The sequence below is a fragment of the Adiantum capillus-veneris genome, chromosome 25 (assembly GCF_014529385.1).
Source record: "Adiantum capillus-veneris isolate H3 chromosome 25, ASM1452938v2, whole genome shotgun sequence".
NCBI classification, from domain to species: domain Eukaryota; kingdom Viridiplantae; phylum Streptophyta; class Polypodiopsida; order Polypodiales; family Pteridaceae; genus Adiantum; species Adiantum capillus-veneris.
Window position 1 is genome coordinate 83,732,247 of NC_140955.1, and position 288,358 is coordinate 84,020,604.

Sequence of the window (288,358 nt, forward strand, 5' to 3'; positions counted from 1 at the left end):
AATTGGAGGGTAGGGGCGAGGGGATAAGAGGGTAGGTGCGAGGGAATTAGAGGGTAGTGGCGAGGGGGGATTGGTGAGGGGCGAGGGGGAGATTTGTTGGGCAGGGGCGAGGGAATTAGAGGGTAGGGGTGAGAGGGATTGGTGAGGGGCGCGGGGGAGATTTGTCGGGTAGGGGCGAGGGGATAAGAGGTAGAGAGTAGATAGTAGGTCCAAGAGGTAGATAGGGGAGCAAGGGGCTGTTAGGGGGCAAAGGGGCATAGATCACGAGAGAGATAAAGGGAGAGAAACAGAGAGATAAAAAGTTGTAATGTGCTGCCAGCTGCCTGCTTCCTTTAACTAGGATATGGTCGATCAGAAAGGTTAGATCAACCATGCCCAGCTTCGAGCAAACTTGCATGTAAGTGTGTGAGAGAGAGGGGAAGAGCAATGAAAGGAGTATGGAAGCAATGTCACGAAAGAGATCGCACAAGAAAGGCAAGGAACTAGATGTGTTGGATCATAGTAGGACTCCAAAAACCCAATTCTATCAATGAGAGGAGAGAAAAAAGGAGAATTTTCAAGATAACACCGATTACAACTGAGATGATAACTGATATGAGGAAGACTTGAGAAGAGGGAAAATGGAAAGCCGGAGAGAGGAGAGAGCTGAGGACGGGACAATCATAAGGTTGTTGGTGGGAGGGATAACATAACCAGATTTCTAAAGAGTCGGTTTGCAAGTGAGTGATAGCACTTGATTCTAGATCCATTCAAGGGAACACCCTCCAGAGTGATTAACTGGAACCAGCTTCTTAGCTTTTTAAAGATATTTTGCTTGATAGAGTAGCGCCAATGTCCCTTGCGTTATTTTCGGCTTTCTGAGATGGCGATCATGCCACGCTTTGCGACGAAGTTTCTCGGCTTGCAGAGCCTGTGAAGCTAACATCCTGCTTTCTTCTAACTTCGAGAGACGAGAGAGGTTTGAAGAAGCAATCCCTGCTGTGACCTGAACCCTTCCCACTCTTGTTGAACCTGAGTTGAACTCATATGGTGCAATTGCTTCTAGACCAAAAGCTAGTTGGAATGGGGTGTGGTTAGTGGTTGCCTTGAAGGAGGTGCCATAAGCCCAAACTGTGCCGAGGATAGCCTGAGCCCAAGAAGTTGAATGCAGGTGAAAAGCTTTCTTGAGAAGCGCGATTAGCACTTTGCTAGTGCTCTTGGCTTGCCCATTTGCTCGAGGATAGTAAGAGCAAGATTTGCGATGAAAAATCTTGTAGTTCGTGAGGAGTGTGGAGATCAGATCGTTGACGAAATGACTACCTCGATCACTAATGATTTCCAAAGGGCACCCAAACGTGCAAAAAATATTTTCATACAAAAATTTTGTGACAGTGGCAGCTGTACAGTCAATGGTAGCCACCACTTCAGCCCACTTTGTTGCATAATCCGTCGCTACCAGGAGATACTTACGATTTCCAAGTTGAGCAGGTGGAGTAATTGGACCAACAAAGTCCAAGCCCCATCTCTCAAAGGACAACCACGCCATAGATACCTGTAGAGAGCGATTGGATTGCTTGCTAGGCTTGGGTGCACATCGCTGACAGACATCACAAATCTTGGCATGAGCAATAGCATCCCTGAATAGATATGGCCACCATAAGCCTGTTTGTAAGATTTTTTGCGTCGTGATGTGACTAGGGTAATGGCCACCTATAGGATCACTCTGTGCATCTTCCAGAATGTGGTCTACTTCATGAGGGGAGACGCACCTGCACAGCACACCATCTGGCCCAGATTTGTAGAGCTGTCCGCCAATCAAAGAGAAGGGTCTAGACGTCAGCAAGAGTCTTATTTTTTGCAAGGGAGAAGCATTCTCAGGATATAGGCCAGTAGAGAGCAGATGTAACACATCTCCATACCATTCTGGGGTCATGTCCACCTTAAAGAGATGACTATCTGGAAAGTCATCATCAACCCCAGTATCGGGCTCACCTGTATGTATGTGAGAGAAATGGTCGGCCATGATGTGCCGCTTGCCTGGACTAAGAACTACTTCGAAATCGAATTTCTGGAATATCAGTAGCCACCTCCAGACTCTTCCTGCAAATTGGGGTTTATTCAAAAGATAGCGTAGCGCATGATGATCCGTGATGATAGTGAAGTGAACCCCTAACAAGTAATGACGAAACTTTTGTAAAGAATACACCATAGTCAAACCTTCCCTTTCTGTGGTGCTATAGTTGCGCTCTGCTTTGGCAAGCAAGCGACTTGCATAGTAAACAGGGCGATCCAGGTTGTACTCCTTGCTAGGCTCAGTCAACACAACACCCACAGCCAGTTGACTTGCATCAGTATGCACATGAAAAGGGAGAGACCAATCTGGAGCCACTCGAATAGGTGCTTTAGTGAGGCATTTTTTGAGGTATGCAAATGCTTTAGCCTCAGGTTTTGACCATTGGAAGGGTACAGTAGCACTAGTGAGTCGGATCAATGGTTGAGCCACCTGTGCATACATTCGTATAAACCTGCGATGATAGCATGTGTGGCCTACAAAGCTCTGAACACCTTTTGGGTTGATGGGAGGTGGTAACTTCAAGATGGCCATGATCTTCTCTGGGTCAGATGCTAAACTGCAGACACCACATAGCCTAGAAGTGTGTCCTCAGTGACCAAAAAATGACATTTGTTAGGATTGAGATTCACGCATGCCTCTCTCCACCTGAGGAAGACAGCAGAGAGCTGAGCAAGGTGCTCCTCTAGATTTTCTACTGGGGTTGAACATTGAGCACCTGAGAAGGTAAAAAAATCGTCCATGAAGATGCGAAGATGATCTGTAAGTAAAGGACAAAATATGAGATGTACTACTCGATTGAAGGAAGGTGGAGCGTTTTTCAATCCAAACGACATTCTAGTGTAGACAAAAATACCCCAGGGAGTCACGAAGGCCGTTTTAATCTGATCACCTGGATGGATGCCCAAATGATTGTATCCACTGAACCCATCCATGAAACTGTACAATACATGCCTTGCTACATCTTCTAGCACACGCTTAGTGAAAGGTGTGGGAAAACCATCTGGGATAGTTACCTTGTTCAGAGCGCGGTAATCTACACACACATGAATTTTATTGAAATGCTTCTTAGGCTCTATCACCATGGGTGATAATCACTCAAAGTGCTCCACAGGTACAATGATCCCTGCCTCTTGCATTTTTTCAAGCTCTGACTTGACAACCTCTGCATACTTTGGGTTGAGCTTGTAAGCTCGGCCTTTGACAGACTTAGCCCCTTCAACCAAAGGGATAGTGTGGGCACCCAATTCTCATGGGATCCCTTCCAAATCCTTGTAGGACCAAGCAAAAACACCTTTGAAAGAGTATATAAAAGAAACGTGCTGAGGGTTGTCAGAGTCGCCCAGGTTGACTTCTTTGATCGGGTCAGGAGGTGTAACTAGGGAGGGTGCTTTGGAAGATGAAAAGTGAGTTGCCTCTTGGAGCTTTGAGACATCATGGGCTGGTGTTTGATCAATTGGAAACTTCGCATACTCCTCTTGTAACCATCCTAGTGGAAGCTCCTCAAAGGGTAAGTCTTCAGATACAGACATACCAGAGTGCTTTTGAGTGGGCGGGGCGTCAGACTCGGGAGATGTTGAAGAGGTGGAACATTGGCAAGCTCATGCATAGGATATTTCTTCCCCCTTCGGTGATGTGTTATAGGTTCATCAAGGCCGACGGCTTCCATCAGAGAAACACATGAATTATGGTCATGAGAGACTAGAACACTTACTTCTTTGACTGGCACACTTTCTGTTGTAGGGCTTGGGACACTGGTGTTGGCTTGAGGAGTTGGGAGAGAGAGTGTTACAGACATAGGTGAGGCTTGAATAGAGACCACATAGCACGACATCAATGTGGTAGCTTCCAACCACTGCAACAGGTCTTCGTCAGACCCGTCAGGTGGGATGGGCTGCTCAGGGTCGGGGTTGGACTGTACTAACAATGAGCTGTGATGAACCACAAGATCCATACCTCCTTCGAATCGAATTGGTTGCATGGGGGAGCCAAGAGTATGTATCCACATGGCGTCGTTTCCCCAAATCATGAAGTGCCTTAGTATGCCGCAACCATGGTCTACCAATAAGCAAAGGAAATCCTCCCCTCCACCTGGGGAAGACTGACCATCACAAGATTCAAGCTAAATGTGAAGTCTTGTACCTTCAGAGGCACATTATCTACTATGCCCACTGGATAGACTGTCCTCTGGTCCGCGAATGTAGCAGTGAATGCAGCAGGGCGAGTGGGTTGCAGACCTAAAGCCAACATAGTAAACTCTAGCATCAGATTGATCCCAGATCCACCATCCACTATGACACCTGAGAATTGATGCCCAAGAATCGACACAGTGAGACGAGGACTTTTGTAGTCGGTGAGGGGAGCAGCTGGATAAGAAATCATGTAGGACTCTAAGGGTTGCACAGGTAGGTGCCCGCCACTACGCCCTGCACCAGGATACAGAGACTGGATGATGGAAAGGGTGTCACTTCAAAAATTTGCATCAAGTCGAAGCATGTCGTACAGTGACACTTGCTGAAAGGTTTTTTTCAAGATAGTCTCTGTTGTAGGCTTCTCTCTTTTTGATCAGTGCTTGCTCTGGTATCTTAAGCTTCTGCAAGTCCTCTATTGCTTGCATGAAAGCACCATCAATATCTGATAGAAGAGAGGTAGGTTGGCTCTTGGCACTACCTGCTGGTTTGTCAGCTACTAAGGGAGTTTGACTCATTTGTGTGACTGGAGATGAAAAAGTTGGACTACCAGGGAGGCTGAGACCAAGAGCAGTTCTCTGTGCCCATGTGAGCACAGCAGCCGGCTCTTCCACCTGCTTCAACCCATCTCAAGAGGCAACTACAAGAGTGGAAGGCGGGGCCTGTGGAATGGTGCTTATTGTGATGAGGTTAACCTTTGGGAATGTAAACTCCTGCTGGTTCTGGCTTGTGCTTACTATAGTGGTCCTTAGCTTTGGGGAAATGTAGGCAAGGAGAGGACCCTTCTGGCAACGAACATTTGCTCTGATAATGTCCATACTCCCTGCACTTGTAGCACAAAATTGTCCTATTGGAGGGGCGAGGTGGTCTTGGCCCTTACTGCATGGGGACGGATACTGACGTGTAGAAGCTTTGAGGAACTGAACGAGCATTAGCATGATAAAAGCTGGGGGATGCAAAGTTGTTGTGCATACCTTGCATAGGAGGTGTTGTCAGCAGAGGTGGCATCGGGTTTTGATAGCCATAGGGTGAAACCATGTTGAATGCAGGTGGTAGCCCTTGTTGGAGAGAAGGACCTAAACTTTGTTGTATTTGCCGCAATCCCTTGATATAGTAGCAATCCTTGTCTTCATGCCCAGACTTTTCGCAGAAAAAGTGGCAAAAAGCCCGAAGGGGACAGTCCTATGGAGGGTGTCCTAGAGAGCGACACGAGCTGCACCATACCATAGCCTTAGTCTACTGCTGAGATCGAAGCTCTTCTAGCTCTCTCTTGATTTGATCCAAAGCCTCAAGATGTGGGGGTTTCTCCGGTCTAAGAGAGATCGATTTCTCCTCTTGAACAGCACGTTGTCGTTTTAGGGCATCAAGTTCCCTACGTAAAAAAGTTAACGGATCAGAAGGACTTTCCGAAAACACTAAGGGGGTCTCTACCTGAGGGGAGTTGGTGAACAGCTTCCTAGCTCCCTCTATCCTGGTAGCAGCCGCGACAAACTCCTCCATAGTCGCGTTAGGTCGGAGACCCTCTCGGAGTTTTTGCTAGGAAGTTTTGGGAAGAGCCTTCTTGTTAGCAGCGGCTAACAGTTGCACCAAGCATGCACCAAGCAGGGGATATGCTATGGATGTACACAATATTTTCTATTCACATTGTATAAGGTCTTGGGCTTATTTGGGAGTTCCAAAGTTGTATATGCTAGCCAGAAAGCTCAACTTAATCCCATAGTAGGAGGGATTGTGGTGCATGCCTTTATAAGGAACCCTTTTATGCAAAGAGATCATTCTGGAGTGGTCCTTTTGAGAACTCTCTCCCTAGAGTAGGTCTTGACGGCCTAGCCTTTGAGCTTAATGCCATGCTTAGAAGGCTAGTGCCAATCACATGTAATTAGTGTAATCCTCTCTTAATTAATCTAGTTTTCATTATGTTGTCAATCATGTTTCTCTACTTTCCGTCATTGTTTTGAAGTGTTGATCTTTTCTAATCTAACTCTTACTTATGCTAAGCTACTCCGATTAGTGGATTCCTTATCTAACTCTCTCGATTAAGTGGAGTGGGCGTACTCGTGATTGAGGGATTAGAGTTGTCCTCTAGTGATGTGCTTGTGTGTGTAGGTTTAAGAAGCCTTGAGCTTAATTTGATTATGTGTGACTTGATTTGGACACCATGATTGGCATGGTTGGGGTGGCCGACTTGAATGCGATCTTGTGTGCTTAATCGTCAATGCATGTAATTAGAGTTGTGCTTAAGAGACTCCAAGATTAGTGTGTTTCACTTCGTTGCTTGATGTGTGTAGATGATGATGCTTGATGTGCGATTAGCATTAGTTGATTTGGGATGATTTCTATTTGCATTGGAGGATGCACGCTCTTGAATCCTCTCAATCTTTGCATCCGATGACGCTCTCGTACATTCTTTGTGTGATGCCTCCAAGCCCTAGCCGGGTCATGCTCTCTCTCTCTCTCTCTCTCTCCGGATTGATAGATTTTGTGGGAGATTGCCTATGCTATGGCGAGCCTCCAACACTTCTCCACCCACTTCTTAACCATAAATTCCCCTGGCTGCTGAGGAAGCTTGGGTTTTAGTCATGAGTTCTGCAAAAGTCTCCTCTAGCTGGAGCACCATGTTGGCAAACTCATCCAAAACCTTTTCCTGGTAGTCACCTGGCCTGAATGCCGCACAAAACTGTTGTCGTAAAGTTGTCTAAGTCACAAAATGGTTCTCTGCAAATTGATTGTACCACTTGTTTGTTAAGCCATCCAATGTTGATGGAAACAACACCAAATAAGCATCTTCTCTATTAAGACCACGACCTCTACAGAGAGATACAAACCTCCTTGCATGGTCGTCTGCATCTTCTGAGGAGAGTCCCTTGAAAGTAGGAAACTTGATGTTTACCTTGGCCAAAACACTGGTCAACGCCTCCATGGCCTCTTGCTCAACAGCCCGTTGCTCAATAGCCTGCTGTCACAAAATAGGAGAGAGCTTTACTCGGGAAGGTGACCTGGAAGATGTTGAGTTGGATGGAAGAATGGGTGATGATGTATGTGGAGGTATGGGTGATGAGGTTGGTGGACTTCTACTAGGTACCAAGGGTCATCTCTGTTGTAGTACTTCAGAGGACTTAGTAGTGCGCTTTGACACTCTAATGACCGCCTTGTATGTGTCATGAAGTGACCACAAACCAACCAAGCTTTGGGCAAGAATACCTTTAACCGGCGGAACACAGGTCTAGACTCTACTAGACCAGGGCAAGTGACTAGACCACTAGGCTGGACCAGGGACGAGAAGTGACTAGACCAGGATGAGGAAGGACTAGACCAGGGGCGAGGAAGGCCTAGACCAGGATGAGAGAGGACTAGACCAGCAGGTTGCACAGTGTAAGGCAAAGTAGGCGAAGCTAGGTCAAAACCAGCTAGCTCCTCGATTTGTACCTCAACAAAGAGTGAGACTTCAGTTGAGATCCCACCTTGATCGCCAAAAATGAGAGCACCTGTAGCGTGGATAGTGTGTCGTGCTCTCTACAATGGGTGCTCCTCAGTGCAATATGAGTGACAATCTCACTCAAAACAGACTGAAAACAAAGTAATAATAGATAACAAATGATCACACAGAGACACAACAGCAGACCAGAACATAGGACTCGATTATCTCAAAGAACCGATACAGACTCTGACGTGTCAGCACACTCAGCTCCAACCCAGAACTCACAGGTACAATGGGGGTATCGAGGCTCAGATGTGCAAGGATGGTGCACATGCTGTGTGTATAAACTTGCTACTCAAACGACGACGCTGGACCATATACGAAGAAGAAGATAATCCCGACTCAACAACTACTACTCACATGTACAATCATAAAGAGCCACCAACGGCTCATAAATGTCAACCATCTAAGTCTATCTCAAACTGGTGGTGACCTGGCCACGATGTCGACTAGACCACCGTCCATATCCCTGCCACGTGTCACTGCCCTGCCCAGAGATTCCATCCAGTGTGAACCAGACCAAACCAACTGTACTAATTGTGTGTCCTGTGAAAGTAAAACCGTAGCCTGCTACATTGTCCCAAGGTTGGAGCTCTCCAAAGGAATGTACAAGAGGAGCCTCGATATCTTGCTGACTGCGGAAGTAACTACCGACATTGCATGCAAACTTGTCATTTGGATCTCAACAGATCTTCTGTTAGACATCAAGAGTGCAAAACCGTTTGTCAAGTGGTATTGACAAGCTCATAAAAGGGCATGGATGATGGGAGTGATCAAATCTGTATAGCCACACTACCGTCGAAGAAAGAACATGGAGATAGGAGTAGTCCACATCCCAAAAAGCATATTATTATTAAGGTGGTACAAAATCCAAAATCTGCAACCTAAACTCCGCATATGCTTGTGCAAGACAAGGCTGGAACTGAAAATCAGCCTACATAAAGCCTCCACAGGGATAACTCTGACAATAACTCCAAGGTAAAAGTGAAATTGCAAAGACACAACAATTAAGCTAATCCATTTTCTCAAAGAATACATAGTCATACGAACCCGCTCCATATGTGTTGAAGAAGATCCCACTGCTCTCCAAACATTTCTCTCTCAGAAGAAGAATTCCGGGAAAAATGGTATCCCGTCCTAGATCCAAAACCAACAAGCTTGCTCCCCTTGCTAGAATAGACAAAAAAAAATCTCCACCTTTAAAAACCAAAGCAATCAGCAATGCCCCACATTAGCAATGCCCCACATCCTGAATCCTCCACGGGGTTCCCCTTGGTGAAGAGAGGTCGGGGTAAAGAAGGGTAGAAGAGAGGGAAATCGTAGAGAAGGTCCATAGCCTCTACATAATCCAAACCATGCCTAAATTGGAAAAAGTGCACGATCACACAGCAAGATTTCTCTCTCAATTAAGTCCAATATGGCACCAGACCAGCCTCCTACACGGAGCATCAAAGGTGGTCAAGACACCAAGGCTCTATTACCAAGTCAAAATAGGCACGAGAAGGTGTAATGAAGACACACACATCTGGTGGACACCTTGACTCCAATCATCCTCGACTTTTCACGACTCCAAAAAGATCCTCTGACACTAGAGAACGCATGCAATGACACATACATAACTAAGCTAGAAAGAGATAGGACCTCCGAAAATGAGAGAGAGAGAGAGAGAGAGAGAGAGAGAGAGAGAGAGAGAGAAGAAGAAGAAGAAGAGAGTTTTAACATCGTAGGAAACTATCCCAAGAGACCTTATAGATCTAGCCAACAAGGAGTTGAACTCAAGACTTGTTATGAGAGAGAGAGAGAGAGAGAGAGAGAGAGAGAGAGAGAGAGAGAGAGAGAGAGAGAGAGATCGTAATAGAGCCTTGGTGTCTTGAAAGTGTTAAATTGTCAACTCCCAAAGTCAAAATAGGCAGGGGAAGGTGCAATGAAGACACACAGATCTGGTGGACACCTCGACTCCAATCATCCTCGACTACGCACGACTCCAAAAAGATCATCTGACACTAGAGAACGCGTGCAATGCCACATACATAACTAAGCTAGAAAGAGACAGGACCTCCAAAAATGAGAGAGAGAGAGAGAGAGAGAGAGAGAGAGAGAGAGAGAGAAGAAGAAGAAGAAGAAGAAGAGAGTTTTAACGTCGTAGGAAACTATCCCAAGAGACCTTATAGATCTAGCCGATGAGGAGTTGAACTCAAGACCTGTTATGAGAGAGAGAGAGAGAGAGAGAGAGAGAGAGAGAGAGAGAGAGAGAGAGAGAGAGAGAGAGAGTAGACACGGCATGTCGGGTCCCAACCACCCTGAAGGGCCCCCTTGCTCTATTTCTAGAGCAAATAATTGCTTTATTACTTGCACAAAATGTTGATACAATGATGCTAAATTATGAGATGCCGAGATGCTAATGGGTACTTGATGCTACTGATGCTGGGTACTGAAGGTGCTATTGAGGTGCTAAGGGGTAGTTGATGCTATTGATGCTGGGTACTGAAGGTGCTACTAAGGTGCTATTAGAGATGCTTGGTGTTGCGTGGAAGACGATGATGATGACGATGATGATGAGGAGGAGGAGGAGGCTGTGGGCTGATCTGCTATCACAGGGGACGGTGATGGGCTGAAAACTGAAATTGCTGGTGATGCTAATGGGATGAAGGTTAAAATATGTTGCAATGTGGGTATTGCTTGCAATGACGTACGGGCTGAAAACTGACCAAAAACGCTGATGGGCTGCTGACGTTTTGGTGGCTGAAAATGCTGATGACTGATGGGAGAAATGTTGGCTTTTTTTGATGCAAAAATGCTAGTCCTGCTGGTGCTTATTGAGAGACACTTAGTTCTTCTCTTCAGCTCTCTACTAGTGCCCAAGGGGCTTCATTTTTAGGTCTTTTAGCCATTTTCCCTACCTACTTTTAATATATGTCATTTCTCTCTCTCTCTCTCTCTCTCTCTCTCTCTCTCTCTCTCTCTCTCTCTCTCTCTCTCTCTCTCTCTCTCTGTGCGTCTCTCTCTTTCATTCAGTTCAGTTGAGTTCTTTTCAAGTGAAGTAAAGTAACCTTGTGTTTGTACGGAGTACTAGATCTGAGCTAAATCCTTAAACCCTTCCGCTGCATCTGACACCCAAAGAGGATCACATCATTGGTAAATTCGATTTTCTTAGAAATGAAAGACCACAAAGGTCATCACCATCCGGTCCCCCAAGACCTAGCTACTCAAGAGATCTCCCTAAGATCAAACCATATGTATGCCACTCCTCGGCGTATATCAAAATCAAACCTGTGGTTACAATCCGATACAATATGCCAATATCCATACAGACTTGGAAGAGAACATATACTCCTACTATTGTAACTTCCTTAAAATCTATGTCAAAGCTATGTCCTTTCCACATGTGCTTCAGAGAATATACCCACATAATTGTGTAATCAATATCCAATACACAACATAATACTAACACTCAAGGTGAGAGTAAAGAAATCACCTAGGGACCTGCATTATGCCTTCAAAAATTGAAATGGGCTATCCCAAGGTTGGAGCTCTTCAAAGGGATGTATAGGAGAAGCCTGCATATGTTGCTTACTGCAGAAGTAGGCTAGATGTCCCCACTAACTATTGACACTACATGCAAACTTGTCATCTGGATCTTGAAAAATCTTTTGTCGGACAGCACGAATACCACCCATAAGAGATTGCAAAACTGTCTGTCAAGTGGTACTGACAAGCTCACAAAAGGGCATGGATGATGGGAGTGATCAAATCTGTAGGGCCTCACTATTGTCGAAGAGAGAACATGGAGATAGTAGTAGTCCAAACCCCAAAAAAGATGTTAAGGTGGTACAAAGTCCAAAATCAGCACCCTAGTACAAAGGTTTAACTGAGTCATCAACCTACTACCCCTCTTTGAACATGGAGTGAAAATCCGCATACGCCTGTGCAAGACAAGGCTGGAACTCTAGATCAGCCTATACCATAGGGATAACTTTGCCAATAACTCTAAGGTAAAAGTGTAATTGCAGTAGACACAAAAAATAAGCTAATCCATTTTCTTGAAGAATACATAGTCATAGGAACCCGCTCCATAAGTGTTGAATAAGATCCACTATTAGCTGCTACGAGTTCTCTCCCCCATTCCAAGCATGTGGTGCATCACTTAGGTGGCCATGGTGCTGCCTACACGTGGCTCTTGCCCGATGGTACACGGCCCTTGACCAACCATGTTTCATGGCTAATATTTGGAAGGGATAAGCACCTCCTCCCGTGGGCCCTCTGGTGTGTTGTTTTTTTTTAAAAAGTGTTGAAGAAGATCCCATTTTTGTCTAAACACTTCTCTCTCAGAATAAGTCCGGGAAAAATGTATCCCCTCTTAGATCCAAAACCCACAAGCTTGATCCCCTTGCTGGAAGAGACAACAACAAATCTCCATCTTTAAATACTAAAGCAATTAGCAATGCTCGACATCCTGAATCCTCCATGGGGTTCCCCTCGGTGAAGAGAGGTCGGGGTAAACAAGGGTAGAAGAGAGGGAAATCGTGTCCATAGCCTCTACATAACCCAAACCATGCCTCAATTGGAAAAAATGCAAGATCACACAGCAAGATTTCTCTCTCTCAATTATTATGTCCAATACAACAGCGGATCAGCCTACACCAAGCATCGAAGGTGTCAAGACACTAGGGCTCTATTACCATGTAAGAGTAGGCAGTGGAAGTTGCAATGAACACACTCAAATCCAATGGACACCTTGACTCCAATCATGCTTGACTCCGCTCGAGTCCGAAATGATCCTCTGACACTAGAGAACACCGGCAATTCCACATACATATACAAGGCAACTTTGGAGAAGAGAGATCACTAAGCTAGAAAGAGACAGGACCTCTGAAAACAAGAATGAGAGAGAGAGAGAGAGAGAGAGAGAGAGAGAGAGAGAGAGAGAGAGAGAGAGAGAGAGAGAGAGAGAGAGAGAGAGAGAGAGAGAGAGAGAGATCTAGGAAAGGCTCCCCATCCGAAAGACAAAAACATAGAATTGCCTGCTCCGATGTACTAGTAAGAGCAACTGTCACACCAGAAATCCAAAGGACCAAGCAACGACTGAAGTGGCTCAAGAAAACATCCACCATGATACTAATTGCACTGTGGAAAAAAGCACACCATCCAAAAGTCGCAAGAAGAAGGCAAGTAATTAATAAAAATGCCTAGTAGGTAAAATGGTTCCATGCGGTGAAAAATGCTTATGTTTGGTGCTAGGTACTAATGCTAATGCTGATAAGTTGTGCCATCCAAGGGTATGCAACTACTCTTAAGTGCTTGTACATGCATGTCTAGCGTACAAGCTCACAAGGTTGCTAGAGCACTTCCTAGGCTGTCCTAAACCCTAGAAATAGGAGTTACAACTTGTCCACATGCACATACGGTTAGATGTGCACGTGTTATCCCCCCCTTTTCAGGGTGAGGTACTGGTACCGAGATGTATGGCTTCCGTATAGTCCACCAACAACTCTTGGGAGTCTGCGAGCAAAGAGCTCTTCGCTGGCCCACTTTGCTGCGTGGGTCCTGCGATACTTGAACTTCAAGAAGGTTTACAATGCTTCCTTTTTTGGGCCGCGCCGAAAGCAATGCAAAATAATTTTCTTCAGCTCCATGTCTTCAACTTCGTCTACAATCTCGGGTTCATCTTCTTCAAGAATCTTCTTTGGGGGATTTCCTTTAAACCACTTCAAACACAATATCATAGACACACTTGTTACTTATCGAGTGACTGGAAAAAGACTATGCTTCCTAAATGAATGCAGATGGAATGCAGAAGAAAAATGTGACAAAGTTCATACCTTTCAACAAGTACATGCCAAAAATGGGATCGAAACTTGACTTTTCGACCTAAAAGTATCCATTGTGGCAAACCACAAGGATAATACTTATGCTTCATGGACAATCATGCGAGTGCTTTTGTGGTGATTGTGTCCTACCAAGGAATAAGCATGCAAAACTGATAGACATGATGTACAATCGTGAAACATTGTGTGTCCTTGAATGCAAAATTTCTATCTTTCTAGAGTGATCTTCATGCATCTGTGCTCATCCGTGAGTGAAGCATGTGCATCATGCAATATGTCGTTCCTATGAGAAGGTAACACATAAGGATGGTGACAAAAATACAAGAGACCGTCACAAATGAGAGACTCAAACAATGCATACTGACTAATCATGTGAACAAGAGATACTTTCTGAATTGGTTTTGTGGACCTCAACTCGAGAGCCAAGACCGGTCCTGCGTAATATTGGGTTAGCTTTACTAGGAACACACTGAATCAAACCACCAAATTTCTCACCAGACTGGAACCATTTAACTTGAAGGTCACTTCAAGGTGTACTCGGTACAGTCTGGAGCAACTTGAGGGCGTGATGATCCTTACGAACAATTAAATCTCTATCATGCACAAAATGCATGTCATGCTTAGGAGAAGAAACGATTGAGAGAGGTTTCTTTTCATGCAATGACTGACTCGTTTCTGAACTGTGGAATTGTGTACTGAGAGAGACTACGCGACTACGTGTTTTATCTGGTGGACACCTCGACTCCAATCATGCTTCACTCTGAAAAGATCCTTTGACACTAGAGAACACCTGCAATGTCACATACATATACAAGGTCACTTTGAAGAAGAGAGTTCACTGAGCTAGAAAGAGACAGGACCTCTGAAAACACGAGAGAGAGAGAGAGAGTCCCCATGCTGATACAAAGCCGCAAACACAAGTGGCCAAGGGTGGTCTAGCATAGATTTGTTATGCCCTAAATGGATAGACCCCTAGTACATGCACAACTGCTACTCCTACTGCCATCTTCTCTTGCACATGAGACCACTGACTTGTTACCATATACATGTGGTAGTGATATGTGTGAACATACTAGGACCGCCGGGGCATTTTTTCCCTCTTTAGGAGGTTTTTTCCCCCGAGCATTGTATATACGCCCATCACTCTAGGGCTATCTATCTTTCCATTGCACACTAAGATATACACTCTCTAGTGTGTGCCTTGAGCTTCCTTCATCTTCTCCAAGCTGTGTGTGTTTCTCTGCAACCCTAATTCCAACAATTGGTATCAGAGCAGGTTGCGTCCTCCCGGGCTTAGTCGCCAGCTGCTCCAGTACACGCCTGCTCACTTTCTCCGATTTCAGTGAGCTTTGGCGAGCGTTCACAGGTCGACAAATACTTTGGGCTTGGTCTCGTAGAGCTTGGTCTGCTCAGATTTTCGATTTAAGCTCACTTTGGCCTCCGTTTCCACTACAGGTAGGTTTGCACAGGCAATTTCGTCATTTTGTGCATAATTTTTGTCAGTGCCGTTTTCTGTATAACAAGTGCCTTATAGTCTTCTACGGTTTGTGCTATATAGCACGTGTTGTTCCCGCTCCATTTCTCCTATTTTCGGGAAATTTTCACATCAGGTGCAGCATTTACCATGGCTGACAACAACAACACAGATGTGTTCAAGATGTTTGCTGCTGAGGACAGGTTGGATGGGGACAACTACCCTATGTGGGCTTATATGATGCAACATGTTCTTGTGTCAAAGGGCGTCTGGAACATTGTGCAGGGCATTGATGTACGTCCTGGTTCTGAGGATGTAGGTGATGTTGAGGATGTTGCAGGTCTTGCTGCAAGGATTGCTGCTGTTAGAGTTGTTTTGCCTACGGCAGAACAAGCTCGTTGGGATGTTAAGGATGCGCAGGCTCATGCATTGATTGCGTTGTCTGTGAAGCGCACCATTGTTTCTCACATCTGTTCAGCAAAATCTGCAAAACAGGCTTGGGATATTTTGGTTGGTCTTTATGCAAGTCGCAATGAGGCTAAAATTGCATTGCTACGTAAAGAGCTGGAGTCAAAGATTATGCATGAGGAAGATGATATGGACACTTTCCTTGCTAGTGTCAAGGATATCAATGAGCAACTTATTTCTGTAGGTGAAGTCATTTTAGACAGTTCCCTTGTGCAGACTGTTCTTGATGCCTTACCAGATTCTTACCAGACTTTTGCTAGTACTTGGAGACTTATGACCCAAGGAAATCCTGAAGTTGTCAAGTTCAATGCATTATGCACATTGCTATTGCAAGAGTCACTTTCATGAAAAAACAGGACTAGGCAGCGTGCAGTCGAGCAGGCTTTTATTGCTTCTCAAAGAAAGGGTGGTAACAGCAATGCAACCACTTCTTATGGTTCCGCTGCGAGCGGCAAAAATACTGTTCCTAATGCTTCTGCTTGTAGCACTTCATCTGGCAATTCTGGTGATAAGGGCAAAAAGAAGATGCGTTACCATTATTGTAAAGCTAATGGTCACTTGATCGCGCAGTGTCCTAAGTTGAAGGCAAAAGAGGCTAAGAAGAAAGAGGGTGGTTCCACTGCAAATGCTGGTTCCACAACAAATGCAGCCATTGTTGAGTCTTCTGTAAAAGGAGACTGTAATGCTGATGTTGATGCAGAATGGGCTTTTAGTGCAGAGTGCACTTACAATCCTGTTGTCATTGATGATTACTCCAGACATGCATGGGTATTTTCGCTTAAAGCGAAGTCCGAAGTTTTTATGTGCTTCAAGCAATTTCTAGCTATGGCTGAAAATGTCTCAAAATGTACTATGGGCACCCTCCGTTCCGATCGAGGGGGGGAGTATATGTCTCATGAATTTAATGCATTTCTGGCTAGTCGTGGGATAAAACACCAATGTACAGTGCCTTATACACCTCATCAAAATGGCACGATGTATGGTCAAAAGTCAAGCTTTGCCGCATTCCTTTTGGCTTGAGGCATTCATGTGTGCCACTTATGTATTAAACAGGTGTCCTACGAAAGCTTTGTAGTCTATTACTCCATATGAAGCATGGCATGATAGAAAGCCTTCTATTGAGCACATGCGTGTTTTTGGCTATTTGGCATATGCTTTTGTGCCACAAGTGCAGCGCAAAAAATTGGATGATAAGGCTGTCAAATGTATTTCTGTTGGTTATAGTGCTGAAAGCAAAGGTTACAGGTTGTATCATCCACAAACAAAACGTATTCTGGTTTCTCGGGATGTAGTGTTTGTGGAAGATTCTGTTTAGCCCTTGTTGTCATGTACTAGAGACAGTAATGTAAGCTCACAGGACATTTATGACACTTTGTTGCCTCTTCCCAGTGGTGGAAATACGAATGTAAGTTCCAATGAGGAAAATGTACAGCCTATGGGGGTTTTTGAAAAATTTCTAGATCAGCCTATTACTGATGCAGATGTACATGATGTACTTGATGAGGAAAGGTCTGAAAATGAGCAAACTAGAGGTATGCCAAAATGGTTGGTGCACACTTTGCGTGACACTAAATTGGATGCACCTTTGTCTAGTCGTACTCGTTCAGGCTCTCGCCATGCATCTTATGCATCAGATTGTTATTCTTTGGCTGTGTCTAGCTTTCATGATGTTGAGGAGCCTCTATCTTTTGATGAAGCACAGAATTCAGAAAATTGGATGGCTGCCATGCAATCAGAATATGATGCAATTATAGAGAATGACACATGGACTTTATGTCATTTGCCTCCTGGCAAAAAGGCCATTGGTACGAAGTGGGTTTACAAGTTGAAACGCAAGCCGGATGGTGAGATCGATCGCCATAAGGCTTGACTTGTTGCAAAGGGTTATGCACAGCAAAAAAGCATAGATTATGAAGAGAATTTTTCTCCCACTTGTTGTATGACTACTGTGCGTTTTCTATGTGCATTGGCAGCTCATTTTGATTGGGATGTACATCAATCAAACATTGTTACTGCTTTCTTGAATGGTGACATATTTGAGGAAGTTTATGTAACGCAGCCTCGCAGTTTTGTCATAAATGGACAAGAGGACAAGGTGTGCAAATGTAACAAGGCTTTGTATGGGTTGAAGCAATCTCCTCGTGCTTGGTATGAGAAAGCTGACACTCATTTGGTCAAACAAGGCTTTCGTAATAGTCCAACAGAAAGCAAATTGTATGTAAAGCGTGAGGGTGATGTACTTCTCTTTGTGGTTCTTTATGTTGATGATTTGTTGATCACTGGACCAAATGAGAGACATATTGCTGAATTCAAGGCTGATTTGAATGCTACTTTCAAGATGAAAGATTTGGGGCTGTTGCATCATTACTTGGGTATACAGTTTAAGCAGTGTGATGGTGGTATTGCCTTGTGTCAGAAAAGTTACATAGAGACATTGCTATGTAAGTTTGGACTTGAGGATTGCAAACCTATTGCCACTCCCATGGAAATAGGTTTGAAGTTGAGTCTACATGATGCTGGCAATCCCTCTGATGTCACTCTTTACCAAACTGTTGCTGGTTGCCTCCTTTACGTATGCAACACGAGGCCGGATATTCAGTTTGCAGTCTCACAGGTCAGCAGATTTATGCATAGCCCAGGGTCTAAGCATTGGCAGGCTGTCAAGAGGATTTTCCGCTACCTTAGTGGCACTTTAGATCTTGGCTTGTTTTATCCCAAGGGGGGATCATTGCCGCCAGACTTACATGCTTTTTCGGACTCATATTGGGCTTGTTGTTTTGACACGCGAGTGTCCACAAGTGGTTTTTGTTTCATGCTTGGAGTTCATGTATATCATGGTTGAGCAAGAAGCAACCTACTGTGGCCACTTCGAGTTGTGAGGCTGAGTACAGGGCAGTCTTCACAGCTACGGTTGAGTGTGTATGGCTCAGATGCCTTATGGCTGATTTGGGTGTTGGATAGGACACTCCCAACACTATCTACATTGATAGTCAGAGCGCATTGGCAGTTGCGAGGAACCCAGTTTTTCATGCTCGTGCAAAGCACATTGAGGTGCATTACCACTATGTCAGGGAGAGGCTCTCAGTAGGAGAGATCAGCTTGGCTTATGTGCCAACACAGGACAACCTTGCAGATCTTTTCACAAAGGCATTGTCTCATGAGAAGCTTGAAGCTTTCCGCAAAGCTTTGGGCTTACTCTCCTTTGTGGGCTGATCATGTCCTCAGGGCATGGCACTTCCCTTTACTCATGTGCCAGCTCTCTTTCACCGCATCACTCCAGGGGGGATTTGTTACCATATACATGTGGTAGTTATGTGTGTGAACACACTAGGACCGCCGGGGCATTTTTCCCTCTTTAGGAGGTTTTTTCCCCCGAGCATTGTATATACGCCCATCACTCTAGGGCTATCTATCTTTCCATTGCACACTAAGTTATACACTCTCTATTGTGTGCCTTGAGCTTCCTTCGTCTTCTCCAAGCTATGTGTGTTTCTCTACAACCCTAATTCCAACATGACTTGGCCTTAGATTGACAACAACCCCCAAGCATCCTGAGAGAACAAGATGCATTTCCTACTGGTAGCTAGCTAGACCGATCTAGAAAAAGAAGAAGAAGAAGAGAATTTTAGCGTCATAGGAAACTATCCCAAAAGACCTTAAAGATCTATCTGACGAGGAGAGTTGAACTCAAGTCCTGTTATTCAAGAGGAAAATGGCATAACCAATCTACCACACCAAGGCCATCATGTGATCTTGCCTTGAATGTGTCTTGAAGTCTTCGCCCCTCGTCTACATAGCTAGCTAGTGCCCCTACCCACTATATAGTGCCATAGGCTGGATGCCCGACCCAAGCATCAGCCCCCATGACCTAATAAATAGAAGAAAAAGTGGAAAAATGCGGAGCATTTGGAAGAAGATGGTACACGGCCCTTGCCCAACCATGTTTCATGGCTAACATGTGGAAGGGATAAGCACCTCCCCCTGTGGGCCCTCTGGTGTGTTGTTTTTTAAAAGAAAGTGTTGAAGAAGATCCCACTGTTGTCCAAACACTTCTCTCTCAATATAAATCCGGGAAAAATGTATCCCCTCCTAGATCCAAAACCCACAAGCTTGCTCCCATTGCTGGAAGAGACAACAACAAATCTCCATCTTTAAATACCAAAGCAATTAGCAATGCTTGACATCCTGAATCCTCCATGGGGTTCCCCTCGGTGAAGAGAGGTCATGGTAAACAACGATAGAAGAGACGGAAATCGTAGAGAAGTTCCATAGCCTCTACATAACCCAAACCATGCCTCAATTGGAAAAAATGCAAGATCACACAACAAGATTTCTCTCTCTCAATTATGTTCAATACAACAGCAGATCAGCCTACACCGAGAGCATCGAAGGTGTCAAGACACCAAGGCTCTATTACCATGTAAGAGTAGGCAGTGGAAGTTGCAATGAATAAATTCAGATTCGGTGGACACCTCGACTCCAATCATGCTCGACTCCGCTCGAGTCCGAAATGATCCTCTGACACAAGAGAACACCTGCAGTGCCACATACATATACAAGGCAACTTTGGAGAAGAGAGATCACGAAGCTAGAAAGAGATCGGACCTCTGAAAATGAGAATGTGTGTGTGTGTGTGTGTGTGTGTGTGTGTGTGTGTGTGTGTGTGTGTGTGTGTGTGTGTGTGTGTGTGTGTGTGTGTGTGTGTGTGTGTGTGTGTGTGTGTGTGTGTGTGTGTGTGTGTGTGTGTGTGTGTGAGAGAGAGAGAGAGAGAGAGAGAGAGATCTGGGAAAGGCTCCCCATCCGGAAGACAAACACATAGAATTGCGTCCTCCGATGTACTAGTAAGAGCAATTGTCACACCAGAAATCCAAAGGACCAAGCAAAACAAGAGAAAAGATTTTCCTTTATTTTCTTTTGCAAATTTTACATGATGATTGATTTCCATACAATTCATTGTAATAATTAATTAGGTACATTAAATCCATCAACTCAAATTAGCTTCAAATCACATAGATATATTCTTAACAGTGTTTAAATGTTCCAAAAACATATAGCTCAAACGTGAGCATTCCCATTACATTTGCATCTCTAGTTTAGGCATTACGAAGTATTTTTTCTCTTTAGTTTAAAAATAGAAAATCATGTTTTAAGCTTCAAACTTAATTATAGCTGCCTTGAAACATTGTAGGATGGTAGAAAATGAATTCCAGTCATTAAACTTTCTTGGGGCTCTTACCAAATGCAATTTTGTTGACATTACCATGTTCGTATATCATAGTCATCCTTGACTATAAATCATCTTAAGAAAAATGGGGATATGGTGCTTGTGTGTCCTCATTTGAGAAACAACACCATTTTGCAATAGGTGGCTACTCTACTCAATGTGTGAGAGACATGGTTTACTACAAGGGTGTTTCCATACATATAGCCTACACACCTTTCTGTAGTAGATGGCTAGTCTACACGGTGCTTGAGGGACAGGCTGTCACAAGCGTGTCTTCTTCCATGAAAATCTTAAAAAAAAATAGAACTTTAATGAATACATAAGAGAAATACAAAAAAAAATTGCTTTATTAAAACTATTTTTACATCGATGTCTTGTTTTAAGTTAGCAGAAGTCATCAATTTTTTTTTCTTTTGACCCAATGTATATATGTACATGGTTCCTTACCTTAGGGTTGTAGCTTATACGCATACTTGAGGAACCTTGGTAGTTGGAAATGTCATCAAGCTACTCAAACTCGTGCTATGTTTAATACACGTCTCCATAAGAGGAAGTCATATGCTTACTTGAAAGGCATAACTTTCAACCAAATAGATGGAAACTTCAGGTTATAAGACAATCATTTAGCCTTTTCATAAATTAAAAACCTTTCTCATGACCATTTGAGTAATTTTACATGAGGTTGGTGATGTATGCATTTCTCATTGTCGTGGTCCTTGCTTGTGTTTACTCGTTTACAAACCTTATTGGACATGGCACAACAATCATTTGTTGAATGCAACTCAAAATAACTTTGATGCCCTAGCGAAAGATTTTATCCTTGAAATCATATAATAAGGTGCACTTTTATCTTTATAATATTATCTAAAAGGTCACACACACACACACACACTCATTTGCCAAAAGTCATGATCTTGAACTCAAGTGAGTTACAATGCTTTTGTTGAGAACGGGCTCTTTTATTGCAACATTTATATGCTACCATTTAGCTTTAGAAAACATCTTGAAGACTACATACATATTCATTTACCAAAAGTAGTAGCAAAGTCATCATGTTAAACTTTGAAGAGTTCCCAATGTGTAATCTTGCCACTTACTCTTTTGCTTGGCTAAATTGGGTCAAATATCACACCCATACTTATTTGCATCAAAGTTTTTTCACTTTGTAATACTTCAAATATTGAGAAACATACTCAAGGATATCTCGTATTGCAAGTTAAAACCTTGTCAGAGTAGCATTAAATGTCCACAATGGCCTTTAGCAAGAAATACGGGCTTTAAGCACAATCTTATCTTTCATCATTCATGCAACACAAAATATCATGTGTCAACTATAGTAGAAGCATTTGCAATATCAACCATGCTAGGTAGCGATTGAGATATGCTGCTGAAATATTTTGAATCATTGTGTAGTATGAGAAAGCATAACTTACATATCTTTGCTTGCCCAAAATGTAAGCAACATAAAAAATCAAATACATAATAAAAAATGAGTGTATCTTATTCAGTGGAAGCAGATACCTTCCCAACAATTCTACCTTCTTTAAAAGGAAAGTAAGGCTTGAATCGTCTCCTACTATGCTTGATTTCATGTATAGAGAACTTCAACTCTTTGTGAAAATTTTGTTGATGGCATGCTCAAGTTGGTTTTTATAGTTTTCTTCTTGTATGGTTGTTACCATATACATGTGGTAGTGATGTGTGTGAACACACTAGGACCGCCGGGGCATTTTTTCCCTCTTTAGGAGGTTTTTTCGCCCGAGCATTGTATAAACGCCCATCACTCTAGGGCTATCTATCTTTCCATTGCATACTAAGTAACACACTCTCTATTGTGTGCCTTGAGCTTCCTTCATCTTCTCCAAGTTGTGTGCGTTTCTCTGCAACCCTAATTCCAACAATTGGTATCAGAGCAGGTTGCGTCCTCCCGGGCTTAGTTGCTAGCTGCTCCATCACACACCTGCTTACTTTCTTTGATTTCAGTGAGCTTTGGCGAGCATTTGCAGGTCGACAAATATTTCAAGAGAAATCGTAGAGCTTGGTCTGCTCAGATTTCTGATTCGGGATCATTTCGGCCTCCGTTTCCACTATAGGCACGTCTGCACAGGCAATTTCGTCATTTTGTGCAAAATTTCTGTCAGTTCGGTTTTCTGTATAACAGGTGCCTCATATTCTTCTACGGTTTGTGCTATATAGCACGTGTTGTTCCCGCTCCATTTTTCCTATTTTTGGGTAGTTTTCACATCAGGTGCAGCATTTACCATGGCTGACAACAACACAGATGTGTTCAAGATGTTTGCTGCTGAGGACAGGTTGGATGGGAACAACTACCCTATGTGGGCTCATATGATGCAACATGTTCTTGTGTCAAAGGACGTCTGGAACATTGTGCAAGGAATTGATGATGTCCTGGTTCTGAGGATGTAGGCGATGTTGAAGATGTTCCAGGTCTTGCTGCAAGGATTGCTGCTATTAGAGTTGTTTTGCCTATGGCAGAACAAGCTCGTTGGGATGTAAAGGATGCGCGAGATCATGCATTGATTGCGTTGTCTGTGATATTTTGGCTTGGGATATTTTGGTTGGTCTTTATGCAAGCCGCAATGAGGCTAAAATTGCTTTGCTGTGTAAAGAGACGGAGTCGAAGATTATGTATGAGGAAAATGATATGGACACTTTCCTTGCTAGTGTCAAGGATATCAATGAGCAACTTATTTGTGCAGGTGAAGTTATTTCAGACAGTTCCCTTGTGCAGACTGTTCTTGATGCCTTACCAGATTCTTACCACACTTTTGCTAGTACTTGGAGACTTATGACCCAAGGAAATCCTATAGTTGTCAAGTTTGATGCATTATGCACATTGCTGTTGCAAGAGTCACTTTCCAGGAAAAACAGGACTAGACAACGTGCAGTTGAACAGGCTTTTATTGCTTCTCAAAGAAAGGGTGGTAACAGCAATGCAGCCACTTCCTATGGTTCTGCTGCAAGTGGCAAAACTTCTATTCCTAATGCTTTTGTTGGCAGCACTTCGTTTGGCAATTCTGGTGATAAGGGCAAAAAGAAGATTCGTTGCTATTATTGTAAAGCTAATGATCACTTGATCAAGTCATGTCCTTAGTTGAAGGCCAAAGAGGCTAAGAAGAAAGAGGGTGGTTCCACTGCAAATGCTGGTTCCACTACAAATGCAGCCATTGTTGAGTCTTCTGTGAAAGGAGACTGTGTTGCTGATGTTGATGCAAAATGGGCTTTTAGCGCAGAGTGCACTTACAATCCTGCTGTCCATGATGCATGCTTGTCAGTTGCTGCAGATTCACATGTGCGGTATTTCGACAGTGGTGCTACAAAGCACATTACCTCACATCGTGAATTGTTTACCTCTCTCCAGTCTGTCCCTCATGGGAATTCAGTCACTTGTGCCAACAATGTCTCTTATCCGTTTCAGGGAGTTGGAAAGATTGTGCTTACTGCTGCAAATGGCAGTTCCTTCACACTAGTTGATGCACTTTATGTACTCGGGATCAAGAAGAATCTCTTATGTGTATCCGCACTTGCTCGACTTGGACTTGTAGTCAAATTTGTGGATGATAGATGTACAGTTCATGATCTCAGTTTTGGTGATGAAATTGTTGTATCTGGCCTTTTGAGTCGTGGGCTGTATAAACTCACTTTTTATGACAAGTGTGGAAATTTTTTTGCAAATGTTGTTGCAGATTCAAGGGTTATTTCAAATGCAAAACTTTGGCATGCACGTTTTGGTCATCTGAATTTTGCCAGTCTGCTGCGTTTGCAAAAATCTGATATGGTTGCTTCTTTGCCGCCTCTTGAAGCACCTATCAAACATGTTTGTGAAGGCTATATTTTGGGTAAGATACAGCATTCTAAGTTTCCAAAGGATGGTTCAGTTCGAGCCACATGCAGGTTGCAGCTTGTGCATAGTGATGTTTGTGGGCCCATGCAAACTCCATCCTTGGGCAATTACCTTTACTTCGTGACTTTCATTGATGATTACTCCAGGCATGCATGGGTATTTCCTCTTAAAGCGAAGTCCGAAGTTTTTATGTGCTTCAAACAATTTCTGGCTCTGATTGAAAATGTCTTGAAATGTACTATGGGCACCCTCCGTTCCGATCGAGGGGGGGAGTATATGTCTCATGAATTTAATGCATTTCTGGCTAGTCGTGGGATAAAACAGCAATGTACACTGCCTTATACACCTCAGCAAAATGGTGTTGCTGAGAGGAAAAATAGGTCACTTACGGAAATGGCACAATGTATGGTCAAAAGTCAAGCTTCGCCACATTCTTTTTGGCTTGAGGCCATCATGTGTACCACTTATGTACTAAATAGGTGTCCTACGAAAGCTTTGCAGTCTATTACTCCATATGAAGCATGGCATGATAGAAAGCCTTCTATTGAGCACATGCGTGTTTTTGGCTATTTGGCATATGCTTTGGTGCCACAAACACATCGCAGATAATTGGATGATAAGGCTGTCAATTGTATTTTTGTTGGTTATAGTGCTGAAAGCAAAGGTTACAGGTTATATCATCTGCAGACAAATCGTATTCTGGTTTCACGGGATGTGGTGTTTGTGGAAGAGTCTGTTCAGCCCTTGTTGTCATGTACTAGAGACAGTAATGTAAGCTCACATGACATTTATGACACTTTGTTGCCTCTTTTCAGTGGTGGAAATACGAATGTAATTTCCAATGAGGTAAATGTACAGCCTATTGGGGGTTTCTAAAATGTTACAGATCAGCCTATTACTGATGCAGATGTACATGATGTACTTGATGAGGAAAGGGCTAAAAATGAGCAGACTAGAGGTATGCCAAAATGAGTGGTGCACACTTTGTGTGACAGTAAATTGGATGCACCTTTGTCTAGTCCTACTTGTTTAGGCTCTCGCCATGCATCTTATGAATTAGATTGTTATGCTTTGGCTGTGTCTAGCTTACACGATGTTGAGGAGCCTCTGTCTTTTGATGAAGCACAGAATTCTGAAAATTGGATGGCTGCCATGCAATCAGAATATGATGCACTCATAGAAAATGACACATGGACTTTATGTGATTTGCCTCCTGGCAAAAAGGCCATTGGTACAAAGTGGGTTTACAAGTTGAAACGCAAGCCGGATGGTGAGATCGATCACCATAAGGCTCGACTTGTTGCAAAGGGTTGTGCACAGCAAAACGGCATTGATTATGAAGAGACCTTTTCTCCCACTTGGTGTATGACTACTGCACGTTTTCTATGTGCATTGGCAGCTCATTTTAATTGGGATGTACATCAATCAGACATTGGTACTGCTTTCTTGAATGGTGACATATTTGAGGAAGTTTATGTAACGCAGCCTCGCGGTTTTTTCATAAAAGGACAAGAGGACAAAGTGTGCAGATGTAAGAAGGCTTTGTATGGGTTGAAGTAATCTCCTCGTGCTTGGTATGAGAAAGCTGACACTCATTTGGTTAAACGAGGCTTTCGTAACAATCCAACAGAAAACACATTGTATGTAAAGCGTGAGGGTGATGTACTTCTCATTGTGTAGTATGAGATAGCATAACTTACATAGCTTTGCTTTCCCAAAATGTAAGCAACATAAAAAATCAAATACATAATAAAAAATGAGTGTATCTTATTTAGTGGAAGCAGATACCTTCCGAACAATTATACCTTCTTTAAAAGGAAAGTAAGGCTTGAATCATCTCCTACTATGCTTGATTTTTAATCTTCATGTATAGAGAACTTTCAACTCTTTGTGAGAATTTTGTTGATGGCATGCTCAAGTTGGTTCTTATAGTTTTCTTCTTGTATGGTTGCCGAAAAACAAAGCCGTGCTTGGACTCTTGAATGTTTGAAATCTCCAAGTCGCTTTTAGTCGTTGTCCAAATGGATCTTATACCTTGTAAAAGGTGTATGTACTTCGATTCTTGATAAATTTTTTGATTTTACGAAAAAATCAACTGAATTGCTTTACTTTGGACACCTCGACAACACTGTATGCTCTTGATGGTTTTTTCCTTGGGTCTCGTGTTGAACCTTGAAGGGGATGTCCAAGAGAGTAGGGGGGGGGGGGGGGGGGGGGGGGGGGGGGGGGTGGGGGGGCATGAGCACCCTCCCTTGATAAAATTAAGTGCCCAAGTCCTTTGGCCTTAGGGCGTTAATGTGAAAATAAAGCTCTGTGTGTGTGTGTGTGTGTGTGTGTGTGTGTGTGTGTGTGTGTGTGTGTGTGTGTGTGTGTGTGTGTGTGTGTGTGTGTGTGTGTGTGTGTGTGTGTGAGAGAGAGAGAGAGAGAGAGAGAGAGAGAGAGAGAGAGAGAGAACTGGCGCTCTGTGTATAGCTTCTCGGTGCTCACACTTATGGTGCATTTTGTTCCCTTGCACGACGTGAACCCACCAAGCTCCTTTGCGCCCGTTTTTGTGCCAGTCAACCCGAGCCTCCTCCCTCTCAAGCGGCTCTTTACACGGCCTGTCCCGCTTCAAGCTCCCCGCCTCGCACGAGTCCTTCTCCACGCCTTCATTTTCTTCACATCTACCACATGCAACATGCACATGCAAAGGCTCCCTTTCTAAAAATAGGTCCACGACCTCCCAAGCTCTGATATTAGTATGAAGACCCAGGGGCTGCCGTGAGAATACCTCTGCCCAACCACCCTTTAGATAGGCCCTTGGCCCTGTGTATTCGGTATTCCCCTATTCACACTTAGGTAGCTGGCCCTTGGCCTGGGTCCGTGACCCCCCTAGGATTGCCCTTGGCCTTACATTGATGACTAAAGACATTCACGTAACCTGTTTTCAATCGTTAATTGCGTGTTTTATTTATCTAGTAGTTTTCATGTGCTCTAAGGATGACATGCATGACTAGTTTTGCAATCATGGAACAACCGTTTTCTGGAAATAAAAAGGCAGCTCCATTCCATTATGAGTATCAAACACCTCAAGAAAAACTATAGAGCTGCTACAAGTATTCCAGAAAGAGCTAAGCTTATGCATGACTCTACATTGTGTTTCCAGTAGGTATGAATCTTGCCATGGGTATCAAGTGGCCACGATCAACCCTCCTCTAATAGTACACGACAGTCTTACTACAAACTCCATAAAGAATCCTATGCATGTCTCACACTGAGCATTATGAAGCGCATACTCCGCACAATCCCACACATAGCTCTCAACAAAAGCTTTCATGCGTGGCCAATACAAGTACCTACTTACCGTGGCCAAAGTTTCGTATATGTAAAGGTGTCTTGCACTACATGTACTAGCATATTCAAAGTAAATTGCACAATGGGTAGCCAAATCTATAAGGCACACACACTTTTCCTTGCTTGAAATGAAGAACATCAATGATCTCCTTGATGATGAATAAGGGAATTGACTTCTCATGCTCTGAATAAGAGATCCAATAAGAATCTTTACTCTTTGGTCATAGATGAACTCAAGTGGAACAATCGTGTAGTTACTAGTATCATCCAAGTTAGGAAGTTCCTTGAGAGGAATAGTGTGTTCATCTTTCCCCAAAAATTCCTTTGATTGATTATTGTAGAACATTTGATGAATGGTAAGGTGTGAAGTAGGTCCAGCTTATAGGATCTGCCTTTATCTTCTCTACGTTTTCGAATGGTCCACATACCCATAAAATAATGCTAAGTACTTCTTGGTGGGAAGAGTTTTAGATTCCTTGGCTATTCTAAGATATACCCACATGCTTGCTTGTCGTGTACCTTGGGGGCTAGGATTTTAAGCCATTGATGTGTGAAATTTTGTAAATTTTTTCTTTCCCTTCTCTTATACTAAGTCTTGGGCTATGGAGTATATCCATGTGCTTGTATCTTCTCTACCATGCTGTGAAAGGGTGTAAGAGTTTGTCTCTTCTTTTTATGTGTACTATTCTGTGTGCATGTCAACATCTCTCTCTCTCTCTCTCTCTCTCTCTCTCTCTCTCATGCTCATGGGTCTATGCAAAATATTTAATGGTTTTATCTTGGGGTATTCAGTTGGCATGGCAAGGACTATAACCCGAGATGGTTCAAAGCAGGTGATCTTTTTGGTGACGGGGCTGATTTATCCCATTGGCGCTACTGGCAACAGGTGTTGGCATAAGAGGGGACATGGGTGCGAGAGGAAGGCGAACTTACCTGGGTGGGGTCAATAAATTAATGATGAAGATAGTACTATGCATTAAACAAATCAATCAATCAATACATAACTATAAACAAAACAAGAAAAATACTTTTGTTATGAAGCAAAAGAAGCAGAATAATTCTTGATGAGAAGATATTTGTGAAAGTGATTGAAACACCTCTTTCTTTGCCAAGTCTAGCGTCTCTCTCTCTCTCTCTCTCTCTCTCTCTCTCTCTCTCTCTCTCTCTCTCTCTCTCTCTCTCTTCCTAGAAAAGCAGCTTCAGTACGAGTTCTCCTACACATATTTCTTTCTTGGTCAACTACCACCATTGGATTGGCATGCAGAATATTATGGGTAAAAGTGACATATACTTCCAAGAATTTAGAAGCTTTGAGGCTTGTGAGCTTGAATATGCTATCAACCTAGCAGCGAAGGCTGCACTCCTAACCTTGCTAGTTGATTGAGAAAAAGACCTCTTGATGTTGAGGACGAGTTGAAGCCCGCTTGATGATGGCCTTCATAAGTGCAAGGTGTTGAAAAAGGAAAAACCAAAGATTGTGGATCCGCCACTATTTTCCAGCTTGTTTTTTGAGGCAAAGAATTAAACTTTGCCTCGGGGTACGAATCTCTCTCTCTCTCTCTCTCTCTCTCTCTCTCTCTCTCTCATATTCGTTAAGTGAAAGCCACACAAAGGAGCATCTCTTGTCTTTGCTTGCATGTTGACTCAATTATTATTATTACATCCATGGGTAATCATGAGATCACTTTTATGCAATTAGGGAATAGCTAGACTTGTACAATGATATTTAATTTCTATCCTAAGTTAGTGGTTAACTATTTGTGTGTCATATTTGAAGATTGTTGTAAGATATGATGCATTTGTTGCTTGAATGTTTGCATTATAACTCTATTCAATTCAATATTTGTCTTAGTGGATGTGCAATAGTTCATTTGCAAATACATTATTCTACGCAATAGACTAAGCCTAGAGGGATACAAGTGTGAGCGACCTCTTAGAGTGTGTCGTTATGGATTGGCACACAATGGTTTTGTATAAGAGAAGCCTAACTTTTGGCACAATGTACTGATAAATAAACCATGAAATACTCAACAGGCACAAGTGTGTCGTGCACCTTGGGGGCTAGGATTTTAAGCCATTAATGTGTGTTAATTTTTTCCTTTCCCTTTTCTTATACTAAGTCTTGGTCTATGGAGTATCTCTATGTGTCTGTGTCTTCTCTATCATGATGTAAGAGGGTGTAAGAGTTTGTCTCTTCTTTTTATGCGTAATATTTTGTGTGCATGTCAACATCCATCCATCTCTCTCTCTCTCTCTCTCTCTCTCTCTCTCTCTCTCACACACACACACACACACACACACACACAAACACACACACACACACACACACATGCTCATGGGTTTAGGTCTTTTAGCCATTTTCCCTACTTACTTTTAATAAATGTCATGTCAGAGTCACTTATTGATAAATGACTTAAGTGACTGTTGATATGCCTATATGCTTAAGTAACTTAACTGTGCAAGTGAGGGTATGCAACTATGACCGGCTTGGACATGCACGTCCTACTAGAGGCTCACAAGGGTGCCAGATTAGGTCCTAAGCTAAGAATTGAACTGAATGAAAGAGAGAGATGCAGAGAGAGAGCGAGAGAGAGAGAGAGAGACGGCATGTCGGGTCCCAACCACCTCAAGGGCCCCTTGCTCTGTTGCCAAAGCAAGTACTTGCTTTATTACTTGCTAATACAATGATGCTAAATGATGAGATGCTAATGGTACTTGATGCTATTGATGCTGGGTATTGAAGGTACTACTGAGGTGCTAAGGGTGTTGTTATAGATGCTTGGTTGCCGACGAGGAGGAGGAGGAGGTGGCTGTGGGCAGATCTGCTATCATCGGGGACGGCGATGGGCTGAAAACTGAAATTGCTGGTGCTGCTAATGGGCTGAAGGTTGAAATCTGTTGGAGGTACTGCTGGCAATGAAGAAAGGACTGAAAAGTGACCAAAAACGTTGATGGGCCACTGATGTTTTGGTGGCTGAAAACGTTGGTGACTAATGGAAGAAACGCTGGCTATTGTTGGTGCAAAAACGCTGGTCCTGCTGGTGCTTCTTGAGAGGCACTTAGTTCTGCTCCTTTGCTCTCTATTGGTGCCCAAGGGATTCATTTATAGGTCTTTTAGCCATTTTTCCTACCTAACTTTTAATAAATGTCATGCCAAAGCCACTTATTAATAAATGATTTAAGTGACTTTTCATATGCCTATATGCTTAAGTGACTGAACTGTGCAAGTGAGGGTATGCAACTGTGACCGGACTGGACATGCACATCCTGCTAGAGGCTCAAAAGTGCAGTATGGGGTAGCTTCATCTCAATCCTACATTGGAATCCATTGTAACTGGAAGCTCCAGAATCGAAGCCTAAGTCTCATAAAACTCGAGACCCAATGTCACGTGCACACTTCACTTGCACCACGTGGACAAGCTTCTGCTACAGTTTAGCGTCAGTCTTAGTTTAGCGTCAGTCTTAGTTGAGGATCTAGCATGGCTCACCAGAATTGAAGCCTAAGTCTCATAAAACTCGAGACCCAATGTCAAGTGCGCACTTCACTTGCGCCACGTGGACAAGCTTCTGCTACAGTCTAGTGTCAGTCTTAGCTTAGGATCTAGCATGGCACCCTTGTGAGCCTCTAGTAGGATGTGCATGTCGAGGCCGGTCATAGTTGCATACCCTCACTTTTGAGCCTCTAGCAGGATGTGCATGTCCAGTCCGCCGGTCACAGTTGCATACCCTCACTTGCACAGTTAAGTTACTTAAGCATATAGGCATATGAAAAGTCACTTAAATCATTTATTAATAAGTGGCTTTGGCATGACATTTATTAAAAGTTAGGTAGGAAAAATGGCTAAAAGACCTATAAATGAATCCCTTGGGCACCAATAAAGAGCAGAGGAGCAGAACTAAGTGCCTCTCAAGAAGCACCAGCAGGACCAGCGTTTTTGCACCAACAATAGCCAGCGTTTCTTCCATTAGTCACCAACGTTTTCAGCCACCAAAACATCAGTGGCCCATCAACGTTTTTGGTCACTTTTCAGCCCTTTCTTCATTGCCAGCAGTACCTCCAACAGATTTCAACCTTCAGCTCTGGTGAGCCATGCTAGATCCTCAACTAAGACTGACGCTAAACTGTAGCAGAAGCTTGTCCACGTGGCGCAAGTGAAGTGTGCACGTGACATTGGGTCTCGAGTTTTATGAGACTTAGGCTTCGATTCTGGAGCTTCCAGTTACAATGGATTCCAATGTAGGATTGAGATGAAGCTACCCCATAGCGCACTTTTGAGGATATCTCTTTTTCAAAGGGGGCTTCTAGGTTATTATCTTCATTTGATTTCTGGTGTTCCATTCAATTCCACGCTCACAGTCTTCTCGTCCTTGGTTTCCTTGCCCGCTTCTTGCGACTTTTGGATGGTGTGCTTTTTCCTACAATGCAATTAGGATGCCATATTGCAATTAGTATCATGGCAGATGTTTTCTTGAGCCACTTTGGTGGTTGCTTGGTCCTTTGGATTTCTTGTGTTACAGTTGCTCTTACTATTACATTAGAGCAGGCAATCCTATGCTTTTGTCTTCCGGATGTGATCGTTGGAGGTTGATACATTCATTGTGTCCTCTTTATTTATCTCTAGACTGGCATGGAGTTGTTGGGGTTAAGGCCTATGTGCCTTGACCGGTCGCCCAAGTCATGGGTGCCGCCCACTGTTACCCTATACTTATAGTGAGTATATTGTATAGGGGAGCTGCCACTCTTTGAGTCTCCCCACCCATATCTGTGTGTCGTGTGTCTCCTTCTCTCTCTCACTCTCCGTCTGTGGTGCTCATCGATCCCCTTCAATTGGTATCAGAGCTTTGGCATCGCGACAGATGGAGTGCTACAGAGAAGTAAGCTTTCGGCTATGGTGAGCTCGCTTTCGGTGGAAGCTTGAGATCGGTGAGCAAACACCAGATCTGTGCTCATGGAAGCTTGAGGGGAATTTCCAAGCTTAAGGGAAGAGTGTATTGCAAGTGTGTATGGTTATTTGCAGCCATACTTGCAGGAAGAATGCAGATTTTCATTTCCGCAGGTCAATTTTCGGGTCCCAAAAACAGTGTTTTCTGCATAACTTTTGCATACGGAATGCGATTTATGCAAGGTTAAGGTGTAACCTGGGGTTTTGGCACGCTCCGGACGCAATGGTGATGTCCATTTAAGCTGATTTTGACCTCTAAAATTTCTGCAGCAGCAGCAAGTTTTTGCTGCGTTTTTGGGCTGAAAACAGTGTTTTTGGCATATTTTGCACACTCGGACTCGGATACATGTGATCCAAGAGTCTACCTTGGGGTTTTGGCACGCTCCGGACGCGCTCGTCATATCAGAATTTTAAAATTCTGAACATTGAATTTTTTGCAACAGCAGTTGTTTATTGTGTGTCGATAATTTCACACATGGCTTGCTCTCAGATGTGAGAGTGATATTTGCTGCAAGTTTCCTCATAGGTGGGAGGATACGATGTATGCTTTATGTGGTTTGATGCTCAGGGAGACTAATGTGATTGCATTTTGAGCTCGGCAATGTATGTCTCCTGCATGTTTTTTGGCAGTCATCACAGGTAGAGCAGATATTTGTGTACTAGATTTGCAGGTGTTTGCAATGATGTATGCAAAGTGTGGAGATTGGTGCATGCATTTGGAGTGCCGTTTGATGCGCTTTGGTTGCTCATGGTTTTGAGTGTGCAGTCAGTTTGGTTACTGGTTTTGTGGCCGTTTTACTGACGAAACTCTGGCGAAATTTTCCCACGAGTTTTATGCGGATCATTTATGCGATCTAGGTAGAGATTGCGGGTTGTGCTCAGCATTTGCGTGCGGTGTTCTCTGCAGGTGGGAGATTTGTGCGTGTGTATGCATCGATACCGCACAGTGTGGGCTTGGTGATTAGCTCACGGGTTTGACAGGCGTACAGTTATCTTGGCACACTCACAGGAGTGAGTATTGTGATGTATGCTTGTGTGGCTACGAGCTAGGTAGCCGGATTCGAGCACTAATGGCTTGAGGTTTTTCAGCAAGTTTCAGCTACAGGTTTACAAGTTTACAGGCAAGTTTGAGGGCTTATTTGAACGCTGAATTTTCAGCCATTGTTTCCTCTTTGCAGGTGTCCATGTATGACTTAGTTGTAGGCTGATCTGGGACACGTTTGTGACTTGTTTATGCAGTTGTTTAAGAGCTGAATTTTGGGGCTGTTTTGGGACTGATTTGCAGCCATATTTGCAGACTTTTGTTGATGCGATTCGAGCCAGTTTAGGGCTGATTTGGTTGACATTTGCTACTCATTGTTGGTTGCTCTTTTGCGAGCATTATGGCTGATTTTTCATTTGACTTCCAGCGTTATGGTCTGACACAGTTTGATGGTGCAGATTTTGTTGCTTGGAAGGAGCATATGCTTGTTGCATTGGCGGATTTGGGGCAGGATAAACCCTTGCGTGGTTTATCGGCGAAGCCCAATTCTATGCGTGATGATGATTAGCAGGATCTTGATAAGTTAGCCATGTCTACGATTTGTTTGCATCTGGTTGAGTCTGTTTACTGGCAGGTCTCGAGGGAGACTACAACTCATGCTTTATGGCAGAGTTTACATGCTATGTACGCGACATCCATGTCTACAGGGGAGTCTAGTCCCACTTCTATGTCCATGGGAGAGATTGGTCCCAAACGCAAGTCTTGACGGCATAGAGACTTGACATGTTGGCATTGTGGACATAGAGGACATATTGGGCGTCGATGTTTCAGGCATTTGAGACAACGGAGGCGACAGATGCGTGATGCAGATTTAGGCATGACAGATGCTAGTGAGATCAGTACGGTGGTTACTGAGTATGCTTGTGACGGCGATGTCACATTTACATCTAGCTTGTCTTTAGACGATCTTATGTCTACGGATTTGCATATCGGATTGCACATTGTCTTCACATTGGTTACTAGATTCAGATGCTACTTTCCATGTCACGTCGTATCGTGAGTGGTTTAGCACGTTTTCTAGTGGGAGACTTGGTTGTGTGCACATGGCTGATTGTGCTGTGTATGACATTGAGGGTACACGAGACGTAAGTTTGTCCTTGCCCAGTGGTATGAGATTTACCCTGCGTCATGTGCGTTATGTGCAAGATCTGAGACGGGATTTGATCTCATTCAGACAGTTACGGGATAGTGGATGTTAGATTTCGCTACGAGAGCGAGATTTTGTGATGCATTTGGGTTCGCTAGTGATTGCGAGAGGTGCCAGGAGTGGTACAGGTTACCCATTGCGAGAGGTGCCAGGAGTGGTACAGGTTACCCATTGCATGTGGATCACGGGAGAGACGGTGTTGTCTCTGTGATCATGCAGCCAGGTAGAGAGCGAGAGAGCAGGCGAGTCTCTTTTGCTTGTGGGTTGCAGGATGCTTTGCATGGAGTGCAGAGCAGTGACCTTGTTGTGCAGGTTGCGTCTACGGATGCACAGGTAGAGCGGGATAGCTCTAGTGAGTCACAGCAGGATGAGTCATCAGAGGTGATGACAGAGATGACTCGCATGGATGCTGAGATGTCGACTATTGTGGAGTCATTTCTTGATATGCTTATGCCAGAGCTTGATGCAGATTCATGACATATGGATACTCTTGGTACACATGTGATATGTGGTGGGCACGAGGAGTCACTCCAGAGCTCGGAGTCAGAGTGCCATGGTCTCTATGATAGGGGACAAGATTACCATGAGTTGAGTTCTGAGTTGGAGGTGACAGAGGTTGCCAGGGTTGCATCAACGTTCGGTGTCCTCATGTACGAGATGCTGATCTCGAGGCCCGACATAGCAGCTGCAGTGGGAGCATTTGCAGCAGGGTTGATTAGTTGTTCGATGACTGATCTCGGCATAGAGCATAGGGGAGGTTTGCAGGTATTGGACCGATACTTGCAGGATTGCATGAGCTCTTGTAGACTATTTGCAGAGCTTGGAGCTAGCTCTGTGTGGCTTCCGCAGTGGGATATTTGTCTATCAGTAGAGCCGGATGCACTAGCTCATCGAGAGTCAGTGGGCATAGGTTGAGAGAATCTCTCACCTTCTATTAGTTGTACACTAGTAGATCTTGCTTAAAGGCACATTGGCCTTTAAGTGGGAGGTTGTTGGGGTTAAGGCCTATGTGCCTTGACCGGTCGCCCAGGTCATGGGCGCCCGCCCACTGTTACCCTATACTTATAGTGAATATACTGTATAGGGGGAGCTGCCACTCTTTGAGTCTCCCCACCCATATCTGTGTGTCGTGTGTCTCCTTCTCTCTCTCTCACTCTCCGTCTGTGGTGCTCCCCGATCCCCTTCAGGAGTTTCGTACAAGTGGATACTAGTCGTATGGTATATCTCTCTCACACACACACACACACACACACACACACACACACACACACAGGTCTCGAATATTACAATCTAGATGTTGCCATCGATGATGATAATGATGTGCCTTCAAGCTTCTTAGTAGATGAAGAAAAGGAATAGGAGAAGCAAGAGGCCAAACAAGAGGCCCACATGCTTGCTTGGAACCCTCCACACTGCCTATGCTTGTAAGCGAAAATAGCTTGCACGATCCTATGCAGCCTTTAGGCTTTCCTTCGCTATCGCGATTCCATCGCAATCGCAAGCATTATCTGCACAGCTTGTAGACATCAGCTACGGATTACAACTTAAGCCCTTTTAGTCTAGTAGCAATAAGTGGTTTTAGCAGCCCAACAGGGTGCCCATAGTGGGCAGCCTAAGTCACAACAGCAGCCAGCTATGTAGAGGAGGGGCGAAGACTTCATGACACATTAAGGGCAGCATCACATGATGGCCTTGGTGTATTCGTCTTTCTCTCTTCTCGATCATTCTAGCTTGCTGTCAATAGGAGGTGCATCTTGTTCTCTCAGGAAGCTTGGGGCTTGTTGCCGATCTTGAGGTCGAATCAGTGGTCTCATGTGCAAGAGCACATGGCGGTAGTAGCAGCAGTTATGTGTACCGGGGTTCTATCCATTTAGGGCATAATAGATCTATGCTGGACCACCCTTGGCCACTTGTGTATGCAGCTTTAAATACAACATGGGGAGCCTTTCCCAGATCTCTCTCTCTCTCTCTCTCTCTCTCTCTCTCTCTCTCTCTCTCTCTCTCTCTCTCTCTCTCTCTCTCTCTCTCATTTTCAGAGGTCCAATCTCTTTCTAGCTTAGTTATGTATGTGGCATTGCACGCGTTCTCTAGTGTCAAAGGATCTTTTCGAAGTCGAGGATGATTGGAGTCGAGGTGTCCACCGGATCTGTGTGTCTTCATTGCACCTTCCCCTGCCTATTTTGACTTGGTAATAGAGCCTTGGTGTCTTGACCACCTTCGATGCTCGGTGTAGGAGGCTGGTCCGGTGCCATATTGGACTTAATTGAGAGAGAAATCCTGCTGTGTGATCTTGCACTTTTTCCAATTTAGGCATGGTTTGGGTTATGTACAGGCTATGGACCTTCTCTACGATTTCCCTCTCTTCTACCTACCCTTCTTTACCCCGACCTCTCTTCAGGATTCAAGATGTGGGGCATTGCTAATTGCTTTGGTTTTTAAAGATGGAGATTTGTTGTTGTCTCTTCTAGCAAGGGGAGCAAGCTTGTGGGTTTTGGATCTAGGAGGGGATACCATTTTTCCCGGAATTCTTCTTCTGAGAGAGAAATGTTTGGACAGCAATGGGATCTTCTTGAACACATATGGAGCGGGTTCCTATGACTATGTATTCTTCGAGAAAATGGATTAGCTTAATTGCTGCGTCTTTGCAATTTCACTTTTACCTTGGAGTTATTGGCAGAGTTATCCCTATGGAGGCTTTATGTAGGCTGATCTGGAGTTCTAGCCTTGTCTTGCACAAGCATATGCGGAGTTTCACTCCATCTTCAAAGAGGGGTAGTAGGTTGCAGATTTTGGATTTTGTACCACCTTAATACCTTTTTGGGGTGTGGACGACTCCTATCTCCATGTTCTCTCTGCGACAGTAGTGTGGCTATACAGATTTGATCACTCCCATCATCCATGCCCGTTTGTGAGCTTGTCAGTTCCAGTTGACAGACAGTTTTGCAATCTTGATGTACAACAGAAGATCTCTCGAGATCCAGATGACAAGTTTGCATGCAATGTCGGTAGTTACTTCCGCAATCAGCAACATATTGAGGCTCCTCTTGTATATTCCTTTGGAGAGCTCCAACCTTGGGACAACCATTTCAATTCTCAAAGGCCTAGTGCAGGTCCCCTAGGCGATTCCTTTACTCTCACCTTGAGTATTACTATAATGTTGTGTATTGGATATTGATTACACAGTTGTGTGGGTATATTCTCTGAATCATAAGTGGAAGGACATACTTTTGACAAAGATTTTAAGGAAGCAAGTTACAACAGTAGGAGTATATGTGCTCTTCTGAGTCTATATGGAGTTTGGAATATTGTATCGGATTGTCCCCACAGGTTTGATCTTGACAGATGACCCTCTTTGGGTCTCAAGTTTTATGAGACTTAGGGTTTGCGATTCAGTCACAGAGAAATCAATTTAACTCTAGGTTGTCTCAGATTTCTTTATGGTGGGTTTTATTCTATTTTTCCATGATTGAACAAGAAGGGGGCTTCCTATCTTTAGAGGGGGCTCCCAACTTCAGTTCTAGAGCTTCCAATGACAATGGATGCTCTATTCTGACGTAAAATTGAGACGAAGCTACCTCATAGCACAATTTTGAGGATCTCTCTTTTTCAAACGGGCTTCCATGTTATTATCTTCATTTGACTTCTGGTGTTCTCACAGTCTTCTCGTCCTTGGTTTCCTTGCCCGCTTCTTGCGACTTTTGGATGGTGTGCTTTTGCCCAGAGTGCAATTAGTATCATGGCGGATGTTTTCGTGAGCCACTTCAGTGGTTTCTTAGTCCTTTACATTTTTGGTGTGATAGGATCTTTTACTAGTACATTAGAGTAAACAATCCTATGTTTTTGTCTTTCGGATGTGATCTTTGGAGGTTGTTCCCTTCACTTTGTCCTCTATCTGTAAGCTGCAGCAGAAGTGAATGTTGATATTGCTCAAGGTGAGTGCTCCGAACTGTGCTCAAGGGTTCCTTTTACTTACGGGAGGGAGAGCCTTCCGTTCCTTTAGAGAGAGAGTGCAATGATCACAAACAAAGTGAATGCTACTGTGAATGAAAGTTCTGAGACTGAGAGAAAGAGAGAGAGAAGAATACGACACCAGGCGGTTCTCAAACCCTCCTCCAAGGGCCCCCCTCTCTATGGCGAGAGAGGTCTATGCTGTAGATTGCACAAATCTGGTACAATGGTCTAGATGAAATGGACTTGCCGACTATGTCGACGACGACGAGGACAAGGACAAGGACGGGTTGAAAACTGAAAACGCTAGGGCTGAAAAGCTGAAATCTACAAGCACTAACTGTCTACTGAACACTGGCACTGTGTCGGCGAGGATGGCGATGACAACGACTCGACGACGATGCACTGAAAACGCAGATGCTGAAATCTGAAAACAGCGGACTGAAGCTGTAAACTCTGGCTGATCTGATGATACGGCAAGGATCTGCTGCGGGTAGGTGAGATCTGCGAGGCTATGGCTAAGTCTGCAATGGCTAAGCGCTGGAAACTGAAAACGCCAACTGTCTTGGCTGAATTGGCGTCGAAAATTGCAAATTGCTAGGCTTGATCTACTACAGAAAAACGCCAAGCTCATCTGTTGTTGATGGAAACGCTAGGAAGTTTCTGATGCTGTGGAGAAAAACACTCGGCTGATCTGCAACTGAAAACGCTAGAGGATCTGGTAGAATCCAAAAACGTTGGTTGTCTAACTGGCTGAAAACACAAGGTCTTCTGCCGTCTTGCTGAGGAGAGAACACTGCAAGCCTGAGCTTCTTCTGTCTCTTCTGCTTCTACTGAGTGACCATTGGGTTTCTTTTATGTTTCCTTAGCGATTTGCCCTACTTACTTTTCCAACAAAAGTCACTTATTAATAAATGAGTGAAAAATGTGTATTTTGGGAAAAAGGGTTCTATGCTCTGTAAAATGCTCATGATGTGTATTGAATGCCATGCTGATGATTATATTGTGTGCAATCAGAGGATATGCAACTAATCTAGGTGCCTGGACATGCACGGCTTGCTCACAGGCTCACAAAGGTGCCAGAACACTTCCTAGGCTGACCTGAACCCTAGACTTGAGATAGCTTGTCCACATGCACATAGGGTTAGATGTGCATGTGACATCCCCTCCTTTTCAAAGTGAGGTACTGGTACCGAGCTGTATGGCGTCGAGGGAGTGCACCAACAACTCCTGGAATTTTGCGAAGAACTCTTCGCCGGCCCACTCTGATGCGTGGGTCGTGCAATACTTGAACTTCATGAAGGACTGCAATGCTTGCTTTTTTGGGCCACGCCGAAAGCGACAAAAATTATCTGTTGCGACTTCAATGCTCCATCTTTGGCTATGGTTGTGGGTCCACCTTCTACAAGAATCTCCGAGGAGGAAAATTCCTGAAACCATGTCCAACACAAAACCATAAACATACCCATTCCGTGTAGAGTAACTGGAAAAATACTATTCTTCCTAAATGACTGTGCATGCAATGCAGATGAACAAAGTGACGGAGTGCCAAACCGTTCACCAAACACATGCAAAAAGTGGGATCGAAACTTGACATTTCGACCTAAACCTATCAACTGTGGCAAATCACAACGGAAATGCAGATGCTTGATGGACAATCTTATTCGTGCTCTTTCTGAGACTGTGTCATGCCAAGGAAGAAACATGTAAAAGAGATTGACAAAACGGACAATTGAGAAACAATGTGAATTCCTTAATGCAAACTTTTATTCATTTCGAGAGTGATCCGCATACATCCGTGCTCATTCGTGAGTGAATCATGTGCATTGTACAATACGGCATGCCTGTGAAAAGGGAACACATAAAGACGGTGACGAAAATACAAGAAATCGTCACGAATCAAAAATTCCAACAATGCGTGCTGACTAATCATGCGAACACACAACTTCCTGAGTGGGTTCGTTGGACCTCGGCTTGAGAGCCAAGATCGGTCCTGCGTGACTGATTGTATCTGCAATGAGGTTAGCTTCACTAGAAACATCATATTCAAAACAACATCCTTGCGAACAACCACATCTCTATCATGCAAAACATGTGTGTCGTGCTTCGGAGAAGGAAAGACTGAGAGAGTCTCCTTCTCATGTTTCTTTTCAAGCTTCGCTTGCACATTAGAAATGAGAGGTAAAGAATGAATACTCTCCTCACCATGAATGATAATGGGAGAGTCACTTTTGGCATTTAGGATGAGCGTATTGTCTGCCCAATCAATGAGAGGGTTATGCTCACAAAACCATCTAATGCCCAAAATCATATCACATCCTGAGAGAGGAGACACGACAAATTTTCTACGGAAGAAATCTTGTTGAACAGTTAATAACACATCAAGGCACTCTCGTGTAATGAGAGAGTCCATACCGGGAGCGAAGCCCGACACCTCAAGAGGAATTGTCTGGATAACCTCCAAGCGGGCTCTTTCTACAAGAAAGGCACCAATCACATCATGCATACTGCTTGAATCAAACAAGATCACCATGCGTTGACCATTCACATGACCATAACACTTCATAAGAGACTCATCAGCTAGATGATCATTAGAAACTTGGGACACACTAGTATTCTTATATATGGCATTAATAGAGGATGTGGGTTCTGTGGGTTCTTGAGGTTCGTTGGATACGTTCTTAGGACATGTCTTCTTTATATGACCCTTGACGTGACATTGATAACATCGACCTTCCTTAGCATAAATGACTTGTTCTTTTGGCATTATGTACCCTCCTACAATTCCTTGTGCAGCTTTTTCATCTGGGGTTAGCTTAGGTTTAGCAGGTGATTTAGCTTTACCCTTAGATTCATTTTGAGAATTCTTTTCCGACGGATTAGAGGAAGATGGGCTAGAAGAGTTACCATTCTTACCGTTCTGTGGGTTCTGAGGAGTCTGAGAGGTACTATGAGAAGACTTGTTCTCCTTAGGCTTTCCTTTGTTGTGCTTCATCTCCTGTGCGAGAGCAATCGCTACCGCCTTGATGAGATCCACGTGGTTGAGTACTTCGACATCAAACTTGATATACTCGTCCAACCCAAAAAGGAATGCCTCTTTGCGCTCATCATCCGATTTGCGTAATTGGGTGCCGAGCTGCAAAACACTGTTAGAGAAAGATACGACTGGCATACCATTTTTCTTGAGATTGCGCCAATCTTCTTTCAACCGTGCTAAGTACTGATGTGGCATAAACCGCGCCTTGAGCTTGTCTTGGAAGTCGGCCCAATCGAAAGAAAGGGGCATGCCTTCTTCAGCTTCCTCTAGGTGCGCGGCCAACTGTGCCTCTTGCCATGCGTGATACCAATTGATGGCATCACCGGCAGGATATATGGCTACGTCAAAACTTTGCTATTCCCTGTTTTCTTAGTTGTTGCAAAGTAATCATTAAATTGATGTAACCAAGAATAAATAACATTAGCATCCATCTTACTCTCATACTTACTGAACGTCAACTTCTCAGTGCTGGATTGTTGGAGTCCGTATCTCTACTTGTGCTACCTGATGAACTGCCCACATCTTTGACCAGCTCGGATTTCGAGGTGAGTACCTATAGGACCAACTCTTGCATGCGTTGGTCTCTCTGCGCCTTAGGCTCTAATTCCAAGGCCGCTCCCCTTTCTCCGGCCGCTATGCGTTGAGCTTTGCGTGCTTGCTCACGCTCAAGCTCCATAGTTGCCTTTCTTTCTTCACAATCGCGATCCAAGGCGGTGCGTTGCGCCTCTTGTTGTAACATCATGTCCATCATCCACTTGACCAAAGCCTCCATAGGATTTGGTGCAACCCGAGGCGTAGACGGGGAAGGGGGAGGATCGGAAAAAAATCCTCCTGGTAAGGAAAATTCTTTGTCACCAACTACTCTCATCACCTTCAGGCAAAGTATCCATTCCGCTTTGGGTGACGACCATACACTGAGATCTTGGGTACTTAAGTTCTTGAGAACCTTGGGCTCTTGAGGTTCTTGAGTTCTCTAGCTTGCAATCGATGTTTGAGAAGGCTTTTCTCTTACCCGAGCTCGACTCTTCCCTGCGAGCGCACCCCTTGGCGGCCTTGCGCTCACACCAAAGTTGCTTTTTCCCCACCTCAAGTCGATTAGCCGGCCGCTAAGTGCACAGTCCGTTCTCAATGAGTGAAAAGAGGAACAAGGGGAGGCTGGACAAGCCCTTCTTTCCTGGGTTACCTGTCACTCTTCAAAAACACGATTAGGAATCGACACACTCAAGTGGACTTGGGTTATGTGCGACCGCAACAAGCAAAAAATTTCTTGTGGTTCTTTCCTTGAGTGATACAGAACACTGCCAAAACTCTGATACCAATGTAAGGTGCAACGGAAGTGAATGTTGATATTGCTCAAGATGAGTGCTCTGAGCTGCGCTCAAGGGTTCCTTTTACTTACGGAAGGGAGAGCCTTCCGTTCCTTTAGAGAGAGAGTGCAATGATCACAAACAAAGTGAATACTATTGTGAATGAAAGTGCTGAGACTGTGAGAAAGAGAGAGAGAAGAATACGACACCAGGCGCTTCTCAAACCCTTCTCCAAGGGCCCCCCTCTGTATGGCGAGAGAGGTCTATGCTATAGATTGCACAAATCTCGTATAGTGGTCTAGATGCAATGAACTTGCCGACGAACGACGAGGACAGACTGAAAACTGAAAACGCTAGGGTTGAAAAGCTGAAATCCGCAAACACTGACTGTCTGCTCAACATTGGCACTGTGTCAGCGAGGATGGCGATAACGGCGACTCCACGATGATGCGCTGAAAACGCAGATGCTGAAATCTGAAAAAAGTGGGCAAACCGTAAATGCTGGCTGATTTGACGGTACGGCGAGGATCTCCTGTGGGTAGGTGAGATCTGCGAGGCTATGGCTAGATCTGCAATGGCTAAGGGCTGGAAATTGAAAACGCTAACTGTCTTGGCTGAACTTGCGCCGAACACTGCAAATTACTAGGCTGGATCTGCTATTGAAAAACGCCAGGCTCATCTGCTGTTGATGGAAATGCTAGAAAGGTTCTGCTGCTATGGAGAAAAACGCTGGGCTGATCTGCAACTGAAAACGCAAGGTCTTCTGCCGTCTTGCTGAGGCAAGAACACTGCAAGCCTTAGCTTCTTTTGTCTCTTTTGCTTCTGCTGAGTGACCACTGGGTTTCTTTTATATTTCGTTAGCAATTTGCCCTACTTATTTTTCCAACAAAAGTCGCTTATTAATAAATAAGTAAAAAATGTGTATTTTGGGAAAAAGGGTTCTATGCTTTGTAAAATGCTCATGATGGGGACTGAATGCCATGCTGATGATTATGTTGTGTGCAATCAGAGGATATGCAACTAATCTAAGTGCCTGGACATGCACGGCCTGCTCACAGGCTCACAAAGGTGACAGAACACTTCCTAGGCTGACCTGAACCCTAGATCTGAGATAGCTTGTCCACATGCACATAGGGTTAGATGTGCACGTGACACTTTCTTTATCCCTAGACTGGCATGGAGTTTCGTTTAGGTGGATGCTAGTCCTTCTTGGACTAGGAGCCAATTACAATCAACAAAATTTGTCACTCTCAGTTCTGATGGCGTCCTTCAGATATAATTGAAAGTTCATTTGTGGTATATTGTGGTAGTTGCAGCTCTTTGGTTCTTCATCATCGGAGAGCTCATAGGTCATTAGTCTTGGGTATCCACAGTTTTGTTGGACTTCCCATAGCAGTTTGGAGATTTATGTGATCGGAGATCTAGATTTCCGACTCTTTCTTGGAGGGTGGAGTTTTTGGGAGTTGGGAAATAATTCGGATATCTGGAGTATATGGCTTTACCCTCAATTTTGATGCCATCTCTTGGAGCCATCAGCAAGAATAGTTTCTGCCAATGCTGGTGTCACGACTCATGAGTGAGTTGAGTTGAGGAGATTCTTGTTACAACTAGGTTTTTAGGGTTTTTGCTATGCCCATGGCCATGAAGCCTCCTACAAGCCTGGTGGATTCTTCTCCTGCCTGCTAGGTGCTTCTAGATGCCTCCTAGGCCCTTCTCTACATTTCTTACTCTTTCTCCTATTTTTTAGGCCATAGGGGCTGATGTGTGGGTCCGAAGCCAGCCTATGGCACTATATAGGGAGCAAGGGGTACTTCTCAGGTGCATGGTACAGCCCAGTAGGGCGCCCCCTTGTGGGCGGCCCTAGGCCACAATAGTAGCCATCTACGGTATATCTGCATTTTTGCAAGCCCCACTCTGGCGTTTTTGTAGCCTTTATCTACGTTTTTCAGTGGCAGTTCTAGACAGCCCAGAGGCTTTTCCCCTTGGCGTTTTTCCTCTCAAGACAGTAGTATCGTAGCGATCTCAGATGGTGGGCACTCACCCAACGGTGGTGCTGTCCATGGAGAGCACTTCATGACACATTGAGGGCAGCATCACATGACTGCCTTGGAGTATTTATCTTTCTCTGTTCTCGATTAGTCTAGCTTCCAGATGGAGGTCCATCTTGTTCTCTCGGGGGTGTTGCCAATCTTGAAGGCGAGCGAATGGTCTCGTGTGCAACAACAATAGCAATTGTTTGTACTAGGGGTCTATCCATCGAGGGCATGTCAAATCTATGTCAGACCACCCTTGGTCACTTTTATATGCAGCTTTGTATCTGCATGAAGAGCCTTTCCTCTCTCTCTCTCTCCTGAGGTGATGCAGCTTTGTATCTGCATGAAGAGCCTTTCCTCTCTCTCCCCCAGTGATTACTTCACCTGAGGTGTGGGGCCAATATGCGACATCATTATATACGGTTCCTGGACAGGAACCCCTTCCAGACCCTACCAAGCCTTGCCCAGCTACAAGCACTTTCTTTACACCTGAGATGGTACAAAGGGCCATCGACAGGATGAAGACCGGGAAGGCATATGATCATGACGGTCTAGTAGCGGAGCACTTTATACATGCCAGGGATATGCTGATGGAGGTTCTCGCAATGTTGTTCAATCGTGCCATGTGTGAGGGATTACCTGAGACTTGGAGGCTGTCTAATATTGTGCCTATCTTCAAGGCTGGTGACCCTACAGAGCCTGGGAACTACCGCACTATTATGGTTGGACACACATTGGCACGGTTGTATGCATCTATCCTGGAGCAACACTTGAGTAATTGGGCAGAGGGCGAGGGTGTACGAGCGAAGGGTCAAGCTGGCTTTAGGAGGGGTTTCTCCACTCTTGATAATATTCTGACACTCAGGGCCATCATTGAGGAGGGCAGAGCACATGGGAGACGGATCTATTGTAGCTTTGTGGATTTTTGTAAAGCATTTGACATGGTACCAAGAGCTCGATTGATGCGCAGATTACAGGAGATGGGGGTGCCCATAGAGGTGATTTGGGGGATTATGGCTTTGTACAGATCAGTGATGGGACATGTACGCACTCCGGAAGGGGTATCTGATTTAATTCACTCTACTATTGGAGTGAAACAGGGCTGCCCATTGTCTCCTACTCTATTTGGTATGTATGTTGATGAGGTGTCTGATTACATCGACAGAGAGGGTGACAAAGGTGCACAGCTGACAGGGACGTGGATGCCATTGTTGCTTTATGCTGATGATATTGTGCTGATATCTGATTCACCAGAAGGTATGCAACGACAGTTGGATGCACTACGCAGTTTTGCACAGGATAGTGGATTGTGTGTAAACTTAGGTAAAACCAAGGTGATGGTGTTTAACACCACACCGCAATGGGTCAGGAGATCAGTACCTACTTTCAAGTATGGTCAAGAGACTGTGGAGTATACAGATGCATACACTTACCTGGGGGTAGTCTTTACTGGGCCGAGATTTTCCTTGCAAAGAGCGGCAGAGACTAGACTAACCAGAGCTGGTGCAGCTCTGGGAGGAATGGAGAGGATGTGTTCACAAGTCAGTTCCAGGAACCCAGGACAAATTTATGGCTCTTTGATACTCTGGTTGCCTCTACTATGTTATATGGGGTGCAGGTTTGGGGACCTTCTGTAGGCCAGGAGGGTTGGAGGCGTATGGAGAAGCCCCTGGTATCTATGATCTCTCGGCTGATTAGAGCCAAGGCTTCCGTACCGCATGATATCATTCGAGCGGAATTAGCTGCTCCTCCTATGGTGATTGAGGCACTTACTAGATCAGTCTCCTTTGTTCACAGTCTGTGGGATACTACCAGAGACAGATATGCCAGGGTGGCTCTAGAGCATAGTTACCCGGAACGCGGAACGCGGAACGCGGAACGGGAACGCGGAACGGGAACGGCAACGGGATCCCCGCGGAACGGGGGAACGGCTAGGGGTCCGGAACGGGAACGTCGCGGAACGGGAGGTATAAAAAACACCCAAATAGTGCAATTTTTAGCTCCTTGTGTTTCCATACAAGGAGTATTAGAGTGCTTTCACTCTAATACTCACAAAAAACTCGTTTTGAAGACCATTCAACCTTGCTATGACTAGATGATGAGAGAGAGAGAGAGAGAGAGAGAGAGAGAGTGAGATGGAGAGGGAGAGATTTGAGAGAGTGGGAGGGAGAAGAAGAGAGCTTGAAGGCTTGAAGCCTTGAGCCTTGAGAGAGTGAGTCTTGAGAGGGAGAGATCTTGAGAGTGAGAGGGAGAGAGCTTGTGCCTTGAGGATTAGCTTGTGAAGAGAAAGGGGGAGGGGGGTGCATTTTATGAGTCCTTGAGGCCTTGCACACTTTCAAAAGAAGCCCAAACATTTACTTCAATTTTTTCAATTTTTGCCAAATTTGTTTGTAGCCGTTGGCCGTTCCAGGGGCATTCCGGAATGGTCCGGGGGCGTTTCGGAACGTTCCGGAATGGCCGTTCCGGTTTTCATTGGCCACCCGGAACGTCAGACATTCCGGGACGTTCCGGAACGTTCGGGAAGGGAACTGCCCCCCGGAACGCCGGAACGGGGGCTAGGGGGCGTTCCCAGGTAACTATGCTCTAGAGTCCTCCAGACAATTAGCTCTTAATGGGGATACATCATGCTGGTATGCACAGATGGCATCATGGTTTCAGACACATGGTTTCACCATGGACAAGTTGCCTCCTTTTCAATACTCTCTACAAGCACCCTTGAGGTCTTTGACGCGGGTAGAGATTAATAGACTCATTCGTCAGGATCTGATTCAGCTGGACACGAGGAGGACATGGATAGAGCCGATACAGGAGTTGGGCACAAAGACGACTTTCTATAGAGAGCATTTTCTCCACCTCACAGAGGATGGGTTTGTGATTCGACCTAGCTATATGGATAGGCATCTTTCTCATGGTGTCCGATGTGCCATTGGCCAGATACGCACGTCCCCACATCAGCTCGAGATTGAGACTGGCAGATTCAGAGGGACGCCAGCAGATAGCAGGATATGCCGCTTATGCCATCTAGAGCCAGAGACAGAGGTACACTACATATGTCATTGCACAGTGTACTATGAGACACGAGGCCGTTTTCATTGTCTATTCAGAGAAGGTTTCGGGCCACTATCTAGGGTCATGAGTTATGAGGATCAGAGATGTCTTGGGCTATATCTACTTGAGCTACACAAGCATAGAGAAACTTTACTGAGGAGAGCTGAAGAGAGACAACCCCAGAGACACATCACAGATTTCTTTACACTAGATACTGTACACCCAGAAGAAAAGACAGAGGAGCAACCAACAGTGGAGAGGTCTACCCGCACTACTGGCATTCTAATAGACCGTGCATTGGAGCTAGGGAGATCTAGACGACCCCGATGGAGAAGAGGAGCTACACAGTTTCGAAGGAGGCTACAGCAAAGGATTCGAGCCATACTTTTTCGTCGTCCAGAGTGCAGATGAAGATGGATCTCTATGCAGATAGATTTCTACTTCCCTCCCAAATTGTCTACACATTGTATAGCTCAGTTCACACGATTCACGCCTTTCGCCTTTCACACCTATCCGCTTAGTTTAGGATTCCGCAGTATTTATATCTTGTTATCCCTAGTTTAATTTATTTTGTTAATCTGACTTGATATCAGATACACCGCATTGTAACTTCCTGGTCTCATAGGTCACTTTGGCCTTTTAAAGACGTTAATATAACATTTCATTTCATTTCATTCTCTCTCTCTCTCTCTCTCTCTCTCTCTCTCATTCTCTGATGTCGTGTCTCTTTCTACCTCAGGGATCTCTCTTCTCCACAGTTTCCCTGTATATGTATGTGGCATTGCAGGTGTTCTCTAGTGTCAAAGAATTTTTTTAGAGTTGAACCATATTGGAGTCGAGGAAAATAAAGTCTGCATTGCAAAAACCGCCAAGAATTCTAGGTCCATGACCACACACCAAAAAGATGAGTAGAGTTGTTGCCAATCAATAACTGTTACCGCTTGGACCCATGAGGATCAAACACATTCTCATAGCCAAACTTATCCATAACACATATCTCTAAATAAACAATCATATACCTCGAGGCATAGATGAGGTTCTCTGCTTCAAGCCAAAAAATTTCAACTCATGATGTCTCCTCTAAGATACGAAGTAAGAGGAAAGTTGAAGCCATAAAAAGCTGCTAGTCTTTGTTATGTTTTGTATTCATCCGGAACCAATCTTGGACTGGCCTTGAGATGCAACAATTAAGGGGTATATATGGATTGACACTGAAATTGCCAGTTGTTAGGTGCAGCGGAATGATTGTTTGCGCTTTGCTCAAGATGAGTGCTCCGAACTGTGCTCAAGGTTCCTTTTAGTTCTTATGGAAGGGAGAACCTTCCGTTCTTAATGGAAAGTGCTATGATCACAAACAAAGTGAATGGACACTGTGCATGCAAGTGTATGAGACTGAGAGATAGAGAGAGAAGAGAGATACGACACCAGAGACGTAAAAACCTCCTCCAAAGGCCCCACTCTCGCGTCTACTTATGATTGCACAAAGTGATACAATGCGGATGCAATGGACTGATGCAACTTCGAACTATGCCGACGATGACGACGGTGATGACAAAGTCGACCTAAGGGCTGAAATCTGCAATCTTTCTACTGCTGTCCAAAAACGCTATGGGCTGAAATCTGCTAATCTTCTATCTGCTGAATTCTGACTCTATGTCGATGGCGATGATGCAACGACGACGCGCTGAAAACGCAGATGCTGAAATCTGCGTTTTCCGGGCTGAAACTGTAAACCTTGCGGAAACTGGCCGTGGAGCGAGGAACTGCTGCGGGAAGGTGAGATCTGCGAGGTTTGGGACTTGATCGAAGTCTAACTGCTGAAAACTGAAAACGCTGGTCCTAGGGCTGATTCTGTCGCGATAGATCTGCAAAACGCTGAGGTTGCTGGCAGACGCAAAAACGCTAGGGCTGAAAATCTGTGTTTCTGTCGCCGGGATTCTGCAGATGCAAAAACGCTAGGCTGATCTGCTGTGGTCTTGTCGCCATGGCTCTGCAAATGCAAAACGCTGGCTGATCTGTGGTGTCTTGTCCAAAAACGCTAGCCAAGTTGCTGTGGAGCAAAAACGCTAGAAGTCCTTGGGGTCCTGCTGAGAAGGTGCCTCTTGAGCATATACTCCTGCTGCCTCTTCTGCCATTTAGTGCTAACTTGGGTTTGCTTATATATTTTCTTAGCAAAATTGCCCTACCTACTTTTGTTGGGAAGTCACTTAAAAATAATAAGTGAAAAATACCAAAAATAGGGAAAATAGGCTAAATGCACTGGAAAAATCCCCTAATTGATTCTAATGGATTCTGATGGGATTACTGATGATCATGCTGTGTGTAACCAGAGGATATGCATCTACACTAAGTGACTGAGCATACACGTTCTATGAATAGACTCACAAAAGTGCCAGATCACTTCTAAATCTAGACTGACTGGACTGACTGAACCCTGATCATGTTGTAGCTTGTCCATGGACACATAGGGTTAGATGTGTCACGTGGCATCCCCTCCTTTTCAAAGTGAGGTACTGGTACCGAACTGTATGGCATCGAGGGAGATCGCCAATAGCATTCGGAATCCTGGAAGGGACTCTTCGCCGGCCCACTCTAATGTGTGGGTCGTGCGGTACTTGAACTTCATAAAGGTCTACAATGCTTGCTTCTTTGGGCCGCGCCAAAAGCGACACAAAGTCGTCTGTGGTTCCTTCGATGCTTCAATTTCGTCAAGAGTCATGCTTCTTTCTTCTTCAAGAATCTCCATGGCTGAAAATTCCTGAAACCATCTCCAACACACAAACATGAACATACCCATTCCATGTAAAGTGAGTGGAAACAATCTTGTCTTCCTTAAAGACTGTGCATGCAATGTAGATGAACCAATAGACGGAGTGACAACCCGTTCATCAAACACATGCAAACAATGCGATCGAATCTTTCTCTTATGATCTAGAGCAATCAATTGTGGCAATTCACAAGTGAAATGCCTATGCTTGGTGCTCATGCTTTCATGTGCTCTTTCTACAAATGTATCATGCCAAGAAAGAGACATGGAATGTGAATTCCTTGAATGCATATTTTTCAGCTTTTCATGAAAAATCCGCATACATTCGTGCTCATCCATGAGAGAAACGTGCTCAAGGAGGTTAGGTTCGCTAGAAAAAGGATCCACTAACACATCATCCTTGCGAACAATCATGTCATCTTCATGCAACTCATCATGCTTGTGAGAAATCACATCTTGATCATGCAAATCATCATGCTTGTCATTGTCATCCAAATCATTATGCAAATCATTGGCATCCAAATCATCATGCTTATCATTGTCATTTAAATCATCATGCAAATCATTGTCAATCAAATCATCATCATGCTTCACACAATCATGCACCCTGTGTGTCATGCTTTGGAGAAGAAGAGACCGAGAGAGTCTCCTTTCCCCAAATCTCTTGCATCTGTGCCTGAACTTGAGAATAGAATCGCCAGAACTCTTTGTTTTGTCGGTCGCTTTGTTCTTGTAGTGCTTTGGCTTCCAAGTCGTACTTACGCTCTATGGCTGCCATTCCTTCTTTGTAGTCACGATCTACGGCTGCCCTTCGTTCTTCGTAGGCCTTTCTTTCTGCTTCTCTTTCTTCGCGTTCTAACTGTCTTTCCTTAAACAACTGCTTCAACTCCTCCATAGGAGTTAGTGCAATCCTTGACGTAGATGGGGAAGGGGGAGGGTCGGAAAAACCTCCTGGTGGGGAAAATTCTTCTTCGCCTCTCTCATGCTCATCACCTCCAAGCGAAGTATCCATTCCGCTTCGAGTGATGACCATCCACTGAAGTCGTGGTTCTTGTGGGTTCTTAAGTTCACGAGGAACTTGGGTTCTTGGGGGTCTTGGGTTCTTAAGTTCACGAGGAACTTGGGTTCTTGAGGTTCTTGAGGTTTTCTTTTGCTTGCAAATCGCGTTTGAGAAGGATCTTCTCTTCACCCGAGTTCTACTCCTTTCTGCGGCACACCCCTTGGCGGCCTTGCGCTCACACCAAGGTTGCTTTTTCCCACCTCACGCTGATTGGCCGGCCGCTAAGTGCACGGTCATCTCTCAATGAGTGAAAAGAGACACAAGGGGAGGCTGGACAAGCCCTTCTTTCCTGGGATTCCTGTCACTCTTCAAAAACACGATTAGGAATCGACACGTCCAAGCGAACTTGGGTTCGTGCGACCGTAACAAGAAAAAAAGTTATTCTTGTGGTTCTTTCCTTGAGTGATACAGAACACTGCCAAAGCTCTGATACCAATGTTAGGTGCAGCGGAATGATTGTTTGCGCTTTGCTCAAGATGAGTGCTCCGAATTGTGCTCAAGGTTCCTTTTAGTTCTTATGGAAGGGAGAACCTTCCGTTCTTAATGGAAAGTGCTATGATCACAAACAAAGTGAATGGACACTGTGCATACAAGTATATGAGACTGAGAGATAGAGAGAGAAGAGAGATACGACACCAGAGATGTAAAACCCTCCTCCGAAGGCCCCACTCTCGTGTCTACTTATGATTGCACAAAGTGGTACAATGCGGATGCAATGGACTGATGCAACTTCGGACTATGCCGATGATGACGACGGTGATGACGAAGTCGACCTAAGGGCTGAAATCTGCAATCTTTCTACTGCTGTCCAAAAACGCTATGGGCTGAAATCTGCTAATCTTCTATCTGCTGAATTCTGACTCTATGTCGATGACGATGTTGATGGCGATGATGCGACGACGACGCGCTGAAAACGCAGATGCTGAAATCTGCGTTTTCCAGGCTGAAACTGTAAACCTTGCAGAAACTGACCGTGGGGCGAGGAACTGCTGTGGGAAGGTGAGATCTGCGAGGTTTGGGACTTGATCTGCAAAGTCTAACTGCTGAAAACTGAAAACGCTGATCCTAGGGCTGATTCTGTCGCGATAGATCTGCAAAACGCTGAGGTTGCTGGCAGACGCAAAAACGCTAGGGCTGAAAATCTGTGTTTCTGTCGCCGGGATTCTGCAGATGCAAAAATGCTAGGCTGATCTGCTGTGGCCTTGTCGCCATGGCTCTGCAAATGCAAAACGCTGGCTGATCTGTGGTGTCTTGTCCAAAATCACTAGCCAAGTTGCTGTGGAGCAAAAACGCTAGAAGTCCTTCGGGTCCTGCTGAGAAGGTGCCTCTTGAGCATGTACTCCTGTTGCCTCTTCTGCCATTTAGTGCTAACTTGGGTTTGCTATATATTTTCTTAGCAAAATTGCCCTACCTACTTTTGTTGGGAAGTCACTTAAAATAATAAGTGAAAAATACCAAAAATAGGGAAAATAGGCTAAATGCACTGGAAAAATCCCCTAGCTGATTCTAATGGATTCTGATGAGATTACTGATGATCATGTTGTGTGCAACCAGAGGATATGCATCTACACTAAGTGACTGAGCATGCACGTTCTACGAATAGACTCACAAAAGTGCCAAATCACTTCTAAATCTAGACTGACTGGACTAACTGAACCCTGATCATGCTGTAGCTTGTCCACGGACACACAGGGTTGGATGTGTCACGTGACACCAGTGGGAAGTCTTCACATGATGCTAGGGATACACACGTTGGCAGTCACTCAAAAGACATTTATTCGGTATGTATTCAACACTATGTGTCTCTTGGAAAGGAGCCTTGAATAATTGCAAGTAAGCATCTAGGTTCTTCGTGCTCATCTCCACCTTGTACGAGTTCGTAAATCTCAGCATCTCGTTGACCGGCAAAGAGAGTGCCCGAACGGTCGCATGAAAGGTGTCCATGAGCTAGGCATGGGATGTAACCTAGATCTTCCTACTGTTATGAGTGCGTATAGAGCTAAAGGAGAGCAAGAGGAGGCACTCACAATGTACAAGAACTTGGACTTGATGATAAGCTTAATATTGATTACAAGACTTAATATTTTATTAAGAGAGCTAGATACAAGACTTTGATTACATGACTTGAGTACAAGACAAGGCTTGATTGCAAGGACAAGAATTGAACATAAGACAAGAACTAGAAGAGGGATTTCCTCATAGGAGCCTCACAACTGGTGTTGGCAAGACTGAGGGGCTTGTGGCCCAAGACCCCTATTTATACTAATGCTTGAGGAGGTTAGGACTTTCTAGGTTCTTCTTGAGGAGGTTAGAATCTTCTAGAACCCTCTTGATCCTTCTAGTTCTTCTAGAACCTTCTGGATCCTTCAACTTTCTAGAGCTTTCCAGAAACTTCTAGATTCTTCCGGAATCTTCTCCATGCTTCTAGAAACTTCTAGAATCTCCTTGATCCTTCTAGATTCTTCTAGAGCCTTCCAGCGATGATGTAGGCGATGATGCAGGCAGCGACTGACTCTCAAGCATCCATGACATTACCCCCTCCTCTAGCGACGAGTTCCACAAGGAGCAGTGGTGTTCCTTGAGTTGGGCTTCCATGGATGTTGTTGATGGAACTCTTGGACTTTGAGAGATGCATGATGTAGATTGTGTGCTAGTTTCCAGGTTCGTTCACTAACATCATAGCCTTGCCAATGCACCAAGTACTGTAACCTGCCACGCGAAACTCGAGAATCTAAGACTTTCTCGACCTCATATTCGTGATGTCCTTGAATCTCAACCGGAGGAGGTGGTTGTAGGGCTCTTCCTGGGATCTTAGATGTGTGACAAGGTTCTAGGACTGAGACATGAAAGACCGGATGGATTTTCATGGATGAGGGCAATCGGAGTCGATAGGTGACTGGATTGACTTGACGAATAATTTTAAACAGACCAAGCCTTTGATAATCAAGCTTTTGACAGGGACGAGATGAACGCAGATCTGGTCGGAGGAGCCACACTTTATCCCCTTCTTTGTATTTTGGATACTGCATGTGATGGAGATCTGCACTTTCCTTATACTTGGATTGAGCTTCTTTGATATGAATTGTAAGTTCTTTGTGAATTGCAGATAATTGTTGTGTAAGATGAATAGCAGTTGGATTCTTGACTTGATAGTGTCTGTGGATATCCTGTTTGGGATGTTGACCATAATTAGCAAAGAATGGAGTGTGACAGGTGGAGGCATGAAAACTGTTATTATAGGAGAATTCTGCTAGCGGTAGGAGCTCGACCCAATTATCTTGGTGATAATTGATAGTACAGCGGAGATACTGTTCCAAAACTTGATTTACTCTCTCTGTTTGTCCATCACTTTGTGGGTGATTGGCTGAGGAGAGGTTGATTTGTACTCCGAGTAGCTTGAATAAGCCTTTCCAAAAGCTAGAGATGAATTGTGGGCCTCGATCAGAAACTATGTCATCCGGTAATCCGTGATAACAATAGATATGCTGTAGAAAGAGTTTGGCCATACCTTCACTGGTGATGGTTTTAGTGGTTGGAATGAAGTGTGCCATTTTTGTAAACCGATCCACGACTACTAAAATGGAGTCAAATCCTTGTGACAAGGGTAGCTCTACAATGAAATCCATGGAGATGGATGACCATAATTTGGTTGGAATGGGCAAGGGATGGAGTAACCCATGAGGACGATGACGAGGGGCCTTTGATCTATTGCAAGTGTCACAAGTGCCTACATACTCCTTGACAAGCTTCCACATTTGAGGCCCCCAAAAGTCACAAGAGAGAAGCTCAGTTGTCTTATTAACCCCAAAATGCCTTGCTGATGGAAGATCATGCCGTTGCTGAAGTACCTCCAAGCGTGTACGTCCTGGCGGAATATAGAGAAGACCCTTATAGTAAATTAGTCCATCAATTTCTTGAAAGTCCTCATTAACCTCTTGTCCTTGTAGTTGTTATTCTGAGCCAGTGGGTCTTTGGCAATTTGCGTCTTCACCTTAGAAAGAAAAGTAGAATCTTTAGGAGCTTGGCTCATGGTGGCGTTTAGCTTAAGCTGCTCAGGTTTCAAAATCATTGACTCTTGTTAATCAAATGCTGCGTCGCCTTCTCTAGGTGCAAGGTAGGATCTTCTTGATAAGGCATCTGGCTTAGCTTGTTGACGGCCAGGTCTATAAGAGATAAGAAAATCAAACCTTGATAGGATACCACTCCACCTGGTTTGGCGATGATTCAAGACGCGGGATGTCATGAAGTATTCCAAATTCTTGTGATCTGTATAGACAGTGATCTTATGAGGAGCTCCTTTAAGTAGGTGACGCCAAGTGTCGAAGGAGTCGATGATTGCTAAGAGCTCTTTGTCATGGATTTCATAATTGATTTCTGCAACTGAGAACTTGCGGGAATGAGGGGCCACTGGATGTACTCCACCATCCTCTCCTACTTGGGATAGAATAGCGCCAAGGGCAAAATCTAAAGCGTTTGTTTCTAGAATAAAAGGCTTTGTAGGATCTGCGTGAATTAGAATGGGTGCGGTCGTGAAAGCTTGCTTGAGAGTCTGAAATGCTTTCGCGGCCTCTGAGTCCCAGACAAACTTATTATGGCCTGTCAACCTTGTGAGTGCTACAACCACCTTGGAGTATCCCTGATAAAGATACGATAAAAATTTGCAAATCCGAGGAAACATTGGACATCTCTTACCAAGGTGGGTGTCTCCCAATCAAGGATGGTTTGAACCTTCTTTGGATCCATGGAGATTCCCTTTTCAAAAATTACATAACCAAGAAATTCCACCTTAGATTGATGAAAAGAGCACTTCTCCAACTTTGCATATAACCCTGATGCACGAAGCTTTTCAAGCACTAATCATACATGGTGCTCATGCCCTTCTTGATCCTTGGAAAATATCAAGATATCATCCAAATATATTACCACAAATAATCCAAATACTCTCGAAAGATATCGTTCATTAAATGTTGAAAAACAGCTGGGGCATTTGTGAGACCAAATGGCATGACGGTATATTCAAAGTGGCCATACCTTGTCCGAAAGGCTGTCTTCCATTCATCACCTTCTTTGATTCTGACTAGGTTGTAAGCACCACGAAGATCTATTTTTGTAAATATTCATGCCTTGCCAAGGCGCTCAAGAAGCTCTGGGATCAAGGGAAGGGGATAGCGATTCTTGACGGTGATCTTGTTTAGGCCCCTATAATCCACGCACATCCGGAGAGTTCCGTCCTTCTTCTTTACAAAGAGTATTGGAGCTCCTGTTGGGGACTGTGAATGCCATATGAACCCCTTAGCAAGATTCTCATCAATATTTTTCCATAATTCTACCAATTCATCTTGAGATAGCTTGTATATTGGGCCAAAAGGGGGTTGGGTTCCCTCCTGAAGCTCTATAGCACAATCATAGGGTCGATGCTCCGGTAAGAGGTCTGCATTCTTCTTCTCAAAAACATCATTGTAATCTTGATATTGACGTGGCAATGCCTCCATGATTTTTGTTGTCGACGTGTCGGTTGGTGTTGCAAATATCAGGAAAGTTGGATACTTTTTGGCTGCATGCATGAAGACCTTGGCTCCAAGATATATAGGCCTATTATGCCTTCCCTTCTTCTTTTGGACTTTTCGTGGTTCAATTCTCCGAACCCTCCAATCGATGTCAGGATTATGTAATTCAAGCCACGGTAGCCCAATAACAATTGGACTGCTTGGGCTTTGTATAATATTGAACGCTATTCTTGAAGACGACCATCAATGACTTCTACAGTTGCTTGATTAGACTTCTCCACAAGTGGTATGCCTTGTTCTTTTGCAAATTCTTTGTCCATGAAGCACGCCGTTGCGCCTGAATCTAGTAGTGCTTCACAATCCATGTGCCTACTCGGCATATGGATCTTGACTGGTAGCATAAAACTTGAAGTGGAATCAGCGGGAAGAAAGAGACCTTTTTTGCTTGTCTTTTGTCCAACCGGTCGATCTCTATTGGGGTTGGACATCCATGCTTTCTGAACACGTTGAGGCCATTGCACCATGAACCTTCATCCTTCTCTTCCTTGGACACTGTTGAGCCATGTGCCCCTTCTCTCCACAATACATACATAAGCCATTAATGCGTCGCCTTTGCTTCTCCTGGGCGCTGAGAGGTTGAAACTGTGCTGAATCAATTTGCATGGGCTCAATGCTTGATTCATGGCTCTGTTGAGGTGTGTAGCCATTATGTGTCACTTCTGTTTGGGGTTGCAATGGTGCCCCAAGACGCCTCTCTTGTCTCCTCTCAAATAGTCGATTATCACATTCTAATGCTTGAGAGATGAACTCGCTTAGTGTATGAACCTTTGGCATAGTCAATAAAAGATCTTTTAGGTCATCCTTTAATCCCCACCGAAATTGACTAATGAAATATTCCTCATGCCAAGTCAGATCACAAGTGAGCTGTTGAAATTCGGATGCATAGACGGATGCAGGTCTCTATCCTTGGCGGAGATTTCTAAGTTTGGTTTCAGCAACCCTTGCTCTATCAGTATCCCCAAAGGTTGCAGAGAACTCCCGCACAAAAGCTTCAAAGTCATGAAGAAGAGGAGATTCTTTTTCAAGTAAGGGAGAAAACCAAGAGAGAGCCGTACCCGAGAGGAGGGTCCCAATAAGGCCTACTTGAGAGGCATCATCTGGATAACGCTCTCGTTGCATTCGAATGAAGAGGCGCACTTGTTGGAGAAAACCTCTAAACTTTGATCTAGTCCCATCAAATTTTTTAGGCATGCTGACCTTCAGCTCCTTATGTTGTTGAGAATAGCTAGATTTTGCAGCTTGTGCTTGTCTCTTGAAGCTCTTGAATTTGACGTTGAAGATTTTGCAACGCCGCTCCAAGGATTAGGGGTTGCCCTGCTTGAAGTTGAGCGTTACTCTCACGAAGTTCTTGTAACTGAGCTTGGATGCTTTGCAATGCGTTAATGACACCTTCCATCGTCCGCTCCATGATTGCTTGAGAAGATTAAGAGATGGTAGTCTTGCCAAACTGTTATGAGCGCATATAGAGCTAGAGGAGAGCAAGAGGAGGCGTTCACAATGTACAAGAACTTGGACTTGATGATAAGCTTAATATTGATTACAAGACTTAATATTTTATTAAGAGAGCTAGATACAAGACTTTGATTACATGACTTGAGTACAGAACAAGGCTTGATTGCAAGGACAAGACTTGAACATAAGACAAGAACTAGAAGAGGGATTTCCTCATAGGAGCCTCACAACTGGTGTTGGCAAGACTGAGGGGCTTGTGGCGCAAGACCCCTATTTATACTAGTGCTTGAGGAGGTTACTTGAGGAGATTAGGACTTTCTAGGTTCTTCTTGAGGAGGTTAGAATCTTCTAGAACCTTCTTGATCCTTCTAGTTCTTCTAGAACCTTCTGGATCCTTCTTCAACTTTCTAGAGCTTTCCAGAAACTTCTAGATTCTTCCGGAATCTTCTCCGAGCTTCTAGAAACTTTTTGATCCTTCTAGTTCTTCTAGAACCTTCTAGATCCTTCTTCAAATTTCTAGAGCTTTCCAGAAACTTCTAGAATCTCCTAGATCCTTCTAGATTCTTCTAGAGCTTTCTAGCGATGATGTAAGCGATGACATAGGCGATGATGCAGGCAGCGGCTGACTCTCAAGCATCCATGACACCTGCAAGCAAAGATATCCTAGCATCATATGCATGCATACGATAGGCAAACGTAAACCATGTGTATCAAAACTTCAATAGGTGTGTCTAATTTCGTGTGACTATGCTTGAAGCATAGCTATGAGAGCACAAACCTATCCCAGGGGCAAGGATGAAGAACCACTAATATAGCCTTTGTGTTGTCGGGGAATATGTGTTCAAAACGTGAGTCGGGCAAGTGCCGGGCCTCTGGTTGTGGGAGGTGTGAGAGACTAGATGCAAGACACAAAGCAAAAGACTCTGAAAACACCTTGAATGCTTAAAAATTGACAAGCAGAATGTTCCAAGCTACTAATGATTAGCCGAAGTGAAATTCGATTACAAATGTTTGCCGTTAACGGCACTGATGGTGTTAGGAGAGTTTAACACTCTCAAATTAGACCATGACTGTAAATTTCTCACTTATGCCTGCCATTAGAGCCATTTGAAGATGATCAGGACGTACATATCTGGTGAAATTTCCTGCTTGATGCCCTTGTAATTCCCAATTATGGTAGAGCGATGTTTTCCTCTCTCCTGGTTACCCTCGCCTTATCTTTCCCTTGCCGGGATCTGCTTATCTGCTCTTGCCAAGCACCCTTCTCGTTATTGAACTAAGTCGAGGTCGAGGACGAGAGAGACTTCGATCTTGCTTCTTCTCCCGATTGCCTTGCTTACCTTCTTTCACTTGATTACGGCCGAGAGAGGGATAGGAAACTCCTTGCTTTGATTGGAGATCGAGAAAGAGAGAGAGCTCGCCTTGCTTGATTGGATTGGAGATCGAGAGAGAGAGAGAGAGATAGAGCTCGCCTTGCTTACCCTCACCTCCTCGCCTTGCTTTGCTTGCTTCGTTCAAGCTCGAGAGGGAGAGAGGAAAGCTTGCTTGCCTCGAGGACGAGAGCGAGAAAGATCGAGCTCTTCCCCCCGCCTTGCCCTTCGTTGATGGCCTCCTCGTTAACTCTTCTTTTCCAACGCCCGCATGCAAAATGCCCCGTCCTAATAATAGCGTGTGCCCCCTTAGCAGTGGCGCCTGACGTCACTGACGTGGCGCAAGAATTGACGCTATGACATGGCAAGCTCGAACGATGACCTGCATGGAAATGAGTGGAACCAGGGCCGAATAAGTTCACTTCCACCTGCTAAGCAACTTTCGTTTCATCGACATGCGCATCCGATGCTCATGGCTCCCCACGCGAGCTGTTTTCTTCTGCCTGCGCTCGTTCTGGTTGCTGCACGCCATGGCCTCCATGTCTTTCTCTTTTCTTTTCCCATTTGCCTTTATTAAAACCCTATTGGGCGGCCATTGAAGAGGCCTTTGGGCGGCCGGCTTAACCTTTTTGAATATGGGCGGCCTTAGGCCCTTGGGCGGCCATGCCATAAGGCTTTGGGCTTTGGGCACCACACTTGGCATACATAGCGACCAAAGCATTGCCAAACACAACTTATTTCTCCAGCAGTCCTTGGCTAACAATATCTTCATGAATTTCAATGTCGTAAAAGTCTTGAATAGTGCCACATGCCTGCAAGAAGCAAGTATAAGTGATTGCATTTGACGTAAGGTCTTTCCATCACATTCAATCAAAGAGTGCCAGACTAGCCAGGCATTGCCAATTACGACTGCTACCGGCCAACATTGGACGGGCTTTGGCGTACATACCGATTAAAGCACTGCTATCTCAAACACTTATTCTGCTCTATTCAAAACCCTTGTTGCTACTCAAAACTCCCAGACGGAACACCGACCGAGCGGAGACGGAACACCGACTGAGCGGACTGGACTGGTACGGAACCGGCCCCCGATGAATCTTTATCATGCAATATCTTGGCGACCGGGACTCCGATCACTGATCTGAAAGGACCGACGCGCTCTACAATGTGAGCACTTCACGCCTGTGCATTCATTTTATTTCTGTCCCCTCAGATGCAGTTGCCCAATCCGGTACGGATCTGCAATCGACTCAAACTTCGAACTGCCATAACTTCTTCACCGTAGCTCCAATCGACGAGCCATAAAAACAGGCCGGTAGAGCACTTTAAGCACTGCAGTTCTAGATCATAATCTTCCAGCTGTGCTCACTTCAAGCATAATCATTTTTGGCATCACTAAGGCATCTGTTGGCCCTTTTAAGCCGTATCTAGCATACATTAATCATTAAACTTGGCCTGTTAACAAGCCCTGGTCACTGACCATTAATCAAGTAAACTTTAAATAAGCTCGATATGTATTTTTCTGGCATCTTTCTTAGCATGGGAGCGGAGCTGCACGACAGTGTATGTATGGAGTCTAGCAAATCAATGCCTTGAGAGGCTTGATATCTGTGATGGGCTATGTCCTTCGAACTGATCTCCTTGCCGCATGAAATATCTCTTGTTGGCGCTCCTCCATCTTGTTGATGTGACCCATCATGGATATTGTCACAAAATTGATAATTCGACAATTTGACAGAAGACAAAGACTGACATGTGGCAGCTCACCGCCCAGAAAACGCAGCGACTTTACACATTATGTGGCAGCCATATAGTACTAACATGGCATGCTTTTGGTAGTTAAATCTTTGGGCACCAGCCTTTTGTATCGATTGCTTTTGGCCGTATTGCCTATAAACATATGCCCAAGGAGTCACTCTCAACAGATTAGTGCATGGTTACACAGTTGCAGAGTGACTCCGTTGCAATTGTACTCTGTGACTTATCAATATTAAATGAAGTACCTAAAGGGGCGACTACCTTGGGTCATGGCTACTATTTGATTCAAGTTAAAATGTTAAAAAGTTTTTAGTTCTATTCGTGTATTTTTGTGAGATTACAGCCTTGTTGGTGCCAAGCCAGTTATAGTGGTGTCAAAGCTTTAGTCTATTCTTCTTATATGGAGGATCCGGTCTGACTTTTTGTTATACAAGTTATGGATTCTAATAGAGAAGTCAATCAAGAACAAGAATGCATTCCGCCTACTGTTTTGTGGGATGAATATGCTGAATATGCAAATTTTTTGAAGGAGCAACCAATCCAAGAATTTTATGAGAGGTGGTAGAAAGTCGTGAACCCTACTTCTGAATTCGGTAACAAAGTGAAAGCAAAGTCGAAATTTGATATGAAATCTTCTCTTTCAACATCAAATGAAATCATGAAGTACAGGAAACACTCTCGCAAGGGATGAGCTCCGAGTCTTTCCCCGATTATCTTGGTCGACAGTCAGAGAAGGGGTAAAACAAGAAACACAGCCAATCTGTTCACTTTGAGGACCGCCAATGTTTCCAATACCCAAGATCGATGATATACTTGATAGATTACAGGGTTCTCCTTATTTTAGTAGGATCGATCCTAGCTATCATCATATTGGGATTGCTCCTAGAGATGTATACAAGACCCCGTCTTTGGTGATGCCTTTCAGTCTCACAAATTCTCTTGCATGTTCAACAAGATGATGGAGCGGATCTTTAGAGAGTACAGACAGTTTGTGAGCACACTTTTCGACAACATTATTGTTTTCTCCGAATGCGAAGTAGAGCATCGAGAACATGTGTTACAAGTATTCAAAGCTTTAGGAGAGCACATGCTGGTTATCAATGGGAGATAGACTTTCGAGGACATATTGTTTCATCCAAGGGTGTTAGCATGGCTCCGGCTAAAGTGGCAGCTATTCCAGATTGGCCTACTTTGAGAAATATACATGTGTCAAAGTCGACGATGTGGAAGCGTAGAGACCAAGGGGAGAAAGCGAGAGAGAGAGAGAGAGAGAGAGAGAGAGAGAGAGAGAGAGAGAGAGAGAGTCTCCTGAATCAACCAATCTTGGCCAAACTAGATAACGGGATCACGTTGGGCATGCCAAAACTCTAACAACATAATGTAAGGAGCTTTTTGGAGTTATGCTCTTACTACAGGCGGATATGTAGTGATGACATGGCAACCCGGCAAAAGACAAAGGGACAGATGGGAGCCCACGCAAAAAATGTGGCAGACTTTACATGATGTGGCAGCCGCACGGTGCTGACGTGACATGCTTTTTGGCAATTAAAACTTTGGCCCCAACTTTCTATATCAGTTTCCTTTCTTGGCCACAATGCTATAAAAGTATGGCTAGGGAGTCACTCTCGGCGCATCAATGCACGGTTGCATTGTGACTCCCTAGCAGCTATACTGTGCGAAAAGAAGAAAAGTGCGCCCAACTTTGGGGCGAGTGCAATTGGAAGTTGAATTCCACCACTTTTGTCGTGACTACTAATTGATTTCAAGTTCAAGTGTTTACGTTTCCAATTTTGTTGATATGTTGTCCTCAATCGGGTCCATGCTTGTAAGAGGGAAAGACAGCCATCGTGGGTGCCCGCCATATGGCACATTTGTTACCGACCAATTGCCGATCCATTGAAAAAGATGGGAAGTGTGGGGATCTTGATTGGTTTGTCGGCCTCATGATGGATTTTGCCACAAAAATGACGATCTGCACACTGGGGGACTCTTGATTTGGGTCCATGCTTCGTGGAGTGATCGGAGCTCTTCTACCTCCTTCCGAGGCTGAGATAGTGTGTCCTTCTAAGGAGACCTTTGATTACGTAGCGACTGTAAGGAAGGTGGACCTTTCTTCCTAAAGAGCTCTTTGCAACTTAAGTGCTTCCAACTCCTTGTGCATAGTCATCAAGGGGTCATGATCATTTTCCAAAAAAGGATAGATGGGGGAAGAACACGAGAGGCATCATCCCTTGCCCCTTTTAGCTTGGTGCTAGAAGCAACAAATTCGACTGATGTAAAGTCGTGCTTCGCTGACTTCCTCAGCTTTTATTGCGAGAGCTTTCTGCATCCATTTCCATATCATGGAAGTCACCATGCTCCCCAAATGTCTCGCCATGTTGGAGTATCATATTCCCGAGTTCATCAAGGGCCTTCTCTTGATAGTCTCCTCATTGGAAGGCCCTTGATGAGCTTTTGTGGCCCATCGGAGGTGCAAAGCGCTAGACGAGGACTAGAAGTACCTGGCCGAGCACTAGACTGGAACCGGTAAGTAGTGGACCAAGTAGTGTAGCAAAACAACACCACCACTTGTAAGATTGACAGTTGAAGGACACTAGTAAGGACTCTAGACAGTTCTAGACAGTTCTAGACAGCCCAGAGGCTTTCCCCTTGGCGTTTTTCCTCTCAAGACAGTAGTATCGTAGCGATCTCAGATGGTGGGCACTCACCCCAGGGGCAAGGATGAAGAACCACTAATATAGCCTTTGTGTATGTGTGGAGTCTAGCAAGTCAATGCCTTGAGAGGCTTGATATCTGTGATGGGCTATGTCCATCGAACTGATCTCCTTGCCGCATGAAATATCTCTTGTTGGCGCTCCTCCATGTTGTTGATGTGACCCATCATGGATATTGTCACAAAATTGATAATTCGGCAATTTGACAGAAGACAAAGACTGACAAGTGGCAGCTTGCCGCCCGGAAAACGCAGCGAGTTTACACATGATGTGGCGGCCATATGGTACTACATCGCATGCTTTTGGTAGTTAAATCTTTGCGCACCAGCTTTTTGTATCGATTGCTTTTGGCCGTATTGCCTATAAAAATATGCCCAAGGAGTCACTCTCAACAGATTAGTGCATGGTTGCACAGTTGCAGAGTGACTCCGTCGCAATTGTACTCTGTGACTTATCAATATTAAATGAAGTAACTAAAGGGGCGATTACCTTGGGTCATGGCTACTATTTGATTCAAGTTAAAATGTTAAAAAGTTTTTAGTCCTATTCGTGTGTTTCTGTGAGATTACAGCCTTGTTGGTACCAAGCCGGTTATAGTGGTGTCAAAGCTTTAGTCTATTCTTCTTATATGGAGGATCCGGTCTTACTTTTTGTTGTACAAGTTATGGATTCTAATAGAGAAGTCAATCAAGAACAAGAATGCATTCCGCCTACTGTTTTGTGGGATGAATATGCTGAATATGCAAATTTTTTGAAGGAGCAACCAATCCAAGAATTTTATGAGAGGTGGTAGAAAGTCGTGAACCCTACTTCTGAATTCGGTAACAAAGTGAAAGCAAAGTCGAAATTTGATATGAAATCTTCTCTTTCAACATCAAATGAAATCATGAAGTACAAGAAACACTCTCCCAAGGGATGAGCTCCGAGTCTTTCCCCGATTATCTTGGTCGACAGTCAGAGAAGGGGTAAAACAAGAAACACAGCCAATCTGTTCACTTTGAGGACCGCCAATGTTTCCAATACCCAAGATCGATGATATACTTGATAGATTGCAGGGTTCTCCTTATTTTAGTAGGATCGATCCTAGCTATCATCATATTGGGATTGCTCCTAGAGATGTATACAAGACCCCGTCTTTGGTGATGCCTTTCAGTCTCACAAATTCTCTTGCATGTTCAACAAGATGATGGAGCGGATCTTTAGAGAGTACAGACAGTTTGTGAGCACACTTTTCGACAACATTATTGTTTTCTCCGAATGCGAAGTAGAGCATCGAGAACATGTGTTACAAGTATTCAAAGCTTTAGGAGAGCACATGCTGGTTATCAATGGGAGCTAGACTTTCGAGGACATATTGTTTCATCCAAGGGTGTTAGCATGGCTCCGGCTAAAGTGGCAGCTATTCCAGATTGGCCTACTTTGAGAAATATACATGTGTCAAAGTCGACGATGTGGAAGCGTAGAGACCAAGGGGAGAAAGCGAGAGAGAGAGAGAGAGAGAGAGAGAGAGAGAGAGAGAGAGAGAGAGAGTCTCCTGAATCAACCAATCTTGGCCAAACTAGATAACGGGATCACGTTGGGCATGCCAAAACTCTAACAACATAATGTAAGGAGCTTTTTGGAGTTATGCTCTTACTACAGGCGGATATGTAGTGATGACATGGCAACCCGGCAAAAGACAAAGTGACAGATGGGAGCCCACGCAAAAAATGTGGCAGACTTTACATGATGTGGCAGCCGCACGGTGCTGACGTGACATGCTTTTCGGCAATTAAAACTTTGGCCCCAACTTTCTATATCAGTTTCCTTTCTTGGCCACAATGCTATAAAAGTATGGCTAGGGAGTCACTCTCGGCGCATCAATGCACGGTTGCATTGTGACTCCCTAGCAGCTATACTGTGCGAAAAGAAGAAAAGTGCGCCCAACTTTGGGGCGAGTGCAATTGGAAGTTGAATTCCACCACTTTTGTCGTGACTACTAATTGATTTCAAGTTCAAGTGTTTACGTTTCCAGTTTTGTTGACATGTTGTCCTCAATCGGGTCCATGCTTGTAAGAGGGAAAGACAGCCATCGTGGGTGCCCGCCATATGGCACATTTGTTACCGACCAATTGCCGATCCATTGAAAAAGATGGGAAGTGTGGGGATCTTGATTGGTTTGTCGGCCTCATGATGGATTTTGCCACAAAAATGACGATCTGCACACTGGGGGACTCTTGATTTGGGTCCATGCTTCGTGGAGTGATCGGAGCTCTTCTACCTCCTTCCGAGGCTGAGATAGTGTGTCCTTCTAAGGAGACCTTTGATTACGTAGCGACTGTAAGGAAGGTGGACCTTTCTTCCTAAAGAGCTCTTTGCAACTTAAGTGCTTCCAACTCCTTGTGCATAGTCATCAAGGGGTCATGATCATTTTCCAAAAAAGGATAGATGGGGGAAGAACACGAGAGGCATCATCCCTTGCCCCTTTTAGCTTGGTGCTAGAAGCAACAAATTCGACTGATGTAAAGTCGTGCTTCGCTGACTTCCTCAGCTTTTATTGCGAGAGCTTTCTGCATCCATTTCCATATCATGGAAGTCACCATGCTCCCCAAATGTCTCGCCATGTTGGAGTATCATATTCCCGAGTTCATCAAGGGCCTTCTCTTGATAGTCTCCTCATTGGAAGGCCCTTGATGAGCTTTTGTGGCCCATCGGAGGTGCAAAGCGCTAGACGAGGACTAGAAGTACCTGGCCGAGCACTAGACTGGAACCGGTAAGTAGTGGACCAAGTACGAGAATTGGACATGGACTAGTAGTACCTAGCAGTAGACCATAGAGTAGCTGTGTATGGAAACCTTGAGACCAACTTTGAGCAGATGAGGGCGTGCAAAAAACGAGAGCACCTGTAGCAAAACAACACCACCACTAGTTGTGTTGAAGGACACTAGTAAGGACTCAATGCTATTGCTCAGCTGAACTCCTCTACTCACAATGTACCGACTGGCTCGCTCGAAAGAAACTGCGAGGTCAGCAATGAGCAGGTCCGCCCACCCGGTCGGAACTCCTCTACTCACAATGTACTGACTCCATCTTGTTGGCGCTCCTCCATCTTGTTGATGTGACCCCATCATGGATATTGTCACAAAATTGATAGTTCGGCAATTTGACAGAAGACAGAGACTGACATGTGGCAGCTCGCCGCCCGGAAAATTCGGCGACTTTACACATGATGTGGAAGCCATATGGTACTAACATGGCATGCTTTTGGTAGTTAAATCTTTGGGCACCAGCTTTTTGTATCGATTGCTTTTGGCAGTAGTGCCTATAAAAATATGCCCAAGGACTCACTCTCAACAAATTAGTGCATGGTTGCACAGTTGCAGAGTGACTCCGCTGCAATTGTACTCTGTGACTTATCAATATTAAAAGAAGTAACTAAAGAGGTGACTACCTTGGGTCATGACTACTATTTGATTCAAGTTAAAATGTTGAAAAGTTTTAGTTCTATTCATGTGTTTCTGTAAGATTACAGCCTTGTTGGTGCCAAGCCGGTTACAGTGGTGTCAAAGCTTTAGTCTATTCTTCTTATATGGAGAATCCGGTCTGACTTTTTGTTGTACAAGTTATGGATTCTAATAGAGAAGTCAATCAAGAACAGGAATGCATTCCACCTACTGTTTTATGGGATGAAACGAACGGCAATGGAGATTTGAACAAGGTCTGACTCGTTGACGAGGAGTTGGTTGACCAACTTGAATCTTTGATGGAGGATCCACAGCTTGTAGATATTTGACAAAAACTGCAAGTTAGTACTTGTGCTAAGTGCCTCATGAAGTATTCCAAGAATCCTGAATATGCAAAATTTCTGAAGGAGCAACCAATCCAAGAATTTTATGAGAGGTGGTAGAAAGTCGTGAACCCTACTTCTGAATTCTGCAATGAAAGTGAAAGCAAAGTCGAAATCTGATAAGAAATCTTCTCTTTCAACGTAAGAAGAAATTATTCAGCCATGGAGCGAAAGATCAATGAAATCATGAAGTACAGGAAACACTCTTGCAAGGGACGAACTCCAAGTCTTTCCCCGATTCTCTTGGGGTAAAACAAGAAACACAGCCAATGTGTTCACTTTGAGGACCGCCAATGTTTCCAATACCCAAGATCGATGATATACTTGATAGATTGCAGGGTTCTCCTTATTTTAGTAGGATCGATCCTGGCCAGCATCATATTGGGATTGCTTCTAGAGATGTGTACAAGACCCCGTCTTTGGTGATGCCTTTCAGTCTCACAAATTCTCTTGCATTTTCAACAAGATGATGGAACGGATCTTTAGAGAGTACAGACAGTTTGTGAGCACTCTTTTCGACAACATTATTGTTTTCTCCGAATGCGAAGTAGAGCATCGAGAACATGTGTTACAAGTATTCAAAGCTTTAGGAGAACACATGCTGGTTATCAATGGGAGATAGACTTTCGAGGACATATTGTTTCATCCAAGGGTGTTAGCATGGCTCCAGCTAAAGTGGCAGCTATTCCAGATTGGCCTACTTTGAGAAATATACATGTGTCAAAGTTGACGATGTGGAAGCGTAGAGACCAAGGGGAGAAAGCACGAGAGAGAGAGAGAGAGAGAGAGAGTCTCCTGAATCAACCAATCTTGGCCAAACTAGATAACGGGATCACGTTGGGCATGCCAAAACTCTAACAACATAATGTAAGGAGCTTTTTGGAGTTATGCTCTTACTACAGGCGGATATGTAGTGATGACATGGCAACCCGGCAAAAGACAAAGTGACAAATGGGAGCCCACGCAAAAAATGTGGCAGACTTTACATGATGTGGCAGCCGCACGGTGCTGACGTGACATGCTTTTCGGCAATTAAAACTTTGGCCCCAACTTTCTATATCAGTTTCCTTTCTTGGCCACAATGCTATAAAAGTATGGCTAGGGAGTCACTCTCGGCGCATCAATGCACGGTTGCATTGTGACTCCCTAGCAGCTATACTGTGCGAAAAGAAGAAAAGTGCGCCCAACTTTGGGGCGAGTGCAATTGGAAGTTGAATTCCACCACTTTTGTCGTGACTACTAATTGATTTCAAGTTCAAGTGTTTACGTTTCCAGTTTTGTTGATATGTTGTCCTCAATCGGGTCCATGCTTGTAAGAGGGAAAGACAGCCATCGTGGGTGCCCGCCATATGGCACATTTGTTACCGACCAATTGCCGATCCATTGAAAAAGATGGGAAGTGTGGGGATCTTGATTGGTTTGTCGGCCTCATGATGGATTTTGCCACAAAAATGACGATCTGCACACTAGGGGACTCTTGATTTGGGTCCATGCTTCGTGGAGTGATCGGAGCTCTTCTACCTCCTTCCGAGGCTGAGATAGTGTGTCCTTCTAAGGAGACCTTTGATTACGTAGCGACTGTAAGGAAGGTGGACCTTTCTTCCTAAAGAGCTCTTTGCAACTTAAGTGCTTCCAACTCCTTGTGCATAGTCATCAAGGGGTCATGATCATTTTCCAAAAAAGGATAGATGGGGGAAGAACACGAGAGGCATCATCCCTTGCCCCTTTTAGCTTGGTGCTAGAAGCAACAAATTCGACTGATGTAAAGTCGTGCTTCGCTGACTTCCTCAGCTTTTATTGCGAGAGCTTTCTGCATCCATTTCCATATCATGGAAGTCACCATGCTCCCCAAATGTCTCGCCATGTTGGAGTATCATATTCCCGAGTTCATCAAGGGCCTTCTCTTGATAGTCTCCTCATTGGAAGGCCCTTGATGAGCTTTTGTGGCCCATCGGAGGTGCAAAGCGCTAGACGAGGACTAGAAGTACCTGGCCGAGCACTAGACTGGAACCGGTAAGTAGTGGACCAAGTAGTGTAGCAAAACAACACCACCACTTGTAAGATTGACAGTTGAAGGACACTAGTAAGGACTCAATGCTATTGCTCAGCTGAACTCCTCTACTCACAATGTACCGACTGGCTCGCTCGAAAGAAACTGCGAGGTCAGCAATGAGCAGGTCCGCCCACCCGGTCGGAACTCCTCTATTCACAATGTACTGACTGGCTGGCGCTAGGCCACGCCGCTATCCTGCTCTGCTCGCTCGAAAGAAACTCCGAGGTCAGCAATGAGCAGGTCACAATCTAGACTCAGGGCGCTGGGTAAGCCGGACTATCCCTCAGGACATTTGCATTGAGAGTCTGCACCTGTAGAATAGAATTGTTGGCCCATCGGAGCTGTAGCTCGTGGAGCGCAGTGTCATTCTTAATCGCGAGATTGAGAGGGGCCCCCTCGCAGAGGAGGAAGCCCTTGCCAAAAATTCCAAGTATGGTGCTTCAACTGGGCCGAGCGCACGGTATTCTTTAGTAAAAGGCGAAAGAATAGTTCGCTCTGTGCTCAACCCGCACCTCGCAGGGAGGGGGAGAGTCGCCTCACGACAACTGCCCCATGACCCTTGCGCCCCCGCATGTGGCTCTTTTCTCTTCCCAACTTCCAAGCGTGTCATGCATATTGAGCCGTCGCCCCCTCCTGGGTTCCTTCTATTCAAAACTCAGTAGCAATAAGAACAATCAGTTTGCGTCCCTTTTCTATGTAACACATCCATCGAATGTCAAAATGCGCTTTTGGGCAAGAGCATCTGGATAGCCTAGCACAAGCCATGATCGGTTTTATTTTCGACCTATTTGTGTCCTGACCGTTCCTACTTAGGGCCATCCCCTTTCTTCTTGTTCTTAGGGCAATTCCATGCAGGGTAATGTCCTTTGGCCTTGGTAAGTAGGTATCCTATTGGCCACACGTGAAAGCTTCTATTGAGAGCTGCTATGTGTGAGATGTGCATAGTGCACGCTCATAATGCTAAATGTGAGACATTTAATCTATTCAAAATTCTAGGTGGAAAGTGGAGCAGCCTTGCAATGGAGTACTATTAGAGGTCGTGGTGGTGCCATACCGTCTGATAGCGGCCACTTGAAACCCATGGCAAGATTCATTCCAACTAGGACCACACTGAAGTAAGGTTAACATTTTGTGGAGTACTTGCATTAGCTCAACGAGTTTCCTGAGGCATTTGATAATAATCACGGAACGTAGGTCTCTTTTTAATTTGGGCAAACGCTTTTTCCATGATTGGCAATCTAGTCATGCATGTCGTCCTCGCAAACACCATGGAACAAGAAGTGGGACAATTGTTACTTGCCATCATCAACACCAAAAAATACATCAGAACATATTTTATTAATGTGGAAAGGCAACTGTCATCATCCACCCACACATGTTATAGATGGCACGAGCTCAGACCCTGAGGCTAAGGGTAATTCTATGCCTCACAACGAGTTGGTAAATAGTGGCAACTCCTCAAGCTATGATTTTGCCTTTCGTAGCACTTAGCACTTATGAAGGCCATCTTCAGCTCGTTGTCAACATCAAGAGCTCTTTTTCTCAATCAACTAGCAAGGTTAGGAGTGCAACCTTCTGGCTAGGTTGATAGCATAGTGTGGCTTGTAAAACTCAAAGCTTCTAAATTTTTGGGAGTAGATGTCGTTTTGTGTACCCATAACATTTTGCATGCCAATCCAGCGATGGGAGCTCACAAAGAAAGAAGTAAGTGTAGGAGCACTTGTTCTAGAGATGCTTGTTGAGGAAGAGAGAGAGTGTACATTATATATGAGAGAGAGAGAGAGAGAAGCGACTTGGCAGAGAAGAATGTGTTTTGACGACTTTCACAAATATCTTCTCATCAAGATTTGTAGTGCTTGTGTTAGTATAGAAAAAAATTGTTTTTCTTGCTTTGTTTATATGTATAAGGCTTAGTACTATCTTCAACAGTAATGAAAATTGTACAATCTTTATGACTTTTGTATGAAATCTTTATCCACCCACACATGTTATAGATGGCATGAGCTCATATTGTTCCGCTAGTCTCTATGATTCAATAAAAGTTCAATTTGACAGTTCAAAACATTTCCAAATCATTCTTATTTCGAAGAGCAAGACCATAAGGCCCCTGCTTCCTATGCTTCCCAGCTTAAGTAGCCCTGAGGCCATCAACCTTCCTCTCATTGAAATGATGTTAGTCGTTTATAAACCACCGTCATATTCCATAAGAGTACTCCTAGAGAATGTTCGATGAGATCAAATAACCATTATTATTCCAAAAATTGCACCTAATTGTAGCGCATATCTCCTATTCCATTTTGCCTCATACAATTTGCTAGGTCGATGCTTGATGATGGACCCACCATGGAACTTATCCCCTTCCTTACCTTGTCGTGAAAGGAGCATTACAAACATAATGCTTCTGTATAACATAAATTACATTTTGAAAGAAAAAACTATACTATATGAAAAAAATATGTTACTAGTTGTCTTGCACCAAGGGACCCGTCTCCTATACCACGGTTTATAGTTGTTACTTATCGATTTTCTGGGATGTACCATTGGCTCGAAGAATAGTCCTTGACACTATTTCGTTTTCCACACACATCTTGACTTTCTTAGCCATAAGAGAGATAATGTTTAGCAAGAAGTTGCTTAGTACATAAAGAGTACTATAGCATAAATTCCTCTTAAAAGTAAAAGAGATTAAGTTTACATAATAAATAAAAAGAGTACTTGTCAAGATTAATTAAATAATTATTTTTTGAAAAAAAAATAAATTTTTCTTCCAAAAATTAGCTCTCTCGCACTCTCTCCCTAATTAATGCATTTCTCTCTCCATTTGATTTCAATATTCTTCTCTTCCTCTCCCTACTCCATATCTCTCTAGCTATCCACTCCCACCTCTCTCTCTCTCTCTCTCTCTCTCTCTCTCTCTCTCCCCCCCCCCCCCCCCCCCACCGTTCTCACTCTCTACCCTCCTTCGAACCCCTCTCTCATTATCCCTCGCTAGTGTACTCTCTTTACCAGCCTCCACTCCCATCCCCCCCCCTCCCCTCTCTCTCTCTCTCTCTCTCTCTCTCTCTCTCTCTCTCTCTCTCTCTCATTGCCCTCTATTCCCTCTTTCCTATCCTCCCTCCCATTCCTCTCTTCTCATCTCTCCCCTCCCACCCACCTTCTATCACTCTTTCTCTCACTCATCCATTATATCCCTCTACCCCTCTTGTCTATCTCTCACCTGCCTTTTTTTCTTTCTCTTTCAAACCATCTCCTTCATCCACCCTTCCCTCTCTATCTCTTTCTCTCACACCTACCTTCTCTCATTCTCTCTCTCTCTCTCTCTCTCTCTCTCTCTCTCTCTCTCTCTCTCTCTCTCTCTCTCTCTCTCTCTCACCCGATTTTTCTCTCCGTCTATCTCAACCTCACGTATTCTCACTCCCTTGTTCTCACTTTCATTGCCAAAGAAAAAAAAAACCAATTCTTACACGAAACCGATTCAAAGGAGTTAACAGTAGGAAGAAATTTCAGTCAACATGACTCAAGAAAGCGGTTTTTTCCTTGCAACGACATTTGTGATTCTTGTGTTTGTGGTGACGATTACACACTGAGAGATACCCCTCCCCGGGGGTCTATGCACAAAATATACAATTTACACTTTTATACAATTTTCAAAATACATCAAAGTTGCGAAAGCATTTGCATAGGGGAGGAGTTCTCAGCGCCCGACCAAGCATGGAGTTTAGGCCATGAACTGGTCTGCATCCAGACATGCCTAGCGACTAGTGATGCCCCTGAATGGGTGTTATGAATGAAAGTGTACTCAAGAAAAATATAACATTGTGGAGGGTGAATATATGTGTACGCATCACGTTGCGGGAAGAGAGAGAGAGAGAATATAGTGGAGGGTGAAATAGAGTGCACAGAGACATGAGAAAATGACAACAGAGAATCTTTAAATGCCCCGTCTAAATGAAACAGGCAAGCATGTATTGATGCAATGACAAAATCTGGGTATACCATAACATCAAAAAGTTTATGACAAAATAACTAGCAGAGCACTAGACCTGTATAGGGATCGACCGGTCCACCCATCCACTTCCGCTCTACTATGGACAGAGAGAATTACACTTCGCCGGGAGCGAGCCAGAACACCTCCAACCTACCTCAGCCATACATAAGCAGAGGCCGCTTCGCCTCCCTCCATGAACCCGAGCTCTGAAAGGATCCCAAGTACCAGTAGGTAGTAGGGTATCAACACCAACCATACCAGTTTAAGCGTCGCGCCTCTTCGATGCCCAGCACCGGGTGTTTAGGCAAAGCCAAAGCAAAATCCTCGACGCGTTAGCCGTGTAGGTCATTCAACACCCGACGCACTAACCATGTAGATGAGCCTAACAAAAAGAAAAAAACCTAGTCAACACCCCCGATCCAGCAAAGCCCTAGGTCAACGACCCTTTTGTCTAAGGCTAAGCGATGTAGGTGATCCTAGTCTTGTAGCGATGCTGCCATGAGAAACATAACACGTGAGTCCAATCACAATGGCAATTTCCATATGCACAAACAATCTTTTCCAAGCAATTATATTGTACAGAGTGTCTACCCTTACACGTCTACCATCAACTATCTAGATCACTTCATGATCCATTCCCAAAACCATAAACCATCATCCAATCATATCACACGGGTTAGCACTCCACCCAACTTGGTGTGCACGTCTGTCGCACGTGTCAATGCAAGGAACTTGCCGATACACTGTGTGCGAGGCACAAATGGCTCCAAGCACACAACAAGCCTAAACTAGTAAGCTCAAAGATGGCGTTGGTGTGTCACTCACCGCTCTACGCTTCCTGTCGTGGAGGATTCCTCGCCGCGAAGAAGAGGGAGATGCCGCTACGCCGCGCTCAACCGCCTTGCCGCTGTTGTGCTGCCGCAATGCTCGATCGCACTCTCTCTCTCTCTCTCTCTCTCTCTCTCTCTCTCTCTCTCTCTCTCTCTCTCTCTCTCTCTCTCTCTCTCACGCATACACACACACACACACAAGGAGATGAAGAAGAAGAAGATGGAGATGGAGCAAGAGCACTCTTCAATTGCGCAAATGAGAGAATGAGTGAATTTTAGGTTTAGCTGACTTTTATATGAGCTCGCCCCATTCACACTTGGGTGCCCATGCTTAGCCAACTAATCCCTTGAATATTCCAATTAGAGTGCGCCTCTCATCGACGATCACTCTTACCCTTTTCCTATTGGACCGACAAGCCCGGTACTTGACTCTACCAAGTAAATAATACAACGTCCGTCGTAGGTGATAGGGTGTCCGTGAGCCGTGAGGGTTAACATGCCCCCCTTGCTGATGTAGATTCCGTCCTCGGAAGCTATTGAGTTGAAGCGCGTTCATCGATGTGGAAGAGCTTTTGAGATGAATGTCCTTAGCCTCCTTCAGTCACTACAAAATCAAACAACATTGGCACAGTAATTGCATTCTCATAAGCAATTAAAAAGCATATGCAGTTGTAGGCAGACAATTTGATTGGTAATAGAATTTTAAACCATTTGTTAGCAATAAACATTAAATTGCAATATAATCAAACACATAAACAGCTGTAAAGGTAAAAAAATAAACAAGTCTGCGGTCGCTAATTTAATGATCGAAAGGCACTAAAGATCGACTATTAATACCATGGGTAAGCTTCTCAATTGTCTCTCGTCAATTAAGTTGTTTAATCGCAAGAGCCAAGTATTTCATGTTCGAGGGCTGACTAGAGGCTATACCTAGAAGACCTTGTAGTTAAGCTACGATAAAAGGAATTTCTCACAAAATCATCGCCTGACTGATTACTTTTTCTTTGACCCCCCAAGTCTTTTCACAGTGATTCAATTTTGATGTTTGTGCTTATTTTGTATGCCTTGGGTTTTTTGCTTTTCAAGGAAAATCGCCCACAGTGGGAACCTCTAGGGCTCTAGTACCATAGGCAATACATGTGAGTGAAGTACCAAATCAAGCTGAGATTTCTCTTCCAGCTTAAGATTTTACATTGTGGCACTTTGATTTTTATTTTTTTTTGTTTGTTCGTTTTCGGCATTTTAATTTGGTAACTTTGGGGGGGTCATATAACACTGTTACACCTCCCGAGGCTCATCACACTAGTAAACTCTCTTTATAATACTTAAGCTAAAGGTCAATAGGGACTAAGCCCACTAGAAAGCCCTAGTACATTTCACACAATGCTGCCTAAATCGGATTAAGAACCTAAGTAACCATTGATTATTAGGAAGGCATTCCCCATGGTATTAAGAGAAGATCTGTAACACCTAACTTGGTCAAACTAGCTTAGTCGGACTGCTTGATTTTTAAATCTAGACAAGTGATTATGACAAAAAATTACATTGAATTTAATGTTTGGTACCAAGCAAATGTGCTGAATATTATGCTATCAATCACAATCAAAGCAGACAAACATGGATGCAAAAAAGATAAGGGACAATGCTAATGGACAAGAAACACCTGTTTGTGTTGATGGTCACGCTTGATTTGTAGTGTGAACAAGAGAAAGATCCCATGAAGGTCCAAATTCTAACAACAGCAACACGTTCCTGTACACACTAAGAAACACAAAGCATACCTCTAGGAGGCACATCAGTGGGAAAAGGTACCAACACTTATTGAACACAATTAAAAAACATAAGGAACCCTAACCTAATTATTTGCACTCCCCTTAGAGAGTCAAGGGAATAGGATATTGTAGAGATTGGGGAGAAATCCTAAGGCTAAACCCCTATCCTCGTCGTCGAGATAAACAAAGTCATCATCCATGAGACCATATGTGTCATCTGTGTAGTCATGTAAATCTTCTTCTTCATCATAGGTACCCATGTTTACTAAGAAGGTCACTAGACGCCTATAGTCATCTTGGTCAAAAGGGTAGGCTTGTGCAATGGGAGAAACGCTCTCTACTAAGTATGGATCAGTCGTGGTCAAGAGACATATCAGCCATTCTAACTCCTCGAAATTCCTCTCACATGCTAGCGTACCTACCAAATCCCATTCACATGCAAGCACCAGAAAGACCATGTGAAACATTTGTGAAAAGTAACGAGGGTACCTCTCACCCAAGGCAGGAGTGGATGACTCTAGTGTACTAGCCATATCTGTACACGTGAATAGATGATGGTTAGAGTGCAAATATTACAAGGGTCGTGTTCTTGTGCATAATGCGTTTTTATGATTTTGTGTTATGGCTCTTGCTCTTTTACTTTTTTATCTTGTTTTTGTGAGTATAAGGATTTATATATACATTCCCTAAGATTGGAGATTAAGAGGTCAGGGAGGAAGGTGAGAGGGAAGCAAGTGAATGATGGATGTCAGCAAACACTCCCCCCTTCCTTGGGTAGATCATACCTTTTGGAATGATGTCGTCACCTTTTGAAACCAATTGTTCCAAGTTGTTATGGGTGAAGGCTTTAACCAATAGTTTTCGACCGCCCTATGCGTTTCATCTAGTTGCAAGGGTGGTAAGGTACTCTCCCATGATTTTATTTGCAACATTGTTGTAGGTGGTGAACTTACAACGGGAGGTGCAAACTCTTTCTTGCTTGTATGGATATGTGCAATGTTAGGTGGAGGTTGTGTCGAAGCTTCTATTTCCGTATAGGAACTAATTGAAGAGCAAGAAGCTTCATTTGATTTCCATGTTCCTAAGCTAGGTGGAACAAATCATTCTTTCTTTGGTACCCAAACCCCAGGGGGTTCACTATATTTAAGACCACTATATCACGTACGTTCAGGCTCTTTTTCTAAAATCCCTATTGTGTGAATTTTCTAGGAAATATAATGAACCCTTTTCTTTTAAATTTTGTAAATTTTTTTAGAATTGTAAAAAACATATCCTTATGTAAATTTATTTCTGTAAGTTTTAAGGGATTTAAATACCCTTCTATTGAACTCACGTGATAGGTTACATACTATGTAAGGTGAACCCCCCGGGACCCAAACTAGCTCTGGAGCAGGTGTGTAACATTCCGTGATTTTTTCCTTTCCGCAATCTTCAATTCGTTTTGGAGCCACAGGATTGAGCTCACATGGGCCCGGTGACAAGTAAGAGCACAATTTACGTTTTGGCACCCAGATTTGATCATTTCCTTCATAGTAGCCTTGGGCTTCCAATAGTTTTTTAGGAATCCAACGCAACATTTCTTGGGGCGAATGGGACGTTTCTTACAAGGCTTCTGTCTTTTAGCACTAGCTATGGTCGCTAAAGAAGCTTTAGGGACCCATTTGTATGTTTTCTTTGTTATATTGGGATGGGTTTTGTGTGTCCCAAGCTTTATTTCAACTACATCAGTTGAAGCTCTAGGGAGTTGGGCGATATATGGTTCAACCTCTTGGACATGCAATGTTTTGGGTTTTATTTCCTTAAGAGGAAATATCTCAGGGACTATGGCTTGAGTGGCAAGACTAAGAGTTGGTTTCTGTGTTGTGACACCCCCTGTCCCCCAATCAATAGTGCATTTGGTGGCTATCATCCACGTGCGTCCTAAATTTATATTACCCTCCATAGTTCCAACAGGCATGACCAAAAAGTCTTGAGCTACAACCCCATTGTCATAACTGACAGAAGTGTGCCAGATTCCAAAAACCGAAGTTTTTTTCTTGTTGACACCCTTGACTTGGATAATACTCTCAGATAGAGGTGGCTTCCCTAACTGACACCACACCCCATATGATAGCAGATTATATTTAGCACCCATGTCCAATAAGGCGTTATATAGCACTTTTCCATAGGTGTTGTTTAGCTCAATAGGGTATCGTAGAGGTGTGTCAGAGTCCAACCAATCCTCATCGATTTCAACGTGTAATGCATGTGTGACTCCAAGGTTAGCCTCTCGTTTTCGTCTTATGCATTGTTGTCGCTCCTTAGCCTCAGCTTGAGCTTGTATCTTCTTCAATTCTGTTTGTGCCTTGGCTGCCTTTTTCATATGGATGGCATGTAGCTCCTCTTGGCTTAACGGATCATAGTATCTTTTAAATTTGCTCCCATTGAGGAATCCAATGGTTTCAACTCCATCAAGAGTCTCCACATGAATGGTTCCTTGTGGGGTGATCTCACATACTCTATATGGTCCTTTTCCCGCATATTTCAACTTTTTCTTTTGGTTACACACTCCATACATAAGGACTTTATCACCAACATTGATATCTTTGTTCTTTAGATGACGGTCAAACCATTTCTTCCTCCTATCTTTCTCCACAAGTGCATTTTACACAGCTAATTGCCTCTCTTCATCTAGCCTTTCAAGGATATATAATCGCTCAACTAAGGGGTTACCATCCCAACGTTCTTGAGAAGCTACTTGAAGACTAGAAACAACAAACTCCCATGGAATAACTGCTTCTTGGCCATACATCATCTTAAACGGTGTGCAATTAATGGCAACTTTGTATGCAGTACGATAAGCCCATAGAGCTGCTGTAAGCTTTAAATCTCAATCTGTGCGATGAGCTTCCACTGTTTTGGTCAAGATAGAGATTAAGGTCTTGTTGGTCTCAGCTTGGCCATTTGCTTGTGGATAATAAGGTGTGGACTTATGGTGAGCTATCATAAAGTTGGTAGTGAGTTCTTTTATTACTCCATTTATAAAATGAGTACCATTGTCACTCACAATCTCAAAGGGACAACCAAATCTTGTAATAATGTTCTCAAAGAGAAACTTGGCAGTTGACCTCGCATCGGCCTTACGTGTTGCCCTGGCTTTCGTCCACTTTGTCACGTAGTCACTGGCAACGATAATATATCGAGATTGAGTGCTACGAGCTGCCGGACTAATTGGGCCTACAAAGTCCAAACCCCATTTTTCAAATGGTTGAGTCACTTTAACAGGATGTAAGGGCATCCTATCCTTTCATTGTGTGATCTTGTAACGTTGGCATTCATCCCATCCTTTTGCAAAAAGTGATGCATCCTTAAATAAGGTTGGCTACCAATAGCCTGATTGCAACACCTTTCTAGCTGTTAGTTCCCCTGAGAAATGTCCTCCGGCTATACCCATGTGGGCTTCTTGCAGTATGTATAAATACTCATCCTCACGGGCACAACGTCTAAGAATATCATCCTTCCCTAACCTGTAGAGAGTTCCTGCAATGAGAGAGTAAGGTTCACATTCTTTTAACAGTTTTCGAGCTATGTCTTTACGAAGCTCTTTGGGTGGAAAACCATTAACTAGAAAGTTCACAATCTTCTCACTCCATTCAGGTATGGTTTCGACTAGGAATATAGAAGTATCGGTCAACTCATCATCGACTCCACTAGGGGCTTCACCATTGGGTATGTGAGACAAATGATCAGCCATGACATGTCTTTTACCAGGTCTCACCACAACGGTAAAATCAAACTCAAGGAGAATTAACAACCATCGTGTAATTATTCCCATGGAACAAGGTTTATTTACTAGATACAACAAGGCTTGATGATCAACATAGAACACAAACTTGTTGGTAGTAGCAAAATTTCTTCACTGCATAAATCATTCCTAAACCTTCTCGCTCTGGAGTGGTGTAGTTTCTCTCGGCATCATTCAATTGATGACTTGCAAAGCTAATGGGTAGTCCAGTTTATGTTCTCCTGGTTGAGCTAGAACACACCCAATAGCAAAGTTTGATGCATCAATATGAACATGAAAAATTACATTCCAATCGGGCACTCGTAGAATAGGAGCGCTAGTCAAGGTCTTTTTCAATGACTCATAAGCATGGTCACACTCCGCAGTCCATTGAAATTCAATAAGAAGCTTGTACAAAGGACGAGCTATCTCGGCAAAGTTTAAAATAAACCATCGGTAATAACCAACATGGCCCATGAACTTTTGAACTCCTTTATAGTTTGTAGGTGGTGGCAATTTAGCAATGGCTTTAATTTTGCTCTCATCTGTGGAAATCCCATTTTTGGACACTATATGCTCTCAAATGACTCCATGTTTAACCCAAAATTGGCATTTGAAAGGGTTTAAGGAGATGCGATACAATCTACACTTCTCAAACACTTTTCGTAAGCATGAAAGATGTTCTTTCCAAGAGGAATAAACACAAAGGTCATCTAAGAAAGCTTCACAAAACTTCCTCAAATATTCTCTAAAAGCAGTGTTTATTAATCTTTGAAAGGTAGACGGGGCATTGGTTAAGCCAAAAGCCATAACACGAAATGCGAACACTCCAAATTCGGTTATAAAGGCTGTTTTAGCTTGGTCCTCCAGCGCAATTGTGATTTGATTGTAGCCAGAGTACCCATCTAAAAAGCTATAAGCTTCCTTCCTTGCAACTCTTTCAAGCACATGTTCTGAATATGGCAAGGGGTAATGGTCCCTCCTAGTGGCGGCATTGACCTTCTTGAGATCCACGCACACTCTGAGTTTCCCATTCTTTTTTGGCACAATCACTATTGGAGACACCCATTCTTAGTGCTCAAAAGGGTATATGAATCCGCATTCCACAAGCTTTTCAATATCTTCTTGAACTATTTTTGCATATTTAGGATTCATTGGGTAGGGTCGTTGCTGAACTGGTTTAGCCATGCTATTCATGGGGATTGTGTGTTGCACCACAGAAGGTGGAACACCTTTCATATCATGATATGTCTAGGCAAATATATCCCTGAATTCCTTGAGAAGTTCTTTAAGTACACACTCCTCAGTCTCGGTCAGATCCTGGGCAATGAAAACAGGTTTAGACTCTTCTCCTGGGTCTGCTAACTCTATTTCCTTAACTATCGCTGGACCGTCATAGACTCCATTGCTCCCATCGATAGGTTTTCTTTGAGCCTTTGTATACACAACCTTACGTTCCTCTGTGGTATAGGATTTGAAATGTTCAGGTGCAGGGTGTAAGTCTGTGGAGTCCTGTTGTTCTATGGACTGTGATTTCACTTCCGATTCCTTTTGTTGTTGAGCTAACTCTCGATTTTGTCGTCTCCTTACAGTACGGCTCAACTTTGGCTTCTCTGTAGCCACTAGTTGTGCGATGTCATTGGGTTGTGGACTACACCACATAACGCTTTGAAGGTATTCACCCCAATTATCTACCAACTTCCGATGAGCATCACATGCCCCTATATAATTAAGTCATTCTGCAGTAGATTTCTTTTCATTTATTCTAGCACGCACATTTGCTGGATATCATCGCCTCTTATATCTCTTACTCTTCTTGTTTAATTCTCGATTACGGCCAATCTCTAGTGAAGAGTCACTAGATGAATCCCTACTTGTGTCTTCTGCTACCTTGGATAGATTGTCATCTACGTTACCACTGGGCCCTGAATGGTTTTTCCCCACATTTAGCACTAAGATTTAACTCCGATTCTTCGTCCTCAGAGTCAATTTCAACTGATGATTCTGACCCCAAATTGTGTGGGCTATAGTCTTGTGAGGCGCTACTGGTTCCAATGCCAGTCAAACTTTCATCTTGTAGATCATCAGAAGCTATATGCATTGCTTCTAGCATATTTAAGGGTACAAGTGGCGGTATTTCATCCCCCTCAGGTGTTACCCATGTCATCCCCCTATTTCCCCAAGTGTCTATGGTTGCTGCTAGGTGGACCCAATCCACATTGTCCAACTCAGTCATCCCACGTAGTACATGCATATAAGGAGAATATTCCCCAACATCAGTGTCCGCTTTACACGTGTAACAATACTGCAATGGGGCGAAGTGAACTGTGGTGTTAGATCTATGATCAATTATAAACTTGTTTCCTAGAGGATGTGCTCGACCCGTCACAAGATCCACTCGAATGACAGAATCTTTGAACTGCAAGTAGACATGGTTTTTAGACCAGTCATGCACCATTTTTGCTTCCCTCATGAAAGGACATCCTCAGATCATCTCAGATGCCGTAGTGTGTTTGGAAAAATCCATAACAATGAAGGTAATCCTTATTTTATGTCCAAAGACCTTGATCTTGAGATCTTCTAGCATCCCAATAGGTTTAACGATAGACCCATTGGCCATCTTCACTACAATGGTTGTGGTCGCAAGGTGAGGTCTTCCCATAGTTTCCCAGCAATTTTTAGTCACAATGCTAACCCCAGCGCCACCATCAAGGATTCCCTTCACAGTTAATCCCTTAGTAGTGATTGGTATGGTCGCATTGGATTCATCACCCTCAAAGTATTGTCCCAACTTGCTAACATGTATTTCTATAACAAGGTTCTCATCTAGGTTGGGTTGTGGATCTAAGTGTTTCTCCTCTATTGGCATCTCCCCAGCTCCATCCATCTGTGCAAATTGTGGTAGCCCAAACTTTAGTTCTCCATTGAGGAAGGCTCAAAGAGCTGAGACTAGCTTAGGGTCTTTATATAGTTTGGACATGATGGTGGTCCTAACTTCTGAAGACATGAAATCCATCAATTTGGCAATGTTTAACGACACCTTTTGGACTTTAGTCCCTTGACGTGGGGAAGATGGGATCTCTATTTCTTCGATAGGATCAAGTAGTCCCTTTGTAAACATTCTTTCCATCAAGAAGTGAGTACGCCCACTTTCCCATGACTTTAAGTCACTTTCTTCTTGGATGACACTAGGTATGGCTAAGGGTCTATGGAATTGGTGAGGTTGTTGTTGCGTAGGGAACACGGTGTCTATAATCTGGATCTGCCTAGGTGCTGGTTCTAGATCCCTTTGGGTATCTTCTACCAAACTCCTTAATTGCTTGACTCGCTCAATCTCCTCTGTACGGTTTGGATAAGTTTCTATGTTCTTCTTGGATCCCTGCCATTGTGGCTCATGAAGATCTTCCTTGTTGGTTTCTATCTTAGTGGTTCTTTTGGTCTCCATGGTTTCTCCTGAATTAAAATTCTCTTCAGCGTCATTCATATATACGGAATCGTCATGAGTCCCTATGTTGGTCTTTGAACTGGGGTCTGACTTCGCTGCTTTTTGCAATCTCTTCCTTCGTGTTTTCTTCTTTTTCTGAGATTGGGTAATTGATGCCGTGTCTCTTTCTTCAAGAATATAATTTTGTTTTTGGAGCATCGATCATGTGAGTACATTTACTGGTACCACATGTGTACTTTGTGATGGCCCCTTCTCGTAACCTCAATCAAGTTTAATGGGGTGATCTTCGACGCATTTGGATTATTCGGACATTGGGCAATCAAATGATCTATGCCACATCGATTACACATGAGTATCGGCATTGTAGACGTGCTCGCTTGATTGGTTTGCATTAGTGTGGCCTTCTTTTGTAGCCTAATAGGATACTTGGCCACACGATGTGGACCTTCACACTCATAGCATTGAAGAGGTGGTCTCTTAGCAATGCAATTCATATTTTGGCCTCTTGCAGTAAGAGTAGCTACTTGATAAACAGGTTTGACTTGTCCCCAATAGTCCTCCATGTAGTATTGTGGACTTTCTTCAAGAGCATCCATCCCATAGGAAATATTAGGATCTATGTCTTCCTCACAGGCTTCCAAACAAGCAATAGATGACTCACAACCCACTTGATTCACTGAAGTGATTCTCGGATGTGGTGGTTGCAGTCCTAGCACTGGAGGTGGTAAGGGTGTTGTTTGAACAACATTTTGGGCCCTAGGGACCATGTGTTGTGATGTTTGTTCAAGAGGTGGGGCCGGCATCAATGCAGGCACTCGAGGTGTGTCTGTCCATGCTAAGGTTGGTCTATTGGCAATCGCGCGCTTAAATACTATGCAATCCTTAGCTTGATGACCATACCTTCCACATGCATTGCAATTCCCATTGAATTTTACTCTAAAAGTAGGGTGTTCACTGGTACTATGCGGTCCTTAGCATACCGAGCACCATTGTTGGTCCCTTCTTGGATACATATGATTGTTTTGCAGAGCATGATTGTCTCTAAGACTATCTTGAATAGACTTGGTGAGATCTGTTAAAGTCATCTCAGATATCTTTGGCTCCTTAGCAATAGGCTTTAGGGTCATTGGTTGATGCCCTGATGCTTGCAAGCTAATAGATTTAGGCTCAACAGACACTCTTTCTCCTTGAATCATTAAATTACAACGAGAATTCAAATGCTTCAAGCGACTATTAAAGTCTCTCATCGACTCTCCTTCTTCTCGTCGGGCTTTCTGGAGCTGAGAGGCTACACCCCAAAGCACTCCCTCTCGTATGTATTCTTTCAAGAACAGTATCCTAAGAGTAGGGTAAATCGTTTTTTTTTTCGCCCTTAGGGTTCTATACAAATCCCCAACCTTTCCACTTAAGGTTAGGCTTAAAGCATTACTCTTATGCAGGTCATTGTGTTCTCCTAGAGAATCGCATATTTGTTCAAACACATTGATATGCTTTCTCACATCCCCGTCTCCACTAAATTTTTATGTGAGCTTGCCTATTTGTACTTCCTTACTTCTAGGCTCTCTATCAGGCGTGTTACGCATATTCTCAGCAATAGATCGACCAATAGCTTGAGAAAATGTTGCGAAGTCACCTAAGTGAGCAGGCACTGTGGCTGAAGGCGCTCTAGAGACTACATGTGGAGTAGGTATTGGCATTGGTCTTGGCGCATAGGAAGCCCTTGGGTTCCACGTTGGATACGATGTTGTGCCATGCGGTGGCCCAAAGTTCATATGTGTGGCCCTAGGCATAGCAGACGTTGGATTTGACATGCTAATGCTAGCCGGTATAGTCCCATGGAAATAAGAACTTGGGTGTTGTGGTTGTGGAGCATAGGTAGTTGAAACAATGGGAGAGGTAGGGACTACATGAGTGCGATGACCCATAGGTGCATACGATTGGTACACACTTGTAGGTACTGTTGCAGGCATTGAGCTACCATGGAGCGGTGCTTTACTAACAAATGAGGTCCATGGAGTGTTTCTCAGCATGCCCATCATTGGGGTAGGCATGGTAGCCATGGTGTCATCAAGGGAAAGATGAGCTAGACTTGGAAAGGTAAAGCTATCACTTGTGGGCTCAGATTGCACCGAGACCCCTGGCGAAACAACATATGGGGGATCCATCGGAATTACCGAGGGATTCTCCATTTGCGATAAGGTCGGTTGTTTAGCCTTTTCTGTATCTAAGAATCTCATGAGACCCGTTGAAGGAATGTTGATCCCCTTGTTCTGTCTCTCTAACTCAATGACCCTATGGATGACCTCACAAACTCTTTGTTGTTGATCCTCCACACTAGTACTGCCCATTGTGGATTGTAGGACATCTAACCAACCCACGTGATAGGTGTGACCTGTGTATAGGTCGGTCAGAGTTTTCGTTTGTAGGTGGGAGTAGACAATTTCCTCTCATTTGAAGAACGCTCCATCTTGGATTGGGTGCTAGGGGTGTCCTTTGAGCTAGATGCATGTTGCTTTCTAGGGGTGGGCCAAGTTAGCGGTTGCTAGTCAGGAGCACTCGATTGCTCTCTTAGCAAGGATATTGACATAGGGGCTTTCGCTTTTAACTCTCTTCGTTGCTCCGCCTTGCTTAAGCTCTCGACTTCCTTTTCCCTTGCTGCAAAGGATATATCGCTCAACCTCTTGCACTTCGGCAAGGCTTCTAACCATCGGTAATATGACCTCGAGGGAAATAACTCTGAAGAGTCAGGAGGTGCAGTGAATGAAGTATTCACGTGCACATTCTCTAAGGGCATAGGCTCTACGTTGGTCATGAATGGAGAATTCACTTCCCCACCCCCCTCATTTACATCATTAGCTCCATGTTCGGAGCGAGTGGCTCTACTAAAGGTTTCCTTCAAGCGGCTACGCACACTCGGCCCGGACCGTGGGCCCATGGCATGCATGTCTTGGCTTGAGCTATCGGGATTAGGCATTGGAGAACCCTCCATGACGTCGTAGTCAGAGGAAGAGTCACTAGCCGCTATGTTCGGGTCTTGGTTTGTACTACCTTGGGTCCCCGTCGAGAGTCCGGAACCTAAAGTAGGTGGATATTGAGAACTCGCGTAAGTCAAAATTCTCTCTAGTTGCTCCGCCTCTTGCACATGACTTGAGCGCAGATGCATGTGCCTTTGACACTCTACAAGCGTCGGCGAATAACCTCGAAGGTTAACCGCTTACTTTTTTAAGCGTCCGTTTTCACTCGTGTTTTTTACGTTTTTAATGTTTTTTAATATTTTTTAATGATCTTTTTTTTAATTATTAGAGTGTGTGATAGCTCAAAACGAGCGTATCACTCAGAGGGTCGCGGTGTGCTTTACAGCACAACGTTCGGTCACCTGAGCTCCGTTGGTCCTCAAAAAAGTCGATTTTTAGCTACGTGTGAAGCTAAAATTCGTAATTTTAAAGGGCAATAGATGCCTAAGCTTGAGCGTGAGCTTGGGCTTGGGTCTGGGCTTGGGTCTGGGAGATATTCTCGATCTCGGTCCTACCTTTAAAATTTTTATTTTTATTAATTTTTATTTTTTATTTTTTTAAAAGGATAAGGTCTCCACGGCCTGCGCGAGAGCACACACACTCTACCTACCTACTTCCAACTAATACACCTACTGTTACACACTAACACACTCTATTAGCTCTCACAGATCTACTTCCTACTTACTGTACATTACATTACACAGAACTAACAACCTTAATACTAACACCTTACACAGAGAAAAAACACAGTACCTTTGAAAACTCCATTAACAAAAAAAAAACACAGTAGTAACACAAAATACTTCTTCTCAACACACACACACCCTCCTTCCTTACCTTTCCTACAGTTGAAATTGCACCACAAAAGAAGCACAGAGTGCCATTCAAGCTTAGTGTATGGCATTCCCCGGCAACGGCGCCAAAAATTTGCGCGTCTGTCGCACGTGTCAATGCAAGGAACTTGCTGATACACTGTGTGCGAGCCACAAATGGCTCCAAACACACAACAAGCCTAAACTAGTAAGCTCAAAGATGGCGTTGGTGTGTCACTCACAGCTCTACGCTTCCTGTTGTGGAGGATTCCTCGCCGCGAAGAAGAGGGAGACGCCGCTACGCCGCGCTCAACCACCTCGCCGCTGTCGTGCCGCCATAATGCTCGATCGCACTCTCTCTCTCTCTCTCTCTCTCTCTCTCTCTCTCTCACTCATACACACACACACACACACACAAGGAGATAAAGAAGAAGAAGATGGAGATGGTGCAAGAGCACTCTTCAATTGCACAAATGAGAGAATGAGTGAATTTTAGGTTTAGTTGACTTTTATATGAGCTCGCCCCATTCACACTTAGGCGCCCATGCTTAGCCAACTAATCGCTTGAATGTTCCAGTTAGAGTTCACCTCTCATCGACGATCACTTTTATCCTTTTCCTATTGGACTGACAAGCCCGGTACCTGACTCTACCAAGTAAATAATACAACGTCCATCGTAGGTGATAGGGTGTCCCTGAGCCGTGAGGGTTAACACTTGGGTTAGACACAATCAATCCTACATAACCACTTTAGAACATACCATGGCTGCAAAAATTTAGGCAGCATAACCTATATCTAGAAAAAAAAACCATGAGCCCCACCGGCTTCCACCATAAAATCACAACCATAATCCAGGAGAGAATCTCAGCCCTTAACCATAAATCATAACCATATTGAACCAACTCCCACACTTGGAGTTTGACATATTCCCTGCAATTAATCGAAGTCCACACACATGTGACTCTTAAGACTTGATACTTTCATGCATAAAAAGAGTCCAACCTGCAACTAAACCTTATATAAAAATCCAATTTTGACAACATCCAACCATGCAAAGTTGATGCATCACATCTGCACTTCACCTCCCTAGCACATAGAGCTAGTTTTGACCTAGGAAGGTGGAAAGCAATCATAACCATGCATATGAGGCATCCACATCAATCGATGAATTCCCATACATCATATGATAACATTCCATCACCATAAACATGATGCAAAACAGCTCCGACCTTTAGGTCAGACCTTTAGGTCAACCATAAACCATAACTTCACACATATGCAAAAAACAAATTTTTGGCATTTTTGAGAATATGCAAAACATGCAAATGAAAGTATTTTACCTCAAACCAATGCATTAAGCTCAGCTCCATAATATAGACTATCACTCTATGACACCGCTTCACCCATATGGTACTCACACAACAAACGGAAACCCCAAAAGAGAGCCACTTTAATCATATCTGTCTATGCGGTTCGGGATGTTTAATCATATTCTCTCACATAAGTTTATGGTCATCTAATAGTTGAAATCAACTCACCAAAATAAACCATAAAACATATAAAAACAGCTCGGCTAACCTACAATGTCATATGGTACAACCCCCATGTTAGCACCCCTACACGTGTAGGTAAAACCGGTTATAGAACGATTAATAATTTGCATTCTCGAGATGATAACGGAGACCTAAATTCATTTATCATCAAGTTTCATCAAGATTTTCAATTGGTTAAGTGGGTTCGCCCATCCGGTGAATCTATATAGTGGGTCTCCAAAGAGCCTGGAGTCAAAAAAATTGGTTTACAGTGGGCATCAAACTGCTTTTTGACCATATCTCTTAGCTCGTGCGTGTTTTTCATATGACACCAAAGAGAGAATGTTCTAAATGATGTGTTTTCTCTCTGGTATAAAGTGTTCGGGCTGATTCATAGCGGTTTGTGATTTATGACCAAAACAATGTTCCTACTGCCTCTATGACGTGAAATGAAAAGCGTTTTTTATGCACGCACGTGACCATAAACGCATCATGTGCATAAATCAACGTGTTAAACATGATGAAATAATCATGGGACAACTTCATACATACTCGGTTTATCCATACATGCACTCGTGTGATGCGAAAAAACAATCACCGAGAGGGTGACTACTCAGAAAAACGACATAGAGAGAGAGAGAGAGAGAGAGAGAGAGAGAGAGAGAGAGAGAGAGAGAGATGCTATGGAGTTTAGAGCTTCTCACTGTGCTTTAGAATCAATTAGGGACTATCAAAAGGCTTCTTGCTTTGCCGCAAGAGAGCGATGATGAGAGCTACGTAGAGGTATTCACCACGAAAGCTTTTGGAGAGCGCGTACACCGTGAAATGAGAGAGAAGATAGTAAGCAAGTAGAGAGAGAGTATCCTTCTTCTTCTTCTTCTTCTTCTGGAGAGAGAAGAGCTTATGGACATGGTGATGAAGAGCTTGCACCAATCCGTATAATAGATAAGTATAGCCTTGCGATAGTAGACGCAATAAACGTCACTGAAAACTGAGCCCTCTATGCCAATTTATAGGTTCTGCAACTGCCCAACGTGCGTCCCAAAGTGAAGGTAGTGCTACCTCTTCTGCCTAGAATAGTTGCACAACTTTTGGGACTTTTCTAAAAACAAGCCTTTGCTTTTGGTGGTCAACTCTCCCACTTACCATTCAATTTTTACAGCAAACTTGGTCAATTTAACAGTATCTGGTCAACTAATGGAAACCGTAGCTAAACTCAAAAAGTAGATTTTTACAAAATTGAACCATTACTTCCCTGGAACACGTAGATTAAGGATCCAACGTTGCTTTTTGTAAAAAAGCACCTAAAAGCATGAAAAAGCTAAAAATAGGGGATTTTTTCAAAATTGAACTAAGCGTTCGTCTAACCTACTGGAACATGGAAACTGCCTTTCTTTTTACTTTAGAACCTTCCAATACTGTCAATGAAGCATCTTAAGTCAAAATTTGATAAAATAGATATTGAAAGCTATTTTTCTTATTTTTAGAAGAGACCCAAAAATTGGTGATCTTACATCCTCCCACACTTGAAAAATTCGAGGTGTCCTCACCTCAACATGAAATCTGGATAATTTAGTCTCATTATATCATCACGTTCCCAAGTGGCATCTTCCTGAAGATACCTTGACCATTTAATGAGGTGTTCAATAATGGTCCAATTACGCAGAAGCTTGGTTTTGCTCTGAAGTATTACTTCGGGATATACTTCAAAAGTTTCGTCAGTAGATATAGATAATAGAGAATCATCAAGAATATTATATTACGGATCAGATACATACTATTTGAGCAAGGTGACATGAAAAACATCATGTACCTTTATGTGTGGTGGTAACAAGAGCCTGTAAGCTTGATCATTAATCCGCTCTGTGATTACAAAAGGTCCCCACAATATCTAGCACTTAGCTTCTTACACTTACCCATTGATAAAGAACTACGTTTTGGCCTCTTCAAAAAGTCTGGCAGATCTTCTTGGGTCAACATAACTCTTCTGTCTATCTTGAGCAGTCTTAATATCCTGTCGTATAAGGTCCGTTTGTAGTTGCATTTCATCCAACATTTCTTTGGATGCTTGAACTCATATGAGAGGGTCTGTCCATTTGGGTGGAGTAAGACACTCTTGTCCGTACAATGTTTGAAAAGAAGACCTATTTAGGAATTTAGGGAATTATTCAAGTCCCATTTCTTATAACGCTATTTAAAAACTTAGTATTTTTGTGTAGTTTGAGCTATCATCTATTCACTGTTACACTCTATGTTTCATATACCCTTCAACACATATCTATAGGGATATGTGCATTTATATACATACTCATATGCATCAACTACAATGACATCAAAAGAATGAGGGAAGCATGGCACTAAACTCAATTTGCATTATACAACATTATTCATGTAGAAAAAGTTCTTTGAATCAATAGCTCAGATTTGAGACATTAACGTTAAAGAATTGGCTATATCAATACTCATGAAAAGAATCTACAATAATCAAAAACAAAGTTTAGAATTGAAGGACCTCAAAATAGTGTGGTGTTTAGAAACACCAAGATAGAAAATAAAATCCAATTCACATATTTACATGGATCCAAGTATTTTACAACTCATCCGAGGAAATGATACTATGCCAAGAGGCTCAATGACTATAAATACATCATTAAACTTTGCGTTTTCTCATGTATTGCTCCAATACGTACAAGGTTTCTCTATCACAAGCTGCTTCATTTACCAACATATTGCAAGTATACTCTCGTTTGTCCCTTTCATAGATCCAACCAAGTAACCATGCAGTGATTATTCTCTCCAAAAAAACTTTCAAGCTCTTCTATTGATTGATTCCACATTTTTGGAAAAATCAAGTATGTTTCGAGCATATTCCACATTACACTGTAAAGGGCCTCATTAAAAATTAAGGTATTATTCCATCCAAATCATGAAAAAATTTCTCCATGCTACATCCAAGTTCTTATGGTATACAAATCGATATCCAATTAGAAGATCTGTCTTTTGGCATGCTGGCTATCCTGCTATGACATTAAATTTTTGATGGTGTTGTGGAAAGCATAACTCAAGAATATGACGAGTCCTTTGCAATCTATTAGTGCTCCAAATCCACACCTCAAACCATTGCATGAAAAAATCTAGGAAAGTGAATGCATATTTGTGAATAAAATGCCACACATTTGTACTCTCTTCAACGAGATGCATATGTTTTCCCCAATCCGGGCATACATCACCATGTTGCATTTCAATGGTCTTAAGTAAAACACCATTGAGTTCAAGGATCAATACTCTTCTTTGTTTCCGTATAGTATCTGAGGGTGATGGAATCAGTTTCCTTCTAGGCCTATGAGTCCTCAATGACATGTGCCACCTCAATAGTAAATGCTTTGTACATTTGAAATCAAATTTATATGCTTCAGAATCTCCTGTTCCAAAAAAAAGGCATGATGGTCAATGGAAGAGATATTATTTTCAATTCACATAGTGTGCACCAACATTATTTATTTTATCCATGATATATATAGACTTAAACCTTGAGAAGATAACAAAAGAAAATATTTTTCTTCAATACACAGAATAAATCTTGTACAAAGAGCTCCAACCACAAAGATAAAAGAGAGACTTGTTTTCCAAGGTTGAATAACATCTAGTTGATGAAATATAAAAGTGTACATATTTGGTTCATGTTCAAATAATTGGACCCAACACATTGTTTTGGCCGGAATACTAGAGCCCATCACATTGTTTTGGTCAAAATCTTCTTAACACATTTCCACCACTCTAGATGTATGTGAACATTCCAGGTGATCGAGTCAACGTGCACGCCAAGCCCTTACTGGTTGTTTTCTTCCACCTGCAATAACAAATCTACTAGATTAGATAAAATTTGATTTTATTTTTTATATTTTTTAGTAAATCTAAAGTGAGTCCTACCCATAAGCTTAAGTAGGCCTTTTGTAGCTTTGATATGTATGCTTTTGCTGCAACTCCGCTAATGAAATGACCACGACCATACCCCAAGCTAGTAGCATAAGCAATAGCATGTTGATCACTCAAATTTTTTGTTTTGTGAGACAATTTTAACAAGTTCAGCTGGTTTGAAGATAATAGTGGCACACCAAACTTGGATGCCAACATAGCTCGATCCTTGCTTAAGGAGTTCACTACTTTCTTGCCCCTACTTTCTTGAACATAATTTAAGGTTATTGCATAATGGTAGCTGTGAAGATGCACAAGATGAGCTTTCCACTTCATCTGAATTGTTGTCAAGTTCTTCCCTTAGAACTTGGACATTGAACATGTCCCATTTTTCCATAATGTCTTGAAACTTTGTAAATAGGTCATGAACCTCTGTGATTGGAGATTGTCCTAGCCGATTGAGTGAAATAACAGATCGAATATCATCTGTATTATTTAGATTTAAAAGGTATGGTAGAAGCTCATTGCAAAGAAGATAGTTAGGCCTCCCTTGAAAACTTTCCGGATATAAGCAGTTATCTTTTGGGTTAATACATCCCTCGAAAGGGCTATCATCAATGAGCAATGTATTCTTTGTACTGCATAAATTACCAAACCCTCAACAAAGTCTTAAACATAGCCTCAACATTAGGCTTATCCGGTCTATACACTTTTCGAAGATTATGGATGTAGCAATCTTCTTGTCCCCATACCATAAAGAAGTGATATTTTTTATGTGCATGCTTTTCAAGAGTGTTCACATAAGTGCAAACACTCTTTTGTAGCATGGTGGACCAAAGACCAACATGAAAGTACTGACATATCTCATCCAAAAATTCAAAACAACTTGGGCGAACAACAATTGTGGTGTGACCAAGGTCAATTTTGACACAATCTGTACATGGATGCCTCTTGTCTTCTTTGCTGAGTAAAACTCCATTAAGATCAAGAATGAGTGCATGTTTCTTCATGCTGATTGCATGAGAAATATTGTCTGCATACGATACAAAATAATGATAACAATTTAAGGTTTTGCACTTATAAATCTCAAAACAAGGGACCATATATTTGCAGCACACAATTGTAAATTGCACACGTTTATTTATGTCTCATACTCCCATACTCATCTATAATGATGTCTCCTAAAAGTGATTGCTTTTCTCTATTGATGTGGGAAGATTGAAAGACTAGTTTATCTCCATCTCTCTCAAAAGAATATAAGCTTCCAAGTGGCCTACGTTTTCGTGCATCAGGACGTAGCTCCTCAACGTTGATGTCTACTTGTGGCACACTGGATCCTTGATTTTGAATGTCCATTCCACCTGCAAAGACAACATAATAGAATTTTGTATTATCTCCAAAAAGGGCCATATCTATACTAATCACATTGGACAAATAAGTACCTTTGTTTTTCTCACCAACTTCAATCCTTTGCTCCCTTTCTTGAATGCTTTGGACTTTGTTTGTATTTAGTGTCGCTTTTCCTGTCCCTTTGTCCATTTTTTCTTGTATGTCCTTGGTTGCAAGAGTCTCTTGGAGCTCTTCATTGGCTTCACCCTTTTTCTCATTACCCTCTGCATCCTCATCTCTTTGAGGCATGTTGTTAGTGTTGTGTGAAGGTTTTGGAGAATTTTGCACAACAAAGTCACTTTGATGCTCTACCACCACCATCTCCTCTTCACTATTCCTAATGTCACTTTCATGAATTTGGGTCTCTCCAATTGTAGGTAGCATGTTCTCGCTCTCTTTAGTCATGTCATTTGAAGTTTTTTGAGAGGTTTGTTCTACAATATCACTTTTGTGCTCTACAAGATCACCTTTATGAAACTGGGTCTCTCCAACAATGGTGGGTAGCACTTGTGCTGCTTGAGATATGTTATCTTCGTCTTCTATTTTGTTGTCTTCATCTGAAAGATGAAAAAAGCCAAATTTTTACCTATTTAGAAAATAGTCTAGTGGATTTTCAATAACCATAGAATCCATTTCATTTCCATCATCTAACCCAGACGTTTTATGCTAGAAAGGCTCCATTTAGCACATTAACAAAAAAATGCTCACCTAGAATGATACCTAAATCACATTTGAAAGTGAGGCTTAATCTTAAGCTCCAGCCTAAGGCTTAGGCCTCACAGTTTAGGCTTTTGTTCAAGCATAAAACTTAAGTGTCAAAATTTATGCTTATGCTTGAAGTTTAAAATGTAAGCCCTAAGCCCCTTTTAGTCTTCATCATTCACTATGTGAAAACCTTTTATACTATGTGCACTCAAGTCTTAACATATGTAATTGCTACAATAGGATATGAAATTATGAGCTTCACTTGGAAGTACTGAGGTAGGATTCTATGACAAGGACTGTTGTCGTTGAAACTTATACACATGATCACGTGATGCTCAGCTAACATGCTACCTATTTCACATTTGGAGGTGAGGCTCAAACTTAAGCTCATGCCTAAGGCTTAAGTCTTAACCTTAAGCTTATGTTTCAAATGTAAGGCTTAAGTCTCAAGCCATGTCTAGTCTCAATGCATTCACTATGTATAAAATTATTATATTGTGCACATCTAGGGCCTATTCAAAAAACCTCTTAACTATGAATTTTTCAAGGTATGATCCTTTTTACTTCATGATCCGTAAGTATTGTATTTGGTATATTACTACAATGCTCTTGAGATTGGACTAACATGGTAGTGCTCATGAGCTCGGCCTCACATGGTAGTGCTACACTAACATGTGGAGGCAAGGTTCAAACTTAAGTTTGAGCTTACAAACTAAATTTCAATGCCTTGTTAGGTACGAAGACATTATGAGTTTCACGTAACATATGCAAGTGCTACGCTAGGATATGGAATTTCAAGTCTCACTTAGAACAACTCAGCCAGGACTTTTGTGATTGAAGTTCATACACAAGTGCTTCACTATCTCTCCTTGTTAGGCTTGAACTTAAGTTTGAGCCTCATTAGTGTTTGGTAATGCTTCACTATTGTCTCACCAAAACCAAAATTTCTTACTCTTAATACACATCTGTATGTTAGCTATGATTTGTGAATTGGCACTTTAAATAAAGACATGTGTTTTGTGATGGCTCAAACTCAAGTTTGATCCCCCCCATCATTTTTTAAAACAACAACAATTAAATCTAATTAAAATGACATACTTTTAGATAAAGACACAAGATAGTATTAAGAAAATAGTGTTTGAAGGACCTAAATCATCACAATTGATCAATTCAATACACTATCCTGCCTTTTTACACTTTAGGAGTTTGTTGGTACATGATAATGGCATGCATCATTAAACCTAGTATCAAAAATACTCTAAGAAGCATTCGCACCTTTTTCATCAGCTACTACAATGTCTTGAGGGGCTCTACATCCTCTTGTGCATCCTCATTGCCTCCATCATCATCCTCATTATCTTCATCATTTTCTTTTGCACACTCAACATCCACAACTGGACTCATTTCTCCAACATTGTCTCCCCCCCCTTGATGATCAAAACTCGTAGCTTCTTGAACTTCACTATCATCCGTGTTGTCTACGTTATCATTTTCTTCATTTCCATCAACATCCTCTCCACTGCTTTGTTGCTCATCGATGTCAAGATTGTTAAGGTCTTCTTTTTCTTTATCATCCAACTCCACTGTTTGTCTCGCAAGTGATGCTTGACTTGCACCACACCACTCCTGCAAGGACGGATCGCTCTCCAAAAGACTAGAGCATTGAGTTTCTAACTCTATTGCTTCAAAATCATCTTTACATAGAGAAATTTCCCTTCTCTTCTTCGACAAGCTTTGCTCCAGCACAACTCCACCACAAAAAAATTCCAAAACATAGCTTTGCTCAGGACAAAACCTTGTGATAAGTCCATCAATGAAGTTTCTATCAATAAATTCATGATCCTTACCACAAGAGCCTGAGAAAAAGACTCTTTTTGTATGAGCCTTGCCAATAGCCTCAAATCTATCAACCTTGCTAACAAAAAGAGCAACCATTGCAGAGTTCACAGTTCCATCTATCCATGAGTCATCACTTGTTGCTTGGATATTTCCATATTCAATGTGGACCTTAGTTGACTGGCTAGAAACCCCTTCAACAAGCATTCCGATATTGATGAAATCAATGAAACACACTAGCACATATTCATATTGTGCATTCAATGTGTTTAGATTGAGTGCCAAATTTGCAAAAAAATCTATAGAGAGCTTTTCTTTAGTACCATGAACATCCAAGATGACCAATTGAAATGGTACGCGCTCTGTATTGCAAAAGTCTTTGATCTTCCCCATATCAAAGCCCACCCCCTTGATTCTCCATGGAATAGACTCATCGTGAGATATTATGCCCATATTAGCTCTATAAAGATGATTGAGGAGAGTTACTACAATTTTTGGAAGTGAGGGTGGAGTCTTCTTTGCTCTGTTGAGGGAGTCCTTGACATAGTACTGGCTATAGCTCCTCATTTGATTGTACTCATGCTCTCCTAGCTTGTACTTCTCACAAACTTGTTCCCAAGATAAATTTTCCCTTGTCAAATCAAAGAAGAATGATATTATTGCTTCTTTCAACACTCGATCTGTTTTTAGCTTCCAAGCCATCTCATCCATGTCCATTCTATGAGGGGTATGCTTGGTCTTCTTTAGCAAGATGGTTTTGTCCAGGATTGCATTTTGTAGTTCAAGAACTTCTTTATTCTCGAGGCCTAAAATGCACCTGAACAATGTAGGTGCCAGTGTTGCTGTGCCAGGTGCTTGTCGAATCTGACCACCCTTCATAGTTAGAAAATTAGGATTTTCGTTGGAACCTTCATCAATTGTTTCTCCCTTTGTATTTGGTAGCAAGCCTCGAGCATATTGTCTCATGATCTTGACCCAATTCTTCCATATCTTCTCATCACATAGAAGCAAATGCAAGTCGGTCTTGACAAATCCCTTTTGAAGTGTGTGCTCTATTGTCTCAACAAAGGTTTGCAAAATTGAAAATTCCAACATCAATATTGACAAGGCTCTAACTTGTGGGATTGAGATGCATACTTAATAAGTTCAAACCTAGCTAGATTGAATTGTTTCTTTATATGCTCACATACATCTATGCAAAGTCCAAAATACATGGGTATATGTAAGTGGGGCTCAAACTTAAGTTCGAGCCTCGCTTGTTTGTGCTATAGCCTCATATGCAAGTGACACTAAATCTTAAGTTAAAACCTCACTTTAAGTTCTAAAATGAGCACATGGAGGTCTTGCTTGAGCCTATGATAGACTCTAGTTTACAAATAGATATTGATTAAAAAGACTCACATCCATGTTTTCAAAGAATCAAACAAGTACCTTCCAAGCCTCAAAGTCCTTATTGGTTTGGTTGACACCACATGGTGGCTTAGAAGGAAAACCATTTGCATGCCATTGTGCTCGTGCTTGCATAAGTTGGTCAAGAAATGGCTCCTTTTGCATTGACATTGCAACAGATAGATTCGCATCTTTGGAGATTTCATGAGAGATCTTTGGTGGGCAATTGAGAATAATCTTTGATCGTCTATATTTGAATTGTTGACGCCATTGAGGGGTAACCTTTGCAACGTTTGCACCCTGCAAACGTTTTGCAGCACTAATGGAGTGTTTCTAGAGATGATCTAGTAATCAACATTGTGAACATCCTCTTTGGCAAGTTTGTCAAGAGGATTTTTTTTGGAAGGATCACAAGGCATCAAAATTGCTAGTATCTCCTCTTGCTTTGGTTCTTGAATGAAGTCTAAAGTCAAAATCCTGACCCAATCTAGATTTAATCTTCTGTACACATAGTTTGATGGAGTAGGAAAACACCTTGTCACGTCAATGGTAAAGACTTCATTAATCCCAAAAGGATAGAATCCCTTCTTGATTTCTAAAGAGGTCAGTGCCTTGTTATCTTCGGATGGAGTTTCCATGTCCATCAACTCCTCTTCAAAAACCTCTTTTTCTTCTACACTCTTTTTCATCTTCCTCTTTGCTAGTTTTTGTCGATCTTCCTCAAGAGTAGAATCATCCTTTGCCTTTCTTTTCTTCTGAGTCCTTGTGCATCTTGCTCTTGTGAACCTTCTTGCTCCTCTAAATTAATGGTGGCAGTGATCTTCTCTACATGTGTTGAAGCACTTGCACGGGCACCTCTTGATGTTGCAAGTGCACTCCTAACTATGGCTTTCCCTGTCTTCTCCACAACGTTCTTAGATAGTGCCCCTATTTGTTTCTTTGCAGGTACAATCTTCTTTGGTAAGCTCAAGACTCGCTTTGCATGTTTCATTGCCTTCACTAGGTCTTCCACACAGTCCACACCTGAGTCTTCTTGATTAGTGAAGCTGGAGATCTTCAATCCTAATTTTACAATAGAATTTTCTTTTCCTAGTTTGCTACCATTCATGTCTTCTACATGAAAAGTGCCCAATGATAAGCAAAACTTGTTTGCCTTTGTGGTCTCTCCAATAGGTAGCACATTACATGCAAAGCATGGCATTGCTGTTGCATCCACATCATCTTTGACACCCACAACAATCCCCATGTCTCCATATTTCATATCACCTTGTGACAAATATAGATGGATGTCACCTTTGTAGTTTGCATCTGTATCGTAGGTATCCACAAACCACTTTAGCCCTTCTTCTTTTGTTAATTCAAAGGTCTTGTCAACCTTTATTCTTGGAGCAGTAGTTTTGGCGTGAGTGGACATTCCAGGAACATCGAGTGTGAAGACTTGTGCACCCTGTTCTGGTATACTTGGTACATTGGAAGCCTCCATTCCTGAAACAACCAAAAAGAACAATATTAGAACCTAAAAAAGGAGCATATGTTTAAGTTAAATAGTACATTTTAAAAAAAACTAGCATGTGTAGGCGAGACTCGAACTTAAGTTTGAGCCAAAAGATGTTGTTTTGTACCCTTGCTAGCCACAAGGATGTCATGAGAGTAGTCTTGCAAGTTAGTGCTACATTGAATTTGAGCCTAAAAGTGAAGCTCTATGATTTTTCTAGCCAGAAGGATGTCATGAGGCTAGGCATGCCCCCTACTGCTACATTAGCATATGGAGAGGAAGCTCAAACTTAAGTTTGAGCCTAAAAGTGAATTTTTCTAGCCAGAAGGATGTCATGAGGCTAGGCATGCACCCTAGTGCTACATTAGCATATGGAGAGGAAGCTCAAACTTAAGTTTGAGACTTAAAGTGAATTTTATTCCCTGATGCACTTGAGGCTCAAACTTAAGATCGAGCCTACAGGTGCTATTCTATGCCCTTGATAGCCACAAATATGTCATCAAGCTAGCCTTCCATGCTAGTGCTACACTCGAATATGCAAGTGGGGATCAAACTTAAGTTTGAGCCTCTTGTCATTGGTAACCAAAAGGATGCCATGAGGCTAGACTTAAGTTCAATCCTAAGACTTGTTTTTCTTTTCTTGCATGAATCCTAAAAGGACTTAGTGAATCTAGATTTTCATGATAGTGTTATACTAACATATCTAGGTGAGGCTCGAACTTAAGCTCGAGCCTCTTGCCTCTAGTAGCCACAAGGATGTCCCTCGGCTAGCCTTACACCCTAGTGGTACAATAGCATATGCAAATAAGGCTAGCCACAAGGATGTCATGAGGCAAGCCTTGCATCCTAGTGCTAAAGAATGTGCACTTGAGGCTCAAACTTAAGATCGAGCCTAAAGGTGTTCTTCTATGCCCTTGGTAGCAACAAGCCCTACATGCTGGTGCTACTCTAGTATATGCAAGTGAGGATCGAACTTAAGTTTGAGCCTACTGGCATTGGTAGCCACACATGTGTCATGAGGCTAACCTTACACCCTAGCGCTAAAGTAACATATACAGTTGAGGCTCAAACTTAAGTTCAAGGCAGACTTGCTATATTAGCATATGTAGGCAAGGTTCGAACTTAAGCTCGAGCCTCTTTCCCTAACTAGCCACAAGGATGTCATTAAGCCAGACTTGCTACAATAGCATATGTAGGCAAGGTTCGAACTTAAATTTGAGCCGCTTTCCCTAAGTAGACACAAGGATGTCATTAAGTTAGACTTGCTATACTAGCATAAGTAGGCAAGGTTCAAACTTAAGTTTGAGCCTCTTTCCCTAAGTAGCCACAAGGATGTCATTAAGGTAGCCTACAATAGCATAAGTAGGCAAGGTTCGAACTTAAATTTGAGCCGCTTTCCCTAAGTATCCACAAGGATGTCATTAAGTTAGACTTGCTATACTAGCATATGTAGGCGAGGTTTGAACTTAAGTTCGAGCCTCTTTCCCAAAGTAGCCACAAGGATGGCATGAGGCTAGCCTTACATACCGGTGCTACAGTATCATATGCAATTGAGGCTTAAAATTAAGTTTGAACTTAAAGGTGTTGTTCTGTTCCCTTGGTATCCACAAGGATGTCATGAAGCTAGACTTTCATGCTAGTGCTATACTAGCATATGTAGGCAAGGCTCAAACTTAAGTTCGAGCCTCTTACCCTTAGTAGACACAAGGATGTCATGAGGAAAGCCTTGCATCCTAGTGCTACACTAGCATATGAAAATGAGGCTTGAACTTAAGGTGCTATTCTATATCCATGGTAGCCACAAGGATGGTGTTTGCAGGTTGCCGCGACGGACGTCCATAGCATAGCTCTCAAGCATCAACATAAAATTATCGATACAGGGGAAGCGACTCGGATGAGGCATGGAAACTCACTAGGGTGTCAATCGTAATGAAGTGAACTCGAAGAGATGCAACTACTAACTCTACAAGCAAATCGATCGCACTAAAGCCAAGTAATCTGCCTATGTCCTTCTACACAGCTCTACAGTCATCACGCCCGTTCACCATGCAAATCATATCGGAATCGCACGAAACTTGAAGGGAAGCTACAGGGGACTATCAGGAACATATCCTATCACTGTCACAGCATTCTGGGAAGGTACAATGATCGCGATCGTTCGTCCCACAGTACGCAAAAATAGTAAACGAATGATCCTAAAGGGTCGTTTTTGGGTCCTTAAAGCCTCTCCTAGGGTCAAAACAACATAAAATACGCATATAAACACTCAAAATAGCGATTTAAGGCCTAAACGGACGCGTTTGAAACCTTCACCGAATCTTGAATGCTTACACTTGAATGAAAGAGCAGAGTAAGAGGAACACAATGCAAGAAACAAAACTGAATTTGGATTACCGTAGCCACAGAAGCGATGATTACAAGTTGGAGCAAAGAGGTAGCTCTCTGTGCGTAGCGCAATAGTCCCTTATCTTCAAAAAATAATCTCCCTTTCCCACTAGCCTTAGTGTATTATATACCTAGGGCTTTCTAAAGTGGCCGGCGGCCAACTTCTCATGGACCTTACATACATCATTGGAAAAATTACATCTTTGACTCAGACATGACATAGACGATTGACATTAGGCTTTTACAGGGTTTGATGTATTAAACATTGGAAAAATAATGTGACCACATCAAAACTTTGGCCGGATGACCCAACGGGCGCCTTGGCTAGGTGGGCACTTGTATGTTGTTATCACCTCCAAACAGATGGCATGAGGCTTGCATTCTAGTGCTACACTAGCCTATGCAAGTGAGGATCAAAGTTAAGTTCGAGCCTCTTGGAATTAGTATCTCTAAAGGATGAGTCTAGACTTACTCCCTAGTGCTACAATAACTTATACAGTTGAGGCTCGAACTTAAGCTCGAGCCTCAAAGTGTTTTTCTTTTCCTTTGGTATCCACATGGATGTCATGAAGCTATACATGCATTGTAGTGCTATACTGACATTTGTAGGCAAGGTCTATACTTAAGTGCAACCTTTTCCCATTGTTTGCCACAAGGATGCTATTCTATGAACTTAGTAGCGATAAGGATTTCATGAGGCTAACCTTTCACCCTAGCGCTACAATATGAAATACTCAAACTTTAGCTTGAGCCTAAAGATATTTTGCCATGTCCTTGATAGCCACAAGCATGTCATAAGGTTGTGCCCTTGCATAGTAGGGCTACACTGCAAGCAAGTCTCTTTCCAGTGGTAGCTACAAGGATGTTAGGAGGCAAGCCTTGCATCCTAGTTCTAAAGAATATGCACTTGAGGCTCGAACTTAAGATTGAGCCTAAAGGTGTTCTTCTATGCCCTTGGTAGCAACAAGCCCTACATGTTGGTGCTACTCTAGTATATGCAAGTGAGGATCGAACTGAAGTTTGAGCCTATTGGCATTGGTAGCCACACAGATGTCATGAGGCTAACCTTACACCCTAATGCTAAATAACATATATAGTTGAGGCTCAAACTTAAGTTCAAGGCAGACTTGCTATATTAGCATATGTAGGCAAGGTTCGAACTTAAGCTCGAGCCTCTTTCCCTAAGTAGCCACAAGGATGCCATTAAGCCAGACTTGCTATTATGCTCTTGCCCTGGTTAAGTCTCAAGCACTTGCATGAGGCAACACTATCATGCTAAGATATCCACAATAAGCTCATGAGGCCACACTAGAGTGGAATATGCTAGTGCTTTGAGAGCATTAGAAGGTGAGGTTTAAGCTACATCAGTTCATTGTTCTAGTTTCTCAACAATGAAACAAGGCACCCAAAACGAGCTAAATATCAAAAGCAAAGAATCTATGTCAAGTGGAAATGTCACACTCAGTACCCAACCAAGTAAGTGTTGTTATCTATCTTTTTCTTTAAGTAGATTAATTACTTAATTACAACTTTAAAAAAAGTTAATTAAAGTACTTATTGATTAAGTACTCTAATTAGAGAATAGCCACTTACTTTCAATTTATAGAGCGTGATTTTAGACGTAGTTGTAGTTTGATTAACTTAATGATAGAGTTTAAAAGGTGTATCAAGGAGGCGGCAGCAAACAATAATGAGTATATGTAGTCATTAGAAGTAGATTAAATAGAGATTAGAAAATAATAGAATGAGATTGAAGACTGAATTTTGAGATGCATTCAGAATTGAAAAAGGACAATAGATTAGAGGAGAGGAAAAGATTAATATCTGAGAGGAGAGTAGAAGTTTAGGACCTGTGAATGTAATCTCAAAAGACAAGTTACAATGGTTAGTAGAATGAAATTTTAATTGATGCAGGTTTAGGAGAGATTAAGAGGAAGGGAGGGAGTGATTAAGAGAAGGCAAGGGAGATTACACAGAGAGATTAGAAGAGATCAGGGAGTGATAAAGAGGAGGCAAGGAAGATTACACAGAGAGATTAGAAGAGATTAGGGAGTGATTAAGAGGAGCTGAGGGTAATTACACAGAAAGATTAGAAGAAGATATCATACACACACACACACACGAGAGAGAGAGAGAGAGAGAGAGAGAGAGAGAGAGAGAGAGAGAGAGAGAGAGAGAGAGAGAGAGAGAGAGAGACAAAGTGGTGCATATGGATAAGCCTTTCGAATTTGAAATTCAAATTTCAAATCTGGACTCCACTACTATATCAGATCTTCACCTGCAATTAAAAAAGAGAAAGACATGCACACACACACACACACATAGAGAGAGAGAGAGAGAGAGAGAGAGAGAGAGAGAGAGAGAGAGAGAGAGAGAGAGAGAGAGAGTTAATGTAGAGCGTTTTGGGACTGCAAATAGATTCATAGAGGAGTGGGAGATGGGAAAGTAAAGAACCGTACCTATCATGTTGTCGTCGGTTTTTTCAGAGTCTGCACAAAACTCCAAACCCTATTTTAATGTAGAAGAGAGAGAGAGGGAGAGAGAATTAATATAGAGGTGTGAAAAAGAGCCTTGTGGGTCCGCGAGCAGATGCGTAGAGGGCAAGGAGATGCGAGAGTAAAGAATCTCACCTGTCGGCGCCGTCGTCGAATTCGCCACCGTCTGTAGAAAAATCCAAACCTATTATAATATAGAAGGTTTCAAAAGCATTAAAAAGTCTTTAATAGCTTTTCCCACCAACCCTACCAAGGTTAGATTAGCAAACTCACATGTGTGGACCAAAACTAATGGTTTTCATGATGGTTAAAAAAAGTGAAAAAAAAACTTTTCACGAAAATCAGCATAACTTTCACATACGGAGTCCGATTGAAAAACTTTTTTTATGAGCCTGTAGCTTGAGAGCGGCTCTACGCTTTTCTGAGCAGGTTTCAAAAAAATGACGTTTAAGGGGTCAAAAAAATTGACGAAGTTAGGGGTGTCTAGAATTAGTTTTTTGAGAGTTTTGGGAAAATAATACTCACAAGTTGGACATAGTTTTGACTTCCCTTGGCTAAAACCTCTTAGGATCAATGAGTGAGGGACCCGCCTCCACCAACCCTCTAGCTTAACCGATTTTGCGGCACCTTTTTGCATGTAAAATTGTCCTGCTACAACATGTAAAACACCATGACTATAATCACCAAGACTCGATTTACACATAAACAATTGAAAAAAACACCTCATTGTATTTTGAATGTCCATCAAGGCTCAATTGTCATAGCATAATCTCCAAGGCCACCTATACTCGAACTAATGTCCTATCCTAAAAGAAAACTATATGACTAACTAGGCTCGAACTTAAGTTTGAGCCACTCATGCAACTACTTTGAAGCCTCACCTTCTTGTAAGCTCCGACTCTTTTGATAGGTCATTCAAGGAAACTTAGGTTTGATGTAAAGCTCATCATTACCTTGGCTCCACCTTACAACTCTTTAACTGTATAATGTAGCTCAAACTTCAATTTGAGTCTCCTTCCAAATTCAAGGCTACTTCAACATAGCTTGGGTTTTTTCTCACACCTCTTGTTGCTCGTAGATTTCTAACACTTGAATGTGCTCTATGCTCAAACTTGAGTTTGAGCCTTCTACCAAATTCCATGGGTGCCTCCCTGTAACTTGGGCTCCATCTTGCAACCCGTGTGACAAGTATAGATTTCTAACACTTGGATGTACATTTAGGCTCAAACTTGAGATCGAGCCACCTACAAAATTCCATGCTTGCCTCTATGAAACTTTGGCGTTGTGAAACTCTTTTTATCTAGGTATTTATAGCACTTAGATGTACATCTAGGATCAAACTTGAGCTTGAGCCTCCTACCGTCCTCCGTGGGTTGACTCAATATAGCTTGAGATCCATCTTGCAACTATTTTAAGCTATAGATTTCTAGCACTTAGACCTACATTTAAGATCCATCTATGCTCTGACATTGTAACTTAGGCACCATCTTGGACCTATTTTCAGCTTTAGATTTCTAGCACTTAGATGTACATTTAGGCTCAAACTTGAGCTCGAGCCTCCTACCATCCCCAATGGGTTGATTCAATATAACTCGAGATCCATCTTGTAACTCATGTGAGCTATATATTTCTAGCACTTGGAAGGCTTCATCCTCCTATCAAATTCCATGGGTGCCTCTGCAATGTAACATAGTCCCTATCTTGCAACTCTTGTCAGCTTTAGATTTCTAGCACTTGGATGTACATACAGGCTCAAACTTAAGCTCGAGCCTCTTACCATCCTCCATGGATTGACTCAGTGCAGATTTTCTTAATTGAATGGGATGCAAGCTTTTGCCAAAATTGTGAGTGTATCTTGGGAATGCATTAAATTTTGAGTTATATGTTCAAACATACAATTTCACTGATATCTCTTGATTTTCTAAAAAATTGCAGGGTCTAAAACAAGGTGATTCAGTGTTTCTTGTTGATGGTTCCATAAGGAAAGCTCGTGGGGTTATTCATTCCACTGATGCATCTCAACGTTGTGGTTTTGAATTGATTGGCACAACATGTGTGGCGATACATGTACTCGAAAGTTTTGATGACACCTTCTTGATTCCATTTGTCACAATGGATGCAAAGAACCATGTCTCAAGTAGTTGGAAGCATCATCAAATGGCCATTGCATAATATTGTTATGGACATAGGAAAATCTCACACAATAGATGAGGATTTTCTTGTTGGTCAAGAAGATGGCATGATAGATAGAGCGAGTTGGAAAGAGAAAAGAGTCATCCTTTGGGCTGAGAATAGATCTACAAAACTTGGTAATGGAGTGGCATTGCTGGTCCACCCATATGAGGCTATAAACTGTACTGAACTAGGTGAGAGTAGCTTGGGTGTCATTGTGGAAGGGTCGATGCATCCACATCAAAGTGATATTTCAAGTTTGAATTTGGTAAGCTGGCCTATTAGGCAGCTCACATTTGAGAATGGTGAGCCCTTGATCAAAGACATTGGATCTTCTTCTGCCATTGAGGGTATTCAAGATTTCCTCATGGCAGAAACAGGAGATTCCCTTGACAGCTTATATGCTTCCAGTGATGAGTATGAGGATGATGGCATAGATAACAACAGTGAAACTAGTTTTGAAGAAGGTATCACCAGTACAAAACTAGGTCTTCTTCTTCTACTCAAAATGATAGAGAGCAGGATGCCATTGCCGGTGACTATGATATAAGAGATGGGACAGGTAAGAAAAGGAGTTATGTACATAGAGTTAGGCCTAGAAAAAAAAAAGGTAATGCTCATGCTTTCAACAAACAATGTGATGCTGCAAGCATTCACAAAGTTGCAGCAATTGATTGTTGTGAGATGCGATGCTGCTAGATTGGAAATAGATCCAAAATCATGCAAGCGAGGGCAGACTTTTGGGGACAAAGCTACACTAGCCGATGCACATTTGTATTGGATTGTATGAGCATGGCTCATAGAAAAGATCAAGAAGAGGAATGCTTTGAGTTTACTTTTGATGGAAAAAAGGTATGTAGTAAAGCATGGTATGTAATGCATGGAATAGGAAAGTCAACATTTTACAGGCTGCGTAAAAAATTCTTGGATGGAGCATGCAATGGCAATCATGGAAACACTGGAATAATAAGGAAGAGCTTGACACATGTTGAGATGGCAAAAGCACTCATGCAGGGCTTCATAGATAATAATGCAGATCAAATGCCACATAAGTCAAGGACAACCATGCACGGCACTCGGAAAACTCAACGTGTTCTACCAACGATGTACAAACAAGTGGACAGTTTGCGGGAAGTAAACGACACACTTGTCACAATGGAATACAAAACGTTGTCACAGCCAACATTCTCAGGTTGTGGAACGCAGTCTTCAAGATAGTCACTTTATCAAAATCAAGCACATTCTCTAAATGTGACATTTGCACGTCAATAAAGGTCAAGCTGGAGTCTACCAAAAATTAGGTGGAGCGTGCTAGATACATGGCACAGAGGAGAGCACACATGTTGCAACAAATGAGCTGTAGAAATCTGTACTATGCTTGGAGGATCTCTTCAGAAATGAATCCAACCAAGTTCTTGTGCATTATACATGACAAGATGGACCAGAGTAAGACTGTATACCACAAATTAAACCAGTTCCAAAATCTCTCAATGGAGTTGAGAGGCTTCCAGTATCCTTGACAGGAATGCTCACTCATGGACATGGACAAACAACTTATGGTCACTTTGCATTGGGATTATGGCCGAGTGATCCCAACTTCACAATTGCATCTCTCTCAAAATGTCTAAGAAACTTAGAAAGAAGAGATAAACATATGTTTGGTGACTTGAGCTTAGAACAAGTGTAGAACCATGAACAAATCTTTTTGATTATGTTTTGTCTACCACTTCTCTCTATCACCATATGAAAGTGCTTAAGGAGAAAAATCAGTACTGCAAGGAACAGGCTGCTCATAATGAAGAGGTAGAGACTGATCTAATCACAAATGTGAATGTGGACATTGAGAATTTTGCTTCTAGACAGGGAAATGATTGTCCAAGGATGCAATCAATCTTTGCTACTAATGCACATGTACACGAGGATGGCAATGTATTTGGGTTCAAGAGGTTGCCAAGAACATTGTTGTTGCAACTTGACAATTGTGGTTCGGAAAATAAGAATTGATATGTGTTTGCATACCTATCATTGTTGGTTGCACGAGGAGTATTTGACACTGTGCAGCTTGGATTTTTTATGGTTTGTCACACTCATGAAGACATTGATGCATTGTTCAGTCGCTTTTTTGAGAAGCTTAGGAAACAAGCCATTTTTTCATTTCCACATTTGATGAAGATCGTCATTGAGTGTGTTAGCATGCATCCAACACCTTTTCTCCTACAAAAGGTGGCAGACTTTAAAGGATTTGTAAAGGGGTTCTTACATGATGGAGCAGATAGCTCAGTGGGTCATTCAAAGCCATTGCAATTTAGGTTCTATATGAGTGATGGAATACCTTTGATGCAGTACAAAGTACACCCTAAAAATGTGGATTGGTTAATCGAAAATGGTATAGAGTTATGGAAGAGAAATGACCAAGGAGGAGCCAAGCTTCTTGAAGATATTACCACCCTTTGAGTATGTTAAAGATAGTGAGAAAGTTATGGAAGGATTAAAGAAGTATGTTAGTTGGTGGAAAGATCACTTGCAAGAGAAAGGAGATGAAAGTGAGTATGCTAGGTGGATCAACCTAGTTCTTATGTACTGGGAGAATCTCATGCAAGCTATGCAAAACCCTGGACAAAGTGAAAACACTTTATTTGATGACTTCTAGCCAAGGAGTATACGTGAACAAGATCATCCGCTTGAAGTTCCATTGGAAGATGGTCTAGATGAAGTACTTGACATAATCGAGGGCCACTATTGTGGTCCAATGCACAACAAACCTGCTGAGGAGTTCAACCCAACTCTTGATGTGGCAAAGGGAGACTTTGTACTTGTGCAACCTTGTGATGAAAATTAACCAATTTGGTTAGGAGTGGCAACAACAGATATTGATCAGAACAATGACTTGGCAACCTATCTTCAAGTGAAGATACAATACTGGGCACCAATTTCAAAGTAGAAGAATGCAAGTGATGTGGAGGTTTACAAGGATTGTTGGAACAAGTATTGGAGAGAGAACATCAATGATCCTCAACACTGGGAAGACACTAGCTGCATCATTTGGGCATGGAAGCCCAAGGGTGGACGAATTCTTGAAAAAATCAAGATTCCAAAGGCAATAATCCTCAAGGCCAAAGAGTCAATTGAAACTTGATGAACATGAGGCACCATCAAATGTCAATGCAAATGAAGAGGAATGATCGCTTAGCATTGGTCTTTTACCTTTGTAATCTTCTAGCAATGGTTCCAATTAGTCCACCCATAGCTAGGGTCATTATCAACATCGATAACGGCATCCCACCTTTGTAAACTTCAAGAAATCTTATTCAATATGAATGGTGTTTTTTTTCACTTTAGTCACCCAAGTTTCTTGCAACTTACATTTTATTTGTTTTATAAAATGAAGCATGTGTGGGAAGAAAATTTTGTTTTGGGTGCATGAGCATGTGTGTGTGCGTGCACGCGTGTGTGTGTGTGTATTTGTAAACTAACATGTGCAAAAACACTCTAGTGTATAGTATGGTTGCTAAAAATGGACCATATTGGATCTTGCAGACTCATAAGCATCCACTAAACATTGTATCTCAGTTTTCATATGTGCAACAACCTAGTACAATACAACCTTACCTCAAGTCCATGAGACACAAAGAATCGTCCCAAATGTGTGAATTTTTCCCTATTTTCCTAAATATGTGTTAAAGGAGACATCCCAATTGAACGTTGGAATAAGGAATTATACGCAAATTCAACCACATACAAATATCTAGTCCATTTACTCTACTGCTGCATACAATAAGCTCGTAACATGTCTTCAATGATTTGATTTGTCCTTTCTGTCTGCCCATCAGTTTGAGGATTGATAAGCAGTACTAAAGGCTAACCGGGTTCCTGTAGCTGTGAATAAGGCTTTCCAAAAATTTGAGGTGAACTTCACATCACGATAAAAAATTATCTGTCGAGGTAAACCGTGATATATGAAAACACCTTTCATGAAGACTTGAGCTATATCCTTAGCCGTAAATGTTGTCTTGACTAGAAACAAATGGGTCATTCTTGTAAGCATATCAACAACCACAAAAATAGAGTCATATCCCAGAGATGTAGGAAGTCCTGTAATAAAATCCATGGATATGCATTCCCATTTCATTTGTGGAGCATCTATAGGTTGAAGCTTACCGGGGTAATGAGTTCGTTCAGCTTTAACACGTTGACATGTAAACATCTTGTAACATAGTTCAATACATCACGCTTTAGTCCCGGCCAAAAGAAACTCTTTCTTACAGTAGAGTAAGTCTTGATGTATCATGGATGTCCTGCTATAGGTATATCATGAGCTTCCTGTAATATCTAAAGTTTGATTCCATCTTGATTTGGAATACAAAGATGGTTACTGAAGTAAAGGTTAACATGAAAGCCTTTGATTTACCTTTCTTGCTTCTCTGTGCGATTATTTAAGTTCATCATGTATTGGATTTTTAGGTAATATGGGTCATTAGTCATACCTTCTCGAATAAGGTTGATTAAAGAAGTAGTAGAGGTTGTGACAGCCGCTATAGCACTCTTCCTGCTCAAAGCATCGGCCACACGCTTTTCCTTCCCAGGTTTATATTTAATTCCAAAATCATATTCGCATAACAACTCCATCCATCTTCGTTGTCGCATATTAAGGTCAGGTTGGGTGTAGATCCACTTCAGGCTTTTATGGTCGGTATGTAGTTCAAATCTCCTTCCAAGAAGATAATGTCACCATACTTTAAGAGCATGCACAACGGCCAATAATTCCAAGTCATGTGTAGGATAATTTAACTCATGTATACGTAACTTACGAGAGTCATAAGCTATTGGTTTTCCTTCTTGAGACAGAACGCCACCAATTGCTTGTCCACTTGCATCATTGAGCACAGTGAATGTCTTAAGAATTCTGGAAGTTGTAGTATTGGAGCATTCACCAAAGCTTCTTTGAGTTCTCAAAATTAGCTTGAGCATGTTCATTCCAAGTAAACACTTTAACCTTCTTAAGCGTATTGGTCAATGGAGATGCAATCTTAGCATAACCTTCAATAAATGTAAGATACCATCCTGTCAAACTAAGAAAGCCACGTACTTCTCGTACTAATTTTGGTGTAGGCCAAGCTATAATAGCTTTGATCTTACTGAGATCAATAGAAACACCATCCTTGGATACAATAAATCCCAAATATTCCACCTTGTCAGTGAAGAAGGTGCATTTGCTATGTTTGGCATAAAGTTGATTTTGATGGAGAATTTCAAGTACTTGTTGCACATGTTGTTCATATTCTTCTCTATTTCTTGAGTAGATCAGGATATCATCAACGAAGACAAGAAAAAAATCATCAAGATTCTCTCAAAATACATTAATCATAAGACGATTAAAAGTTATAGGAGCATTGGTAAGTCCAAAAGGCATAACTATAAATTCATAATGTCCAAAACGAGTATTAAATCCTGTCTTTGGTATGTCCTCCTCCTTGGTTTGGATTTGGTAATACCTTGACTTAAGATCAATCTTTGTGAAGATAGAAGCTCCATGTAATCGGTCAAGCAATTCATACTTATTCTTAACTGTTACTTGGTTCAATCCACGATAATCAATACAAAGACGTAGAGTACCATCCTTCTTCCGATTAAAGAGAACAGAAGTACTCCATGGAGAAACATTGGGTCGAATGAAGCCTTGTTCAAGAAGTTTAGTTAATTGCTGCTTGAGTTTCGTAGATCTAGGTACTGACATTTTGTAAGGTCTACAGGCAACTGGTTGAGCTCCTGGAGTAAGCTCTATTGCATGATCAACATCACGCTTGGGTGCTAATTGTGAAAGTTCTTCAAGAAATACATCATCAAATTCTGTTATCCATTCGGATTCAGATGAATCTATCTTCTTCTCCTTAGGGTTGAGCTTTACTGCATAAATCCTCTCATTCTTCCTATGACTCTTTATAAGTTTGGTAAAGTTCACTAGTCTGAGCTTAAGCTTCCAGTAACTGTAACCCTAGAGTTTTGGTCATTTTTGAAAGTCAATGAAGCGTCTTTACAATGTATGTGAGCATCATTGGTGTGTGCGCATGTCGCACGTGTCAATGCAAGGAACTTGCCGATACACCGCGTGCGAGCCACAAATGGCTCCAAGCACACAACAAACCTAAACTAGTAAGCTCAAAGATGACGATGGTGTGTCACTCACCGCTCTACGCTTGCTTCGTGGAGGATTCCTCGCCGCGAAGAAGAGGGAGATGCTGCTACGCCGCGCTCAACCGCCTCGCCGCCATCGTGCCGCCGCAATGTTCGATCACACACACACACACACACTCTCTCTCTCTCTCTCACGCATACACACACACACACACACACAAGAAGATGAAGAAGAAGAAGATGGAGATGGAGCAAGAGCACTCTTCAATTGCACAAATGAGAGAATGGGTGAATTTTAGGTTTAGTTGACTTTTATATGAGCTTGCCCCATTCACACTTGGGCGCCCATGCTTAGCCAACTAATCCCTTGAATGTTCCAGTTATAGTACGCCTCTCATCGGCGATCACTCTTACCCTTTTCCTATTGGACCGACAAGCCCGGTACCTGACTCTACCAAGTAAATAATACAACGTCCATCGTAGGTGATAGGAATGTGCGTGAGGGTTAACATGCCCCCCTTCCTGATGTAGATTCCATCCCTGGAAGATATTGAGTTGAAGCTCGTTCATCGAGGTGGAAGAGCTTTTGAGATGAATGTCCTTAGCCTCCTTCAGTCACTGCAAAATCAAACAACATTGGCACAATAATTGCATTCTCATAAGCAATTAAAAAGCATATGCAGTTGTAGGCAGACAATTTGATTGGTAACAGAATTTTAAACCATTTGTCAGCAATAAACATTAAATTGCAATATAATCAAACGCATAAACAGATGTAAAGATAAAAAATTAAACAAGTTTGGGGTCGCTAATTTAACGATCGAAAGGCACTAAAGATCGACTATTAATACCATGGGTAAGTTTCTTAATTTTCTCTGGTCAATTAAGTTGCTTTATCGTGAGAGCCAAGTATTTCATGTTCGAGGGTTGGCTAGAGGCTATACCTAGAAGACCTTGTAGTTAAGCTACGATAAAAGGAATTTCTCATGAAATCATCACCTGACTGATTACCTTTTCTTTGACCCCCCAAAGTCTTTTCACAGTGATTCAATTTTGATGTGTGTGCTTATTTTGTATGCCTTGGGTTTTTTGCTTTTCAAGGAAAAGAGCCCACACTGGGAACCTCTAGGGCTCTAATACCATAGGCGATACATGTGAGTGAAGTACCCAATCAAGCTGAGATTTCTCTTCCAGCTTAAGATTTTACATTGTGGCACTTTGATTTTTTTTTTTCATTTTCAATATTTTAATTTTGTAACTTTGGGGGGTCATATAACGCTGTTACCCTCCCCAAGCTCATCACACTAGGAAACTCCCTTTATAATACTTAAGCTAAAGGTCAATAGGGACTAAGCCCACTAGAAAGCCCTATTACATTTCACACAATGCTGCCTAAATATGATTAAGAACCTAAGTAACCATTGATTATTAGGAAGGCATTCCCCATGGTATTAAGAGAAGATCTCTAACGCCTAGCTTGGTCAAACTAGCTTAGTCGGACTGCTTAATTTTTAAACCTAGACAAGTGATTATGACAAAAAATTACATTGAATTAAATGTTTGATACTAAGCAAATGCGATGAATATTATGCTACCAATCACAATCAAAGCAGACAAACATGGATGCAAAAAAGATAAGGGGCAATGCTAATGGACAAGAAACACCTGTTTGCGTTGGTAATTGCACTTGATTTGAAGAGTGAGTCGAGATAAAGATTCCATGAAGGACCATATCCTAACAACAACAACACGCTCCTATACACACGAGGAAACACAAAGAATACCTCTAGGAGGCACATCAATGGAAAAAAAGGAACTTTGCTAATCATTCAACTCTAAAACAAAAACACTCCTATCGTACCAATTCTGCCTACCCTCCATCACTCAATTGATGAGTATCAAAGGTGTTTTATGGCATAGGTTTCTGTTTCAGGGCATCGGATGCGAATGTGTAGGTCTGAGTCAATGTTTTGACTTTTATTGTGCATACTCGTTTGCTAATTGCTCTTGCTCTTTATTATTTTTGTTTTTTATGAGTATAAGGCTTTATATATACATTCCCTAAGATTGGTGATTGAGAGGTCAGGGAAACAAGGTTGAGAGGGGAGTGAGTGAATGATGACCGTCAGCAAACACTCCCCCCTTCCTTGGGTAGATCATATCGTTTGAAATGTGCTCGTCACCCTTTGAAAACAATTGTTTCAGTCGGTAATAGGTGATGATTTTTGTCAGTAGTTTTCTATTACCTTAGGTGCCTCATTGAGTTGCAAGGGTGGTAAGGTACTCTCCCAGGATCAAACTTGAAGTGGTTCATCAGGTGATTCTTGAACACTAGGAGGTGTGGATTGCTTTGTAGCTTTATGGAGGTCCACTATTGTAGGTGGAGGATGTGGAGAAGCTTTTACCTCTATGGATGCATTACATGAGGAGCTAGAAGCTTCATGCGACTCCCCTCTTCCTAAGCTAGGTGGAACAAATCGTTCTTTCTACGGTACCCAAACTAGCTCTGGAGCGGGTGTGTAACATTCTGTGATTTTTTTCTTTCCGCGATCGTCAATTTGTTTTGGAGCTACAGGACTGGGCTCACATGGGCCCGGTGACAAGTAAGAGCACAATTTACGTTTTGGCACCCATATTTGATAATTTCCTTTATAGTAGCCTTGGGCTTCCAATAGTTTTTTAGGAATCCAACGCAACGTTTCTTTATATTTCTTGGGGCGAGTGGGACGTTTCTTACAAGGCTTCTGTTTTTATCACTAGCTATGGTCACTAAAGAAGATTTAGGGACCCACTTGTATGTTTTCTTCGTCATATGAGGATGAGTCTTGTCAGAAGCTATATGCATTGCTTCTAGCATATTTAAGGGTAAAAGTGGTGGTATTTCATCCCCCTCAAGTGTTACCCAGGTCTTCCCCCTATTTCCCCAAGTGTCTATGGTTGCTACTAGGTGGATCCAATCCACATTGTCTGAATCAGTCATTCCAGGTAGTACATCCATATAAGGAGAATCTTCCCCAACATCAATGTCCACTTTACACGTGTAACAATACTGCAATGGGGCCGAGTGAACTGTGGTGTCAGATCTATGATCAATTATAAACCTGTTTCCTAGAGGATGTGCTCGACCAGTCACAAGATCCACTTGAATGAAATAATCTTGCAAGTGCAAGTAGACATGGTTTTTAGACCAGTCATGCACCATTTTTGCTTCCCTCATGAAAGGACATCCTAAGATCATCTCCGATTCCATAGTGTGTTTGGAGAAATCCATAACAATGAAGGTAATCCTTATTTTATGTCCAAAGACCTTGATCTTGAGATCGTCTAGCATCCCAATAGGTTTAACCATAAACCCATTGGCCATCTTCACTACTATGGTTGTGGTCGCAAGGTGAGGTCTTCCCTTAGTTTCCCAACAATTTTTAGTCACAATGCTAACCCCAGTGCCACCATCAAGGATTCCCTTCACAGTTAATCCCTTAGTAGTGATTGGTATGGTCGCATTGGATTCATCACCCTCAAAGTATTGTCCCAACTTATTAATAGGTATTTCTATAACAAGGTTCTCATCTAGGTTGGGTTGTGGATCTAAGTGTTCCTCCTCTATTGGCATCTCCCCAGCTCCATCTGTGCAAATTGTGGTAGCCCAAACTTTAGTTCTCCATTGAGGAAGGCTCGAAGAGCTGAGACTACCTCAGGGTCTTTATATAGTTTGGACATGATGGTGGTTCTAACTTCTAAAGACATGAAATCCATCAATTTCGCAATGTTTAACGGCACCTTTTGGACTTCAGTACCTTGACGGGGGGAAGATGGGATCTCCATGTCTTCGATAGGATCAAGTAGTCCCTCTGTAAACATTTTTTCCATCAAGAAGTGAGTACGTCCACTTTCCCATGACTTTAAGTCACTTTCTTCTTGGATGACACTAGGTATGGCGAAGGGTCTATGGACTTGGTGAGGTTGATGTTGTGTAGGGAACACAGTGTCTGTAATCTGGATCTTCATAGGTGCTGGTTCTAGATCCCTTTGGGTATCTTCTACCAAACTCCTTAATTGCTTGACTCGCTCAATCTCCTCTGTACGGTTTGGATAAGTTCCTATGTTCTTCTTGGATCCCTGCCATTGTGGCTCATGAAGATCTTCCTTGTTGGTTTCTATCTTAGTGGTTCTTTTGGTCTCCATGGTTTCTCCTGAATTAAAATTCTCTTCAGCGTCATTCATATATACGGAATCGTCATGAGTCCCTATGTTGGTCTTTGAACTGGGGTCTGACTTCGCTGCTTTTTGCAATCTCTTCCTTCGTGTTTTCTTCTTTTTCTGAGATTGGGCAATTGATGCCGTGTCTCTTTCCTCAAGAATATAATTTTGTTTTTGGAGCATCGATCGTGTGAGTACGTTTACTGGTACCACAGGTGTGCTTTGTGATGGCTCCTCGGTAACTTCAATCAAGTTTAATGGCGTGATCTTCGGTGCATTTGGATTATTTGGACATTGGGCAATCAAATGATCTATGCCACATTGATTACAAATGAGTATCGGCATTGTAGACGTGCTCGCTTGATTGGTTTGCATTAGTGTGGCATTCTTTTGTAGCCTAATAGGACACTCGGCTACACGATGTGGACCTCCACACTCATAGCATTGAAGAGGTGGTCTCTTAGCAATGTAATTGATATTTTGGCCTCTTGTCGCAAGAGCAGCTACTTGATATACAGGTTTGACTTGCCCCCAATAGTCCTCCATGTAGTATTGTGGACTTTCTTCAAGCACATCCATCCCATAGGTGATATTAGAATTTATATCTTCCTCACAGCCTTCCAAACAAGCAATAGATGACTCACAACCCACTTGATTCATAGAAGTGATTCTCGAATGTGGTGGTTGCGGTCTTAACACTGGAGGTGGTAAGGGTGTTGTTTGAACAACATTTTGGGCCCTAGGGACCATGTGTTGTGCTGTTTGTTCCAGAGCTGGGGCCGGCATCAATGCAGACACTCGAGGTGTGTCTGTCCATGCTAAGGTTGGTCTATTGGCCATCGCGCACTTAAATACTATGCAATCCTTAGCTTTATGACCATACCTCCCACAGGCATTACAATTCCCATTGAATTTTACTCTAAAAGTAGGGCATTCACTGGTACTATGCGGTCCATAGCATATTGAGCACCATTGTTGCTCCCTTTTTGGATACATATGACTCTTTTGTGAAGCACGATTGTCTCTAAGACTCTCTTGAATAGCCTTGGTGAGATCTGCTAAAGTCATCTTAGATATCTTTGGCTCCTTAGCAATAGGCTTTAGGGTCATTGGCTGATGCCCCGATGCTTGCGAGCTAATAGATTTAGGCTCAACAGACACTCTTTCTCCTTGAATCATTAAATTATCCTCCAATTGGGTCGCATTGGTGGTGACTGCTTCCCAAGTGGTGATACCTCTAATGACTAAGCCATTGTAGATATCCTCATGTCGTAATCCCCTAATGAATCTATCAAGCAATTGGTTATTGTTGAAGCGCTCATTTGGATTACATCGAGAATTCAAATGCTTCAAGCGACTAATAAAGTCTCTCACCGACTCTCCTTCCTCTTGTTGGGCTTTCTAGAGCTGAGAGGCTACACCCCAAAGTACTCCCTCTCGTATGAATTCTTTTAAGAACAGTCTCCTAAGAGTAGGGTAAATCGTTTTTTCTTCCACCCTTAGGGTTCTATACCAATCCCCTGCCTTCCCACTTAAGGTTAGGCTTAAAGCATTACTCTTATGCATGTCATTGTGTTCTCCACAGAATCGCATATTTGTTCAAACACTTCGATGTGCTTTCTCACATCCTTGTCTCCACTAAATTTTTGTGTGAGCTTGGCTATTTGTACTACCTTACTTCTAGGCTCTCTATCATGCGTGTTACGCATATTCTTAGCAATAGATCGACCAATAGCTTGAGCAAATGTTGCCAAGTCACCAAAGTGAGCAGGCACCGTGGATGAAGGCGCTCAAGAGACTACATGTGGAGTAGGTATTGGCATTGGGCTTGGCGCATAGGAAGCCCTTGGGTTCCATGTTGGATACGGTGTTGTGCCATGTGGTGGCCCAAAGTTCATATGTGTGGCCCTAGGCATAGCAGACATCGGATCTGACATGCTAATGCTAGCCGGTATAGTCCCATGCAAATAAGAACTTGGGTGTTGTGGTTGTGGAGCATAGGTAGTTGAAACAATGGGAGGGGTAGGGACTACATGAGTGCGATGACCCATAGGTGCATACGATTGGTACACACTTGTAGGTATTGTTGCAGGCATTGAGCTACCATGTAGCGGTGCTTTACTAACAAATGAGGTCCATGGCGTGTTTCTCGGCATGCCCATCATTGGGGTAGGCATGGTAGCCGTGGTGTCATCAAGGGAAAGATGACCTATACTTGGAAAGGTGAAGCTATCACTTGTGGGCTCAGATTGCACTGAGACCCCTGGCGAAACAACATATGGAGGATCCATCGGACTTACCGAGTGAGTCTCCATTTGCGATAAGGTCGTTTGTTTAGCCTTTCCTGTATCCAAGAATCTCATGAGACCCGTTGAAGGCATGTTGATCCCCTTGTTCTGTCTCTCTAACTCAATGACCCTATGGATGACCTCACAAACTCTTTGTTGTTGATCCTCCACACTAGTAATGCCCATTGTGGATTGTAGGACATCTAACCAACCCACGTGATAGGTGTGACCTGTGTATAGTTCGGTCAGAGTTTCCGTTTGTAGTTCGTACTCCCAATTCTCATTTAAGAACACTCCATCAAGGATTGAGGTGCTAGGGTTGTCCTTTGAGCTAGATGCAATGTTGCTTTCTAGGGGTTGGCCCTTAGCGGTTGCTAAGTCAGGAGAACTCGATTGCTCTCTTAGCAAGGATATTGACATAGGGGCTTTCGCTTTTAACTCTCTTTGTTGCTCCACCTTACGAGGCTTCTACCATCGGGTAATATGACCTCAGAGGGAAATAACTCTGAAGAGTCAGGAGGTGCAATGAATGAAGTATTCACGTGCACATTCTCTAAGGGTATAGGGTCTACGTTGGTCATGAATGGAGAATTTACTTCCCCACCCCCCTCATTTACATCATTAGCTCCACGTTCGGAGTGAGTGGATCTACTAAAGGTTTCCTTCAGGCGGCTAAGCACGCTCGGCCCGGACCGTGGGCCCATGGCATGCATGTCTTGGCTTGAGCTATCGGAGTTAGGCATTGGTAAACCCTCCATGACGTCGTAGTCAGAGGAAGAGTCACTAGCCGCTATGTTTGGGTCTTGGTTTGTACTACCTTGGGTCCCCATCTAGGGCCCAGAACCTAAAGTAGGTGGATTTTTCAGAACTCGCGTAAGTCGAAGTTCTCTCTAGTTGCTCCATCTCTAGCACACGACCAGAGCGCAAATGATTGTGCCGTTGGCACCCTACAAGAGTCGGCAAATAACCTCGAAGGTTAACCGCTTACTTTTTTAAGCGTCCGTTTTCACTCGTGTTTTTTTACGTTTTTAATGTTTGATTTATTGATTAAAGTGTGTGATAGCTCGAAACGAGCGTATCACGTAGAGGGTCGCTGTGTGCTTTACAGCACAATTTACGGGCATCTGAGTTCTGTTGGTCCTCAAAAAATTGATTTTTAGCTACGTGTGAAGCTAAAATTCATAATTTTAAAAGGCGACTGAGGCCTAGGCCTGAGCGTGAGCTTGGGCTTGGGTCTGGGAGATATTCCCGATCTCGGTCCTACCTTTATTTTTTTAAAATTTTAAAATTTTAAAATTTAAAATTTAAAATTTTAAATTTTTTAAAAGGGATAAGGTCGCTGCGGCCTGCACGAGAGCACACACACACTTTATCTACCTACTTCTAACTAATACACCTACTATTACACACTAACACACTCTATTAGCTCTCACAGATCTACTTCCTACTTACTCTACATTACATTACACAGAAAACTAACAACCTAAATTCACAGAGAATAAACATAGTACCTTTGAAAACTCCATTAACAAAAAAAATACACAGTATAACACAAAATCTTTCTTCTCAACACGCACACCCTCCTTCCTTACCTTTCCTACAATTGAAATTGCACCACAATAGAAGCACAGAGTGCCATTCGAGCTTAGTGTATGGCATTCCCTGGAAACGGCGCCAAAAGTGTGTGCGTATGTCGCACGTGTCAATGCAAGGAACTTGCCGATACACCGTGTGCGAGCCACAAATGGCTCCAAGCACACAACAAGCCTAAACTAGTAGCTCAAAGATGACAATGGTGTGTCACTCACCGCTCTACACTTGCTTCGTGGAGGATTCCTCGCCGCGAAGAAGAGGGAGATGCTGCTACGCCGCGCTCAACCGCCTCGCTGCCGTCGTACCGCCGCAATGCTCGATCGCACACACACTCTCTCTCTCTCTCTCATGCATACACACACACACACACACAAGGAGATGAAGAAGAAGAAGATGGAGATGGAGCAAGAGCACTCTTCAATTGCACAAATGAGAGAATGGGTGAATTTTAGGTTTAGTTGACTTTTATATGAGCTTGCCCCATTCACACTTGGGCGCCCATGCTTAGCCAACTAATCCCTTGAATGTTTCAGTTAGAGTGCGCCTCTCATCGACGATTACTCTTACCCTTTTCCTATTGGACCGACAAGCCCGATACCTGACCCTACCAAGTAAATAATACAACGTCCGTCATAGGTGATAGCAATGTGCGTGAGGGTTAACAATTGGCTTTAAGCCAATCCATTCTTAGAATTCCATTGTAGATTCCTATGGGTAAGACTCTAAAGTTTGCAGACGTATTATGACCATCCAGAACAAAATTCAAGTTGCCCATTGAAGGAGAAGATCTAACCCTCCTACCCGTAGCTAATCTACTGTAAGGTTTGTATCGGGGTGTTCAGGCAAAATGAGGTTTCTGATGCACTTAGGAGATATGAAAGAATGTGTACTCCCTGAATAAATCAATAAGGTAAAATGGTTACCTTGATACTGCACTGGGGTTTGAATTACTAAAAATTGTTCATTCACTCCCTGACGTTCAATTGCAGCATGAGCATACACGTTTGCTTGATTTCCTTAGCCTCTAGTCCCTTGAGCTCTGTTAACTTGAGGTCTTCCTTTTGAACGAGGTTGACGGTTAACATTCTCGTTATTGTTATTATTGACAGGAGGTCCATTCAGAACAAAGTTGGATTGTGTGGTCTGAAATTCCCTTGGTTTTGAGATTGTCTTTGGTTTTGGTTAAAGTTTTGTTGATTGAAGTTCCTTTGAATTGCGATGGTCTCGGTCTAAAATTTTTGAAATTTCGATTCGGGGTTGAAGTTTCTATGTTCATAATTGTCCACCAATCCTATGAAGCTTGAATTGCTAAATGGACAATCTTTGGATTGATGACCAGGATCAAGACAAGAGTAGCACAAATGATCCTGTTTGGCTTTCATATGTAATAAGTTCTTTCTTCTTTGCTGTGGATTTCCATATCTTTGTTCCTCCTCGGGACGAGGTCTTTTGATTTCACGAACAGGAACATGTTCTGGTTTCCTCTTTCCGGTAGTAGATAACTCTATTTTGAGAGATTTGCCTGCATCAAGGACATCTGCAAAATTGGTAAGACGAAGACTCTGAGTCTAGTCTTCATAAGATTATGTAACCCTGACACGAATCGAGCTACCTTGACCTCTTGAGTCATCCTTGTTGGAGCATACTTGACAAGGGTTAAGAAATGCTGATAGTATGATTCCAGATCTCTGGTCCCTTGAGTACAGTCAAGAAACTCATTCATACGGTCTGAATGATAGACTTTGTTTTGATAGTTTTTCTTGAGCTGGGTCTTAAGATAATCCCAAGTTGCAGCATTGGATCAACATTGTTTTCTATGCAATGGTCTCTCCATCAACGCTTGGTTGTTTTCTCTAGTTTCAACTTAGTGATGATAGCTTTGTTTACTGCAGACGAATGAACCAAATCAAAGTAGTCATCCATACACTCAATCCAATCTTCAAGAACTTTGCCTATATCTTTGCCTTCCCCACTAAAATTTTCAGGTTGAGACTTGCGAAGCATAGCATTGATGTCTCTATCGATGATGGTTTGTTGAGGAACAATAGGTGCATCGCGTTAGCAGCAGCCGCATTTCCTCTAGGAGGCATGCTAACTGCACCATATCAACCAAAATCACACTTAATAAAATATTATATTCCGCTTTAAGTCCTTAAATCAAATAGAATAGACATTTAAAGATAAGATGAGAAGAAGACAGGAGAAGGAATAATAAATTAATCCTATTTCTATATCACAAAACTTTGGGTTTTTGAAAAGTCTACAAAGTGTCTTGAAAGTTTCTAATAGATCCTAAGTGCTGATATAATGCACTCGGTAATATCCATTATGACATTCTTCCACTAATGGAGCATAGTTGTCCCATTCCTTGGGTATGTATGATGGTTGATTCCGGTAATCCTTTATGATCTTTGGCTGAAACATCTCTTTGTTGGCGTGTGAGTCATACCATTCTTGAGTAAGAGATTTGTTTGTTACAGGTACCCCCATTTCAATGTGAACAATCGCCTTCCGATACCCGAAGTTGTCATCGAAGAAAGCAGATTCTTTTGGAAACACATGTAGTGTGTCCCATCCAACTGAGCTATGTATATTTTCACAATCTGCAAGGCACTGAGGTCTGTTGTAGGCATTGTATAAAATTTTTAAATTGCAAGGATTGTAGATTAGTGACTTTCCAAATAAGTCAAATAATAGCTTCCAAGGTAGTGGGCTAAAGGAATGTCGGTCGTTGTTTTCACATTGTCGTCCCCATACATTAAACATAACAATGTCAAAGCATGCCGTAGCCATTACTAAAGGAAGTACGTTTTTGGCCATCCACGTTTCCTTTGTCGATCTAATGACAAGTTCATAAGCATTTATGTACAATATTTGATTAGTGACTACAATCTCCGTTCCCAACTTGGATTGTATCCACTCGATACTCCCAATAGGCAAGGGTTTATGCTCAGGTGGTCTAAACTCGGGGTTCCTTGCAGTATAATGATACCAAGCTCAGAAGGTATTTGGTACAATAAAATCGGTAGACATCAACCTTTTCTTCTCTTCCCCGTTATGCATGGTAGCGACAAGCCTTTACACTTCCACTCTAGTTTGGAAATGCTCCTCCACCATAAGGCGGGAGAGTATATCTGCCCATATCTCTCGAGGCAAGATGTCAGTCATCTGTACACACATCCCATCACTCAAGTTAGTTAGAATGATAAAACCTAGATTCAAACTCAAATATTATATCCTCAAATCAATATGTGTTATATCAAAATCAAATTTTTATAACCGCAGAAGACCAAAAAGATACATAGTGTTTCTATGGAGATACATAAATACGAAAGGGTCCAATGAACCAATTCTTGGTTCATACAACTAAGGTATACCCCTATATTTGTTCACATCTCGGGTGTCAAAGTTTAGCACTTCAACTTGTGCACTAAAAGTCACGTCCTTCTTTTCGTACCATTGTTTCCCCCGTGATATGTCCTTGGGTGATAATCCGTTAAAGCAGTTTACATGAGCATGTTGTTCATTTATATCATTTTTGTAGAAATATCTACTCGAGTTCATTGCCATTGGTTGTGCTTGGGCAAAGTCATCAATGCAACTTGGTTTCTCGGTAGTCATCAAAGGTAACGGTGACATTTTGAGGGTTATATTTGAGAATAGGTCCATAGACTCTATTAAACCAATCTTGGGGTACATAATAGAATTGGTTGCCGCCATTTGACTTCTTTCATACTCTGAAACCTTCTCACAAAATCCGTATCTTTGGTTTCGCATAAGGGCCTTCTTACTAAATAAGTATGAGTTCACGACTCGGTATGTCCAAAAGAGAGCATAAGTTAAGGTAAAGAACATATCCTTGCACTTTAACATCGCCTTCTTGGATCTTTTTTCTCACCCAAATTTGTGGGTTGTTCATAAACCTATGAGGCACTTGTGTTCGATGTTCAAGCTGAGCTTCAACATATAGATCCCATGCTACGTAAGTGTTGGGTACAAGGTAATCTCTAGTCCCCTTTATAACTCGAACCACTTCAATTCCCCAATGGAGACTAAATCCAACCGCATAATTGAAAAAGATTCTTTGTGCAAGGTCGCTCACGAGTTCATCTAGACAATTAAGAAGATCCATCTAAAACAAGACAAGGAGAGAGAGAAAACTTAGTACACATGTGAACCAAAACTGAGTCTATGCTTCTTTCATTCATCAAAATTTTATTTTTTATGATTACATTACAATATTATGGGTGTCATGAATCTAGTTCTCTAAATATTCTTTTAACTCTCATAACAAGGTATTCTGTCAGACCTCCCACATGAAAACGTGGTCTGTAGTTATCTTCTAACTTCTCTTTTCCTATGACAGTTGCAAGAGATTCAAACTTCTTAGCAACTTCAGCAATCCTTAACATTTGGGAGCGCATTGCCAAGTAGCAAAACATGTCTTCTAGGCCTAACCATATTCTGAGTTGAAGTAGCATGAGGTTGGCAAACCAATCTCTTGGACTGTCGTCAATATAGATGAAGAATTGACGGAAGGGTTCTTGGTGACGGGTAAGGTAACTACGGTCAACATTCTTCCAACAAGTTGTGCTTCCTGGCATGCTGAAGACTTTGGTCCCGATTTCTAAGTAAAAGAGTTATCGTTCATCTTTGGACAATCGTGTCGCCATATTGTTGAACACAGGTACCTAGCAACTAGTGCTACCCCTGAATGGGTGTTATGAATGAAAGCATACTCAAGAAATATATAACATTGTGGAGAGTGAATATATGTGTACACACCGCATTGCGGGAAGAGACAGCGAGAGAATATAGTGGAGGGTGAAATAGAGTGCACAGAGACATGAGAAAATGACAATAGAGAATCTTTAAATGCCCCATCTAAATGAAACAGGCAACCATGTATTAATACAATGACAAAATATGGATATACCATAACATCAAAAAGTTTATGACAAAAGAAATAGCAGAGCACTGAACCTTGTGTAGGGATCGATCGGTCCACCCATCCACTTCCATTCTACTACGAACAAAGAGAACTTCACTTTGCCGGGAGCCAGAACACCTCCAACCTACCTGAGCCATACATAGGCTGAGGCCGCTTTGCCTCCCTCCATGAACCTAAGCTCGAAAAGGATCCCAAGTACGAGTAAATGGTAGGGTATCAACACCAACCATACCAGTTTAGGCGCCATGCCTTTTCGATTCCCATAGTCGGATATTTAGGCAAAGAGCCAAGGCAAAATCCCCGACGCGTTAGTCGTGTGGGTCATTCAATGCCCGACGCACTAACCGTATACATGAGCCTAACAAAAAGAAAAAGAGCTAGGCAACACCCCCAACACCCCCGATCCAGCAAAGCCCTAGGTCAACGACCCTTTTGTGTAAGGCTAAGCGATGTAGGTGATCCTAGTCTTGTAGCGACGCTACCATGAGAAACATAATATGTGAGACCAATCACAATGGCACTTTCCATATGCACAAACAATCTTTTCCAAGCAATTAGACTGTATAGGGTCTCTACCCTTACACGTCTACCATCAACCATCTAGATCACTTCATGATCCATTTCCAAAACCATAAACCATAATCCAATCATATTACACGGGTGAGCATTCCACCCAACTTGGGTGAGGCACAACCAATCCTGCATAACCAATTTAGAACATAACATGGTTGCAAAAATTTATGCAGCATAACCAATATCTAGAAAAAAAAACATGAGCTCCACCAACTTCCACCATAAAATCACAACCATAATCCATGAGGGAATCTTAGCCCTTAACCATAAATCATAACCATACTGAACCAACTCCCACACTTGGAGTTTGACATATCCCTTGCAATCAATCAGAGTCCACACATATGTGACTCTTAAGACGTGATTCTTTCATGCATAAAAAGAGTCCGACCAGTAACTAATCGTGATATAAAAATCCAATTTTGACAACATACAACCATGCAAAGTTGATGCATCACATTTGCACTTCACCTCCCTAGCACATAGAGCTAGTTTTGACCTAGGAAGGTGGAAAGCAATCATAGTCATGCATATGAGGCATCAACCAAAGCAAGAAGAGAACTTTCTTGTAGGGTATACTCACCCACACATACTCACACACACTCTCATTGTGTACTATGTAAAGTGTAAGAGATCCATCACCTTCTCCAAGCTCCTTGAGAAGTTGAGAGCCTACACCAACACTCTTATCTATGGAGTGCAAATTCAACCAAGAGCCATGCTTCAAAGCTTATGCTTGCCCTTCTCCATCTTCATTACTATGCTATTATGTATGATAGCAAGAAGATTTATGATAAGTGAGGAACTAATTCTTTCTCCTATGAAATGTTTCTTCTTCCTCTTCCCTACCCTCATTCCCTGCTAGCTCTCTCCACCTTCGAAGGTGTTTGAGGTCTTGGGACTGAGGCTTGGGATAGTTAAAGATTTCTTCAAATTTTATGTTATGCTTGTGATGCATGAAGCTTTCCATCTTCATTGCATCACGTAGGTCCCAAGGAACACAAAGATTGTATTGTAACAAGTCTCTCTTAATGGGAGAAATCATAATACAAATGGATATTGGAGGGGGGACCGGATCCACATAAATCCGGTCCTCAACTGTTGTCATGTTCTCTGAATTCTCTCTCTTGCAAAAGTATTGTTCATGCCAAGTTAACTAATTGCTATGTTTATGTTGTTATCTTCAACTATGTCCACCCGCTATGCTCACAAAGTAAGTTCTTAATAGTATTCTCATTAAATTCTGCTACTCTCAAGTTAATAGGCCAGTTCCATTACATTGGTATCAGAGCATTTGGTTTCTCTTTTCTTGCTTAAGAAGAGAGGTCCTTAAGTAGCCTATAAATGGTAGATGTTGTCAATTATATTAGGGCAAGTGGAACTGGGATCTATTATCGATTTTGTTGAGCCCACTATGTGGAATATGGTGCACACCTCAGGAGCTTTGGACTTAATAATGGAGTCTTTTTAGACTTGCCTACGGCTTTACCATTATTGAGCCATAAGAAGTTTGAAAGTAGCTAGCCCTCGGCAACTCTGCTATGTTAGACCTACTCCACTACTCTCTATAATTAACCACTTCGAGCCGTGGGTGTAGATACTTAAGAGCCAATTTTCAAAGGCTAAGAGGAGTGGAAACTAAAGTTTTGAATTGCCAAAGCATACACTAAGTGCATACATAAATTTTGTTAACATGATTGACAATAATCAAGAGAGTAGAATGAACATTGATAGATTTGATTTTGCACATGAAGGTGCTAATGATCATGCCCCCATGTTCATGAATTATCTCGTTACTAGCTTGCATCAAGCTATGGGCAACTCTGCTTTGGAAGCCGAAGTCACTCAACAACTTCGTGCTTATGGAATTTCCCTTCCTCTCCAAGAGGAGAGAGAGCTTAGGAGGCCTCTTGAAGAGACCCCCCAAAAAAGACTCTCTCCCATTCGAGAGGGTGAATCTAAAGAGCAAGAAAGCAATGAAACTTTAAGTTCCTCTGAAGATGTGGCTCCACAAAGATGGCGGTCTAAACGATCACCCACTCCTCCCAAGAGAAAACTTGATCAACACACAGTTCCTCTCCTCGTCATTCCGAAAGAGAAGAGAGGAAACAAAGGAAGAAAAGGGCCAGGAAGAGGTCACCCTCTTCTCCTTCTTCTTCACCTTCCTCCTCTTCCGATGAAAGCTATGGCTATTGTCCTAGAGAATACAGGAGGGGAGGACATCGCAAATCATATCTTGCATGGCAAAGGTCACAAAAGCTAAAGAAGTTCAAGGAGGGAGGAAAGAGTATCTCTTTTCTCACCTATGATGGCACCTTTGGTGCTACTGACAAAGTGTCGGCCTTCATCAAGCAATTTGATGCATCCTTTGGAGATGAGGGCTTCCCAGAGTCCTCCAAGCTACACCATGTAGCTATGCACTTTTAAAAATCAGCTCGACAATGGTGGGCTAGCCTTCATGGCAACGTCGAAGCCCCAAAGACATGGTAAACTCTAGGATTTTCCATCGTGAAGCAATTCCTTGCAAGCGATGTAAAGGACAAAGAGCTTACCAAATGGCGCAGCTTGAAGTTTCTCTCTCAGGAGTCTATCCACAAGTATGTAGACAAGTTTTGGGATTTACATCTCAAGGCTATTGTCTTTCAAAAGATAGCTTTGCCAAGCAAAGCCAGCAATTCTGTACGGGATTACCTGAAGAGATGGCCAAATACATTAACTCTCAACGGCTTGGTTCTATTAGTGAAGTAATCCATCACACCATGGTTGCTTCACGCATCAATTTCCATCAAGGGGCTAGATGGAATGTCAAGCCCATGGAAAACAAAGACAAAAATGATGCAAAGGGGAAAACCAATGCTCAAAATTCTTCCCAAGGCACTTCCAACAACAACAAAAAGAATCGGTCCAAGGAGAAAGGAGTTTACAAAGGCAAAAAAAAACTCTCTCCTGAAGAGCTTGAAGCTTTTTGCAAGAACCATAAGTGTTTCAAGTGTGGGGAGCAAGGACATGGCTATCGTTCTTCTCCCAAAAGAAAATGCTCGTAGTGAGACTCCTAGGGCTTCCACCATCGAAGCTCCAAAAGAAAATGCTCATTACAAAGGATGTAACATTTAATGGCCTAAAAACTTGTGTGTAGCGGAAATTAGCATGAACATAGTGGGAATTTCATTAGAATAGATTCCTAATGAGAATTACAAGAGTGCTTGCAACAAAAAGCATAACACCTAGTTAGATAGCATCAACAATACTTTCAAAAGAGAGAGAAATTAAGCTATTGACAACAGTTGAGGACCGGATTTGCATGGAGCCGGTCCCCCCTCCAAAAGGCTTTGTGTTATGGTTTCTCCCATCAAGAGAGACATTGTACAATACAATTCTTTGTGTTCCTTCAAGACTAGTTAGTGCAATGAAGATGAAAGCTTCATGCACTAAGCAAAACACTTAGAAAACACAACATTAATTATCCCCGTTCTCAGAACCAAGACCTCACACACCTTCGAAGATGGTGAGAGCTAGCAGGGTATGAGAGTAGATCGAGAGGAAGAAGGAGTATCTTACGAGGAAGATGTACATCTCCTCATATAATCACTCATATTAGCATAGATTAGCTTAGTAATTAGCTTGGCAGAGGAGATGAGCATGCATTGAAGCTTGGCTCTTGGTTGGATTTGCATCCACATGCCAAGAGTGTATCGATGTAGGCTTCTATCTCACAAGCTTGGAGTAGGTGATGAGCTCTCCATTAAAGCTTGGGAAGAGATAGTCTTCTCCTTCTTCACACATGAGATTGTGTGAGTGTGTGTGTGATAATGCCTTGCAAAAATCAGCCCCCTCTCTCTCTTGGGCGAGCCCTCATGCTATTTGCTCTTCCTCTACCCTCATTGGGCCTCCCCAAGTCAAGCCAATGATTATAAGCAGCATAAGTGATAGCCTTCGGACATGTGTCCCCCTTTCCCCTTTTGTGAGAGCTTTAGGTAATTTAATAATTCAACTAAACTCTCATTGGACCCCTTTGCCTCCTGGCCAATAGGAATCAGGCAAGCCATTGGGCTGCTGAATGCCCATTGGACCCCTTGGGAGACTGTCCAATAGTCATCTAGGAGACTTAATTCTCATTGGTTCTTTTATTAAGTGTTTTTAAATTAATTAAACTAGATTTACTCTAGCCTAATTCTCATTGGTCCACCTCCAAGGCCATCCAATAGGAATTGGGCACACCTTGTGGGCATCTGGCCTAGGGAGCTTACATGTGTCCCTCATTCCCCTTGTGTAAAGGGAGCTTGTGTGTGTGTGTGTGTGTGGCTTTCTCTCTCATCCCCTACATGCTAGGCTCGCCCCCTCCTATGTAGGGATGTACAAAGACTTTTTTTGGTCACACACAAAGCATCCAATACCCTTAAGGTTGACCTTTGGACACAACCTTTGAATTTTGGAACCTTAGCATTTTGGAAGTCTTAATGGGCTGAACCTTAGGGTCTTTTTAGCCCATTGTTGGCACATGGCTCTTTTGCAGATGCCCCCCCCCTTTGGATCCCTATTTTCTCTCCTTTGGATCCCTACTATGGCCGGTCTGCTAGCTTAACCAATATTCTAGCTTTTTCTCCCCTGGCATATCCCCACATTAAATGATCAGTTTAATATGAGAAAATCATTTAGGAGAATTAGATATTGATTATTATGACATTACCTCTCTCTTGAAATCATAGTCGTCCTCGACTATGGTGTAGAGAAGATAAAGCATATTCATGAGTCCTTTTCTTAGCGGGTAGAGGATCCCTATGTTACCCTACGACATCATTCCACAATGGATGACTAGTCCATTTGGCGCTTGAGAGCCTGAGGCTGCCGCAAGCATGTCTGCACATTAGTCCTATCAGTCTTCCATAGTAGAGTGACAAGCTCTACTTGGTGTTTGGGAGACGTCGTCTCCGCAAACTTGATCTAAGCATGCATACTACTTCATTTTTGTGCACAATAAAGAAAAAAAGAGTCTTATAAGACAAAAGAAACTTCGTTCATTTTTAACATTTTGTACATTTGCTTACTCTTGGGAAGCATTGTAAGCATTGACAAGGTTTAGGTTATCCTTTAATTGTATGCCTTGCATCCATCTAGCATCTTCAAAAGGATAATTCTTAAACTTAATAAGATATCATCGGATAGTCTTACCACCTCTTAGTACCTTGTCTTCATGTCGGAGAATGGACTCGGGCTGCAGCACCTCTTCTTGGTCCTTAATCTCCGGTGGGTCTTCAATAGTTGGTTCTTGAGGTGGCTCTCCTTTGTAAGGCTTTAATAGGATCACATGGAAAGCATTGTGTATGAGCCAATGATTGGGAAACTTGAGTTGATAGGCCATCTCATTGATTGGCCTAAGAATCTGGAAGGGACCATAGTACCTTTTTGCTAGTTTAGCATAGTACTTTTGGTGGCCCGTAGGAATCTTGCCCGTCGTGTGCCTTAATCGAGCCTTGGGAAACTTTAATAAGACCCAATCATTTTTTTTAAAGGCTTGGGCTCTTCTGTGCTTGTCAGCAGCAGCCTTTTGCCTTTGCTGTGAGATAGAGATAGCATCCCTAATCTTTTGAAAAGATTCTTGTAGGTCTCGGCTATACTCATCTGCAGCGAAGATCTTCCCATGTACCTTAAGTAGCAAGGGACTTTTTGATCTCCCCTCAATTACCTCGAAAGGTGCTTTTCCCGTGGAAGTATGTACAGTGTTATTGTAAGCATACTCCACTAGGGGTAAGTACTTCTCCCATTGGGATCTTTGATCTACTTCCATTACATAGGCTTTTAGTATATCGAGAATGGTTAGGTTAGCTATTTCACTTTGGCCATCCGTTTGTGGATGATAGGCCGAAGAGAAGTTTAGCCTTGTCCCTAAATTCTCAAAGAGACCCTTCCAGAAATTACTGGTCATTCTAGGATCTCTATTCGACACTATCGACATTGGCAAGCCATGGTACTTGAAAATTTGGGAAATGAACAGGGTTGCCATTTGATGGGCTTTGATAGTCTTTTTGACAGGTATAAAATGAGCTTGTTTACTGAACCTGTCTATATCGTCCATATTCCCGTATTCCCATGGATAGACTTAGGCAATGCAAAGATAAAATCCATGGATATGCTCTCCCATGGTGAATTAGGGATTGGCAAGGGTTGAAGCAATCCAAGTTGCTTCCCTCTATCAAATTTTGTCTTTTGGCATACCACACATTGTTAGAAGCGGCTAACGGCTACACCTATTATGCACCAAGTTGTGGATATGTTATGGATGTACACAATATTTACTTTTCATTGTATAGGGCTTGGGATCATTTAGGAGTTTCAAAGTTGTATGAGTCTAGGCTAAAGAGCTCACTTTATCCCATAGTTGAAGGGTTTGAGGCCCAAAATTATAAAAGAGCCCTATGCTTAATGAGAGGTCATTCTTGAGTGGTCCTTTTGAGAACTCTCTCCCTAGAGGAGGTCTTGATGGCCTAGCCTTTGAGCTTAATGCCCATGCTTAGAAGGCTAGTGCTAATCACATGTAATTAGTGTAATCCTCTCTTAATTAATCTAGTCTTCATTATGTTGTCAATCATGCTTATCTACTTTCCTTCATTATTTTGAAGTGTTGATCTTCTCTAATCTAACTCTTACTTATGCTAAGCTACTCCGATTAGTGGAGTCCTTATCTAACTCTCTCGATTAAATGGAGTGGGTGTACTCGTGATTGAGGGATTAGAGTTGTCCTCTAATGGTGTGCTTGTGTGTGTGTAGGTTTAAGAAGCCTTGAGCTTAATTTTATTATGTGTGACTTGATTTGGACACCATGATGGGCATGGTTGGGGTGGCCGACTGAATGCGATCTTGTGTGCTTAATCGTCAATGCATGTAATTAGAGTTGTGCTCGAGAGATTCCAAGATTAGTGTGTTTCACTTCGTTGCATGATGTGTGTAGATGATTGCTTGAAATTGATGCTTGATGTGCGATTAGCATTAGTTGATTTGGGATGATTTTTATTTGCATTGGAGGATGCACGCTCTTGAATCCTCTCAATCTTTGCATCCGATGACGCTTTCGCACATTCTTTGTGTGATGCCTCCAAGCCCCGGGTCATGCTCTCTCTCTCCGGATTGATAGATTTGTGGGAGATTGCCTATGCTATGGCGAGCCTCCAACACACATTTAGAAACATACTCTTGTATGTTCACTTTCATGGTAGGCCAATAGAAATATGTTTCAATTCCCTTAAAGGTACATTGAATCCCTCTATGCCCCGCATGAGGTGGAGCATGAGATTCATACATTACTTTCTCACGTAGTGAGTTAGTAACGCATAGTCTATTGCCATAGAGAAGATAACCATCTTGTAAAGTAAATGGTTCTTCTTTCTTCCCTAATGCAAGGTCTGAAATCACATCTCTAAAATCGGGATCAATAGCATACTCATCTATCATTGAAGATAGATCATTGTGAGTTGCTATGGAAACCGCATTCATTCTCGGTCGTCTTGAGAGTGCATCAGCTACTTGATTATGCTTGCCAGCAATGTGAGCAATATGAAAATGAAATTGCGAAAGGAAATTTTCCCACCTCAATTTTTTGTCGGAGAGCTTGGTCTGCGTCATGAAGTACTTAAGACTTTGGTGATCCGTTCGCAGAATGAAAGGAGTCCCCAATAAATAGTGCTTCCATGAGTCTAAGGCATGTAGAACTGCAAGGATGTGTATAGATGTGGATGTGTATAGAGTCATTTCATCCCAAAAACCCCTAAATTCTCTTTTGATTTTGCTAATTTTTCACTAACCTTCACTAATTTTGCATCCCATTCATGCTAGTTTCGTGCTAATTGTACTAATTCCATGCTAATTTCATGCTAATTGTGCTAACCTAACCACTAATTTTGATTTGGAATGTATGCTAAATCCCCTTAATTGAGGAGGATCATCACTCTTAATTACTCTAATCTATGCCTAATCATGTATTGAGTGTTGATTTTGGTCAATTTTTTGATCAATTTTGGACCAAATTGGAGTGGCACACATGTGTGTGCATGATGGAATCGTCGCGTGGAGCAAGGATTAGCTTGGATGCAATCAATTGTAAGTGGATTGACCTACTCCATTCAATTTTTGATTGATTAAGTTGATCCCATTGAGTTGCTAAATCATTGCTAAAATTAGGTGTGTGTGCCTAATTGATGGAATTTATGCCTAATTTGATGAAATTGGAATGAAATTGGATGCCTAGATGCTTGAGGAATGGTAGTTTTGCATAAATTGTGTGTGCAAATCACTAAATTGATGCATATGTGAGGCTATTCCGGTCATGGAGTAGGCATAATTGCCAAAATTAGGGCAAGATTTGAATGTGTGTGCCCATTTTAAATAACTTTGATGAGAAGATTTATGGTCAAATTGAACACCTAAACGCTGTAGATTGATGATTTTGCAAGAAATGTGTGTGCAAGCATTAGGAATTGGCCTAATTTCGTTGCTAATTGAGCAAAAAAAAAAAAAGGATTTGTGGACCTAATTTTTGTGTGTGTGCAATGCTAAATTGAGTTAAAATTGGATCAATTTTTGATTAAAATTGAGTTAATTTAGCATGTATATACTCATGTATGTGTGATCAAGTGTGCAATTGATGAAATGCAATGAGTGTTTAATGAAATTGTTGCACAAATCAATGGCCTAAATTTAAGGGTGTGTGCCTAATCAATGGCCAATTATGCCTAAATTGTGAATGATTAATTGGTATTTTACCAATTATGATGATTAATTTGGCCTAAAAGACTGGTGTGTATTTGATTTATTAACTTTGAATGATTCAATTGATACCCAATTGAAAATGATTGATCTACATTTCCATTGTGATGTGAATGCCAATTCGATTGGATATGGCCACAAAAAAAAAAACAAAAAAAAAAACATTGCATAGTGCATTTGTAAGTGCCATAATCATGAGCATGTAGCCTTGCAAACCAAAATGACAAGCCTCATTGGGCTTGAATGATTTGGATATTTGAAATGAGCAACTCACAAATTGCAATGATTGAAATTCAATTACACAAATAGTGTGTGCAAAGTTCAATAGTGTGTGAGACACATTAATTTCAAATGGTTAACGCACTTTGATCAATAGTGGACCAAAATTTTATGTGTGCTTTACTAAGTGACTTAAAGAGGAATCTAAAAATCACAAATGATACCACAACGTCATGCATGATTTATGTAATTGATTGAGTTTGGAATCAATTTTGGTATCATTTTTTGGATTGAGATTTAATCTTGGGTATTTGCAAGGAATTTTCAACCAAATGTTGAGGTCGATTTGATGCAAGACTTAGGACTTGGAAAATTTTTGACTAAAGATTGAGTTTAAGATGAGGGAACCTTTGAATTACTTTTTAGCTCACAAATATTTTTCATGAATTGCTGAGCTACAAACACTATCTCAAACTCTTGCATTCCATTGTGAAAACCTGCTCTTGAGGTAGTTTTCAAAAAAAAAAATTAAAAATTAGTGCTTGCTGGCGGCACACACACACACACACACACACACACACACACACTCACACACTCTTCAGTAAGTTGGGCCTCGCATCAGTTGGTTGGCAGCTTGTGCCAGCCCATCTCTGGTGCGCAAGTAGACAAAACGAGCCCACTCACACACCCGATTTTGGCTCGCCATTTCATATTTTGGCTTGGCTCGTCGCGACTCATGTTGCCCACTTGTAGAGCCCAAATAAGCGAAAGCTGCTACCAATCACACTCGTCAACTTCGCTTACTTGCCTCATTGGCTCGCTTACCTGTCTTATTGGTTTGCTTACCTACCTCAGGCTTGGCGCATTAACACACACACACTTCCTCCTGGTCCCCCCCCCCCCCCCCCCCCCCCCCCCTTCTCTCGCTGCTAACATTTGCTGAATTCGAGTCTTCAACTGCACGTCTAGCCCGCCTTATATGTACCACGAACGCCTTCAATATCTCTGGCCCGCCCTCATCTGCCTTCAAGAGCTTGAGGTACTGCCCCCCCCCCCCACACACACACACACACACACACACACAACCAGCTGGGCTGCTACTGCCAAACACACGCCCACACACCTGCTAACCCGGAGTCGACCCCACCCATTGGTTGCATGCCTTGCACAAGCAAAAGCCGCCAGTCGGCTGTCTCGAATGCGCTGGGGTCTGGGCGATGGAACCTCCAAACAACACACACACACGCACGCTTTCTCAGCATAATCACCCTCGGTAACACCTGCTGGCTGCGCCTCTACCATCATCACAAACCTACACAGAGACCATCCTCCCAGGGCTCCCACAATCCACAACGTCTCCCGAGCTCATTATGAGCCTCTGCACCTGGCTTAAACCTGCTGGCCTTAATTACTGAAATCAGCTCAAACGCAGTCGAGCCATTGGAGCTGTGGGTGCTGCCAAGGGGAGCAGCGAGATCTGCAACGAGATATATAAGCAGGCCTTGTGCTTGACAAAAGCAAAGTCTGTGCTTCGAGTGCAAGCGAGTAGCCGACAGACGACGATGGAAGCGGAAGTAATTGGCTCGAGAACGCCGCCATTGAAAAGAAAATAAAATTAATAATGTGTAGGGGATGCTTCTCACGGATCACCTTCCTCCCCTTTGAAAAAACTCATATCCTTACATTACCATTGGAGACACGTCTGACCTTCAGTAAAAGAGAAAATGGAAACCGCTATTGAGCAAAGAATGAACCATCCGATTACTTCCTTGCATGGATAAGTATTGTGCATGATTTTATGGGAATTTTTTCTTTGCGCACTAACAATTAATCTACTTGAAGCGGTGATTAAAAAGGATGAGTTTTTGTTGATTAAAAGAAGGGAAGATACAGCGCTTGGGTATGCCAGGCTCGAACATCCTTGCATCTAGCACTTGTAAAATTTGAGTGCCCCAGAAATTATATGTGTTATTCTCACTTGGTCACTCATGGAGGAATGACAATCTCTTTTCTGTAATGTGTCCTAGTAACACATGAGGTCTCGAGATAATCATTTGTATGCATCTACATGAAACTCGGTCTCTCTTTTCTAGCTTCATATGCAAAAACTTGATGCATGAGAGCACGTTGTTGCATAAGTTGTGTCATGGATTGTGGTCCACTTCATGGATTGCACTAGATTGTCGATGCTTATGACTCTTTTAGTGCATATTTTGAATGCCAAATGCTTTTTTGCACTAAATGATGGAGCTCTTGGGCAACAGTTACTCGATGATACAAAATCTGGCAGATTGCCTATGCAAAGATGAAAATTATGTCCTCATATGCTTTTTGTCTCTCTTTTCTATGTATGTCGTATTTGTATGTAAGAGCAACGTGTGGGCATTGAGTAAAGCCATGATTTTGTGATTGCCTTACTTACACTAAAAATTTAGCTCGTGTGTGGATTAGTGCTTGGCTTGATTGAAATTATCATTGCACTAAAATGGAAAGCTCTATTTGAAATGCATGTGAGCTTCATGTGCGAGTAACACTGTGGATGATGAGTGGTGCTTAAACTAAACATTGCTTGTGCATTTTTAATGCTTGAATTGAATGAGAAATTATACAAAAGCATTAAAATTGCGCTTGTTTTGATGGACAAGAGTGTGCTTGTATTGGATGTACAAAAGCTAAAGAGCACTAATGATTTGAGTTTTTTGTGAAGGAGTGTGGCAGGTGTGTGATTCCAAATGATCCAAGAAGGGGTCATCATTGCAATGTATTGCAAAATGTGGCTAATTAGAGCCATTCCAAATGATCCAAGAAGGGGTCATCATTGCAATGTATTGCAAAATGTGGCTAATTAGAGCCATTCCAAATGTTGGGATTAAAGTTGTAATGCTAGCTCATAGACTTGTCACAAAAGTTAATTTTTTCATTTGAGCTAGTGTTTAGCCAACATTTGAGCTTTCAAGTACAAATTTGGCTAGTAAGAGCCATTCATTTCATTAAGTTGCAGTCATCTCTAGCTCATAGATTGCACTCAAAAATGTAAAATTTCATGTGAGCTAGTTGTTAGCCAACTTTTTGAAAAGCTTTAAATTGTAAAATTAGACTTTTCAAGAGTCACTTCATTTCATCAAAGTTGCATTATGTTTTAGCTCTTGGCTTGTTTTAAATTCCATACTTCAAGAGAGTTAGAAACTAGTCAACTTTGAATCGTGAATGAGAGATGATAAAAATTGCACTATTTGCTTATGTAGAAGCATTTTATCTCTCTCATTGTTGTTGTGTATGCATAAATTTGCTACATTAGAGCATCATGTGCATAACCAAAGGCATTTTTTCCCTTGGGTTTTTTCCCTTTGGCAAATTCGGGTATGCAAGACCCTAGCTTAAGGTTTTCATTAATGTTTTTTGTGTGCATTTGGCTTTTCAATAATTGGATTTTGTAGCTTGTGTTTACACATAGCTTCAAAAGGCTTCTTTTTGCAAATAAAAAGGATCAAGAGGCTTCTCTATACAAAGGATGCTTGCTCACGGATGCTCAAAGAGCATGAATAGGTGTAATCCTTCCATGATTTTGCTCTTTGTTCATCTCTTCATTCTCTTTCTTGGCTTAAGTGAATCTGCTTCTAAGCTATGGGTTTTTTATGGTTGAAAGCTAGGCATCATAAAGTTTCAACACCCTACTTTGTGAAAATTAAACTCATCAAAAAATTAGGTTTTATGTATGTAAATCATAGGTAATTAACCTTGACCTTAGGTTAATGTAGGTTCATTTCTTGATAGTCCTAGATTCTTAGTGATAGTCGTAGTATTCCACTCATTTTTGTCATGACCTAGGGCTATGATTAGGCTTTAATCTTTTTAGTCCAATTGCCATAAACATCTCATAAAGGAAGCAATAAAAATGTGCTAAAAAATGAACCATGAAGCAAAGAAGTGCCCCAAAAAAAAAAAAAAGAAAGTAGCAAAAATGCTACTAAGGCACATGAAAATAAAAATTCTAGGTTATGTCATGTCTGTGTGAGGCCTAGCGCCTTATTGGCACTTGGTAGGAGAGGGGAATCACCTTGGATCGCTTGGTCAAGGCCCTAAACCGATGCCCTGGGTTGATAGGGGTTAGCTGTCGCCTTGGTAAGATAGTAGGCTTTTGGAACACCTTCTTGAGGGTTCAAGGAGCTGAGAGTCGCACCTAAACTTGCCTTGGGGTGGTAGCCTTGTGATTGTGCTTTAAATTTTCAATGAATTGCTAAAACAAAACTTCCATGAGCTTCAAAAAGCTTTGACAATGTACTAATAGATTAGGAGCTTTTTTATAGCCCATAGACATGATAGACTTGAATGATTTATTAAGATTGTTCACATAGTTTTTAGGCTAGTAGGTTTATGAACTTGCATTAGCCTAGGGTCATAATTAATTGCTTGTGTTTCATGCATAAAACTGAAATTTCAAGTGGTTTAATCTTCACAATAGTTTGAGTATTTTTTTGCTTTATGTTGTCTAGTTTTTGACTATGATTGACCCATCTTTTAGAAGCAAAAAATCACTTTGCATGATTGTTCATTTGTGCTTTATGTTATATTCATTCTTGGTAGCCTTTGTTCTCATTACTTGTTCTTATGTTTTGCAGCTCAACATTTCTTCCTTGGACTTGCTTTCTACCATGTCACTGTGTCTTGCTTCACCGGCACACGAGGACGTGTGCCAAATTAGGAAGGGGGGAATGTTAGAAGCGGCTAACGGCTACACCTATTATGCACCAAGTTGTGGATATGTTATGGATGTACACAATATTTACTTTTCATTGTATAGGGCTTGGGCTCATTTAGGAGTTTCAAAGTTTTATGAGTCTAGGCTAGAGAGCTCACTTTATCCCATAGTTGAAGGGTTTGAGGCCCAAAACTATAAAAGAGCCCTATGCTTAATGAGAGGTCATTCTTGAGTGGTCCTTTTGAGAACTCTCTCCCTAGAGGAGGTCTTGATGGCCTAGCCTTTGAGCATAATGCCCATGCTTAGAAGGCTAGTGCTAATCACATGTAATTAGTGTAATCCTCTCTTAATTAATCTATTCTTCATTATGTTGTCAATCATGCTTATCTACTTTCCTTCATTATTTTGAAGTGTTGATCTTCATGCTTGAGAGATTCCAAGATTAGTGTGTTTCACTTCGTTGCATGATGTGTGTAGATGATTGCTTGAAATTGATGCTTGATGTGCGATTAGCATTAGTTGATTTGGGATGATTTTTATTTGCATTGGAGGATGCACGCTCTTGAATCCTCTCAATATTTGAATCCGATGACGCTCTCGCACATTCTTTGTGTGATGCCTCCAAGCCCTAGCTGGGTCATGCTCTCTCTCTCCGGATTGATAGATTTGTGGGAGATTGCCTATGCTATGGCGAGCCTCCAACACATATTTAGAAACATACTCTTGTATGTTCACTTTCATGGTAGGCCAATAGAAATATGTTTCAATTCCCTTTAAGGTACATTGAATCCCTCTATGCCCCGCATAAGGTGGAGCATGAGATTCATACATTACTTTCTCACGTAGTGAGTTAGTAACGCATAGTCTATTTCCATAGAGAAGATAACCATCTTGTAAAGTAAATGGTTCTTCTTTCTTCCCTAATGCAAGGGCTGAAATCACATCTCTAAAATCGGGATCAATAGCATACTCATCTATCATTGAAGATAGATCATTGTGAGTTGCTATGGAAACCGCATTCACTCTCGGTCGTCTTGAGAGTGCATCAGCTACTTGATTATGCTTGCCAGCAATGTGAGCAATATGAAAATGAAATTGCGAAAGGAAATTTTCCCACCTCATTTTTTTGTCGGAGAGCTTGGTCTGCGTCATGAAGTACTTAAGACTTTGGTGATCCGTTCGCAGAATGAAAGGAGTCCCCAATAAATAGTGCTTCCATGAGTCTAATGCATGTAGAACTACAAGGAGTTCCTTTTCATATATGCCTAGATCTTGCTCAACCGGGTCAAGCCTTCGACTCTTATAGCCTATGGCGTGCCCTTCTTGGAGAAAAACAGCTCCAAGGCAATCACGACAAGCATCACATTGGACCTCAAATGGTTTTGAGAGATCCGGTAGTGTAAGCACAGGTTGAGAGATAAGATTTTCTTTAAGCTTTTTGAAAGCATTGTTCTCCTTAGCAGACCATGTATACCTAAGGCTTTTCTTGGTTAGGTCATGTAATGGTCCCGCAATTTGTTAGAACTTTTCTATGAAGCGTCTATAGTATGCACACATACCTATAAAGCTTCTTAGTTCATGAAGATTCCTTGGTTTAGGCCATCCTTTTATTACCTCAAACTTTGATGGATCCATTTGGATGCCATCTTGAGAGATAATGTGACCTAAATACTGAATCTCTTGCAAGAAAAATTCACTTTTCTTTCGATTAACATAAAGCTTATTCTCTCTCAAAACTTGAAATATTACCTGGAGGTGTTGCTTGTGTTCGTCTAATGAATTAGAGTAGATGATAATATCATCAAATAACACTCCAGTAAAGGTTCGATGAGGCCTGAACAGCTTCTCCATCAAGCGGTTGAATGTGGCTGGTGCATTGGTCAAGCCAAAAGGAATGACAATGTATTCATAAAGACCAAATGTGGTCGAAATGCGGTCTTTATAATGTCTTGATCAACTATCCTTATTTGATGATAGCCACTTTTTAGGTCAATCCTACTGAAGTAGGTCGATCCTTGTAGCTTATCAAATAGGTCTTCTACTTGTGGAACGGGAAACCTATTCTTGATAGTGATCCTATTAAGTGCTCTATAGTCGACACACATACGATATGTGCCGTCTTTCTTTTGCACTAATAGCACAGGTGAGCAAAATGGAGATGAGCTAGGCCTAACCATGCCCTTCTCAACTAACTCATGCACTTGCCACATAATCTCCTCTTGTTGAGCTTGAGAAACTCTATAAGGAGGTTTGTTAGGCGGTGAACTTCCTGGAAGAAGTTCAATTGCATGGTCATCATTACCTCGTTTAGGAGGTAGCTCACAAGGGATGTCGTCAATAAAAACATCTTGAAACCCCTCGAGAAAATTGGATAACTCTAATTCCTTTTGATTGCTTTTATTTTCTTTTGCTAAAGCATTAGGTTCATTCTGAGAATCTTTAACAAAAATCATGTACACGGAAATAGAGCTCTTTATTGACTTGTTGAAAGCTGCTGTATGTACAATGGGGATAGTGTTACCCATTTCCTTAGCATCTATATACATGTCTTTTTCCCAGAACTTAAAGGAGATTCTCCTTTCAGAAAATTTAACATTGGCAGCCAGGCGGTCAAACCATGGTGCCCCTAAGATTACATCCTCATGCTTGAGAGGAGAGATAAAGAAGTCCTCTTTGTCCACATAGCCTTGGACATGAAGTCTCAATTTCCCAATTAAGGGAGTGACTGAATCTTCTTGCCCCTTGAAGGCACTGTCTGTGGGTAGGACATCTCCCATCTCGTAGGCTTGTATGCCTAGCTTGGTGGCCAACTCTATAGATATAAAATTGTGAGTAGAACCAGGGTCAAAGAGAATAAAAGCATCATGTTCTCTTACCTTTCCCCAAGCATGGCATAGAGGAGATCCTTTGTGGTGAGTTTGGTGAGTCTCCTCCTCTTGGATTTCAACCAAGGAAGCTGTAGGAGGATCTTGGCAGTTGTTCTTTTGGGGACAAGCGTGGTACGCATGCCCTTGTTCGCCGCACTTGAAACACCGGTTATCCTTGCGATAACACTCAAGCTCTTCAGGAGAGAGTTTGTTTTTACCTTTGTGACCTCCCTTCTCTTTGGCTTTGTTGGAGTTGCCCTTAGGATACTTTTGGACATTGTCCTTCCCCTTAGGCTCGTTGGAACCCTTGTTTTCCGTGGGCTTATTATTTCTTTTAGCCCCCGTTTGGAAATTGATTCGAGAGGCCACCATAGTATGGTGTATTACCACCGATATGGTACGTGGCCTTTGGGAGTTGACATACTCCGCCATTTCTTCGGTTAATAAGCCCGCACAAAATTGTTGCTTTTGCTCTAAAAATCCAACTTTTTGAAGACAGTGTCTTTGAGTTGTAGGTCCCAAAACTTGTCTACATATTTGTGGATGGATTCATAGGGAGAGAGCTTTAAGCTCGCCATTCGGTGAGTACTTTGTCTTTGGCATCGGTGGCCAAAAACTGCTTCATAATGGAAGCTCTTAAAGCTTTCCATGTTCGTGGAGCTTCACCGTTGGCCCGTAGGCTAGAACATCATTGCCTGGCGGACTTTTGAAAGTGCATAGCTATATGGCGTAGCTTAGAGGACTCCGTGAAGCCCTCATCTCCAAATGCCGCATCGAACTATTGGATAAAGGCCAATACTTTGTCCATAGCACCAAAGGTACCATCATAGGTAAGGAAAGAGATGCTCTTCCCTCCCTCTTTGAACTTCTTTAGCTTGGATGACCTCTTCCATGCAGCATAGGATTTCCTATGGCCTCTTGTTTTTGATGGTTCAAAGGTTGCACCATCACTTTCTTCAGAAGGTGAAGAATTTGAAGAAGGCGGAGAAGAGGGTGACCTCTTTCTCGCCTTTTTCTTGTCTTGATCTTCATTGTCTTCACCATCACTTTCATGTAAAGAAAGAGGATGCAAGAGAGCTACACAAGACAAGCACAAAGCACACAGAGATGGAAAGCTTCTTCTTCTTTTCACAGAAAAGAGAGTACAAAATGACTAAGTGCTAAAGCTGAAAAGTAGTACATATGTACATGCGGTCACTAAGTGTGAACTCGCTAGAAGCGTACTAGGCTGGCACTATAAGTGTATTCCAGCTGTAGAATCACTGGCAGAGATCCTCCGTGTCGGTCGCCTACCACGCCAGTGAGTAAATGTCGTAAGCGGCCAAGACCCGTAGTGGATGCCAGCTCAAGATGTACAGCTCGACATCTCAACACTCTCCCTCGAGCTCTGCATGTCGAAGAGTCCAAGCATAGTCCGGAAACGTCGAAGCTTCTCAGCTCCGAGGGCCTTGGTAAAGATATCCGCTATCTGCTTCTCTGTGCTGACGTAGACCAAGTCGATGTCGCCCGCCAACACTCGCTCTCGAACGTAGTGGTAATGGACCTCTATGTGCTTGGTCCTGGCATGGAACACTGGGTTCCTAGCCAAAGTCATGTTGCTGAGGTTGTCACAATGGATGACAATCTGCTGATCCACCTGCACTCCCAAGTCCTCAAGTAATGTGCGTAGCCAAGCTACCTCGCACACCGCAACTGCTGCACCTCTGTACTCGGCCTCTGTGCTCGATAAAGCAACCGTAGGCTGCTTTTTGCTACTCCAAGTAACAACAGCACTCCCAAAAGAGAACATGAAGCCACTCGTATATCTCCTATCAACAATGCTACCTGCCCAATATGCATCTGTATACCCATACCATGCTAATGGCGCATCTGCTGCATAGAGCAATGCGTAGTCAAGAGTCCCTTGCACATACCGAAGTGTGCGTCGTACTCCATCCAAATGTGGCTTCCTCGGAAGCTGCATGAACTGAATCTCCAAGCCTACTGTGTAGCTCAAGTCTGGCCTCGTGATAGTCAAGTAGATTAGACTACCCACAATTTTCCTGTACATATTGACATCCTCAACAACATCACCCTTCTCTGCACTCAGCTTTGCATTCATATCCAGGGGAATAGAAATTGGCTTATAATCAGCCATACCATACTTTGACAACATGTCCAAAGAATATTGTCTTTGTGATAGCCATACACCCTCTGGAGTCCTGATCACCTCAATGCCAAGAAAGTAGCGCAACTCGCCCAAATCTTTCATTTCAAACTCCTGTTTGAGAAGACCCTTCACATGGTCAATCTCCATAGCATTGTCACCCACAATAATAAGGTCATCTACATATATGGTAATGACCACAATCCCCACATCACTCTCACGTACATAGAGTGAATGATCAGCATGAGCTCTCCTAAACCCAATACTGACAAGATACTTGGCAATCCTGTCATACCATGCTCTAGAGCCCTGCTTCAAACCATACAAAGCTTTGAGAAGCCTGCATACATAATCTGGGTAACTTGGATCGACATAACCAGGTGGCTGATCCATATACACTTCCTCTTGCAACTCACCATTCAAGAAGGCATTCTTTACATCCATTTGATGCATAATCCATCCTCTAGATGCAGCCACTACTATGACAGCTCTCACAGTCGTCATCTTTGCCACAGGAGCAAAGGTCTCCTCATAGTCTATGCCATACGTTTGTGCATAACCCTTTGCGACCAGCCTTGCCTTGTGATGCTCAATGTTACCATCAGCCTTATGCTTGGTTTTATACACCCATTTATAGCCAATAGCTTTCTTGCCACTTGGAAATGGCACCAACTCCCATGTGTCGTTTGCTTCCAATGCAACCATCTCTTCATTCATTGCGTCATCCCAATGCACATTTCCAACTGCATCCTCAAAACATGTGGGCTCCACATCCTGTATCACCTTAGCCATGTAGGCTTGGTGATGAGCTAGATACCCATCATAAGTCAATTTCTGAACTGGATTTCTGACTCTATTAGATCTGCGCGGTCTTGGGTCACTCCTTTGCCCTTTAGCATCTTCTTGTACTTTCCTTACACCAGGTGTCCTGACAGCCAAGATTCCAAATTCCTCATCAAGACTTTGTTCAGAACCATCTGAATCCATGTCTACATGTGAAAACCCTGATGATGCATCAGCCATAAAGGGAGGTTCATCAACCCTTTCCTCCTTTTCGTGATACATTCCCTCACCTGCTGGTGGAGTAACCTGTGTACAGTAATGCACATGGCACTGTACCAGTTGCTCATCTCATCAAAGACTACATCTCTTCTCACTCGTAATTCTCGTGTAGTAGGATTGTAGCACTTATACCCCTTTTGTTCAAGGGAATATCCCACAAGAATACATTTCTCTGCTTTAGGATCCAATTTCCTACGCAACTCATCTGGTACATGCACGTAAGCTATGCAGCCAAACACTTTTAAGTGTGCCAAATCAGGCTTTGTACCTGTAAACTTTTCCTCAGGCGTTACATCATGCACCGTAGCTGTAGGTGTCCTGTTCATAATGTACACAGCCATATTTATAGCTTCAGCCCAGAAATGATGAGGCATGTTCTTCTCATTCATCAATGCATGTGCAACCTCTGCAATGTGCCTGTTTTTTCTTTCTGCGACCCCATTCTGCTATGGAGTATATCTGCATGTAAACTACGTGCGTATACCATGCATTCATAGAAAATCTGAAAAATCGTTGGAGAAGTACTCTCCCCCTCCATCTGACCTCAATGTCTTGATTTGCATATCTGTCTCCTTCTCAATCATGACTTTGAAGTCTTGAAAGTGACCAAACACTTCACACTTTTGTTACGCATGAAGTAGACCCATACTTTCCTTGTATGGTCATCAATGAAAGAGACATAATACATGCAACCATGTATACTTGCAGTATCGGTTGGACCCCAAACATCTGTGTGCACCACCTCAAGTGGCTTTTTATATACATTGCGCTCATGTGGAAATGAGCCCTTTGACTGTTTTCCAAACTGGCATGCTGCACACACTTTATGCATACCATCGACCTTGAATTTGGGCAAACCTTTTACAATCTGTTTTGATTGCATGCTGCGCAATATCTGCTCATTGACATGGCCAATGCGTTTGTGCCAAATGTCAACATCAGCCACAACACCTGTACCCTGTGCAAATAATGCAGCTTTTACCTCAGGCATGTCTACATTCAGCGTAAACATTTTGCCCACACATTTGCCCTCTGTGATCAGCTTACAGCCATTCTGGAAATCTTCTACATAACAGCCATTGGGATTGAAGCGAACCTGCAAACCCTGCTCAACCATTTGTCCAACAGAAACAAGATTCTTTGTAATGTTTGGGACATGAAGTACATCTGCTAAGTACTTTGATTTCCCACTCTTCGTATTTAGAGGTATGTCCCCTACATGAGCAATGGGGTGAGCTATGTCATCTCCTGTCTGCACATAGCCTAACACATATGGTTTGCGCATATCTCTAAACCACTCTCCACGAGACGTCATGTGATTAGAGGCACCTGAATCCACATACCAAACATCATCTTGGGTGGAATTCTCTGCAGTCATTGTATTCATTACATGTTGCATAACAAACATGCGCTCGTTTTTGCTGTCATCTGCATCTCTGCTAGTAGATGCATAGTTGCCTTGTTCTCTCTTTCCACTTGCTTTTCCCTTTGGATAGTCACGTGACATGTGACCTCTTTCACCACAAGTCCAACATTCTCTGCTATCTGCAGTATGTTGCTGCCTGCTTGATCCTGCACCACGACCTCTTTGACTCCCCCTGCCTTGAGACTGGTTTCCCCTGCCACCTGTATTGTTTTGATTTGATTGACCTTCTTGAAATTGGCCCTTGCAACCCCTTGGGCCTCGACCACGACCTCTACTTCTACCTCTGTTGGAGTTAGAATAGAAGGCCTGTTCAGAATTATTTCTCCATGAGAAGAAGATGTGTCAAGGTTCTTCTCCTCAAGAATAAGCATAGAAATCAAATCTTGGAACACGGGGATGTCATCTCTGATATTCATGGAAGACCTGAAATGTACATACTCATCTCCTAGACCATCCAAGCATGCACAGACAATGTTATCGTCTTCCACTGAGACTTTAATAGATCCAAGAGCCTAGATGATACTCTTGATCTTCAAAGCATAATCATTGATGGAGAGGTTGTTCCTCTTGACCTGATTTAGCTCCGAATTTAGTTGAAGCTTCCTGACCTTGGTGTTCACCTCGGACACTCTGCCTAAGTTTTTCCATGCAATGGCGGGGGTTTTAGCATCCTGTAGATAGTCCATCATGCCATCTGTGATGCTCATAGAAAGCCAATACATCACTTTGCTCTGGCCTTGTTGCCAGTCCCTCAAAGCTTTCCTTTGTTTTGCTGTAGCATTTGCCTCGGGAATCTCTTGTTCCTTTTCATTGTCTCCTTCTACATAGTCCCAATAACCTTTTCCTTTTAGGAAATTTGTTATTCTGAACTTCCATGCAGGGTAGTTATTTTTCTCAAGCTTCTCAGTGACAATCTGACTGAAACCGTCAGACATCTTGAAGCACTAAGACAAAATAGCTGCAATCTGCAAAAACCTGCAAATCTGCTGAACCTGCTATCGTGGTACCTATAACGCTTTCTACACTCAATGAGTGTCCACAATCAAGCGTACATACAACCACTGTACTTGTACAATAAATCTCTGTGTACTGCACTTTGGAGACCTGTTCAAAAACTTGTACTCCATGGCATCTGGTCGTGGATTGCGAACGAAGGGATTGTGATGCTCTTTCTCTCTTAGCCTCTCTTGCCTGCACCAGGCTCTGATACCATGTAAAGAAAGAGGATTCAAGAGAGCTACACAAGACAAGCACAAAGCACACAGAGATGGAAAGCTTCTTCTTCTTTTCACAGAAAAGAGAGTACAAAATGACTAAGTGCTAAAGCTAAAAAGTAGCACATATGTACATGCGGTCACAAAGTGTGAACTCGCTAGAAGCGTACTAGGCTGGCACTATAAGTGTAGTCCAGCTGTAGAATCACTGGCAGAGATCCTCCGTGTCGGTCACGTAACGCGCCAGTGAGTAAATGTCGTAAGCGGCCAAGACCCATAGTGGATGCCAGCTCAAGATGTAGAGCTCGACATCTCAACATTTCATAACAGGAAGAGGATGAAGAAGATGGATAAGAGGGTGTACTCTTTCTCGCCTTTTTCTTCTCTTGCTTTTTATCATCCCTCTTTGAATTATGATGTGGAGAAGGGTGCGATGGTCTTCTCCGCTTTGGTGTTGATGGAGAGCGTTTAGCCCGCCGTCTTCGTGGAGCCATCTCCGCCGAGGTGGCGGGAGAATCACTTCTTTCTTCTTCCTTTGGTGGAGGCTCTTGAGTTGTCCTTTGAGAAGGAGATGCATCATCAAGAAGTAAATTCTTGAGCCCTTCGTATGGATTCTCTTCTTCTTCCCGAATCGGAGAGAGACCTCTTTTGGAAGTATCACAAGGAGGCTTCCTAGGTGTTCTCTCGTCATGGTGATGAGCTTGGAGAATCCCGTGAGCACGGAGCTGCCGTTGCACTTCACTTTGGAGAGATGGATTGCCCATGGCTTGTTGAAGCCTAGAAACAAGATAGTTAACAAGCATCGGAGCATCATTAGTAGCTTGCTCATTAGCAAAATCAAAGTTATCAACATTAATTTCACTCTCTTTACTATTGTCAGCCATTCTAACAACTTTTAGGTGTACTTTGGCACTTCAAGCCCTAGTTTCTACTCCTCTTTACCCCTTTAGAAAAAACACTCAAGCTACTGTACCCGCGGCTCGAATACCATTAATTGCAAGGAATAGAAGAGAGGGTCTTTCAACACCAAAACAACACCAGCTCTTGTCAAGCTTCTAATAGCTCAATAGTGGTTAAGCCGTAGGCAAGTCCCATAGGACTTCACTATTAAGACCATAGCTCTCGACGGTGATGCCCCGTTAACTGCACGAAGGCAGGCGCACTGCAAGGCTGAAAAAACACTATTCTACTTACTCACAGGCAATTAATAATACCAACCATTTATAGCTAGCTTGAGGACCTCCCTTCTTGAGCAAGAAAAGAGAAACCATGATGCTTTGATACCAATGTAACATTTAATGGCCTAAAAACTTGTGTGTAGCGGAAATTAGCATGAACATAGTGGGCATTTCATTAGAATAGATTCCTAATGAGAATTACAAGAGTGCTTGGGTGGAGAGAGCAACAAAAATCGTAACACCTAGTTAGATAGCATCAAAAATACTTTCAACAGAGAGAGAAATTAAGCTATTGACAACAGTTGAGGACCGGATTTGCATGGAGCCGGTCCCCCCTCCAAAAGGCTTTGTATTATGGTTTCTCCCATCAAGAGAGACATTGTACAATACAATTCTTTGTGTTCCTTCAAGACTAGTTAGTGCAATGAAGATGAAAGCTTCATGCACTAAGAAAAACACTTAGCAAACACAACATTAATTATCCCCGTTCTCCGAGCCAAGACCTCACACACCTTCGAAGATGGTGAGAGCTAGCAGGGTATGAGAGTAGATTGAGAGGAAGAAGGAGTATCTTACGAGAAAGATGTACATCTCCTCACATAATCACTCATATTAGCATAGCTTAGCTTAGTAATTAGCTTGGTAGAGGAGATGAGCATGCATTGAAGCTTGGATCTTGGTTGGATTTGCATCCACATGCCAAGAGTGTATTGATGTAGGCTTCTATCTCACAAACTTGGAGTAGGTGATGAGCTCTCCATTAAATCTTGGGAAGAGATAGTCTTCTCCTTCTTCACACATGAGATTGTGTGAGTGTGTGTGTGATAATGCCTTGCAAAAATCAGCCCCCCCTCTCTCTTGGGCGAGCCCTCATGCTATTTGCTCTTCCTCTACCCTCATTGGGCCTCCCCAAGTCAAGCCAATGATTATTAAGCAGCATAAGTGATAGCCTTCTGACATGTGTCCCCCTTTCCCCTTTTGTGAGAGCTTTAGGTAATTTAATAATTCAACTAAACTCTCATTGGACCCCTTTGCCTCCTGGCCAATAGGAATCAGGCAAGCCATTGGGCTGCTGAATGCTCATTGGACCCCTTGGGAGACTGTCCAATAGTCATCTAGGAGACTTAATTCTCATTGGTTATTTTATTAAGTGTTTTTAAATTAATTAAACTAGATTTACTCTAGCCTAATTCTCATTGGTCCACCTCCAAGGCCATCCAATAGGAATTGGGCACACCTTGTGGGCATCTGGCCTATGGAGCTGACATATGTCCCTCATTCCCTTTGTGTAAAGGGAGCTTGTGTGTGTGTGTGTGTGTGTGTGGCTTTCTCTCTCATCCCCTACATGCTAGGCTCGCCCCCTCCTATGTAGGGATGTACAAAGACTTTTTTTGGTCACACACAAAGCATCCAATACCCTTAAGGTTGACCTTTGGACACAACCTTTGAATTTTGGAACCTTAGCATTTTGGAAGTCTTAATGGGCTGAACCTTAGGGTCTTTTTAGCCCATTGTTGGCACATGGCTCTTTTGCAGATGCCCCCCCCCTTTGGATCCCTATTTTCCCTCCTTTGGATCCCTACTGTGGCCGGTCTGCTAGCTTAACCAATATTCTAGCTTTTTCTCCCATGGCACATCCCCACATTAAATGATCAGTTTAATATGAGAAAATCATTTAGGAGAATTAGATATTGATTATTATGACAAAGGATCATCACTTTCCTATGCTTGGGGAAAGGTAAGAGAGCATGATGCCTTCATCTTGTTTGACCCTGGCTCTACTCACAACTGCATATCAACGGAGTTGGCCACCAAGTTGGGCATTCAAGCTTTCGAGATGGGAGATATGGTAATGGGGCTGACACAACTTTCAAGGGAGAGCAAGCCTCCGTTACTCCCTTGATTGGGAAGTTTAGACTTCATGTCCAAAGCTACGCCGACAAAGAAGACTTTTTCATCTCTCCTCTCCAACATGAGGATGCTATCCTAGGGGCACCATGGTTTGATCGCATGGCTGCCAATATGAAGTTCCCTGAAAGGAGAATCTACTTCACCTATAGGCGAAAGGACATGTATATAGATGCTAGTGAGCATGATCGCACTATTCCACTTGTAAATCCTCCTGCTTTTGATATGTCAATGAAAAGCTCAGTTTCTGCGTATATGATTTTTGTGAAAGAGTCTATAAAATATCATAACGTTTCATCAAATGTAAATGGTAGGAATCAAGAAGAGTTAGACTTGTCTAATTTTCTAAAAGGATTCCAAGATGTGTTCATCGATGATATCCCTATGGACTTACCTCCAAAACGAGGGGATGATGACCATCGCATTGAGCTCCTTCCAGGAAGCTCACCGCCTAACAAGCATCCTTATCGAGTCTCATAAGCTCAACAAGAGGAGATCATGAGGCAAGTACAAGGATTGGTAGACAAAGGGATGGTGAGGCCTAGTTTCTCTCCCTTTTTTTCTCCAGTCCTTTTAGTGAAAAATAAAGATGGTACATACCGTATGTGTGTGGACTATAGAGCACTAAACCATATCACTATCAAAAACAGATTTCCCATGCCTCGTGTAGAAGATCTATTTGATAAGCTACAAGGATCTACCTACTTCAGTAGGATTGACCTTAAATGTGGCTATCATCAAATAAGGATAGTGGATGAAGATATCCTAAAGACCGTGTTTTGCACAATGTTGGTCTTTATGAATATCTAGTCATGCCTTTGGCTTAACTAATGCACCAGCTACGTTCAATCATCTAATGGAGAAAATTTTTAGATCTTATTGCAAATTCACTAGAGTGTTGTTTGATGATATCATCATCTACTCCAAGTCTTTGGAGGAACATAAGCAACATCTCCAAGTGATTTTTCAAGCATTGAGGGAGAATAATATTTTTCTCAACCAAAAGAAAAGTGAATTTTTCCTTCAAGAGATTCAATACCTAGGTCATATTATCTCTCAAGATGGTATCCGTATGGATCCATCAAAGTTAGAGGTAATAAAAGCATGGCCTAATCCAAGGAATCTACATGAGCTAAGAAGCTTTATTGGTATGTGCGCATACTATAGACGCTTCATAGCAAAATTCTCTCAAATAGCAGGACCAGTACATGACTTAACTAAGAAGAACGTTAAGTATGTATGAACTGCTAAGGAGAAAAATGCTTTTATAAGCTCAAGGAGAAGCTTACCTCCAAACCAGTCCTCATGCTTCTGGATCTCTCAAAGCCATTTGAGGTCCAAATTATGTGATGCTTGTGGTGATTGCCTTGGAGCAATTTTGCTTCAAGAAGGGCATGCCATAGCATATGAGAGCCGAAGGCTCAATACGGATGAACGAGTCTTGGGCATTTATGAGAAAGAGCTTTCAGCTGTTCTACATGCCCTAGACACATGGAAGCACTACCTATTGTGGACTCCATTTATCCTACGAACCAAGCTTTTCGACAAACAAATGAGGCGCGTAAATTTTCTTTCGCAATTTAATTTCCATATTGCTCTTTGCTCACGTTGCTCTTAAGCACAATCAAGTGGCCGATGCACTTTCACGACGACCAAAATTTAATGTAGTGTCTATAGCTACTCACAATTATCTATCCTCTATGATAGATGCGTATGCTACTGACCCTGACTTTAGAGACATAATGTCAGCCCTTGATTTGGGGAAGAAAGAGGAACCATTTACCTTGCAGAATGGTTATCTTCTCCACGGCAATAGGCTATTTGTTCCCCATTCCCTTTGTGAGAAAGTTACGTATGAATCCCATGGTCCTCCCTATGTGGGGCATAGAGGAATTCAACCTACTCTTCGAGGAGTAGAGATGTATTTCTATTGGCCTACCATGAAAGTGGACATACAAGAGTATGTTTCAAAATGTATAGTATGCCAAAAGACGAAATGTGATAGAGGGAAGTAGTCTGGATTACTCCAGCCATTGCCTATCCCAAATTCACCATGGGAGAGTATATCCATGGATTTCATCTTTGGATTGCCCAAGTCTATCCATGGGAATACGGGAATATGGACAATAGTCGACAGGTTTAGCAAGCAAGCACACTTTATTCCTGTCAAAAAGACTATTAAGGCACACCAAATGGCAACTCTCTTCATATCTCAGATTTTCAAGCCCCCATGGATTACCAACATCCATCGTGTCAGATAGAGATCCTAAAATGACCAGTAATTTTTGGAAAGGTCTCTTTGAAAATCTAGGAACAAGGTTGAATTTCTCTTTGGCCTGTCACCCACAAACGGATGGCCAAAGTGAGATAGCCAATCTGATGATACTCGATCTACTCAAAACTTATGTTACTGAAGTAGATCAATGCTGACAATGGGAAAAGTACTTACCTCTTGTAGCGTATTCCTACAATAATAATGTACATACTTCTATGGGAAAAGCACCTTTTGAGATCATTGAGGGAAGACCTAAAAGTCCCTTGCTACTCAAAGTACATGGAAAGGTCTTCGCTGCCGATGAGTATAGCTGTGACTCTTATAAGAGTAGCTCTCTTTTTATTGTGTACAAATTTAAATAGTATGCATGCTTAGAATCATGTTTGTGATGATGACGTCTCTCAAACACCAAGTATAATTTGTCACTCTACTTTGGGAGAATGAAATGGACTAAAGAGAAGACATGTTTGCGGGAGCTATGTCTCCCAAGAACCAAATGGATTAGTCATCCATCTTGGAAAGATGTCGTAGGGTAAAAGGGGATCCTCTACCCGCTAAGGAAGATTGACTAATGACTAAGGATTTATCTCGTTTACCTCATAGTCGAGGATGACTATGATTTCAAGAGAGAGGTAATGTCATAAAATCTAATATCTAACCAACCCAAATGATTTTCTCATATTAAACTGATCACTTAATGTGGGAGAATAAACGGGAACAAGGGTTAAGATATAGACATGTGCTTATAGATCTATCTTAACAAGGGGCCAATGGTTTGACCTAAATTAGGGCTGAGCTTGAGGTGGGAACCCGACCCAAGCTCGAGGTGCTTGTCCTACTTGAGGTGCTTGTCCTGCTGGATGATTAAGGTGCTTGTCCTGATGGATGACTGAGGTGCTTGAGGTGCTTTGTTGTGCTTGCTTGAGATGCTTGTGGGAACACCCCCAAGCTAGAAGTGCTTTGTCATGCTTGATGAGTAAGGTGCTTGAGCACCAAAAGTTAAAGTGATCCCTACATAAGAGGGGGCGACCCCATATTGTAGGGGCTAGTGAGAGAACACACACACACACACACACACACACACACACTCAAGGTAGCCCCAAGCCTTAAGAGGCAGCAAGGACACATGTCAAGCTCCTACCCATGCTACCTTCACGAGGTGCTTGAATCCTATTGGCCAAGTTTAAAAGAGGTCCAATGATAAATTACTTGAATTAACTAATTGTTTTTGCATTTATCAAGTCCTCTCTCTCAAAGGGAAAAGGGGGACACTTGTCCCAAGACTACCCCTATTGCTAGAAATGGCCCAAGCTTGTGATTGGCTAGGCTTGGCATGATCTAATGAGCTTCAAGCATGAGCTAGAAGAGGGGGTCGACCAAAGCAAGAAGAGGCCTTGCTTGTAGGGTATACTCACCCATACAAAATCTCATTGTGTGCTATGCAAAGTGCAAGAGCTCCATCTCCTTCTCCAAGCTCCTTGAGAAGTTGAGAGTCTACACCAACACTCTTGGCTATGGAGTGCAAATCCAACCAAGAGCCATGCTTCAAAGCTTAAGCTTGCCATCTTCTCCATCTTCATTACTATGCTATTATGTATGCTAGCAAGAAGAGTTATGATAAGTGAGGAACTAATTCTTTCTCCTATGAAATGTTATTCTTCCTCTTCCCTACCCTCATTCCCTGCTAGCTCTCTCCACCTTCGAAGGTGTTTGAGGTCTTGGAACTGAGGATTGGGATAGTTAAAGTTTTGTTCAAAGTTATGTTATGCTTGTGATGCATGAAACTTTCCATATTCATTGCATCACCTAGGTCACAAGGAACACAAAGATTGTATTGTAACAAGTCTCTCTTAATGGGAGAAATCATAATACAAATGCCTATTGGAAGGGGGACTGGCTCCACATAAATCCGGTCCTCAAATGTTGTCATGTTCTCTAAATTCTCTCTCTTGCAAAAGTATTGTTCATGCCAAGTTAACTAAGTGCTATGTTTATGTTGTTATTAATTTCTTAAAAGTATTCTCATTAATTTCCGCTACTCTCAAGTTAATAGGCCAATTCCATTACACATAAGTTTATAGTCATCTAATAGTTGAAATAAACTCACCAAAACAAACCATAAAACATATAAAACAACTCGGTTAACTCACGACGTCATATGGTACCCCCCCTTGGTAGCACCCTTATACGTTGTGAGCGGGATGGAAACACACAGAACGCCTCTATAATGACCTGACACACACTCTTGGGATGATACACAGACACACACACACACACACTATGGGGCACCACTCGACTTACACAATCCACCTGGCCGAGACAGGGAACACACCGATGGAGTGAGAGGAGAGAGACTACCCATTTACCCACTCCACACAGACACACACACACGCACACACACCCAAAAAACTCAGCTCAAAAGAGGAAAAATTCTGATGTTTAGATACAAATGAGCTTGGGCCAACACCAAGGGGGCAAATAGCTCACACAGTATGGGTAAAATAAGCAAGATACAATCACAAACTGGAGCAGAAGCTTCGCTCTCATAGGAGAAACTTACATAGCCAAAACACCAGAAAAATAGTGAGGAATTTGGCAAAATGGACAGCACCATCGTGTCCGGAACGGCCCAAAACCCCAGTCTACAATGTCAAAGTGCTCAAATCCGACCTCGGATGAGCAATTTACGGCCAAAACAGGCTCCAAAATGAGCAAAAACACAGTTGCGGCTGCTCCTCCTCTTCTCTCCACGTTTTTTCTGGTCTTCTCTCTGTTTTTTCAGTTCCCACACTTAGATTTATTACTTGGGCACCCTTGGCTTTTTAGATGACCTCAAACGGACCCCGAACAAACCAAAAATTGACCTCGCAGTGCATAGTTGTCACCTTTTTGCATCATCTGCATAGTTGGCACTCAACTTTTTTCAATAATGCATCCCGCAACCACGTGAAGTGACCCCAAAAGATGGTCCCCATGATGACCTTTCTGCATAATTATCACAAGAAAACACCCACATTGTGTCCGTACTTCTCCACGTGCAAATATTGACCCCATTCGACCTCCTGACGCCACTATATGCCATCTGACGCACTCGCTTACCTCATGTCGTTTGCCCGTGGATAGCTTCCTCGAGAAGTTTTAAACGCTACCAACTCCTCATTATTATAGGAAAAACACACTGGTACTGGTAATGGTGAAAATCGATGCACTATGTACATGTTGTCCTACCTGTACACATGTGGGCCCCACGTAACCACCTGGCTCTGGAAAATGGGCAATCCTTTATTCGATGCACCATGCATGGGTATGTACAAATGCGCAATCCCTTGCTCCAACAAACTCATGACATAATTTGCCCATCCCCTAGCCTGCTGGATCATTCATGATCAGCAACACAGCAAAAAGAGAGATGAGACTTGCCGCATTACAGGTCTCCTCATCCCTCACAGACATTACTTGCTCCACAGACAGCTCATCTTGCTCCACCATCATTAACCTGGCATGATATAATTTAAGATACAAACCATTTACCCTTGACTTATGTAGAATCCCATCCAGGTTAGCCAAGTGATATGTACCATTCGGAAAACACTCCACTACCTTGAAAGGGCCTTCCCACTTAATTTGAAACTTCTTTTGGAAGGTGCTGTCTAGCTTACTGTTGTAGCGCAAAACCAAGTCATGCTTCTTGATACCCTTACTGTTGACCTTTTCATTTATCTTTGCCAAAGCCTTATCGTGCATCTGCCCATAATGCTCCAATGCGCTCATCCTATCGAACTGAACCTCTTGTAACTGCAAGAGCCTCTCTTTGAATGCATCACTAGGCGGCCCAAGCAACTTCTCTAACATATTTACTGCAGGCAACTCTACCTCCATAGGCAATAGTGCTTCCTTTCCATATACCATATGAAATGGAGTAAACCTTGTACCTGTCTTCACCGAAGTACGGTAAGCCCATAATGCACTAGGCAATTCCAAATCCCAATTCTTTCCTTGGTGCTCTGTCACTTTCCAAAGAATTTGCACCAACTCACCATTGAATCTTTCATTTAAGCCATTACATTGCAGGTAATAAGGAGTGGTATGCTGGTGCCTAATCTTCATCTTTGCACATAAAAAATCTAGCAGATTAGCTCTAAATCCTGGCCCCTTATCTGAAAGTAGCTCTAGTGGCACCCCAAACTTGCAACATATTTCATCATACACAAATTTTGCCACATCCTTTGTAGTGATCTGTTTTACTGCTATAGCCTCTGCCCATCTAGAGAGATAGTCTACTGCAGTCCAAATATAGCTTTTGCCCCTGCTTGTGATAGGTAACGGGCCTATTGCATCAATCCCCACTTTTCAAACACATCAAACGCCATAATGGTTTTTCGTAGCTCTGGCTTCAACACTCTCTTCCCAAATGCTTGACACCTATTGCAGGACCTACACCAATGGTGAACATCCTTGTGAAAACTAGGCCATACATACCCCTCTTGCAAGATCTTATGTAAGGTGATCTTTAGAGCAAAATGGCCGCCACATGTGCCTTCATGATTCTCTTCCAACACTCTATAAAGATCCTACCGCCAAGGTACACGTCTTAACACGAGATCAGCCCCTTTCATGCATAAGACATCACCAATCAATTTGTACCTGTATGCTCTACGTACAAAACCATACTTCTTAGAATTCTGAATCTCCTTTGGAATGATTCCTATTAGCAAAAACTCCTCTTCTTGAGCCAAAATTTCCCAGCCATGATAAAGAGGTAAAGTGGTCCTCAACACAAATAGCTCCCCAATCATGCTTTGAGCTGCTTCATGTGCCTCTCCATTTAGAGAACGTTCAATGTGTTTGATGCTCCATGCTTCAAACTTTTTTAATAGGCCTTTAATTCTGAAACACATTTCCTTCAATGAGGTGTTCTTGCTCTTCCACACACCCAACACTTGCTTCACAACTAACAAGGCATCACCTTTTATGCTCAACCTTCTAACCCCATGCTTCAAACAAATGTGTAATCCAGCTTCCAACATAGCATATTCAGCCTCATTGTTACTATACGCATCCAATTTGAACCCTCTCTTGCATACTAGCTTCCCCTCTGGATCATAAAGTGCTATACCCCCTGAAGCCGCATCATGGCTCTTTCTGTATGAACCATCAAAGAACAACACATGTGCATTGATGATCTGTGGCACTTCTTCAACTACCTTTCTCACCACCTCTTCCTTAACAAGGAGGGGATTCTCCTTGTAGGTCAACAAATCAGCTAGTGTAGCTCTTGTACTGTCTTCCACTAGAAAAGAGAACTCAAACTCTTGCAGCTCAATCACCCATTTCTTCACCACATTTGACAGTTAGTGCCATTAATTAACTGTGGCAAAAAGGCATAACTCGTCAAGAAAACAAAAGGTCGTGGTAGCAAGTAATGACAAAATCGTCGAGACAAGCAAATATTACACTGGCCATCACTAGCTCTACTTCCGAGAACTTTCTCTCCGCTACCAACTTCACTCGGCTTGCACAATACACTAGCCTCATATAATGGCTTCCCTTACCCTTTTGCAATAGCTTGGGTCCAATGGCATCATCCCCTACTGATGGATTTACATAAAACACTTTCTCCCAATCAAGAGCCTGCATGGCTGACAACCCCCCTAACACCTCTTTCACCTCTTGAAACACTTTTTCACACTTGTCATCCCATTGCAATGGATCATGCTTTGCCACTTGCTGTAATGGATAAAGAAGCTGCAAAGACAATGGAATAAACCATGCCATGTACTTCACTTTGTGTATAAAGGTTGCCAATTGCTTCGTACTCGTAGGTGATGGAAGAAAAATAATAGACTTAACCTTATCTGGATCAGCCTCAATGCCATTTTCTGACACCATATGGCCCAATAACTTCACCCTTGGCTGTGCTAGATGACATTTCTTGGGATTTAGTTGTACTCCACATTCATCATATCGAGCCAATACCATCTACAGCTTCTCATGGTGTTCAGCCCTACTGTTGTAGACACAGAAGTCGTCCATAAAAGCTTTAACACAACTACCAATGAATGGTGCCAATACCCAATTTGCTCTCTCTTGATAAAAGGATGGTCCATTTGTCAACCCAAATGGAAATACCGTGTAACACTAGCAGCCCCATGGCGTAATAAAAGCTGTCTTTGTGCGGTCTTTAAGAGCAATCTTCAATTGAAAATAGCCTGAAAAACCATCACACACACTGTACCTCTCATAACTTGCCATGGAATCCAAGATCTGATCAATAAATGGAAGAGGATATGGGTTCTTCTTAGTGGCTGCATTTAAGGGTTTAAAATCTACACAAATCCTCCACTTTCCATCCTTCTTTGGACTGACTACTACTGGACTCACCCATTATGTGGTCTCCACTGGGACTATGAACCCTGCCTTCAATAACTTGTCCACCTCTTCTCGCAAGGCTTCCATCTGCTCTTGACCCATCCTTCTTAGCCTTTGTCGCACTGGCTTAGCACCTTCTTTCAGCTCTATATGCATCTCCTCGCCCTTGAACCCTCTGATCTCTTCATATGAAGTAATGAACAAATCAGGAAGACTAGCCAACATATGCAAATATATCTCCTTCTCCATAGCTGAGAGGTCTCCACTGATCATTTGTGTCATCCATTCTTGCTTCTTTGACAATTCAACCTTGGTTTGCATCAGCCCTTCAATCACTTCATAAGGCCCTTCACTTTCATCTTCAACCTCATTTGCAAATGCGACTAAACCAGACTCCTGGATTCCTTTGTCCATCAAAAGAAATGCAACATCAACCTCTTCATCACTGCTGGTAGTTCTATCACTGTCCTCATTAGACAATGTGGAATAGACATTGTCCTCATTAGACACTGTGGAATAGTCTTCATCACTAGACTCATCCTCATCTTCATAGAGATCCTCCAATCGTTTCCTTGTGTCCATATTATATAGCTTCTTGGCACTTGTCTTTCCATAGAGGCTAATCGTACCACGTCTCCAATCTTGAATAGCTCCCATTGCACGTAACCATGGTCTGTATAATAGGATATGTTCCCAACCCCACTGGCATCACATGAAAATCAACCACCACCTTTGCATCATACGCCTCCACTTCTAAGCTCTTTACAACACCCAAACATTTTACTTTTTGATGGTTTGCCAATCTAATCCGAAAGCCTGACACCCCAGTAACCGTAAGACCCATCTTCTCAACGCATGAATGAGTTATGACACATATTTGGGCTCCGCCATCAACATAACCTTGTCCCAAATTTTTTCTTTTATGCCACACATCTACTATTGGGCAAATGTCTGGTAGCTCATCCATCGCCAACACCTTCAGTGAACCTCTCTCTAGCTCTTTTTCCATTGGGTTAACCATCCTCTTCCATTGTCTCTTTACCTTAGGCACCATCTCTATAAGCTGCCCAAAAGTAACATCGACTTTCCTGCTTGTCAGATCCTCCTTCAAGTCATAGCTTAATTGCCCATCCCCTAGTGGAAAATCTGAAACATGAAACTTGCGACGAGCCCTTCTTTTCCTCTTGGCCTTGACATCCTCGCCTTCATGGCTCTTTCCCTTCTTCTTACTAGGACTTGGGGCACTTCTTCCTTCCTTGTCCTCTATGGACCTCTTCCCAATAGGCATCACTAATGTATCCTCTAGCTTTGATGCCTTCTTCAAGGTGACTACACTGATCACTCTTGTCTTTCCCTTTTCCTCCTGGGTTAATCCACTGGTTCCTTCTTCTCCCTTAATTTCGATGCCATAATCATTTGACCTAGTTAGCACCTGTCTTGGCAATGGATACATGTCTCCCCCTATCCTTGGTGGCTTATCACATTGCGGGCTGATGTGGCCCAACTCTCCACAATTATAACATGTGGGCGTCTGCCTCCAGAACCTACCATTGCTTTGTCTAGCACCATTCCTAGGTCTTTCTTCACCTCCTGGCTGATTTGCAAACCTCCCTCGACCTCGATTATTTCCCACTTGACCAAGCATGTTTAGGCTGAGATTCTTCATTAAATCTACCACTTGCCTCATGTCTTGCCTTAGCCCATCATCTTGCACTATTGTAGTGACCACTGCTGGCATAACTTGAGGAGTAACAGAAACCACTGGTTCATGATGAACCTCTGGCATGCGACCTTGTAAAGAGTCCATAGGCTAAAATTTAGATCTCATGGGCAAAGACTCTACTCCTAGCTGTCTCATTTTCCTCAGCTTCCACTCTTTGTTCCTTGCTACCTCTAGTGCATCTTCATATGTCCTAGGCTTCTTTAGCTCCACTCTCCAACGTATATTCTCCCAAAGACCAGCCAAGAACCTGTGCTTCTTCATCATGTTAGGTGGGGGTACCTATGGTGCTAAGGCCTTGCACATTCTCTCCCATGCCAATGAAAACTTACGTATGTACGCATCTACTGGCTCACCTTCCTTTTGCACTAAAGCCTGTACCTCTTGCCACACTTTGTCAGGATCTTCTATCTTCACAAACTCCACTTCCAATCTATGTCTTAGATTGTCCCAACTCAATCTTACAGGTGGATCCGCTGCATGCAACTCCTCTTCAAATGCTTTGGGCCAAACTCGTGCATCACTCTTCAAACAAATTTGGAGAAGACGTAACATCTACGCAGGGTCATGAATCTGGTTGCTAATGCAGACAACCTCCATCTTTTTCAAAAAGTCTTCTACATCTTCATCACTTCTTCCATGAAACTCTGGATAAGAGAAAGCCATGGCTACCCAAGTTACGATGCTTTGAGAACCCCTTCGAATACACGTGCAAGAACCCAAAACTTTTTACTGACTCGATTCCCAGAAACTTCAATGGCGCTTGTCTTTAGATAAGGAAAAACACATGCACATCAAATGAGTTTTCATAGTTAATAATTGGAATAACAACAGGCAAAGGGCATTCAATATCTCTCTTAATCTTCTTGGCCCGAACATAAAGACTATGCGCTGTTGGAAAAAAATCTTTCTGGACACATGAACATTTATCTAGATTCTTTGAGTTAAATGAAAAGGAGTGAATTGAGGGCCATTTTGATCATCCATTAAAGCCAACCATGAAGCTCCCAAGAAGGCACACCTATCTTATCCTCTGATTTTGCCAAAACTTCAGCAGCATAACAACATAAATGGCTTAAAAGACCAAAAAACCAGCCATCATAACTTGGAAAAATTTTGGCAGAGTTTCCCCATAAATAGAGTAGTGAGAACCCAAAATATAGACTGTATATGTATGCATAAACTGCCAACAATAGAACCCGAGCATCAAGTAGGAATCACTAGTACATAGCCTATGGCGAGGTCACAAAAAGGGTGCTCCAGCTACCTGTATCACCGAAAGGATCTCCACATTTGAGAATCCCCCAACTCAATAAAACCTCACGCTATCGACCCTCACACGAAGGCTAATGCAAATCGCGTATAGTCAAGTCTTAGAAATGACTATCTTCCAGACCAAGTCTCAGAAATGGGTGGGACTGCCAAATAAAACCAAATATGGCTCCACAAAGGCATACAATTGGCAGTTTCCACAAGTAAAGTACAATACCAATAGACAATGCGCTCAAACACGCGCTAAATGATGCATACCCACGACAATTGCAAGTGACTCCACTGCTAGCATACCAGTGTACTCCAGCTACCTGTACTTGTGTGGATCATCTGTACCTGTACCTGTCCCTGTAACCTGGAACCTGGAACCTGTAGTCTGCAATCTGAAATCTCTACTCCCGAAGCTGAAGGTACTCGCAGAAGTGGGGGCACCAAAAGAATGTGAGCGGGATGGAAACACACAGAACGCCTCTATAATGACCCGACACACACTCTTGGGATGATACACACACACACACACACTATGGGGCACCACTCGGCTTACACAATCCACCTGGCCGAGACAGGGAACACACTGATGGAGTGAGAGGAGAGAGACTACCCATTTACCCACTCCACACAGAGACACACACACGCACACACACCCAAAAAACTCAGCTCAAAAGAGGACAACTTCTGATGTTTAGATACAAATGAGCTTGGGCCAACACCAAGGGGCCAAATACTTCACACAGTATGGGTAAAATAAGCCAGATACAATCACAAACTGGAGCAGAAGCTTCGCTCATAGGAGAAACTTACACAGCTAAAAAAAAAAAGAAACAGTGACGAATTTGGAAAAATGGACAGGGCCATCGCGTCCGGAACGGCCCAAAACCTCAGTCTACAATGTCAAAGTGCTCAAATCCGACCTCGGATGAGCAATTTACGGCCAAAACAGGCTCCAAAATGAGCAAAAACACAGTTGCGGCTGCTCCTCCTCTTCTCTCCACGTTTTTTCTGGTCTTCTCTCTGTTTTTTCAGTTCCCACACTTAGATTTATTACTTGGGCACCCTTGGCTTTTTAGATGACCTCAAACGGACCCCGAACAAACCAAAAATTGACCTCGCAGTGCATAGTTGTCACCTTTTTGCATCATCTGCATAGTTGGCACTCAACTTTTTTCAATAATGCATCCCGCAACCACGTGAAGTGACCCCAAAAGATGGTCCCCATGATGACCTTTCTGCATAATTATCACAAGAAAACACCCACATTGTGTCCGTACTTCTCCACGTGCAAATATTGACCCCATTCGACCTCCTGACGCCACTATATGCCATCTGACGCACTCGCTTACCTCATGTCGTTTGCCCGCGGATAGCTTCCTCGATAAGTTTTACGCGCTACCAACTCCTCATTATTATAGGAAAAACACACTGGTACTGGTAATGGTGAAAATCGATGCACTATGTACATGTTGTCCTACCTGTACACATGTGGGCCCCACGTAACCACCTGGCTCTGGAAAATGGGCAATCCTTTATTCGATGCACCATGCATGGGTATGTACAAATGCGCAATCCCTTGCTCCAAAAAACTCCTCACAATGTGTAGGTAAAACCGGTTATAAAACGATTAATAAATCGCATTCCGAAGTGATAACGGAAACCTAAATTTATTTATCATCAAGTTTCATAAAGTTTTCAATTGGTTAAGTGGGTTTACCCATCCGATGAATCTTTATAGTGGTTCTCCAAGGAGCCTGGAGTCAAAAAAATTGGTGTACAATGGGAAGCAAATTGTTTTTTGACCATATCTCTTATCTCATGCGTGTTTTTCATATGACACCAAAGAGAGAAAATGTTCTATATGATGTGTTTTATCTCTCGTGTAAAGGGTTTGGGCTGATTCATAGCAGTTTTTGATTTATGACCAAAAAAATGTTCCTACCATCTCTATGACGTGAAACGAAAAGAGCTTTTTATACACGCACATGACCATAAACACATCATGTGCATAAATCAGCATGTTAAACATGATGAAATAATCATGGAGCAACTTCATACGTACTCGGTTAATCCAGACATGCACTTGTATGCGAAAAAACAATCACCGAGAGGGTGACTACTCATAAAAACGACATAGAGAGAGAGAGAGAGAGAGAGAGAGAGAGAGAGAGAGAGAGAGAGAGAGAGAGAGAGAGAGAGAGGAGGGGGGAAAGAGAGATGATGGTTATGAAGTTTAGAGCTTCTCATCATGCTTTAGAATCGATTAGGGACTATCGAAAGGCTTCTTACTTTGCTGCAAGAGAGCGGTGATGAGAGCTACGTAGAGGTATTCACCACGAAAGCTTCCGGAGAGTGTGTACACCGTGAACGAGAGAGAAGATAGTAAGTAAGTAGAGAGAGAGTGTCCTTCTTGTTCTTCTTCTGGAGAGAGAAGAGCTTATGGAGATGGTGATGAAGAGCTTGTACCACTCCGTATAATAGATACGTATAGCCTTGCGGTAGTAGACGCAATAGACAGGACTGAAAACTGAGCACTCTATGCCAATTTATAGGTTCTGCAGCGGCCCGCGGAGTGTGCCCCAAGGTGAAGGTAGCGCTACCTCTTTTGGTTGGAATAGCTGTACAGCTTTTGGGACTTTTTAAAAAACAAGCCTTTCCTTTTGGTGGTCAACTCTCCCACTTATCATTCAATTTTTACAATAAACTTGGCCAATTGAACAGTATCTGGCCAACTAATGGAAATCGTAGCTAAACTATACCACACTGTAATGGCCCGACATAATTATGACTTTCCTATACTGTCCCAGCGTATTTATGGTATTGCTTTTTATAAAAATAATGCCCGTAAAAATCCCGTATGGTCCCATTTTTGCTCCGGGTGATCATTTTTAAATCCGACAGAGACAAAAATTAGTATTGTTATGTTTATGTCATCATAAAAAGCCCATTACTTTTCAAAAACGCCAAAAAGCACAAAAAGCTAAAAATAGCGTAAAAAGCAAAAAAAATTAAGTTGAACCATGGGTTCCCCTCGTTCACTGGAATAAGAAAGCGGACTCGCTTTTCGCTAAAAAGCACTAAAAATCATGAAAAGCTAAAAATAGAGTGAAAAGCACTCAAAAAGCATATTTTTACAAAATTGAACCATAGCTTCCCTGAAACACGTAGATTAAGGATCTGACCTTGCTTTTTGCAAAAAAACACCTAAAAGCATGAAAAAGCTAAAAATAGCGGATTTTTCCAAAACTGAACCAAACGTTCGTCTAACCTACTGGAATATGGAAACGACCTTGCTTTTTACTTTAGAACCTTCCAATACTGTCAATCAAGCATCTTAAGTCAAAATTTGGTAAAATAGATATTGAAAGCTATTTTTCTTATTTTAAGAAGAGACCCAAAAATTGGGGATCTTACACACACGTAGTCCCATTGACGGGTGTAACCACTTCGACAACCATAGAGCCACAAAATACCGGTAATGACCCATTGAGTGATCTCTTTGGATCTATGGTTAATAGTCACATTTCATCGAGATGGATTGATGCACATATTATGCCATAGTCGTCTTTTGGCGAATCCGACCATGAGAATGAACAACAATTGTGTGGCAAAACTCATGGCTTCTATAGGTGAAAGAGGTTATCAACATATGATGGCACATATTATTGTGCCAGGAGCTTTTTCTAGGCAAGATTTTGTACCTTTTGATAGGCGTGGTATTATGGCATAGAGTTGGTGATGTTTGTCACGTTTGATGATCAAATTAGAGCCATTCTAGAGCTTAATCACATGGAGGAGAAAATGTTCATTGTGTGGGATGGGAATCATTGGCTTCTGTTACCACCAAGCGATCACCACCACCAAGTGAGCACCTTTTATGTAGCCATGGGCCGGGCTTGTCGGACCCGCTAGTAGTGTATCATGTTATTGGCCAAGCTTGTCGGTCAGGTAGGAATGGTTAAGAGTGATCGTCGATGAGAGGCGCACTCTAAAGCTGGAACCTATGATGTTTGGGTAAGATTGGCTAAGTGTGGGCGCCCAAATGTGAACAGGCAAGCCCATATAAAAGTCACTCTAAACCTAAAATTCCTCATTCTCTCATGTGTGCAATGCAAGAAGAGTGCTCTTGCTCCATCTCCTTCTCCGTCTCCCTTGTGTACTAGTGTGTGTGTGTGTGTGTGCGCGCGCGCTTGAGAGAGAGAGAGAGAGAGAGAGAGAGAGAGAGAGAGAGAGAGAGAGAGAGAGAGAGAGAGAGTGATCGAGCATTGCAGCGGTACTACGGCAGCAAGGCGGTTGAGCACGGCACAATGGCGGCTCCTTCTTCTTCGCGGCGAGGAATCCTCCACGATAGCGAGCGTAGAGCGGTGAGTGACACACCATCGTCATCTTTGAGCTTACTAGTTTAAGCTAGTTGCGTGCTTGAGTGTTAGAAGCTGGACACACCCTACGAAAACTGACTACTCGGCAAATTATCATTTTTTGTAATTATTCATTTATTGAGAAAACTCGACATTTCACCTTGTAAATATTGGGGCTTACAGAAGTTTCCAGATTGTATCCCAGTTTTGACATTTACATTGAGTAGATGGTTGATTTGGAACTTTAGGGTTTGAGAATTGTAAGGTATTTATACCACTTTTTGACCTTAATGAAAAAAGCCTTTTGTCATTTTAAAAAAAGTTTTGAAGTCTGTGAGTGAGCGTACTGTGTACGAGAGAGAGTGTGAGCTTCATCTTGACGCTACGTGTGCACCGGTGGTTGGAATTGAGTGCAAAGAAGTGCAGCGTGTTGCCCCCGATGAGAGCTATGCGCCAATACCTACATTGTGTGCGTACGGTCCGGTTTTGCGAGCTCCATTTACGAGCTTCATCTGGTGATTCGGTGAGCATACGTTGTCCAATTTTGCATTGCAGCATATCCACGCGTTCACATTGAGTAGAGCTACACATTAGGCACTTTAGATTTCAAAAACGAAGACCTGCAAATTTCGGACAGACATCCTACGTGATTTTGCACCGGGTGTTTTGGGTTGGGGTTTTGGTTCATAGACCTTAGGGAGAGCGACCTCTAGTGGTGTTAGTAGGGTCTCCTTCAAGTTCTGTGGTGTTTTGGATTGTTTGATGGGTGTTCGGCTCTAGAAAGCATTGTAGGAAGTTTCCTCTTATGCACTCTTGAAGACTGTGACTTAGACATTGGGTAGAGACCTCTGTAGGAATTAGTTAGGAGTCGGTGGAGTGTACATTGACACCCTATGCTTGCTTCCACGCGCCTGCGGGTCGAGCTTCGTCCTTAGCTGACAAATCTTGTTAGGTGAGTTCTCGCTGTGCTGACATCCGTCGCGGTGTATCCGTCAAACATTGGCGCCGCTGCCGAGGACGAAAACCTTAGGTAGGTGACCGAGACTAGTCCTTGATGATAGGGATTTTTGGCTTGCCAAGAGTCTCGTTTTACATTTAGATAGGATCAGAGGGTGGAGGACTCTCTAGGTCTTAGAGGGAGTCTAGGAAGCGTGTGTCTAGCCTAGATCCTTGGACTTAGGTAGATTTAGGTAGACTGAGATAGTTTTAGGTATTAGTTGAGTTCTAGAGTAGGAGTTGGAGTGGTAGAAGCGGTGAGAGGAGAGCTTGAGAGTCCGGAGAGGCCAGAGAGCAACCAAAACACCATTATCACCATTTCACATGATGAGTAGGAGTAGAGTAAGTAGCACATCATGATTCAGGATCTAGAGCACTTCATGCATGTATATTTGCTTGGTAAATTCATCACAAGGTTGTAAAAGATGCAAAAAGACACAAAAGTGTGTTTGAAAGCTGAAGTGAAGTCCAAAAGTTACTGTGAGTGTTTCTGATAGAGCCGCAGAGCATCATGAGCATTTCTATCAGGAAAAAAATTAATTTTAAGCCAGGAGATATCCTACACGTAGGATGTCTACAGGCTAATATGGAGGGAATTTTGGAATTTTGAGTTGACCAGTGTGTTCAGAAGGTGGGGTTTACCCTATTTTTGCCTGGAAAGTAGAAATTTGACCATATCTTGACAGGATAAGGCCAGATAGACTGAAATTGCCAGACATCCTACCCACATTGTGCCAAAACATTATTTTAAGACCAAAACCATAGGATGTTGCATGAGCATGATTTGCATGATATATTGAGTGACTGCGAGGGGTTTCATCTCATTTGGGTGAGAAAATTGGGTTCAAAGCAGACTTTAGCACTTTTGATTGAAAAAGGCAAGAACAGCTAAAATTGGGGACTTTTGAAATCAAAACCAAAATCTAAGCATACCACTGGGTTGCTGACATCAAGGGGAAGCTGTGGGTCAAGTCTGGGGTCAAACAGGCCAAAAAGACATCCTACGCGTAGGATGTCTTCTGTGTGATTTTGCACTCCAAAACTAATTTTGAGCATATCAAAGTGATCAGTACCTCAAGAGGAGCCCCTGCTTTGAATTTGAAGCCATTCTGATGAAAAAGACATTCTACGCGTAGGATGTCTAAAGCAAGAAATTGAAGCCAGATACTGACTGTGGGCATAACAAGGTGTTGTATAGCCTGAAGCAAGCCTCCTAGTCAATTTTGGTCCAAATTGGAGTTGATTAGACTAATCAAGACCAGCAACAGGCTATCGGAACAGATTCCTGATCCATTGACCAGCTTATAGGTGTCCAAATAAAAAGTAAAAATAGCTGTGAACTCAGCACATCAAGGAGAATCCATAGTGCAAAAATCCAGGCAAAACAGAGCAGGAGACATCCTACGCGTAGGATGTCTATTGGGGCCTACTGAAGAGAAAATTTGACTGGGCTTAGATAGTGAGGTTCCATTTGGCTTAAGGGTTCCAGATTTTCTTTCAGAAGTGAATTTGAACCTTGTTTGTCCATTTGACGGAGCAAAGACTGAATTCAGACTTTTTCACGTAAATTGACCAACATCTGAGGGAAGTTCAGTTCCAGATTAGCAGACCTAATCCAGAACATCAGCAGTGTATAAAATACAGTAGTGGTTGAGATTAACTCTCCAGTTATACCAATCATTACTAAGATAACCTCTAGCAGTTAAATGCTTTGATTAGATTTCCGAAATTAAACGCTTGTGTACAGGTATATTCAGCAGCAAAGCAAGAAGTTGTGCAGAGACTGATCCTTTGCTAGGTGAGTGGTTGGATTTGTGATAAATTGCATTGATAAGTTTGATGAATTTAAGATTAGGAAGATACATTTTTAGAGACCAGAAGGTGGCAAGTGACCAAGGTAGCTTAGTGTCCACCGAGGAGAGTGTAACTCAGGCAAGGCTAGATCCACTAGCACCGATTATTGAGGAAGGTAGTGATACTGACACTTCGTCAGAAAAATCTTTCTTCATGATGGGTAGTCAATAGCCAGGAGGTTTCACCTATGACGGACCAATGCCAGGAGGAAGCACCTCCCTAAATCCTTTGAATGATTCCAAGCTCACTATGATCTTCTTAGAAGGAACAAACTCGAGGGGAGCCCTAGTCTATTCTGATTATCGAGGACGCAAGTGCATTTGTATTGAAGAAAGACCGGCTCAGAGATTGGAGATAATTCGAGTCTATGATGATGGAGATAGATTCCAAGACAAAAAGGGGAACCACTACCTGATAGTTAGTAACCCTGAAGATTACAACAGATATGGAGATAACGTGGCGAAAGGGAAAATGGTTTCAGAAGCTTAAGAACCGCCACCAAACATTGATCGACCTGGAGAAATTTTCATGTATAATAAGAAAACAACCAGGGTTTCAACTTATAATGAGAACGTGGGAATCTACAAGCATGAGAGTGAGAGAATAGTTGCTTACTTATGGGTAATATAGCATTTAGGCCAAACACCATGTTGTACGGCGTTGTTCCTATCGATGTTTTGTAAGCTACCCGGTATGCCCATAGTGTTGAGTGTAGCTGCTGATCCCAATCTGTTCTTGACTCTGACACAATTTTAGTGAGAACCATGCATAGTGTTTTATTTGTGGCCTCAGCTTGTCTATTTGCCTGTGGATGGTATGGAGCAGATTTCCTATGTATGACCATGAATTCCTCTAGAAGATATTCAATGAATTCATTAAGAGAAAATTGTCAAAAACATTTTGATAAAAATTGTGCAGTGGTCCGTGCATCTTCTTTTTGCGTTGCCTTGGTTTCCGCCCATTTTGTGAGATAGTCCGTAGCCACAATGATATATTGGGTATGGGTGCGATATGTAGGGGGTGAAGTAGGTCCCACAAAATCAATGCCCCATTTTGCAAATGTCCTTGCTCCCATCATTGGCCGTAGTGGCATCTCATCTCTCTTTATCGGCACCTTGGTGCGCTGACATGCATCACAACGCTTTACAAACTCTTCAGCATCCATGTGCAATGTAGGCCACCATATTCCTGCGGTTAAGACAATTTTTATTGTCTTATCGACCGAAAAATGTCATCCACTTATTCCGCTATGTGCATGTTCTAGAATCAGCAGGTGTGCGCTCCTTGCCGCACTGTCGAAGCAAGGGACTTGCTGATACACCGTGTGCGAGCCACAAATGGCTCCAAGCACACAACAAGCCTAAACTAGCAAGCTCAAGAGAGCAAAGGGTGTGTCACTCACCGCTCTACGCTCGCCTTCGTGGTGGATTCCTCAAAGCGATGAAGAAGAAGCTGCAGTCGTACCGCGCTCAACCGCTTCGCCGCCGTCGTGCCTTCGTAATGCTCGATCGCACACACACTCTCCCTCTCTCTCTCTCTCTCTCACATACACACACACACAAGGAGGTGAAGAAGAAGAAGATGGAGATGGAGATGGAGCAAGAGCACTCTTCTATTGCACAAATGAGAGAATGAGTAAAAATTAGGTTTAGTTGGCTTTTATATGAGCTCACCCCATTCACACTTGGGCGCCCAAGCTTAGCCAACTAATCCCTTGAATGTCCTAGTTAGAGTGCGCCTCTCATCGGCGATCACTCTACCTTTCCCTATTGGTCCGACAAGCCCGGTACCCGACTCTAAATAATACAACGTTTATAGATCATAGGGTGTCCGTGTGCCGTGAGGGTTAACATGCCCCCCTTCCTGATGTAGATTCCGTCCTCGGAAGCTATTGAGTTGAAGCTCGTTCGTCGAGGTGGAAGAGCATTTGAGATGAACGTCCTTAGCCTTCTTCAGTCACTGCAAAATCAAACAACATTGGCATAGTAATGGCATTCTCTTAAAAAGCATATGCAGTTTTAGGTAGACACATTGATTGGAAAAAGAATTTCAAACAATTTGTCAGCAATGAACATTAAATTTCAATGTAATCAAATGCATAAACAGATGTAAAGGTAGAAAATTAAACAAGTCTGGGGTCGCTAATTTGACGGTCGAAAAGCACTAGAGATCGAATATTAATACCATGGGTAAGCTTCTTAATTATCTGTGGTCAATTAAGTTGTTTAATCGCGAGAGCCAAGTATTCATGTTCGAGGGCTGACTAGAGGCTATATCTAGAAGACCTTGTAGTTAAGCTACCATAAAAGGAATTTCTCATGAAATCATCGCCTGACTGATTACTTTTTCTTTGACCCCCCAAGGTCTTTTCACATTGATTCAATTTGATGTGTGTGCTTATTTTGTATGCCTTGGGTTTTTTGCTTTTCAAGGAAAAGTGCCCACATTGGGAACCTCTAGGGCTCAAGTACCATAGGCAATACATGTGAGTGAAGTACCAAATCAAGCTGAGATTTCTCTTCCAGCTTAAAATTTTACATTGTGGCACTTTGATTTTTTGTTTGTTCATTTTCAACATTTTAATTTTGTAACTTTGGGGGGTCATATAACATTGTTACCCTCCCCAGGCTCATCACATTAGTAAACTCCCTTTATAATACTTAAGCTAAAGGTCACTAGGGTTAAGCCCACTAGAAAGCCCTAGTACATTTCATACAATGCTGCCTAAATCGGATTAAGAACCTAAGTAACCATTGCTTATTAGGAAGGCATTCCCCATGGTATTAAGAGAAGATTTCTAATACCTAGCTTGGTCAAACTAGCTTAGTCGGACTGCTTGATTTTTAAACCTAGACAAGTGATTATGACAAAACATTACATTGAAATAAATGTTTGATACTAAGCCAATGCGCTGAATATTATGCTACCAATCACAATCAAAGCAGACAAAACATGGATGCAAAAAGATAAGGGCAATGCTAATGGACATAAAACACCTGTTTGTGTTGATGGTCGCGCTTGATCTGAAGTGTGAACGAGAGAAAGGTTCCATGAAGGTCCAAATCCTATCAATAGCAACACGCTCCTGTACACACTAGGAAACAAAAGGAATACCTCCAGGAGGCACATTAGTGGGAAAAGAGAACTTCGCTAATCTCTCAACTCTAAAACAGAAACACTCCTATCGTACTAATCTTACCTACCCTCTATCACTCAAGTGATGAGGATCAAAGGTGTTTTATGGCATAGGTTTCTGTTTCACTGTACCAGATGTGAATGTGTAGGTCTGAGTCAATGTTTTGACTTTTAATGTGCATACTCGTTTGCTAATTGCTCTTGCTCTTTATTTTTTGTTTGTTTGTTTTTTTGTGAGTATAAAGCTTTATATGTACATTCCCTAAGATTGGTGATTGAGAGGTCAGGGAAAAAGGTTGAGAGGGAAACAAATGAATGATGACTGTCAGCAAACACTCCCCCCTTCCTTGGGTAGATCATACCGTTTGAAATGAGCTTGTCACCCTTTGAAACCAATTGTTCCAGTTGGTAATAGGTGAGGATTTTTGCTAGTAGTTTTCTATTACCCTAGGTGCCTCGTCAAGTTGCAAGGGTGGTAAGGTACTCTCCCAGGATCGAACTTGAAGTGGTTCATCAGGTGATTCTTGAACACTGGGAGGTGTGGATTCTTTGGTAGCTTCATGGAGGTCCACTACTATAGATGGAGGCTGTGTAGAAGCTTTTACCTCTATGGATGTATTACATGAGGAGCTAGAAGCTTCATGGGACTCCCCCCTTCCTGAGCTAGGTGGAACAAATCGTTCTTTCTTTGGTACCCAAACTAGCTCGGGAGCGGGTGTGTAGCATTCTGTGATTTTTTTCTTTTCACGATCATTGATTCGTTTTGGAGCTACGGGATTGGGCTCACTTGGGTCAGGTGATAGGTAAGAGCACAATCTACGTTTTGGCACCCAGATTTGATCATTTCCTTGATAGTAGCCTTGGGCTTCCAATAGTCGTTTAGGGATCCATCGCAACATTTTCTTACTTTTCTTGGAGCGAGTGGTACGTTTCTTACAAGGCTTTTGTTTTTTAGCACTAGCTATGGTCACTAAAGAAGCTTTAGGGACCCACTTGTATGTTTTCTTCGTTACATTAGGATGAGTCTTGTGTGTCTCAAGCTTTATTTCAACTACATCAGTTGAAGCTCTAGAGAGTTGGGCTATGGGGACGTATGGTTCAACCTCCTAGACATGCAATGTCTTGGGTTTTATTTCCTTAGGCAATATCTTAGGGACTATGGCTTGAGTGGTAGGGCTAAGAGTTGGCTTTTGCGTTGTAACACCCCCAGTCCCCCAATCAATAGTGCATTTGGTGGCTATCATCCACGTGCGGCCTAGGTTTATATTACCCTCCATAGTTCCAGTACGCATGACCAAAAAGTCTTGAGCTACAATTCCATTGTCATAATTGACAGAAGTGTGCCAGATTCCAAAAACCGTAGTTTTTTTCTTGTTGACACCCTTGACTTGGATAATACTCTCAGATAGAGGTGGCTTCCCTAACTGACACCACACCCCATAGGATAGCAGATTATATTTAGTCCCGTGTCCAATAAGGCGTTATATAGCACTTTTCCATAGGCACTATTTAACTCAATAGGGTATCGTAGAGGTGTGTCAGAGTCCAACCCATCCTCTTCGATTTCCATGTGTGCATAAGGGGCTAGAGGCACATACGATCGAGGCCCCATATTAGGTACTACGACACTAGGTAGTGGCACTGCGCTAACCGTAGATGTCATCGGTACATTCTCTGTCAGGCTTATCCCTGGAGTGAGCACTGTGTTTTCCTTAATAGAGGGTTGAGCCAAGTTAGGGAAGCTAAAGTTGTCGCTCGGAGGCTCAGATTGCATAGAGATCCCAGGTGAAATGACATAAGATGGGTCCATGGGACTCATTAGAGGAGTCTCCATTTGTGATAGAGTAGGCTGTTGAGCCTTGCTCGTATCCAGAAATCTCATGGGGCCAGTTGAGAGTATATTTACCCCTCGGTTTTGCCTTTCTGATTGAATAATGCCATGGATAACATTACATATCATTTTCTGTTGATCTTCGATGCTCGTGGCACTAGAGGTGGATTGTACAATCTCTATCCATCCTACATGGTAGGCGTGGCCAGAGTGTAGATCCGTCAACACCTCAGTGTGGAGGTCGTATGTCCAATGATCATTAATGAACAATCCTTCTAGAGTCGACGTGTTAACGGTTTCTTGTGAGGTAGAAGCAATGTTGCTCCCCGTGGTTTTACTTGTCACCAACGGTACTCTAGAGGGAACTTCTGAAGGAGGCAGCTCAACAGGGCCTTCTTGGTAAGAAGTTGGCAGGATATCCACATGGACACTCTTTGGGGGTGTGGGGTCCAAGTGCGATGTGAAAGGAGAGTCCACTTCCCCACCCCCTTCGTGTGCTTCATTTGCATCAGGTTCCGAGCGAGTAGCTCTACCTAATGTTTCCATGAAATGGCTAAACATACTAGTACTAGGCTGTGGAGCTTCGGGAGGTGCATGGCCTTCTCTCTCAGTGTTTTGGGTAGGGTATGCTTCCATGATTTCTGAGTCGGAGGAGGAATCACTAGCGGCTATTTTAGGGTCTTGGGTGGTGCTACCTTGTGTCCCCGCTGAGGGTCTAGATCCTATTGTGGATGGGTAATGGGTGTCCGTATGAACAGAGGCACCCTCAATATGCTCGTGTTCTAGCACCCGCCCAGAGCGTAAGTGCATGTGCTTTTGATACCCTAAGGTGTCAAAAAGCTGCTCTAGGAGGCCTTGTGACTAGTTTTTAACGTGTTTTTTGTTTGTTTTTTTGCTAGATTTTTTAGAGCGTGTCGTGGAATGGGCCGTGTGATAGCTCGAAACGAGCGTATCGGTCAGAGGGTCGTGCCGTGCTTTACAGCCCTCCGTTTGGTCACTCTATGCCCTCAGAATCCCTAAAACTGTCAATTTCCAGTAGGGAACTAGGCCCAAACTAGAAAGTCTAAGGGTGCAAGTGGGAAGAGAAAGGAGGAGAGTGGAGGACTTGTCCCACATGCTCTCATTCTCTCTTGAGGGAGTAGGGTATATATATAAGAGTGAGTCTAGTATATATCATAAGACTGAGGACTGAGGCCTGGGCCTGGGCTTGGGCTTGGGCAAATGATCTCGATCCCGATCTATCTTTTATACAAACCAACCCGTCCATTTTTATACTCACGTTTTTTATTTTTGAAAAATTTAACCGTCCGCTCACTCGCGTTTTTATTTCCCGATTTTTTTTAATAAATATTTATTATTATTATTATTATTTTTTTCTTGGATGCAAAAAATACAGAAATTGAAAACGCAGAAATTGAAAATGCAAAAATTGCAGAAATTGAAAAAACGCAAGAAATACAGAAAATTGAAGAAGCACAGAAATTGCAAAAATTGGAACTTGACAGAAAATTAAACGCAGAAAATGCAGAAATTGAAAATTAAATGCAGAAAATGCTAACTGTGCAGTGCAAACCAGAAAACATAGAAAACGCAAAAAACAGAAATCTCCACACAACTACACACACTCATTCCCTGCCTTTCCTATGATAGAAATTGCACCACAAGAAAGCGTAAAGTGCTAACCGAGCTTAGTGTAGGGCATATCCCCGGCAACGGCGCCAAAAATGTGTGCTCCTTGCCGCACTGTCGAAGCAAGGGACTTGCCGATACACCGTGTGCGAGCCACAAATGGCTCCAAGCACACAACAAGCCTAAACTAGCAAGCTCAAGAGAGCAAAGGGTGTGTCACTCACCGCTCTACGCTCGCCTTCGTGGTGGATTCCTCGCCGCGATGAAGAAGAAGCTGCAGTCGTGCCGTGCTCAACCGCTTCGCCGCCGTCGTGCCTTCGTAATGCTCGATCGCACACACACTCTCCCTCTCTCTCTCTCTCTCTCTCTCTCTCTCTCTCTCTCTCTCTCGCACATACACACACACACAAGGAGGTGAAGAAGAAGAAGATGGAGATGGAGATGGAGCAAGAGCACTCTTCTATTGCACAAATGAGAGAATGAGTAAAAATTAGGTTTAGTTGGCTTTTATATGAGCTCACCCCATTCACACTTGGGCGCCCAAGCTTAGCCAACTAATCCCTTGAATGTCCTAGTTATAGTGCGCCTCTCATCGGCGATCACTCTACCTTTCCCTATTGGTCCGACAAGCCCGGTACCTGACTCTAAATAATACAACGTTTATAGATCATAGGGTGTCCGTGTGCCGTGAGGGTTAACAGCAGGTATTCACTTTCACTTGCACAGATTCTAAGTTGATTGTCCTTTCCTCGCTTATAAAGTTGGTTCCCAATTAACTGAAAGTCGCGAGCCTCCAACTCTATATCCCTTTTCCGTGCTCTTGTTATGTTTTCAGGAAACGTCCTTGTGGTTAAGAAATCAATGATATATTGACTCCATGCAGGTGCAATGTTTACCTGAAACAATGTCGCGTGATCCACTGGTCGTTTGGCACTACATATAGTACAATTGGTAACATAAGAATGTGTGTCCACATACATAGTTGGCCAATAAACCCCTAACTGTTTCATTCTCTAATGTGTTTTCACTGTTGAACAATGAAACGCACAATCCTAGACATGTGCTTCTTCAAGGTAACACTCGAATTCTTCCGGATTCATACATAATCGTAGAATTTGGTCCGATCCTAAATGATACAACCGTCCTGCAATCAACTGGAAGTTTTTTGTTTGTCGAATTGTTTGTTGTTTGGATCTGTCTTTTGTGCTATCAAACCTACCTCCAAAGGAAAGAATGCTAACAATTTCCTGAGACCATTTGGGTATCATTTCAATATTGAAAAGATAAGCATCTGGTATGTCATCATCTACTCCTTCAGGAGCTTCCCCGTTGTGTATCCTTGAAAGATGATCCGCTCGTAGATGGGTTTTACCCTTTTTGACCACCACTTTGAAATCAAACTCTAGCAATATAATAAACCAACGTACAATTCTCCCTGTATTGCATGGTTTATTTACCACATACAAAAGATCTTGATGATCTGTGAAGAACACAAATTTGTTTGCGAGCAAATAATGCCGAAATTTCTTTACAGCATAAATCATTCCTAACCCCTCTCTTTCGGTGGTTGTGTAGTTCTTTTCCGCACTGCTTAACTGTCGGCTTGCATAAAAAACTGAAAAATCCATTGTCCCGTCTCTTTCGGTGGTTGTGTAGTTCTTTTCCGCACTGTTTAACTATCGGCTTGCATAACAAACTTAAAAATCCATTGTTCCGTCTCCAGGTTGACCCAGAATACTCCCGATTGCATATCCAGAAGCATCAATGTGAACATGGAATATCTTTTCTCAATCTGGTGCTTTAAGTACAGGTGCTGATACAAGGTTTTCCTTCAGCTTTTGGAATGAAGTTTCACACTCCTCAGTCCAATCGAAATTGACTAGCAAACGATATAGAGGTTGTGCAATGACTGCATACATATATATGAATCTTCGATAATATCCGCAGTGTCCTATGAAGGATTGCACTTGTTTCGCATTAGTAGGCCTGGGTAGGTCTACTATGACTTTGACTTTGTCTAGGTCAATGGTTATACCATTTCTTGAGACGATGTGTCCTAAGATGCGGCCTTGCCTAACCATAAAAATACACTTTTCCGGGTTAAGACAGATTCGATATGTCCTACATTTTTCAAATACCTTTTGCAAATGGTCAATATGTTCCTCTCGTAGAAGAGAGTGTACACAAAGATCATCCATGTATATTTTTAAGAATATTCTCAGGTATTCTTTGAACGCTTGTGTCATTAACCTTTGGAAGGTAGCTGGGGCATTAGTTAAGCCAAACGGCATAACTCGATACGCAAATTCCCCATTCTGTGGCAAACGCTTTTTTGTGTTGATCCTCCATTGTAATTGCCAGTTGGTTGTATCCTGAAAACCTGTCCAGAAAGGAATAAGCCCGTTTTCCGGCCACCCTCTCAAGTACATGTTCTGTGATTGGCAAGGGATAATTATCCCTTATGGTGGCTGCATTTACCTTTTTGAGGTTTACACACACTCGCAGTTTTCTGTCCTTTTTTGGGACTACCACAATGGGTGACACCCAATCTGTATGTTCAATTTCATAGATGAATTCAGCTTCCATCAGCTTGTCAATCTCCTCTTTGATTCGTTTAGCAAATGTGTCATTATATGTATAAGGACACTGTTTGCTAGGTTTTGCATCTGATTTCAAAGGAATTGTATGTTGGCATATAGCTGGATCAACTCCTTTGAGGTCTTTGTAGGACCATGCAAACACATCTTTATACTCCTTGAGAAGTTGTGTTAGCCGTTCTTCTTCTTCAGGCTCTAAATCGGTTGCTATATAGACCGGTTGAAGCTTTTCACTTGGTTCTGTGAGGTCTATCCTTTTTGAATTTTCTGGACCATTGTAAGATTCCCGGTTGGTTCTTTCCTTGACTGGTGGTGTGATGATGATTTTTCTGTCCTGGATGGTAAATTTTCGATAGTGTGATGGAACATTCATGTTTCCCTTCTCTGACTCCCCTTTACCATCACTATCTTCTTCAGTAGTCCATATCTCTCGTAAAGACTGTTTCAGTTCTTGGTATTTCTGTTTACGCTCCAGTTTGGTCCACTCTTGGTCTTTTGTTGTTTCTCTTTTTGATTTTTGTGATTTTGTTTCTGTTTTAGTTTTTCGTACTTGTCTTTTTTTCTCTTGCGTTCTTTCCCTTCGAACTTTTGAGAATCTTCCTGATATTTGATCTTTTACACAATCCTCTGCTTTTACAAGCATCAAATAGTGAGTTTTACCTTTTATCCTGGGCATCAGGTTCTCTCTCGCTTTGTTCCCTGCTCGTTTTCTCCTATAGCGTTCCTGGCGTCTAGGGTGCTGATTAACAAAATCATAAAACTTAATATTTTCTGTTTTCCCCCCAAGCTCACTTGAGTTGTCTGAACACTCATTATCTGCATCATTCTTTATTTCCAGATGTTCAGAGGAGTTATAAAACTCTTCTTGTTCTGGTGGTTCTATCGTCTCATCTCCTCCTGGTATAATGCTTACCATGTAGTAGGGTAGCACATCATAGCCATCCTTGTCGCAAAATTCTGTTGTTGGACTATCGTTAATGGTACAGACATCCAATGTTGCTAGTATGTGTTCCCATTCTAGAGGTTCCAAGGCATCTTCAAGAAAAGGTTCCGGAATATACTCCTTGTCCTCAATCGCTCTTTCTAAGACGCATTCCTCTCTTCTTAGGCTTCCACAATGTGAAGCTCCGCACATCCATAGCTCTTTTTATTGACCTAACCATGCTGGGAGTTCCGATCCTGCTAATGTAGCTGAATCAAATTCTTCCACTGGTGTCTGGTTCACATCCTTGTAACTATGGTCTTTCAGGTGTATTTTAGTTGTTGTCTCGCCATGTCTGAGGTATATGTGGTCGTAACCCCAATCTTGGACCATCTTCAATGTCTTCCCAAGATGATCTCATAAATTGTTCTTTTTGTCGAAATCGACTATTGCAAATGTATGCTCATACTCGATTCCGCACGAAGTGACAATCACTCTTTCTAAGAGTCCTAGAGGCTTCTCCATGAACCCATCTGCCAATTGCAATTTCATTCTGGTAGCTCTTAAAACTGATTTTCCCCATTTTTTCCAGATTTTCTTGGTGGCGATAGCAACTCCCACTCCACTGTCAAGAATAGCTTTGGAAACTTCTCCTTGGAATTCTACTGGTAGCGTGGTGTTTCCATCTTCTCCCTCCCAATACTCTCCAACTTTGTTTAATGGTACTGGCCTAGTGTTTAGTTGAGTCCTGTCCAATTCTCTGATCCCTTCCTGAAGCTTTGAGGTGGGGTCTTTCACTCAAAATTTTTCTAGGCATTTGCCTATTGTGGTCCACATGTTTGGTCGTAACCGTAGGAGTTCGGCTAATGTGATTGTGCATGCCATCGGGGTGGACAATCACTCAATCAATCCTTGTGAATCCATCACTTTGTTAGAAAAAAGTCTTTGAGATGGGATTGCTCTCACTTCAGACTTGGCTTCATACTCTCCTAGGTAAGAGGGTAGAGTTTTCAGCGAGTCTGGTTGGCTGTGCCCCGAACTAATTGATCCCTCGTCTCCCCCTTGTGAATGTATATCAAAGTTCATTTGCGACCTTGCCTCAAATTCTTCAATAGGAGGTAAGATCTCATCCTTCTCCTTTCTTGTGTTGTTCATGTGGTTACTCACCCTGTTAGCTTTGTTGACCTCAAGGATTTGCTTCCACAGATCATCTAGACCGTTACAGTCCTTACCCATTTCTATCAATGTTTTAGGCTGGAACCCGTCACTTGCCTCATCTGTTGTATTTGGCACTATGATATGCTCTCCTCTGGACTCATAGGCATTCGTGAGTCTTTCCTTCTTTTCTACTTGTTCCTCTAAAGTTGGTTGGATAGGGGTTGGAGCTGGTACTTCATGCCAATTTGCAGGTTTACCAAGCGGGTCTTGCATCAATGATTGAGCTGTTTCAATCATCTTTCTGCACATTTTCAACCTTTGTTTTTCTATTTCAGCATATGGATAAGTCATCCATCTTTGCTCCTGGGTTTGGTTCTTTTTGAGTCTGGATTCATAAGCTTTTAGAAGTGCATCCAACTGCTCATTTACCTTGTCTGCCAGTACTGATCCTCCTAATCCTGCACTTTTGTGCTCTGCTATTTCCTTGGGTGCTATGGTTGCCGTGGTGTATGAGCTTAAGCTAGCTAGATCCTCTAACCGCTCTAATCTATCCCTTGTATGTTTTAACTCCTCGGATAGAGCTGTTTGCTCTCGTTCTTTCCTGGCTTTCATACGCGCCTTTCTAGCTTTCCAAGTGCTTCTCTAATTTTTCGTTTCTGAACTTGGGGCATCGGTTTTTGGCTCTTCAATTATGGGTTCGTTCGTCATTCTTTGAGCTTGGGCTCGTGTCACCGCTTGAATAGGTATGATTGTTTCACTTTCTGACCCTCCACTGGAAGGTACTGTTTCTAGCATATTCAAGGTAGTTTTTGCTCCTTTGCTCGGGTTTTTAGGGCAATCAGGAATCAAATGAGTAACTCCACACTCGGTGCAATATACGTTAACTCTAATGATTTCATCATGAGGACAGTCTCTTAGCCAATGGTCTCCACCACACTTATAGCAGGGTCCCTTGGGTTGTTGAGGTGCTCCTTGAGCTCCTCTTTGTTGGTATGCATGTCTCTGTCCGCCCATGCCTCCGTTGGCTATGAATAACAATGTTCGTTCATCTAAGCTATATCTTCCTTCTCCTGCTGCCTGTGCACCTGTTGGTGGTCCTGTACTTCCTATCATGCTCCATGGTTCTGGTGTCGAGGGTTCTTTCGATGGATAATAGACAGAGTTTGCCGCATATTGGGATCTTCATAATATGCATGCATAGGCACCAAAGCCTTCTCCTCTGATTCGGTTACGGTTGGTGTGTATCTTATACCGACTGGTCGTAATCCTGGTAGGGGTGGTTGTTGCCCCAACACTGGTTGTGGTCTTTCTACACCTACATGTCTTGGTAGGAATTGGTGGAACTTGAGGAGAAGCTACCTGAGCTTGGGGAGCGTAAGGTCTCTCTCTCACATATCCCTTGTTATAATAACATTCCTCGGTCCCATGGTTTGTCCATTTTTGTTCAATAGCACACCACTTGGGCTGTTTAGCCTGGGGTTTGGCGTACAAGTTAATCTTTTTTAGCACTTCCTCTACAAGCTGCTCTTGGTTTACAACTACTTCTCCTTTCGGTGCTGTCTTAGAAGACTTGCTTCCACTTTGTTGTGAAGATGAATCATCGTCAAGGTCCTTGAACTCCCCCTCTTTGTAGACCTCACAATTGTCCACAAGGTAAAGAGCGTCCTTGGTCAACTCATTCAACGTCGTGCTCCTCTTCATATGTAAGTCCTTCTGGAGGTCTGCATTCCTTAGTCCTTGGATGAATATAAGCATAAGTCTGGACTGAGTTGGTAGTTCTTCCACAGGGCAGAAGTTAACATATCTTTTTAGTCTTAGGGCTGCCTTTCATACAGATTCCCCATCTTTCTGTTTGAATTTATGGATTTGTGAGACGGTATTATGAGCTATCCCCCTTTGTGAGAATTCCTCGATAAACTTGTCAAATACTTCCTCCATAGACTCAAAGTCTCTACGCTCTACAGAGTCAAACCAAGTAGCAGCGTCATCCTCTAGGGTTAGTTCAAACCCTGCAAATTGGGTAGGGAAGTCTAACACCTCTTCAGCTCTAATTACGCGCACAAAGGCTGCTACATGATCTCTTGGATCTCTGTTTCCTGTGTATTTCTTGTTTACCCATTTTTGCACTTGAGAAGGTCTAATTCTACGATGGTCTACAAACCTCATCATTGGATCTCCACGTCCTAATCGATATACCTCCTCTGGTCTTCTGTAGTAGGCTGGTTCCTCTCTAGTGGTGCTCCTAAGCCATAATTTCTAACAGTCCTTGCTCGAGATGGTTCATCTCTTCGAACTCGTTCTATGGGTGGTCTTCTAGGCTCTGTTGACCCTTGAGTCTTTGGCTTATTCTCTCCTTGATACCTTGAATAGAGTGGTGGTTCTTGCAAATCCCTTAGCCGTCGTGCGGCTTGATAACCATCTCGGTTTTGGTCTTGTTCCAATGTTGCACTCTGTCGAAGCCATGTCTGCAATGATGGCTGAGTTGCTAGTTGGTTTTGATTGTTGAATCTCTGTGGTCGGGTAGAATGTGAGGTAGCGTCATACTCCTCTGAAAAGGGATTTGTCGATTTGCTAGGGCTGTAGGTAGCTCTTGGCACTTCGTCAGGGGCATATGCTGATGCTCCTGGAACTGTTGCCTTTTCTACCTCCTCTGGGAGAATACGTTGGTATTCTCGCCCGTATCTATCAACAAAAACTATATCCTTCCCCATAGCAGTTTCATAAGAGAATAAGTAAAGAACCTTGTCTTTGCTTAATTCGGTTAAGTATGGTTCTTTGCAGCGAAGAGTTTTTAATTCCAACTCTATGAGTAGCGAAACGCCTAGAATGGACAAAGCATGAGCTCTCTTCAAGAATAGATGATCTTGAAAAGCTAGATGAACTCCGCTTGAGAGCTGTAGATTTGATCTATGCTAAAAAGAGAAGACAAAAAGAGTTTTTTGACAAACATGTACACACGAAAGAGTTGAAAACAGGTGATTATGTACTTGTTTATACTTTGAAGCAACATGCCAAGAAACTTAAAAATCGAGGGATGGGACCCTTTGTGATTAGTGATCTATCACAAAGCGGAGCTATCAAGCTTGCTACATTAGCAAGTGAAGAAATACCCAATTGGATTAGTGGGTGTCGATTGAAGAAATATCATTTACCACTAACACATGATATGCTTCAACAAATCCATCAAGGAAAACAACAAATGAAGGAGAAACAGAGAGTACAAGAAGAAGCTCAAGAGAAGCAAAAGAACGCATTGCAAAACGAAGACTTCTGCGACGACAACAACAACAAAGTGGAGCACCATTACGAATCAATGCCATTCGACTAACGAAGTTGGATGAAGACACAATGGAGCCAATGCTTGCAGTCAAAGTGGGTAGCAATCAAGTTGAATCGACGGCATTGCTTGATTCTGGAGCTCAGTCAAATTTGATCTCTTACAGATTATACAAACAGCTCAAGCCCACAAGTCAACTTCATCCTACTCCACAAGTGCTGGAAAGTAGTACATCACATTCTCTAAAAACATTGGGCTGGACTATATTGCATGTACAAGTACATCAATATATTTACCCACATAAATTTTATGTAGTCAAGGATGAAAGCACACAACACCCAATGTTGTTGGGACAACCTTGGTAAAAAGAGTACAATGTGCAGATAGATTGGCATGCGAATGCAGTCAAAATTCAGCATGCACAAGAACAACAGGTAATAGCCTTTGCTCAGCAATATCGGAATAATCAGCTGCCAGCAATGCAATCACTGGAAAAAGAGCCAAAAGCAAGAGTGCCACCAAAGAACAACATGATACCCAAGACTAACAAACAGGTAAAAGCCAACCTTGCTAACTACATACGTACGAAGTCATCGACCGCAGTGCAAAGTTCTAGGTTACCAAAACAAGCAAAACAAGTATGGATGCGGAAGGATAGAAATGACATGGCAGACCAAAAACAATACAACGGAAGAATTCAACCGAAGCAGATAGTTCAACCAAAAACCAAGGGCATAAAACAGATATGGATCCCAAAGAAAATGCTCAGCAACAACTCAAATGTGACTCGCATTTGGATACCGAAACAAAAGCAAAAGTAACTCCCTTCAGTACAAGCAACATCGGCAGGCAAACAGACTTATGTGGATGCCAATAAGCAACAAAACAGTGGCAACAAAGGAAGTAGCAAAAAACCTACGAAAACCGGTAAAAACAAGCTACCAATGGAAAGCAAAAGAGATACGGTCTACGGCCATTCCGGCCAAGCCAATCCTCTCCAAAGAGACAACTACGGCCATATCAACAGTAGCTGCAAAGCGACTGCCTTTTGCAAGAAAGACAATTAAACAGAGAGCGGTAGAGTTACAGCTGTTACTTGCAAAGAAAACAGGAAACATCGACGACGAGAATGAAAAGTGGTTCGGGGAGAAGCCAAAGTCGACAAAAACCATACGGCAAGGATCCCAAAGGGATCGGGAAGCTATGGAGACCAATATCAAGAAATTTCATCGTCGCGCTGAAAAGCACTCCAAAAGTCAGAAGACGACTCAAAGGCTCTGAAATCCACACAAGGAGTTACTTTTTATCCATTTGACTTTTTTGTTGAAATTAGGCTTAAAAGGGACTCAGGGGGACTAAGGGCAGGCACTAGTGACAGATTCCATGAAAAAATCATCAGGAGACATCCTACGCATAGGATGTCTCAAGGGCATTTCTGGGCACATAACCCAACATTTTTCATCACACACATTTTTTGAATAGCCTTTACATGCTAGCCACCAAGTTTCATCCCATTTGGACCAACAGTGACCTCATATGCATGAAAAACGCAAAGTTAGGGCATAGAGGCAATAATGGGCCATAGACCTACCAAAACTTGTCCAAATCAAATGAAACTTGCACAACACATTCACAAGTACATAGCCAACCAATCTGTGTGGTCACCTGCAAAAATTGATGAAAAAGACATCCTACGCGTAGGATGTCTATTTGAAATTTTTGGCCTACAGAGGGTGTTTGTCCATTCCAGATCTAATCACATCATCTTCAAGAGCTCATATACCAAGTTTGAAGCCATTCTAATAATTTTTGACCCCCAACACCTTCAAGATACACTTTTTGAGCCCAAAAACACTACCCAGGGTCTTATCAACATCAAATCTTGTCCAAATCAAAATCCAAGAGCATGGCCATGTTCCACATGCCAAGGACTACCCACAGAACAAATCCCAAGCCATTTTGATAAAATAGACATTCTACGCGTAGGATGTCTCCAGCATATTTTTGACCTTCTGTGCAAAGAGTGAGATCATGGGAGCCAATACCATGGTGCAATGAGCCCATATATCAATTTTCAACCCATTTGGACATCACTTGCCACCTGTTGTGGACTTTCTACCCAATTTGTGACCTAAAGCTTGAATCAGCCCAAAAATCCACTTGATGCCCAAATCCAAATCCGAGCACATTGCCATGTTATACAGGCCAAGGACCACCAGCATGCCAAGTATCACCCAAATCTGATGAAAAAGACATCCTACCCGTAGGATGTCTAACTGAAATTTTTTGGCCAGAATTGCACTATGAGCACATGCACAGTTTCACAAGTTCCTTATAAGCTTTATTTTCAATTTTCAAGTCATTTGGATGGTTAAAACTCAGTTTCTCAACTGATATGGAAAAAACGCTAACTTCGGACTACTGAGTGCAATAGGATCTATGGCAGCCGCAAAGTCACCGGCAAAGAAGAAAAGGATGACCATAAAAGATTACCTAGAAGAGGTAGAGCCCTTCGTCATACCAGAAGGAACTCTAAAGCCAACAAGCACATGGATCCAAGAAGATTCGCTAGAGTCCAATGATCTAAAGATTTACCAAGGCGTGTTCAAAGACACCGAAGGAAACGTGATAGAGCTACCAATGCTACCGCGAGAACTCAATGAGCTCGTTAGAAGCAAGATGGCAGAGTATCTGGAGAAGATTGATATCCACAATTACTTTGAAGCGGTGCCGGCAGGTATTGGCATAAAAAGAGTATGGGAATTTGTGACAACATTAAAAGAAGATGGAGTGGCTGTTAAGAAATAAGACGTAGCTAAATAGATAATTGAGTAGATTACTTAATGGAGAGAGACAGATTTATATACACGAGATTATAGAATAGAGAGAGAGAGAGAGAGAGAGAGAGAGAGAGAGAGAGAGAGAGAGAGAGAGAGAGAGAGAGTACACACGATATATGTGGTTCACCCAATGTGGGTTACGTCCACGGGAAAGCAGCCACTCAATGGCTTTAGTACTTCAAAACAAGAAGTAGTTTACAAAGGGATTATAACCTTAATGGAGCTCCCGCCTTGCTTCACTCTCACCACCTCACACTCACCTTGTTGTATCAACTTCACACTATGAAATGTGTGTAGAAATGGCCTCCTTTTATAGGCCAAAAGGGCTTCCCTCTCTTATGAGAGACAGCCATGTGTAGCCGCCCTTGTGCGAATAAGTCCAAATCGGACCCTCCAATCCGCCCATGTGTGGCCGCCCTTGAGAAGACAAGTCCGCTTTTGAATTCGGCCACCCGCCATTGAATTCGGCCACCGGCCACTGGCCATTGACTTCCGACCACCGGCCATCGGCCATTGACTACCGGCCACCGGCCAACCGACCGGTTGTTTTCCGACCACTTTCCGGCCGCCGTCCGGCCATAATATTCCGGCGAAAAAGAATATTCCGGCGAAAAAAAGTCTCGGGGGGCTCCGTCCCCGAGGCCTTTAAAGTTGCCCCTGATTCTTGTCCGTGAAAGTTTTGGTTTCCAGGTGAGTGATTTTCCTTCACGCACGATGGCTTCTCCTCATAATGGGGGCCTTACAAATGTGCGCTTTTACCACAGAAAATTACAAGGGTAAATCAGGCTCCATACTTAACAATCTCCCACTTGGAGACTGATCTCCAAACCAAACCTGTGACTGCTTTCCATTCTGGCTTCTTATCCTTGAATGCCGATTGAAGATGAGCAAAAGCTCAACTTCTCCTTGTTGACCACCTTTGTAAACATGTCTGCAGGATTTTCACTTTTATGCACCTTTCCTAGCTTTAGTTGTCCCTCTTCCAAAAGAGTGCGTATGAAGTGATATCTCACCTCAATGTGCTTTGTCCTTGAATGAAAGGCTGAGTTCTTCGCAAGATGGATAGCGCTTTGGCTATCACTGTACAAGACACAATTGTCTTGTTTGAATCCAAGCTCTTCTAAGAATCTGTGAAGCCACATAATTTCTTTGCTTGCCTCCGTCATTGCTACATACTCTGCTTCCGTGGTAGAAAGTGAAACCACTTTCTGCAGCTTTGAAGCCCAGCTTACTGCTGTGCCTCCAACCGTGAACACATAGCCAGTAGTGCTCCTTCGAGTATCTTTGTCACCTGCCATATCTGCATCAGCATACCCTTCTAGAAAAATATCAGTTCCTCCAAAATACAAAGCATTTGTTGTTGTCTCTTTTAGATACCTAAGTATCCACTTCACAGCTTGCCAATGCTCTTTACCTGGGTTGTCCATGAACCTACTCACAACTCCCACTGCATGTGCAATGTATGGCCTTGTCCAGACCATAGCATACATTAGAGAACCTACCGCTGCAGCATATGGAACTTTAGACATATAGGCTATCTCCTCTTGTGTCTTTGGACACATATCCTTCGTTAGTTTAAAATGACCAGCCAAAGGTGTAGAAACTGGTTTTGCATTTTGCATTGCAAACCTTTCTAGTACCTTCTTGATGTAATCTTCTTGAGATAGCTTTATTGTCTTCTTCGTCCTGTCCCTTGATATTTTCATACCAAGTATCCTCTTTGCAGCACCTAAATCTTTCATTGAAAAAGATTTGGATAGCTCCTCTTTTAGGTCTTTGATGTCCTGCATGTTAGCACTTGCAATCAACATGTCATCAACATACAACATTAGGATGATGAATTTCCCATCTCCCAAATTCTCCGTGTAGACGCAGTGATACGAGTTGCATCTTGTGAATCCATGATCCAACATCCATCGATCAAACTTCAAGTACCATTGTCTTGATGCTTGCTTTAAACCATACAAGCTCTTCTTTAATCTGGAAACCATTTTCTCCTTACCTTTTACTTCATACCCCTTTGGTTGAAGCATGTAGATTTCCTCCTCTAGGTCACCGTGAGGGAATGCCATATTTACATCCATTTGCTCGAGATTTAGATCATGAGCAGCCACAAGGCTTAAGACAAGCCTAATTGAGTTCATTTTTACAACAGGAGAAAATATTTCATTGAAGTCAATAGATTTCTTTTGAGAAAAACCTTTTACCACAAGCCTAGACTTGTACCTTTTCTTCCCACCTTCTTCTTCCTTTAGCTTGTACACCCATTTGTTTTGAAGTGCCCGCTTACCTTTAGGCAACTCAACCAACTCCCATGTTTGGTTGTGATGTAGTGAGTCCATCTCCACTTGCATGCTCTTCGTCCATTATTCTTTGGATTCATGTTGCATAGCTTCTTCATATGATTCCGGCTCTCCAGAATCTGAGATCAAGAGATGGTTGAAGGAAGGAACAAAACTTTTTGGAGGTCTACTTGCTCTTGTAGATCTTTGGGGAATAGGTTGAGGCTCCTCATTTGGTTGACGTTGTTGCACATTGTCACCGTTTGCAGTCCTTGAGTCTTCACCGTCCTCAAGCTCCATGTACTCATCACTTGTTTCCAAGTAATCTTAATACATATTTTGTTCATTAAAAATTACATCCCTACTCCTTAAGATTTTACCATCTTCAGGATTCCATAGGCGATACCCAAAGTCTCCTTCTCCATAGCCAATGAAGAAACACTTTTTGGACTTTGCATCTAACTTTGATCTTAGGCTTCTATCTATGTGCATGAAAGCCTCACACCCAAACACTTTGAGAAATGCATAATTCACCGGTTTACCTGTCCATGCCTCTTCTGGAACTCCCCCATCCAATGCCGTTGAGGGTGACCGATTGATTAAGTACACAGATGTACTTACAGCTTCCGCCCAAAGCTCAAGCGGTAGGCCTGCATGTAGCCGCATGCTTCGTGCTCGTTCCATGATTGTCCTGTTCATCCTTTCCGAAATCCCATTTTGTTGAGGTGTCCTTGGGGTTGTCCTTTGCCTCCGAATGCCATTGCTAGCACAAAAGCTTTCAAAAGCTTGGCTGCAATATTCGCCTCCATTGTCAGATCTGAGGCATTTAACCTTGGTACCTGTTTCATTCTCCACAAAGGCTTTCCACCTTTGAAATATGGAAAATACATCGGATTTATTCTTCATGACATAAACCCATGTTTTTCTAGTCGCATCGTCTATGAATGTTACATAGTACAATGAGCCACCAAGTGATGGTGTACTTGCAGGACCCCAAACATCAGAATGAACCAACTCAAGTTTTTTATTTTTTCTTTCATTTCCTGATTTTTGAAATTTTACCCTCTTTTGTTTACCATAAACACAATCTTCACAGAACTCTAAGTCCACTTCTTTCAAACCTGGTAGAAGCTTCTTTGTTTGAAGGATTTGCATTCCTTTGGCACTCATATGCCCAAGTCGGTAGTGCCACACCGCACTGTCAACTTCTGTAGTTGCTGCACAAGCTGAAGGTTGCGTGCTAACAGTACACAAGTAAAGTGTACCGACTTTTCACCCTTGGCAACCACCAAAGATCCCTTTGAGATCTTCCACCGTTTGTTTCCGAATGCAATGTTGTGACCTTCATCGTCCAATTGTCCTGTAGAGATCAAATTTTTGCGAAGAGAAGGAACATGCCTAACATCTTTAAGCTTCTATTCATTTCCGTTAGCAGTTTTGACAAAAACTGTACCTTTGCCGACAATCTCACAAGCTTCATCATATCCCAAGTATACATACCCAAAATTACCTTTGGTGTAGTCTTGGAAATGTTGCTTGTGTGGTGTCGCATGGAATGAAGCCCCGGAATCTACTATCCAGGAATTAGACACATTGTCTAATGAGAGAATTAGAGCATCTTGCTCTACTTTACCTACCACATTGGCCTCCGATGTTGGCTTGTTGTCTTGAGACTCTGTCTCCTTCTTCTTCTTGGACCAACAATCCTTCTTGACGTGGCCCTTCTTGCCACAGTTCCAACATTCAAGAACTGACTTTGTGCATGACTTGCTCCGCCTTGAGCGATCACGACCCTTTTGGTTTTTGAACCTCTCCTTAAGCCTTCCTCTTGTTTCCACTGATAGTGCAGCACTTGATGATTCTCTTGTGCTTCTCCTTCGCATTTCCTCGCTTAGGAGAACACCCACAACATCATCAAACTTAAGAGTATTTGTGCCAGAAATAGAATTACTTACAGCCATCACAAGGCTGTCCCAACTATCCGGTAGAGATGATAGTATAAGGAGAGCTCGCACTTCGTCATCGAAATTGATTTTCACTGATCGAAGTTGACTTATGTTTGTGCTAAAGTCATTTAGGTGTTCTGCAACTGAACCATTCTCTGCCATCTTTAGATTGAACAAGCGCTTCATAAGAAATACCTTATTGGATGCCGATGGTTTCTCGTAGAAGTCGTCAAGTGACTTCATCAAGTCCTCCGTGGTCTTCATCTCCAAAACATTGAAGTCCACCGTTGATGCCAAGCTTAACCGGATTGTTCCCAGTGCCTTTCGATCAAGGACAATCCATGCTTCATCTGCCATTGTTGCGGGCATCTTTGCAAGACCGCCTAGTGGCAAATAGAGGTCCTTCTGGTAGAGATAGTCTTCAATCTGCATCTTCCAATGTTAGTAGTTTTTGCCGTTGAACTTCTCAATCTTGAGCTTCCCTTCCTCCGCCATAACTCCCACTCAATTCAAGGAATCCTTTTCTTGAGATAATTTAGCTACGAGCAAACCTTGCTCTTATACCAGTTGTTAGGAAAAAAGACGTAGCTAAATAGATAATTGAGTAGATTACTTAATGGAGAGAGACAGATTTATATACACGAGATTATAGAGTAGAGAGAGAGAGAGAGAGAGAGAGTACACACGATATACGTGGTTCACCCAATGTGGGTTACGTCCACGGGAAAGCAGCCACTCAATGGCTTTAGTACTTCAAAACAAGAAGTAGTTTACAAAGGGATTATACCCTTAATGGAGCTCCCGCCTTGCTTCACTCTCACCACCTCACACTCACCTTGTTGTATCAACTTCACACTATGAAATGTGTGTAGAAATGGCCTCCTTTTATAGGCCAAAAGGGCTTCCCTCTCTTATGAGAGACAGCCATGTGTAGCCGCCCTTGTGCGAATAAGTCCAAATCGGACCCTCCAATCCGCCCATGTGTGGCCGCCCTTGAGAAGACAAGTCCGCTTTTGAATTCGGCCACCGGCCACCGGCCATTGACTTCCGACCACCGGCCATCGGCCATTGACTACCGGCCACCGGCCAACCGACCGGTTGTTTTCCGACCACTTTCTGGCCGCCGTCCGGCCATAATATTCCGGCGAAAAAGAATATTCCGGTGAAAAAAAAGTCTCGGGGGGCTCCGTCCCCGAGGCTTTAAAGTTGCCCCTGATTCTTGTCCGTGAAAATTTTGGTTTCCAGGTGAGTGATTTTCCTTCATGCACGATGGCTTCTCCTCATAATGGGGGCCTTACAAATGTGCGCTTTTACCACAGAAAATTACAAGGGTAAATCAGGCTCCATACTTAACCGTGGCCCGAGTTACAGATCTGCAGGGCAAGCGAGGCACTGAGATTCTAATCACAGAAAGAGTAGTGGCAGCTACACCAGACCTCTCCAACAAGGGGGATAGTGTAACCAAAAGAAGAGACGAAGTAAAGGTGTACACTGAAAAGAAATCCAACTATACCTTTGAAGATATTGCCAACCCCAAAGTGGAAATCATGAGTCAGATGTACAATCAATATTTCCATATGTGTACAAAGCGGCCACAAAAGGACAGGATGCCGCCTGCAGCAATTGCCACAACATTCACCTAGGCAATGAAGAAAAGCAAGCCGAAGATCATCAGTTATGTAGCTTATGTACATGATAATCTGGTGAAGATGGGCAACAAGAAGCCCACATACATTGTGCCAGGTGAGCTAATCACGAAGGTGATCTATGGGGCATTGCACGCCAAGGGAAGATGGCCCGACCCTCCATCACAAAACGACTGGCTGAGGCTCAAGGAAGATAAGGAAGACGAACAGCCCAAAGCACCAAGGGTGGCAACCCGTTTGAAATGCCGATTAGAAACCGTGCAAAAAGAGCAGCTACAGCTGAAGAAGGGAAAGAAAGAATCTGCCCAAGTGCCAGTAAAAGAGACGAAATCACAGAAAGCGGCATGTCTAGAGCGGCTGATGGAAAGCTTCAGGGCAGAAAGAGCCCTCAAAGGAGATTTAGACGAGCTATGGAAGCCGTCTCTAGAAGCAATGTCGGGATCATCCTGAAGGGTGCACAAAGACAAATTCGATGATTACATTAAGAATTTTGAGATTCTTGATGCCACAGCAGAGAATATCCCACATGTACCCTTTACAGAAGAGGAAGTGGAGCAAGTCCGACATAAACTGCTAGAAGAGCAGGAAGGCCAAGAGAGAGAAAGGAAGACAAAGGCTGACAGAGATTTCAAGAAAAAGCCGACAACTCCACCGGCCAGCCCTGAATCCAACCCACCGCCCTCACCACCTCCTCGGAGCCCTCCACAAGAAGAGAAAGAGGAGCAAGACAAACCAGAAGACCAAAAAGAGCCCAAGCAAGAACAAAGCCAGGAGCAAGAACCAAAGGAAGAGGCTAAGCCTAAAAGTGGGCAGCCAGAGCCAAATGAATCATACAACACATTTCTAGACCTGCTAGCCGCCGGATATACAAAAGAAGAGGCTGCCACAGTCGCATTCGACTTGGCAAGCACGGGGCCCAAAGAGCAAATGCAAAGCCTACAATTAGTAGAGCTAAAGGAGATGGCCACTGATACAGTGGACCTGCACCCGCCCACCAATAATTGGGATGTGGGGATGACAAAGCTAACCAGGCTAAGAGCACAGTCAATGGCATCAGAAAGTGAAATGGCAACTCTCAAAGCCACTGAAGTGCAGATAAAGCTGGAAGTTGACACTTTACAAAAACAAAGACAAAGGCAGATAGAGAGAGAAGCAGAGCTGCAAGCCAGTCTGGCAAAGGCATTGCAAAGATGCCAGAAAATGGAAAGAGAAAATCAGGCAGCAGCTCAAAGACTGCAAGGAGCTGAAGAGGAGTATAGACAACTCAGCAAGTCATTGACAGATGCAGAGAGGGAAAGGGATAACCTAACCCTAGAACTTGCTGAGGAGTCCAAGGAGGTTGAGGCCGTGCGAAATGCCAAAGAAAAGGCAGAAATAGACCAAGAGGCTAGCCAGGATGAGGTCCTTGAGCTCAAGGACCAGCTTAAAGTTAAAGATCAAACCATCCAGCGGCTACGGGCATCTCCTACCAGAGTCAGAGCTACTAGCTCGACTCACACCACTATAGAAAGCCAGATCTATGAAGAACAGATGAAAGAGCTTCAGAAAGAGTTGACTTTAGAGAAAAAGCAAAGGTTGATGATGGCGGAAGGGTCAGTGGTTATGCAAACACGCATGGAAGAAGAGCAGAAAGCAATGCAAGATGAGCTAGAAATTATCAAGAGAAAGCTCGAGGAGGCGGAGAAGATAAACGCCGAATTGAACGACCTCCTCATGAACATGGGAGAAGAAGCTAAAGCAGAGAAACAGACTCTCCTAAAGCAAATAGAAGAGCTGAGAGGACAACAGGCAGAAGAACAAGCAGGCACAAGGCCGACAGCCATGGAAGGCATAGACCTAGAGAATGTGGCAGATCCTGTGGACACACCCATGCAAGAGGAAATCCTAGTAGGACCCTCTCAAGAGCCACAAGATCTAACACAAGAAGACGAAGAGAAGCTGCATAAGGCCATAGAGGCAGAAATCAGAGAAACGGCCAAGGAAGCCTTGGAATGGGAGTAGAGGGTTTTTAAATCCATGACCATTCAGAAGATTGACACCAGCAACCTCCGGCGTGAATGGCTACAACCCTCTCTCCCATATCCTTTGCTAAAGTACGAAGCTGCCACCATCAACAAGAGGATCAGAGAAGAGCCGACAGTACCACTCTGCACAGCAGATATCTCCCAGCATGAAGGGGCCAAGTTGATAGGCGACTCCTAGCCCAGGTGGAGAAAGGCGTGGTTGACGAAGCATCCACAATACCTAATCCATTTGGTAGAGGTATCCAAAATCATCACAGATAACCTAAGCTTTTTCCCTCTACCAAGGATACGGACGTGGAAGGCCAAGGAGATACTACAAAGAAGCCAACCCACTTGGCTGAACTATCCGAAGCTGCCAGGCTTGAAGGCAGGCGAGAGAATAAGTATTCAATACATGGTGAAAACCCTAATGGGCGCCATCAAATTGTTCACTGGCTCGCCTGACCTTTCTTGCATAATGATGCGGAAGATCTGCAAAACCCTTTTGGCAGTCTTCGAGATGTTCAAACCGGGCCAGGTGATAGACAATATCTTCTTCTTTCAAGATACTTACAGATGCGCATATGATATGTCTGGTCAGCCTTCCAAGGAGGTGATACATGCATTGTATCAAAGGATCATGTTTCTGCCATCCTATCAACTCCAGCCCTTTGAAGAAGCGTTCTACACCGGCTTCTTCACCATCAACACTGATATATTTGGCCCAACACTGCTGGATTTACATGCAAGATACAAGTCGCTGCTCAAGATGCACGAAACCATAAGATGAAGAAGCAGCTCAACAGCCATGTTGGGGACGACATGAGCAAGGAGGGGGGGACTGTTTAAAGTTGGACACACCCTACGGAAACTGACTACTCGGCAGATTATCATTTTTTGTAATTATTCATTTATTGAGAAAACTCGACATTTCACCTTGTAAATATTGGGGCTTACAGAAGTTTCCAGATTGTATCCCAGTTTTGACATTTATATTGAGTAGATGGTTGATTTGGAACTTTAGGGTTTGAGAATTGTAAGGTATTTATACCACTTTTTGACCTTAATGAAAAAATCCTTTTTTCATTTTTAAAAAAGCTTTGAAGTCTGTGAGTGAGCGTACTGTGTATGAGAGAGAGTGCGAACGTCATCTTGACGCTACGTGTGCACCGGTGGTCAGAATTCAGTGCGGAAAAGTGTAGCGTGTTGCCCCCGAAGAGAGCTACGCGTCAATACCTACATTGTGCACGTACGGTCTGGTTTTGCGAGCTCCATCTACGAGCTTCATCTGGTGATTCGGTGAGCATACATTGTCTGATTTTGCATTGCAGCATATCCATGCGTTCACATTGAGTAGAGCTACACATTAGGCACTTTAGATTTCAGAAACAAAGACCTACAAATTTTGGCCAGACATCCTACATTATTTTGCACCGGGTGTTTTGGGTTGGGGTTTTGGTTCATAGACCTTAGGGAGAGCGACCTAGTGGTGTTAGTAGGGTCTCCTTCAAGTTCTGTGGTGTTTCGAGATTGTTTGATGGGTGTTCAGCTCTAGAAAGCGTTGTAGGAAGTTTCCTCTTATGCACTCTTGAAGACTGTGACTTAGACATTGGGTAGAGACCTCTGTAGGAATTAGTTAGGAGTCGGTCGAGTGTAGATTGACACCCTATGCTTGCTTCCACGCACCTGCCGGTCGAACTTCGTCCTTAGCTGACAAATCTTGTTAGGTGAGTTCTCGCTGTGCTGACGTCCGTCGCGGCGTATCCGTAAAACATTGAGCCATCTGTGGCTCGCACACATTGTTAGGCAAGGCCCTTGCTTTGATACGTGCGGTAGACACCCACATTTTTGGCACCGTTGCTGGGGAATCGCCCTGCACTAAGCTGAAGAGGCACTCTGTGCTTCTTCTGTGAGTGTTTGTGTTAGGAAGGAAGAGGAAGAAGAAGAAGTTGTTTTCTGCAAGTTTTTATTACTTGCATAATCTCTATTTTTTGTCAAGGCCTGCTTGCACATAATCTTTTGCACAATTAGTAGTTAATGTGTTAGTAGTGAATGAGTGTTTTCTGTCAATGTATGCTTTTACATAGTCTTTCCACAGTTAGTGAATAGCTTGTTTTATGCCAATGTCTGCTTTTAAAAAGTTTTTTGTATTTTGCACGGTTAGTAGTTAGTGTGTTAGCTAGTGAATGAGTAAGCAGTTAGCAGAGTAGGTAGATTCACTGTTCACTGTCAGTTAGTAGTTAACAAAGTAGATAAGCTTAGTTAGTAGAGTAGTTAGTTGTAGAAGAGATAAGGTTAGGTTAGTTAGGAGAGTAGTCAAAAATTTTTGTGTGTGCGTGGTCCAAAAAGGCCACCGAAACCGCGTGCGGCGACCACTCGAAAAAAAAAACCGAAATATTTAAGCGTGAGGTGTGAGTGTGCTCTATGAAAATTTTGGATCAGGATCGTTCCCTAGGCCCAAGCCCAGGCCTCAGTCCTCAGTCTTGATATATACTATACTCACTCTTATATATATACCCTACCCCCACAAGAGGGAATGAGGGCATGTGGGACAAGTTCCTCGAGTCCTCCACCATCCCTTTCACACTCACCCTTTGGACTTACTAATTCTAGCCCTCTCCCCACCTAGGAAAAGACTAGTTTTAGGATTCCAAGGGCTGTACATAACTCAAATGGGGGGTTGTAAAGCACGGCATGTCCCTCTAGCCAAGACGCTCGTTTTGAGCTATCGCACGCCATATTCTCTGGATCAGTTAAAAAAAGGGACCAAAAATACAAAAACAATTGGGTTATAACACCTAAAACACTAGGTGAGCGGCCTCCACGGGCACTCACCAACACCTCTATAGTGTCGAGGTCACATGCACCTACGCTCTGGTCATGTACTGGAGGACGAGCACATTGAGAGTGTCTTCGTTTACGCGGGCATTCATTATTCCTCTACCTTAGGCTCTAGGCCCTCAGCGGAAACCCAAGGTAGTACCATTCAGGACCCCATATAGCGTCTAGTGACTCTTCCTCTGACTAAGACATCATGGAGGGTTACCCAATGCCTAATCCTGATAGATCAATCCAATACATGCATGCCATGGGCCCACGGTCTAGGCTGAGCGTGCTTAGCCGCTTGAAGGAAACCTTTAGTAGAGCCACTCGCTCCGAACATGGAGCTAACTATGTAAATGATGGGAGTGGGGAAGTAAATTCTCCATTCATGACCAACGTAGCATCCATGCTCTTGGAGAGTGTGCACGTGAATACTCCATTCACTGCATCCCCTGACTCTTCAAAGCTATTCCCCTCCGAGGTTATATTACTTGATGGTAGAAGCCTTGCCGAAGTGAAAGAGGTTGCAGCTAGGGAAAAGGAAATTGAGAGCTTACGCAAGGCAGAGGAATGAAGAGAGTTAAAAGAAAAATCTCCTATGTCAATATCATTGCTAGGAGAGCAATCGAGTGCTCCTGAATTAACGACCACTAAGGGTCAACCTATAGAGAGCCACATTGCATCTAGCTCAAAGGACACCCCTAGCACCTCAAGCCTAGATGGAGGTTCCTAAATGAGAACTGGGAGTACGAACTACAAATGGAAACTCTAACCGACCTATACACAGGTCACACCTATCACGTGGGTTGATTAGATGTCCTACAATCCACAATGGGTGCTACTAGTGTGGAGGATCAACAACAAAGAGTTTGTGAGGTCATCCATAGGGTTATTGAACTAGAGAGACAGAACAAGGGGATCCACATGCCTTCAACGGGTCTCATGAGATTCTTGGATACGGGGAAGATTGAACAACCAACCTTATCGCATATGGAGACTCCCTCAATAAGTCCGATGGATCGTCCATATGTTGTTTCGCTAGGGGTCTCAGTGCAATCTGAGCCCACAAGTGATAGCTTTACTTTTCCAAGTCTAGTGCATCTTTCCTTGGATGACACCACGGATACCATGCCTACCCCAATCATGGTCATGCCAAGAAACATGCCATGGACCTCATTTATTAGTAAATCACCGGTACATGGCAGCTCAATGCCGACAACAATCCCTACAAGTGTGTATCAATTGTATGCACCTATGGGTCCTCGTACTCATGTAGTCCCTACCCCTCCCATTGTTTCTACAACCTATGATCCACAACCACAATACCCAAGCTCTTAATGGGACCATACCGGCTAGCATTAGCATGTCACATCCGATGTCTGCTATGCCTAGAGCCACACATATGAACTTTGGGTCACCACATGGCACAAGGGCCTTATCAAATGTGGAACCCAACGGCTTCCTATGCTCCAAGACCAATGCCAATACCTACTCCACATGTAGTCTCTGGAGCGCCTTCAGCCACGGTGCTTGCTCACTTAGGTGACCTGGTAACATTTGCTCAAGCTATCAGTCGATCTATTGCCGAGAATATGCGTAACACGTCTGATAGAGAACCTAGAAGTAAGGCAATACAAATAGCCAAGCTCACACAAAAATTTAGTGGAGATGGGGATGTAAGAAAGCATATCAAAGTGTTTGAACAAATATGCGATTCTCTAGGAGAAAACAATGACCTGCATAAGAGTAATGCTTTAAGCCTAACCTTAAGTGGGAAGGGTGCGGATTGGTATAGAACCCTAGAAAAAACTATTTACCCTACTCTTAGGAGGCTGTTCTTGAAGGAATACATACGAGAGGGAGTGCTTTAGGGTGTAGCTTCTCAGCTCCAGAAAGCCCGGTGAGAGGAAGGAGAGTCAATGAGAGACTTTATTAGTCTCTTAAAGCATTTGAATTCTCGTTGTAATCCAAATGAGCTCTTCAATAATAATCAATTGCTTGATAGATTCATTAGGGTATTACGACATGAGGATATCTACAATGGCCTAGTCATTAGAGGTATCACCACTTGGGAAGCGGTCACCACCAATGCGATCCAATTGGAAGATAATTTAATGATTCAGGGAGAAAGAGTGTCTATTGAGCCTAAATCTACTAGCTCGCAAGCATCGGGGCATCAGCCAATGACCCTAAAGCCTATTGCTAAGGAGCCAAAGATGTCTGAGATGACTTTAGCAGATCTCACCAAGGCCATTCAAGAGAGTCTTAGAGACAATTGTGCTCCGCAAAACAATCATATGTAACCAAGAAGGGAGCAATAATGGTGATGGTGCTCAGTATGCTATGGTCCGCATAGTACCAATGAATGCCCTACTTTTAGAGTGAAATTCAATGGGAATTGCAATGCCTATGGGAGGTATGGCCATCAAGATAAGGATTGCATAGTATTTAAGCGCGCGATGGCCAATAGGCCCACCTTAGCATGGACAGACACACCTCGAGTGCCTGCTTTGATGCCAGCTCCACCTCTTGAACAAACGTCACAACACATGGTCCCTAGCGCCCAAAATGTTGTTCAAACAACACCCTTACCCCCTCCAGTGCTAGGACCAGAACCACCACATCCGAGAATCAATTATGTGAATCAAGTGGGTTGTGAGTCATCTATTGCTTGTTTGGAAGGCTGTGAGGAAGATATAGACCCTAATATTGCCTATAGGATGGATACGCTTGAAGAAAGTCCACAATACTACATGGAGGACTATTGGGGACAAGTCAAACCTGTCTATCAAATAGCTGCTCTTACTGCAAGAGGCCAAAATATGAATTACACTGCTAAGAGACCACCTCTTCAATGCTATGAGTGTGGAGGTCCACATCATGTGGCTGAGTATCCTATTAGGCTACAAAACAACACCACACTAATGCAAACCAATCAATCGAGCACGTCTACAATGCCGATACTCATGTGTAATCGATGTGGCATAGATCATTTGATTGCCCAATGTCCGAATAATCCAAATGCGTCGAAGATCACCCCATTAAACTTGATTGAGGTTATGAGAAGGGGCCATCACAAAGTACACATGTGGTACCAGTAAATGTACTCACATGATCGATGCTCCAAAAACAAAATTATATTCTTGAAGAAAGAGACACGGCATCAATTACCCAATCTCAGAAAAAGAAGAAAACACGAAGGAAGAGATCGCAAAAAGTAGCAAAGTCAGACCCCAATTCAAAGACCAACATAGGGACTGGTGACAAACACGTATATATGAACGATGCTGAAGAGGATTCTAATTGAGGTGAAACCATGGAGATCAAAACGACCACTAGGAAAGAAACCAAAGAGGAAGATCATCATGAGCCACAATGGCCACGATCCAAGAAGAAGCCAGGAACTTATCCAAACCCTATAGAGGAGATCGAGAGGTTAAACCAATTAAGGAGTTTGGCAGAAGATACCCAAAGGGACCTAGAGCCAGTACATAGGCAGATCCAGATTACAGACACATTGTTCCCTATGCAACAACAACCTCAGAAAGTCCATAGACCCCTAGCCATACCTAGTGTCATCCAAGAAGAAAGCGACTTAAAGTCATGGGAAAGTGGGCGTACTCACTTCTTGTTGGAAAGAATGTTTACAGAGGACTACCTGATCCTATCGAAGAAATTGAGATCCCTTCTTCCCCATGTCAAGGGACGGAAGGCCAAAAGGTGTCGTTAAATATTGCCAAATTGATGGACTTCATGGATTCAGAAGTTAGAACCACCATCATGTCCAAACTATATGGAGACCTTCAGCTATTCTTAGCTCTTCGAGCTTTCCACAATGGAGAACTGAAGGTCCGGTTACCACAATTTGCACAGATGGATGGAGTTAGGGAGATGCCAATAGAGGAGAAACACTTAGATCCACAACCCAACCTAGATGAGAACCCTATTGTAGAAATACCTGTTAACAAGTTGGAACAATACTTTGAGGGAGATGAAACCAATGCAACCATACCAATCACTCCCAAGGGATTAATTGTGAAGGCAATCCTTGATGGTGGCGCTGGGTTTAGCATTGTGACTAAAACCAATGCAATACTTTGAGGGAGATGAAACCAATGCAACCATACCAATCACTCCCAAGGGATTAATTGTGAAGGCAATCCTTGATGGTGGCGCTGGGTTTAGCATTGTGACTAAAAGTTACTAGGAAACTATGGGAAGACCTCACTTTGCAACCACAACCATAATAGTGAAGATGGCCAATGGGTCTATTGTTAAACCTATTGGGATGCTAGAAGATCTCAAGATCAAGGTCTTTGGACATAAAATAAGAATTACCTTCATTGTTATGGATTTCTCCAAGCACACTATGACATCGGAGATGATCTTAGGACGTCCTTCCATGAGGGAAGCAAAAATGGTGCATGACTGGTCTAAAAACCATGTCTACTTGTAGTTCTAAGATTCTGTCATTCGAGTGGATCTTGTAACTGGTCCAGCACATCCTCTAGGAAATAGGTTTATAATTGATCATAGATCTGACATCACAGTTCACTCGGCCCCATTGCAATATTGTTACGTGTGTAAAGCGAACATTGATGTTGGGGGAGATTCTCCTTATATGGATGTACTACCTGGGATGACTAAGTCGGACAATGTGGATTGGGTCCACTTAACAGGAACCATAGACACTTGGGGAAACAGGGGGACGACCTGGGTAACAGCTGAGGGGGATGAAATGCCACCACTCGTACCCTTAAATATGCTAGAAGCAATGCATATAGCTTCTGATGACCTACAAGATGAAGGTTTGACTGGCATTGGAACCAGTAGCGTCTCACAAGACTATAGCCCACACGATTTGGGGTCAGAATCATCAATTGAAATTGACTCTGAGGACAAAGAATTTGAGTCAAATCGTAGTGCAAATGTGGGGACAAACCATTCAGGGCCCAGTGGTACCCTAGATGACAATCTATCCAAGGGAGTTGAAGACACAAGTAGCAATTCATCTAGTGACTCTTCACCAGAGATCACCAGAGATCACCAGAGATCGGCCGTAATCAAAAATTAGACAAGAAGAGTAAGAGATATAAGAGGTGACGATATCTAGAAAATGTGCGTGCTAGAATAAATGAAAAGAAATCTATCGCAAAATGGCTTAATTATATAGGGCCATGTGATGCTCATCGGAAGTTGGTAGATAACTGGGGTGAATACCTTCAAAGTGTTATGTGGTGTAGTCCACAACCCATTGACATCACACAACTAGAGGCTACAGAGAAGCCAAAGTTGAGTCGTACCGTAAGGAGACGACAAAATCGAGAGTTAGCTCAACAACAAAAGGAATCGGAAGTGAAATCGCACTCCACAGAACAACAGGACCCCATAGACTTAAACCCTGCAAACAACTGAACATTTCAAATCCTACACCACAGAGGAACGTAAGGTTGTGTATACAAAGGCTCAAAGAAAACCTATCGATGGAAGCAATGGAGTCTATGATGTTCCAGTGATAGTTAAGGAAATAGAGTTAGTAGACCCAAGAGAAGAGTCCAAACCTGTTTTCATTGCCCAAGATCTAATAGAGACTGAGGAGTGTGTACTTAAAGAACTTCTCAAGGAATTCAGGCATATATTTGCCTGGACATACCATGATATGAAAGGTGTTTCACCTTCCGTGGTGCAACACACAATCCCCATGAATAGCATGGCTAAACCAATTCAACAACAATCCTACCCAATGAATCCTAAATATGCAAAGATCGTTCAAGAAGATATTGAAAAGCTTGTGAAATGCGTATTCATATACCCTATTGAGCACCCAGAATGGGTGTCTCCAATAGTGATTGTGCCAAAAAAGAATGGGAAACTCAGAGTGTGCGTGGATCTCAAAAAAATCAATACCGCCACTAGGAGGGACCATTACCCCTTGCCATATTCAGAACATGTTCTTGAAAGAGTTGTAGGGAAGGAAGCTTATAGCTTTTTAGATGGGTACTTTGGCTACAATCAAATCACAATTGCAATAGAGGACCAAGATAAAATAGCCTTTATAACCAAATTTGGAGTGTTCGCATTTTGTGTTATGGCTTTTGGCTTAACCAATGCCCCCTGCTACCTTTCAATGATTAATGTACACTGCTTTTAGAGAATATTTGAGGGAGTTTTGCGAAGCTTTGTTAGATGACCTTTGTGTTTATTCCTCTTGGAAAGAACATCTATCATACTTATGAAAAGTGTTTGAGAAGTGAAGATTGTATCGCATCTCCTTAAATCCTTTCAAATGCCAGTTTTGGGTTAAACATGGAGTCATTTTAGGGCATATACTGTCCAAACATGGGATTTCCACAGATGAGAGCAAAATTAAAGCCATTGCTAAATTGCCACCACCTACAAACTATAAAGGACTTCAAAGGTTCATGGGCCATGTTGGTTATTACCGACGATTTATTTTGTTGGAATTAGGGTTGCAGAGAAAGACACACAGCTTGGAGAAGACGAAGGAAGCTCAAGGCACACAATAGAGAGTGTGTTACTTAGTATGCAATGGAAAGATAGATAGCCCTAGAGTGATGGGCATATATACGATGCTGGGGGGAAAAACCTCCTAAAGAGGGGAAAAATGCCCCGGCGGTCCTAGTGTGTTCACACACATCACTATCACATTTATATGGTAACAAATCCCCCCTGGAGTGATGCGGTGAAGGAGAGCTGGCACATGAGTAAAGGGAAGTGCCATGCCTTGAGGACATGATCAGTCCACAAAGGGGAGTAAGCCCAAAGCTTTGCGGAAAGCTGGAAGCTTCTCACAAGACAATGCCTTTGTGAAAAGATTTGCAAGGTTGTCTTGTGTTGGAACATAATCCAAGCTGAACTCTCCTGCTGAGAGCCTCTCCATGACATAATGGTAATACGCCTCAATGTGCTTTGTGCGAGCATGAAAAAGTGGGTTCCTCACAACTGCCAATGTACTCTGGCTGTTAGTGTAGAGAGTGTTTGCAGTGTCCTGTCCAACACCCAAATCAACCATAAGGCGTATGAGCCATACACACTCAACTGTAGGTGTGAAGACTGCCCTGTACTCAGCCTCATAACTCAAAGTGGCCACAGTAGGTTTCTTCTTGCTCAACCATGATATACATGAATTACCAAGCATGAAACAAAAACCACTTGTGGACACTCACATGTCAAAACAACCAGCCCAATCTGAGTTCGAAAAAGCATGCAAGTCTGGCGGCAATGATCCCCCTTGGAACAAAACAAGTCACGATATAAAGTGCCACTAAGGTAGCAAAAAATCCTCTTGACAGCCTACCAATGCTTAGACCGTGGGCGATGCATAAATCTGCTGACCTGTGAGACTGAAAATTGAATATCTGGCCTCGTGTTGCATACATAAATGAGGTAGCCAACAACAATTTGATAAAGAGTGACATCACCAGGATCGCTAGAATCATGTAGACTCAACTTCAAATCTGTTTCCATGGGAACAGCAATAGGTTTGCAATCGTCAAGTCCAAACTTACATAGCAATGTCTCTATGTAACTTTTTTGACACAAGGCAATGCCACCATCACACTGCTTAAACTGAATACCCAAGTAATGATGCAACAGCCCCAAATCTTTCATCTTGAAAGTGGCATTCAAATTATCCTTAAATTCAGCAATATGTCTCTCATTTGGTCCAGTGATCAGCAAATCATCGACATAAAGAACCACAATGAGAAGTACATCATCCTCACGATTTACATACAATGTGCTTTCTGTTGGACTATTACGAAAGCCTCGTTTGACCAAATGAGTGTCAGCTTTCTCATACCAAGCACGAGGAGATTGCTTCAACCCATACAAAGCATTCTTACATCTGCACATTTTGTCCTCTTGTCCTTTTATGACAAAACCGCGAGGCTGCGTTACATAAACTTCCTCAAATATGTCACCATTCAAGAAAGCAGTAACAATGTTTGATTGATGTACATCCCAACCAAAATGAGCTGCCAATGCACATAGAAAACATACAGTAGTCATACGACAAGTGGGAGCAAAAGTCTCTTCATAATCTATGCCTTTTTGCTGTGCATAACCCTTAGCCTTATGGCAGTCAATCTCACCATCCGGCTTGCATTTCAACTTGTAAACCCACTTCGTACCAATGGCCTTTTTTCCAGGAGGCAAATCACATAAAGTCCATCATAATCTGATTGCATGGCAGCCATCCAATTTTCTGAATTCTGTGCTTCATCAAAAGATAGAGGCTCCTCAACATCATATAAGCCAGACACAGCCAAAGCATAACAATCTGATGCATAAGATGCATGGCAAGAGCCTGAACGATTACGACTAGACAAAGGTGCATCCAATTTACTGTCACGCAAAGTGTGCACCAGTCATTTTGGCATACCTCTAGCTTGATCATTTTCAGCCCTTTCCTCATCAACTACATCATGTACATCTGCATCAGTAATAGGCTGATCTATAACATTTTCAGAAACCCCCATAGGCTGTACATTTGCCTCATTGGAAATTACATTCGTATTTCCACCACTAAAAAGAGGCAACAAAGTGTCATAAATTTCCTGTGAGCTTACATTACTGTCTCTAGTACATGACAGCCCCAGGGGATTCACTCTATATACAAAACCGGATGCCACCTGCAAGCAGACAACTTTGATAAAACCCCTATATACGACTCATATTAGGGAATATGACCCCCCTTTCTACGTTTATATGACAATCAATGAAGAAAACTATCATACCCCTATCTTACATATAAAATCTAGGTCTCACATGATCTAACTGAGTAAACTTAGTTAAAGAGTGTGTAGCATAGTGATTGGCAATGTACTAAGGAACCACTTTCATTGATAACTAGATGTATTCTTAATGTATCTTACTTTGACTTTCAAACTATGTGCCCAATCAGCCTGCACTCCGACTACTCATCCAATACCGACCCATCCAAATCTGGTGTAAATTAACCCTTGACCTACTCCCTTATTTATGATTGTCTTGATGCAAAACTTGAGATGTGACCTGATAAAAAACCTCCCCAAAATTCATCAGAGTTTTAGTGCATAGAAATGACCAATTGTTACAAGTAATAAACCTGGGTCAGGTCCCCTCCCCGCCCCCATAAATATGATACCCCTCTCCCTTATTTTTAAGCTTGGTAGATAAACTTTTGGGGACCTGCCCCTAACTTATACGCTTATGTAACTTGTAAAAAAAACCCCCTCCCTTGCACTTACGTGGTGTGGTAAGTTTTCCATGGTGAATCCCCCAGGATGACAACAAGGGTTGAACAGAATCTTCCACAAACACTACATCTCATGAAACCAGAATACGCTTTGTTTGCGGATGATATAACCTGTAACCTCTTTGGCCATCAACTTAGGACACGACATGATCATTAGCTTTACAATAATGGCAACGCATCTTCTTTTTGCTCTTATCACCAGAATTTCCAGACAAATTGCTGCCAGCAGAATCATTAGAAATAGAAGTTTTGCCACTCGCAACAGAACCATAAGAAGTGGCCGCATTGCTGTTACCACCCTTTCTTTGAGAAGCAATAAAAGCCTATTCAACTGCCTAGTTCTATTCTTTCTAGAAAGTGACTCTTGCAATAGCAATGTGCATAATGCATCAAACTTGACAACTTCAGGATTTCCTTGGGTCATCAGTCTCCAAGTACTAGCAAAAGTCTGATAGGAATCTGGTAAGGCATCAAGAACAGTCTGCACAAGGGAACTGTCTCAAATGACTTCACCTGTAGAAATAAGTTGCTCATTGATATCCTTGACACCAGCAAGCAAAGTGTCCATATCATCTTCCTCATGCATAATCTTCGACTCCAGCTCTTTACGCAGCAAAGCAATTTTAGCCTCATTGCGGCTTGCATAAAGACCTGCTAGAATATCCCAAGCCTGTTTTGCAGATTTTGCTGAACGAATGTGAGGAACAATGGTGCGCTTCACAGACAACGCAATCAATGCATGAGCCTGCGCATCCTTTACATCCCAACGAGCTTGTTCTGCCATAGGCAAAACAACTCTAATAGCAGCAATCCTTGCAGCAAGACCTGCAACATCCTCAACAGCGCCTACATCCTCACAACCAGGACGTACATCAATGCCCTGCACAATGTTACAGATGCCCTTTGACACAAGAACATGTTGCATCATATAAGCTTACATAGGGTAGTTGTCCCCATCCAACCTGTCCTCAGTAGCAAACATCTTGAACACATCTGTGTTGTTGTGAGCCATGGTAAATGTTGCACCTGATGTGAAAACTATCTGAAAATAGGAGAAACGGAGCGAGAACAACACGTGCTATATAGTAAAAACCGTAGAAGACTATGAGGCACATGTTATGCAGAAAACGGCACTGACAGAAATTCTGCACAAAATGACGAAATAGCCTGTGCAGTACTGCCTGTAGTGGAAATAGAGGCCGAAATGAGCCCGAATCAAAAATCTGAGAAAGACTAAGCTCTACAAGATCCCCCGAAATTTTTGTTGACCTGCGAACGCTTGCTAAATCTCACTAAAATCGGAGAAAGTGAGCAGACGTGTGCTGGAGCAGCTGGCGACTAAGCCCGGGAGGACGCAACCTGCTCTGATACCAATTGTTGGAATTAGGGATGCAGAGAAACACACACAGCTTGGAGAAGACAAAGGAAGCTCAAGGCACACAAGAGAGAGTGTGTTACTTAGTATGCAATGGAAAGATAGATAGCCCTAGAGTGATGGGCATATATATGATGCTCGAGGGAAAAAACCTCCTAAAGGGGGAAAAAATGCCCCGGCGGTCCTAGTGTGTTCACACACATCACTACCACATGTATATGGTAACATATTTTAAAGTTTGTCGAGATAGCTTGTCCTTTGTACAAGCTTCTTATTGAGTTTCACTGGACCGCGGAGTGTGACAATGCTTATGAGTCATTGAAAAAGACCTTGTCTAGCGCTCCTATTCTACGAGTGCCCGATTGGAATGTAGTTTTTTGTGTGCATATTGATGCATCGAACTTTGCTATTGGGTGTGTTTCTAGATCAACCAGGAGAACATAAATTGGATTACCCCATTAGCTTTGCAAGTCGTCAATTGAATGATGCCAAGAGAAACTACACTAGTATAGAGCGAGAAGGTTTAGCTATGATTTATGCATTAAAGAAATTCCGCTACTACCTTCTTGCCAACAAGTTTGTTTTCTATGTGGATCATCAAGCCTTGTTGTATGTAGTAAATAAACCTTGTTCCACGGGAATAATTACACGATGGTTGTTAATTCTCGTTGAGTTTGATTTTACCGTTGTAGTGAGACCTGATAAAAAACATGTCATGGTGGATCATTTGTCTCGCATACCCAATGGTGAAGCCCCTATAGGAGCCGATGATGAATTGCCTGATACTTCTCTATTCCTAGTCGAGACCATACCTGAATGGAGTGAGAAGATTGTGAACCTTTTAGTTAATGGTTTTCCACCCAAAGAGCTTCGTAAGGACATAGCTCAAAAACTGTTAAAAGAATGTGAACCTTATTCTCTCATTGTAGTAACTCTCTACAGGGTAGGGAAGGATGATATTCTTAGACGATGTGCCCGTGAGGATTAGTATTTATACATACTGCAAGAACCCCACATGGGTATAGCCGGAGGACATTTCTAAGCGGAACTAACAGCTAGAAAGGTGTTGCAATCAGGCTATTGGTGGCCTACCTTATTCAAGGGTTCATCACTTTTTGCAAAAGGATGTAATGAATGCCAACGCTACAAGATCACACAACGAAAGGATAAGATGCCCTTACATCCTGTAAAGTGACTCAACCATTTGAAAAATGGGGTTAATCTTGTAGGCCCCATTAGTCTGGCAGCTCGTAGCACTCAATCTCGATATATTATTGTTGCCAGTGACTATGTGACAAAGTGGATAGAAGCCAGGGTGACACGTAAGGCTGATGCAAGGTCAACTGCCAAGTTTCTCTTTGAGAACATTATTACAAGATTTGGTTGTCCCTTTGAGATTGTGAGTGACAATGGTACTCCTTTTATAAATGGAGTGATAAAAGAACTCACTATCAACTTCATGATAGCTCACCATAAGTCCACACCTTATTATCCACAAGCAAATGGCCAAGATGAGAGCACCAGCAAGACCTTAATCTCTATCTTGACCAAAACGATGGAATCTCATCACACAGATTGGGATTTAAATCTGACTTCAGCTTTATGGGCTTATCGTACTGCATACAAAGTTGCCATTAATTGCACACTGTTTAAGATGGTGTATGGCCAAGAAGCGGTTATGCCATGGGAGTTTGTCATTCCTAGTCTTCGAGTAGCTTCTCAAGAAGGTTGGGATGGTAACCCCTTAGTTGAGCGATTATATATACTTGAAAGGCTAGATGAAGAGAGGCAATTAGCTGTGAAAAATACACTTGTGGAAAAAGATAGAAGGAAGAAATGGTTTGATCATCATCTAAAGAACAAAGATATCAATGTTGGTGATAAAATACTCATGTATGGAGTGCGTAACAAGAATAAAAAGTTGAAATATGCGGGAAAAGGACCATATAGAGTATCCCACAAGGGACCATTCGTGTGGAGACTCTTGATGGAGTTGAAACCATCGGATTCCTCAATGGTAGCAAATTCAAAAAGGTACTATGATACTCTAAGCCGTGAAGAGCTACGTGCCATCCATCAAAAAAGGCAGCCAAGGCACAAACAGAATTGAATAAGATACAAGTTCAAGCTGAGGGTAAAGAGCAACAATGCATAAGACGCCAACGAGAGGCCAACCTTGGAGTTACATATGCATTCCACGTTGAAATAGAGGATTATTGGTTGGACTCTGACACATCTCTATGATACCCTATTGAACTAAATAGCACCTATGGAAAAGTGCTTTATAACGCCTTATCGGACACGATGTCATATGGAGTTTGGTGTCAGTTAGGGAAGCCACCTCTATCTGAGAGCATTATCCAAGTCAAGGGTGCCAACAAGAAAAAAACTACGATTTTGGTATCTGGCACACTTCTGTCAGCTATGACAATGAGGTTGTTGCTCAAGACTTTTTGGTCATGCCTGCTGGAACTATGGAGGACAACATAAACCTTGGATGCACGTGGATGTTGGCAACCAAATGCACTATTGATTGGGGTACTGGTAGTGTCACAAAGTGACCACCGACTCTTACCCCTATCCTTGAAGGAAAGTCACCTACGTTGCAGACTCTAGCAAAGTTGCAGGATAGCCAAGATTCAAAAGTGGTTAACTCGTCCTTGTCGGCTGCCCATGAACCTAGAACTTCAACCCTTGTAGTTGCAGCAAGGAGTAATATTGCAAGTACTCAACCTGCATGACCTAAGAGTACATATCAATGGGTTCCCAAGGCCTTACTTCCAGACACCTCAACCCTTCCATCCATTTCAAGAAAAACTTCTCATGGAAAACCAAGAGCGTGCTCTAGGAGAGTCAGGAACAAATCACGATGGATTCCAAAAGGACTATTAGAAGCCCAAGGCTACTATGATGGAAATGATAAAATTTGGGTACCTAAACGTAAAATATGTCTTTTCCTATCACCTACGAAACCATGTGAGTCAATCAGTGTAACTCCAAAGGCAATGGTAGACCGTGGAAAGGGAAAGATCACAGAATGCTACACACCTTTTCCAGAGCTAGTTTGGGTTCCAAGGCAAAACCAGATTATTCCACCTAGCTCAGGAAGTGGGGAGTCCCATGAAGCTTCTAGCTCCTCATGTAATGCATCCATAGAGATAAAAGCTTCTCCACAGCCTCCACCTACAATAGTGGACCTCCATGAAGCTACAAAGGAATCCACACCTCCCAGTGTTCAAGAATCACCTGATGAACCACTTTGAGTTTGATCCTGGGAGAGTACCTTACCACCCTTGCAACTCGATGAGGCACCTAAGGTAATAAAAAATTAATGGCAAACAAACTAAAAAAGATAACAAATAGTAAAAGAGCAAGAGCGACTAGCAACAAGAGAAGCCCTATCAGATCCTACACATAAGTCCAAATTCACCATGTCACATCAAGTAGCACACGCAAAGAACTCTTATGTTTTAAAGACCTAACCAAATCTATCTGTATTCTTAGAGATGGCCAGTTCACCAGAGGCATGCGCTTTTATTTTTCATGAAAGGTACCCTTTTTATTTTTCTCAAGTGTTTCTCAAGGTATCCTTGTGTGTGAGAGAAATTTCGAGGAGTTAAAATGGCTGATACATCTATGGTTAACTAGTGATCCCTAACTAGTAGCGAACTGTGTTTCTCCAGTGGCACATGCTTATTCTTTTGCACAAGATGAGTATCCACGCATACCGAGGTTCTTGATTAACACGCTTGTGCAAGAGGATGAAGAAGAAGAAATAATCGAGGAAGAATATGGCCTCATGGAAAATGATTTCGTTTATCTAGATGATGAGGATAGAGGCCTAGCCTTAGGGTGGCCACCCGATTTATATAATATCCTCTTTCCTTGATTCTAAAAGGGATGATAGATATGTAGGTTAGGGGTCTGGATTGTATTTTGAGTTTGGTTTCTAGGAGTTTTAATTTTTTCACACTAACATGCCTCCTAGAGGTATAGTGCCTTGTTGTTTGATATTGTTATATAGGACTTATATGGATTTCCATCCACATGGCTAAGGACATCTGCTTCGACAAAATCAGCGACTCCATACCTCCAGGTTTACTACTTTCCATGATTGTGGTTTTTCATGGTTTGTTTGAGTGCAATAGTTATGTTTGTTATCTGCTGTTTGGAGGTGATAACAACATACAACTGCCCACCTAGCCAAGGCGCCCGTTGGGTCAGCCGGCCAAAGTTTTGATGTGGTCACATTATTTTTCCGATGTTTAATACATCAAACCCTGTAAAAGCCTAATGACAATCGTCTATGTCAAGTCTAAGTCAAAGATGTAATCTTTCCAATGATGTATGTAAAGGTCCATGAGAAGTTGGCTGCCAACCACTTTAGAAATCCTTAGGTATATAATACACTAATGTTAGTGGGAAAGGGAGATTATTTCTGGAAGATAAGTGACTATTGTTGTACGCACAGAGAGCGACCTCTTGGCTCCAACTTGTAATCATCGCTATTGTGGCTACGGTAATCCAAATTCAATTTTGTTTATTGCATTGTGTTCTTCTTACTCTGCTCTTTCATTCAAGTGTAAGCATTCAAGATTCGGTGTAGGTATCAAACGCAATCGTTGTGGCCTTAAATCATTGTTTTGAGTGTTTATATGCGTATTTTATGTTGTTTTGACCCTAGGAGAGGCTTTAGGGACCCAAAAACGACCCTTTAGGATCATCCGTTTACCGTTTTTGCGTACTTTGGGATGAACGATTGCGATCCGTGTACCCATCCAGAATGCTATGACAGTGATAGGATATGCTCCTGATAGGCCCCTGTAGCTTCCCTTCAAGTTTCGTGCGAATCCGATATGATTTTCATGGTAAATAGGCGTGATGACTGTAGAGCTGTGTAGAAGGACATAGGCAGATTACTTGGCTTTAGTGCGTTTGATTTGCTTGTAGAGTTAGTAGTTGCATCTCTTCAAGTTCAATTCATTAGGATTGACACCCTAGTGAGTTTCCATGCCTCACCCGAGTCACTTCCCTGGTATTGATATTTATGTTGATTCCTGAAGGCTATGCTATGGATGTCCGTCGCGGCAACCCGCAAACATTGGCACCGTTGCCGGGGAATCTTAGGTGATGAGTGACCGAGTGTGTATTTAGAGTTTTCTTATTGTTCCAAAAGATAATTTCCATTCCATTTACATTTTAGTGAAGCATCTAGACAAGGGTTTAGTGCTTAGTGGAGTCTAGGGTCGGTGGACTGGCTAGATCTACTCTTGAGAGATATAAGGAGTTGTGAGTGAGGCTGCTTTAAGCATTTTTTCTCTTCAAATATATTGATTGAGTACTGATCCACCATCCGTTTTTTATCCTGTTTGTTTTGTTTGATTCATTTTCTTATGTTCTTTCATTTTTGTACTTAGGAGTAGGATAAGTAGATTACATTCCAGCTAGATTTGGGGCAAAAGATAGAGTCAAAAACACCAGAAAACCATAACTTTGGCAAAAGGGCCATAAGACTCTGAAATTAGAAAATTTGACCAAACAGAGCTAAAATTGATTTAAATCCCAAAGTGGTAGCACCAAACACTAGGAAATACTTGTCAGAGAGAGCCTGTAAACTTTCATCAAATTTGGCTCTGGTACTACGATCGCGATCGGCGACCTCAGTGTCATAATTGTACAAGATTTGACATGTGCCTTCCTGATAAGATTCTAAACAAGTTTGTCTAAAGCAACCACACCCAAAAACATCAAAAATCAAGGAAAGCAGGCCACTTGGGTAAAACTAGCCTGACAGACCCAGAAAATATAAAATTTTGACTTTTGGTGATCCAAATGCAAAAAGACTTGGGGATAGCCTTAAAACATCAATGTCTACAAGCATGCCAAATTTGGTTGAATTTGGGCTCAGAACTAGGATCGCGATCGGTGTACCGAGACCTCAAATTTGTACCAAATTTGATGAGTAGACTCTTCAAGGGTATACAAACATAAAAGTCTAAAGGACCTAGGGTCAAAAACCACAAAAAACTGGTCAAAACCACTGAATACAGATCCAAGTCAAAAATTGCTAAACTTGAAGGGGATCGGGGAGCACCACAGACGGAGAGTGAGAGAGAGAGAGAAGGAGACACACACGATGTGGGTGGGGAGACTCAAAGTGTGAGCAGCCCCCTATACACTTATGCTATGTATAAGGTATACAAGTCAGTGGGCGCCCAGACTCTGGGCGGCTAGGCAAGGCACATGCGCCTATACCCCAACAACCTCCCACTTAAAGGCGATTGTGCCTTTAAGCAAGGGAACCTAGTCTAAAGACTAAAAAAGGTGAGAGAAAACCGCTCTCAACCGATGCCCACTGGCTGGCTGTGATCGTGTGCATCCGGCTGTCCTGCTCCCGTGTAAGTCCATACACCACCAGATGTACCACACACGTACTGCAAGTATGTATGCAATACCTGCATATCTCCCTCGTGCACTATGCCATCATCAGTCAACAAACGGCTGACAACCCCAACTGCAAATGCTCCCACTGCAGCTGCGATATCCGGTCTCAAGATCAACATCTCATACATGAGACCACCGAATGCCGATGCAATGCTAGCGGGCCCTGCTAGCTCTACGGAGCATGCATCAACATATATATCCCTGGCAATAGGCATCTCTGACTGACAAGGCGTGTCAGCCACATGCATCTCCTGACTGTCCACAAAAGACGCATCAACCTGTCGTGCAACCTCAGAGCACACCAGCTGCTCTAGGTGTCTGCTGGAAGACATATCATGCACAACTATATCCCCATGCTCACTGTCAAGCATAGAAAGGAATGACTGCATAATCGCTGACATCTTAGCCTCCTCTGCAATCATCCACTGCAAACATGACCACTCAATCTGCTGTGACTCACTAGAGCTCTCATGCTCTAACTCCGTATGCATAGACTCTTGCACAACGTCCTCCTGTCGTGACTCACTAGAGCAAGACCGCTCTACCTGTCTATCGTGCATAGAAGTATCTCGCACAACTGACTCTCTGCTTTGCTCAGTCACTAGCAAAGCATGCATGTCTGACTCTGTCACCTCTCTGTGTGACTGCTCAAGTCGTGCCCCAACTGTGTGCACAACGAGCTCACTACTCTGCACTCCATGCAAAGCATCCTGCAACCCATCAGCAAAAGAGACTCGCCTGCTCTCTCGCTCTCTACCTGGCTGCATGATCACAGAGACAACACCGTCTCTCTCGTGATCCACATGCAATGGGTAACCTGTACCACTCCTGGCACCTCTCGCAATCACTAGCGAACCCAAATGCAACGCAAAAGATCGCTCAAGCAGCGATACCCGACATCCACTATCCCGTAACTGTCTGACTGAGATCAAATCCCGTCTCAGATCTGGCACATAACGCGCGTGACGCAGGGTAAATCTCATACCATTGGGCAAGGACAAACATACGTCTCCTGTACCCTCAATGTCATACACAACACCATCAGCCATGTGCACACAACCAAGTCTCCCACTAGAAAACATGCTAAACCACTCACGATGCGACGTGACATGGAATGTAGCATCTGAATCTAGTAACCAATGTGAAGACAATGTGCAATCCGATATGCAATCCGTAGACATAAGATCGTATGAAGACAAGCTAGATGTAAATGTGACATCGCCATCACAAGCATACTCAGTAATCACCGTACTGATCTCACTAGCATCTATCATGACCAAATCTGCATCACGCATCTGTCGCCTCCTTTGTCTCAAACGCCTGAAACATCGACGCCTAATGTGCCCTCTATGTCCACAATGCCAACATGTCAAGTCTCTATGCCGTCGAGACTTGCGTGTGGGACCAATCTCTTCCATGGACATAGAAGTGGGACTAGACTCCCCTGTAGACATGGATGTCGCGTACATAGCATGTAAACTCTGCCATAAAGCATGAGTTGTAGTCTCCCTCGAGACCTGCCAGTCAACAGACTCAACCAGATGCAAACGAATCGTAGACATTGCTAACTCATCAAGATCATGCCAATCATCATCACTCATAGACTTGGGCTTCGCCGATAAACCACGCAAGGGTTTATCCTGCCCCAAATCTGTCAATGCAACAAGCATATGTTCCTTCCAAGCAACAAAATCTGTACCATCAAACTGTGTCAGACCATAACGTTGGAAGTCAAATGAAAAATCAGCCATAATGCTCGCAAAAGAGCAACCAGCAATGAGTAGCAAATGTCAACCAAATCAGCCCTAAACTGGCTCGAATCGCATCAACAAAAGTCTGCAAATATGGCTGCAAATCAGCCCCAAAATTCAGCTCTTAAACAACTGCTTAAACAAGTCACAAACGTGTCCCAGATCAGCCTACAAACTGATCCATACATGGACACCTGCAAAGAGAAAACAATGGCTGAAAATTCAGCACCCAAATAAGCCCTCAAACCAGCCTGTAAACTTGTAAACCTGTAGCTGAAACCTGCTGAAAAACCTCAAGCCATTAGTGCTCGAATCCGGCTACCTAGCTCGTAGCCACACAAGCATACATCACAATACTCACTCCTGTGAGTGTGCCAAGATAACTGTACGCCTGTCAAACCCGTGAGCTAATCACCAAGCCCACACTGTGCAGTATCGATGCATATACACACACAAATCTCCCACCTACAGAGAACACCGCACGCAAATGCTGAGTGCAACCCGCAATCTCTACCTAGATCGCACAAATGATACGCATAAAACTCCTGGGAAAATTTCGCCAGAGTTTCGTCAGTAAAACGGCCACAAAACCAGTAACCAAACTGACTGCACGCTCAAAATCATGAGCAACCAAAGCACATCAAACCGCACTCCAAATGCATGCACCAATCTCCACACTTTGCATACATCATTGCAAACACCTGCAAATCTAGTACACAAATATCTGCTCTACCCGTGACTGCCAAAAAACATGCTCGAGGCATACATTGCCGAGCTCAAAATGCAATCACATTAGTCTCCTTGAGCATCAAACCACATAAGGCATACATCGTATCCTCCCACCTGTGAGAAAACTTGCAGCAAATATCACTCTCACATCTGAGAGCAAACCATGTGTGGAATCCTCGACACACAATAAACAACTACTGCTGCAGAAAATTCAGCATTCAGAATTTTACAATTCTGATATGATGAGTGCGTTCAGAGCGTGCCAAAACCCCAAGGTAGACTCCTGGATCATATGTATCCGAGTCCGGGTGTGAAAGCTATGCCAAAAACACTGTTTTCGGCCCAAAAACGCAGCAAAAACTTGCTGCTGCTGCAGAAATTTCAGAGGTCAAAATCAGCTCAAATGGACATCACCATTGCGTCCGGAGCGTGCCAAAACCCTGACCTAGACTCCTGGATCATGTAGATCTGACTCTGTATGACGGAGCTACGCAAAAAACTGCGTTTTAGAGCCCGAAAATGGCAAAAACGAGCTGCACACAGTCTTGAACTTGCTCCTGCTCCACTCTGCGTGATGCAATGTCCTCTCAATGCAAGCTCCAACACAAGAGCTCTGCCACAACAGCATCCAAGCACTCGAATGTCAAGCTCTCCTCCGCCGAGCACTTCTCTAACGAGCTCCACTGAGCTCAAAAGCTCCTCTCACCAAGGAAGCCGCAACCGCCTCCTCTACCAAGCTTGACCACACCAAGCTCCTAAGCTCCAAAGACAATGCTCCTCAAGCTAAAATCGCTCTCCGTGAAACTCCACGATCGAACTCCACCGTCGAGAGCGAGCGAGCTATCGCCTCGAAGCTCTCAAAGCCGTCGTGCTCTCCGCGGTCACCATAGCTCTGATACCAATTGAAGGGGATCGGGGAGCACCACAGACGGAGAGTGAGAGAGAGAGAGAAGGAGACACACACGATGTGGGTGGGGAGACTCAAAGTGTGAGCAGCCCCCTATACACTTATGCTATGTATAAGGTATACAAGTCAGTGGGCGCCCAGACTCTGGGCGGCTAGGCAAGGCACATGCGCCTATACCCCAACAAAACTAGCATAGAAATTGACTTTCAATAGACCAAAACACATCAAAACTGGGAAGAAACCATGCAGAGGGATAGCCTGTGCATAGGACAAGCCTAGGTATCTCTCAAATCCCAAATCAAACATCAAAATCAATCAAACTTGATAAAATTGAAAAATCAGGCACTTCGGACCAAGAAACTGTAAATTCTCGACTTTTTTGAGTCCAAATACAAGAGTGTCTGGTAGGTAGTCTTAAAATAGCCTAGTGAACAAGCTGAAGAAGGTTCATCCAATTTGGGCTCCAAACTACGATCGCGATCGATGTACCTCAGTCCTAGATCTGACCCAGATTTGACCCAGATTTGACCCACACATACACCTAGGTTATATAAGATACCTGGAGATGTCGAAATTCAAAAAAAAGTCACCAAAATAGCCAAAAACAGCAGACAGTCAGAAAACCACTGCAGCAGACCAAGATCTGGTAAACACTTGACTTTTTCTTGTCCAAATTCAAAAATATTTGAGGAGTAGACTGTACACATCATTGTCTACTATATCCACAAGTTTCACTTGAAAAGGAGCTAGAACTACAATTGCGATCGGTGTACCCCAGTGACACTTTGAGTTGAGACTTGGTGAGTAGGCAGCTGACACCTAGTGCAACATATTTTCCAAAAGGAGCAAGGTCAAAAAAGCAAAAGAAAGTGGTCAAAAGTCCCAGTTACACAATCAGGCCAATAACCGCAAAACCACCTGGGATTTGGGTTTTCATTGGTCAAAACATCTCCAAATTCAAAAATACAAAGACACTTGGTATCAAGACATCAAGGGCTAGCTACTGTGCAAAAATCTTCCAAATCTGTGACATGGGGTCAACGATCGCGATCGGTGTACCTCTACATAGTGAGGGTATTTGACTTCATAAGTTTGTAGATCTACTTGAGTACATCCCAAATCTCAAGTTTGAGTGAAAAATACCCTCTGGAAGCCAAGATACAAGCACAAAATCTCCTTGTGTCCTGATCCTAAAACTGTTTTGAGTGTTTTTTCAAGTGCAGTTTACCAAAACTGCTCTAACTTTTGACACACAACTCCAAACTGAGTCTCCTATAGCTAGGAAGAAAGCTTGTGAGATAAGGAAGTTTTTATTTTATAGTGAAAGCTAGGATTCCCATTTACAAACTTTTAGGGTACCCAAAACCAGTATCCAAAGGTCACTGGGGCACCAAAGCCTGACTTTTTAGAGACTTGACCAGGGGCAAAAAGAGATTGTGTGCACTAAGCCAAGGTGTTCTTATGAAGGACCATCTTGAGAGTATTAATTGAGGCTTAAACATGACAACTCATCCATCATTAGGGTTTCCCACTCAACTCAGAGCTATGCCACCTACACAAATAGCCAGAAATACTGCAACACCTATAACAAGAGGGTTGAGACAAGACCATGAGGCTTATCAATCATATCAAGCCAAACCTCAAGGCATGGCTCATGGATATTTGTCAAGTGATCATGTAGCACCAATCAACTAAAATGCGGGATTTTGGAAGAGCAAAAGTGGAAATTGCTGGAGACTTAGAGGAGAAGCATCCTCTAATCAACAAACCCAACGTGAGGTTCATCAAAACCAATGAAGCCACGAGAGTTCTAACGAATTACACTTATGATGGCCTTTATAGGTTACCTATTGGGGATCAAAAAGACTTCTATAGATGTTTAAATTCCATCATTGAAGAGTTGACAGACTACAAGAACCTCTATGCCTTCACATACACAGATGACCAGGGAGTGCAAGTTCTAATGGTAGATAAGTATGGACGAGAGTACAAACTTATCAGCCCAATTGAGCTAGAAATATATACATACATGGGTACTCCAATCTCTGCTTACTACTTTCATCCGAGTGTAAGCGTACCACGGGTTTTTTGAGACTGATTTGCAAGAAGCTAACATTGAAACTATGGAATCAAATGAACCTCAAACATCCAAAATAGCTATTCACGGGAGTGTAGCTCCTACCTCATTGAGTGGAACCAAGAGACCACCAATTAGACTTACAAATACGTCAACATTTCCAAAACATGTCTCAAAGGGGATTCCACCAGGATTTGCTCCAAGACGAGAAGAAGGAACGATGGATGTCTTGGTGAGAGACCCCAACACGCTAAGATACATGGTTGAACCAGAACCAATGAGACCATATCAATTGGCCAAATGTGTCAAGAAGAAGTATGATGGATTAAGGGATCCATACGTACATGCATCCTTGTTCAAACAAGTGTTAAGAGCCAAACAAGTATTTTGTTTTCATACACAGTATGAGGGATTTGGCTTAACCTTGGAAGGGATAGCATTGAATTGGTTCCAACCGTTGGACAAAAATGCCTTCTCAAACGTTGAACAAATGTTGCAAGAATTTGTTGTGGAGTTCTCTAAAAGGCGAATCAAGCATAACACAGTGTCCCAAATCTATGCATTCAAGCAAAAAGAAGATGAGAGAGTGAAGGAAGCATCGCTACGCTTCAAACAATATATAGAGAGATGTCCGGAACGCGAGTTACCACAGGATGAAAGATTATCAATTCTTTTCATAGAGGGTTTGAAAAATGAAACTCTCAAGAAATATTTTCACTTAAAAGGATGTACTTCCTTTGAACAAGTCACGAGAGAAGCGTTATACCTAGTTGACAATTGTAAAGCCTATGGTGAGGAAATTGGTGATACAAAGATCACTATGGATAATGCTCCTTTAGCATCTAGTGAAACCAACACAAGGCAAGTAGTTATGTCTCAATTAATGACCAACCTAGATGAGCTAGCAGCGCAAGTAGCACAACGAATAAAATGGTGTGCCATTGAGCAAAAATGGACCAATCATGAGATGAGTGAGTGCCACTATAATCAAACCTACACGAGGGGGATACTATTTGAACATCAAATAGAAAAACAAATGCCATTACCAAATCATTCATTATTTCAGAATAGGGTTGTATCAAGGGCTTTACAAAAAGCTGAGGTATCATGACCTAGGTTAGGGCAAGAACCTATGAGAAAACTCTATTCATTGAATGAGGACACTCTGATGTTCATAGCCAATCAAGAGCGTAGACCAGAGACCATTCTGGCTAATCAAGAACAACCATCAATTGTGCCACCAGTGACTCAACAAGATGGACCATGCTACAAGTGTGAAGGTAATCATTGGGCCAAGAATTGTTCTCGTGTAGAGATAATTGGATATTGTTTGGAGTGTGCCATTACACACGTTTTTCCTAATTTTCCAAAACACCCAAAAAAACAGGGGAAAACAACAATGAATGTTGTGGGAGTATTACCTTCTCCAAGTGGATCAGAGGCAGAACCCAAAATTCCTGTGAAGGTAGTGACTAGAGCCCAAGCAAAAGAAAATGCCGCGAACCAAGCTAATGAGGAGAAAGATCAACAACCCTAACAAGGGAAACAACTAGTGTGTCAGTGAGGACTGGGAGAAAATCCTGGAAAGCCAAAAGAGACAGAATTAAAGCAAAAACAATTACAAATCAACTGCACTACAAACAAAATTACAAGAGACAAAGGAGCAGTTAAAACAAGAACGAGGAAACAAAACGGTGGTGAGAGATAAGAAACCAAGGAAGGCGTCTTCCGAAGGATCTGTGTTGGTAGACAAAGTCCTAGAGCCATTAGATGCTGCACTGGAAGCTTATGAGGATAGATTGAAACCCAACCAAACCCTAGAGCAATGAGGGATCAAATATCCTCATGCTGAGGTAGAGATTGAGAGGTTGAAAATGTGTAAGGAATTGGTAAAAACTGCAGAGGCAATGATGGAGCCTGAAGCACCAATTCCACCTCCAGAAACAAAACCAAAAAGTGTTGGATTTGAAATGCCCAAGGCAAAGGTTTTTGAAACATTAACTCAAAGAAACATTGAGCTAGAATCACAATTTAAGGATGTGCAAGCAAAGACTGCAACACAAGAAACCAACAACCTAGAAATTCAACTAGATGATCAAGTAGTGGCCAACACCACTAATGATGCAATGTCAAGATCACAATTTATGGCACCTATCCCAGAGATAGATAAGCCATGGCCAAATGAATTGTGGGAAGCAATTAGAAGTGCAAAAGATGGAAGTGCGACTTTCCAATCCGCACCCATAACTGAGGTCAATATAGGGCATGAAGTCTACAGGGAGACATTCAATCTCTAAATGGAGATCAGGGACGGAAGTTTCAATTGAAAGCAAACCAGAGTCCTTGAAGACCTTACACTCTGTAAAGAATGAGGATGCAAGAGAGCTACACAAGACAAGCACAAAGCACACAGAGATGGAAAGCTTCTTCTTCTTCTTCACAGAAAAGAGAGTACAAAATGAATAAGTGCTAAAGCTGAAAAGTAGCACATATGTACATGCGGTCACTAAGTGTGAACTCGCTAGAAGCGTACTAGGCTGGCACTATAAGTGTAGTCCAGCTGTAGAATCACTGGCAGAGATCCTCCGTGTCGGTCACCTAACGCGCCAGTGAGTAAATGCCGTAAGCGGCCAAGACCCGTAGTGGATGCCAGCTCAAGGTGCAGAGCTCGACATCTCAACACTCCCCCTCGAGCTCTGCATGTCGCAGAGTCCAAGCATAGTCCGGAAACGTCGAAGCTTCTCAGCTCCAAGGGCCTTGGTAAAGATATCCGCTATCTACTCCTCTGTGCTGACGTAGACCAAGTCGATGTCGCCCGCCAACACTCGCTCTCGAACGTAGTGGTAATGGACCTCTATGTGTTTGGTCCTGGCATGGAACACTGGGTTCCTAGCCAACTGCATGCTGCTGAGGTTGTCACAATGGATGAAAATCTGCTGGTCCACCTGCACTCCCAAGTCCTCAAGTAATGTGCGTAGCCAAGCTACCTCGCACGCCGCAACTGCTGCACCTCTGTACTCGGCCTCTGTGCTCGATAAAGCAACCGTAGGCTGCTTTTTGCTACTCCAAGTAACAGCAGCACTCCCAAAAGAGAACATGAAGCCACTCGTAGATCTCCTATCAACAATGCTACCTGCCCAATCTGCATCTGTATACCCATACAATGCTAATGGTGCATCTGCTGCATAGAACAATGCGTAGTCAAGAGTACCTTGCACATACCTAAGTGTGCGTCGTACTCCATCCAAATGTGGATTCCTCGGAAGCTGCATGAACTGACTCTCCAAGCCTACTGTGTAGCTCAAGTCTGGCCTTGTGATAGTCAAGTAGATTAGACTACCCACAATCTTCCTGTACATGTTGACATCCTCAACAACATCACCCTTCTCTGCACTCAGCTTTGCATTCACATCCAAGGGAATAGAAATTGGCTTACAATCAGCCATACCATACTTTGACAACATGTCCAAAGCATACTGTCTCTGTGATAGCCATACACCCTCTGAAGTCCTGATCACCTCAATGCCAAGAAAGTAGCGCAACTCGCCTAAATCTTTCATTTCAAACTCCTGTTTGAGAAGACCCTTCACATGGTCAATCTCCATAGCATTGTCACCAACAATAATAAGGTCATCTACATATATGGTAATGACCACAATCCCACATCACTCTCACGTACATAGAGTGAATGATCAGCATGAGCTCTCCTAAAACCAATACTGACAAGATACTTGGCAATCCTGTCATACCATGCTCTAGAGCCCTGCTTCAAACCATACAAAGCTTTGAGAAGTCTGCATACATAATCTGGGTAACCTGGATCGACATAACCAGGTGGCTGATCCATATACACTTCCTCTTGCAACTCACCATTCAAGAAGGCATTCTTTACATCCATTTGATGCATAATCCATCCTCTAGATGCAGCCACTGCTATGACAGCTCTCACTGTCGTCATCTTTGCCACTGGAGCAAAGGTCTCCTCATAGTCTATGCCATACGTCTGTGCATAACCCTTTGCGACCAGCCTTGCCTTGTGATGCTCAATGTTACCATCAGCCTTATGCTTGGTTTTATACACCCATTTACAGCCAATAGCTTTCTTGCCACTTGGCAATGGCACCAACTCCCATGTGTCATTTGCTTCCAATGCAGCCATCTCTTCATTCATTGCATCATCCCAATGCACATTTCCAACTGCATCCTCAAAACATGTGGGCTCCACATCCTGTATCACCTTAGCCATGTAGGCTCGGTGATGCGCTAGATACCCATCATAAGTCAATTTCTGAACTGGATTTCTGACTCTATTAGATCTGCGCGGTCTTGGGTCACTCCTTTGCCCTCTAGCATCTTCTTGTACTTTCCTTAAACCAGGTGTCCTGACAGCCGGAATTCCAAATTCCTCATCAAGACTTTGTTCAGAACCATCTGAATCCATGTCTACATGTGAAAAACCTGATGATGCATCAACCATAAAGGGAGGTTCATCAACCTTTTCCTTTCCTTTTCGTGATACATTCCCTGTACCTGTTGGTGGAGTAACTTGCGTACGTAGTCTACCATTCCATGGTTTCTCAACAGAGTCACGAGAAGAGGACTCTTGTGGTCCACTCAAAACCTGTGACTGTGGCCTCACATTTTGTACAACCACATCATCTTTTACATCAGCCCCAATAGTGCCATGTGCATTACTGTACCAGCTGCTCATCTCATCAAAGACTACATCTCTGCTCACTCGTAATTCTCGTGTAGTAGGATTGTAGCACCTGTACCCCTTTTGTTCAAGGGAATATCCCACAAGAATACATTTCTCTGCTTTAGGATCCAATTTCCTACGCAACTCATCTGGTACATGCATGTAAGCTATGCAGCCAAACACTTTCAAGTGTGCCAAATCAGGCTTTGTACCTGTAAACTTTTCCTTAGGTGTTACATCATGCACCGCAGCTGTAGGTGTCCTGTTCATAATGTACACAACTGTATTTACAGCTTCAACCCAGAAATGATGAGGCATGTTCTTCTCATTCATCAATGCACGTGCAACCTCTGCAATGTGCCTGTTTTTCCTTTCTGCGACCCCATTCTGCTGTGGAGTATATCTGCATGTAAACTGCCTGTGTATACCATGCATTCGCAGAAAATCTGAAAAATCATTGGAGAAGTACTCTCCCCCTCCATCTGACCTCAATGTCTTGATTTGCATATCTGTCTCCTTCTCAATCATGACTTTGAAGTCTTGAAAGTGACCAAACACTTCACTTCCACAGATTCCAAGGCACATGAGGTATTGTGAAAATTACCATAGGAGCTACAATAGAAGGATCAACACATCCTATCTCATGTGGCTCAAATGCAAAAGCCTTACCATGCTTTGAAAGCATTTCTTTGAAGCACTTTGTCTCCTCCTGTGTTAGAAACTCCTCGCGACCAATCTGAAACTCTTGGAAAGACTCCTTTGTGAAGGTATGCCCAATCTTTTTAGGATTCCTCAAACTTGGTTGTAAAGAAGCTTGCTCAATCTTTTCCCTATTGTTGGGTGGTAAGGGTGAAGCTACTAGTTTCACCTTCTTTGCTACACTCTTGTATTTAGTTTCAACATGGACTTCTGGGCCAACTGTTTGGTTTTCTTTAAAGGCTTCTATTACTTGATACATTTCCATAGAGCAAACTTCCACAACTTCATTTTCAAGATGCAAACTAGACCCCATTATAGCATCAAGCTCACCCATAGTATCTACAAAAGAAACTTGTTCACACAAACCCAAAACATTTTTAGTAGGCTCTAGCAACCCACTCTTTTTCATGCCTATTTGTACATTATGCACATATTACCTCTCACATCTCCTCTTCAAACCTTCAAGTTTTGTAAAACATACTGATCCATTCCTTGTTACCAAGGAGCCCGTTGAAAAAGTTTCACCTATTTTTGGATCAGGCGAGACCCTTTTTCTTTCTATACCATTGCAATCTCGCTTTACAATGGTACTTGGCCAAAACCCACCATTTCTCTATGATCATGAAACTCTTTGCTCACCTTTGGTAGAGGATGTTCTCTGAGGTTGTCACGATTTCTTTCATGGTTTACACAAACTGTGAGAAATTGGATAGCTTGTTTACCATCTTTGCTACGTATCCTAGCATATGCTGAACCATCATCCATTACCTTTGTTTCCATTTGAACTCCCATAATGTAGGGTTGTCCAAGGATGAGATGATATGAAGATGTATCCTGTACAAAGAAGTTTTGGTCAATCTTTACATCACCTATTGTCACCTTCACAGTTGGACATGCTGCATACAATTCACCGGATGAATTTTTTGCCACTTTCACCATCCAACCATGATCTATGTCCATCGCCCATTTGCACTTGTTGTAGAGACTCTTTGACATTATGTTTATTTTTGAACCATGGTCAATCAAGGCAACAAATGGCTCTTCAAGATCACCTACCTTGACCAAAGTTTCTGTAGTAGCCCTTGCCCAGTGACTTCGTGAATAGTAACTCCTAGGAATAGCTTCAACTTCTTCATCATCATTTGAGAAATGCACTTGCTTCACTCTCCCACTAGATTGGTAGCATCCTACCACAGCTCCATCATCCTCCTTATTTTGTAACTGCATCCCTTGTGTCTTCAAGGTTTCTCCGTCAACCTGTGGACGAGCAACCTCAGCAAGAGTTTGCCTCTTTCTCTTGATTATGTCAATGATCTCCTCGTGGAATTCATGCTTTGCAATGCCAAGGACTTCTCCCAGAGTGAACTAAATCTTGCTATTCAAAATCCTTTCCTCCAAGAATTTCTTTAAATCTGTAGCAACCTCAATATCAGATTGTAGTTTATAAGTTGGGCCTTTTGTTGGCTCTTTCTTCTTTCCTGTTGTAGACTCCTCCATGAGTACTTCAGGTGGAGACGCTCCTTGTGTCGGGGTTGCTTGGGAAGGCATTGAGTCACTTCTTCCCCCACTTCTAGTATGATCCTTCATCAGCATTCTCACGCCTATGATTTTCTTCTACAATAGCCTCATTTTGTTGGCATTTTGTAATGTAGGCATGCACTGACAATGAGTCCACTGGATCATTCCATCCTATTTCTAGACGTATGCAATCACCTGCTTCATGTAGAATCTCTTTTGTAAGCTTTCCCTTTTTAGCTAATTGCATGACATTTGGCCAAATTTGGCCATGATGGTCATTCACGTCTTCATCACTAAGATGCTCAATTTTTACTCCATAAGTAGCTGCCTCAACTGAAGAGCTAGCATGGTTAGTTGCCATATCTTCAACTAAGGTTTGCATTCCTTCCTTCCCAAAGTTAGTTCTCAAGGGTAGACACGTCTCTCTTAAGTGGATTTTACCATCCTTAAAAAAGACAACATTTTTTGACAAAGCATCACTAAAATCATCACAATCCCTTCTTACATGGTCTACACTATCACACCAAATACATCTATTAACAAACCCTTCTTTGGGTTGTTGTCTTTGCCTAAGAAGTGGCCCTGATGGTGTGCCTTTTTCCTTAAGCTTTGCAAGCTTCACCTTCAAGTCACGCATTCCCTTCACAAGTTCATCTAGCATAGACTCATCAAACCTAGGAGCTATATAAGTAGGCTTTACCATTTTGTCAGAAGTTAAGGTTGAAGGACTTGTAGTGTTTACTACCATCTTGTCCCTTCTTCTTTGTCGTTTGGCAAGCAACGAGACAGCACCTTCAACTTCATTCCAGTCGGTCTTTAGTCCTTGCTCAACATCTTTAACTTCAAGAAGAAGCTCCTAATTTTCTTGAAACTCTTTACCTGCGGATTGTAAAAAAAGATCTGTCTTCTCTGCATCTAGTGTGGCCCTTTCTGTCCTGGTGAGTTGTGCGTAACGCCGCTCAAATTCCCTAAGTAGCTCTATTATTGATAGTCCTTGCTTTGGCTTGACTACCCATTCTAAGAATGTCCTTTTGGTCACTCTCTCCGAGTCCTCCATGAAATATTCCTCCTTTAAAGCTACTTTGAGTTCTTCCCAATTTCTCCCATGCCCATCTTTAACATGCTCCCTAATTTTTGGAGCAACAACTAGCTCAAAGCTTTGAATCATCTCACCTTCTGACACGTGATGCAACTCCATCTCCTTCACATACTCGCGTAAGTACTTGGTTACATCTTTGCCATTGAACTGATCCATTCTGTTGACGACCGCTTGTATGGCCTTCGTTGCTGAAATCTCCCTTCTTTCAGTAGCATGTTGTTGTTGCATGAACATTGCAAATGCTTGAAACATTTGCATTGTTGCTAGGTCAAAATGCATACCCTATTGCTCAACATGATCACCCATGGCTACCCACAAACTCTCACCCTGGCAGATTCACGTCGGGTTCACCAAAAATATGTCAAGAAGTCGACGGTCTTGCCAGGAAGGCACTGGGCCTCTTGCTGTGAGAGTTTGTGAGGAAGCTCAAGGGTTATGAGAAGGAGCTAAGATTTAGATAACATAGCTTCTAGAGATAAAGAAGAAATGTAGCGAAAGAAGCCGCTCACTTTCCCTTACAAACACACACGTGATGGAGAGAACTCATGAAAGATAGTCAATACAAAACAAAAATGAAAACATCAAGATTATGATCATATCGTATCATGGGTAGGATAAAAGGGTTAATGGATGAGTTAATGATATTTAATCTTTGTTGTCCAAGTAAGCTACGGATTGCTCTTTGGAACTGTAGCTTTGTGCTTACTATAATGCATATGTTTTGTCTAGCGCGATTGGGATTAGTTGTGAGTACAAATCCTCTTGATTCATAATAAAATAACCACATTCACATCAAAAGAGAAGTCATAGTCAATAATAGGTAGTATGATGGGATCTGGTGAGAGAAGTATTTCGCTGAGCCTTTCAGGACCAAATAGAAACACTATGCGTTGCTGAAAGTGAATCTTTTGACTAATCCAAATGTTGACCCTACTAGATTGCACAGAATGGAAATGAAAGAAATTTCCTCCATGTGGATTATGGTTATTCATAAATGATATACTTAGTATGTTCAAAGATAAAGGTGTGAAAGAAGTAAAAGGAGAAGAAGAAGAGAGTTTCTCTCCCAAGCCCTATTGTTGCCCTTAGGCAATAAGGATACTGCGGGGAGAGAAGTACCTGTAGCAAGGAGATTCTAGAGTTTGTGGAAGAGAATGAGAACCTCAAGAGAGAGAGATTCTTGTGAAAGATGAAGATATGGTTACTAACCTTGTGCACATAATTGTTTCCAGCAAGGTCGTGCCCGTTACATTGACAAGATTGCTGCTTGAATACCTTCCAATGAAACAATTAGGACACAACAAGAGAGATGAAAGGAGGAGTAAAGATGGAATTAGACATAGATCTAAGTGTGGTGGTGGTATTAACGATAGATAATGAGAGATGGAAATAGAGTTAGAGACAAGTATTGGACTAGATATGCAAATGAAAGAAAAACTAGCAACATATATCTTACATGAGAGCAATCGCCACCACCTCAATGGAGAGAGAAGATGATGCAAGACTTCAGCATTTCTTCAAGAGAAAGTGTGGCACTAAGATGAGTGTGTCACTATGGAATTGAGCTATTCTCACTCACTCATAACTTTCCCCCAATGAAGAGAAGGTTGCCCTTTTTATAGATGAGGGAGCCATGTTTTACATAATCACTTGATTAGGCTAAAGAATTAGCCCAAATCAAATGTTCTTTGGATATTTATTAAAATGGAAAATATTAGGACTCAAAATATCATGAAATTCATAATTTTTGGTCGTTGAGGCTCCATGTGGGTGCATGATGTATGTGGGCCCCACCTAGGCATCTTCTGTGTGGCTTCAGCAGGGGGTCCCAACTTGTGTGTCTTGTCCTTCAAGGAATCTTTGAGGTGTCACATTCACATACTTATGTCTTTTATCCTCAAAATATCTTATTTTATGGAAAAAGACCAAGATTACCTCTTTTCACTTGATTCACCTGTTTACCATCTCTTCTTGCAGTGTAGTTGTGAGAGGATTTTTCATTGTTTTCCCTGTAACTTTTGACTTGTAACTCAGATTGACATGCTTCAAAAAGAAAAATTGGCCTACTAAAAGAGCTTGACTTGGTTTTGGCCTTTTCTCCACGCAATGTGCATATGAATTATTAGTGTTGTACAATGCTAACACCATTCAATTTGATGTATCCCTTAGACTCATAAATGATTGCAGACTATTGGTTGTGGATGCAGAATCACTTGTAGACCTAACATGCAAACTGGAAATACAAATTTTGATGTAAGTGCATCTAACTTGTCATTCTTGATACATTCAAATGCTCCTGCATTACCATCAGAAGCACCAATAAAATCACAAGAAGTTCAAAATCTGTAGAAGATGCACGAGCATGTGGAAAGCTTAAATTGGAACCATTCAACAACATATTCTTGTGTGAATTTAGTAAGAGTCCCCAGTTATCATCGCATGTCAAAAAGAGTGTTAGGCCTACAAGTGGTTCTGCATCCACATCCAATAGTGTGCAATTATTTACGAGTCTAAGGGATACATCGAAGCGAATGTTGTTAGCATTTACGACTCACATAATTTCTATGCACATTACATTGACTGAGAAGGAAAACTCTACAAAAAGAGTCAACTAAAGTTTGAGAGGCCCACCTACCAGCTCATAGATTTATACCCAATGATAGATTAGGAAGGATGGTTTATCTCAAAGGAAAAAATCTATTATAGCCCATCCTCTCTAGAGCTGAATGACATTACTCGAGTGAATCTAGAAATATGTCCAGAGCCAAACTCTCACCCATCGGAAGTCAAGTTTCAATGTTGTGACTAGACGAGCATATACGTTGACCGAAATGGACATAGATATAGACAAGAGTCAAAAACCTATGATACCTTGGGTCCTAAATCCAGAGAAGCTCATGTCATAGGAGACCCACATGATAGAAAATATCAAGGCGAAGATAATGCAATTTATAGTTTGACTTGGGGAAACATTTGTCATGTTTCACGGAGGTACATACGACCATATGAACAGGTTTGCAAATGACAAACACCAACAAAGAAACACAAAATATGCCTTCACAATCCCAAAAGGTGAGATCAAACGAGAGCCTAATAGTCTTGAGCCCTCATCATGGAGAAAGCTTTAGTGATCACCCTAGGAAGGAGGGAGATACAAACCGATCAAGGTCAACACTTGTACCAGGAAATGTGACACAAATTACAAGCCCTATAACTTTTAGCCAAATTTTAGCCAACCACCTTCAAAGCAAAAGCCGTTAAAAGACCATATGATTGTGGAAAGTTTCCAATTGACCCATCAAAATCTACTGACAAAGGCCTCTTTGAAGATTGTCTCAAGGACAAAGATTTCAGTTGACTTCCACAAGTCAAAGTCAAAAGACAACAAATCCAGTAGTGTTCAAGCAATCGCATGTGACCAAGCTCACATATACATATTGAGATACAGACATCAGTGAATACTAGCAAGTCCATGGCCTTGTAAAGAAGGAGCACTACTGGCTATGTGTTCACGGTTGGAGGCACAGCAGTAAGCTGGGCTTCAAAGCTGCAGAAAGTGGTTTCACTTTCTACCACGGAAGCAGAGTATGTAGCAATGACGGAGGCAAGCAAAGAAATTTTGTGGCTTCACAGATTCTTAGAAGAGCTTGGATTCAAACAAGACAATTGTGTCTTGTACAGTGATAGCCAAAGCGCTATCCATCTTGCAAAGAACTCAGCCTTTCATTCAAGGACAAAGCACATTGAGGTGAGATATCACTTCATACGCACTCTTTTGGAAGAGGGACAGCTAAAGCTAGGAAAGGTGCATACAAGTGAAAATCTTGCAGACATGTTTACAAAGGTGGTCAACAAGGAGAAGTTGAGCTTTTGCTCATCTTCAATCGGCATTCAAGGATAAGAAGCCATAATGGAAAGCAGTCACAAGTTTGGTTTGGAGATCAGTCTCCAAATGGGAGATTGTTAAGTATGGAGCCTGATTTACCCTTGTAATTTTCTGTGGTAAAAGCGCACATTTGTAAGGCCCCCATTATAAGGAGAAGCCATCGTGCGTGAAGGAAAATCACTCACTGGAAACCAAAATTTTCACGGACAAGAATCAGGGGCAACTTTAGAGGCCTCCGGAGTGGCGGCCCTCGAGACATTTTTTTTCCTCACTGGAATATTCCTTTTCGCCGGAATATTATGGTCGGCGGCCGGCAGCCGGAAAGTGGTCAAAAAACAATCGATCGGTTGGCCGGTGACCGATAGTCAATGGCCGATGGTCGGTGGTCGGAAGTCAATGGTCGATGACCGGTGGTCGGAAGTCAATGGCAGGTGGCCGGTGGCCGAATTCAAAAGTGGACTTGTCTTCTCAAGGGCAGCCACACATGGACGGATTGGAGGGTCTGATTTGGACTTATTCGCACAAGGGCGGCTATACATGGCTCTCTCTCATAAGAGAGGGCAGCCCTTTTGGCCTATAAAAGGAGGCCATTTCTACACACATTTCATAGTGTGAAGTTGATGCAACAAGGTGAGTGTGAGGTGGTGAGAGTGAAGCAAGGCGGGAGCTCTATCAAGGGTTTAATCCCTTTGTAAACTGCTTCTTCTTTTGAAGTGCTAAAGCCATTGAGTGGCTGCTTTCCCGTGGACGTAGCCCACATTGGGTGAACCACGTATATCGTGTGTACTCTCTCTCTCTCTCTCTCTCTACTCTATAATCTCTTGTGTGTGAAATCTATCTCTCTCCATTAAGTAATCTACTCAAAAATCTATTTAGCTACGTCTTATTTTCTAACATGAAACTGGAATAGAGAGTGGAGACTAGACTGAAATAACTATCTGAATTGAAATAGTATACTGAAATGAGAGATAGACTAGACAACTGGAAAAGTGTTTGCAGTTTCAGATTCATAGTTCAAGAACAACCAGTTCAAGGTGTAATGGATTGAAGCTCAAATGATTATAGCAATAATGATTACAAGGTGAAGTTCAACGAAGAGATTGTAGCTTGAAAATACTTGAAAGCTAAAGCCAAGAGAACTAAGAATCAAGAAGCCCATTTACAATGTAATGGGTCCTATTTATAGCCTTCTAGAAGTTACTGTAGTAACTGCCATGGTAATTATTGATGTGTGACTGAGGCTTTCAAGGAGATAGTTCTCGCCTGTTGGGGCTGTCTTTGCCTTCTACATCCTTCCCTTCTTTCTTAAATTTTGGTATAACTCCAAAATTTTTGAAAAATCCACCGCCTGATTCTGAATTGGTGTTGAGGAACCCATCTGGATTTCTGATTGAGGCTCAAACCCTAAACCCTAAACCCATCTATCTGTTTGGTGAGTTGGCCGATGTTCCTCATGGCCTATGTTCCTCCTGAGTAGGCCGATGTTCCTCATGATAGTACTCCTCTGGAGTTGCTAGCTCTTCTGGTATTGCTAGCTTTATACCATACTTCATGCTTGTTCAGTGCTTGACACCCCTATAGTTGTAATTCCAAGGGTGCCCAGCCAAAGAAATTCAAGCGCCTTACTGATTCTGAGATGGAACTACCCAATATCCTTCCACTAAACCCGCTTCCTCTTGGCCTTCTTCTATGCTGGTGCGTCAAAAGTTCCAGTGCCAGCATTGTCCTTCTGGATAAGTCGATAAATGGCCTCTTGCTCAAGCTGATCCCGCCTAGCTGTGGACATCTACAATTCATAAGGCGTGAGAGGATTATATTTTTTGGTGTCGGGATCATACAACATGTGTCTACCCTTTGTTAGACGGAATTTGGTCAATTTATGACAATGCAAAGCTGTGTGGATCCATCCTTCTGGGAGAGGCTGATTTGTTTTAATCCTAGCTTCAAAGAGGATCTCAGCCATTTCTCTGTAGAGTGGCCCCATACTTGGTTTAGCCGTAATATCCTTTTCGGGAATCTTAAAGGACTCCACAGTAAGTTGAAGCATCTGATTTGTGATCTTGGTGAGACCTTTGAGCTCGACCTTCCATTGTCCCATACATAGCTTGATTCTTTGCATTTCTCCTTGGAGATCCAAAACATCATTTAGTTGCAGAGCATCATTGATCAATTTTTGCCAGGTTTTCCATTCTACAATGGGTCGCTCATACCAATCCTGAAGATCATCAGTGATGTTATAGTATGTGAGCCAATCGACTGGTTCTGGATATTGAGGATACAAAGCTGGGAAAAACCTAGGCAGCTCAGTCTCTGTAGTAGGCACTGAGTGCACGAGAACTAGGAAATCAGGTACAAACTCTAAAAAGTTAAGAATAGCTTGGTTCTCCTGTTGCATCATGTAAGGTCCCCGTCCTAAAAGATCGGGGCGACTTGGAAGATAGCCTTCTTTATCCTCTAGATCCGTTGACGACACCCTACTCCGATAAGTCGAAGCAAGGATATGAGCAACGAAAGAGAAGAAGACTTCCACCTATTGTGTTCGTAGTTGCAAGACCCTACGCCACAAGCCAGGTTGATGAGGTTAAAGGTTCTATGGACTCTAGATCTTACATTATAAGAGAAGAAATCCCTTTCACATATTAAGGATCCAAAAACAACGCCTTTTTCCCCGCGTTTAAGAGGCACGGCCGCCATACTTCAATCCAAAATATGACATGGGATAAATCTCTAACTAATTGAGACAAAGTGAAAAGTACTCGACTAATCGAGTCCAACCATCCTTGACTGGCAACCTGAGCCAGTCCCCACTTTCCATCCCACACGCACACTTTTTCCACACTGTTTTACATATACAAACATTGTTTCTTAATTAATTCCAAACACAGGTTCTTTTATACAGCCCTTCAAACAATGCCAAAACAATTCAAACAATGCTAATGAAGGCAACCCTATTATTCAACAAAAACAACTTTTCCAATTTCTCATGAGTTTGCCGCTACCCGCGGACTTTCTCTGTCTAACCAACAGAGCCTTTGCAAAGGATTTATTTGCTAACCGCTAATTGCGCAACCTTCCCATCTCGCTAACCGCGAGGCATCCCGCTACCTGCGAGGCATCTTGCTAACCGCCAGGCATCCCGCTACCCGCGAGGCATCTCGCTAATCGCGAGGAACAAAAGAGAGCCGATAACCTCAGCTTAATCTCCGCTAACCGCGGAATCATCTCGCTACCCGTGAGAACAAAACAATTCTTCTCATTAAATGATTCATCAAACATGATCAACCAATTCCTCATATCAATCAGTAACCACTTATCAAACAATAACAGTTTATTAAGTCATAACAATTCAACAAACAGTGATAATTTATCAAAACAGTTCTTTCACTAATCTATGAAAACATATGCTTGTTTCATGTGATAGAATCACGTTTCTCGGATGGTTTAAGGGGTTCCCTATGCTTAGCTTCCCAAGTCAAACATGAATAGCAATGCAGAATTATAAATTTGGCTTACCGGATTTGGAGCGCGTGCGGCTAACTCCTGTGCTAGAGGTTGGACGGCTTCGATTTCTTCTTCGGTTGATGCTTCCGCATGAGATACGTTCGGAGTTGACACCTTTCTCCCCATCTTCCTTGGTGGTGCAACGGCATGGGAGATAACCTTCTAAAGGCTGGGTTCATTATTGAAGTGGCCAATAGTGACTGGTTATTTCCTATTGTGGTGGTGCCCAAGGAGAATGGAAAGCTTAGAGTCTGTTTGGATTATCGAAAGCTGAATGCTCAGACCATCAAGGATCCCTTTAAATTACCATTTACGTACATGTTTTTTGATGAAATTGCAGGTTATAAGATGTATAGCTTTATGGATGGTTATAGTGGTTATAACCAGTTACAGATTGCTCTTGAGGACCGGAGTAAAACTACTTTTATCACTGAGTATCTGGTTATTCCATTTGGTCTTTGCAATGCTCGAGCAACCTTCCAACGATGTATGATGGAAATATTCAGTGAATTTCTCCACCGATTCCTTGCCATATTTATGGACGACTTCACTTTATATTCAGCAGATGATAAGCATTTACTTTTTTTGGAAATGGTTTTCCAACGTTATCAGGAAAAGAGGATCTGTTTAAATCCATTCAAATTTGTTTTCTTGGTCTAGAAAGGAAACCTACTAGGACATGTAGTGTCCATAAATGGTATAGAAATGGCCAATGACAAGATTCAGTGTGTCCAACAGGCCAAGGCTCCCCGCAATGCATCAGAACTAAGTTCTTTCTTGGGATATATCAATTTCTACATTATCCAAGGCAGACGGATAAGATGGATGATGTTCCTAATGGAATTTGAGTTTTGCATTTTTCATAAGCCCGGTAAAACCCATTGTGGTGTTGATTTCCTGTCCAAGAGTATGGATGGCTACTCTGAGGCATCTTTGAGAGATGAGCCAGCGGATGCAGAATTGTTTCAGATGACAACGAAGGAAACAACTGATCCAGAATTGTATGAAGTATATCAGTTCCTTTCTAAGGGAGGATTCCCAAAAAACTGGACTCAAAATCAGAAGAAGGCCTTGATCATTAAGTGTCTCAATTTCACCATCATTGGTGGATCACTCTACAGACTAGGACTAGATGGGGTTCTTCGAAGATGTGTGCCTATGGAAGGGAGAACGCAAGTTATTTCAGAGGCACATGATGGGGATTCCGGAGGACATTTCTCCACTAATATTACTTACAAGAAGATTTTGCAGGCTAGATTGTGGTGGCAAACTTTAATAGCTGATGTTAGAAGCTTTTGTAAAACATGTGATGTATGTCAGAGGATGGGCAGACCCACAACAACAAATATGACTCCTCTAACTCCAGTCTAGCCACTGGGAGTATTTATGAAATGGGGTCTCTATTTTATGGGTCCATTCAAGAAAATTACTCCAAGGAAGAATATGTATATATTGATAGCCATTTGTTATGTCACCAAATGAGTGGAAGCTAAGGCTCTTCCCGACAACACTGCGAAGTCCACTGTTGTATTCTTATTTGAAAATATTATATGCCGTTATGGATGTCCTGTGGAGATTATGTCTGATCAAGGAACACACTTTATAAATGATACTATGGACATTCTAATGGAAATGCTCTCAGTAAAGCATCGAAAATAAACAACATATTATCCTAGATGCAATGGGCAGGTAGAGAGCAGTAACAAAACTGTCAAGACCATTCTCACTAAGATTATGCAGAAGGAGCCACACCAGTGGGATCTGAAGCTCTAGACTGCTCTCTGGGCATATAGGACAGCCTATAAGGTCCATTGGACTAACATCATTTAGAATGGTGTATGGCACTGAAGCTGTCGTGCCTATGGAATTTGTAATTTCCACTCTCAGGATGGTCGTGGATTATGGATTGGATTTTAACCACAATCTTAAACAGAGACTGGAGGAGTTAACACAGCTGGATAATCATTTCAAGGAACATGGAGAGTATTATCCAATGCATGTATGCCACTTCATTGGTGGTGCACATAACTATAGGAACGCTAAGTAGTGGAGCTTTTATGGCACGAATGCGTATAACAATAAGGCGAGTAGGCATTTTTTCTCATAAGTTTCCTACACGGCGTCCGCCTGCTGTTACACATTCGCCATTGCCAATCTCCGAAGCCTCTTCACTACAACCACAAACTTCTTCATCAGAAGCAACTATTGATTGTTGCCTGTCTTTACCAGATACACCTGGATACGGATTTGAATATTCGGGTAAGTCTTCTTCTTCTTCTACAGAGTCATCGTCTTCACCTTGTATGGCAGAAGAAAAACGTCGGAGAAGATGCAGGACACTATAGACGAAACTTCGGCACTTATCACCTCTATCAAAGCTTCTCTACCACTTATTCCCCATAGTAAGATACAACGATATGTGTTTACCGAGCAAGCATAAGCATTGCTATGACTATGGGATTTGTATGTGGTTGTGCAAACCACAAGAATCGATTTTGACACAGCTATCATTAGGCAGGTTATTGATTCCTTCAATGCTGATGAAGGCAACGCTATAGTGTATGGTAGGAAAGTGTCATCAACTCCGGACGACATTGCTTATGCTTTCAAGATGCCAAATGAGCCAAAGTTGACTGTTGCAACTATAGAATAGATAAGTAAATCTCTAAAGGAAGATGACGTAGCCAAGAAAAATTGCAAGGCTAGTGCACAAGGGGTTCCAGTAGCAGGTCTGGACGTCCCCGTTTCTTATCGGTTTGTGGCTGAAGCTGTGAGTTTGAAAAATAATCCCACATATGTCTCAAAAGAATTATTTGCTATGTTACTGGCAAAGAGATTAGATGCCACAACTTCAATCAACATATGTCAGATTCTGTCGCATAATGTGCTTCAGCAGACTACCAAGTTGAAGTCTTAGACTGTTTTTAAAGCCTGGTATGTCTGGCAGTTTCTTTATTGGGAAACTCTTCCTGATGCTCATGACCACGTATGGATGGCTTGGCGTAAGAAACCTATCCCAACGATTAACAATGTTGACTGGTACTCTAGGTACTCAGTTAGCTCTCATTGGACAGAAGAGAAAGTCCACGTAGGTGGAAGCTGGTAGTTCCAAGAGACCAAAAACTACATTGGCCAAGAGAAAGGCTTTCTTGAAACAGCTAGAAAGTCATGTCAAAACCGTGTCTACTGAAAAATCTCCAGCAGGCCAGACTTTAGTTGGCCAGGCAGAATAGCCTCTAGTAAAGATTAATGTTGGGACCAGCCAGCAAGCGAGGCAGAATCTAGCAAACACCAGTGCTAGAAAAGATCGACCAGACAAGACCACTGCTAAGCAGTCGGCAGTTCATACTAATAAGGAAAAAGGTCCCGCAACTACTAGTCCAGCTAGCAAAGTTCCTATCCCTTTCAGTGAATTTGGCTTTAGCCTTAACCAAAAAGGATAGATTACAACAGGTACAGAGTCACCCTCTCACAGGACGATTAGTTCTGCACAAACCTGACTTTACCACATTACCATATATGGCTCCTGTTACAGTTTACAAGCCAGTTTCCTCTGACCCAGCGAAAGTCATGGATGGTTTCTCAATGCTTATCCAGTCATCCTGGAATACGATTGTCAATGCTTTGGGACAAATGATGGATGCCTCAGAATCTACTGATGAAGTGAACAAGTTAAAAGATGAACTGAGGAACAGTGAGCAGCAAGTCGAGAAGTTGCAACAGGATATAGGGGCACAATCATTATGGCATAGTGTTCTTGAAAATTAGTCAGCCATGACAATTCAGACACTGGAAAGTAAGCTATTAAAGCCTGAGTTTGAGATGAGGTAGTTAAATGAAGAAAAGGTAGAGGCTGAGAGAGCTGCTGATAGATTTGAGACTATGCTGAGGATGAGAATTGATTTCAACACATTGCTTACCAGCCACACTGTAGTAAAAGCTTCTTTAACAGAAAGAGACATATACAATAACTTGGCTAATATTCTGAATCTAGAAGGCAATGCCATTTTCAACATGGACAATCTGAAGGCACTCATGAAAACAATGCAGAGTGATTTGTAGGATAAGATTTTTGAATATAACAGTGCTTTGTCAAATCAAGCTATTCTAGGCTACATTGATAAGCAGAATAACCTTGATGAGGATTCTGAGAAAGCGGAAGAGAAGGATGAAGAGAGGGAGGATGAATCAACAGATAAACATGATGAAGACAATGACTCTCCTCCATATCCGCCTTCAAGATCTGGTGCTGGTGGATCAGCTGCCACAGGGGGCAATCAGCCCAACACAGACCAGCTAGACCAGTATAAGGATAAGCAGTCGGGAGACCAAGGGGCTGAGGATTGGCAACCAGGCAACATTGAAGACTCCCCAATACACCAGTCACAACACACTTCAGATGTGAAAGGAAAAGCTAAATCTTTGGCTGAGACTTTGAAGGGCGATGAACAACATTCATTACAGCTCATCACACTAAACAAGAGGCTAAGACATCAGCAAGCTCCTATCACTAAGATGTATCTGGAGGATGATGTTCTTCTTCTGATCTGGAATGTTTTCAGAGACTGTATGTCGACACCAGAGAAATGATCCAGCATTGGAAATCAGCCGCTTTTCATGATCAGGACTTATGCCAATTACCTGAGCATCCTACTAGAATTCAGCTGCTAGAGAGAGTACATGAATGGGCACTAACCTCTGATGATAAGCTGGTCAATCCACACTAGCAGGGGCAGTCTACTATAGATTGTCATTCCCTAGCCATTGAATTAGAGCTCTTGCTTGGGAACAAGCCTACATATAAATGTATGAAAGAGGTCAGAAATCAACCGAAAGAAGTTCTACTTAATTGCAAACTGGCAGAGAAGTTCTGGACTAGAGGGTACAAACTATTATTGAAGATCAGACTTCCATTAATAAAGGACCACAAAATCAAATGACAGTAGGGGAACAGGCAACTGCTCGCTGACGACTATTTTAGCTGGCTAGAGTCCCCAAGATGATGATGTGTAATGTACCCAACATTTATCCATATAAGTCATTTCAGTTATTTTGCAAAGTAATTGAGATTCTCAATTTTGTGAGTCATCGTGAGTTTATCAGAGCAATCGGATTGAAAATCGGGTTCAGAATCCATTTATTTATGTGGAACAATAGGTTTATGTGGGAACGTAATCTATGTGTGAAGAAAAAGCTTAGAGATAGTATTTTTAGGAAAGAAAGAGAGGTGAGTCAAAATTAGGACACTTCTTTCTTTCTCTCTTTCAAAATAGAATGGGAACTTGTAAGTATAGAGCTTTTTAAAATCGCACATAGGATTCGCGTACCCAAAAATAATAATAAAATAATTAAAAAAAAATAAAAAAATATATATATATAGAGCTGCGATGACGCGCGAGCTTTCTCCTTCTCCTATTCTTGAAACCTCTCAGTATTTTTAGCACCCCCCTAGGGCCTATATAAAGGACCCTTCTCCTCTCACTTTGAACATACACATCTATAGAAGCGGAAGCTCTCTCGCAACGACGCGCCGGAGGAAACCTCTCTCCCTTAACCCCTCACCTTCAAGCCATCTCCATCTCCAATCGTCGACGTGCCGTCACCCGATTTGTGAATCACCGATTTGTGAACACTCTCTCTCTCTCTCTCTCTCTCTCTCTCTTCCTTGACCTTCTTAGCATAATTTGGATTCATTATGTATCTTTGCAACCGCACTGGTTTGGAATCTGGTTTCAATGGTATTCGATGTTGACATACCTTTGGATCTACTCCGTTGAGATCAATATGTTCCCATGCAAACACATCTTTGTACTGCTAGAACATGTGTCGGGCCTTCTCTCTCATTACTAGATTTAGATGTTTGTTGACTTTGATCAATCTAGGATTTTCCTCAGAACCCAAATTCTATTGATCATCCAGAAGCAACCAGTTAGGCCCACCACCCTTTTGTTTGGTTGAATCCTCAGCATAATCACAAGACGGTCTTTTGAGCTCTGAACTGCTATTCTGACTTTCAGTAACTTCTCCACAGTGTGCTTGTTCAGAAGCCGCTCGCGTACTAGAATCAACTGGTTCTTCCGGCCTTCCAGTCAGCTGAACTAGTCGTTCCCTAGAGTTCAGTTCAGTGAACTGATCTGGAAATTGCTTTTTTTGTTTTTCAGTGTGATCTTTGTCCAATAATACTGCGTTGAGATCTATTTTGGCTAATGTAAAAATATTCATTGCTGTCAGCATCCTCTCAATTTTCTTCACCTTATACTTCTGGCAAAGCTCTTATGGACGCAACTCCTTTCTCCAGATCCTAGTGTTGTTCGTCTGAATTCAAATTATGCTACTGACACCTTGTATTGTCAGAGTCTAATCGGCATAGTCGTGAACAGCCTGTGCTATTCGCAACCATGGGCACCCCAGTAGCATCCCATATGCGCCTTACACATCTAGTACTAGGAAGCTGGTCTTGAACTTTTCTTTGCCCACCCTTATGTGCATACTCTCTATCATCCCAGTTGCCTGCACAACTCGATGATCCGCCATTCGAACTTTGAAAGGTGTTGGTTTCAAATTTGTGATACCCATTCTTTGCTGAAGGTGTGCCCCCAGGATATTTACTCCTGCTCCTCCATCTAGTATGACACTAGATAGTGGCTCCCACTATTTCCTAACCTTGTAGTCTACCTGGATCACTGCCACTTGATCATCTCTAACAACAGCCAAGTCAACTGCTCTGGCCTCCGCTTCAACCTTCTTTCACTGTCTGATGAATTTCGCTGCTTCATGCAAAGTTTTTATAATATCATCTAGTTCAACTGTGAGTTTCTGAATTCTGTCACAAATCTTGACATGAATTTCTTCTCTCTCTTGATCAAAGTTATTGTCAGAACTTGAAGAATCGGGACTATCTGCACATTGTCATTCCTCTGTTCTGGTGTCTACGCTGCCTCTTCTAGTGTTTCCTGTTGCAGTTGTATCTGATTTGACGTTCGCCAGTTCTTCTACCAGTCCCTGAACTGCAGCCAACATGGTCTCAGGAATTCCATATCTTGATTGATCTGGTTGTGCTTTCCCAAAAGACTGGGCTGGTATCTTCTGAATGACTCGAGCATCCGAACTTTCTGGCTGCTCTAGCAGCTTCTTGGCTAAATCTTATGGGATCTTAGCTGCCAGTTCTCTCTACTCCTGCCATTCATCAACGACCTTTTCTTTTCCCTTTTCCTTCCACACCTCTCTCTGTTGAGCCCATTTTCTACTTTCAAGACTGACTGGTTTTGCCGGCTCATCTGGAATTTCCTCAATGACCACCCCTTTGCTGCGTGTAACTGCTCGTACAGGAACTGGCTTTGGGGTCTTCACCTCAGTAGCCGCAATAGTAGGTGTTTCTGGACACTGAGCCACAAAATACCCATACTTGCCACGAGATAACAGTTTAGCCCCTCTTGTGTTGTGTTGTCTTGTGTTGCGTAAAGCAATTTTCTGTGTTCATACTTGTGAGGCTCTTCTCTCTTTTTGCTGGGTAGCCAATGCTTGAATGCATGACCTTTGTATTTGGTATTCTAATTTTCTTTCATGATATTGAACCCGTCATTGAACTTATCCCTGATTGCATATTTAGGTGAAAAGTTTTCCTTGCCGAGTATGAAGACGCACAAAATGTAATTGTCTTGTAGTCGTGGATTTGGATGTAAATGTCCCTATAAGTTGTAACCTTTGCCAATTCCAAAAGCTCCATGGAAGAGTATTTCTATGGACTTTATCTTTGGGTTTCCAAAGTCCATAGATGGTGTAACAGATTGTGGCTATAACATTGATTGTAGCGGAATTAAAATAACAATAGTGAGCATTTCCTTAAGAGAATTTTTAAAGAGCATAAGGAGAGCACTTGATTAAAGGTAGAAAAATGAACATTATACCTAGCTATCTTGGCATGAACAATACTTGTAAAGAGAGAGATAATTAGAGAAACTAACAACAATTGAGGACTGGATTTACTTGGAGCCGGTCCTCCCTCCAAAAGGCTTTTGTATTATAGATTCCCCCATGAAGAGAGACTTGGTACAATACATGATTTGTGTTCCTTGAGACCTTGTTGATGCAATGAAGATGGTAAACATCATGCACCAAAGTTATGCTCGTAACTAATCTTGTAAAAAAGAACTAACTTGTCCCCGGCTTCAATCCCAAGACCTCAAACACCTTCAAAGGTGGAGAGAGCTAGCAGGAGTGAGGGAAGGGAAGAGGAAGAATATGTAGCATACGAGAAAGAATTAGTTTCCTCACATATCATTACTCATAGAGCATATCATAGCATATGAAGATGAAGAAGATGGTAAGCATTGCTTTGAAGCATGACTCTTGGTTCGATTTGCATTTCATAGCCAATAGGTGTTGGTGCTCTCTACTTCTCAAGCTTGGAGAAGGAGATGGAGTTCTTGCTCAACACAAAATGAGAGACTTTGTAAGTGTGTGTATGAGCCAAAATGAGATCCCCTAGCCTTGCCTTGGTCAACCCCTCTCTCTCTTGACTCTAGTTTGATCCCTATTGGCCCTTGTCAGGCTTGGCCAATCAAAGATTATGGTCATTTCAAGCAACAGGGGTAGCATTTGGACAAGTGTCCTTCTTTCCCCCTTTGAGAGAGAGAGAGAGAGAGAGAGAGAGAGAGCTTAATTAATTTATTACATGCATATAATTTCTCATTGGACCTCCCTAAAGGCCACCTAATATGATTCAAGCACACCATGAGGGCAACATGGGTAGGTGCTTGACATGTGTCATTATTGACTCTTGAGTCTTGGGATTTCCTTGAGTGTGTATGTGTGTGTGTGTGTGTGTGTGTGTGTGTGTGTGTGTGTGTGTGTGTGTGTGTGTGTGCGCACGTGCGTGTGTTGTCCCTCATGCTCCTAGCTTTAGGGCTCGCCCCCTCCTTTGTAGGACACAACTTTGACTTGAACACCTCAAGCACCTTAGGCATCAAGCATGAAAAGCACCTCAAGAACCTTGGTCATCAAGAATGACAATCACCTCAAGCACCTTGGTCATCAAGCACGACAAGCACCTCAAGCACATGCCTAGCGTGCCTAAGGTCTAAAGTACCTAAAGGTCCTAGGTCTAAGGACTTTTAACACTAAACTTTGGAGATATTTAATGAAGCTAACCCTAAGGTTTTTTAAGCTCCATTACCTCCTCACTGCTCTTTGGTAGACCATCTCCCTTTTGGATGGACCCTTCAAGAGATGTAGACTTCTCTCCCTTTGGTCCCGTGCTGGGATATGTCTTAAAGCACATATTTTATTCTAACTCTTGTTCTCATTTATTTTTCCACACTAAATGATCAGTTCAATATGAGAAAATCAGTTTGGATAGTTAGATATTAGATTTTATGACATTACCACTTTCTTGAAACCATAGTCTTCCTCGACTATGAGGTAGAGAAGATAAAGCCTCAACCATGATCCTGTCACAAAATTAATAAGTACTTTTTTGGTCATTATGTTTATTCGGATAATTATCATTACCTCTAGCAAAGTTTTCAAAGGTAGCTTATTAACTTTCAAGCAAGCAAATAGTTGTGTTTATCATAATCTTGAGAGGGTGCAAGACACAAACCAAAAGACTCTGAAAACACCTTGAATGCTTAAAAATTGACAAGTAGAATGTTCCAAGCTGCTAATCATTAACCGAAGTGAAATTCGATTACAAATGTTTGCCGTTAACGGCACTGATGGTGTTAGGAGAGTTTAACGCTATCAAATTAGACCATGACTGTAAATTTCTCACTTATGCCTGCCATTAGAGCCATTTGAAGATGATCAGGACGTACATATCTCGTGAAATATCCTGCTTGATGCCCTTGTAATTCCCAATTATGGTAGAGCGATGTTTTCCTCTCTCCTGGTTACCTTACCGCTCCCTTATCATGCTAGTTAACCCCAGACTCCCTGAATGATTGCCGAGTTCCGACATCTGTTCTTGCCAAACTTCACTCGCCTTATCTTTCCCTTGCCGGGATCTGCTTATCTGCTGTTGCCAAAATTCTCTCACCTTATCTTTCCCTTGCCGGGATCTGCTTATCTGCTCTTGCCAAGCACCCTTCTTGTTATTGAACTAAGTCGAGATCGAGGACAAGAGAGACTTCGATCTTGCTTCTTCTCCTGATTGCCTTGCTTACCTTCTTTCACTTGATTACGGCCGAGAGAGGGATAGGAAACTTCTTGCTTTGATTGGAGATCGAGAGAGAGAGAGAGAGAGAGAGAGAGAGAGAGAGAGAGAGAGAGAGAGAGAGAGAGAGAGAGAGAGAGAGAGAGAGAGAGAGAGAGAGAGAGAGAGAGAGAGAGAGAGAGAGAGAGAGAGAGAGAGAGAGAGAGAGAGAGAGAGAGCTCGCCTTGCTTGATTGGATTGGAGATCGAGAGAGAGAGAGAGAGAGAGAGAGAGAGAGAGAGAGAGAGAGAGAGAGAGAGAGAGAGAGCTCGCCTTGCTTACCCTCACCTCCTCGCCTTGCTTTGCTTGCTTTGTTCAATCTCGAGAGGGAGAGAGGAAAGCTTGCTTGCCTCGAGGACGAGAGAGAGAAAGATCGAGCTCTTCCCCCCCGCCTTGCCCTTTGTTGATGGCCTCCTCGTTAACTCTTCTTTTCCAACGCACGCATGCAAAAAGCCCCGTCCTAATAATAGCGTGTGCCTCCTTAGCAGTGGCGCCCGACGTCACTGACGTGGCGCAGGAATTGACGCTATGACGTGGCAAGCTCGGACGATGACCTGCATGGAAATGAGTGGAACCAGGGCCGGATAAGTTCACTTCCACCTGCTAAGCAACTTTCGTTTCATCGACATGCGCATCCAATGCTCATGGCTCCCCACGCGAGCTGTTTTCTTCTGCCTGCGCTCGTTTTGGTTGCTGCACGGCATGGCCTCTATGTCTTTCTCTTTTCTTTTCCCATTTGCCTTTATTAAAACCCTATTGGGCGGCCATTGAAGAGGCCTTTGGATGGCCGGCTTAACCTTTTTGAATATGGGTGGCCTTAGGCTCTTGGGCGGCCATGCCATAAGGCTTTGGGCTTTGGGCACCACACTTGGCATACATAGCGACCAAAGCATTGCCAAGCACAACTTATTTCTCCCATTAGTCCTTGGCTAACAATATCTTCATGAATTTCAATGTCGGTAAAAGTCTTGAATAGTGCCACATGCCTGCAAGAAGCAAGTATAAGTGATTGCATTGGACGTAAGGTCTTCCCATCACATTCAATCAAAGAGTGCCAGACTAGCCAAGCATTGCCAATTACGACTACCGCCGGCCAACATTGGACGGGCTTTGGCGTACATACCGATTAAAGCACTGCTATCTCAAACACTTTTTCTGCTGTATTCAAAACCCTTGCTACTACTCAAAACTCCCAGACGGAACACCGACCGAGCGGACTGGATTGGTACGGAACCGGCCCCCGATGAATCTTTATCGGGCAATATCTTGGCGACTGGGACTCCGATTCACTGATCTGAAAAGACCGATGCGCTCTACAATGTGAGCGCTTCAGGCCCGTGCATTCATTTCAGTTCTATCCCCTCAGCTACAGTTGCCCAATCCGGTACAGATCTGTAATAGACTCAAACTTCAAACTGCCATAACTTCTTCACCGTAGCTCCAATCGACGAGCCATAAAAACAAGCTAGTAGAGCACTTCAAGCACTGCAGTTCTAGATCATAATCTTCCATCTGTGCTCACTTCAAGCATAATCATTTTTGGCATCCTTAAGGCATCTGTTGGCCCTTTTAAGCCGTATCTGGCATACATTAATAATTAAACTTGGCGTGTTAATAAGCCCTGGTCACTGACCATTAATCAAGTAAGCTTTAAATAAGTTCGATATGTATTTTTGTGGCATCTTACTTAGCATGGGAGCGGAGCTGCAAGACATCCACCCCTTTTGAACCTGCACAACCTCCGGTCTGTGCCAACTGCTCTTATAAAGCATCATCAGACTCACGTAACTGTACGGAAAATGAAATAAGGCTTATACCCTATCATCAATGTTCTAGCTTGTTCATTAGGTAGCTGTCCATCAAAAATCTTTGAACTGTATTTGCCGTATCTTCAAAGCATTCAATTATGGATAACCTGTTTAGTGAACCCCGCCAGACTCAAGTGCTCTAGTTAATGATGCACATGGCTTGACCATTAAGCTCTCTTTAAGGAACCCTGTCAAGCTCAAGTATGACTTACTCTGTCTGCACACGGAATGGCCGTCAAGTCCTTTACCTCAAGTTCTTGTAGCAGAACCAACTCAAAAGATGTAAAGATATTTCATTAATTATCCAAAGAAGTTAGCTGGAAGCCAGCCATGTTATCTTATTGAATGCATAACGAGAAACTCTTCTGACTTAGCATAATCTAGAAAACAAAACCTTGCTGTTGAATGCATAACGAGAAACTCTTCTGACTTAGCATAATCTAGAAAACAAAACCTTGCATCATGCAGCCTGCTACATTAGGCATCTGGTATCCTTTGCATCTGCAACTTGCACTTTAGTAGCCCCCAAGATCAAATGGAATAATAAGGAATTGCCCACACATTTGGGCATCATAATATCCACATGAGCATACATTTCTTGTGTGAATCAACATCAAACATTTTTGGTGCAGATATGCTATCCCTGGCTCAAATAGCACGCAATCAGTATGCATGATGATCAGTATCCATCCGTATTGAATCTGCTTATGAATATCCTTAGAATCTCCTGGATCAAACACCATTGATATCACATAACATTGATGGGCTCTACAATATACTAGAGCTTCACCTGAAGCATAGTGCAACACCCACATCCCGTAAACTGTTGGCAACTTAAGCTCGTTACCAGAAAGCATTAAAGAAATTTGACTCCCTTTTACTGGCAGCCAAGACATCACTCACATAAGCATCGATAGGAATAACATCCAAATCCAGGTACATTTGGCACATTGCCCAAGGAAATGAAAAACCTTGTGCACCTTTTGCAGTATCAAGGATGATTTAGCATCATCACCCCCTCTAGCTTCATAGCCATCACAAAAAACCTTGGGAGTCTCTCGACCTGTATCATCAGACGAATTTTCACATGTTGGGATTTCAGCTTGATCATGAAAAACAGCTTCATCCTGTAGATCTTCATCCATAATATCCTCGAGAAAATCACCCTTGGAAGTCTCAACATTAATCAAAACTGTAGGAGTTATCTCCTCATGTAGCCCATTTACAAGCATAGATGCAAAATCCCAGTCTATAATCTGTTCACAATCAGCATGTTCTGAGCAATCTTCATACTCATCCATATCATCCTCTGCTTTCTCATCTGCACTTAGCAATACATTATAGAACTGTAAAGGCTCATCTGGCACCCCTTCTGAAGAGGTATACGCATCAGAAAGCTCTTCTATACTGCCATAAACATCTCCTTCAGATCTAGACAAAAATTCACGGATTATAGCATCCTCTTCTGTGATAGCAACATCTGTAAGCATATTGTTAGTAGCAATCATAGGTTCATTGACATCCTCAGGCTTATCCTGTGCTGGGTTCACAATCTTGGTCACTGCATCAGCTACTGTGTATATAATAGCTTTAGTTATGCAATCATCTGTAGCAGACATGTTATCCGGCTCAGCTATAGTGAAAATAGTTTCAGTAATATCCTGTAGAGGCTCATCTGCTTGATAAACTCTTTCAGAATAACCCATGTCAAGGTCAACAATTTGTGAACCACTTGCTGTACAGTCTATGTCTTCACTGGAACCATTATTAGAGGTAGCGTCCATGCGAGCAATCTTTGAAAAAAAATCATGTAAGCCTGTTCCAGCATCAAATTCATCGTTTACCTTTTCTTCGTTGCTCAAAATAAGCTCCTCTCGAATTGAATCTGCTACTTCCAGCTCAACATTTTCTTTGGGTTTACTTCTTGCAGAAATATGCTCCTTGAATTCATCATAGTTAAGGATCTGCATTTGATCCCCTTCACCTTTACTGAAGACAACCTTGTTTCGTTCAGTAATCTCCTTTATTTTCCGATCTAGAATCCTTGAGTTTTTGTAAATGAATTTCTCTGCAAAATACTCCCACCGTGTGGGATATGCTTCTGTTAGTTCTTGAACCTATTTTTTTAAATCCGAGTTTACAGCCTCTTCAAAAGCTGCAATCATTCGATTTTTTGGAACATTTCGGCTCTTCATCTCAGCTTCATAACATGCAATAAAATCTTCAGGATCATATCCCTGAAAAATATAATACTGCTCCCTAACAACATCAAGTGCTAGCTCTACAGCATCATCAATTTGCTTTTCTATCTGCATGGCTTTTGCTTCTTGTAGATACCCCTGAACCAATTCCATCATTTTTGGCAAATCTGTAACTGCCAGATTTTTATCAAATTCATTCAAACTGAAATCGTCAATAAATTGATTCAATTGCTCTAGTATCTCCATCTTTACCTCCCACCCCAGCTCGTTTCACGTCGGGTTCACCAAAGATGTCGGGGGATATGTGTTTGAAACGTGAGCCGGGAAGCGCCGGGCCTCTGGCTGTGGGAGGTGTGAGAGACTAGATGCAAGACACAAACCAAAAGACTCTGAAAACACCTTGAATGCTTAAAAATTGACAAGAGGAATGTTCCAAGCTGCTAATGATTAGCCGAAGTGAAAGTCGATTACAAATATTTGCCGTTAACGGCGCTGATGGTGTTAGGAGAGTTTAACGCTCTCAAATTAGATCATGACTGTAAATTTCTCACTTATGCCTGCCATTAGAGCCATTTGAAGCTGATCAGGACATACATATCTGGTGAAATTCCCTGCTTGATGCCCTTGTAATTGCCAATTATGGTAGAGCGATGTTTTCCTCTCTCCTAATTACCTTACCGCTCCCTTATCTTGCTAGTTAAACCCAGACTCCCTTAATGATTGCCGAGTTCCGACATCTGCTCTTGCCAAACTTCACTCACCTTATCTTTCCCTTGTTGGGATCTGCTTATCTGCTCTTGCCAAACTTTTCTCGCCTTATCTTTTCCTTGTCGGGATCTGCTTATCTGCTCTTGCCAATCACCCCTCTCGTTATTGAACTAAGTCGAGGTCGAGGAGGAGAGAGACTTCGATCTTGCTTCTTCTCCCGATTGCCTTGCTTACCTTCTTTCACTTGATTACGGCCGAGAGAGGGATAGGAAACTCCTTGCTTTGATTGGAGATCGAGAGAGAGAGAGAGAGAGAGCTCGTCGCCTTGCTTACCCTCAGCTCCTCGCCTTGCTTTGCTTGCTTCGTTCAAGCTCGAGAGGGAGAGAGGAAAGCTTGCTTGCCTCGAGGACGAGAGCGAGAAAGATCGAGCTCTTCCCCCCGCCTTGCCCTTCGTTGATGGCCTCATTGTTAACTCTTCTTTTCCAACACCCGCATGCAAAAGGCCCCGTCCTAATAATAGCGTGTGCCCCCTTAGCAGTGGCGCTCGGCGTCACTGACGTGGCACAAGAATTGACGCTATGACGTGGCAAGCTCGGACGATGACCTGCATAGAAATGAGTGGAACCAGGGCCAAATAAGTTCACTTCCACCTGCTAAGAAACTTTTGTTACATCGACGTGCGCATCCGATGCTCATGGCTCCCCACGCGAGCTGTTTTTTTCTGCCTGCGCTCGTTCTGGTTACTGCATGCCATGGCCTCCATGTATTTCTCTTTTCTTTTCCCATTTGCCATTATTAAAACCCTATTGGGCGGCCATTGAAGAGGCCTTTGGGCAGCCGGCTTAACCTTTTTAAATATGGGCGGCCTTGCCATAAGGCTTTGGGCTTTGGGCACCACACTTGGCATACATAGCGACCAAAGCATTGCCAAACACAACTTATTTCTCCAGCAGTCCTTGGCTAACAATATCTTCATGAATTTCAATGTTGTAAAAGTCTTGAATAGTGCCACATGCCTGCAAGAAGCAAGTATAAGTGATTGCATTTGACGTAAGGTCTTCCCATCACATTCAATCAAAGAGTGCCAGACTAGCCAGGCATTGCCAATTACGACTGCCGCCGGCCAACATTGGATGGGCTTTGGCGTACATACCGATTAAAGCACTGCTATCTCAAGCACTTATTTTGCTGTATTCAAAACCCTTGTTGCTACTCAAAACTCCCAGACGGAACACCGACCGAGCGGACTGGACTGGTACAGAACCGGCCCCCGATGAATCTTTATCGGGAAATATCTTGGCGACCGAGACTCTGATCACTGATTTGAAAGGATCGACGCGCTCTACAATGTGAGCACTTCATGCCCGTGCATTCATTTCATTTCTATCCCCTCAGCTGCAGTTGCCCAATCCAGTACGGATCTGCAATCGACTCAAACTTCGAACTGCCATAACTTCTTCACCGTAGCTCCAATCGACGAGCCATAAAAATAGGCCGGTAGAGCACTTCAAGCACTGCAATTCTAGATCATAATCTTCCATCTGTGCTCACTTCAAGCATAATCATTTTTGGCATCACTAAGGCATCTGTTGGCCCTTTTAAGCCATATCTGGCATACATTAATCATTAAACTTGGCCTATTAACAAGCCCTGGTCACTGACCATTTATCAAGTAAGCTTTAAATAAGCTCGATATGTATTTTTCTGGCATCTTTCTTAGCATGGGAACGGAGCTGCACGACAGTGTATGTGTGGAGTCTAGAAAATCAATGCCTTGAGAGGCTTGATATCTGTGATGGGCTATGTCCTTCGAACTGATCTCCTTGCCGCATGAAATATCTCTTGTTGGCGCTCCTCCATCTTGTTGATGTGACCCATCATGGATATTGTCATAAAATTGATAATTCGACAATTTGATAGAAGACAAAGACTGACATGTGGCAGCTCACCGCCTGGAAAACGCAACGACTTTACACATGATGTGGCAGCCATATAGTACTAACATGGCATGCTTTTGGTAGTTAAATCTTTGGGCACCAGATTTTTGTATCGATCGCTTTTGGCCGTATTGCATAGTGGACCTTTCTTCCTAAAGAGCTCTTTGCAACTTAAGTGCTTCCAACTCCTTGTGCATAGTCATCAAGGGGTCATGATCATTTTCCAAAAAAGGATAGATGGGGGAAGAACACGAGAGGCATCATCCCTTGCCCCTTTTATCTTGGTGCTAGAAGCAACAAATTCAACTAATGTAAAGTCGTGCTTTGCTGACTTCCTCAGCTTTTATTGCGAGAGCTTTCTGGATCCATTTCCATATCATGGAAGTCACCATGCTCCCCAAATGTCTCGCCATGTTGGAGTATCATATTCCCGAGTTCATCAAGGGCCTTCTCTTGATAGTATCCTCATTGGAAGGCCCTTGATGAGCTTTTGTGGCCCATCGGAGGTGCAAAGAACTAGACAAGGACTAGAAGTACCTGGCCAAGCACTAGACTAGAACCGGTAAGTAGTGGACCAAGTACGAGAATTGGACATGGACTAGTAGTACCTAGCAGTAGACCATAGAGTAGCTGTGTATGGAAACCTTGAGACCAACTTTGAGCAGATGAGGGCGTGCAAAAAATGAGAGCACCTGTAGCAAAACAACACCACCACTTGTAAGATTGACAGTTGAAGGACACTAGTAAGGACTCAATGCTATTGCTCAACTGAACTCCTCTACTCACAATGTACTGACTGGCTGGCGCTAGGCCACGCCGCTATCTTGCTCTGCTCGCTCGAAAGAAACTGCAAGGTCAGCAATGAGCAGGTCCGCCCACCCGGTTGAACAATCTAGACTCGGGGCGCTGGGTAAGCCGGACTATCCCTCAGGACATTTGCATTGAGAGTCTGCACCTGTAGAAAAGGATTGTTGTCGACATGTGCCCATCGGAGCTGTGGCTCATGGAGCACAGTGTCATTCTTAATCGCGAGATTGAGAGGGGCCCCCTCGCAGAGGAGGAAGCCCTTGCCAAAAATTCCAAGTATGGTGCTTCAACTGGGCCGAGCACACGGTATTCTTTAGTAAAAGGCGAACTAGTATGCCTTGATTGCCAAGCTTTGGAGGAGAAGGCATGAAGTTGGAGAGTGTTTGAAGGAATACTATTGCAATTAGAGAGAGCTTCCCTTTGGTGCTTGGATGTTTATGGATTTGGTACCTGGATGTGTATGGAAATGAATGGAGAGCAAGGGCACCATTGTAAATACTATTTTGTTCGCATCGAAGCATTGAAGAAGAGTATACATTAGTAAAAAGAACATAGAAGTAAAAGCTGAGAGAGAGAGAGAGGGAGGGAGTGTGTGAAAGAAGCACGTACTTATTTTAATGTCGACAAATCTTGTGAGCGTTAGTTAGCAGAAGTCACTCATATATACAGGAATTTTTGTACTGTTTTTTTTTTTTTTTTTGAGAGAGAGAGAGAGAGAGAGAGAGAGAGAGAGAGAGAGAGAGAGAGAGAGAGAGGCAGGCAATTTTTTTTTTTTAAAGAGGGAGACAAGGAGAGCTTATTATTTGTTTTGCTCAAATCTTGTTACGCTAAGTGAGTGTAAGTCACTGGAAATAGTATGGTAAAAAGTTGATGAATCAAGAATGGAACTAAGCGAACGAGAGTCGGTAAGACTTTGAATGTAGCATGCAATGACTTCTTCACAATGAAACGGACAGAACTTCTGTGGAGAAGAGGAGGAGGACTAGATAACAACACATATTAGTGGGAGATTTTGATGCATGAAGTAAGGGCTATATCGATAAGATGATCTTCAAAGTTGCGCGTGTGACTAACTGGTTGATAGGAAAATAGCGCGAAATAAATTGTTTAGCTGACTGAAGGTGGTTGGGGACCACGTTAGAGTAATTCAACTCTGTAGTCTCGAGTAGGCCGAGCACGTCCGCAATCTGCACGAACAACATACAATGGTGTTTTGTGGAGCAACCAGACAGCATGGCGATGTCGATGGTGATTTCTTGACCGAGTGTGTTCCAAGTGATGTAATGTGGATGCCATGGGGTAGGTGGTTGAATTGGCCATGGAATGAACTCAGTCCATTTATGCATGTAGTGTCTGAGCACCCGCTCTTGCAAATGTGGGTAAAGACAGTATTGCAACTTATACATTGCAGTCTCAAATTTTGGTTGTTGCTCAATCAGATCAGCTGGGATCGGCCTACCCATTGTAAACTGAAAAAAGAAAAAGCATTCAAATCAAGGAAGCTAATAAGTAGTCAAGTCTGTCATAGTCTGAATGGAAAAAGAAATACATTGTTGTAGCCAATGATTAACGTTATATGACAAAGACACTGAAAAAAGAAATTAATAAAGATGGCATAAGTTCGCAACTATATTTTATTATTTTTTTTCAAAAAAGATTATATTCTCAACCTTGGTGGATGTCCAGAACAATGTTATAACCTAATGCAGTTGTTGTTTTGTGTTGTTGAATATGGTGAAGACAAGGTGCAACATTTGTACATTTTTAATTTTTTTATAAAATATATAAGTTGTTGCTACATGATTTGTCTCTTATTAGCTGATAATTTTTTGTAGAAGTATTAGACATGGGGTTGCTGGAATGGATTGTCTGTTTCTCTTGATGTTATTGCAAGACATCTAGGTAACAGTTGAATCCTAAAATTTGAAAGCTGAATGATGTTCATGTAGAGGAAAGCAATAACATAAGGTAAACATAATATGATAGCGAGGAAAAAATTGCAGAACATAACCTGAACAGAACACAGCATAAAGAAAGTCTCACAGATAATAGAGAAGCATAACATAAAAATTATGACAGGCACTAGAGGAAAAGACTCTTGAGAAGCGATTGAATACAGAAGAGAAAATTGAATGGGAGTTACTACCTCAGAACAAAAATTAAGTTTCATTGCACACTATATTTCTCTATGGTGTTTTCAATAATAGTATTTCTTGCAGTTTGGAGGATGTTCCTTCAAATTATTGTATCCTTTCGTGGACGTTGCATCTTGAGTAATTATCTCTTGTGCTTCCAATGCAATAGCAGTTCTCCTATCGTTTGTGTTGTGCAGTACATGAAACTAAAAAATTTGACAAAATGGGGAAAAGGACGATACATCATGTTTCATCCGTTTTGGTGGATTTTTCATGTGTGCTCTTTTCCTAGCTTCAAAATCGGATGTCATGCCTATTGATAGCCGTTTTTCGGCTTTCCATAATTGCCATAGTAAGCTACCTCACCCTATCAAATCACTCAAACATTTTGGTTATCCCTACCATTTCACTGTACATAGGCGTGTGTGAGTTAGTGGACTTTTCTCATATCTTCTTAAAAAACCTTAATTAGCTAGTCACTGGGTTAGTTGAGCCAAAAAAATAAAAAAAATAAAAAATATAAGTATATTATGGCCCATTTGTGTGTAAATATTTCATTGTATATAGGGCCTAAATAAAATGATTTTTCATAATTATTTTGGTATTTATTTAAATATTTCTACCTATGGTGTGTTATTTATGCTATGTACATTGACTCAACATTACCATATTTTTTCTTACCATTTTGTGTACTCTTTATTCCATATAAAAATAATTTCATGCAAGCTTCTCTTATTTTTGGTGTAACTCCATCCCAACAAAAATCCAAAAAAACTAGTTTATTTATGTGTATATTTTTTCACTATTGTCATTTTTTCCTTCCTACATCTATTCTCTATTACTCTCATAAATTAGACCACCAAAAATATTCATCTTTTTATGGTAGACTTATAATGAGAGAGATTTATTTTGACCCCTTTATATTTTTTCCACCTATATTATGTATATTTGAAATGTACATATTTTTTTAGACCCCTCAATATTTGATTTTCTTAGTTATACTATTCACTTATATCATGATCTCAATAATATCTTCAATTATAGACCTACCAAATAAGGTCAAGGGTATGTGGAATGCATGCATGCACCATAGGGAGCTCACTCTTGGAGGTATTCGAAAGAATCATCCAAAGAAGGACCTCACAAGGACCTTGTGCAGTGGAAAATACAGTCAGTATTGCTGAATTTTTAAAGATCACATGCTCCCCGAATTTGAAAAGGTAATAGAACAAAAGTTGTAGCTCATGAGATGAACTTTCACCTCAAATTTTTTCATATTTTTTTGAGCTACGAGCTGTGAGCTATGATTTTATTGGTGGACCCCAGTTTGCTCATGCTATGCAGCCACACTCCCTCTTCCACTTTATCATTTTCCTCTTTCATACACGCTCCTCCCTCTCCTTCCCACTCTCAAACCTGCAACTCCCATGTCCTAATTCACCCTCTTCACCATTGCCACATCTCTCACACCTCCATAGCCTTCATCCTCCATTTCTACACCCTATGTGTCCCCCTTTCTCTCTACATATATGTCCATATTACCATACTCTCTTCAACTTTGTAAAGAACTTCAAAAAATCAGCAAAAATCCAAAGATAACCTCTGCAAATGAAGGATTTTATCATGAATTTTCCAAGGTTTGAAATAACATAGCTTCATCGACACGCGCTGCTTCGCCATGCTGACTGCTTCTTCTTCCGGTGCTGTAAAGAGGTTAATGTCAACTTCTCCAAAGCTTCAACCTCTCTTTACAAGCTCATCCCTTCTCTAACTTTTCTCATCATATATCTCACCATTTGGTAAATGATTTTGTAAATATTTTTTAGTGATAATTACTAACTACTAACTAATCACTTTGTGTAGTTAGTTGATGTCATGAGAGAAAATGATTGTTTGGAACTAATCTTTGTGTGGTTCTAGCATTGAGAAACTATGACACGCTATACCTTTGATGATATCCCAATCTTCTTTGGAAATCGAGAAGAAGATGTTGATGATTTTCTTGCTGATTTTAGAATGGTTTGTCGTATCCTTGGTAAAAGGGATGACATTGAAAAAGGGGATTTTCTATTGCTATGCCTTAGAGGAAACGCTGAGCAATGGTTTTGGAGTATGTCTTCTCAGATTCAAGATGGATATACCCAAATTTCCAAAGCTTTGAAGACCAGATTCTCTAAATTTCCAACAACAGAGACAGCATGGGATTCATTAGGGAGACTTCAACAACATGGTGAAGACTACTATGCTTATGAGGATATTTTTTCTCGTCAATGGGGAAGATGTGGATTTAGTTCTACATTTCCAGATTATGTAAAAATGGATCAATTTATTTCGGGTTTGTCTCCTTTCCTAAAGATTAAGGTTACTTGTAGTGGACCCTCTACCTTTGAAGAAGCAGTCACTATTTCCCGAAGGAAATTTCACAAGTACTTCTACATCAAAAATGGTTTCTATCATGCTTGAAGAACCAACCATCATGAAAGTGTTTCTATCAAGAAGTCATCTCCTTTTCCATACTTGCCTCCTTCTACTCTGACAAATATTGAAGAAGTTACTTACATGCCAACTGATTATTCAAGTGCTAAAGTGTGTGGCCAAGATTCAAATGTGGAATCTCTTTCTTCTACCTTTATCACAAGCATGCAAAAATCGACACAAGATATCTCAAATGGCATTGATGATTCAATAATGGATACATCCAACCTTTTGGCGGAGGATCAATTTCTAGTCCGAGCAGACGAAGCTTTTGTGCAACATGACTCTATGGAGAATGAAGACCTTGAAGGTAACCTTGATCTTATGGAATGTGCTGAGAGTGTATCTTGTATAAAAGAAGAGAGTGAAGAATAAGATGAAATCATAGGTGGGGAGATCATAGACCACATTGATCATAAAGAGATGATTGTGTACATGCAATGCAAACTCCAAAACAAAGTAGAAGAGTGTGAGTTGAATCCATGCGAGGATAATCTTCAAGAAGTGTTTGAGGATGTTGAAAAGCATTGGTATGACCCATGTATATTAAGCGTGGAGGAGCCTATCATGCAAGAAGCCAAAGTTTTAACAAAATCAAACAGTAATCCGTCAACCTTTGGGGTGGTACAATGTGAGGAGTTACAACCTTGCCAAAGGGGGGGCTTAGAAGGGGATGAAGAACATGGGAGAGTAGTAAAAAATAAAATCATAAAAGAAAACTGTCAGAAGGGTATCATTCTCTCCAATGGTGTTTTAGTGGGTGGCTCTTCATTCATGGGACAATCTCTTAGCAAGAAAATCCAAACTTTTGAATCCCCAATCATCTTCACATTGGGTTTCACCTCTTCAAAGTCAAATTCTCCTCTCTTCACATATACCTTTCATCAGGAGCACCATGCCTTCTTAAGTGGAAGAGGACATGAATACTTGGTGAATCTTTCCTAAATCATGAAGGTGATAGAATTTTTGAATTGATGAGCCTACCCAGGTTGAATGAATTTTATGAGCTACAGTTCATGAATTTTCTCATACAAGCTCTTGAAGATCGTAGCAGATATATCAACTTTACACAGGAGGAAGAGCAACCAATCTTTTATATCACATTCATAGTGATAGATGCAATGATGGACAACAATAAAATCTACAAGTTTCTTCAACCAAAATCAGTAAGTGATTCCATACCATACGTCTCTCTTTGGGAAAGATATTTCAAGATCTTTGATCCTGGGGGGTGCTTATGAAAACTTTCTCAATGGAGCAGGTCTACTCAATCACTTCATTACATCCTACTATTGGCTCTGGGAACCTTCCATATCACACAAGGTTTTTTAATCATACAACAAAGGTTCTTCAAAGATGAGAGCAGACAAAGACAGACGTTACACAATCTACATGTTGTATGGTCAGATAAATGGTACATGAATGTACCATTATCTAAAGGGGGGGCTAATGATAGCCGTTTTTTGGCTTTCCATAATTGCCATAGTAAGCTACCTCACCCTATCAAATCACTCAAACATTTTGGTTATCCCTACCATTTCACTGTACATAGGCGTGTGTGAGTTAGTGGACTTTTCCCATATCTTCTTAAAAAACCTTAATTAGCTAGTCACTGGGTTAGTTGAGCCAAAAAAATAAAAAATATAAAAAATATAAGTATATTATGGCCCATTTGTGTGTAAATATTTCATTGTATATAGGGCCTAAATAAAATGAATTTTCATAATTATTTTGGTATTTATTTAAATATTTTTACCTATGGTGTGTTATTTATGCTATGTACATTGACTCAACATTACCATATTTTTTCTTACCATTTTGTGTACTCTTTATTCCATATAAAAATAATTTCATGCAAGCTTCTCTTATTTTTGGTGTAACTCCATCCCAACAAAAATCCAAAAAAACTAGTTTATTTATGTGTATATTTTTTCACTATTGTCATTTTTTCCTTCCTACATCTATTCTCTATTACTCTCATAAATTAGACCACCAAAAATATTCATCTTTTTATGGTAGACTTATAATGAGAGAGATTTATTTTGACCCCTTTATATTTTTTCCACCTATATTATGTATATTTGACATGTACATATTTTTTTAGACCCCTCAATATTTGATTTTCTTAGTTATACTATTCACTTATATCATGATCTCAATAATATCTTCAATTATAGACCTACCAAATAAGGTCAAGGGTATGTGGAATGCATGCATGCACCATAGGGAGCTCACTCTTGGAGGTATTCGAAAGAATCATCCAAAGAAGGACCTCACAAGGACCTTGTGCAGTGGAAAATACAGTCAGTATTGCTGAATTTTTAAAGATCACATGCTCCCCGAATTTGAAAAGGTAATAGAACAAAAGTTGTAGCTCATGAGATGAACTTTCACCTCAAATTTTTTCATATTTTTTTGAGCTACGAGCTGTGAGCTATGATTTTATTGGTGGACCCCAGTTTGCCCATGCTATGCATCCACACTCCCTCTTCCACTTTATCATTTTCCTCTTTTACACACACTCCTCCCTCTCCTTCCCACTCCCAAACCTGCAACTCCCATGTCCTAATTAACCCTCTTCACCATTGCCACATCTCTCACACCTCCATAGCCTTCATCCTCCATTTCTACACCCTATGTGTCCCCCTTTCTCTCTACATATATGTCCATATTACCATACTCTCTTCAACTTTGTAAAGAACTTCAAAAAATCAGAAAAAATCCAAAGATAACCTCTGCAAATGAAGGCTTTTATCATGAATTTTCCAAGGTTTGAAATAACATAGCTTCATCGACACGCGCTGCTTCGCCATGCTGACTGCTTCTTCTTCCGGTGTTGTAAAGAGGTGAATGTCAACTTCTCCAAAGCTTCAACCTCTCTTTACAAGCTCATCCCTTCTCTAACTTTTCTCATCATATATCTCACCATTTGGTGAATGATTTTGTAAATATTTTTTAGTGATAATTACTAACTACTAACCACTAACCTTATTGTAAAATGCACCCTCTACTAGAGTAGGCACTCCCCAATTATTCACTCAATCCTCTCTCCTTTCATCCTCAATAATTCTCTTCCCTTGAGCCCACATCCATGTGACTCAAAGGACAAGAGAGACCCACCCTCATTCAAAAAAAAAAGCATAATCTTTTATTCCTTCAAATAAACTTGATTAGGCCTAATCCTAATCGGGGCTTCTAAAACCTATAAATAGAGCCCTTCTCTCCCGTGTAAAATCATCACATGATCACACTACACCACACCATTCTCAACACATAACACACCACTCTTCAAGCCTAGTTGTGTAGAGTGTGTGCATCGTGAGTGCTCTATTCCATCATTACACATAGGTGCATGGAGAAGCTTGAAGTTAGTTATGCCATCTAGAGGGGTGGAGTGTATGCCATACTCTTCACCACACTTTTAGCCTACTCTTGTGCATAAATAAGATTTATAGTTTTGGGTGCAATTGTATGCTGCAATTACGACTCTTCTCTCCAAATTGACTTGATAAGTTGGCTCATCAGGTGGTTGAAGGTATATTGTCCTTGAAGTTTGTTGTGCCATTTCATGCTTGGTGGTTTGAGGGCTTGTTGAATTGTTTTCCAAAACTTTCAATTGTAAGAGGGTGCTCGGTGAGAGGGCTCCCGTGACCCTAAGACAATTTGTGTATTGGCAACAAGGTCAAGTTTTGTGTTGTCTCTCTGTTTCTCATCAAGCTTTGTGTGCATCTAGTCTTTAAGGATAAGACTGAGTTGCTCAAGTTGATTTGTGCTCTTTACCTCTCTCTGGCGTGGTGAATGTTTGTGTTTGGTGTGTGTGGCTATCTTGCATTCCCCTCTCTTTGTTCATTTGAGTACAAGGAGATTTCACGTGCGTCCTAGTTCGCATCTACAACTAGGTAGTGCCCCTTTTCTTGTTTGGTTTCTGGCTGTGGGCTATTGTGTCTCTGATTGTGCTTGCCACAGCCCCAATTGAGAAGCACGGGAGCCTCGAAGGGTGTATAGAGGCCTCTCTTCTTGTTGCCCGCCCCGGACCGCCTCACTATGTAAACACAGATATTGATTTTGCACCTAATAGAGTAAACTATGTAGTTCTCTTCATCTGTCGTTGTCTTTTGGGAGCTAGAATAGCGTCGGAACGTGCTGCTTCCTCTTGTGAAGTTGTTATGTTGTTGGGGATCTCCTTGTTGGTTTTGTTGTCGATGTCCTGCACTGAAGTGATGTGCTGAATTAGTATGTAATCAGATAATTATATTCTATAAGGGGTGCATATGGTTACCATGTAGTGGTTCAAGCTTTCGAAATGGATCAGTTGTCTGACCGAAACGGGCATGAAAAAGGTCTCTATTAAAATGCCATGTGAATTTCTCATCAGTTAAGATTGCTCTCTCGTTCCCTTTGAATTCGTTCCCAAAATCTTTGACCATGCTGGAAAGTGCCTGGCTTGCTGTATTCTTGTCAAGAACGACCAATTTGTCGAGGGCAATTTTGTAACCGTAGTGTAGCATCTTGATTGCATAGGTGGTGATACCAGCAGTCTTTGTGTTCAATATTTCTTGGGCTTCTGTGTCTAGCAGTAGTTTGTTTGACTCATCGAAGTCAATGCCCAACAATAGCAGTATCTCTTTTTGTAACCCTGTAGAAAAAGAAGGGTAGATGTTGTAGAAGCAACCAAATTTGTTAACTATTAGTGTTTGCAATACAAGAATATGAAGAGCTCGAAGTACCTATTGCGAGCTTTAGCTCGTTATTTCTATATTCTTTGTTTCGATTGATGCATTTATTGATGTATGAGAGGAGGAGTTGAGTCGTGCGGAACCCTTCGATGAATGCACTCGGAGCCTCGCCAGCCATATTTGCTAGGCGCATTTGATTTGAAGATGGGTATGAAGAATAATTGTTTTTTGGTTTTGAGGTAGCTGCGATGTTGATGAATTTATCGAATATCTGAATGATAGAGAAAGAGGAATATGATGGTTGAGTTTTGTACATATTGAACGGCATAAAATCTAGCTACAAAATAGACTAATTTGAGGAATGGTTACCTGATCGGTGTCCATGAGGAGATGCTAGAGGTTGTTACTCGCTATGAAGAAAATCTGCAGTCAAGAAAACTATCGTCAAATAATTTTTTGTGTAGGCCATGCACCTTACGAGATGAAAGACCGAAAGAGCTAGAGGACTTGTTTGTGAAGAAAAGCAAGAAAATGTCTAAAAATAAGCGACGAAATGTCTAAAGACAAGCAAGGAAATTTCTAACCACTGGGGAGTGTTCTACTGGCCGGCCAGAACATCCTTGGGGTTGGGATGTTCAATATTTTGAGATGGCGTCTTTCTGTCACTCGAGAGAACATTACGTATGCCAATCCTGGGGCGAAAGCTTGTTTTATAATGAGGATTGCGTACGCGAGTGACAAAGGGAATGTGATTTTGTGGAACCATTTGCAATTGATTGCTCTTGTAGCATGTTTAGTCCTTCGTATTGTCATGGTGGTATCAGTGGAAAGTAGCATTACTTCTATAGTAGCAATTTGACCGGTACAGTCGTATGAATAGGACAGTATACGGCAGGTGGATCCATTCGCAACACCCATAGCCAAGTTAATGTTTTCTATGATCATACATCTAGCCCCAATTGCAGTATTGTCCATCTCATGGAATGACTTGTCTTGGAGCCATTCCTGCAGCAATGGTTCGTCAAGAGCGTTGGTCTTCAGTGGAATGGAAACAATATCAGATGCCGAGAAAGACTTTTGCAGAATCAAGTTTTTGTACTTATATACGTCTTCCCTATGAGTACATATCAGTGTAGTAGCGTGTCATCGATTACTCGCAGGAGTTCAGTTTCATTGATTACACACTGTGACAGCGTTTCTACTATTTGTTGTTCTGTTGGTTGCTTGACACGGATTGTATCCAAGAATTGGATGTAAGTGGGGTCTGCAGCATGGCGAACTGAGAAGGTCATGTTGTGGGTAGTGGCTGCAGCGATGTAAGCTGAGTTTTGTATACTGCAAACATGGCATAATGGGTCCTGGTGATGGCAGACTGGAGGGTTGCGCCAAATCCCCAAAAAGCAATATGAGCTTCTGACTGAATGGGTCAAGCAGTGTTCCGTTGGTGATGTTAACTATCTGACGAACGACCATATTGAAGATTGTACTCATTAGCATTGATATCTCGTCTATGATAATGATGGTGGCACCATGTATAGCGACAAATCTTTCATCTGTGGGATGAATTGCTTGTGGGAAATGTTGCTTAGAACAAGGGATCCTGAATTGATAGTGGACTGTGGTTGCAAGGCTGCTAAGGCGAGCGGCTGCTGCTCCAGTTGATGCAGTCAGGATAACGGTCTTATTATTTTTTATGAAGCTTGAGGTGAAGAATTTTATGAGGAATGTTTTTCCGCATCCTGGAACACCTGTAATGACATGGAGGCCATTACTCAGGCCTGATATACGGTCGAAGATTTCTTGCTGTTGAGAGGTCAGAGCTGCATTGTTGGTCTCAACGAACTCTTGTAGTAGGTTCAGCATTGTAGCACGACTTTGAGATACTCCTGGTTCAACTGTGTCATTCACTGTACAAGTGAGTGGATCTTCACGATTGAGGATGAACGTTTGTTTTATGAGGTTTAAAGTGTGTCCTGTATTTTCAGAGACGAGCATATTGCGCTGGGTGTGCTCATTTATGTACATCTCCAAGTCCTCATCATCAAGAATGATCCGATGGATTTTGCACTCTAGGAAGTAAGAAGAGAGTGTGTTAGTTGGTGATAGAAGCTCCATCTAGTTCCTAAAGGGAAGTTTGCAATAAGACATTGAAAAAGAATCCCTCTTTTTGATGGCCAGGATCGTACTCTGTAAATCTGATTAGGCGTTGTTTCTCTATGATGCTGATGTTGTACGCATCACGGAAACTCAGTACAGGAATATGTTCTGTGGTAGTCATAGAATGTCATCTTTTCAAAATGAAGGGGCCTTGCACAATATAAATCAATTGGATGCATGACTATAGTCTGGATACGAGATAGCAACCTTTTCCGTAGTGATGGTGGAGAGGAGTCGATGTATTCAACCCGTTCACTCCTTGTGATGATTGGAATCTTCAAACAGTTGATTGCTGCCTCTGTCGCAGATATTGGCTTTGATAATACAGAGGCTGCAATTAGTTGAAGCTTTACTTTGTCCAAGCCGTGAAGTCCAAGCCTTGTTGCATCGTCTGTGGAGAGGTTCAGTTTTCCAAGGGGTTCTGGTTTCATTGCATATTTGAGAAGGTAATGCGATATAGATGAATTTGTGACTCTTTTAATATTCATGTGTGCCTTCCATAGGAGCAAGATTGTGGGATGGTACGGGAAAACATTTCGATGGTCATACCCAGGGCGGTAGTAAAGCCATCTAGCAGTACAGGCATCCATAGTTGAAGTCGTACTGTACTGTGGTTCGAACGGAAATCCGTATTTGCACACTCTCTGATCCCATGACTCTGCAAGAGTCTCTGCATTTGTGTATCTGTTTCGTGGTAACGAGGGTTCGTAGCTCAGTGGTGAAGGTGTCTTGTGATTCTGCTGGTATGTATGCAACAATCTCATTTGTAACTCGGCACAAATCTTCGTTAGAGATCCACAATATGACATGTGCATGCAGTGAGCCTCGATTTTGCACTTTGTAGCGCACCATGTGATGGTCTACATGGCCAAGTATGCTGCTTCCATTGATGATGTGTTTATTCAGGAAAGCGTGCAAGCGAAGGTGAAACAGTGTTGCACACTCTACGGGGCAATCGTTCCACTTGAAGTCTTGGTTGTAGCCTTGAGCAATTTTTTCAATTGTGATCACTTCTTGCCATCTTGTTTGGGAAACCTCATCAGCAGTGAATGTCAAGAACAGATGTGGTAGTCCCCATGTGTCCACCATTGTTATGAGGTCTCTCAAGTTTTGTCGATGCCATGGTGGAGTACCTGGCATTGTGGCTGGGAGATTGTATCGAATAATATGCTTCATTGCATCATGTGTAGATGCCGCGCTGTGTGCTTGTTTGTAGTTATCAATATCCCTTTGTAAAAATGTACTATTTGTGGAGTTTGCAATCATGATAGCTTGTTTCAATTGGTATATCAAGAGCAAATATGGCTTGTACAATGTGTATACAGAGAAGGAAGTTCCGATTCTCATTCTAATGTATTCACTGAAGTTGAATTCTCCTTGGTAGTTTCCTTTTCCTGTGGGAAAGAGGAAAGGGAATATCCCTGATTCTAATGTAGTATCCTGCACTTCAGATTCATGAGACGGAAGTCCATTGTATTGAAAACTAACTGTCCGCTCGCTTAGATAAGCGGTATCACGTATTTGTATGGAACCAAACTCGTGTTTGTCTTTAGCAGTAAGTGCAGTTCTCTTTGTTGTGCTGAACAAATTTTGCAATATGCTAATTTCACATTGTGCTTCTGCTTGTTGCATAAGTTCAAATGGATTGTTCTCTGAGTGGTCCTTTACGATATTCTGTATAGCCGATGCTGATAGAATACAAATAGATGTCCTTTTGTTTGGCTGCTCAGCGATGCACTAGTACTTCTTGAGAATTGGATTATTCTTTATGTTGTATGCTAGCACTGTTGCTAGTGGCGTGTTTTCAAGTAGCGAAGTTGGCCGAGACATGTTTTGCTTTGTCGACCAGCAGATTAGTGGATTGTCGAGTAGCGATCTCCTATCAAGCAAGCCTTTTGCAACCGCAGTTGCTGTTTTTGTGACGCTGATTGTAACATCGATGACGCTAAGGAGTTGCACAATTAGTTGATTTGTGTTTAGGATGGCTTGTATGTAGTCGGGTTGCAAGAAGAACAACAAGTCCAATTCACGTTGAGATTATGCATTGCAGTTTTTTGCAATAAGGTTGCACTTGCTAGCTTCGTGCGTGTGGTATTAAGACCATCGTTGTGGGTATCTTTTTTTGATAGGTTGCAAATGCCACAACTTCCGCAAATGGAAATGTTGCAAGCTGTGATGTTGCATTCTTCTTGCCAAGCCTCATAAATATGTTGCACATTAAACCATGAAGAAGCAACAGGACAGAGTAGAACTTTTTGTCTATTCATAGTTTGAAAAGCGGCGTATTCACGGCGCCTTTTTCGGGTAGCACGTAGCATAGTAGCGATTTCCATTGAGAAGACCTACACTTAAATGCAACTGTGAACACAATAGATACAAGTTAGTCTGATTCAAATTAGAAGGGAGTAATATAATGAAATTGGACGACGAAAAAAGAAGTAGAAGGGATGAATATAATGGAAGTAGGCAACAAATTAATGTCCAAAGATCTATTGCAAACCATAATGGAACTTTCAGCTCAATAAATAAAAAGAGCTTGGTAGTTGCGATAAATTTTCTAGGATCAGTGGAAAAAAGAAATACACATTTCAGAGATAGGATGCAAGCATTGTTCAGGGTGCATGTGCAAATGTTCCAGATCTTTATCTAGATCAGCGAGCGTCTTTCTTTTAGACGGATTCTCCAGAAGGTAGGCATTGTTGATTATATTCTGTATGGCTTCAACCTCTACAGCAATACTTGTTTGCATCAAGTCAAGTTTGTAATACACACAAAATTTGTTGCAGAAAATACCAAGTTGATTGATGACCCATGCAAGCGCATATACATCGGTTGATTTGCTCCAAGGGCATGTAAATCTGGTATTCAAGAGTTCGGCTACTCGCCAAGGCCTCTTGGCATGCTCTTTTGGCTTACGAATATTTTTTGGTCTTCTCTCATACGGTGGTCGAAGGGCAAGACCCCAATCTATAATGCCTACTCTTGGTATTCCCTCTCTAGTGAAGTCTAGCATAATTTTCCAAGGGTGAAGGTCATTGTGAATAAATCCATTCTCATGTGCAAATGCCAAATCTTTTATTAGTGCATGAATCAAAGACGAAGCATGATTGATGATAAGCCTGCATTGCTGCAACTCCAGTTCAGTTGGTTTTTTGTGTTTTTGATCACCCATCGCAAGTACAATTTCACAGATGCTTCCAAAAGGTGTAGGCACACACTCCATCAAATTGCAAAGGGAAGATACATTGAAATAAGGAAATATAAGTATCCATGGTGATTGAATTGTATGTGCAAGAGCACGCACAATACCTCGGTGATTGAGGTCAACACTGCTCTCGATTGCGAATGATTTGAATTGTTGTTTTGCTTGACCTTTGAATTCCTTATAGCAATACACATTGTTGGACGGAAGGAAAGAAATCCCTTCGATTTTGCATTCATAAGTGTTTTCATATGACCCAGATCCTAGTTTCCTTCCTCGTTTTATAGCCTCAAATGGAATGCCCAAGGTGACAAAGCAAAATGAGTTCAGTACAGTTTTCTGAATGTGCAGACTAGACATCGATTCTCTGCTATCTGGATGGTCTCCTTCCGCAATTTCTTACTGAAGGTGTTATGTGTGTCAATATTCCTTGCGCAAGTGGATTTTTCCTTTTCAATATTCCAGCAGTTATACCAATGTTGTAATTTCTCCATTTGTATGCCCTCTGGTAAGTCAGCTCGCAGGTCGATAGCGCATTTTGGTATGTCTCCAACAATACTAAAGAGAAGATGCTGCACGTCACTAATATCTACGCCCTCAAACTTTGAGGCTGTTGAGCGGACCACTTCAGAGAGCAAGGCCTGCAAGTGCCGCTCATCTCGCAAGGTTGTTGTTATCTCGTCTAATGTGAGGGCATCCACTACACGCACTAATTGTGTGCGTAATCTCTTTTTCAGTTGCACTGCTTGATCGGGAAGCATTTTACCTACAACCATTCAAACGACATTATGATGTATTGGCGAGAGAATTTATCACTTCACAGCTCAAAAGGGGAGCGACATTTGTTGCATCAATGACCAGTATTGTATTGAATAAATTAGTGTGTATAAATGAATTTTGTAAATGACATCAAATAATTGATAAAGCAGTGCAATATGTTTGGGCAAGATCGATGCTCGTAGCCTAGGACGGGCCCATCACGTACAAACTAATAGGAAGTGCAATTGTTTCACATTGGATGGCATGCTAAGGGTAACAACTAATGGGAATTGTGCTCCTACAATGGGAACTAACAGAAAGTGGCTCGATTAGGCGCAACGACATGGGGGGGTTCAAAATGGTAGCCAATGTTGTAGAACGGGATCGGATCTTTGTAGTCGCCAAGTTAAACAATGGAGTTCTATAACTAATCGCAACTTTACAGTTTAGAATGGGGGGTGTGTAAAAAGGACGCACTCACCACAGTGTGTTTGGATGGGAGACAACGAGATTTGCAATCGAGAGGATGATTGGTGTCGAAGTAATCATGCTTTTGGTGTGTGGTAAATTTTACAGTTGAATACGGGGATGTACACAAATGAGATATGCCGACATCTGCAATCGATAAGATATTTGATGTCGAAGTGATCAGGCTGTCCAAGTTTCATATAGGTCCCTATATTTACGCCACAGCAGAACTAAGCTTAATTTTATAGTTTAAGACGCTGAGGTGCAGAAATGAGATGGTGACTATAGTGTGTGAATGGGAGAGCACGACATTTGCAACCGAGAGGACGATTGATGTCGAAGTGATCAGGCTTTTGGAGAGTCATACAGTCCTTCACATTTACCCAACAACAGAAGTAAAATTCAGTTTTCTTCTTAATAGCTTAAATTGATATGTAAAAGAAAAAACCCTAAATTGATATGTACAGAAAAACGATCTTTGAACTTGGAACGATAAATTGATAACACAACAACATAGTACTGCATAATAGATGAACCGTACAATTCAGCAACATGCACGTGCAAAATGCTAGTGTTTTTTGTGCAAACATCGTGCACAGAATGCTGGTGTCTTGTGGGAAAAAAAACCATACATAAGTATGGTGTGGAGTTGGCACAATTCTCCACATTTTTTATAATACCGTAAGGAATGTGCCCTTCCCCCGCCACTTTTATCCCCTCCAATGTTGAAGGGGGGCTTATGCTTTTCCTCTAGTGTTAGAGGGGCTAGTTTTTTTAGTAAAATATTTTTTTTTTTATAAATGACAATAGTTTGTTAGCTTTGCTTTCTTACATTTGATTCAAGGAACAAGCATGCATGCAGTATTTTTCAAGAAAGGACTAGCATGGCCACTAGTAACAATATCATCGTGAAGTACTTCAAAAAAGTAATTGGCAATAGTATAATCGAAAAGCCTTAGACTAACAATATGATCATGAATTACGCAAGATGCACGCAGACTCCCTCTCCCTCTCTCTCTCTCTCTCTCTCTCTCTCTCTCTCTCTCTCAAGAACATTGTTATTCGTGGAATTCCCGAAGAGAAGTTAGAGACACCTCCTTCTCTTGCCATTGTTATTGAATATTTCTTCAAAACCGTCTTTGGCATGTCCGGAGTTATGGTCTATGGAGCACATAGAGTGGGGAAGCAAGGAGCTCCTCGCTCGGGAGAACGGCCAATTGTATGCACCATGCCAGATGAGACCAAGCGAAAGATTATCCTTGATAATAGTTGGATGTATTTGAGGAATACAAAATGTTTTGTATGTGAAGATTGCACTATTAAGCAACAAAATATGCATCGCAAGGCATATGAGGAAAAGAATAATAAAAACAAGGAAATCTCTCATGAAGAAAATGTGCCCAAGGAGGAGGCAAGTCTCTCAAGCAAATAGGGATGCGTGACCTATGAGACCGAGTTACAATTGAAAATATGCTTTTGGAATTGTAATGGATACCCATGGAATGCGGGGGTTGGCATTGATGAACTAACAAGCAAAGCCGATGTTGTACTTCTTGTTGAAACTTGGGAGCATGATACACAAAGGATTAACGGCTTGGAGGATTACAATGTACATTCATTGATGTGGTCAAAGAATCTCAAGCAACAAAGAGGACAAGGAGGGTTAGCATGTATGGTTAAGAAAGGATTGGAAGATTTTGTATCAATTGTGAAAGATGACAAGTACAAACGTTATGTATGGCTGAAAATTATGACACCAAAAAGAGCACCCATTTTTGTAGCCGGTTGCTACATTCCTCATCATGATTCTCCCTTTTATGCTTGCATGGATAGAGATCAACCATTTTCTGGTTTGGAAGAGGACATTTCTTATTTCAAAGGTGAAGGTGATGTTATTGTATTTGGGGATATGAATGCTCGCACAAAAACATTGCAACATGATACTCAACAATTTGATATGCCATACATTTCAAGGGAGTTGGAGGAAGTTCACTTGTATGATCGTACTTCAATGGATGAGAAAGAGCCGGATCACTATGGAAAGTTACTTTTACACATGTGTAATAGCACGGGTATGCTCATTGCCAATGGTGTATCTTTGTGGAGTGGAACCAATGGATTTACATGTAGAAGACATAATGGGGATAGTGTGATTGACTATATGCTACTCTCTGAAGCCATCATGTATCGCATAAAGAGTTTTATGTTTGGTCAATGGACCCCGGAATCCGACCATCGCACCTTATGTATTGACCTTTCATGTGGAGAAGCAACTAAGCATGATAATCTCAGCCAAAGGAAAGAGAAGTTATCACTATGTATGGATTTCAAACGGGCACCAATGTACATTGAAATGGTTGAGCAAAAATTATGGATGACAAAGCTTCAATGTGATGCACCATTGGAAACTAAATGGGAAGCTTTCAAGAAAGCTATTTGTTCTTGTGCGGAAGAATGCTTTGCCATAAAGCATCTCCATGGTATCAACAAAGATAGATCACGCAAAAGGTGGTTTGATAAAGAATGTCAAGATGCTCGAAAGTCCTTGATAAAGCTTGATGCAACTATGAACAAAGACAACTATCAAAGTCATTTGCATACATACAAGGCATTGATTCAAAAGAAGAGAAGAAGATGGGAAGTAAAGCAACAAGAATTTCAAGTCCAAGAAAAAGCACATGCATGTGGAAGATTTTGGAGAAACTTGAGAGGCAAGCGGGTTGAGAATTTTGGTAACTTGAATCTAGTGGATATGTACACACATTGTAGGCAATTATATGAGCAAGAAAATACTGAAAAAATGCCATTTTATGGTTCACTCCCATGTATGCCGTCTTTTTTTACTATTGAGGATGTATGCGGTGGGCTTGAAAAGTTGGCCACTCGCAAAGCGGGAGATCTTCAAGGTATCAAGCCGGAGATGATCAAATGGACGGGAGATTTTACCCATGAGTGGATGTGTGATATGTTCAACCTTGCACTTCAACATGGTATGCCTTATGATTGGAGTACTAATTGGGTTAAGCCTTTGCATAAAGGAGGGGATGTAAAGAATGTAAGCAACTACCGGACTATAATGATTGGGTCTCTTATGGCAAAGTTATTTGGGTGCATAATGGAGATGAAATTGAGTGATTGGGCTGAAGAGAATGACAAGCGTGCAAAGGGACAAGCGGGTTTTCGTCGATGCCATAGCACCATTGATCATCTTGTCACTCTTCGTGTTCTCATGGAGGAAAGTCGGTTGAAAGGCAAGCGATTGTATTGTTGTTTTGTGGACTTTAAGAAAAGCCTTTGATATGATTCCACGTAACAATTTGTGGAGAAGGATGGAAGAACTCCAAGTGCCAAGTGAGTTTATGCTTGCGGTTTCTCGAATCTATGAGAAGGTGATTTGTCAATTGCGCATGGGAAGAGAAATTTCAGAAATTTTTGTAAGCACTATTGGGGTTAAACAAGGATGTCCATTGTCACCAACTCTCTTTGGTCTATGCATTGATCAATTGGAACAAATGGTACTTGACTTTATGCAAGAAGAAGGCATTGAAGAGGTCACTATTTGCAATGCGGTAATCATGCTTTTGTTGTATGCGGATGATGTAGTGCTTCTAGCACACACTTTAGAAGATGCACAAAAGCTTATGGTTGTCCTTGAGAACTTTTGCTTGCATAGTGGGCTGATTGTAAATGAATCCAAAACAAAGGTTATGCTTGTGAAAACCAACCATAAGGAGAAGCCATGCATTGTGTACAACAACGAGACACTTGAAGTTGTTCAGAGATTTAAGTACCTTGGCCTTGAGGTTCCATCCAATCACAAGTGGCATGAATGTGCTATGCGTCGTTTGGAAGCGGGAAAGAGAGCATATTATGCATTTGAGAACATGTGTAATGCGGGAAACATCAAGTGTTGGGTTCTCAAGAAGTATCTTTTTGATGCATTGGTGACACCGGTTCTTCTTTATGGAGTTGAAGTGTGGGGTGGGAGCATCTCAAAGTCTACTTGGAAAGAGTTTAAGAATGTCCAAAAGCGTTTTCTTACAAACTTTCTCCAAGTTAAGACACAAACACCATATATGCTCCTACTTCTTGAGTCGGGATCTCTTCCAATTGAGGTTATGGGCATGGAAAGGGTTGTGGAGTACATGATAAAGATGCGTCAAAACCCCTCACATCGACTTCCTACAATTGCATGGGAAGCAAGCAAAAAAGTTCAAAAGACGCATAAAAGCAAGATCTTGAGCACGGGATGGATGCAAGACATAAAGAAGTGGTTTGGGAGATGGGATGCATTACACTTGCTACATGATGCTTCAATTGACTCTCAAGTGAATGAAGCTTTTCTACAACGCCAATGTATTACGGCTTGGGAGAAATCCGGTGGGTCACGCTTCATACATTACACCACCTATATTGCCCCCAACTACAAAACCATGTTCTTCGCTGAGAGAAGAAACCGCACTCACACTTACATGCTTGAGCCTATTCCCTTGTCCGCGATACGCACTATCGGAGCAATTCGGCTTAGCTCCCATTTCCTTCGATGCGAGATAGGGCGTTGGGGCAATGGAGAAGAGTCAAATCGATTGTGCACATTATGCTCACTGCAAGTTCGAGAGTCTGAGTACCACACACTACTAGAGTGCTCAGCTTTTGATCACATCCGAACTTGCTTCTCTCACATTTTCAGCCATAACTTAGACCTACACACTTTCCTCTCCCAGCCAAAGTGTGGGCTCTCCATTGCGACTCTCATCACTACAATTTTGGAGCATCGAGAGTCACTCATCAGCCGTACACATACTACATCACATGTAACTTTGGTCCCATAGGTCATATTTGACCTCCGAGGACGATAATAAAATCTATCTATCTATCTCTCTCTCTCTCTCTCTCTCTCTCTCTCTCTCTCTCTCTCTCTCTCTCTCTCTCTCTCTCACTTGGAGGCAGCTAGAAAAGCAAAAATCCTTCGACTAACAATATCTTCGTGAATTATAATTCCAAAAAGTAATGGGCTACTGCTCAACAATATAATCGAAAAGCCCTAGACTAACACTACCATTGTGGTTTTTTCTTTTTGTCTATATTTTCATCTTGCGATTGCAGACTACACTCTCTCTCTCTCTCTCTCTCTCTCTCTCTCTCTCTCTCTCTCTCTCTCTCTCTCTCTCTCTCATTCAATAGCTCCTCAATGGCTACATGTTTAAGGTCTCTTGGGATAGTTTCTTACGTCATTAACAGTCTCTTAGACTTACAATATCATCTAGATACATGTATGTTTGAAGTTATTTTCACAGCCTCGACCACCTCGCAAGTCCATTGAAATTTGTAGTTAGCAGACGTATCGAGCAAAAGATATTGCAAAACATAACGTTCGAAGATGCATATGTGTTGGGGGGATGCTTGTGCCCATAAAAAAAAGAAAAATCATACGCATGCATGGCGTGGAGTTGGCACCGTCCTCCACAAATTCAATAATCCCATTGGGAACGTTCGCACACCAAGAAAATGTCAACCCATGGAAAAGCTCATTGCAGGTTTATGGCAGCAGGCAGGGTCGCGACAATGTGGTTGAGCCTGTGCCGGACGCCAAGTGTGACAGGTATCATTGGATGTGTATGCTAAATGTGGCTCGAAGTTGGTCGAAGGCTGTTCTGAAGCTTTGCTAGGTTGAAAGGCATCAAAGTGTTGAAGCTTGATGGAAATCGACGCGAAGTGTTTCTGTGATATGTGCACCAAAGCTACCTTGTGCTTGAAGACCCTTGTCAAGCAGAACCCTAATTATGGTGGCTCAGTGGTTTGGATGTTAGGTTTGTGGCTGTGCTGCCTTCTCAATGGAGGCACTGCTCAAATTGACAGGGCAATTTCTCAACAAGTGAAGGGAAATTATGTGAACTTCTTTGATAGTCGGCATTGAAGCCCTGCCGTGGGTGTTGGCGGAATGAGCGGCCGTGGGTTGGCCGCGGGTTGCGTTCGGTGGGAATGGTCACTAAGTTGCAGTATAATTTTTCTTTTAAGAAAAAAGATGCCATAATAAATTAAAAAACGAGATGCAGTCTCTGCAGTCGACTGAAGGCGAGAGCACTATTTGTTGGAGTGCCGCCATGTGCAGGTCACAGAGGGAAGGAGGGAAGAGGAAGGCACCATCTGTGGTGGGAAGGAGCGCGGAACAGTGAAGCCCTAATTCTACAGCGACAGAGGTGCGACCATCCTTATCATCGGCAACATCATCCGCATCTCCAGTTCAGGTGTTTGCATCAGAGGGAAGAAGCAAGATGCAAAGTGGAAAGAGATAGCGTAGGGAATGCAGAGGACGGGCCTTGGGGATGCAGACAGGAGAGCTGTATGTGACAGTTTCTCTCTCTCTCTCTCTCTCTCTCTCTCTCTCTCTCTCTCTCTCTCTCTCTCTCTCTCTCTCTCTCTCTCTCTTTCTCTCTTTCTCTCTCTCCCCCCCCCCCCCCCCCCCCCCCCCCCCCCAGCCCCCTGCACGACTCTCTCTCTCTTTCTCTCTCCCCGAAAAGCAAGACTACAGAAAATATTAACGAATTACCTCTCCAAGCTCTGCTCTACACTTGCTCCGCGTCAGTTGCCTTGCTTTCTCTCTCTCTCTCTCTCTCTCTCTCTCTCTCTCTCTCTCTCTCTCTCTCTCTCTCTCTCTCTCTCTCTCTCTCTCTCTCTCTCTCTCTCTCTCTCTCTCTCTCTCTCTCTCTCTCTCTCTCTCTCTCTCTCTCTCTCTCCGCGCTAGGGAATTGCTTGATCTCTCTCTGCTGGGTGCTATATAAATTGGGTGGCCGCGGCCATGCTTTTCTTTTCTCTCTAAAAACAAACGGCCATGCTTTGCTTTGCTCTCTAAAAACAGAAGGCCATGCTTTGCTTTTTTTCTCTCTAATAAAACGGCACGCTTCTCTCTCTCTCTCTCTATATCTTCGTTAATTCTTCAAACAAATCAATGGATGCCAAGTGGCATGCCTCTTCTTGCTCCATTCGACAAATCGATATTACGTAATCAAGGTAAAGAATAGTTCGCTCTGTGCTCAACCCGCACCTTGCAGTGAGGGGAGAGTCGCCTCACGACAACTGCCCCATGACCCTTGCGTCCCCGCATGTGGCTCTTTTCTCTTTTCTCTTTTCTTGTTCTTAGGGAAATTCCATGCAGGGTAATGTCCTTTGGCCTTGGTAAGTAGGTATCCTATTGGCCACATGTGAAAGCTTCTATTGAGAGCTATGTGTGAGATGTGCATAGTGCACGCTCATAATGCTAAATGTGAGACATTTAATCTATTCAAAATTCTAGGTGGAAAGTGGAGCAGCCTTGCAATGGAGTACTATTAGAGGTCATGGTGGTGCCATACCGTCTGATAGTGGCCACTTGAAACCCATGTCAAGATTCATTCCAACTAGGACCACACTGAAGAGTCATTAGTAAGGTTAAAATTTTGTGGAATACTTGCATTAGCTCAACGAGTTTCCTGAGGCATTTGATAATAATCCTGGAACGTAGGTCTCTTTTTAATTTGGGCAGACACTTTTTCCATGATTGGCAATCTAGTCATGCATGTTGTCCTCACAAACACCATGGAACAAGAAGTGGGACAACTGTTACTTGCCATCATCAACACCAAAAAATACATCAGAATATATTTTATTAATGTGGAAGGCAACTGTCATCATCCACCCACACATGTTATAGATGGCATGAGCTCATATTGTTATGTCTCTGTGATTCAATAAAAGTTCAATTTGGTTGTTCAAAACATGTCCAAATCATTCTTAAATTCAAAGAGCAAGACCATAAGGTCCCTACTTCCCTATGGTTCCTAGCTTAAGTATCCATGAGGCCATAAACCTTCCCCTCATTGAAATGATGTTAGTCGCCTGCAAACAACCATCATATTCCATAAGAGTACTCCTCGAGAATGATCGATGAGGTCAAATAACCATTAGTATTCCAAATTGATTCATTACCAAGAACTCTCGCCCAAACTAGCAAGCCATTTACCACCTTTAAAAAAAATGTAATTGTCATGTCTTTGAGAATTGAGTAATAGCTTAATCAATCTTTAACCCTGATCATGAGAAAGCCCTATCATAGTCATCTAAGAGTGTTCAAAAAGACCAATTCTTCAAATCATGGAAAAACGTCAGGGGATTTTGTTCTAAAGGATAGAAAGAGAAAAACTTACTACTAGATTAGATAGTCACTCGATATACTATGTAACCAACATCTTTTCCAGTTGGTGAGTTATCTATAAGATAGCCTCTTATGATGAAGAAAGAAGAACAACATAGTTTCCAAAGTGTACCTTCATATACTGAAGGACAAAAGATCGATTTTAAGGAGGAATTTTTGAGACCTAACACTTGGCACCCAAGGTAGAAACATGATAAACCTAATAAGTTTTGATGCATTGCAATATGAATTTTTTAGATTGTTACCCGAAGTCAACTCAAAACATACACCCTCTCAAGATTACGATAAACACAACTATTTGCTTGCTTAAGAAGTTAATCAGCTACCTTTCAAAAATTTGATAGGTAATATAATTATCCGAATAAACATAATGACCAAAAAAGTACTTATGAATTTTGTGATGGGATATCTTGATCTTTGATAATCGTTTGCTTGGAATGATTAAAGAAACTCATTTTTCCTTGGAGCCTTATTGATAAACCAATAGTAGAAGGTGTTGTTCATTGGTTGAATTTTGTCATTTGGTGCATGTAAATTTAAGAAATAGATGAAATTATACGATGCCAATTTGAGCAATTGATAAAATTCTACGAATCCAATTAATGAAGTTCATGAAATTGGTAGTGAGAGGGGAGGGGTTCAAATGTCTTGGACCTATTGGAGCTTTTGAGCTTATATCTCTTTTCTTTTAAATATGGTTTCCAAGGGCATTGGTTTGGTCAAGGATTGTAGTGGGTATTACCTCTAGTAAGGCAAAGGCTTGAATATTAAAGCTTAGACTTTAAAAAAAAAAAAAACATAAGCCTGCAGCCTTCAATAATATAGTCAACATGCAAGCAGGGTAAAAGATGCTTTGTTGTGTGGCTTTCACTTAACGAAAATATGTGTGTGTGTGCGTGCGTGCGTGCGTGTGCGTGTGTGTGTGTGTGTGTGTGTGTGTGTGTGTGTGTGAGAGAGAGAGAGAGAGAGAGAGAGAGAGAGAGAGAGAGAGAGAGAGAGAGAGAGAGAGACCCTGAGGCTAAGGGTAATTCTATGCCTCACAATGAGTTGGTAAATAGTGGCAACTCCTCAAGCTATGATTTTGCCTTTTGTAGCACTTAGCACTTATGAAGGCCATCTTCAGCTCGTTGTCAACATCAAGAGCTCTTTTTCTCAATCAACTAGCAAGTTTAGGAGTGAAACCTTCTGGCTAGGTTGATAGCATAGTGTGGCTTGTAAAACTCAAAGCTTCTAAATTTTTGGAAGTAGATGTCGTTTTGTGTACCCATAACATTTTGCATGCCAATCCAGCAATGGGAGCTCACCAAGAAAGAAGCAAGTGTAGGAGCACTTGTTCTAGAGATGCTTGTTGAGGAAGAGAGAGAGTGTACATTATATATGAGAGAGAGAGAGAGAGAGAAGCGACCTGGCAGAGAAGAATGTGTTTTGACGACTTTCACAAATATCTTCACATCAAGATTTGTAGTGCTTGTGTTAGTATAGAAAAAAATTGTTTTTCTTGCTTTGTTTATATGTATAAGGCTTAGTACTATCTTCAACAATAATGAAAATTGTACAATATTTATGACTTTTGTATGAAATCTTTATCCACCCACACATGTTATAGATGGCATGAGCTCATATTGTTATGCTAGTCTCTATGATTCAATAAAAGTTCAATTTGACAGTTCAAAACATTTCCAAATCATTCTTAATTCGAAGAGCAAGACCATAAGGTCCCTGCTTCCCATGCCTCCCAGCTTAAGTAGCCCTGAGGCCATCAACCTTCCTCTCATTGAAACGATGTTAGTCGTCTATAAACCACCGTCATATTCAATAAGAGTACTCCTAGGGAATGTTCGATGAGATAAAATAACCATTATTATTCCAAAAATTGCACCTAACTGCAACGCATATCTCCTATTCCATTTTGCCTCATACAGTTTGCTAGGTCGATGCTTGATGATGGACCCACCATGGAACTTATCCCCTTCCTTACCTTCGCGAAAGGAGCATTACAAACATATTGCTTCTGTATAACATAAATTACATTTTGAAAGAAATTAAAAACAATACTATATGAAAAAAATATGTTACTAGTTGTCTTGCACCAAGGGACCCATCTCCTATACCACGGTTTATAGTTGTTACTTATCAATTTTCTGGGGTGTACCATTGGCTCGAAGAATAGTCCTTGACACTATTTCATTTTCCACACACATCTTGACTTTCTTAGCCATAAGAGAGATAATGTTTAGCAAGAAGTTGCTTAGTACATAAAGAGTACTATAGCATAAATTCTTCTTAAAAGTAAAAGAGATTAAGTTTACATAATAAATAAAAAGAGTACTTGTTTACATAATAAATGAAAATTATTTTTTGAATTTTTCTTCCAAAAAATTAGCTCTCTCCCACTCTCTCCCTAATCAATGCATTTCTCTCTCCATTTGATTTCAATATTCTTCTCTTCCTTTCCCTACTCCATATCTCTCTAGCTATCCACTCCCACCTCTCTCTCTCTCTCTCTCTCTCTCTCTCTCTCATTGCCCTCTATTCCCTCTTTCCTATCCTCCCTCCCATTCCTCTCTTCTCATCTCTCCCCTCGCACCCACCTTCTATCACTCTTTCTCTCTCATCCATTATATCCCTCTATTCCCTCTTTCCTATCCTTCCTCCCATTCCTCTCTTCTCATCTCTCCCCTCCCACCCACCTTCTATCACTCTTTCTCTCTCATCCATTATATCCCTCTACCTCTACCTCTACCCCTCTTGTCTATCTCTCACCTGCCTTTTTTTATTTCTCTTTCAAACCATCTCCTTCATCCACCCTTCCCTTTATATCTCTTTCTCTCACACCTACCTTCTCTCTTTCTCTCTCTCTCTCTCTCTCTCTCTCTCTCTCTCTCTCTCTCTCTCTCTCTCTCTCTCTCTCTCTCTCCCGATTTTTCTCTCCGTCTATCTCAACCTCGCGTATTCTCACTCCCTTGTTCTCACTTTCATTGCCAAAGAAAAAAAAGACCAATTCTTACGAGAAACCGATTCAAAAGAGTTAATAGTAGGAAGAAATTTCAGTCAACATGACTCAAGAAAGCGGTTTTTTCCTTGCAACGACATTTATGATTCTTGTGTTTGTGGTGACGATTACACACTGAGAGATACCCCTCCCCGGGGGTCTATGCACAAAATATACAATTTACACTTTTATACAATTTTCAAAATACATCAAAGTTGCGAAAGCATTTGCATAGGGGAGGAGTTCTTAGCTCCCGACCAAGCATGGAGTTTAGGCCATGAAGTAGTCTGCATCCAGACGTGCCTAGCGACTAGTGATGCCCCTGAATGGGTGTTATGAATGAAAGCATACTCAAGAAAAATATAACATTGTGGAGGGTGAATATGTGTGTACGCATCGCGTTGCGGGAAGAGAGAGAGAGAATATAGTGGAGGGTGAAATAGAGTGCACAGAGACATGAGAAAATGACAACAGAGAATCTTTAAATGCCCCGTCTAAATGAAACAGGCAAGCATGTATTGATGCAATGACAAAATCTGGGTATACCATAACATCAAAAAGTTTATGAAAAAATAACTAGCAGAGTACCAAACCCTATATAGGGATCGACCGGTCCACCCATCCACTTCCGCTCTACTATGGACAGAGAGAATTACACTTCACCGGGAGCGAGAGCCAGAACACCTCCAGCCTACCTGAGCCATACATAAGCAGAGGCCGCATCGCCTCCCTCCATGAACCCAAGCTGAAAGGATCCCAAGTACCAGTAGGTGGTAGGGTATCAACACCAACCATACCAGTTTAAGCGCCGCGCCTCTTCAATGCCCAACACCGGGTGTTTAGGCAAAGCCAAAGCAAAATCCTTGACACATTAGCCATGTAGGTCATTCAACACCTGACTCACTAACCGTGTAGATGAGCCTAACAAAAAGAAAAAAACCTAGGCAACACCCCCGATCCAGCAAAGCCCTAGGTCAACAACCCTTTTGTCTAAGGCTAAGCGATGTACGTGATCCTAGTCTTGTAGCAACGCTGCCATGAGAAACATAACACGTGAGTACAATCACAATGGCAATTTCCATATGCACAAACATTCCATATGCACAAACAATCTTTTCCAAGCAGTTATATTGTACAAAGTCTCTACCCTTACACGTCTACCATCAACTATCTAGATCACTTCCTGATCCATTCCCGAAACCATAAACCATAATCCAATCATATCACATGGGTTAGCACTCCACCCAACTTGGTGTGCGCGTCTGTCGCACGTGTCAATGCAAGGAGCTTGCCGATACACTATGTGCAAGCCACAAATGGCTCCAAGCACTCCACCCAACTTGGTGTGCGCGTCTATCACACGTGTCAATGCAAGGAACTTGCCGATACACTGTGTGCGAGCCATAAATGGCTCCAAGCACACAACAAGCCTAAACTAGTAAGCTCAAAGATGGCGTTGGTGTGTCACTCACCCCTCTACGCTTCCTGTCGTGGAGGATTCCTTGCCGCGAAGAAGAGTGAGACGCCGCTACGCCGCCCTCAACCGCCTTGCCGCTATCGTGTCGTCGCAATGCTCGATCGCACTCTCTCTCTCTCTCTCTCATGCATACACACACACACAAGGAGATGAAGAAGAAGAAGATGGATATGGAGCAAGAGCACTCTTCAATTGCACAAATGAGAGAATGAGTGAATTTTAGGTTTAGTTGACTTTTATATGAGCTCGCCCCATTCACACTTGGGCGCCCATGCTTAGCCAACTAATCCCTTGAATATTCCAGTTAGAGTGCGCCTCTCATCGACGATCACTCTTACCCTTTTCCTATTGGACCGACAAGCCCGGTACCTGACTCTACCAAGTAAATAATACAACGTCCGTTGTAGGTGATAGGGTGTCCATGAGCCGTGAGGGTTAACATGCCCCCCTTGGTGATGTAGATTCCGTCCTCGGAAGCTATTGAGTTGAAGCGCGCTCTTCGATGTGGAAGAGCTTTTGAGATGAATGTCCTTAGCCTCCTTCAGTCACTACAAAATCAAACAACATTGGCACAGTAATTGCATTCTCATAAGCAATTAAAAAGAATATGCAGTTGTAGGCAGACAATTTGATTGGTAATAGAATTTTAAACCATTTGTCAGCAATAAACATTAAATTGCAATATAATCAAACACATAAACAGCTGTAAAGGTAAAAAATTAAACAAGTCTGCGGTCGCTAATTTAACGATCGAAAGGCACTAAAGATCGACTATTAATACCATGGGTAAGCTTCTCAATTGTCTCTGGTCAATTAAGTTGTTTAATCGCAAGAGCCAAGTATTTCATGTTCGAGGGCTGACTAGAAGCTATACCTAGAAGACCTTGTAGTTAAGCTACGATAAAAGTAATTTCTCACGAAATCATCGCCTGACTGATTACTTTTTCTTTGACCCCCCAAAGTCTTTTCAGAGTGATTCAATTTTGATGTGTGTGCTTATTTTGTATGTCTTGGGTTTTTTGCTTTTCAAGGAAAAGTGCCCACACTGGGAACCTCTAGGGCTCTAGTACCATAGGCAATACATGTGAGTGAAGTACCAAATCAAGCTGAGATTTCTCTTCCAGCTTAAGATTTTACATTGTGGCACTTTGATTTTTATTTCTTTTTGTTTGTTCATTTTCAGCATTTTAATTTGGTAACTTTGGGGGGTCATATAACACTGTTACACCTCCCCAGGCTCATCACACTAGTAAACTCTCTTTATAATACTTAAGCTAAAGGTCAATAGGGACTAAGCCCACTAGAAAGCCCTAGTACATTTCACACAATGCTGCCTAAATCGGATTAAGAACCTAAGTAACCATTGATTATTAGGAAGGCATTCCCCATGGTATTAAGAGAAGATTTCTAACACCTAACTTGGTCAAACTAGCTTAGTCAGACTGCTTGATTTTTAAATCTAGACAAGTGATTATGACAAAAAATTACATTGAATTTAATGTTTGGTACCAAGCAAATGCGCTGAATATTATGCTATCAATCACAATCAAAGCAGACAAACATGGATGCAAAAAAGATAAGGGACAATGCTAATGGACAAGAAAAACCTGTTTGTGTTGATGGTCACGCTTGATTTGAAGTGTGAATGAGAGAAAGATCCCATGAAGGTCCAAATTCTAACAACAGCAACACGTTTGTGTACACACTAAGAAACACAAAGCATACCTCTAGGAGGCACATCAGTGGGAAGAGGTACCAACACTTATTGAACACAATTAAAAAACATAAGGAACCCTAACCTAATTATTTGCACTCCCCTTAGAGAGTCAAGGGAATAGGATATTGTAGAGATTGGGGAGAAACCCTAAGGCTAAACCCATATCCTCGTCATCGAGATAAACAAAGTCATCATCCATGAGACCATATGTGCCATCCGTGTAGTCGTGTAAATCTTCTTCTTCATGATAGGTACCCATGTTTACTAAGAAGGTCACTAGACGCCTATAGTCATCTTGGTCAAAAGGGTAGGCTTGTGCAATGGGAGAAACGCTCTCCCTACTAAGTATGGATCAGTCGTGGTCAAGAGACATATCAGCCATTCTAACTCCTCAAAATTACTCTCACATGCTAGCGTACCTACCAAATCCCATTCACATGCAAGCACCGGAAAGACCATATGAAATATTTGTGAAAAGTAACGAGGGTACCTCTCACCCAAGGCAGGAGTGGATGACTCTAGCGTACTAGCCATATCTGTACATGCGAATAGATGATGGTTAGAGTGCAAATATTACAAGGGTCGTGTTCTTGTGCATAATGTGATTTTATGATTTTGTGTTATGGCTCTTGCTCTTTTACTTTTTTATCTTGTTTTGGTGAGTATAAGGATTTATATATACATTCCCTAAGATTGGAGATTAAGAGGTTAGGGACGAAGGTTGAGAGGGAAGCAAGTGAATGATGGATGTCAGCAAACACTCCCCCCTTACTTGGGTAGATCATACCTTTTGGAATGATGTCGTCACCTTTTGAAACCAATTGTTCCAACTTGTTATGGGTGAAGGCTTTAACCAATAGTTTTCGACCACCCTATGCGTTTCATCTAGTTGCAAGGGTGGTAAGGTACTCTCCCATGATTTTATTTGCAACATTGTTGTAGGTGGTGAACTTACAACGGGAGGTGCAAACTCTTTCTTGCTTGTATGGATATGTACAATGGTAGGTGGAGGTTGTGTCCAAGCTTCTATTTCCATATAGGAACTAATTGAAGAGCAAGAAGCTTCATTTGATTTCCCTGTTCCTGAGCTATGTGGAAAAAATCATTCTTTCTTTGGTACCCAAACCCGAGGGGGTTCACTATATTTAAGACCAATATATCACGTGCATTCAGGCTTTTTTTCTAAAATCCCTATTCTGTGAATTTTCTAGGAAATATAATGAACCCTTTTCTTTTAAATTTTGTAATTTTTTTTAGAATTGTAAGAAACATATCCTTATGTAAATTTATTTCTAGAAGTTTTAAGGGATTTAAATACCCTTCTATTGGACTCACGTGATAGGTTACAGACTATGTAAGGTGAACCCCCCGGGACCCACACTAGCTCTAGAGCAGGTGTGTAACATTCCGTGATTTTTTCCTTTCCACGATCTTCAATTCGTTTTGGAGCCACAGGATTGAGCTCACATGGGCCTAGTGACAAGTAAGAGCACAATTTACGTTTTGGCACCCATATTTGATCATTTCCTTCATAGTAGCCTTGGGCTTCCAATAGTTTTTTAGGAATCCAACGCAACATTTCTTGTGGCGAATGGGACGTTTCTTACAAGTCTTCTGTCTTTTAGCACTAGCTATGGTCGCTAAAGAAGCTTTAGGGACCCATTTGTATGTTTTCTGTCATAATAATCAATATCTAATTCTCCTACATGATTTTCTCGTGTTAAACTGATCATTTAATATGGGGAAGTGCCAGGGGAGAAAAAGCTAGAATATTGGTTAAGCTAGCAGATCAGCCACTATAGGGATCCAAAGGAGGGAAAAAAGGGATCCAAAAGGGGGTCCATCTGCAAAAGATCCATGTGCAACAATGGGCTAAAAAGACCCTAGGGTTCGGCCCATTAAGACTTTCAAAATGCTAAGGTTCCAAAATTCAAAGGTTGTGTTCAAAGGTCAACCCTAGGGGAATTGGATGCTTTGTGTGTGTCCAAAAAAGTCTTTGCAATCCCTACTTGGAAGGGGGCGAGCCTTTCTTGTAGGGGATGAGAGAGAAAGCCACACACACACACAAGCTCCCTTTACACAAAGGGAATGAGGGACACATGTCAGCTCCCTAGGCCAGATGCCCTCAAGGTGTACACAATTTCTATTGGATGGCCTTGGAGGTGGACCAATGAGAATTAGGCTAGAGTAAATCTAGTTAATTAATTTAAAAACACTTAATAAAAGAACGAATGAGAATTAAGTACTCTAGAAGACTATTGGACAGTCTCCCAAGTGGTCCAATGAGCATTCAGTAGCCCAACGGCTTGCCTGATTCCTATTGGCCAGGAGGCAAAGGGGTCCAATGAGAGTTTAGATGAATTATTAAATTACCTTAAGCTCTCACAAAAGGGGAAAGGGGGACACATGTCAGAAGGCTATCACTTATGCTGCTTAATTGTCATTGGCTAGCTCTAGGGA

At 42.4% G+C, this 288,358-nt stretch overlaps 1 non-coding gene and 1 pseudogene across 1 annotated transcript; both read right to left on the reverse strand.

Annotated features, from left to right (window-relative positions):
* Nucleotides 1-71,369: 71,369 nt before the first annotated feature.
* Nucleotides 71,370-71,493, reverse strand: LOC147425189 (U5 spliceosomal RNA). The gene has a single exon (XR_015186513.1). It is a non-coding gene; the product is annotated as a U5 spliceosomal RNA (small nuclear RNA).
* A 192,850-nt stretch (nt 71,494-264,343) lies between these two features.
* LOC147425190 (uncharacterized) lies at nt 264,344-266,798 on the reverse strand (annotated as a pseudogene).
* Nucleotides 266,799-288,358: the final 21,560 nt, after the last annotated feature.